General features: G+C 39.6%; 2 protein-coding genes and 5 pseudogenes across 22 annotated transcripts; 4 read left to right on the plus strand and 3 right to left on the minus strand.

Moving 5' to 3' along the window:
* Nucleotides 1–1,812: 1,812 nt before the first annotated feature.
* On the minus strand, nt 1,813–63,620 carry DCAF17 (DDB1 and CUL4 associated factor 17). 11 transcript variants are annotated; one of them, XR_004744589.3, is made up of 16 exons: nt 63,118–63,620; nt 62,719–62,822; nt 54,480–54,570; nt 50,450–50,586; nt 49,312–49,390; nt 46,393–46,482; nt 41,513–41,617; nt 41,101–41,206; nt 31,971–32,113; nt 27,097–27,206; nt 23,431–23,521; nt 22,424–22,507; nt 19,881–20,036; nt 19,022–19,114; nt 6,721–6,913; nt 1,813–3,413 (listed from the first exon to the last, which is right to left on the minus strand). XR_004744589.3 is itself a non-coding variant. In XM_078327406.1 (16 exons), the coding sequence occupies exons 4-16, from the start codon at nt 54,537–54,539 to the stop codon at nt 6,836–6,838; spliced, it is 1,332 nt and encodes a 443-aa protein (XP_078183532.1). In that variant the 5' UTR covers nt 54,540–54,570; nt 62,719–62,822; nt 62,926–63,125; nt 63,232–63,620; the 3' UTR covers nt 6,327–6,835. The 11 variants fall into 11 exon arrangements, 9 of the variants coding, with proteins under 9 accessions (XP_078183531.1, XP_078183529.1, XP_078183533.1 ...); XR_004744590.3 differs by lacking the exon at nt 1,813–3,413 and adding an exon at nt 5,819–5,954; XM_078327406.1 differs by lacking the exon at nt 1,813–3,413 and having other exon boundaries at nt 6,327–6,913; nt 62,926–63,125; nt 63,232–63,620.
* A 173-nt stretch (nt 63,621–63,793) lies between these two features.
* Nucleotides 63,794–198,570, plus strand: METTL8 (methyltransferase 8, tRNA N3-cytidine). 11 transcript variants are annotated; one of them, XM_078327410.1, is made up of 12 exons: nt 63,794–63,899; nt 76,398–76,527; nt 107,705–107,859; nt 131,969–132,087; nt 142,097–142,188; nt 157,444–157,814; nt 159,477–159,526; nt 165,458–165,521; nt 166,318–166,457; nt 172,330–172,436; nt 172,570–172,635; nt 174,991–179,663. In XM_078327410.1, exons 5-12 carry the CDS (start codon nt 142,104–142,106, stop codon nt 175,179–175,181), a joined length of 1,074 nt encoding a protein of 357 aa, XP_078183536.1. In that variant the 5' UTR covers nt 63,794–63,899; nt 76,398–76,527; nt 107,705–107,859; nt 131,969–132,087; nt 142,097–142,103; the 3' UTR covers nt 175,182–179,663. The 11 variants fall into 11 exon arrangements, 8 of the variants coding, with proteins under 8 accessions (XP_078183536.1, XP_035160447.1, XP_078183535.1 ...); XR_008482132.2 differs by lacking the exons at nt 76,398–76,527; nt 131,969–132,087 and adding an exon at nt 195,231–198,570 and having other exon boundaries at nt 63,794–64,049; nt 174,991–175,310; XR_013518882.1 differs by lacking the exons at nt 76,398–76,527; nt 131,969–132,087 and adding an exon at nt 169,731–169,893 and having other exon boundaries at nt 63,794–64,049; nt 174,991–175,493.
* Nucleotides 71,610–72,855, minus strand: LOC100409496 (26S proteasome non-ATPase regulatory subunit 4 pseudogene; annotated as a pseudogene).
* On the plus strand, nt 79,168–80,305 carry LOC144576642 (Y-box-binding protein 1 pseudogene; annotated as a pseudogene).
* LOC103793736 (histone-binding protein RBBP4 pseudogene) lies at nt 116,813–127,645 on the plus strand (annotated as a pseudogene).
* LOC144576643 (small ribosomal subunit protein uS2 pseudogene) lies at nt 153,365–154,385 on the plus strand (annotated as a pseudogene).
* An 18,451-nt stretch (nt 198,571–217,021) lies between the features above and the next one.
* Nucleotides 217,022–217,438, minus strand: LOC118154787 (small integral membrane protein 26 pseudogene; annotated as a pseudogene).
* Between the last annotated feature and the right edge of the window lie 70,920 nt (nt 217,439–288,358).

Consider the following 288,358-nt stretch of genomic DNA (forward strand, 5'->3'; position numbering starts at 1 on the left):
TGTTTCTTTAAAGGGAAAATAATAAGCTTCAGTAAGGATTTGAAGAAAAAGGATCCTCAGACATTGCTTATGGAAATGTAAAATGGTATGGATGCTGTGGAAAATGGTGAGACAGTTTCTCAAAAAGTTAAATATAGAATATGACCCATCAATTCCACATCTAGGAATATACCCCAAGTAATTGAAAACAGGTACTCAAAGACATACATGTACATGCATGTTCACAGAAGCACTATTCACAATACTTTAAAGGTGGAGACAACTCAGATGTTCATTAATGGATGGATAAACATATTGTGGCATACACACCCAACAGAATGTTAATCAGCTTCGAAAAGGAATGACATACTGACACGTTACAACATGAATGAACTTTGAAAATGTTATACTAAGTGAAAGAAGCCAAACACAAAAAGTCACATATATGAATTCATTTATATGAAATATCTAGACTAAGCAAATTCATAGAGATAGAATACAGATTAGTGGTTGCCAAGGGCTGTGGGGAAGGGAGACTGGAGAGTAACTGTTTAATGACTATAAAGTTTCCTTTTGGAGTAATAAAAATGTTTTGCAATTAGAGATGTTGGTTGTAAAATATCATGAATATACTAAATGCCACAGAATTGTTCACTTTTAATGGTTAATTTTATGTTATGTATATCTTACCTCAATTTGAATTTTTATTGATTGATTGACTGATTGAGGTAGGATCTTGCTCTGTTGCTCAGACTGGAGTGCAGTGGTGTGATACTATCTCACTGCAGCCTCAAATTCTTAGACTCAAACAATCCTCTTGCCTCAGCCGCCAGAGTAGGTGGTACTACAGGCATGCACCACTATGCTTGGCTAATTTTTTAAAACTTTTGTAGAGACAGAGTCTCACTATGTCGCCCAGACTAGTCTTGAACTCCTGGGCTCAACTGATTCTCTCGCGTTGCCTCCTAAAGTGTTTGGATTATAGGTATGAACCACTGCACCCAGCCTAACCTCAATTTTTAAAAAATTTGAAGATTTGAGAAAAATTTTCTATATATTTCAGAAAGTTCTAGTATCCAGGGTACAAAAGGAATATGTACAACTCAATAAGAACAAACAACATATTTAAAAAAAAAATGGCCCAGAGATTTGAACAGATACTTTACCAAAAAAGATCTGAGTGGCCAATAAGCATATAATTTTCTGTTTCTTTACAATCTTTTTCCTCCTTGTAGTTTATTTTTTTCCAATAGCCTGTCTTTGATTCACTAATCCAGTCCTGCTGTTTCCAGTCTGCTGTTAAAGCCATCCAGTGAGTTCTTAATTTCAGATTATGTGTTTTGGTTCTAGAATGTTCATTATACTTTTAAAAATATATTTCAATTCCATGTTGAAATTATCCATGTTTTCTATATTTTCCTCTGACTTAACAAATGTCTCACATGGGAAACTAGCCTTGCATTTGGACTCTTCCAGTTTCTTATAGGTCACAACAGCTTTGTGTGACTGTCAAAAGCTCCACTGGTTTCTCTTTCTTTAACTAGTGTTGTCTTTGTGCCTGGGGGTCAGGCCTACAGGTGAAGAAAACAAAGACAATTGTTAGTTCACTTAGAGAGGGTTCTTACCCTTCTAGAATTTTAGTTCATCTATTCCTCCTTGTTCTACAACTCTCTGTTATCTTTAAAAATATAATTTTGCAATTTATCCATTTGATTTTCTAATTGTTGCAGCAAAAACACTGGACTACTGCAAATTAATATAAACTGCTTATATAAGTTAAAGTCTTCATTAAACAAAATAATAGCAAACTAAATCTAAAAAAATATAAAATGATACATCACAACCAAGCTGGGTTTATTTCATGCATATATGATTGGTTTAACATATAAAAATCCATCAGTTTAATTCACTACATTGACAGAAAAGGGAGAAAAATTATGATTATCTTAATAGATGTAAAAACATAAAATTCTATATATAGTTGTAAAAAAACCTCAGCAAACTAGGATAGAAGGAAACTGCTTAAATTTGTTAAAGGGAATCTACTTTTTAATACTACAGAAAACATTGTACTTAATAGTTGAAATTGTTTACTCTAAACAATTAGAGTACTAATTATACTGGAGGTCCCAACCAGTCCAAGGACAAAATGGAATTAAGGATAGAGGAAGTAATAAAATTGAATTATTTGCATTCCTAGTTAAGCATGATTAAAAAATGAAATTTAAAAGAGATTCCCTTTACCATAGCATCAAAACCTATCAAACACCTAGTATTCTTTGATGTGGAAATTCTACTTTCTAACTACATCTCCCTATCTAATATTCATGTCTTCTAGCAGGTATCAATAATTATTAAAATGCATTTTGTTTTATTCCTACATCATAAAAGCACAATTGGCTGGTGTTTTTTTTTTGCAAATAGAGGACCTACTGAGTTCAGTGATTAAAGTCATGAAATAACCACACAGGTCATTGTACCTAAATATAGCAGTTATTACTTTATAATGTAGTTGCTACTACAGTATTTATTACTCTGTGATGTAGTTATTACTCTGTGATGACTCAAACACCTTCTTAAGACACTTGCATTAAGTTCAAAATGTATGACAAATATTTATCACAGCACATTGATGAAATTCTGATAGGTTCAAAGGCAGAAAAGGTTAACAATTGCTCAGAAATTCATACAAGCTTATAGTGACTATTTTGCTGTCACCTATCAGTGTTAACATTTATAAAATAACGGGTATTAATTTCACAGGATCGTAGAATGTGTATGATCCTCCACTTACCAGAGGAGCATATGAAAACCGTATCCACCTGAAGGTTGGGGAAATAAACTTTAGTATTAAAGAGGCTGGGTGCGGTGGCTCATGCCTATAATCCCGGGAGGCTGAAGTGGATGGATCATGAGGTCAGCAGTTCAAGGTGTTCAAGGAGTTCATGAGGTCAGGATCATGAGGTCAGGAGTTCAAGACCAGCCTGGCCAACATGGTGAAATTAGCTGGGTATGGTGGCATGTGCTTGTAATCCCAGCTACTCAGGAGGCAGGAGAATTTCTTGAACCGGGACCCAGGAGGCAGAGGTTGCAGTGAACTGAAATCATGCCACTGCACTCCAGCCTGGTCTACAGACTGTGACTCAGTCTAAAAAAAAAAAGTATTATTATAGAATAGATAGCCACTCTCAGTGAATCTGTACTGATGTGTTGACAGTATTTTTGTGTTTCTCTCATACTTCCTCTTAGGAGTGGATGAAATCTTGTTCCTCCAGCTCTAAGTGAGGCCAGTGGCTGGGGCTTGCTTCTGTCCTAATCCTCTTTCAAAGTGGGCTCCCAGCAATATCTCTTACGGTGCTTATGCTCACCCCTCATGGGGCAGTCCCCAGCCTTCTATTAGTGAATACACTTAGAATCAAACTGCCATTTGTTTCCTGTATAACAGAAGGAGGGAGTAAGAAAGTAAATAGTGTTAACATTAAATTCCATTTGTTCCAAGATTATAGATTAAAATAATCAATGTAAATGTAAGAACTAACTGAAAACTCTTAGAAGAACACATAGGAGAAAGTCTTTGTGAACTTAGAAAACTGTTTCTTAAATATGACACCAAATATAAGCAACCAAATTTTAAAAATGAATCAGACTTCATCAAAATTAAAACTTTTTGTGCTTAAAGAATACCATCGAGGAAAAGACAACCCACAAAATGAGAGAGAATGTTTGCAAATTACATATCTGACAAGCGATTTGTATCCAGAGTATATTTTAAAAAACTCTTACAACTCAATAACAAAAAGAATATCCTATTAAAAATTGGCCATAGATTTAAGCGGATATTTCTCCAAAGAAGATAGACAAATATCTGGTAAACACATTAGATGCTCAGAATCCTTAGTCATTAGGGAAATACAAATCAAAACCATAATGAAATACCACTTCATACCAACTAGGATAGCTATTATCAAAAACCAGAAGATAACAAGTGTTGGTAAAGATATGGAAGAATTGAAACTCTCATACCTTGCTGCTGGCAACATAAAATGATGTTAACAGTTTGGCAGTTGCTAAAAAAGTTAAGCATACTTACCAAATGACCATTAATTTCACTTCTAAGTAGTTACTCAGGAGAATTGAAAACATATGTCTACACACAAATTTGTATACAAATGTTTACAGCAGTGGTATTATTTTATTTAGAAACAGGGTCCTGCTGTGTTGTCCAGGCTGGTCTTGAACTCCTGGCCTCAAGCGATTCTCCTGCCTCGGCCTCTCAAAGTGCTGAGATTACAGGTGTAAGCCTCTGTGCCTGGCCTACAACAGCATTATTGATAATAGCTAAAAGATGAAAATTATCCAATATCCATTAACAGATTAATGGGATGTGATACACATACAAAAAATGTGATACATTCAAGTGGAATATCATTTGAACATAAAAAAATGAAATCTGATACATGATACACTATGGATGACATTTTGAAAACATTATGCTAAGTGACAAAAGTCAGACACAACAGGTCGCATTTCATGTGATTTCACTTATATGAAATGCCATGAATAGGCAAATCCATAGAGACAGAAAGCAGATTAGTGGTTGCCAGAGGTTGTGGGGAGAGGGGCATGAGAGTGACTACTAATGTGCACAGGATATTTTTTGGGGGGTTTATACAATGTTCTGGAATTAGATAGTGATGATGGTTGCGCACCTTTTGAATATTCTAAAAACCACCAAATTGTACACTTTAAAAAATTAACCAATATTTATTCTGAAAAGTAATTGTATGTTTCAAATAACAGATATTACCTTCCAATATAATCTCTAGGCATACTCTGTAGTTCCGAATCATGTTTTAGAAAAACATTTCCAGGCCAGGCATGGTGTCTCAAGCCTGTAATCCCAGCACTTTGGGAGGCCGAAATGGGTGGATCACAAAGTCAGGAGTTCAAGACCAGCCTGACCAACATGGTGAAACCCTGTCTCTATTTTTAAAAAAAGAAAGAAAAAAAGAAAAACATTTCCAGCAGTCTGTGCAGAATTTATTTATATTCCATCACTGGCTATGATTGCACTTGTTGCAGGAGGAACTTCAAATTATTCTGCTGCAATCTTTAAGACTGCTGTGAAAGGTGTACTTTCACAAACACTGAGTACTTTGTACAGCAGCCACAGGTCTGATGTCAGAGTGATCATAAATGAAACCTTTGACATGGTGGTGGTATAAGCAGAGAACCTATGCCAACTCCAAGAAGCCCCACTTCCTCCATGAATTGTACACTTTGAAAGGGTGAAGTTTATGGCATATGGATCAGAGCTAAATAAAGGTATTATATTATAAAAAAGCAGTAAGGCTTAACCTTTTAGAAAGAACAAACTATATTACCTGAGTTTGAATAAAAAACTCCTGACCTCATATCAAAGATGATTACATGAAATTATCCTTTTATGTTTTAAGTTGGCATAAAATGTTTGCAGGTTTTATACATCTATATATAATGATTTCCTTTTTAACTTTAAAAATTAACTGACCAATTTTCCTTAATTAAGCTTCCTCACGTTGAAGTCACCTGTTTTCCAAATACTACTGAATACAGCTTTCAAATTCATTTGGGTTATATTTGGAAACCAGGATGGGAATAAAGGGATCCAGGGCATCAGATCCTTCCTTTTCCAGCAACTCCTGGGGCAGATAGGCTTTCCGGGGCTTAAAAAGAGACCCAGTCTGGTTCAAAGTCAACACAATGGCACCTCCATGCCAATCCTTTTTTATCATTTTCCTCAGGTTGTGAACAAGTACTAATTCCTCTGGGGCAATCGGGCTTTCATCTACTCTTTTCAGAGTGGTCCTTCCCCAAAGAGCATTGATTCCATCCACAGCAAACAGGAGGTGAAAAACACCCAAAGAATTTTGCCTCTTTAGCTCTTTCAGCACAATTCGAACTCCATCTGTGGCGTTCCTCATCCATGTTATGCCCTTTGGGAGAGACAGTGGATTGCAGTTTTACCAGAGGACTTTTCTCATTATTGCATGTTACATTCAGTGTCTTTTTTTTTTTTTTGGAGGCAAAGTCTCACTCGGTTGCCCAAGCTGGAGTGCAGTGGCATGATCTCAGCTCACTGCAACCTCTGCCTCCTGGGTTCAAGCAATTCTCCTGCCTCAGCCTCCTGAGTAGCTGGGATTTTAGGGACATCCCACCCTGCCTGGCTAATTTTTATATTTTTAGTAGAGATGGGGTTTCCCTATGTTGGCCAGGCTGGTCTCGAACTCCTGACCTCATGATCTGCCCCCCTTGACCTCCCAAAGTGCTGGAATTATAGGCATGAGCTACTGTGCCTGGCCTCAAAAATTGTTATTCTTTTTTATTTTTTTTGAGACGGAGTCTCGCTCTGTTGCCAGGCTGGAGTGCAATAACCCAATCTTGGCTCACTGCAACCTCTACCTCCCGTGTTCAAGCGATTCTCCTGCCTCAGCCTCCCGAGTAGCTGAGACTACAGGAATGTGCCACTACACCCAGCTAATTTTTGTATTTTTGGTAGAGATGGGGTTGCACCATGTTGGCCAGAATGGTCTTGATCTCTTGACCTTGTGATCCACCAGCCCCGGCCTCCCAAAGTGCTGGGATTACAGGCATGAACCACCAATCCCGGCCAAAAATTGTTATTTTTAAAGTGGATCAGAACGCAAAGATACATATGAAGATTTCTGACCCCAGAATCCAAGTTTTTTTTTTTTCATTTACCCCTTTTATCAGACAGCTTGCATTAATTCAGATCTTCTTCGCCTCACTATTCTCCTGTTCCAGTCACTGCTACCAAGACTGTTCTGTGTGGACTCTGTGCAGGCAAGATCTGCTGTCAACAGTACATCATGTTGCTCTGAGTCCTCCTTGCTTCCTGTCCACTGATGTCAAGGTGAATTCTGCCTTGGGCAATCTGCAAATTCAGGAAAGATTATGTTCTGGAATGAACCTTTGAGGAGTGTCAGATAAGAGCTGAGGAATGATTAATTCTTCCCAACCCATCTCACACAAGCTGTCTGGAGGTGTGGTTATGTGGTTTTTCAGAGGTGTGACCATGAGATCAAGCATTTTGTTGCACTTACTGGTGACCAGCTTGATGTCACATCCTCATATTGACTTTCCTTCTGGATCTGCTTCACTCTGCTTACCCTTCATTCTTGCTCTCTGAGATTTCATTCCTTGCCAAGGAGGTAGCATAAAGCTTTTGCCTGAGGCTCTCCTTTTGGGGGAACCCAAGCTAAAACATCTCTCAATCTTTTATAACAATTTTGAACACATTGCATTTGACAGCAATTTTTAGTGATTGGATTTTAGTGAGTCTTTCCAAAGCACTCAAACTTTTTAAAAGAAAAAGCAAACTTTTAATCACATCTCATGGGTTAATGTCATAAATATAATTACAATAACACACATAACTGGCAAGAAGAGGTTTAGAAATAACACACTAGGCCCTTGCTAGGTATATAGCCCATGAGTATGTTGGAGAGAAGTCATGAGCTTGCAAATTTTGTTTGGCTTGTGCAATATTTTAGGATTTGAATTAAGGGCTGTCATTTAACAACTGGAACATTTAACACAAATCAAGATTTCTACCATTAAAAAAATTGCAAGACCTGGCAACATTAGACTCGTAGAAATGGACTCCACACAGGTATGGGGAAGTCTAGGCCTGCTAAGGGATATTAAAACTAGGAAATTGGACTTCATCTTATGTAGTCTCACAGTAAAAAACTGAGGAATGAGCTGAGATTGCTTTGTACTAGTTGTACCTGGTGAACAGGAGGCACTTAGCATCTTTAGAACCAGGGAAGTATAAAATTCCCTATAACAGGGCAAAATTGAGTAGCTCATGCTGGGATGAATATCACTCTGCATAACAGGTAACATCATCCTTGTGAGAATTTGTAAACCCTGTGACTCCAGCGTGCTATGTTGTTCCCTGCATTTTTAGGATCATCTCTGTGCATTTCATATACTTTTCTATTAGAAATGTTTCCCGAGAGAAACAATCCAAGATGGCTGATCGCTAACATCTCGGGATTGCAGCTTTCAATGAAAGCGCAGAGAACTAGAGGACGCCACACTTTCAGACAAATTCTGGTCGCTCACGGAGCAGAAGATCCCCAGTGGAGGAATCACATGGGTCGCCAGTGTGACTCTTGTGGCCGGCGCAGCGGTTTCACCGGCACCTCGGTGCGGCAGCTCTCGGAGCAGAGTAAACAGGGCTGGCTCCCCTTCTGACCCAGGTTTGGAGGACCCACATGGGTCCCCAGGACGACTCCTGAGGCCGGCACAGCGGCTGTGATGGCACCTCGGCGTGGCAGCTTTCGGCGCAGAGTAAACGAGACTGGTTACCCTTCTGACCGAGGTTTGGAGCCCCGGCAAGGCAGAGTCGCCTATTAAGGACACAAGAAAGAAGCCAGACAGGAGAATCCTGGGCAGAAAAGCACCATCAGTCTTAACACCGCTGTTCTGGCTCTGGGAACTAACAACTTGGACGTCCACTCAAGAGACCTAATCTGAAAGTTGGTAATTTCAAAGACGACAGGAGGATAAATTTACAATGATGGGAAGAAACCAGCGTAAAAAGGCTGAGAATACTCAAAATCAGAATGCCTCTCCCTCTAAAGATGATCATAGTTCCACATCAACAATGAAACAAGGCTTGATGGAGAACGAGCGCATCCCAATAACAGAATCACGCTTCAGGGAATGGATAATAAGAAACTTCTGTGAGTTAAAAAACATGTTGTAGCCCAACGTAAAGAAACTAAGAACTTTGAAAAAAGGTTTGATGAAATCCTATTGAGAATAGACAACTTAGAGAGGAATATAAGTGAATTAATGGAAATGAAGAATACAATACAGGAACTCCGAGAAGTATACACAGGTTTAAACACTCGAATTGTTCAAGCAGAAGAAAGGATATCACAGGTCAAAGTCCAACTTAATGAAATAAAACAAGAAGACAAGACTAGAGAAGAAAGGATAAAAAGGAATGAGCAAAGTCTCCAAGAAATGTGGGACTATGTGAAAAGACCAAATTTACGTTTGATAGGTGTACCTGAATGCGACGGAGAGAATGAATCCAAGCTGGAAAATACCCTTCAGGATATTATTCAGGAAAATTTTCCTAAACTAGCAAAGCAGGTCAACATTCAACCCCAGGTAATACAGAGAACACCACAAAGATATTCCTCAAGAAGAGCAACCCCAAGGCACATAATCGTTAGATTCACCAGGGTTGAAACGAAGGAGAAAATACTAAGGGCAGCCAGAGAGAAAGGTCAGGTTACCCACAAAGGGAAGCCTATCAGACTTACAGCAGATCTCTCAGCAGAAACTCTACAAGCCAGAAGAGAGTGGGGGCCAATATTCAACATCCTCAAAGAACAGAATCTTCAGCCCACAATTTCATATCCAGCCAAACTAAGCTTCACAACTGAAGGAAAAATAAAATCTTTTATGAACAAGCAAGTACTCAGAGATTTTATTACCACAAGGCCTGCTTTACAAGAGCTTCTGAAAGAAGCATTACACACAGAAAGAAACAACCAGTATTAGCCTTTCTAAAAATATACCAAAAAGTAAAGAGCACCAACATAAAGAAGAATTTACATCAACGAATGGATCAAACAGCCAGTTAACATCAAATGGCAGTAACCCTAAATTTAAATCGACTAAATCCCCCAATCAAAAGACACAGTCAAAACCCAATGGCATGTTACATCCAGACCTGTTTCACATGCAAGGATACACAGACTCAAAACAAAGGGATGGAGAAAGATTTACCAACCAAATGGAGAGCAAAAATAAATAAATAAATAAAAAGCAGGAGTTGCAATTCTCGTATTGGATAAAATAGATTTTAAAGCAACAAAGATGTAGTGGTAAAAGGATCAATGCAACAACAAGAGCTAACGATCCTAACACCCAGCTACATAAGAGACTTAGATTCAATGAGACAGAGAATTAATAAGGATATCAAGGACTCGAACTCAGATCCGGAACAAGTAAACTTAAATATACATTCTTGTCAATACCACATCACACCTACTCATAGGTTTAAATGAAACATTGATTGGCCATTATTAATACCCATTTTTTTTTCAGAATAAAGCAATATTTCCGTTCACCCTCCCTCTTTCTCTTCCTCTTTCTTCCTCTCCTTTACTCATTTTTTTCTTTCCTTCTCTCAAAAAAAAGAAATCAACTTGTAAACCTCTAGATCCAGGTCGGCAATGCTCCAGGTCTCATTGCTTGATTTCCTTCCTTCCCTTCCTTCCCTTCCCTCCCTTCCTCCCTCTCCCTCTCCCCTTCCTTCCTTCCTCCCTCCCTTCCTCCTTCCCTCCCTTCCTGCCTTCCTCCCTTCCTCCCTCCCTTCCTCCTTCCCTCCCTTCCTGCCTTCCTCCCTTCCTCCTTCCCTCCCTTCTTAAAATAAAAATAAAATAAAGTTTCCCCTCCTCTGTTCATACCTTTATATTACTTTATATCACTTTCCTGCTTGCCAATACAAATTGGTGTCAGAAGTGAGACTAATATAAAGACTCCAGACCTTAATCGCTAGGTTAATTTGAAGGAGACATAGATAAACTGCAGGAGAAAATGTGATCCTGGAATACCAGTGTAGCAATCGGACCACCCATGGCAGAGGGGATTGTAAATGGTTTGCAGATAAAAATGGAAAATTGTTTCAATGGACTATGTCCATTACCACCTTGATTAATTATGGGAAGTCTGGTATACCAGCCTGAAAGAGATAATAATCTGTGAATGGGCAGATTTACAATTTCCTGGTTACTTTTATTAGCTCTAGCTAGGGTGACAATATTTCCCCTTTTGCTCAGAATATGTTTGGTTTGTGCCTGTTGTCCAGATATGATGATTATCAGTAGCTCCTTTCACTTTCAAAAGTGTCTGGGTTTGGACAATAAATTAAATTATCACTCCAGAAGGGCAGAGGCACTCAAGACTTTCTATAGAAATTATAACAGGAAACTACTGGATCCTGCGTCCAACTGGTAGGACAGACCAAGACAAACTCTGGGAATGAGACATTTGGGATGTTCTATTAGGTGTGGCAGTGAGGCTGAAGGACCTTTTCAAGTCCACACTGGATTCAGCACATCTTCAACCACATGTTGTGTAATAGCTGAGGTTTTAGATGAGGTAGGGGTTGGGAATTTCTTTAATTCTCACTGGCTTTGCTCTTTAACGAGAGGGAGACAGATTAGAGACAGGAAAATTAAGTATTATAGTGGCTTTTAAAGTGTAATTCTTTTAACATGCTTTAACTAGTCTTGTTGCTCTAACAGATTAAAAACTTGAAAAGCTGTGCCTTTGGAGCTTATGCTTATGCTTTTCAAAAATACAAGTGGTGTTTAGAATAGGATTTGAAAATGGTTGCCTACTTGAGCACATACCCTTGTAGGAGAAAATAAAAATACTCAGTTGAGCCATAAAACATTTATTGTTACAGAGCATTTGCTGGTAAATATTCTATAGCAAAAAAAAAAAAAAGCTAAATTATTGGTAAATAATTTTCTTTTGAAAATTTCACTTAAGAGGTCAATTTATGGATGCACATTACCTGGGCAGGTAGAGTATCCTGAGTATGAATTTCACTTGCATTGACTGTATCTTTATGAACTTAGTTAACTAAATTTAGAAGTTTCATTACGTCCACGGTGATCCAAGGTTTCAAAGTACATAGAACTAAAATAGGTTCAAGGCATTAACTAGGTCAAAGCAGGTATAAACTAGATATAATACTTTAGATATGAAGTACTTTTGATATAATTTTATTCAGTATATGATCCTTCTGAACTATATATGATCCTTCTGAACTAAGAATGGGAAGGGCTGGCAACATGCCCAGAGCTTCTCCAAGGTTTTAAGTCTTGGGAAGAAAAGAATTTGAGTCTGTTAATATTTGTGCCTTTGGACGGGTGTGGTGGCTTACACCTATAATTTCAGCACTTTGGAAGACTGAAGTGGGAGAAATGCTTGAGCTCAGGAGTCTGAGAACAGCCTGGGCAAGAGACCCTTGTCTCTCTCTCTATTTATTTATTTATAGATATATAAATAAATTCCTTTTAAACTGAAGAATATTTTGGCTGGGCACTTGTAATCCCAGCACTTTGGGAGGCCAAGGTGGGTGGATCACTTGAGGTCAGGAGTTTGAGACTAGCCTGGCCAACATGGTGAAACCCCATCTCTACCAGAAATACAATAATTAGCTGGGCATGATGGCATACACTGGCATGAGAATTTCTTGAACCCAGGAGGTGGAGGCTGGAGTGAGCTGAGATTGCACCACTGCACTCCAGCCTGGGCAATAAAGCGAGACTGTCTCAAAATAAATAAATAAAATAAAAAGTGCATAAGATTTCACTATGTCATCAAAAAGATATACACATAACAAATAAACATGAAAATGTGCTTACCATCATTAGTCAAAAGGGAAATGTAAATTTAAACCACAGTGAGATGCTACTACCTACTAGAATGTCTAAAAAATTTTTTTAAATCCTGAGTCCTGAGATCATAAAAAAGAATTTCATACACACACACACACACACACACACACACACACACATACAATTAAAAAGACTGGCCATACCAAGTGGTGGCAAAGATATGGAGCAACTCAAACTCTCATATACTGATAATGTGAATAGAAAGTGGTACAGCCATTTTGAAAAACCAGTTTGGAAACTTCTTAAAAAGTTAAGCATACACCTAACATAAGCCAGTCATTCCCTCCTCAGTATTTTATGTCTGTACAAAGAATTATACCTCATAGCTTCATTTGTAGTAGCCCAAACTAGAAACAACTGAAATGTCCATCAAAAGGCAACAGTATAAACAAACTGTAGTCATATCCATACAATGGAGACTACTCCACAATAAAAAGAAATGAACCATTGACACATGCAATACATATGATTCTCCAAATAACTGTACTGAAAGCAGCCAGAAAATAAAAATACTGTTTTATTTCATTTCTATAAAATTCTAGAAAATGCAAACTAATCTGAAGTTACAGAAACAAATCTGAGGTTGTCTTGGGAAGTGGGAACAGAAGGACAGGAGTGGGGGATCACAAAGGAGCAGGAGAAAGAAAATAAAAAAAAGGAGCAGGAAAAAACTTTTTTGGGTAATGAGTATGTCCACTCTCTTGATTGTGGTGATGGTTTTATGGCAAAACTTAGCAAATTAAATATGTAGTTTGCTTTGGGAGGCCCAGGCAGGCAGATCAGTTGAGATCCGGAGTTCAATACCAACCTGGCCAACATGGTGAAATCCCATCTCTACTAAAAATATAAAAATAAGCTGGGTGCGGTGGCACCTATACTCCCAGGTACTCTGGAGGCTGAGGTGGGAGAATCACTAGAACCTGAGAGGTGATAGTTGCAGTGAGCTGAGATCGTGCTACTGCACTCTAGCCTGGGCAACAGAGCAAGACTCTGTCTCAAAAAAAAAAAAAAAAAAAAAAAAAAAGTGCAGTTTACTGTATGTCAATCATACTTCAATAAGTCTATAAAGAAAATTTAAAGAGCTCTGATAATTCTAAGTAAAATTTGATTTTATTTGCTGACATCTTTTTATAAGATTTGCCACCTTTGCAAAGTTGGTTACTCTAATTCTGAGAAAAAAAGTGTAGCCAAAATTATTTATGAAACTCAAATTCAATGCTGCCACTAAGGAATAACTCGAGTATCCATGAAAACAAAGAGTTACAGGAGAGTATCAGAAAAATCTTAACAGGCTTTTGTTGATCTCAATCCTCCCTTTACATGCTATTGTCTGTTAATCTCAGTGGGTTCTACCTGAGAGCCTAGTGTCCTCAGCATGGTGTTTTTTAATGTCCCTATATAGGAGGCTGAGAGTCCTCCTCCTTTCCACCTTCACCCTTATATATGACTCAGGTGATAATAAGGAAAGGAATGGAACCTGCAAACTTCAGCACAAATTCTAAGACATTTGAACTGAGAGTCAAAAAGAGTATAAATAAATACTTCTTAAATTTTGAGCACCTCTAAAATTTAAATATACTAATTTGCTATCACAACATATGCAGCCTAGAATACTACAGTTAGTGAGAAAAGGATACAGCTTGTTTAATATGCTTCCATATTAGAGAAAAAATTCACCTGATTTCACCTGTTAGTATGTTTATAACATGAACTTGCAACCTTTAAAGAAAAAAGTTGCCTTTCTGCTTTTATTACAATGATTGCTGTGACCTCTTCTCCGGCGCCATTCTGTCCAGCTCCAGTAGTCATGTGAAACAGTGGAACACGTGCTCTTAGAACCCAGGTTTGTTCCCAACTATAATCTCCATGAAAGGAATCAGGGTTCTTTGATGAGCAATTTATCCCATGTTTGAGAAAGAATAACTCAAGCAGCCGGGTGTGGTGGCTCACACCTGTAATCCCAGCGCTTTGGGAGGCCGAGGTGGGTGGATCACGAGGTCAGGGGATCAAGACTATCCTGGCCAACATGGTGAAACCCTGTCTCTACTAAAAAAAAATACAAAAATAATTGGGCGTGGTGGCACATTCCTGTAGTCCTAGCTACTTGGGAAGCTGAGGCAGGAGAATTACTTGAACCTGGAAGTCAGAGGCTGCAGTGAGCCAAGATTGAACCACTGTACTCCAGCCTGGGTGACAGAGTGAGACTCTGTCAAAAAAAAAAAACAACCCTCAAGCTGAGTTTTGGGGTATCTTAACTATTATCATGAAGAATGTTTTCAGCAGTTCCTGGGGCAGGAAGGAGGTCAAGCTGACAAGAGGGATGCTAAACACAAGTAAAAGCAATCTGAGTATCAACTAGAAATGATTACATACCCACCATAAATGCTAGGATAAAGAAGACTAACAACGATAAATGTTGGAGAATGTGTGGAGCAAGTGGAAGTCTCCTACATTGTTGCAGGCATGTAAAATTGCACAATCCTTTGGGAAAAAGGTCTGGGCAAACTAAATATACACCTACCCAAGGACCAAAAAATTCCATCCTTAGATACTTACCCAAGAGAAATAAAGACACATGTTCACAAAAAACTTCTCTAAGAATGTTCATAGCAGCTTTATTCATAACAGTTTAAAGCAGGAAGAGCCCAGTGCCCATCAACAGAAAGACTAAAAAAAAAACAACTGTGACATATTCATACAAAAGAGTTGAGTACTCAGCAATAAAAAGAAATGAACCACTGACACATGCAACGACATGAATAAATCTCAAAAACATTATGTAAGTGAAAGAAGCATTACACCTTGTATGATTTTACTTATATGAAGTTTCAAAATAGGTAAATTTAACCTTTGATATAGAAGAACGAGAACAGCAGTTATACCTGAGGGGTGGGGAAGGGATAGACTGGGAGAGAGATTTAGGAAACTTTCTGAAGATGACTGCAATGTTCTAAATTTTGGAAAGGGTTTGGGTTACACAAGGTGTATATGTTTGCAAACACTCAGTAAATGTATACTTAAGATCTGTGCATTTTATTGCAGCTAAATCTTAAATCAAAAAAATTTAAAAACTAAACACTAAACTCTATTTAATGATATGCAGCTGAAGTATTAGGGGGACATATATATGCAACCAGAATTTATTTTGAAATGTATCAAAAAGTATGTGGGATAGGTAAACAATAAAACAAGTAGAGTAAGATATAGAATCCTGGTGGCCTTTCAGTATTTACTATAAAATTCTTTCAACTTTACTGTATGTTTGAAAAATTTTCATAATAAAATGAGGGGAAAAAGACTTCAGTAGGTCTCATCTTTCTATTATATGCCCTTTGCTTGATATAAATTATTCTTTCTGCAAGATGCAGATTCGACAGCAACACAGGGACCAGAAATTAGCTCCCTGGGATTCCAAATGATGGCTGATATAGGTAAACGCGGTAAGAAGATGAAAATATTTTTAAAATTAATACGGAAGCCAAATAGTAGGAAGATTAACAGGTGTTATTATCACCACAAAGGGAAAGAACCATTCAAGGACTGCTAACCACTGAAGATTACATTGTCTGTCAATTTGTGTGTGACTTGTATTTTACCCAAACTTTGTTCAAAATTTAGACATTGAATCATCAGTAAAGAACACTTATTAAGCACTTTCCCATGTACCCGGTATTATAGTTGTCTATATGCTATATATAGGATAAATTAACATGCACTGCCTTTTGAGAACTTTGGAGGAAATTTGGCATAAGTTTATGCCGAACAAATGTGGATATGTTTCCCACCTCCGCACTTATTAGTTGTGGGACCCTGGACCAATTAACTTCTATAAACCTCACTTTCCTTATTTGTACAAGGGGAGAGATAATGGCAGTTCATACTTCATGTGGTTATTTTGAATATTAAATAAGATGATCCATTTTATTTATACTGTATTACAGTAACTAGCAGATAGAAAGTACTCAGTAAATGTATTGTCAAAAAAAAAGAATGTAAGACACAAAACATAATTGGTGGAAGAATGTGAAGTGCCTTAATTTGTCTAAATAGAACAGTATCTCCTCAGTAGGTAGCACAAATATGATTATGATAGGATTTGTTTTGTTTTCTCCCAGAGTTGTCATAAACATTGTAAAAAATTAAAGAACAATAAGCTTGCTGCATTGATGCTGTGAGAATACAGAAACTTAGATCAAGGAGTGCAATGCGGAATGCATCTCTTTTCAGCTGAATGTCTGTACCTGCTGATAGAAGCTACCCCGGGTTCACCTGGGCTTGCATTAAATACTCAGATTGTTACCCATAATGTTTTGTACCTGTCACTAGTATCTGTTAAGTAGGTAGGCATGTAGCTAGAGTCTCGAATTAAAATGGTTAGGTAAAGAGGGGCTTTTAGGTAGGGCAGGAAAATATTAACTAATGTCTGGCAGGTGGCAGAATGAGCAGCTATGCGACACTCTGGTGAGCTGAAAGTATGCTTGTCTCTCGCTATGTTTGGTATCCAACTTTCCCACATTCTGTACTATCTTCTGTATCTTTTGGCATCTTTTTACTACCTATATCTTGTTAACCATCATGCAGCCTACATTCCCACATACTGTTACAACTGGCTGAAAATAAGTAGTCACAGCTTCTCCTTTTAGTTGGGGCACAGGTCTCCTGTTTGTTACACTGCCTACAACTCCTTACTGTCTTTCACACAAGGTCTATTTCCTGCCTGGCCTGGATGACATTTGGACCTTGCTCTAGTTAGATTGAGGCAGAGGTGACATACTGGGGATTTCTTAGTGTTAAGTTCTACCTAGAACAGAAGTATTCTACCCTCTACTCCCAGCAAAAAAAACAGCTGGGAATCTCAGATATTTACCTTTCAAAGTAGATGAGTTCCTTACTATCATTTCATTAAAAGGAAGGTGATGACTTAAAGGAGAAGGAGAAACTCAATAATACCTAAAAAAAAACTCTGACATAACTGAAGTCTAAAGACATCCTGTTCTGAAACACTCTTGGAAACAGAAAATGAACATTCTGCTGTTACATAGCATTGCATCTGCTTTGAAACTCACACAACATTGGTTTCTTTCTTTCCTTTAGTACTTTCACTGTCCTTTTACTGGTCTTGTTTATCAAGACATAAGTTTACTAAGTGGGACTATTTAGATAGAGCTAGTATTTAATTGAAAGTCTGGGGCAATATCTAGCACCAGAGCAGAACTGGGAAGAATTCACATCATTCTTAAAATGACATCAAGCCAAAACTGAAGAAAAAAATGGAAAGATTTTAATGTAAATCATCCAAGCTAAAAATTCCATATTTTAACCTTAAACTTGAATCAGCAATGACTTTTACTGCTGTTTCCTTCCCTTCTTTTATTGCTTGTTATTCTTTTGAGGTCGAATCAGATAAAATGCAGAACATGCAAACTGGAAGCAACTGAATTTCTCAAACAGAAAGCACAAAGAAACATTTTCTCCCTTTACTTGGGTTGCCTTGATTTAATATTCTAAAGAATAATCATTAAAGATCAAAGATCATATTTAGATATTTCCTAACAAGGAAGAAAAAATGCTTGTTTCATAAGTAAGTCCAAAATTTTGTCTTAATCAGACAACTCCCAAGCTAGTAAGAGCTCCTCCTGGGACTTTATCTACTCCTCTACAGGAAACAGAACTAGTACAGGCAAGGGTACCTTTATCTTACTGTGTTAAGTATGAAAACATGGCCTAAACAAGATCAGAAAACTCACTAGATGAATAAAATGGTGAGATGAGACCATCCTTAGATACAGTGAGCTAAACAGGATACATATCAGAAAAAAAATTCACTTTAGGTTTGCTTGGAATCTTTTACATTAGTCTATACAGAAACACAACTATTCAATGGGAACATCAAACCAGGAGAACAAAATCTAGGAAGAAAAGATGATACTAAAACCAATTCCTGATACTATATACAAATACAAAACTATAAATACATATATAAGATTAAAAAAAACTGTGATAACACATTTTTGGCTCAAAATAATGTTTTCACATAACACATCTCATTTCTCATCCTTAAGCAAAATTTCGTATAGAGGATGTAAGATTTCTTTCTGCATGCTTATTTCTGTCTCTCCCTGTCTTTCCTAGCCTTAGCAACCAAAATTCCATACCATCCTTTAAGAAACATGTTAAACACCACCCCGTCAATGATTAGCTCCTCAACAATTGAAATTAACCTGTCCTTTTTAATATTTGCATTACCACCTAGCTCAAAGCTGCAAAACACTAAACTTCTTGGAATAGTATTCTAAAAAAACCTTAACATAAAATGAAGTCCTCACCACCTTTTATAGCAAGAGTTTAAAAAAGAAGTCATAGTCATCTGAAGTCAGCACAAGACTTTTTTGGAAAATACTGGCGAATGTGCCATGCAGATAATAAAAAGGATTGGACACAGCTGCTGGGGTGTTTGGCTAAAAGTCTCTTAGGTTACAATTATCTCACTCTTTTTAACAGTTTCTGTTTACGGTTTCTTCTTCTTCCCCAGTGTCACATACCATCTGGTAAACATAGCAGCTGAAGACTCTGTTGGGTTTCTGCTCTATGTGGAGCACCAAGTCTCTGTCAAAGTAGACTTCATGGCTATATGTCTGTAACAAAAACACAATCATATGCACTCTCCTTTTCACATAGCCATATTCACTATTGTGTTACTAAAATGTCATGTACGTATGCTAGGGATCTTCAAACATAACACAGGAGAAAATAGTTGCTAGAAAGAGATTCATTTTTCATTATTTGTGGACATGCAGATTATTAACAAAAAAGGCACTCTACAAAATATAGAAAATTAAAAGAACTCTGGACTCAGGAGTCTAAATACCCAGATTTTATTGCCAACGCTGCTACTATCTATCTCACTGTGTGACCATGGCTGAGTTGCCAAACTTCCCAGATTCTCCACTGATTAAATATGACCTGGATAAAATGAAGTTTATTGTTCTTTATAACTTTGACATTCTAATAATAGTTGAAATATCACATATACAAGAGTACCTACATGCTTAGATATGGTCTCTATTAAGTAATTGTGGGGATTTACTACAGTATTCTCTTATTTTAAAACATTTTTTTCAAACTTGAAAGAAAAGCAAAGACTAAGGTAAGGAAAGAGAAAACATGTCTCAGGAAAACATATGAAGTTTTAAGTCCACTGGTAAGGAGGCATCCCCTAGTTCCCAGAGGAGGAAGGATTAAGAAGTACTCATTTTGTCCTGGGTATAGGACAATAATCTCTTTCATGTGGTCATTGGCATAGGTGAGTCTGGACTGACATGAACACAGTAACATTTGTTCTAATAAACGGCACCTATAAAGAAAACGCTTACAACTTTGTATTCCATGAACTCTACTTACCACATCCCATGACTCCACCAATGGAATGCTTTTAAGTAAAGTTCCATATTCATTACAGTGGAAATCCAGGTGAGCTTTTCCTTCAGTATCTATTTGAGTAACAGCTACCACAGAAAGCAAATCTAACTCATCTTCATAGTCCACAATTTTGAAAGTCTTGGGGAGAGATGGATAAAATAGGAGAAGAGGCAAAATCCAGTTATTCAAGTATTTATTTCTGCATTTATAGTTTAAGTATTCTATTACTTACAAAAATATGGGAGAAGAATGAACAAAAGGGAAGAACAGGTAGAAATGTATCTCTGTTTACATGCCTAGTAAAACATCAGTTCCAAGATTTTCAAGAGTTAAGCAGTATCCTACAGATTTTAAGAAACAAAACCATGTCTACGTAATCTGAGCCCAAGTATAAACGAAATTCTCTACAGTGACAGCAAATGAGAGCTTCTCTAAATTTAGGAGTATTCGACTGTTGTCTCTGACAAGTGTGTTTGCTGATTCCTAGACAGGACTAAATACATAGAGTTCAGTTCTGAAACCTGAAGAGTGCTCACTGAGCTCTAAAAGTTCTCACTCCAGAAAAACATAGTCATTTCTAGAAGGATGGATAACCTGTCATACGCTACTTATGACTTTTTACCACCTTTTCAAAAAAATCCTTCTTGGTTTTGGCCAGGTGTAGTGGCTCACGCCTATAATCCCAGCAATTTGGGAGGCCGAGATGGGCAGATCACCTGAGGTCAGGAGTTCAAGACCAGCCTGACCAACATGGTGAAACCTCGTCTTTAAAAAAAAAAAATTCTTTTTGGTTTTTAAAATAAAGCAAAAATGGCTGCTTATACTTGAGGGAGAATATTAGGAAATGAAATCCAACCCACAGAACAGGATTGGGACAAGAGAGTTGGCTATTGTAAAGAGAGAAAAATCCCAGAATTCCATCTCAAGGAAGAAAACCCAAGACTTCAGAAACCTTGCAGGGAAAGCAGATCAGAGCCCAACCATCCAGGAGTGGACCACAGGGAGGAACTTCGTGACTGAATGCCTGGCATTAATGTTAAAGATAGGCATAGCATGTTTCTCTCTATCACTATGCACTAATTCTTCACTTATGTCTGGTCAAACTACTCTTTAATCAATTGACATTTTCTGCCTTTACACCTTAAGACATAAAAATTTATATGGATTTATTAGCTGGGATTTTTGAAATTTACTTTTGCTTTATTTCCTTTTTGCCTTCACCTTACCATGGTTAAACTTCAAAGGGTGACTTCTTGCCTTGGTGCCAGTGATTTTATAGATTTTAGTCGTGATTTCTTCAAACTTTTCCTTTACAGGCTAAAAGATTTTGTTTTTTAATCTCATGATACAAAGCATCTTTCTTTTTTTTTTTTTTTTTGAGATAGAGTGTTGCTGTTGTTACTCAGACTGGAGTGCAATGGCATGATCTCGGCTCACCGCAACCTCCGCCTTCTGGGTTCAAGCAATTCTCCTGCCTCAGCCTCCTGAGTAGCTGGGACTACAGGCGCACACCACCATGCCCAGCTAATTTTTGTATTTTTAGTAGAGATGGGGTTTCACCTTGTTGACCAGGATGGTCTCGATCTCTTGACCTCGTGATCCACCCACCTCAACCTCCCAAAGTGCTGGGATTATAGGCTTGAGCCACTGCGCCCGGCCTAAAGCATCTTTCTTTTTGCCACCACCTTTCCCCTCTAAATGACTTATGCTACCTTTTGGAAAGTTTAGTACATCTTTCTGGAATATAGTTTTATATGCAGAGCATGTAGCTTTCTTCATTGTTCTCAATAGGTTTGTATAGTCCAAAATAATAATTTGTAGTACCTCTTTTTTGAGAATAGCTACATACTAGGCCACCTCTAACCTATTTTAAAAGAAGTTCAAAAACTGTCCTGAGAAGGCCACTCTAATGGTTCTACCTAAAAATGATCACACAAATAATATAGTTAGATAGGCTAAATAGATTTAGAATTTATACAACGGTTTAAATATTTAAAGCATGATCACTATCAGTTAACCAATGCCTGTTTAAAGGAAAAGGATAAAAATGTATTAGCTCAGTGACTGGTAAAGCCAAGTTGAAGATAACAGTTGAACTGATTTATCATGCACTTATGTCCTCTTCCTCTGGCCCATGGACATTAACAAACGTATTCAAGTCTAGCAAGTAAAAAAAGGCAAAAACCATAAAGTCATCAGGATGTAACTCAAGAAATTTCCATGAAGAGATTTTCCTAGAAAATATACATATCAACAAAACAAAACAAAACAGTAAGTTAATAGTGTTTTCAAATTATTTTGGTCCTATGAACTTTTCTGCAAATAAAACTTTATGAATAATTACAATATGAAAGGAGAGAATGGTTAGGTTGCACTGGCTGAAATAGCATGCACAACCCTACCCAACTGGCCTGCTTGGAACTCTTCACCCCCAACCTCTACCCCAGGGCATGGGAAGTATTAATATGAAATTCACAATGCAAAGACACACTGGTTTGTTTTGTCATCTCTGGCCAAAGCAATACCTCTTGTTCTGGGTCATCATCCAGAAGGTTAAAACTTTTTTTTACCACCCGTCCAGAAGCTGTAACAGTGAGTACATTTTCATTCTATCATATGGAGAGAAATAAAAAGATATTAGAAGTTCCATTACATGTGGTCAAAGGCAAAATTGCATTAACAAATTTGGTAAAACTTACTAACCCTTTTCCCACATCCACAATTCTTTCCTCAACTGAGAAAATTCTGAATCAGATTTCTGATCCTCCATTTAATTAAAAAAAAAAAAATACCCCCCCACCACCCCACACATATACACACATATATGCCACCATGCCTGGCTAATTTTCTATTTTTTTGTAGAGACAGGGTTCCACCACATCACCCAGCCTGGTCTCGAACTCCTGGACTCAAGCAAACTGCCTGCTTTGGCCTCCCAGAGTACTGGGATTACAGGTGTGAGGCAACACGCCTGGCCCAAAAATACTTTATTAAAGTTTTTAATGGCTAAAACACCAGAATGGGCAAAAAATCAGTTATTTAAAAGATTAGAGATTAGCTGCCTCATTCACCTGGCTTTTGCGTTAGTATACAGGACAGCAAATAAAAAGTGGATATGTTTTTAGAAATTGCCCTCCCCATAATTTTCTTTGTGTTCTTAATTTATACACTAAAGGAAAAAGTACCATATGGAGTTAAAGTATGGTATGTGATTTTTAAAGATTTATATATACACTAATTAAATTTAACGTTGCACAAGTAATTAGACCCAAAGGTTGACAATTCATCAATAAAAAAAAGAAATTAAGAAAGAAAACAGAAATCAGCAAAAGATAAACTCAATATAGTCAACTTTCTTCAATCTCAAATGTACCTGGGGCTAAAACTGGCTACTCATGTAGACAAAATGCACAGACTTTTATAGGGCTGTGCTGTTGTTTCCAGCTACACTCAAAGGCAAATATATTAGCATATTATATTCTTATGTAGAAAGACAATGATATACAAAGGATTTTAAAGTACTCTTACTTACTTTATTGTTCTCCCTGTTGGCCAAAATGACAAAATCTTCAGAGATCTGATGCTTAGAACTATTATTTTCTATTTCAGTTAGCTTCAAAACTCTAAGAAGGAAAAAAATTTTGAGAACCTAAGATTTCAAAACATTATCAAAGTGCCAAAGTTTAAGTATTGAAATAAAACTCAACAAATAAAAATTATAGTACAACACTGAGGTGGTTCTCTTGATTAGTCTGCAATACTAATATGTGATCACTAAACGTCCATGAACTCCTTCAAAGTCAGAGATTCTGTTAAACAGAAAAACGTGGGAACTGTGACAACAGTTGCTACTGAAGTAAGCAATGAATCAGCTTGCTCAGGCCTAAGCTATTTTCCAAACTGGCTTAATGAAAGTTACTCTTAAGAACCTTGTCTCTGCTATACTATAACAGGTCTCTAACATTTCAGCTCTAAGAATAATAACAGATATTTGCATTTTTATTTCTGAAGTAGAATGAGCTATCTATGACCAACACTTAGGGTTAACTATAAAGAAATTCAATCAGCAATGAAATCTATATACCTAAATAAATCAAAACTAAGAGTTTTCATGATAGAGTAATATTTAAAAACAACTGAAAATACTGTTTATTCTTAGGATTGATCATATTTAAAGATTTGAACTTTTTGAATGCAAGTGGCCTCATGGATCAAGCCTATTTTTTTTTTTTTTGATCATTATAAAGTATTTTTAATGTATGACTATATATTCATCAATGCATTGGAAACCATTTAATGGTAAGTACATAGAAATATGGACAAACCAAGAAAAGGGTCAACTGTTAACACCAGGTAGAAAAAAAATAGTTACATGAAGAGAGATTAAAAATTCAGATTACTGTATATCACAAATTTAGAATATATTTACATAGTCAAAATGATATAAAATTATAACACAACCATTATGGAAAAGTAGAAGAATATTGTATTAGACTGTTTTCATGCTGCTGATAAACACATACCTGAGACCAAGCAATTTTATTTATTTATTTATTTATTTATTTATTTATTTATTTATTTACTTTTTGAGACAGAGTTTCGCTCTTGTTACCCAGGCTGGAGTGCAATGGCGTGCTCTTGGCTCACTGCAACCTCCGCCTCCTGGGATCAGGCAATTCTCCTGCCTCAGCCTCCTGAGTAGCTGGGATTACAGGCATGCGCCACCATGCCCAGCTAAGGATCAAGCCTATTAAGCAAGAGAAAATAAAATAATTTGCTCACCACCCACAGAAATCTGTTCACATCATTAACAAACTTCGAAAGCACAATGTTTTACAAGCTCAAAGCCTCAAATGCAGAAAAAAAAAACAGCAGAGAGAAGCAGCTACAGGCCAGAGAGTGTTGGAGGCCTCAGAATTTCTGAAGACAAAGAGATCAATAATTTAAATTAGCTTTCTCAATTAGTGACAATATTTTTAAATGCTAATCTTTTAAAACCTGGCAAAAGGCCATACACTCTTTGTGGGCCTTGTTTTCTTAAGTTCAAACTAATATGGGTGGTAACAAACATTAAAAGTAAGGCTTACTGAAGCAGAACCACAGCTTAAGATGTGTAAAAATTGGGCCGGGCACGGTGGCTCACGCCTGTAATCTTAGCACTTTGGGAGGCCAAGGTGGGTCAGGAGTTCAAGACCAGCCTGGCCATCATGGTGAAACCCCATCTTTAAAAAAATTTAAAAAAAGAAAAAAAAAAAAAAGGTGTAAAAATAAATAATCTTATTTTATTAAATCCCTTTCATCTTCCTTATATTAATAATAGATCCAGAGAGGTAGACTGATTACCATGAAGCATAAAAAATAAAGAAGGCAGACACTTCCCTTCTTTATTTTTAATTTTTTTAGACAGAGTCTTACTCCGTTGCCCAGGCTGGAGTACAGTGCTACAATCACAGCTCACTGCAGCCTTGAACTCCTGGGCTGAGCTGATCCTCCTGTCGAAGCCTCCTGAGGAGTTAGGACCGTATGATGATTGCCCACCCTCATGCCTAGCTATTTTTTATTTTTATTTTTTGTAGAGACGAGGTCTCACTATGTTGCCCCGGCTGTCTCAAACTTTGGGAGGCCAAGGCAGGAGGTTTCAGGGGATCCTCCTGCCTTGGCCTCGCAAAGTGCAGAATTACAGGCCTAAACTATTATGTCCAGCCACTTCTCTTCTTATTTAATAAATATTTACTGAGCATCTACTCTGTGCCAAGGACTATGCTTAGTGCTGGGGTTATAGGCTCTTTCCCTGTCATCATAGACTCTATAATACCAAAATAAGGTATTTAAGCAGATAATCACAAAATAATTAAGTTGCTCTAAGTGCTGCAAAGGAAGATGACACAGCGGGGGTAATGAAAATATAATGGGCAAGCAAATCTAACTAACAAGGGCCATCAGAGAAGGTCTGTGGAAAAGTGACATTGAAACTGGGCCATAAAATATGAATAGAAATTAGACAGGAGAACAGGTAGGGGAAACAGACTCCAAACAGAGGGAACAGGCCCTCAGTTTTCCGAAAAGGCAGCATGACTAGAGTAAACTGAGTTGGAGGAGGGTCTTTTGGACCATGCTAACTGTGTTGGTTTTTATCCTAAGAGCAATGAAAAGCCATAAAAAGGGTAAAGCACTAGAATTCACTTGCATATTTTTTTGTATTTCTTCATGTTCTTAAAAATCATGCTAGCTGTTAAGAAGAAAACAGTGCAAGAGTGGATCCTGGAGCCCTGGAGTGAGCTATTACTGTAGCCTAGGCTACTGATGACAGTGATCTGACCAAGACGATAATAGTGGCCAAGCGCAGAAATAGGCAGATTTAACAAATAATTCGTAGCAAAATAAACTGGATTGAGAAGATATATGGTGTGTATGTATGAGAGAAACAGAATGCATGTAAGTATTTAAATGTATGCACACTGATGAAAGACAAATTGGTAAGAAGGTATCAAGAATGATTCAAGATTTCTGGAATTTGTTGAAATGAGCGGTTTGGGCTAGTATATAAATTTTGGAGTTCTCACGTATACATGATCTTGAAGCCAAGGGAATAAATAGAATCATGCAGAATGGAAATACTGAGTGAGAAGAGAAGAGGGCCTAAGACCCGACTGAGGACATCCAACAATTAAAGGCTGGATAGAGAAAGAAGAGTACGAAAGCACTAAAAAAGATAGATAAAAGAGGAAAATATTCTGGACTGTGATGTCGGGAATGTCAAATGAAAAGTGTTTAAGGAAAAGAGAGGTCAGCTTGTGGGAGATGTGTGTGCCCTGAAAGCAATAAAAATAAAACAAGGTTTACTTCAAACAATCCACTACCTTTCCTGTGTCAAGGCTGCCTTTCAGAACAAACAATCTTATTTCTTATTAATCCTAGAGAATTAATTAAGACCTGATGAGAAAGGGTCAGTCTGTAATTCCCTTTTACTCACATATCATCCATCAAATAACTTATTCAAATCTAATGCTTACAAACAGTATTGTTGAGGCCGAAAGACTAAAGTCAGGTTTTCTATATGCCGGTCTCTGAGGAAGCACCCAACAACAAGCTAATTATTTCCATTAATTGGCTCACTAGTTCACTGGCAAAAATAAAGATGCCAATAAATGCTACCAAAAGCTGCTCTTGACTTTCAAGTGCTAATGAGATTACTCACTTGACTTGATTTGGGCCAACATGTATTATTCTACCAGAAGCATCAGGATGGAAATAGATCCAGTCAGATTCTAGAGAGCAACAATCCATTTCTTGGATCCCATTTTTTGCCTGAAGTTGGAAAAAAATATTGAAGACAAAGATAAAGGGAAAAATCAAATACTTAAAAAAATCTAACCCAAGTGATAGATCAGTTGGTCAAAGGTACAGGGAAGAAAAAATATTAACCAGTTAAAGTGGAATATATCTGAGGGCCAAATGAGGACATGCAAATTTGAGAAATTCTGAATATTTAAATTCAGAAATGTAATGGATTTGCTCTGTAACATACCTTATACATCACACAGAGTAGTAATAACACAAGAGATACCATATCTCACAAGCATCTACTTTGTGTCAAGAACTGCATTTGATGCTTTATAGTCATTGTTTTGTTTGATCTTAATAACATTCAAAGAAGTATTGAAAACTGACACACAAAGAGAGTAAATCATTTGCCCAATGTTTTTTTGGTGTGTGCGTTTTTAAATAGAGTCTTGCTATGTTGCCCAGGCTGATGATATCAAACTCCTGGCCTCAAGTGATCCTCTCACCTTGGCCTCTCAAACTGCTAGGACTACACATGTGAGCCACTGCACCTGGCCTTGTTCAGTATTTTGAACTTACGAAACAGCAGTTCTGACTCCAAAACCCATGGACTTTCTATTATATAACTCTGCCATAATCATGCAAATGCATTTCTCCACAATGTCTTCTCTCTTCCTATATCCAACTATCTTTCAATCAGAAGAGCAGATAACAAAAAAATGAACATGTAAAGAAACCTAAAGTCTCAGAGATGGGTCATAAAATCTTAGATAAGTCAAATGTTGCTCTAATATCTAAGGAAATGATCTCATACTGCTTAGCTTTTAAGGCAAGAAGAGATTTCAGTGTAGTATATTTAGATATTAAAATAAAGAAAAAACCATCTGTTATGTTAACACGTGTACACAAATGTTTTACCTTATATTCAAGAGTACTGGGAATGAATGCCAATTTGTATATATTAACTTCACTGGCTTTACAGAAGTCATTTAATTTAATTTCTCTAATGTAAAATGAATGATGCCATATTTCCTACGAGATATTTATGAGTTTTGTAACACTAAAGTTTTTAAATTCCATTAGCACATATCGATAGGTTACTATGTTCTAGGTATCGGAATAGGCATTCAGACCTCACATAAATTAAACATAATCTTTGTCATCAAGAAGCTTATAGCCTGGGGGGAGGCAGAAACATAAACAAAAAATAATAAGGCAGTGGCTCAATAAGTGATTGAGCCATGCACCAGATTATTAATTATCAAGCACTCAACCCAAGTGAGCAGAATTTTGGGAGTTAAAAAAAGGTTGAAATGAGCCTTAGGGATAAGCAGAAAATAGCTACAAATAAGAGACAGTAAAGTAAAAAATATGTAAGTGTTAATAGGCCAAGGGTGGTGGCTCATGCCTGTAATCCCAGCATTTTGGGAAGCTGAGGCAGGCGGATCACTTGAGGTCAGGAGTTTGAAACCAGCCTGGCAAGCAAGGTGAAACCCCATCTCTACTAAAAGTGCAAAAATTAGTCGGCATGGTGGCATGCACCTGTAATCCCAGCTACTCAGGAGGCTGAGGAAGGAGAATTGCTTGAACCCAGGAGGCAGAGGTTGCAGTGAGCCAAGATCGTGCCACTGCACTCCAGCCTGGGTGACAGAGTGAAACCCTGTCTCAAAACAAAACAGACAAAACAAAATTATAGAAGTGAATCCATAAACACATACTCATGCACATAAACATGAGTAGCAGATACAATTTAAATAGTAAAGTATAATATCCAGCCATGAGACTGGAAAGGTAGGAGGAGTTATATTGTAAGTGCTTTGTATGCTACAATTTATTTTTATTTTTTTATTTTTTGAGACAGGGTCTCACTCTGTTGCACAGGCTAGAGTGCAGTGGTGTGATCTCGGCTCACTGCAGCCTTGATCTCCTGGGCTCAAGCAATTCTCTCACCTCAGCCTCCCAAGTAGCTTGGACCATAGGTGCACACTACCACACCTAGCTAATTTTTGTATTTTTTGTGGAGATGGGGTTTCACCATGTTGCCCAGGCTGATCTTGAACTTCTGGGCTCAGCGATCTGCCTGCCTAGGCCTCTCAAAGTGTTGGGATTACAGGGGTGAGCCACTGTGCCTGGCCTCATGATTTTTAAATTTTTGGAATATAATACATTTTAAGTATCAAATTTATGAATTTCAATTTTTTGAGAATTTCTACAAGAATCCTAATTATATCTAATAGTGGCATTAGTATATTTTACATAAAAGAAAATTAAAGTAAATAAATATGTTGATTGTAACCACTGAAATTAATATGTCCATGATGGTATTAGCTCCAGACGCTTGTTTTATACAAAATATGTATATACTATACATCTCTTTTTTTAGATTGTTCTCTTTACTGTAATATCTAATTAGAACATGCAAAAAAAAGATCTTTGAAATACTAGGCAGTTTATTACTAGCTTCTATTGTTTTTATTATTTGCTCAAATGTTAGATTTGAAAACTCAGTTTAATAGAGTAAGCTATGAAACATTTTCTGAAATCTTAAGTTTGGCTGCTTATATGTTTTTTAGGTATCTACTCTTTGGATTAACAGGTGGGGAGTTAATAGGTATATGAGTCATTAAGGCAATGTCACAGTCATAAAACTGTTCACTAAAAGGACTAAAAACTTCCCCTGGATTTGGCAGTTATTTAAGAGTATGCTGAAATATAGATTTGGATAAATGTTACAATCAGTTATTATAGAAGGAGAGTATGTGACAAGCATGCTTGATATACACATTGAAGGCCATTATCTAGATATGAAGTCATTCCTTGGAAACCATAGGGGATGGCTTCCAGGACCCCTCACAAATACCAAAACCCACGGATGCCCAAGCACCTTATATAAAATGGTGCAGTATTTGTATACAATCTATGCACATCATCCCATATGCCATCTTTTTTTCTCTGAATATTTCCAATCCATAGTTGGTTGAATCCACGGATGTGGAATCCATGGGTATAGAGGGAAGCTGTATGTGTGTGTGTGTTTGTGTATGAAATAATAGGATTATCAGTTCTTATAAAAAAGGATCTGTGTTAAATGTCCAGAATATGAACTGTGCAGGAATTCACTAGATGTAAAGTTAAGTGAAAAAGAGATGTGACAGGTCCTGGTGGCTGAATGATGTCCACTGGCTGGGAGGTGGCCAATCAAACCAAGACTTGTCACAGTGGAAAACAGCCCTTAGAGAGTCTTTTATAAAAGAGAATGTCACTGGGCTGGGCCAAATAGGAGCTGCCATGTGGTAAATATTTAAAAAAATATAAGGGAACAATGCTCCTACAAAAGAAAACGGGAAGACACTATAGGCATTGTCCCCTGATGGCCATGAAATCAAGGGAAGTGGATAAATGGACCCAACACTATGCTGACTTGCAACATGGTAAAAGGTGATCTGCAACATGGTGAAAGACAATCTGTGACTCTAAAGCCACTGGAGCCAACAGTGACTGATTAAGCAAGCTCTGGAGACATGAGTGTAATGTAAGCTGAACCTGCCTCAAAAAAGCCGCAAATTCTTCTGATTTATCAAGAGGGAGAATCACTTGCGGCCAGGAGCTCAAGACCAGCCTGCAAAACACAGTGAGACTCCCATCTCTACAAAAAATAAAAAGCAAGCCAGGCATGGTGGTGCGGTCCTGTAGCCCCAGGTACTTGGGAGGCTGAGGTCGAGGATCACTTGAGCCCAGGAGGTTGAGGCTATAGTGAGTTCTGATTGTGCCACTGCACTCCAGGCTGGGCAAGAATGGAACTCTGTCTCTAAATAAATAAATATAAAATGGAAGTAGTGTTTGTTACACTGACACATCTATATGAAATGAGAAAAAGTATCAACAATGAAAGCTTGAATGATTTTTCTGTAATGCTCAGGCATCTGAGACAGGAGGATCACTTGAGCCCAGGAGGTTGAGGCTACAGTGAGCTATGACTGTGCCACTGAACTCCAGACTGGGTGACAGTGAGATCCTGTCTCAAAAAACAAACTAACCAACAGAAAACATAATCAGCAATACGAAACAAAAATGGAACTCCTCCCAACTCACTTTTTGCACTTACCACAATCACTGTACTTAATCCACTGCATATTGTTTTTCTACATGTTTGCTTTGAGAGTATAACTTGAGGGAAGAGACTGTGTCCTTAGTCATGTCTGGCACATGGTAGGCCCTCAATAAATGTTTATTAAATGACAAATCAATGCCTAAGCCATTTTAAAAAGGAAAACTGAATTCAAACAGTAGAAATTTCCATTATTTTACTATGTACCATTTCTACCTACTCTGCCTTAAAAATTCAAAGTGGTTCAGTTACATACAGTGTCACCACCAAAGTTCCATCTGGTTCTGCTCTGGAAGGCAAAGAGAAACAAACCACGGAGAAGCAGAACCAACAATACATTCCACCAGCAATTTCAGAAGCAACTTGAACACATTCCATCAGTGATTCCCACTGTGGAGAGGTTTTACCTGAGATCCCTTCCTGGGAGATTGGTGAGATTAAAAAAAATATATAAAATTCTTGGTGCCATAAGAATCCTCAAATGTTAATGTTTTAAAATTATGGGTCAAACACACAAATGTTTGCTATATGGTCTGTATTCTTCTGTATTATAAATTGTTCACAAATTATTAAAACAAATGCAGAAAAAAGTAATTCTGAGGAATGTGGGCCTATTCAAGAGGCAGAAAATAAATAATTTGATACAAATTTGCTACTAAAATGTCTGATCACTCATTTACCAGGGAATTGTCTTTTAGGGCACAAATATGGAAAACTCCTTTCTGTTTCTTCTTATTAGGTGTAATGATGTAGTGCCAAGGATGGCCTCCAATCTGAAAAGCATTCTCCAGGGATGACACCTCAAAGAGCAGTGGTGGTGTGTCTGTAGAGACAGGAAAAGGAATTCATTAGCTGCACTGTCCTGGGGCCTCTGGACTATTCATTAACTAAATTCAACCTTTCTTTGCATGCAACATCTATTAATTTCTCCTAATGAAAAACTACTATGTTCTAGAAAATAAAATACAATCAGGTAAGGAGTTTATTGTGAGAAAAGAAAAAGCTAGTCAGAACCAAAATTAGGCTGAATCAATTTCCCAGGCATTTGTTTTCAGGGTAGGTATATGTGGCCTGCATGTGAGCAGAGATTAAAACTGGGCTAAAGGTGTTTATGATGGTAAGGAATGACAAAGTACATTTAATAAAAGTAGCTGCCATTTACTGAACATCTACTATGGAAAAGACTCTGGGTTAAATACTATTTCCAACTCTCATAATAATCCAATAAGATAATTAGGTCTAATAATTCCTTCAAAGGTGAAAAAGATATCTTCCACATTCTGGACTAATAGGCATACTCTCAGATATACATCTATCTTGCTTAAGATTTCTAGTACAGAGACAGTATCAGTCACAATGAATGCAACCACTTAGGATAGGGTCTGCCACAATGAAAGCTTTATTACAGGATAGTCACTATTACTACTATTACCATCAGACAAGTTAACTTTAAGGTAGTTCAGATATATCCAGTCTGTTTCTTTTGAAGTCTGACCCTGTAAAGTAAATTTCTGTTGGTGCTTTTTAGTCTTCTTCTTTCATCACAACTTTAAGTAAAGCATAATATATCTATTCTTAAATATATAAGTGGACTTGTGCAGTTCCAACCTGCGTTAAGGGTCAACTTTCATAAAAAGTAGCTCACAAACAATCTTGAGGAAAAAGAAGAGACAGGTATAAACATATAAAATATATGTCAAGTGCTTTTCTTTAACCTTTTAAGAAAAGGGTAGTATCTTTAATATATAAAGATCCTTTTAAGCAATAAAAAGTATAAACACCCCAGTAGAAAACTGTATGAAAGGCATGAGTTGGTAAATTATAAGAGAAATACAAACATTGTATGTGATGATATGGTGAAGAAGAGAATTATTATTAAAAGAAAAGCATACAATTAGAGTTTGAATTTGGGGCTCAAAATCAACTAAGTATGTTATAGAGAATATGAAATAGTTATTCAAAATAGAGAAAACAATCTGTAGAAACAGACGTATTTAGAAAGAAATACTTTTCCCAGCAACTGCAAAAAATGACCCAAAAGTAGCAATATTACCCTGCCCACAACTCTGACGTGCCCTGCTAACCTAAGAACACCAATTTTGATCTCTAATATTATTCTTAATGAAAAAGGCCTAAAAGTTCTCAGTGTAGCTGATTCCGCGTCTTGTGGTGAGAAAATTTTAGGATAGGTGTGAACTATCCCTTGTTTCGAGAATGCAAGGATGTTTACAAGGATATCAGAGGGTAGTGTTAAGAGTAGGAGAGCCAGCAAAAGGGCTTCTTCCACTTGCCACACTGTGAAAAAAGGGGGCCTTAAAAAGAAAATAAATATGATTAATTAAAATACTATGAGTCTGTGAAAAGTCAAACAATAATACTTTAAAAGACGATTTTAATGTAAAGTGTACAAAATAACTATTATTTATCAAAGAAGAAGGGCTACACTGTAATACAATATATTTTTCTAGAAATTTTTAATGTAGGGGATAATTAACCTTACATATTTCTTCTACCAAATATTTACTTTGAAAATTTGGGCAGGTGTGGTGGCTCATGCCTGTAATCCCAGCACTGTGGGAGGCTGAGTTGGGTGGATTGCTTGAGCCCAGGAGTTTGAGACCTGGGTAACATGGCAAAACCTCATTTCTACTAAAAATAAAAAAATGAAAAATATTTAGATACATGTGAAATAAAATTGTAAGGTATAGAATAAAGGATATAATATACTATATTTGATGTAAGAAAGAAGATTAAATGTTAAAAGTATACAAACACACATTTGCTTATTTTTGCAAAAAGAAACAAGAGCAAGCTAAACCAGAATCTAAAAACAATGGTTATTGATGGGAGTAACAGGATTAAAGAAAAGAATAAAAAATAAAACCAGAAAGCAATGAAATAGAAAATGGGGCTGGGCACAGTAGCCTATGCCTATAATCCCAGCACTTTGGGAGGCTGAGGAGGGTAGATTACCCGAGGTCAGGGGTTCAAGACCGGCCTGGACAACATGACGAAACCCCACCTCTACTAAGAATAATAAAAAAAAAAAAATAGCCAGGCATGATGGTGTGCACCTGCAGTCCCAGCTACCAAGGAGGCTGAGGTAGAAGAATCACTTAAACCCAGGAGGTGGAGGTTGCAGTCAGCTCAGATCATGCCACTGCACTCCAAACTGGGTGACAGTACAAAACAAAACAAAACAAAACAAAAAAGGAAAAAAAATTCTCAGAGTATGTCTTTTTATACAGCTTCGATCTTTCAACTATATATACACTTTATAACTTCAAGAATAAACTGAAAAAGAAAACAGCAAACCCCAAAATCGAAAATAAAATCAAACAAACGAATCTAATTAAATCATGCTGGTAGCTTAATCCTACAGAAAAATGATTTCAAATTGTCTTTTAACACATCACTCCATGTATATGCTTACTGGGCTGTATACTAAGGAGAAAAGAAACTGTAGGAGAATCTTAACCTTCAATCCATAGTTCTGTTTTTTTTTTTGAGACAGAGTCTCACTCTGTCACCCAGGCTGGAGTCCAGTGGTACAATCTTGGCTCACTGCAACCTCCACCTTCTGTGTTCATGTGATTCTCCTGCCTCGGCCTCCCGAGTAGCTGGAATTACAGCAGGTACATGCCACCACACTCAGCTAAATTTTTTGTAATTTTAGTAGAGATGGGGTTTCAACGTGTCGGCCAGGATGGTCTTGAACTCCTGACCTCAAGTGATCCACCCACCTCAGCCTCCAAAGTGCTGAGATTACAGGTGTGAGCCAACGCACCTGGCCCATACTTTAGTTCTTAGTAGTAACACCGGTACTGCAATTTTAAGACTATCATATGTATACTGTAGGATAAAGTTTTATTAGAAATCAATAAGTTCAGTATGAGTTAAAAAAATACAAATATAAAATCTAAAAAGAATGGATAAATTTGGAAATATGAAAATGAGTTAATGAATTTTTGTTTTAATGTAATTTTCAGCTCTGTTCATTAAAAGGACCTAAAAGTAAAGATATCCAACTGCAATGAACACAACTAGATCTGGGTCTCTGTTGTGAGTTGTTTTGCGTTCCCTCAAAAGATATGTTCAAGTCCTAACCTTTGGTACTGGTAAATGTGACTTTATTTGCAAACAGGATCTTTGTGGATATAATCAAGTTAAGATCATTCCTTATAAGGAGAAAAATATTTGAAGACACAGGGAGAAAGTCCATGGAAACGCAAGAGGCAGAATCTGTAGCTATGCTGCCACAAGCCAAGTAACACCAAAGATTGCGAGCAACCACCAGAAGCTAGAAGTAAGAACGGATTCTTCCCTAGAGTCTTCAGAGGGAGGCTACCTCTGTCAACACATTAATTCCAAATTTCTAGCCTCCAGAACAGTGAGAGACTAAATTGCCATTGTTTAAAGCTGCCCAGTTTGTAGTGTTACTCTCTAGGAAACTGATAGTCTCTAATGATGTTCTCTACTACAACGGCTCCCTGTCAGAAATAGGAAAGTAAAAGGTAAGCTTGCGACACGTTATTGTTCTGGAAAGTGAGGAAATTCTCTAAGATTACTGGGGTGTGTCAAAATGGAGTTTCTATTTGCCAAATTCAGGACAATTTGAGCATCGCTAAGAATAGTAACTTTAGTATATAATATTTGACAAATAAAAATCCATGAGACTATTGCGTTTACATACGTGTGTTTATCTGTAAAACATTTTGCCACCATCAAAAGTGACTATTATACTAACTCCTTGCTCCGAATGTTGATAATTAAATGGAAGAAATAAGACTTTATCTTGCCTTTTGTAAGGAATTACAGTTTATCTCTAGTTGATGAATTAAAGCTTTTATTTCTAGAAAAATGCCAGCTATTAAAGGTAAAAGGAGTAACAGAATTTTAAAAACTGCCATTCTGCAACTCACATGACATAACTGATTCAGGCAAGGATCACTAATGGTTACAAAATATTCGTATGCAATTTGTAATCACAAAATTAGAAACAAACTAAATGTCCAAAGTAGGGAACTGATTAAGTAAATTAAGGTTCATTTGTAAAATGGCACATAGGTCAAGTTCTTAACACCTCAAGGAGATGCACACACACACACACACACACACAGAACCACTTTTTGGCACAGGTAATACAAGCACTACATTTTAAAAGTAGCAGAATATATAATGAAAACTAAGTCTTCCTTTGACCTGTATCTCTTCCGATAAAATGATTCATCAAGTTTTTATGTGTCCTTTCAGATATACCAAGCAAATCCAAAAGCATATCACCATATATGGTCCTTTAATACACGAATATGAATACTTTTCACAAATTAGGATTTTTATATACACAGTTTTGCACTTAATAATACATCCTGGAAATTATTCTATACCAGTGCAAAAAGAATTCCTTTTTTTTTTTTTTTGAATCTCGCTCCATCGCCCAGGCTGGAGTACAGTGGCACAATCTTGCTCACTGCAACCTCTGCCTCTTGGGTTCAAGAGATTCTTGTGCCTTAGCCTCCTGAGTAGCTGGGATCACAGGCACATGCCACCACATCTGGCTAATTTTTGGATTTTTAATAGAAACAGGGTTTCGCCATGTTGGCCAGGCTGGTCTCAAACTCCTGACCTCAAGTGATCCACCAGTCTTGGCCTCCCAAAGTGCTGGGATTACAGGCATGAGCCACCATTCCTGGCTAAAACTCCTCTTTCTTTTTAACAATTTAGCAATTAAATTTAGGATACAGCTATACAATGATATATTAATACTAGTGTCACTTACCAATGTATACATTGTTTCTAATCTTTTGCTATTAGAAGCAATGTTTTAATTGTACATTTATCACTTTCTATACAAGTGAATATATCTGGGATAAACTGTTAGTACTGGAGTTGCTGGGATCAAGGAGTACATCATGCCTTTAAAATTTGATACATATTAACAAAATGTCATATTGACAAATTCCAAATAAAGGGTCCTAACAATAAATGAAAGTGGCTATTCTAAACCTTTACCAACCATATTGTATCAAAAGCTCTAACTTCTGATATTTAATAATCTTGAGATGTATAATAATTTTAATTTACATTTCTCTTATCAGTGTCATTGAGCTTTGCACTCTCCTAATTAAAAGTCATTTATATTTCTGTTTCTTTTGAACAATATCCTTTGATCCTCTTATAATTGTGTTATCGCTCTTTTATTGATTTGTAGAACCCTTTATGTATTAAGGAAACTGCCCCATTATAGTACGATTTGTAATTATGTCCCCTGTTACTTGAGTTGGTTTATGTTGTATATTTCTGGGGATTTTTCTGCCATGCAGAACTTCATTTTTATGTAATCAAATTTATCAATATCTTCTTTTATGGTTTTGGGTTTTGTGTCATACTTAAAAAGGTCATCCCCACACTGAGATAAAAAGATTCTCCCAAGTTTTCTTCTAAAACTTTTAAGTCTTTGATCCATCCACTATTTATTTTGGTGCAAAGAGTGAGACAGGATTACAACTTTACTGTTTTCATAAGGTCACCTAATAAATAATCTAGATGGAAATTAATATTCATAATATATTAACATCAAAAAGTGGGTTAGGCTATAGATACATGCAACATGAAATGAATTTCAAATATAATATCCTGAGTGAAAGAAGCCAAACCAAAAAAAAAAATGCCATATGATTTCATTAATATAAAACTCTAGAAAATATTAATCTAATCTATAGTGGAAAAAAGCATATCATTGGTTGCCTAGGGCTGGGTTAAGAGAGAAATTTACTGGGAAGGGCACAGGGGAACTTTTCGGGATGACGAAAAGATTCTAAATCTTGACTGTAGTGGTGATTTCCTGGGTGTATACATTTGACACAACTCAAAACCATACAGTTAAAATGGATACATTTCAATTACCTGTAACTTATACCTCAAGAGAGTTGATTTCTTAACAAGTGAGTTATGAAAGAACAATTATGGTATAATTCTTTTCTTGGTTTTAAACATATAGAAATATATATATTATAAGATAAGAAAATAACCCATCAAGGCAATAACAGTTAACCCCATGTAAGAGGACTATAAATGTTTTACATTTTCTCTTTTGCTTATATTTATTTCACAATTCTTTTCTTTTCTTTTTTTTTTTTTTGAGATGCAGTCTTGCTCTGTCGCCCAGGCTGGAGTGCAGTGGCACGATCTTGGCTCACCGCAACCTCCACTTCCCGGATACAAGCAATTCTCCTGCCTCAGCCTCCCAAGTGGCTGGGACTACAGGCATGCACCACCATGCCCAGGTAATTTTTGTATTTTTGGTAGAGATGGGGTTTCACTGTGTTGGCCAGGCTGGTCTTGCACTCCTGACCTCAAGTGATCCACCTGCCTCAGCCTCCCAAAGTGCTGGGATTATAGGCATAAGCCACCAACCTGGCCAATTTCCCAATTTTTTAGATAATGCAAATGAACTGCTTTTGCATTTAAAAAAATTATTTCAAGTTAAAATAAATATTATTTGTATAGACCTTAAGACTGAAAAAAAATTTTGGAGAAATGAATAGGATTTAAGTCTGTACAATATTAACACTGAAAGCTTCCAATATAGCTTACTACTTTTCTTAGCCAAACATACAGAAATCTTTGAATTTTTTTTTACGATGAGAAATGATTTCATAGATCATGTTTTCAAACATTATTATTTCAAAGTTTCAAAGTTTGATCCATCCACTATTTATTTTGGTGTAAAGAGTGAGACAGGATTACAACTTTACTGTTTTCATAAGGCCCAGAGAGGTTAAATAATTTGCCCACTATTAGCTGGGCAGAGCGGGTCCAGCAATTTGGGACGATAAGGTGGGCAGACTGCTTGAGCCTAGGATTTCAAGACCAACTTGAGCAACATAGTGAAACCCCATGTCTACCAAACAAAAATTATAGAAATTAGCTGGGTGTGGTGGCGCGCACCTGTAGTCCCAGCTACTTGGGAGGCTAACGTAAGACGATCACTTGAGTCCAAGAGGTGGAAATGTCAATCAGCTGTGATCTTGCCACTGCACTCCAGTCTGGGCAACAGAGTGAGACTCTGTCTCAAAATAATAATAACAATAATTTGTCCACCTTCATACCACCAATCAGTAGCAGTGTCACCCCTACTAGTCAGCAGACTAAGATTCTGATCCCAAATTCAGTCTTCTTTCTACAAACAGGGACAAAACTCCAGGGCAATCCTTCAGGCTCTATGTGCTTTGTCTTTATCATCTTTGTTCTTTCTTTTACTCACTTTTTATTTGCACTTCAACAAGAATAATGCTACCATTTGGAAAAACTGTTCAAAATAACCCATTTCAAATAACCTGGTTACCACCACTAGAGCCTACAGTTTTAAAATTCTTAATAGATTCCTTTAATGTATTTGTATTGAATACAGGCGGTATTGCTAGGGCTGAATTTTCATAAAACTGCCTAATTCAGTTTGTCCAAGGCATCTAAAAACTTGAGTAATTTAAAAAATATTTATTTTGAACTTCTTGAATATACTTGAACTCCCAGTAGTTTTTATGATTTGTCATTTACTGCTAAAAATGACATCTTTTTCCTTTTGAACAATTACATCTTTCTTTTCTGTTTCTTGGCCTTTTACTAATACAATGTTAAAGAAAAATGACAAAAAACATTCTTATCTTATTCTGAATATATTAGAAAATCCTTTGGAGTTTCATCTAAAAATATAACGCTTATTGGTTGGTTAGAAATAAGGGAAATGTCTTCAATATGATAAAGAATGACTCTTAATGAACAAGAATTAAGACATATTAGGATAATAAAAATGTATTTTCTTTTTCAGTTTACTCATGTGATTTTTACATCTACTAAACTTGTAAACATTAAACCATCCTTGAATTCCAGAGATGAACTCTGAACAGTCATGATTTATTTCTTTTAATGTACTATTGAATTTGACTAATAGTTGATTTTTTTTTTTTTTTTTTTTTGAGATGGAGTTTTGCTCTTGTTGCCCAGGCTGGAGTGCAATGGCGCAATCTTGGCTCACCAAAACCTCCACCTCCTGGGTTCAAGCAATTCTCCTGCTCAGCCTCCCAAACAGCTGGGATTATAGGCATACTTCACCATGCCCAGCTAATTTTATATTTTTAGTAGAGATGGGGTTTCTTCATGTTGGTCAGGCTGGTCTTGAATTCCTGACCCCAGGTGATCCACCCATCTTGGCTTCCCAATGTGCTGGGATTACAGGGGTGAGCTACCACACTCAGCCAGCTGATTTCTTTTCTAACAACTGAATTTGATAAACTAGTTAAACATAGAACATTTTTACTATATTTATAGAATTCTATATAATTTTCTTTTTTGTGCTTTGGCCTTCTTTAAGTATACCGGGAAGTTCTGTCTGTGTCTGAGCTCTGTGTTCAGATAGCATGGTAATATTTTTCTTGGAAAACACCTTTCTTATAAAGAGGGTAAATTTCACCAAATTGTAAAATATTAAGTTGTTAGAAAGCTAAGATGGTATCATTTGCTACAACTCATTTTGCAGATAAGGAAATCAAGGATCAGAAAAGTAAAGTGAATTGCTAAAAGTCTCTGGACAAGCAATGCTCAGCATCCCCAGGCCTTCGGTTCAATGAATAACTGATAGAGTTTCCTCAATATTTATTTGTTACTGAATAGCAAGGAATATTATATATAGGAGTAAAATGAATTGAGTTTATAAATAAATGAGAAAAACATTTGGATGACTATAATTAATAACTATTTATATGACCACTTATTTTTTTAAGGTGAAAAAATACTATAGAGTAGCCATACCTGTGATTTTAATATTACAAGGAATGCCAAAAGGAGACTCTCCTACAGTTCCAGTAGTCCCACCCCATCTGCATGCACACCCTAAGTCAAGTTTCTGTTGCATGAACTAAAAACAAAACAAAACAAAAATGGTGGCTTTAGCACCTATTTATTTGCTATCTGGAGAGAACAAAAATAAAATTCACATGTATATGACAAAGAAAATGTCTTTTTCCAATGGCCTCTCTGTTTATCTTTCCCACCACTGCTTTAAAACGTACGTTGCCTTTCTAGATTTCTAGTTTTTTAGAGCTGAAATCTACACAAGTGCCTTACTTTAAAAGCATCTCACTAAAAAAAAAAAAAAAAAATCATACTTTAGTCGAAACCTCATGCTAATAGTAATATGACAAATTATTTCAGTTTTCTCTACCTGTTCAGCGATGGTTTGGAAGCTATAGAGTCTGACCAGTCCTGAGTTGTACATCACAATCAGTATTCCATGAGACAAGGTAGCATCTGAAACGTTCCCAAAAATCTGGGGGTGGGGGGAAAGACAGATATCACCTGAGAAAAGACTGGAAGTCCAACCCTCTAAATGTTCACAGTGGTTTGCACTCTTGCTTAATATTCATGTCACTACTATAACACTGCTGCCTAGCATTAAAACCTAATTATAATTTATCTCCTTGAAGCTAGGGTGTTATTAGGGGTGAGCAGTAAATTCTCCAACTGGAGCATTGATGGAAGTGTAGCACATAACCCTTGGAATGATGCACTAGCATTCGGTTGCTTCATAGCATTGTCAATATCTATTAATAAGAAATCCTAATCCTCATAGACACTGGCATACACCAGGGCCATGTCATTCTAAATGAGTATTTAATCTATTATTCATATTCTTCCAAGAACCCATTCTTCATGCTAAAATGTTTTTTATAAAGAGACAAATTTTTAGTTAATTGGAGGTGCCCAGCCCCAGGATAGTCTTTGATGCATAGCAAGTGAAAAATGTTCTTCAATCCAAAGTAAGAATATTCAAAACCAAATCTCTCAAATTGCATATTTTTCTATTATTCTTATTTTTATACTATTCACCAGCTTAATAAAAAACAAACTACTTGAATGAAGATGTCCTTGTCCAATTACCTTGGAAATACAGGAATATAGAAAGATGTCCAATTACCTTGGACATACAGGAATAAACAAAAACAGTTTATGACTTTGCCAAGTGTTCATTTCTGTTGTAGACTGCTAAGCACATATAATTACTTAATCTATAAGCACAGAGAGAATGATTAAATTATGAGTTTTACCTTTTGTCATCTCTTAGAAGGATTAAGTATTGTTTACTTTGACATTGACTAGTTCATGACTTTTTAATTCACTGATCCTAGTTTCTCACTTTGAAAAGACAACTTGTCACTCCCCTTGAAAACCAGCACAAGAAAGGATATCCACTCTCACCACTCCCATTCAACAGTGTATCGGAAATTCTAGCCAGAGCAATCAGGCAAGAGAAACAAATAAAAAGCATTCAAATAGGAGGAAAGGAAGTCATACTATCCCTCGTTTCACATGACACGATCCTATATCTAGAAAACCCCATCGTCTCGTCCAAAAGCTTCTTAAACTCATAAGCAACATCAGCTAAGTCTCAGACTACAAAATCAATGTGCAAAAATTGCTAGCATTCCTGTACAACAACAGTTAAGCCAAGAGTTAAATAAAGAACAAACTCCCATTCACAGTAGCCACAAAAAGAATAAAATACCTAGGACTACAGCTAATGGGGAAGTGAAAGACCTCTAGAAGGAGAACTACAAATTACTATTCAAAGAAATCAGAGATAACACAAACAAATGGAAAACCACTCCATACTCATGGAAAGGAAGAATGAGTATCATTAAAATGGCCATACTGCCCAAAACAATTTATAGATTCAATGCTAGTCCCATTAAACTATCATTGATGTTCTTTACAGAACTAGAAAAAGCTATTTTAGAATTCATATGGAATCAAAACAGAGTCTGAATAGCCAAGGCAATCCTAAGCAAAAAGAACAAAGCTGGAGGTATCATGTTACCACTTCAAACTATACTAAAGGGCTACAGGAACCAAATCAGCATGGTATTGTACAAGAACAGACACATAGAACCAATGGAACAGAATAGAGAACCCAGAAATATTAATAAGACTGCACACCTACAACCATCTGATCTTTGACACTTGATAAAAACAAGCAATGGGGAAAGATTCCCTATTCAATAAATGGTGCTGGGATAACTGGCTAGCCATATGCAGAAAATTGAAACTGGACCCCTTCCTCACACTATACACAAAAATTAACTCAAGATGGATTAAAGACTTAAATGTAAAACCCAAAACCATAAAAACCCTGGAAGACAGTCTAGGTAATACCATTCTGGACATAGGCATGGGCATGATGAAGACACCAAAAGCCAATTGCAACAAAAGCAAAAATTGACAAATGGAATCTACTTAAACTAAAGAGCTTCTGCACAGCAAAATAAACTATCAACAGAGTAAACAGACAACCTACAGTATGGAAGAACATTTTTGCAATCCATGCATCTGACGACAGTCCAATATCCAGAATCTACAAGGAACTTCAACAAATTTAAAAGAAAAAAAAACAAACAACCCCATTAAAAAGTGGGCAAAGGACATGAACAGATATTTCTCAAAAGAAGACATACATGTGGCCAAGGAGCACATGAAAAAAAGCTCAACATCACTGATCATTACAGAAATGCAAATCAAAACTACAACGAGGTACCATCTCATACCAGTCAGAATGGTTATTATTGAAAAGTCAAAAAATAACAGATGCTGGCAAGGTTGTGGGGAAAAAGAAACACTTATACACTGTTGGTGAGAGTGGAAATTAGTCTTACCATTATGGAAGACAGTGTGGTGATTCCTCAAACATCTACAGACAGAAATACCATTTAACCCAGTAATCCCATTACTGGGTATATACCCAAAGGAATATAAATCCTATTATAAATATAACAATACATGCACATATATATTCACTGCAGCACTATACTCAAGAGCAACGACATGGAATCAACCTAAATGTCCATCAATGATAGACTAGGTAAACAAAATGTTGTATATATATATCATGGAATACTATGCAGCCATAAAAAGAATAAGATCATGTCCTTTGCAGGGACATGGATAAAGCTGGAGGCCATTAACCTTAGCAAACTAACACAGGAAGAGGAAACCAAATACTCCATGTTCTTGCTTATAAGTGGGCGCTAAATGACGAGAACATATGGACACATAGAGGGGAACAACACACACTGAGGCCTATTGGAGGGTGGAGGGTGGAGGGTGGGAGGAGGGAGAGGATCAGGAAAAATAACTAATAGATACTAGGCTTAAAACTTGGGTGATAAAATAATCTGTACGACAAACCCCTATGACATATGTTTATCTATGTAACAAACTAGCACATAATGTACATGTACCCCTGAACTTAAAATTTTAAAATGTAGATAAAGAAAATTTTTAAAAAAGAGAGAAAGAAAAAGAAGAAAAAGAAGACTTGTGTAATTCAAATATTTTTTGAGATCAAGTTTTGCTCTGCTGCCCAAGTTGGAGTGCAGTGGTGTGATCTCAGCTCACTGCCAACATCCACTTCCTAAATTCAAGTGATTCTCCCACCTCAGCCTCCTGAGTAGCTGGGACTACAGGCGTGCACCACTATCCCTGGCTAATTTTTATATTTTTAGTAGAAATGGGGCTTCACCATGTTGGCCAGGCTGGTATCGTACTCCCAACCTCAAGGGATTGGACTGCCTCAGCCTCCCAAAGTGCTGAAAATACAGGTGTGAGCCACTGTGCCCAGCCAATTCAAACGTATTTTAAAATAATGAGTGCTATAATAAAGCAGCCAAACTATATTAAAATTTGGTTTATACTTTGAAGTTAAATTTAGGTTCAAATTTTAGCTCCTCTATTTGCCGCCTTTAGGATTTAGGTACCTGCTTTTTATTTTATTTCCTTTTTCTTTTCTAATTTTTTGAGATGGAGTTTCGCTCTTCTTACCCAGGCTGGAGTGCAATGGCGCGATCTCGGCTCACTGCAACCTCCGCCTCCTGGGTTCAGGCAATTCTCCTGCCTCAGCCTCCTGAGTAGCTGGGATTACAGGCATGTGCCACCATGCCCAGCTAATTTTTTGTATTTTTTTTTAGTGGAGACGGGGTTTCACCATGTTGACCAGGATGGTCTCGATCTCTTGACCTCGTGATCTACCCGCCTCAGGCTCCCAAAGTGCTGGGATTACAGGCTTGAGCCACTGCGCCCGGCCGTATTTTTTATTTTAATTTTTTTAGAGTCTCACTCTGTCACCCAGGCTGGAGTGCAGTGGTGCAATCTTGAATTCCCGGGCTCAAGCCATTCTCCTGCCTCAACCTTCTGAGCAGCTGGGACTGCTGCTTAACTTCTTAAATATATATGTTAAAATGTTGTAAAATACTCAAAGTGCATGGCACAAAATAAGCAATAAAGGGTAACTAATATTATTCTTTAGTCATTATGCAGTTTAGTATATAATGCTTACATAATGTAAAATTTTAATACATTCATCTTGTTTGCTTATGAACATCAGTAGATCCTCAAGATACTGTCCTCTACAATACTTCAGGTGCTGAATTAAAGACTAGTAGAAGAGCTCAATAAATAACTATTCACCAAGACAAACGTTTTTTTAAAGTAGAATTCTACTCATTCTTTTACTCAAAGGAAATTTGCTCCTTCTTTCTTCCCATATAACTGCTCCACAAGTCAAGAACAAATGGAAACAATAATAAAACCCAAAACTGAATTAACTGGAAATTTACATATTTAAATACAAGGCTTGTTGTATATCATAAAGCAAATTTTAGACCTATTCCTTGCAATTAAAATGTGATATTTTGTTGCAACTTTTCATCTTCCCTTAATGATCATTTTAACAAGCTGTGCGATGTTCCCTCTGGGGGAAAAAAACACCTCGCTCATTTTGTAATTTTATAAGAGAGTAGTTTGTTAATTACCACAGATATCCAATACGATTCAATTGAGAAGCATAAAAACATACAAAAAGACGAAGGGACATTAGTAGGCTCTCGTCCCAAGTCAAATGTTCTCATGTGTTTTGTTACAACATAAACCAGGTTAGTGAACTTTTTATAGTTAAGGAGCATTTCCAGTCAAATATTTCATAAATAAATAATGACATTACATCTTATTGTCAATAAAATTAATATAGCAATTAAATAAGAAATGAGTTCTTACCTTTTTGTTGATCTCTAGAATCCCTACAAGTGAAAAAGGTAGAACTTGGAACACTGCAAGGTAGAGCAAAATGGGTTGTTGAACGCCTGCCTAGAAGGAAAGACTAAAATTACAGGCAGCTCTCAAAATCACTTCAGAAACACTCTGTCTTCATTAGTTGAAAACATCCATCTGTTCTAGCATGCAGTTATGCAGACGTTTTCATATTATGAAAACATCCATCTATCTAGATTGCAAAGTTACTTAAACAGGAAGGCAACATATTCAAAACATGTCCACTAAAGCTTCAACCCTTCAGACACACACATGCGCATACATACACACAAAGATCCACAGAAGTAAACATCTCTTAGCAATAAAATACCATGCATTTATATTGTGAATTGGAGTTTGAACAAAAAAAGAGCCTGATCAAAAGATATATAGTTATCATGGTCATAACATTTGAAAGTTGCTGGATCAGCTAGCTCACACCTGTAATCCCAGCCCTTTGGAAGGCCAAGGCAGGAGGATCGTTTGAGGCTAAAAGTTCAGGACCAGCCTGGGCAACACAGCAAGACCTCGTTTCTACAAAAAATAAAAAAATTAGCTGGGCATGGTGGTGCATGCCTATAGTCCCAGCTACTCAGGAGGCTGATGTGAGATGAGCACTTTGGCCCATTTGCCTGAAGCTGCAGTGAACTCTGATCATGCCACTGCATTCCAGCCTGAGTGTCAGAAACACTGTCTCTAAATAAATAAATATATCATAAAAGTAGTGTTGTGTTGACTCCTCTACAGGAAATAAGAAATAATATCATCAATGAAAGCTTGAGTGACTTTTCTGCTTCAAGAGGATAGCCCCCTTTACTTTGAAGAACAAGGTCCAGACAATTTCTTGCCACTATGAAATGTAAAACAATCTATTTTATTTCTCCAGCACAGGTTTGAAAGGAATTAAAAAAATTTGTGTGAGGTAAAGCTGTCTGCCCCATCACAGGCAGTCTCTGCTTCAATAGACCCTTTAAGGCTGGAACCACCAATCAAAACTGCTATAACTAAAAGTTAGAAAACAAACAAATGACAAACAAAAAAGATTGTAATGTTTAAAGCCCAAAAGATTCTCCCTTTGAAAGGGATAAATTTTTATTAACTAGTACCTTCAAGGTAAATCAGACTCCTTCTGTGTTCCTTAAACCCAAAGGAAAAGTACAGTTTATATACCTCAACTAAGAGCTACTAATTGTTGGCTGGAGACTGTGGGAAAACAATCCAGAATACAGAAACACTGACAAGACTTTTATTAACATTATCAGATGGTAAATGTAAAATATTAATATATGATAACATATAGAATTAAACATATTATTGATATTTAGCAATTTAAATTATTTAAAAAGTACATTAGACAAGACACTTCTAGAATTCTCAAAGGAGCAAAATATTTTGTTACTTTGTTATACTATCCCACTTTTCTGAATTTTCCTTTACCAAAGTAAAGGCAAGATAGTAAGAGTATAGAGAAGTATTACTGAGAGACACAACATCTCTCTTACTTAGCTGTCATACTAAATAAATCAGGAAAAGGGCAAGGAAATTCCAATAAAAGGCATGCAATTATTAATGTGACTGGGCAGGATTGGTAAAGGGTAGGAAAACATTTAGAGAACCATGATAAAAAGTAAGTATAAGTAGCCAAAACATAGTTTACTTGGCTTCAGCAGGATACAGAAAAAGTAGACAAGAGAGAAGAGAGAGGAATGAAAAACAGAGTTCACAGACCCGGAGTGTGTGGGAATACACTGGACGGTTGATAAGGAGATGTTGATGTGATTATCTAAACAAGGTAAAATTAGAGGAACTACTTAATTTTTTTTTAAATGCTAAAATTCTATATAAACTTCACCTGCCAGTCCATATTACAGAAATGCTGTAGCACCTAAGAGCAGGGACTCTGGAGCTAAACTGCCTCAGCTTGAGTCTAGGTTCTACCACTTACCAACACTACGATGTTGGATAAGTTACTTAGTCTTTCTGGGGTTCAGAATCCTCATCTGTAAAATGGGATGATGAAACTATCTACTGTAAGGAATGTGCTGAAGATTAAGTTAGTAAATACAGGTAAAGAACTCAGATCAGTGCCTGCCTATTCTGCAATCAAGGACACTAGCGAGAAAAAGTTGCAGTCATTTAAATTTAAAATGAGAAAGAACTACAACAGGGGAGACAGAAAGCAAGTATTTGTTTTTTCTAGGTATCCTGGTGTATAAACAGGAAACCCCTAAAAGCAGTCTATATCTATTTTTTAAGTGCTCAATAAATGCTTTCCATTGTATTTCCCCGTAAGTCACCAATAGAAACAAAAAGTTTCTTGATATAAATTTGCAGACTTTATAAAATCTAGTAAATCCTGGATATTTCTTTGAGAAAGAGAGAAAAGTCTATTTTAATAGCATGCCTCAGAAAAAAAAAAACTACCTATCAATTTTTCTTTTTAAAATATTTTTATTATTATTTTATTTCAATAGGTTTTTGAGGAACAGGTGGTATTGGGTTACATGAATAAGTTCTCTAGTGGTGATTTCTCAGATTTTGGTGCACATCTCACCCAAGCCTTGTACACTAGACCCAATGTGTAGTGTTTTATCCCTCACCACCTCCCACCCTTTCCCCTGAGTGGAAGTAAACTGTATCATTCTTATGCCTTTGCATCCTCATAGCTTAGCTCTTCCTTATGAGTGAGAAAACATGCCTCATTTTCCAATTCTGAGTTACTTCACTTAGAATAATGGTCTCAGATTCCATCCAGGTTGCCATGAATCCTATCAACTTTTATAGCACGCTTCAGAAATAAAAGATCATTAGTTTTTTCATAACAAATCTGCAGACAAATTTCTATGAAAAAAATTCATTTTATTGAATGTTTAAAAATGTATATACCTGCCGGGCCACTACTGAGCCTCTGTTCTGTGCTGACTTGACTGCAATGACTTCTTGAGGAGTGTCCCAGCTCAAGTATCTTTTAAAAGAATGATGAGAAGTTTATTTATTTGGGTCAGTTTCCTTATACTTAAAATCAAAATAAGTAAACTATTTTTTAGTTATTTAAATTATAAATGCAAAGTGATCTATTTAAAAAAATAAATAACCAAAAAAGTTTCCTCTATATCCCTTTATGGACATATCCCTATTTAAATATATATATATATACTTTTAATCTTTCTAGAGCATTGGTGAGTAAAAATTGTTTTTGATCTAAGAGTATTCAAAACTTAGAAAACAAAATAATCATTTCTACTTTAAAATGGAAGTTATGGAAAGCACTAAAAATGTTACTTTCACACATTCCATGAACATATTCACTCCAAATATTTACATCTAATTTATAAAACTAATAGTTAAAATAACAGTTCTTGGATTGTAGTCATCAAATAAATTAACTGAAACAGACTAGTCTTCAGGAAAATTTACCATAAAGTGCATCTTACATAGAAAATACTATTTGTCGAATACAGGGAATTTTTTTAAAGTTTATTTGCCAGCTACTACAGGTTAGTTACTTTTTAGGGATACAAAGATAAATGGCAGCTGGACACGGTGGCTCAAGCCTGTAATCCCAGAACTTTAGGAGGCTTAGGTGGGCAGATCACTTGAGATCAGGAGCTTGAGACCGGCCTGGCCAACATAGGGAAACCCCGTCTCTACTAAAAATACAAAAATTAGCTAGACGTGGTGGTGCACATCTGTAATCCCAGCTACTCAGGAGGCTGAGGCAGGAGACTCGCTTGAATCCTATAGGTGGAGGCTGCAGTGAACAGAGATCGTGCCACTACACTCCAGCCAGGGAGACAGAGCAAAATCTTGTCTCAAAAAAGAAAAAAATAAAGACAAATGATAGAGGGTCTCTATACTCAGACCTTTAAATGTAGTCATGAGGAGAGAAAAAGAAAATAGGTTTATTAATTGAGATCTGGATATCGACTAGAAAACTGACAGGGGAAAAAGGCTTGAAATTTCCTGGGCCACAGGTTTCAAATTTTTAAAATAAAATCTTGAATAATAAACTCGCAGTTAATACCTGAATTTGCAATAAGGTCCAAGATATATTTTCTCAAGGATTTTTCCTGTAGTTGCTGATATACGAAGTAGCCAATTATGAGCAGTTAGTGCTATGAGTGAGGACTTACAATCAGCTGAATTGGGAAGTTTATCTCCCTAAAAAAAAAAAGAAGTATAAAAATGAAACTGGTTGGCCATGAACAATTCACAGTAATCAATATCCAAAGAAAATAGCTAAATACTTAAACAGTCAAATAAATAAAGCACAAAAGAAAGTTTAAATGCCCAAACAGAGAATTAAGACAAGAAAAAATCTTTGGGAGGCCGGGACGGGTGGATAACGAGGTCGAGAGATCAAGACCATCCCGGTCAACATGGTGAAACCCCGTCTCTACTAAAAATACAAAATTTAGCTGGACATGGTGGCGCGTGCCTGTTATCCTAGCTACTTGGGAGGCTGAGGCAGGAGAATTGCCTGAACCCAGGAGGCGGAGGTTGCGGTGAGCCGAGATCGCGCCATTGTACTCCAGCCTGGGTAACGAGCGAAACTCCGTCTCCAAAAAAAAAGACAAGAAAAAATAAGATTGTGGGTGATAATTTTTATTATCACTTACTGAGTTTATTCACATAAAGCACTTAAACATGGCCTGAAATAATTTATTATGTATGTTATTGTTTTTTAAGTATTCAACAAATGTTAGTCATAGTAACAGTAGGAGAATTAATAATGATGCTACTTCTGTGATAACAATAACAGCTCTTAAAATCATGTATAATAGCATAGTGATTAAGCGTCCTCTGCCATTAGTCAGCATGGTGGTGAGTGCCTGGAGTCCCAACTACTCCGGAGGCTGAGGCAAGAGGATCGCTTGAGGCTGGGAGGTCAAGGCTGCAGTGAGTGATGACTGTGCCACTGCACTCCAGCCTGGGTGACAGTGAGATTCTGTCTCAAAAAAAAAAAAGAGTTCTCTGCTAGAATAGACATTCATACTGCCTCCATTTTCCTTTACCACAGGACTTATTTCCTTTAGATGGAGGTCAAAACTCAGAAAATGCAAATTATTCCATTATTCACTGTGGTTCTGACCTAAGTTCAAATGAAAAGCTAGAAACCAATGAAGACAGCCAGAGTACAAAAGATGGACCTGGTTTGAAAGATGACCTATGTATATCACCAATGAATTGCCCTAGAAAAGGGAGAAGATAGCTCCATGGGCCCCTCTGTCACTGAGGAGCCACCACAAGGTGGAAATGTGTAAGTCTGGGAAAAAAAGAAAAGCAAAGGTTTCTACTTTAATTCATAGACTAAAAGGGCATGGTGGTTCCTGCCTGTAATCCCAGGATTTTGAGAGACTGAGGCAGAAGCATTACTTGAGCCCAGGAGTTCAAGATCTGCCTGGACAGCATAGCAAGACTGTTTCTAGTTAAAAAAAAAAAAAAAAAAAAGAAAAAGAAATAAAAGAGAAGCTGAAATTAATCTAGTATCTGCTTAGGCCAAAAAGTGAATAGAAAAGAATGAAGGCACAGTTATTTTATACCTGCTCCCCAAAAATTTGTCTTGCCTTTCAAATGTTAAGAAAAAAATAATTTTTGTTTGTATTTTAGCTTTTTTTTTTTTTTTTAGTTTATTAACCCTTGAAATCTTACACTGGATTCCAGGTGATGATATAAATATGTTTATTCTACAATGCCTTATATCTAAACACTGTTTCAAGGAGATTTAAAAGTTTTTGGCTGAGCATGGTGGCTCACACTTATAATCCCAGCATTTTGGGAGGTCAAAGTGGACAGATCACTTGAGCCCAGGAGTTCAAGAACTGCCTGGGCAACATGACGAAACCCCAACTCTACAGAAAATACAAAAATTAGCTGGGTTTGGTGGTGCACACCTGTAGTCCCAGCTACTCAGAAGGCCAAAGCAGAAGGATCACTTGAGCCCGGGAGGTAGAGGCTGCAGTGAGCTGTGATCGAGCCACTGCACTCCAGCTTAGGCAACAGAGTGAGACCTTGTCTTAAAAAATATACTATTTATATCTTGCCTATCAAAATAATTTGAAGCAGCAAATATAATATGTTTGAACTATTTTCTTAAACAAAAAGTTGTAATTCACACACAGTCTTGAAAAAGATGGAAACTGATTTAAAAGTAGTTTCACATCAGTATGTTAGTAACAATTCAATGTTTCCTGGTTTTTCCTGAAGAGAAAATCTTGCTGCACTTCAAATGAAAATAAAATGTTTAAAAATAAGTGAGAATAGGAGCCAGGCATGCTGGCTCATGCCTGTAATCCCAGCACTTTGGGAGGCCAAGGTGGGTGGATCATTTGAGGTCAGGAGTTTGAGACCAGCTTGGCCAACATGGCGAAACCCTGTTTCTACTAAAAAATACAAAAATTAGCCAGACATGGTGGTAGGCATCAGTAATCTCAGCTATTCCAGGGACTGAGGCAGGAGAATTGCTTGAACCTGGGAGGTGGAGACTGAGATCACTGGAAGTGAGCTGAGATCATGTCACAGCATTCCAGCCTGGGCAACAGAGGGAGACCATCTCAAAAAAAAAAAAAAAGTGAGAATAGAAACTAGGTTACCAAATTTTTGGTGCTTTATACTAGTGTATTTAAAACTTTCTCAATTAGGAAATCTGTCATCTTCCCTCATACTCCCTGATGAAAATGGATCAAAGAGCTTTAAATGTTAAAGGCACAACAGTTATTTTTAGCTTTCAATAAGGAGTTGAGGAAGGAAACATAGGTTTAAAAGCTTTCTAATTTTTAAATAGGAGCCTTCAATGAACAGACAATAAGTATTCAGAGAAAAAGAAAGCAACAGCTCCAGAAAACTAAAACTTTATGTAAAAATGATAGCCTGAAAAAAGAAATAGTAAATTTAGCGTATAGCCTCTTATCATTTAAAAATTATTTTTGGTCACATATTATGAGTTCCATTTTTCCTAAAGGACAACCAATCAAATTTAAAGACCTGATTAATCTGTTGTAGTATTTCTTAAGTGCATTTCTTAGAATAAGCACGGATACTACAGAAAACAAATACAGGTTGATTATCCCTTCTCCTACTGAAATGCTTGGGACCAGAAGTGTTTCAGATTTAAATTTCTTTGGATTTGGGGATATGTGCATACACATAATGAGGTTATCTTAAGGATGACGCCCAAGTTTAAACAAAAAATTCATTTATGTTTCATATACATCTTACACATGTAGCCTGAAGATAATTTTACGTAATATTTTAAATTTTGTGCCTGTCACATGAGGTCAGGTGTAAAATTTCCCACTTGTGACATCATGTTGGCATTCAAAAAGTTTTGAATATTGGAGCATGTCAGATTTCAGATTTTCAGATTAGGGATGCTCAACTTGTATTCAGAAATATTCCTAAAACAAGGAAGTTCTATGATCAAAAGAATTTGGGGAAATGACTTGACAATCATCATACATATTAGTATTACTGTATTATTATTATCAAAGGCTCTGAGAAGTAATTCTATCAATAAATATGTTTAAGCTTTCAAACTGAGAATGTCCCAAACGTATTTTTTCACAGCCCAATTCCCCCTAACTCCTCTGGCATCTGTTAATGTTCCATGGAAACAGTATTCTGGAAAATAGACACCCAGGCAAAGCTAGTCTTATGAAATGAGCTTATCCTATTATTTTCCTAACAACATTCATGTAGCATAACTATTGCACTAAATAAATACTTCGTTACTATTGCAGTATATTGAGTGGGATGATCTCTTAAACATTAAGATAATTATACATTAGGTTATGCTGCTTATATAACTTTTAATTGAATTATAACTTCTAGTTTTCAGGATCTAAACAATTCTAATTTAAAAAATACATTCATAATATTTTTAATATAGAAATTATTTCATGAAGAAAATAAAAGATATGCTCTCATCTTGACGCTTTAAAGATGCAAGAATAACTATGATATTTGTTTTATTCTTTTATGCAATATGTTAATAATAACCGGTTCTTCTAGGCTAAAAATGCTTTAGAAACAAATGCTCTAAAAACAAATCTTACCACTGGGCATTCCCATAACAAAGCATCTTCTATTTTTTCTGATTTGGAACATTTTGGCATTTCATAAAGTTTTCTTGGCTCCAATGCAACACTGGGAAAAAATAATTATTGTTATTTTTGATAACCAAGGCAGTATTTGTTCAGGTCTGAGAGACTATTTTTATTCAGAGATCTGAAATACCAAAACATGTTTGCTTTCCTTTTAACTAAATGTTAATAATTTTTTCTGATCACGTAATTCATAGAAAAATATCTAAAAAATATAACAAATTTAAAATTGTTTGAATACTATATATAAAACTGCCAAAAATAACCATTATTAATATTTTGGTTCATTTTCTTCTGGTTTATATACACATATGTACCTGGACATTGTTTTCCGAAACTGATTCATACTAAATTCTTTCTTTACCCCTGAACATTTACTAGGAATATCTCTGTTGAATTCCATCAAGATAAAAAACTATTCTTCTGATATTTAAAATGAAAATTACCGGATAAAAAGGGTTCCATTATTTTAGAATGAAAATGAGTGAATTAAACAAAAAACCCTTTATGGCTCTTTTTCACTCTCAAATTACTTTTCAGAAAGGTTGAGTAAGTTTATACTTCTGCCAATATTGAATGCTGTATCTTTGATGTGAGTCTCTTACTTTTAATTTGCACTTCTCTGATTAGTTGAGATGTGATCATAAATGTTTTTTCTTTTCTTTTCTCCTTCCTTCCATCCTTCCTTTCCTTTCTTCCCCTTTCTCTCTCTTTTTCTCTTTCTTTCTCAGTCTCTCACTCTGTTGTCCAGGCTGAGTGCAATAGCATGATCTTGACTCACTGCAACCTCCACCTCCTAGGCTCATGTGATCCTCCTGCCTCAACCTCCCAAATAACTGCGACTACTGGCACATGCTACTACACTTGGTTAATTTTCATATTTTTTGTAGAGACAGGGTTTTGTCATGTTGCCCAGGATGGTCCTGAACTCCTGGACTCAAGTAAACCACCTGCCTCAGCCTCTCAAAGTGTTGGGATCACAGGTGTGAGCCACTGCACCTGGCTGTTTTCATTTTTTTAAATGAACTTTGAAATTAAATTACTGCTCAAAGAGAAACAATTTTCAGGTGACAATTTTATCATATCTCTTTGACATTCTCTCACTGATTCAAAAGTTTAAATCAAACAGAATTTTGCAGGCATGAAGGCAACTTCATATGTGATTATAACCTGTAGGTAAAACACCCCTGGACATTACTCAATAATATTTAATCATTAGAACACAATAAACACCACTTACTCTAATTTAAACTTTTTTTAAGTTAAAAGCAGATATCTCCAAATTGTGGAAGTTATAAACTGGACATTAAATGATACTGAAGAATTGTTGCTCATTTTCCTAGGTGTGGTAATGACATAAGATAAGAAAATGTCTAGCATGAGGGCATGAAGAGCTCTGTGGACAAACTCTTTGGCAAAACTGGTGAAAATCATAAAAGGATTACTATTTAACTTCTCTGTAGATGGTCTTGGGGACATATGGCATATGAAGAAACATTTATTCAAGAAAACCTACTACTGCTCAGTAAGAATTGCGAAGATACAATGTGCAAATATGAAACAAAAGAAAGCTGGAGTAGCTATGCTAATTTCAGACAAGTCAAATTCAGCAAGGAAAATTAACATTGATTAAGTGGGCATAAAATAATGAAAAAGGTGTCAATTCTTCAAGAAGGCATAATAATCCTTAATATATATGCATCTAACAAGAGTATCAAAATACAATGTGGCAAAAACTGATAGAAATGCAAGGAGAAATAGACAAATCCACTCACTATTATAGTTAGAGATTTCAACACACACCCATCAGTAATTAACACATCCAGCTGGCAGAAAGTCAGTAAGCATATACTTAAAACTGAAAGGTATCATCAGTCACCTGGATCTAACGGAATATCTCATCCAATGACAGCAAAATACACATTCTTCTCAAGCTTACATGAAGACACCTTAACAAATTTTAAAAGACTAGAATACAAAGTATGCTCTCAGGTCCCAGTGGTATTAAAGCACAAATAAAATAATGATAACTGGAAAATCCCAAAATATTTGGAGAGTGAACAACACAAATCTAAATAACACATGGGTCAAAGAAATCTCAAGAGAAATTTAAAAATATTTTGAATTAAGTGAAAATGCATATAGAACAAAGTAAGCAAAGAAATAAAAATTAGGCCAGAAAGTAATAAAGTTGAAAACCGAAAATCAATAGAGAAAAATCAACAAAACCAAAATCTGTTTTTTTGAAAAGGTCAACAAAATTGATTACTAACATGAGAAACTGAGGACTATCACTACCAAATCTCATGGTCATTAAAACAATAATAAAAAAACATTATGACTAAGTCTAGGCTCACAAATTTGGATAATTTATATGAATTCCTTGAAAGACATAATCTATCAAAATTTACCCAAGGAGAATTAGATAACTTGAATAAGCCTGTATCTATTAAAGAAATGTAATCAATAATCAACAACCTTCCAAAACAGAAAGTGCCAAGCCCAGATGCTTTCAATGGTGAATTCCACCAAGCATTTGCGGAAGAAATAACACAGAAGCAGTGATCAAGACAATGTGGTACTGACATAAGGACAGACATACAGATCTGTGGAACAGACTTGAACATCCAGAAGTAAACCCAAAAGTGTCTATAGTCAAAAGATTTTTGACAACGGTGGCAAGCCCTTGCAATGAAGAAAAAAATACATCTTTCTAATAAATGGTGCTAGGACAAATGCATAGCTACATGTTAAAAAAAAAAATGGAGTTCGATACCTACCCTATATCATATACTACTATTAACCCAAACTGAATCAACCACCTAAATATGAGCTAAAACTATAAACCCTTTAGAAAAAAAGGGGAAAATCTTCATGACCTCAAATTTTGCAGTGGATTCTTAGATAGGACACCAAAAGCATGAGCAATAAAAAAACATTTAGATAAACTGGACTTCATCAAAATTAACCTCTCTGTGCTTCAAACAATAACATCAGGGAAGTAAAAAGACAATCTACACAATGGGAGAAAGTATTTGCAAATCATGTATCTGATAAGGGACTCGTATTTAAAATATGTAAGGATTTTCGTTAAAAAAAAAAATTAAAAATGGGCAAATGATCTAACTGGAGATTTCTCCAAGGAATAACATATAAATAGCCAATATGTACAAGAAAAGATGCTTGATATCACTAGTCATCAGGGAAATTAAATCAAAACCACAAGGAGATACCGTGAGTCACATACCAAGTGTTGACAAGGATGTGGAAAAATCAGAACCCTCAGATACTGCTTATGGGAACATAAAATGGTACTATCATGTTAGAAAAGAGTATGGTAGTTCTTCCAACTATTAAACACAGTTACAATATAACCTTATGACCCACTAATTCCATCCCTACATGTATATCCAGGAAAACTGAAAATAAATGCCCACATAAAAACTTATATGGAACTGTTTATAGCAGCATTATTCATAACAGCTAAAAGGTAGAAACACCAATGTCTAACAACTGACAAATGGATAAGTAAAATGTGGTGTATTGATACAATGCAATATTATTCAACTATATAAAGGAATTCTGATGCATGTGACAACATGGACGAACCCTGAAAACACACAAAGTGAAAAAGCCAGTCACAAAGGACCACATGTTACATGATTCAATTTATATGAAATGTCCAGAATAGGTGAATCTACAGACAGAAAATAGACTAGTGGTTGCTTAGGGCTGAGGGTAACAGTGGTATTAGGGTGACTGCTGAAAGGTACATGGTTCTATTTTGAGGTGATGAAAATGCTCTAAAATTAACTGTGGTAGTGATTACATGTATCTGTGAATTACTAAAATTATTGAAATGTACACTTTAAATGGGTAATACAATATCTGAATTAAATCCTAATAAAGCCTTTAAAAAGAAAATATCCATATTTTTAAAAAATACAAACTGAATTATGTATGTTTAGAATATGCTTTAAAAGAGGTAATGCAAAAGGAAAAGTGGGTTAGATAAAACAAATGTGGCAAATCTTGATAGTTTTTGAATCTAGGTAATGAGTATGTGGGGATGCATTTTGGCTTTCCTTCCAGCCTCATGTTGGACAGTTGTGGATGAGGTTGACTGTTAAACATTTTGGATCTCTAAATAGTAGACCTTTTGTTTGAAACAATTTCTCTAAAAAAAAAAAAAAAAAAAAGGCAAGTACTTCCAAAATAATCCATCAATTATCCAAAGCAGCATCTAATTATTTGGTTGGCAAATGGATTTCTTTCTTTCTCTTTCCTTCTTTCTTTTCTTCTTTCCTTCCTTCCTTCAGTCCTTTCTCGCTCTCTCTCTCCTTCCTTCCTTCCTTCCTTCTCTCTCTCTTTCTCTCTCTCTCTCTCATTTAGACGGAGTCTTGCTCTGTTGCCCAGGCAGGAGTGCAATGACACAAATTTGGCTCACTGCAACTTCTGTTTCCTTGGTTCAAGCAATTCTCCTGCCTCAGCTTCCTGACTAGCTGAGATTACAAGCACCTGCCACCATGCCCGGCTAATTTTTGTATTTCTTTTTTTAGTGGAGATGGTGTTTCACCATGCTGGCCAGGCTGGTCTCGAACTCCCAAGCTCAGACAATCCACCCACCTCAGCCTCCCAAAGTGCTGGGATTACAGGTATGAGCCACTGCGCCTGGCCCTGTATTTCTTGACTGTGGTATAAGTAGAATAAAATACTAAACAGTGCTCTGAACAATCTATGGTTTTGCCTACACTATAAAGTAGTTTTGCTTTAAGTTGCTATTTACAAAAATAAAACCTGCAACTTGGGATTTAACAAGATTTTTAAATTACATGCATTTTTTTTTACTACCTAGTCTAATTTTGGACCCATCTTTCCATTCTATTTTCACTAGGCACTAATGTAGGCATGTGGTTCTATACAAATTACAGTTAAGATCAACAACTGTGAGGCAAATTACAGCAAAAATTATCAATAAAAAGTTACCTGCAGAGGAGCTGGTACCATTCCTTCTGACACTATTCCAAACAATCCAAAAAGAGGGAATCCTTCCCAAATCATTTTATGAGACCATCATCATCCTGATACCAAAACGCGACAGAAACTCAACAAAAAAAGAAACTTCAGGCCAATATCCATGATGAACATAGATGCAAAAATCTTCAATAAAATACTAGCAAACTGACTGCAACAGAACATCAAACAGCTTATCCATCACAATCAAGTAGGCTTCACCCCAGGGATGCAAGGCTGGTTCAACATTCGCAAGTCTATAAACATAATCCACCACATAAACAAAACCAAAGACAAAAACCACATGATTATCTCAATAGATGCAGAGAAGGCCTTTGACAAAATTCAACAGCGCTTTATGCTAAAAACTCTCAATAAACTAGGTATTGACGGAACGTATCTCAAAATAATAAAAGCTATTTAAAACAAACCAACAGCCAACATCATACTGAATGGGCAAAAACTGGAAGCATTCCCTTTGAAATCTAGCACTAGACAAGGATGCCCTCTCTCACCACTCCTATTCAATATAGTATTAGAAGTTCTAGCCAGAGCGATCAGGCAAGAAAAAGAAATAAAGGTTATTCAATTAGGAAGGGAGGAAGTCAAATTGTCTCTGTTTGCAGACGACATGACTGTATATTTAGAAGACCCCATCGTCTCAGCCCAAAATCTCCTGAAATTGATAAGCAACTTCAGCAAAGTCTCAGGATACAAAAATCAATGTGCAAAAATCACGAGCAATCCTACACACCAATAACAGACTTAAAGAGAGCCAAATCAAGAACGAACTGCCATTCGCAATTGCTACAAAGAGAATAAAATACCTAGGAATACAACTAACAAAGGATGTAAAGGACCTCTTCAAAGAGAACTACAAACCACTGCTCAAGGAAATAAGAGAGGACACAGATTGAAAAGCATTCCATGCTCATGGTTAGGAAGAATCAATATCATGGAAATGGCCATACTGCCCAAAGTAATTTATAGATTCAATGCTATCCCCATCGAGCTACCTATGACCCTCTTCACAGAACTAGAAAAAAACCACCTTAAACTTCATATGGAACCAAAAGAGAGCCCACATAGCCAAGACAATCCTAAGCAAAAATAACAAAGCTGGAGGCATCACACTACCTGACTTCAAACTATACTACAAAACAGCATGGTACTGGTACCAAAACAGAGATATAGACCAATGGAACAGAACAGAGGCCTCGGAGGCAACGCCACACATCTACAACCATCTGATCTTTGACAAACCTCACAAAAACAAGCAATGGAGAAAGGATTCCCTGTTTGATAAATGGTGTTGGAAAAACTGGCTAGCCATGTGCAGAAAGCAGAAACTGGACCCCTTCCTGACACCTTACACTAAAATTAACTCCAGATGGATTAAAGACTTAAACCAAGACCTAACACCATAAAAACCCTAGAAGAAAATCTAGGCAAAACCATTCAGGACATAGGTATAGGCAAGGACTTCATGACTAAAACACCAAAACATTGGCAACAAAAGCCAAAATAGACAAAGGGGATCTAATTAAACTCTAGAGCTTCTGTACAGCAAAAGAAACAATCATCAGAGTGAACTGGTAAACAACAGAATGGGAAAAATTTTTGCAAGCTATCCATCTGACAAAGGGCTAATATCCAGAATCTACAAAGAACTAAAACAGATTAACAAGAAAAAAAACAAACAAACCCATTCAAAAGTGGGCAAAGGACATGAATAGACACTTTTCAAAAGAAGATGTAGATGAGGCCAACAAATGTATGAAAAAATGCTCATCACTGGTCATTAGAGAAATGCAAATCAAAACTACATTGAGATACATCTGACACCAGTTAGAATGGCGATCATTAAAAAATCTGGAGACAACAGATGCTGGAGAGGATGCGGAGAAATAGGAACACTTCTACACTCCCAATTGGTGGGAGTGTAAATTAGTTCAACCATTGTGGAAGACAGTGTGGTGATTCCTCAAGGACCTAGAAATAGAAATTCCATTTGACCCAGTAATCCCATTACTGGGTATATATCCAAAGGATTATAAATCGTTCTACTATAAGGACACATGCACACGAATGTTCACTGCAGCACTGTTTACAATAGCAAAGACCTAGAACCAACCCAAATGCCCATCAATAATAGACTGGACAGGGAAAATGTGGCACATATACACCATGGAATACTATGCAGCCATAAAAAACGAGTTCACGTCCATTGCAGGGACATGGATGAACATGGAAACCATCATTCTCTGACACAAGAACAGAAAATCAAACACCGCATGTTATCACTCATAGGTGGGTGTTGAACAATGAGAACACATGGACACAGGGAGGGGAGCATGACACACTGGGGTCTGCCGGGGGGAACTAGGGGAGGGACAGTGGGGGGTGGGGAGTTGGGGAGGGATAACATGGGGAGAAATGCCATATATAGGTGATGGGGAGGAGGGCAGCAAACCACATTGCCATGTATGTACCTATGCAACAATCTTGCATGGTCTTCACATGTACCCCAAAACGTAAAATGCACTAAAATATATATACATTAAAAAAAAAAGGAAATAGAAGTTCCATTTGACCCAGCAATTCCATTACTGGGTATATATCCAAAGGATTATAAGTAATTCTATTATAAAGACACATGCACTTGTATGTTCATTTTGGTACTGTTTACAATAGCAAAGACCTGGAACCAACTCAAATGCCCATCGATGATAGACCGGACCAGGAAAATGTGGCACATATATACCATGGAATACTATGCAGCCATAAAAAATGGTGAGTTCATGTCCTTTCTAGGGGCATGGATGAATCTGGAAACCATCATTCTCAGCAGACTGACACAAGAACAGAAAATCAAACACTACATGTTCTCACTCATAGGGGGGTGTGGAATGATAGAACAACACATGGACACAGGGAGGGGGGCATCACACACTGGGGTCTGTTGCGGGGGACTAGAGGAGGGACAGGGAGGTTGGGGAGGGATAACGTGGGGAGAAATGCCAGATGTAGGTGACGGGGGATGGAGGCAGCAAACCACAATGCCAAGTATGTACCTATGCAACAATCCTGCATGTTCTGTACATGTACTCCAGAACCTAAGTGCAATACACACACACACACACACACACAAATTTCCAGTTTAAAAGGAAAAAGTTACCTGCTGACACAGCGCCGATAATTGTCAAAATATATTCTTCCTCTCTCATAGGCTATAGGTGACCTGGAATGAGTTGTCCAGACATTCTTAAATTTAGTACTTTCCTAAAAGACACAAAGAATTTTCGTTCAGGAAAGAACTTAGCTTCCACTGTGTACCAATTTTAAGTTGGATTTTAACTTTCCAAAGTAACATAATTTCACCTACGTTATTCAAAAACTGATTTTGAATCCTTCCTTCACTCTGCCCTCATGTTTTGGTTTAATGAGGTGACCAACATTTAGAATAATTGTTTACAGGGAAGACAGAAGCAGCATAAAACTAAAAGCATCTGGAGGCCCCATAACCACCTATTGACTAATCCACCAGATTCCGGGCTTGTATCCTCCTCCCAATCACCTGTGACCCTGTTAAAAAGGGGGGAGGGGGCAGTGCGTTAAAACCGCATCCCGCAGGAGGCTCGGCCGCCAGGTGCCCGTAGCCCTCCGTTGCCCCCGGCCGGCGCGCGGTCACCTGGCACACCAGCGCCCGTAGGATGCCCAGGTTGGTCCTCTGTACCACGCCTGCGTCGCGCGAGAAGCAGCCCAGCGCCCGGCGACTTAGCCGGCTGCACACGTTAGGCTTCCGGGTCGGGCCCATGGAGGCGCGGGCCGGGCGCTGGGTAGGCTGGGCCGCAGAGGGGCGCGCCCCACACTCCCGTGCTGGGCAGCCGCCGCTGCCTCCGAATTTCGAGGCCCCGACTTTCCCGGGGAGGCCCGGGAAAAGCTGACACGGGGAGCCGGGCCGGGAGCACCCGACGACGGGGCAAGGGAAAGCAGAGCCGCTGCACCGGCACAGCGCGGAGAAGAGGGAAGAAGCTCTCCGTTCTCGACCTGCTCCTCACAGGCCCTCTGGCCGCAGACAGTGCGACGCTCCGCTACTGCGCCGCGGACCGGGGCCACTCTTTCACCGGGAAATGTAGTTCCCAGTGCCTCGTGAGGCAGTCCGGCTTCTCCCAGGAACTACAATTCCCATCAGGCGGCGGGGAGCGAGGGCTTTCCCGGCCCCGCCTCCACGCCGCGGCCCCGCCTCCTCCGGCCGGCTGAGACTACGCTGTCTGGCGGGCGCGCTTTTCTGGAGCTACGGCTGACTAGCTGAGCCTAGCCCAGAGGGCGCGGTGCTGCTGCTTTCAGCTCTGCTGCGTAAGTGCGCCCTGCATTTAGGAATCCGTCCCTCACTGTTCTGGTACCCCCACGCCTCTCAGCCCCTGACCTTCGCCCTCGGAGGTTCTGGCCAGGTGCCGGGTGGGGCGCTGTGTCAGGGGCCCCTCAAAACAGCGTCCCATGCTAAAGGTACGCCCCGCGGCTTTCCCTTCAGCTGCACGTTGGCTGAGGGGGACGGTAAACTGTGCTTTTGTATTAGGAAGATGCTGGCTTTGCATTCACTCCTAGTTTCACCCTCCAAGCTCGGATTGAGTTAATCTTTCCTGGAGGCCCGTCCTTTGGTGTCCTGCGGGGATACTGGGTGGTTTTGCGATAATTGCTACATTTTCCTTCCTCTCGCCTCCATTCTTTTTTTCTTTATAGGGAATAAAATATGAGATGCTTACATTCTTATTGGACGACCTAAGATATCCCTCGTCGACATCTCTAAGTAAAATATATACTTTGTTAACTAGTCCTGCCGGTATGTTCAAAGTTCCTAGCACACTAAACTTGCAGCAATCATGCACCACATGTGTCCCACCGCCTTGCTGTAAGTCCCTTGAGGGTGGTGTCGCTGTATCTCCCACGTGCACTTGAGCATGCTTGTTCGTAGGGTGCTCTAAGAAAGCGATCGCACCCGACTGGCAGAGCAAAAAGTACAGTACAGCAGGTCCTCGAATCGCATTCTTTCGTTCAATGTCATTTTGTTATAAGTTGATGAGAAAAAAAAAATCAGTTCCTACCAGGGATACTGTTTGTGTGGAGCTTGCCCCTTCTCCCCACGTCTGCATGGGTTTTCACGAGGTACCCCAGGGTACTGCGCCCCACATATCAGTGCAGGCTGGGTGAATTGGCCTGTCTGTATGGTTCCTAAGTGTGGGTGTGAGTGCGTCCTGTGACGGAATGTCCTAGTGTCCAGGGTTGGTTCCCACCATGCACCTTGAGCTAAGGGGATAGGCTCCAGCCACCCTCGACTCTGAACTGGAATAATTGGGTAAATAACTATCTTACTTGTTTTTATTAATCTTCCTTAAATATATGTATAGCTTCCATTTGTTTCAATGTTTACTGTTAGAAGTGTTTTGGTCTTTAGGAGTTTGGTGATGTTTTTGCGACTAGAAATATATGTTATAGGAACTTCAGGCTTGTTTATATCAATTGGTCTATGGTAAAAAATGGTTTTGTTATATGTCATTTTGCTTACAGTCAGAGTTTCCAAGAATCTGTTGATGACGTTAGGTGAGTACTTGCAATACTGGTGAATGTGCTGGGTCACAATTTAAGTGTTTAGTAAAAGTTGGCCATATCTCTTTTTAACCCTGCTGAGTTTCCTTCATGGCCCAAGCTTTTGCTGATTTTTCATGACTTATTTACAGCATATGGTAGAGTGCTTTGTATATTTTTAGAGAGTGCTACAATAGTTAATTTTGGTAATTCATGAATGCAGCTGTCACTGAGAAAACTGGAACCCAGAAAAGATAACTGGGTTTTCTTTGGTATAAATGAAATTCAAATCATTGCTGAATTGGATTCATCAACTCTCTCATATCTCCTTCCTTTTTGCCCCCACTTGTTTGTCTTCCTTCCTGTGGTCTTTATTTCACCAAGTCATCACTAAGGGAGAATCAGCCTTGATACCTTGCTGTCCCTCACCCACAACCAAGTCCTTTCGATTCTCTTATCCATCTCATGTACATTTTATCTAAGTAACTTAGGGTTGTACCATTTTTTAATCACATTATTTAGTAGCCTCCTAATTATTCTTTCTGCCTTACTTGTGACACAGGATTTTGTGTGTGTGTGTTTATGTGTATATGTTGCTTTGCCAGCTGGAGATCTCTGCAGCCAGAGACCTACCTGGGCCTTCCTTGGGCTGGGCTTGCCACAGGAGGTACCCTGCACAACTGGCCCACTGGGCTACTCCTGGCTTCTGCTCAGGCATGGATCCTGTGGACACCTGATGCAGGCTCAGCCCCTGGCAGGAGAGGGTGTCTGAGCAAGCAAGTGTGCAGTCACATGGTGTCCACTTGGTTGCTCCAAGTGCCAGCACAGGAGCAGGCTCCATGCAGGGCTTGCAGCTGAACCAGGCATGTCACAAGTGACTCCCACAGTGGACTCTGGCATCCAGACTAGGGGAAGGTGGTAACCAAACAGGGGTGCCTGCAACCCAGAAGCCCCAGAGGTGGATATTACGTTGTGCCAACAGCTCTTTTAAACCCGCTGTCTGCAGCCCGATGAACAGGATCATGTTAGCAGCTCTATCAGTCCTGTTACCCTGTTCCAGCCCACAGCTCTGGGACTGGCCTTGCCCCTGCCCTGCTTCCTGTTGTGTGGGGTGGCCACCAGTGCCACTGGTGGGGCGGAGAGCTACAGTGTTATTGCTTTCTTCGAACCCATGTTCAGTGGCATCCTGAGTTCTTGTTGTGCATCCAAGAGTGAGATTAACAAGCAGAGGGTGAGGAGGGCAGAGAAGAGTTTTATTGAGTGACAAAACAGCTCTTGATCCTCAGCTCAGCTACGTCTGAGTTTTTGTCTCACAACCAGGAAGAATTAGGTGTGTGGTGAGTGAGTAGAGCAGAATTTATCAAGTGAAAGGAATCTCTCAGCAAAAAGAAGGGGTCGTGAAAGCAGGTTGCTGGTGCCCTCTTTACAGTTGAATAATACCTGGGCTTAAGGTGCAAATTTCTGGAGGCTCCACCTCATCCTTCCAATGTGCTTGTGGGCTCTTAGTCTGAGCTACTCCACATTGATTTTTTCCCTTACTGTGCATGTGTTAAGGAATGGAATTTTCTACTGTGGGCATGTTTAGGCAAGCCCCCTGTGCAAGTTCCCTTATCTGCACAAAACATCTGGTGTAAGCACTTGTGAGGCAGGTCATAGGTTCTTCAGGGACTCTTCCCTTGCTGTCTGCCTAAAGCAAGCTGGCTAACTCCTTTTACTCTCAGCTTAGGGGGGACACAAGGGTGGTCCCCCACCCAAAGTGGGGTGGCCTCTTCCAGAATGGCTGGGTCCAGGGGCTTTCATGGGCTTATAATGGGGAAGTGTGTGCTGATTGGTTTGTGAGTATGCACAAGAGGCTAAAACAAAGGCACCACTCAAAAGTGGGCACAACAGTATAAAAAACAAATTAGAGGAGGGTGGGTATATGTAAAATATGTAAAGGGTAGGAATCAATCAGAGAAAAGTGTGCCAAATGGGAAGAGAATTTCTCAGTCTGGTCCATAGATTTATCAAGGACATGTAGCTAGGCTTTAAGCTATGTTTGGCTTGAAGGTCAAGTTTCGCTGGGGACCCACCCCCATCTGCCTAGGATTTGTCTCCCTCCTGCTCCTATTACTTGGGTACTTTTAATTCTAACCCTCCTCCATACTGCTGCCAGAGTGATTTTCCTAAAGCACAAGCTGTCACTTGCCTGTTGCATTCTTTCAGCAGCTCCCAACACCCATAGCAGAATTTCTTTTTTTTTTTTTTTTGAAATGCAGTCTTGCTCTGTCACCCAGGCTGGAGTGCAGTGGTGCAATTTCAGCTCATTGCAATCTCCACCTCCCAGCTTCAAGTGATTTTCCTGCCTCAGGCACGCACCACCACATCCAGACAATTTTTGTATTTTTAGTAGAGACAGGGTTTCACCATGTTGGCCAGGCTAGTCTTGAACTCCTGGACCTCAGATGATCTACTCACCTTGACCTCCCAAATTGCTGGGATTACAGGCATGAGCCACTGCCCCTGGCCTATAGCAGAATTTCTTACACCCAAGTAAGATACCCAGGATCCTCCATTGTTAACTTAAAATCTTTTTAGTATGTTTACATATATGCAAAGATAAAATTAGGTATAAACTCCTTATGTTGTCTCTTTCTTTTTTTTTTGTCTTTTTTATTTGTGTGTTTGTGTGTTGTATCTTTTATATACTGATAACACCCAAACATCTACAAGTTAAATGAAACAAAACTATAAAACCAATACATTCAAATGATTGTGAGCAATGAGGCTTTAGTTGGACCTGAAAAGCTTTAAAAGTGGATGTTCTCTGTGGTAAGGAAGTGCATACCTTCCTTACAGAAAGGCCTGTACATATTGCCCTTGTGTTGGAGAGATTACTTGATGTCTTCATCAGTTTTCTTTATTTAAATCACCACAAAACCTTCCTTTGTTCAGTATTTCATGGTTTCATTTGTCCTTCAGTTGACAAACAACATAACATAATTTACATACAGCAGTCCCCATTACATTCTCATTAACATATACCAATGACGGCTGGGCACGGTGGCTCAAGTCTGTAATCCCAGCACTTTGGGAGGCCAAGGCGGGTGGATCACGAGGTCAAGAGATCGAGACCATCCTGGTCAACATGGTGAAACCCCATCTCTACTTAAAATACAAAAACTTAGCTGGGCGTGGTGGCATGTGCCTGTAATCCCAGCTACTCGGGAGGCTGAGGCAAGAGAATTGCCTGAACCCAGGAGGCGGAGGTTGCGGTGAGCCGAGATCGCGCCATTGCACTCCAGCCTGGGTAACAAGAGCGAAACTCCATCTCAAAAAAAAAATACCAATGACAAATTGTACCACTTGTTTAACAATACACTCCTAAACACACATATGTGAACTCAAATCTTTTGACAGCACTCAATTAAGAAGTGGTCATTCAGATGATCCAGAGTGTCCTTTTGTTAATATTCTTTTTTTTTAGATTATTATCAAATTGAAAATGAAAGGTTTCTCCTACAGAAATCTCATAGCCTTGAGGATACATGTACAAAATCCCTAGGTGTTCACATAGGTACCTTATACAAAATCTGAATCTCTTTGGTTAGAATGCTGGGCACTTCATTATCTTCACCTAGCCCACATTTTCAGCCTCATCTCTTTGACCATCCCTCATGTTTGCTTTTGTTGTTCTGACACGTTTGTGGACTTTATCAAGACGATGTGCCTTTATATTTGGGATTTTCTTTATCTGAAACTTTCTCTCCTCTCCTCTTATAAGTTTCTCTCAAGACTCATTGCAGGTATCACAGCTCCACTGAGACCCTTTCCCTAACTCTTCCAGCTTGGTTAGTAGTCTTTTCTGTGTTTCCATGTTACTTTGTACACTGTTGTGGCACTCTATTAGAATTGTCATTTGTCTTCCCAACTAACCTGGGCAGAAACTGAATAGTACTACAATTCTGCCTCTAGGCTGGGTGCAGTGGCTCACACCTGTAATCCCAGCACTTTGGGAGGCTAAGTGGGGTGGATCACGAGGTCAGGAGATCGAGACCATACTGGCCAACATGGTGAAACCCCATCTCTACTAAAAATACAAAAATTAGTTGGGCATGGTGGTGCCTGCCTGTAGTCCCAGCTACTTGGGAGGCTGAGGCAGGAGAATCACTTGAACCCGGGAGGTGGAGGTTGCAATGAGCTGAGATCACACCACTGCATTCCACCCTGGGTGACAGAGCCAGACTCTGTCTCAAAAAAAAAATATATACACACACACACACACACACACACACACACATACATAGACACATTATATGTGTGTGTGTGTGTATACACACACACTTATATATAATTCTGCCTCCTTTATACTACCTAAAATGTGGTTAATATGTATGTATGTTGAATGAATGGACTATGAAAAAACAATATGTTTGTATAGAATCTATTATCAGTAGCTAAATACTCTCTTTTACTTTATTTTATTTTTTGAAAAGAAATCTCAAAGACTGGTCCTGAACTCCTGGGCTCAGGCAATCGTCCCGCCTTAGCGGGACAAGTAACATAGCATAATATACAAATAACAATTATAAAATGAACACCCATATACTTATAATCAACTTAAAAAGAAACAGAATATTACCTAAAACTTTGACATCTCTTATGTACCCGTGATGATTCCCAGATCCCTCTTTCCTCTTTAGATAAAAAATTGTTTTAAATGTTTTTGAACATCATATTTATTGAATCATATTATATATGTGTACTCTTCTGTAGCTTGTCTATAGTTTTCTCAACATTACATGAAGGAGATGTAGCTGGTCTATATTTTTCTCAACCTATGAAGGAGATGACTGTCCATCATTTTCACAGGTCCTATCTACACTGGTTGACTATGCAAAGGATGAGTGGCTGGGTATATTGGGGACTGTTTTATAATTCTGCCTGCCACAAAGAGTTGCTCCAGAGTATATACCTAGGTATTGAATTACTGAATTATATGCTATATGCATTGTATTAGTCCATTCTCCTGCTGCTAATAAGGCATACCGGAGACTGGGTAATTTATAAATGGAAGAGGTTTAATTGACTCACAGTTGCACATGGCTGGGGAGGCCTCAGGAAACTTGCAATCATGGTGGAAGGAGAAGCAAACATGTCCTTCTTTACATGGCAGCAACAAGGAGAAGTGCAGAGCAAAATGGAGAAGAAGTCCCTTATAAAACTATCAGATCTCATGAGAACTCATTCATGAGAACAGCATGAGGGTAACCACTCCCATAAGTCAATTACCTCTCACCAGGTCCCTCCTACAACACATGGGGATTATGGGAACCATAATTCAGGATGAGCTTTGGGTGGGGACACAGCCAAACAATATTATTCTTCCCCTGGCCCCTTCCAAATCTCATGTTCTCATATTTTAGAACATAGTCATATCCTTCCAACTGTCCCCCAAAGTCTTAACTAATTCCAGCCTTAATTCAAAAATCTAAGTCCAAAGTCTCATCTGAGACAAGAAGTCCCTTCTCCCTATGAGCCTGTAAAATCAAAAGCAAGTTATTTCTTATATACAATGGGGGTACCAGCATAGGGTAAACACACCCGTTCCAAATGGGAGAAATTGGCCAAAACAAAGGGGCTACAGGCCCTATGGACTCCAAAATCCAATAGGGCAGGCATTAAACCTTAAAGTTCCCAAATGATCTCCTTTGACTCCATGTCTCATATCCAGGGCATGATGATACAAGAGGTACGCTCCCATGGACTTGGGCAGCTCTGCCCCTGTGGATTTTCAGGGTACAGTCCTGATCCTGGCTGCTTTCATGGGCTGGTGTTGAGTGTCTGAAGCTTTTTCAGGTGCACAGTGCAAGCTGTCATTGGATCTGCCATTCTGGGGTCTGGAGGACAGTGACCCTCTTCTCACAGCTCCACTAGGTGGTGCCACAGTAGGGGCTCTGTATAGGGACTTCAATCCCACATTTCCCTTCCACACTGCCATAACAGAGGTTCTCGATAAGGATCCACCCCTGCGGCAAACTTCTGCCTGGACATCCAGGTGTTTGTGTACATTTTCTGAAATCTATGTGGAAGTTCCCCAACCTCAATTCTTGACTTCTGTATACCCACAGGCCCAAAACCACATGGAAGCTGCCAAGGCTTGGGGCTTGCACACTCTGAAGCCATGGCCCAAGCTGTACCTTGGCCCCTTTTAGCCACAGGTGGAGCAGTGTGGGTGCAGGGCACCAAGTCTTGAGGCTGCACACAGTAGGGAGGTCCTGCACCCAGCCCAGGAAACCATTTTTTCCTCCAAGGCCTCTGGACCTGTGATGGGAGGGGCTGCCTCATAGTACTTGACATTCCCTGGAGACATTTTCCCCATTGTCTTGGTGATTTGCATTTGGTTCCTTGTTACTTATGCAAATATCTGCAGCTGGCTTGAATTTCTCTCCAGAATAAGAATTTTTCTTTTCTTTTCTTTTTTTTTGAAGCAAAAAAGGAAAAAATACTTGCCAAGCTTTATTTAGGCTGTAATGGTTACAGGTAACATTCATCTAACTTTGTATTCTGTGCCTCCCATGCAGTCCCCTAAGCGGGCTCAGCTGCCCTTTCCCTCCAGTCTCACTTCTTGTCTTCCTCCTTCTTGTCCTTCTTGCTGTCCTTGGTGGCCTGGTAGGCCAGGAAGCCCATAGCATTTCGAATGGCTTCATTGTTGGGATCCACACCTGGGAGGTTCTCTAGGACACTCTGAAGGAACTTGGGCTCCTGTGTCACATCGTAATCATCCTCCTCCTTGGCTGGCTCAGATGTGTCCATGGCTGAGCTGGCATCAATGTCTGCTGATTCTGCCTGGCCAAACTCTGCTCCCTTCTGCTCTTCCTCAGTCATACTGCTTAGGTCAGGGAGCCCAGTGTGGCCAAACTCTTGATGGCTGATGGTCATCTTCAGCAGGGCATCGTCTGAGTCTTCAGTCCCAGTCGTAGCAGTCCCAGCCTTAGCAGCAGAAGCTGCAGCTGCCCGCCAGGCCTCCTCCTCCTGCCGCTGCCACTGCTCTTCCATAGATACATGAAGGGCCAAGGCCAGCTCAGGATCAGCACTGGGATCTACTGCAAATTCAAAGTCACTGGCACCAAGACCCAGCATGGCACTACCTTCACCAGGCAAAATCGGAGAACTGATGCTAGCATCGGCCAAGCTGGGCCCAGGAGGTACTGTCACCAGATGATAACTGGTTCCATTTTTGCCATTCAGCATGTTTACAAAGGCTGTCAGCTTTTCTGTGTTCACCTCCTCTTCCCCAAAATTGATAATGTTAACATTTACTTTCTCCTTCTTGAGTCATTTAGCCAGTTTTACCAGATCCTTCTTATTGTCCTTCACTGGTCTTCCCACAAAGGCAATGATGCGCATCTTGTGATTCTTGCCCTGACGGTGCTTCAGAGCCAGATGGGCCACGTGGATGCCAGTGCAGAAGGTGATCTTGCCCTTGGGTTGGACAGTGTGTAGCTTGGACGGGATACGACCAGTGTCTGGGGTGAGTGTGGTCAGCACTTCACAGTCATTAGCCAGTGTGATAAGGCCCATGTTGTTCTCTGGCCCATGCTGCAGGTCTTTGAATGACAAACTATGTTGACAGCATCTTGCTGGTCCTGCAGCCAGGTGGGTAAGAAGTCCCCATTCCACGTATACTCACTGTTGTCCACACACACCATAGTGCTTTCCAACACCATCTTGCCACCTTCTTCCCTCCTGACCGTTCTGAGGGACCGGAATTTTTCTTTTCTATTGCATAGCAAGGCTGCACATTTTTCAAACTTTTATGCTCTGCTTCCTCTTGAGCAATTTGCTGCTTTGAAATTTCTTTCTCCAGATACCCAAATTATCTCTCTCAAGTTCAAGCTTCCACAGATCTCTAGGGCAGGGGCAAAGTACTTCCAGTCTATTTGCATAGCAAGAATGACCTTTACTACAGTTCCCAAGAAGTTACTCATCTCCAGGTGAGACCACCTCAGCCTGGACTTTATTATCCATATGACTATCAGTATTTTGGTCAAAGCTATTCAACAGGTCTTTAGGAAGTTTCATACTTTCCAACATCTTCCTGTCTTCTGAGGCCTCCAAATCTCGAGGAAGTTCCAAACTTTCTCACATTTTCCTGTCTTTTTCTGAGCCCTCCAACTATTCCAAGCTCTGCCTGTTACCCAGTTCCAAAGTTGCTTCCACATTTTTTTATATCTTTACAGCAGCACCGCATTCCTGGTACCAATTTACTCTGTTAGTCTGTTTTCATGCTGCTAATAAGACATACCTGAGACTGGGTAATTTATAAAGGGATGAGGTTTAATTGTCTCATAGTTCCACAAGGCCCAAAAGGCTTCAGGAAACTTATAATCATAACAGAAGGGGAAGCAAACACGTCCTCCTTCACATGGCAGCAGCAAGAAGAAGTGCAGAGTGAAGTGGGAAAGAAGCCCCTTATAAACCCTCAGATCAGCATAAGGATAACTGCCCCCATTATTCAATTACCTCCCACAACGTGGAGATACGGGAACTACAATTCAGGATGAGATTTTGTTGGGGACACAACCAAACCATATCATGCATCTGCAGCTTATTAGGTGATACCATGTTGACTCTCTCTGTGATTATACTAATTTGTACTCTTATTAGTTGACTTCCCATTACTTTACATTCTTGTCTGCACTTGTATTATCAGACTTAAGCTTTTGCCAATGTGGTGAATACAAGACTATCATGATATTTTAATTCATTTTCCATATTATAAATACAGGCGAGCATCTTTTTTAATGTTACTAGGCATTCATGTTTTCATTCTTTTGCAAAGGCTGATCATGACTTTTGCCCATTTTCTATTAGATTGTGTCTTTTTCTTCTTGACGTTTAGAATGTTTCTGCATGTTTCTCCATACCAATCCTTAATTATAATATGTGTTACAAATATCTTCTTCCAATTTGTGGCTTATTCAATACTATATAAAAAAAGAAGCTCTCACATTAAATGTGGTAAAAGTAATCAGTATTTGACTCTTGTTTAAGAAATGCTTAACTTGAGGTCATAAAGATATCCTCTTATTTTTTTCTAAGTTTTAAAATTTTAACTTTCCTACTTGAGTCTTCAATCAGCGATGAAACTGATTTGAGGGTATGATGTAAATTAGAGATCCTTTCATTATTATTATTTTTTGTATATGAATAATCACTTGTTCCAGACCCACTTATTGAATAATCTCTTCATTTCTTCACAGATTTGCAGTGCTAGCTTGGTCGTAGATCAAGTTACCTATCTGGTCAAGTCTATTTCTGTGCTCTGTGTTCTGTTTCATTGTCTTATTTTTCTGTCCTTGGGCTGATAGGTAACCACTGCAGTTTTATAATCAGGCTTGGGAGCTGGTAGGGCAAGTGTTCCGTCTTACTCCTCTTCTTTAGGAGTGTCTTATTTCTTTCTTGCTATTGGCACTTTCATATACCTTTTTAAATCACCTTGAGCTTTCCCAAAACCTTATTAAAATTTTGATTGGGATGGCTTTAAATGTGTATATCAGTTTGAAGGGAACTGACATCTTTACCATATCAAATTATCCTATTTGTGAAGACTATAGAGTCTTTCCTCGGTATGCTAGGGAGATTGGATCCAGGATGCCCACATATACCAAAATCTGTACATCCTCAAGTCTTTGAGTTTACCCTGTGGAACCCAAGTATATGAAAAGTTAGCCCTCCTTATATTCAGATTTCACATTCCCCAAATATTGTATTTTCAATCTGAGTTTGATTTAAAAAAATCCTCATACAAGTGGACCCATGCAGTTTAAACTCATTTTATTCAAGAGTTACTATGTATCTCTCCATTTATTTATGTCTTCATTAGTGGCTCAGTGAAGTTTTATAATTTTTTCTTTAAAGGACTTGCATATTTTACAACTTCCTAAGTATATTATATTTTTGGTCATTGTTTTAAATAGTGTGTATATATGTGTGTGTGTGTGTGTGTGTGTGTGTGTGTGTGTGTGTATGCATTTTTTTTAGAGATAGGGTCTCACTGTGCTGCCCAGGCTGGAGTACAGTGGCTTTTCACAGGTGTGATCATTGTGCATTACAATCTTAAACTCCTAGGCTCAAGTGATCCTCCTGAATACCTGGGACTACAGGTGGTGCCACTGTGCCCTGCTAAATAGTATATTTTAAAATTAGGTTTTCTACCTGTATGTTTGCTAGTATATGAAAATATATTTGTATATTTATCTTTTATTTGGCAATCTTGCCAAACTTTCCTTTTAATGATAATAATTGCCATTTGTAGAGTTGAGGGGATTTTTTTCTGTATAGATAATTATATCCTTAGGAAATTGTGACAGTTTGTTACTTCCTCCTCCACCATTTACCTTTTTTTTCCTCTTTCCTTTCTTACTGTGATGGCCAGGGCCTCCAGTGTTGAGTAGAACCATTGATAGTGGACATTCTTGTCTTATTCATGTTTATAAAGGGAATAATTCTAATATTTCACCATTGAGGATGAGATTGTAAGTTTTTGGCAGCTACCCTTTATCAAGTTAATGCACTTCTCTTCCATTTCACAGTCGCTAAAAGTTTTATTTGATTTTTAATCATGAGTGAATGTTGAATTTTATCAGATGCCTTTTCTGTATCTGCTGAGGTGATTATATGATTTTTTATTTTAATCTGGTAATGTGGCAAATTACAGTGATCTACTTTCTAATGTTAAACCAAACTTGGGTTTATTTAGAATCAACTTTTGTGACACATTTTGTTTTTTATACATTGTAGGCTTTAGGTGACTGCTAACCTCAGTACTCACTCAGCTCTGGACTTTTGCTAGCTTTTGGTCTCTGAGGATTTCTATTTCTTGCTGGCCCAGGGGTATGTTTAACAAGATTTCTTTTTAAAACACATTAATCCAGCCATTTGGAGGTAGTTGATAGCAGAAAGGATTTTGGAGTATCAAGTTCACCTAATTTGTGGAACTAAAATTCCACTTGATCATACTTTTAGTTTAAAAGCTTCTGTTAGTATAAGATATGATTTAAATAATCACTTACCATCATGTCTGCCTCCTCTTGTTTTTCTTCTTCTTGTCTCTGCGTAACCATGCCACTCTCTACTGAAAGGACAAAGAAATAGACTAGCGGGAAGTGGATCATACCTGGAGTCAAAAAGTACAAGTTTTAGTGCCGACCCCATCACTTCTGAGATCTTGACCAAGCCACTTTCTTGTGTTGTCACTTTTAAATAAAATTTTTGTATTTTTTGTAGAAACAGGGCTTCACCCTGTTACCAAGGATGGTCTTGAACTCACGGGCTCAAGTGATCCACCCATCTCAGCCTCCCAAAATCCTGGGATTACAGTTGTGAGCCACTGCGTCTGGCTAAACACTTTCTTTCTGTAAGTTTTACTCAATCATCTGCTTAGTGGAAGCACTCAAGATTGAAATGAGATCACGTGTTTATAAATGTGAACGTGTTATAAGGGGAAAGAATGAGAAGCAATGATATACAGTACATCCTCTGTTTGGAAAATGTAACAGAAACAGGGAGTTTGGGGAAGGGAGAGGTTTAAATCAGTCACACGGGATTTTTTTTATGGTGGTGGAACTATTTTGGTATTTACATGACACCATGCCTGTGTTAAAACCCATAGAGCTTTATAGCACAGAGTGGAATTTAATGTATGCAAAATTTTAAAAATAATATCAGGAGTGTGGGGATTCCAGGATGGAATGCAGAGTGACAAAATAATCTAACTGTATTATAAATGTATGCAATAACCTCACTGAAAGGGGTGAGAGAAAAGGTGTTGACCTGAATAACTTTGGAAATTAGACTGTAAGACTAAAGGCAGTGGGGACTGTACATAAGCACTGTGCTGCAGTTGATAAAGTTTCCTGTGGAGGTATTGGTAATAATTCTGAAACCACTATACAAGTGTACTGGAATTCAACAATTAATAACTGGATGGTGATGATAGGAACCATGTTTCTTAATGTTGGGTAGAAGGCTATAGACAAGCAAGAAGGGAAGGCTGGAGTGATTCATGTGGTAATGGATTAGAGTTGGAGATATCTGTATGAACTCTAGTTTAATATAGTTACAGATGGATGCATATAGAAATACTTTATATATACAGATATGTGTATGTACTTGGTTTATTATGCACACCTGTATTTCCTTGCTTTGTCCCTTGAGAGTACTGAAAAGCCAGGACAACCTAGTAGCAAGGAACATATCTGGTGCCCAGACTATTCTCTAATAAAAGGAACGAAGATTCTTTGGAGAATTGGCTGTTTCTAGGACTGGATCAAGGAATACACAAAATGAGCCCACAGCACCTTGTAGTGCCAGAAAGTAAAGAAGTGCTAAAAACAAAAACACAATGACAAAACTATGTCAAAAGGAGTATAGGAGCCAACTGAAAGAGGATTTTTTTTTTTTTTTGAGACAGGGTCTCACTCTGTCATGCTGCATGACTATACTCACTCTGGAGTATAGTCACCCAGGCTGGAATACAGTGGTATGATATCGGCTCACTGCAGCCTCTGCCTCCCAGGCTCAGTGATCGTCCCAAGTAGCAGGGGCCACAGGCATGTGCTACTATGCCTGGCTAATTTTTTGTATTTTTGGTAGAGATGGGGTTTCACCAAATTGCTCGGGCTGGTCTTGAACTCCCGCACTTAGGTGATCCTCCAGATTCGGCTTCCCAAAGTGCTGGGATTATATGCGTAAGCCACCGTGCCTGGCCTGAAAGAACTCTTAATGGCCAAAGCTCAAAACATTGAGCAGCAAAATAAATAAGTTAGTATTTAGTTGTAACCCAAAGTGTAACATAAATATCCCTGGTCTGTACTGATATAAATAAAGGATTGAATAAATAAATAAATGGGAGACAAGAGACAAATCTTCCATGCAAAAGAATTCCAAATATTCTGTGTAGATATAATGTCCTTAAGGAGGTAGAGCCTAACTCCCCACTTCTTAAATGTGGGCTCTTCGTAGTGATTTCTTTCCAAAGAGTATATAGTTTAAAAGGGGTGTATACCTTAACAGTGGAGAAACCTGTCAAACTCTGACCAGTGTACCTCAAAACTGTCAAGGGCTTCATAAACAAGGAAAGTCTGACAGACTGTCAAAACAAATAGGAGCCTAAGAAGACATGATGACATGATCTCATGTAATAAGGGATCTTGGAACAGAAACAGGACGTAAAAAATTAACAGAAAAAGTAAAATTAACAAAAAAAGTAAAAACGAAATTGAATAAAGTATGAACTTAAGTTTATAATATTACTATTGAGTTAATTATAATAAATATATCATAATAATGTAAGATTTAATAGTGGGGGAAACTATATCAGATGTATGGAAACTCTCTGTACTATCTGTAACATTTTTGTAAATCTGAAACTGTCCAGAAATTAAAAGTTTACATTAAAAATGCAACAGGAATATAGTAGAAATCATTATATATGTGTAGCATAACTTAGTGATTAAGAATATGAACTCGTGTACCAGCCTGCTTGGATTCAGCTCTTAGCCTCACTGCTTACTAGCTGCGTAACCCTGGTTAACTTAAGTAACTCGAACTACTTAACTTCTCTGTGTCTCAATTTCTTTATGTGTTAGTGAAGATACTTGGGAGGATTTAATGAATTTGTGTGAGTGTGCATGTGTATGACTTAGAGTAGTGCCTAGCACAAAGCAAACCCTCTATAATTGTTTGAATCTATTTATTGTTACTACTTTTGCTCTTTAGTTTTGGGGATTATGGCTAAATTTCACTGCAACTCTCTTCAGCATACTGATTTTTAGCACTCCAGCACAACAATATGCATAATGCTTTGTTCTCACGGGGGAAATCATCAAGATTATAAAGATTCAAGAGAAAGCAGGACCAGAACTTGAGAATTTCCAACCCAGTTTCATGCTTCATATATAGCATTTACTTAGTGTATGCAGACGTTACAAAGCCTGACTGGATCTACTTTTTATGGGCATAAACATGCCGCATATAGAAATTCTGAAGTTGAGTTTGATTGGTAGTGGGAGCAGAGAGCAGACCCCGGAGACCTCTGAGCAGCACCACCGCCACCGGCCTAGTTACCATCATACCCCTGGAGGAGCCACAGCTGCCGCAGCCGGCCCCAGTCATCATCACCGGAACCATGAGCAGTGAGGGCAAGACCCAGCAGCCGCCGGCCGCCCCCGCCCTCAGCGCCGCCAACACCCAGCATGGCACTACAGGCAGCGGCGCAGGGAGCGGTGGCCTGGGGACAAGAAGGTTCATCGCTGGGAAGGTTTTGAGAACAGTAAAATGATTCAATGTAAGGAATGGATATGGTTTCATCAACAGGAATGACACCAAGGAAGATGTATTTGTACACCAGACTGCCATAAAGAAGAATAACCCCAGGAATTACCTTCCCAGTGTAGGAGATGGAGAGACTGTGGAGTTTGATGTTGTTGAAGGAGAAAAGCGTGCAGAGGCAGCAAATGTTACAGGTTCTGGTGGCGTTCCAGTTCAAGGCAGTAAATATACAGCAGACTGTAACCATTATAGACGCTATACACATCGTAGGGGTCCTCCACACAATTACCAGCAAAATTACCAGAATAGTGAGAGTGGGGAAAAGAACAACAGATCTGAGACTGCTCCCAAAGGCCAGGCCTGACAACGCTGGCCCTACCGCAGGTGAAGTTTCCCACCTTACTACATGAGGAGACCCTATGGGCGTCGACCACAATATTCCAACCCTCCTGTGCAGGGAGAAGTGATGGAGGGTGCTGACAACCGGGGTACAGGAGAACAAGGCAGACCAGTGAGGCAGAATATGTATTGGGGATACAGACCATGATTCCGCAGGGGCCCTCCTTGCCAAAGACAGCCTAGAGAGGACGGCAATGAAGAAGATAAAGAAAAGGAGATGAGACCCAAGGTCAGCATCCACCTCAACGTTGGTACCGCTGCAACTTCAATTACCAACGCAGACACCCAGAAAACTCTAAACAACAAGATGGCAAAGAGACAAAAGCAGCCGATCCACCAGCTGAGAATTCATCTGCTCTGGAGGCTGAGCAGGGCGGGGCTGAGTAAATGCTGGCTTACCATCTCTACCATCATCTGGTTTAGTCATCCAACAAGAAGGAATATGAAATTCCAGCAATAAGAAATGAACAAAAGATTGGAGTTGGCCGGGCGCGGTGGCTCAAGCCTGTAATCCCAGCACTTTGGGAGGCCGAGGCGGGTGGATCACGAGCTCAAGAGATCAAGACCATCCTGGTCAACATGGTGAAACCCCATCTCTACTAATAATACAAAAAAAAATTAGCTGGGCGTGGTGGCACGTGCCTGTAATCCCAGCTACTCAGGAGGCTGAGGCAGGAGAATTGCCTGAACCCAGGAGGCGGAGGTTGCAGTGAGCCAAGATCGCGCCATTGCACTCCAGCCTGGGTAACAAGAGCGAAACTCCATCTCAAAAAAAAAAAAAAAAAAGATTGGAGTTGAAGACCTTAAGTGCTTGCTTTTTACCCATTGACCAGATAAATAGAACTATCTGCATTATCTACGCAGCATGGGGTTTTTATTATTTTTACCCAAAGACATCTCTTTTTGGTAATAACAAACATGTTTTTTAAAACAGCCTGGTTTTTCTCAATACATCTTTAAAGGTTTTAAAATTGTTTCATATCTGGTCAAGATGAGATTTTTAAGTACTTCATTTTTAATTTGTAATATAAGTTTATAACTTGATTTTTTTCAAAAAAGTTAACAAACTGCAAGCACTTTTAACAAACATCTTAAATAATTGTCAAAAAAAATTCTGAAGTTAACTTTATTTGGTTTTCAGTAGATTTCTTATTAAGATATCCAGTTCTCTTGCCAACCTGATGTTCTTTTTGGGAAAAGCACTGCTTATAATGCACACCCCTCAGATGTAGGGTTCAGCATCTAAAATTTAGATGACATTTGAAGCAAAAGTGGGATGTATTATGGAAACATATATTTCAGGTATTTTACCTGTCTGCCTAAAATTCATACCAACTCTTTAGAAAACTTCTTTTTTTTTTTTGAGATGGAGTCTTGCTCTGTCACTTGCTGAAGTGCAGTGGTGTGATCTTGGCTCACTGCAGCCTCCATCTCCTGGGTTCAAGCAATTCCCCTGCCTCAGCCTCCTGAGTAGCTAGGACTACAGGTACATGCTACCATGCCCAATTAATTTTTTGTATTTTAGTAGAGATGGAGTTTCACCATGTTGGCCGGGATGGTCTCGATCTCCTGACCTCGTGATCTGCCCACCTTGGCCTCCGAAAGTGTGGGGATTACAGGCATATGCCACTGCACCCTGCCAGAAAACTTCTTATGGATCGGCAGCTCAGATGGAATAGCATACTGAGTAGAACATAGAATTTGAAGTCAGGAGCCTGCTTGGAGAGTGGGCTCCTGTGGCTATGTGACCAAGTGTTTGAGCCTCAGCTCCTGCATCTGTACAACAGTGATAACTGAAATGCATTTCCCACCATCCTCCCACACTTACAGGATTGTTGAAGATTAGGTGTGAAAATGAATGTGAGAGCTTTCGTAAGTTATAAAATCTATGCAAATATACTCTGTTAGAGTGGTGCTCAGATTTTCAACCAGAGTAAACATTAATGGAGCTTTATAGCCATATTGAGTGTTGCAGCCATCTGAACACCTTTAATTATTAAGTAATAAGGTGAAATCATTTGAACTTAAAATGCTTTTGATGGAAAATTTTCTCACAGCACTTGACTTTTTAGGATGTTTCTCTTTAACATAACAAAGGAGGGCATTGTTTTAGTCTGGAATTGTCTGTTCCAGGTGGCAGTTTGAGGAAATGATTCCCAAAATCTTTACTGAAATTAGCTGGAGAATACAGAGGTGAATCCCTGTAATATGGGAAGCTGCCTACCTCCTTTGGACACAGATCCCCTTGTCCTAGTGTAGAGATGACCAGCAGAGGGTGCACGAGCTTTCCTAGGAGCTGACTCCAGCTTCAGCAGCAAAGCTGGGCAGACCTGACTGGTACCATCTGTGTTTGCGGTCTGATAATTAACAAGTACTATAAATGAAACGATCCTGGCGCATCAGAAACAGTTACCAAATGGAAAGAGAGAGCAGCCATAATGTCAAGCGACACTGTAGCAAGTGCCTGCCATACTTGATGACTAGGAAGTTTCTAGATAACTGGAATTCAGCATTCTAGCATGGGCTGTTTATTTCCCACATGCTCCTGCTACCCTTTTCCTTTACTAATAATTTATTTCTACTTCCTGGTTCTTTGCTCCACCTTCAGCATCCATAATCATCTGCCTTATCTGGTCTGACAATTCGGGGTCTTTTAAGCAGCCATTCTCTGGAAATTGGCCATTGGGTATTTGAGTCCTGAATCCAGCATTCCGTCCTGTTAACCAGACTCTTAGAGATTTGACAGCATCTTTTCCTCTATATAAATGGGTGACTGCCAGAAAAGTTTTGATAGCTTTCTAGTGTTGCTGTTCTAGTCACCTATTGCCCATACCATCTTTTCTTCCCTAGAATGGATCCTCTACTCATAAATATTATATAGAATTTGTACACTATCATGCCCACCTAATTTTTTATTTTTTGTAGATATGGGGTCTCACTATGTTTCCCAAGCTGGTCTTAAACTCCTGGCCTCAAATGATCTGCCTGTCCTGGCCTCCCAAAGTGCTGGTATTACATGTGTGACCCACTGGACCCAGCCTTTAGCAACTTTTTTTTTTTTTTGAGACTGAGTTTCGCTCTCGTTGCCCAGGCTGGAGTGCTATAGGGTGATCTCGACTCACTGCAACCTCCGCCTCCCAGGTTCAAGCGATTTCCTGCCTCAGCCTCTCGAGTAGCTGGGATTACAGGCATGCACCATCATGCCTGTCTAATTTTGTATTTTTAGTAGAGACGGGGTTTCTCCATGTTGATCAGCCTGGTCTCAAACTCCTGACCACAGGTGATCTGCCAACCTCAGCCTCCCAAAGTGCTGTGATTACAGCTGTGAGCCACCGGGCCAGCTTTAGCAACATTTTTAAGCAGTTACATAATTTTCCTTTCTATGGATATACAATAATTTAGTCCTCTAAAGATGAGTATTTTTATTGTTACAGTTTTTCAGTATAATGTACAAATAATGCTGTGACAAACCCTTAATATATTCTTCTGATTATATTCATAGAATATGTTTTTAGAAATGAAATTTTATGTCTAATTTTTTCTTAAAATCTTGATATGTATTACCAAAGCCCCCTCAGGAAAGGTCTTTCAGTTCAGTGTCTTCACAGTTTGTGAGAATACCTGTTCTTGCACTATTTATCTCAGTGCTTTTACCTTCACCAATATGACAGATTATTTTATGGTTTTCCATGTGATGGGCTTTCCACTATCCATATGGCCCAGAAGATTAATCTCAAGCTTTTTGGTCTCACAACCTCTTGACACTGAAATATTATAAAGGCTCCAAAGAACTTTTGTTTATGTGACTTGTAGCTATATTTACTATATTTGCAACATAACCTAAGAAAAAATTGTTTAAATAATTATTAAGTCTTTTTTTATCACAACACAAAAAAATTGCATTATTAAGTCATCTAAAAATAAGACTAATATAAGACTAATAAGCCCATTGCACGTTAGTATGGCATATTTTTATAAAAAATATTTTCCAAAAGGAAAAAGTGAGAAGAGTGGCATTGTTTTATATTTTTCTGCAAATCTTAATGTCTGGCCTAAGAGATGACTGGATTCTTATATCTGTTTCTGCATTAAGTCTGTTATGATATGTTGTTCTGGTTGATACATGTGAAGAAATCTGATCTCACACAGATATATTAATATAAGTGGTTGGGAAGACATGCTTTGTCTCTCAGATGAGCATGGGTATTATACTTTGATACTACTCTAAATCCTAGTATCCTAAAGGTTGATTGCAATATAAAATTTGAAGCCTTTTCAGTGAACCTTTCATATTCTGCTACATTAAAATCCATTGGTCTGTCTTATATTATACTTTGACTGGATTTTTAACCCATGTGTGATTTTGTAACATTATATGTTGGGAATCTGGAAAATATTGCCTCATTGAATTGTGTAGGTCTTCCAAATGTTGACACATTCCATTTTATAGTATCAAAAATATCTTATTCTCATCAGAACAGTGTTTAAAAATTAGAAAGCTGTTAAGTTCATAGTGGTAGACACAAGTTTTCCAGAATTCTAATTTTTGCTTAAAAGCTTAAATTTTACCAAGGGCAACAAATGGTGTCAGTTGTTTTCCTGACAGGCTTACTTGGTTTATATTTGAGAAAATATCAAAGTAAAAATGATACTCCGTGAAAACAATGTGTATTGCTTCATCAAGGATATGCTTAAGTGAAACTGGCTTTTTTTTTTATGTGAATCCATAGTTGGTGAAGAAGACAGTGACTTTCTGTATTGTTCGATGCCACTGTTTTGATTCAGGGAAAGGTGCTAATGCTTTTGTCCACATTGCCTGTGCACCATCAGCACAAATGGCAAAACAGTTTTTTTTCTTAAGGCAAATAATATGTTGATATTATCATGAAAATAATTCTAACCTTTTGAAGACTGTCTAAAGGAGGTTAGGAGTCCCCAGGAATTCATGGACCATACTCTGAGACCTTTGAGCTTAAGGTTCTCTTACCAGAGGGAGATTGATTTGGGAATAGTTTGTGACCAAATTTTGGCCAGTGAAATCTGAGAGCAAGTCTGCCTGGGAAGTGGTGGATAAGTTTCCTCTTCCCTAAAAAGAGACAGAAAGAGGTGGTCTTTTTCTCTCACTGGATGTTGCCATGGCTTTGTGATGCCTGGAACTGCTGCAGCCATTTTGTAATTGACAAAGGGACTCAGACTTAGGATGAAGGTGATGCTGCAGAAAGCAAGATGGAGAAATGGCAGGAACCTGGATCCTTGATGACATTGTAGAATGGCAGATGAAACCTCACCTGGAACTTGCCCAACCTTTGGACTTCCGGTTATGACAGATATTATTATCATTTAAGCCAGTTTGAATAGTGCCTTCTGTTATCCGCAGTCAAAAGAATCCTAAAGAGACATTTATTATTAGTGTGATGAACAGTTTCAAGTGTGGGGCCATTTGCATTTCTTTAATAAGTGCTTATTCATAGCATTAGCACATTTCCTACTTAGGTCATTCCTACTCATTATTTTCTGAGCACTCCTAATAAATTAACACATTATAATATTTTGCAGAATATTTCTACCAGTGTCTTTTATAGCCTATTTTCCCATACATTTAAATGTAAGCAATCTATTTGTCTTGTTCTCTTCTTTTTTTTTTTTTTGAGGCAGAGTCTGGCTCTGTCGCCCAGGCCGGGAGTGCAGTGGTGTGATCTCGGCTCACTGCAACCTCCACCTCTGGGGTTCAAATGATTCTCCTGCCTCAGCCTCCCAAGTAGCTGGGATTACGGGTGCCTGTCACCATGCCCAGCTAATTTTTGTATTTTTAGTAGAGATGGGGTTTCACTGTGTTGGCCAGGCTTGTCTTGAACTCCTGACCTCATGAGCTGCCCGCCTCTGCCTCCCAAAGTGTTGGGATTACAAGCGTGAGCCACCACGCCTGGCCCTTGTTCTCTTTTTCTAAGTAGTTCATGGGTTTCGTGTCATGTTTAAGAGTCTTTCTACCCCATTTTTGGGTAAATATTCACTTTTTTTCTAGACTTATAAAGATGAAATTTTTTTTACATTTAAAAGTTTAACTTATCTGGAATTTATTTTGATATTAGATATGGAGTAGCGATGTACCTTTTTTTCCAAATGAGTGGCCCATTTTCTTAATATATATCTTTGAATAGGCCAGCTCTAACCCACTGATTTGAAATACTAGCTCCATTACAAATGGAATTCTTATATATGTATTCTGGCTCGTTTCTGAACTTTCTATTCTGTTCCATTTGCTTTGACTGTATCTCCTGCATTAGAGGTAATGCCCAGGACTTACTTATTTGACAGTGTGTTGTAATATCTGGAAGAACAAGTACACACCATCCCCCAACACAGCCAACACAATCAACATCACGTTTTCTCCCTCTAGTATTTTTCTGGCACTTCCTGCATGTTTATTTGTCCAAATGAACTGTTAAATTATTTGTTAAAGCTCCCCCAAAACATTTTTGGAATTCCAGTTGGAATTACTTTAATTTTATAGATGATTTTGGTGACAACTTATATTTTTATAGTATTGAATCTTCAGCCCCAGAAACCCAGCTTCTGTCTTCCTACTTATTAAAATTCTCTTCCGTTTCCCTCTGTACAGTTGTATAGCTTTCTTCATATTGGTCTTGTACATTTCTGGCTAGGTTTATTCCTAGGTATTTCATATTATTTTGTGTTGAATTTGTAGAGGGATCTTCCCCCCTGCATGTGTTCCATTTAAATAAAAACACTTTTTAAAAACAGCGCATATTTCCAGATAACTTTGGCTTCTTAGAAAAGAGTAATATATAAGGATATTATCTAAGTAATATCTAAGGATACCATCATTTGTGGTTTTACAGTATATGCTATGTGAACTGGATTTATGAGGTATGACGGCTTAAGACTGTTCAAGGAAACAACATACTAGAAGCTATATCTTAATGAGTGTTATTCTTCCAAGCTGTTTATGTTGAAAGTTTATACATTTTGGCAACAAGAACCACAACTTACTCTGAAAGCAAAAGGTATTCTCCTCCTGCCATCATTGAGGAGATGAAAAAGAACAATAGCTTGTTATGAGGTGGTCTGGAAATGGAATTTCAAAAATGTTTTGCTATTATTGGAATAAATAACAATCTCTTAAAGTGATTTATTTGAAGGGACAACACTTTTTTGAAGTGTAGAGGTCTAGTTTTTAGCTAAACGTTACCTTCTAGACACATATTGTCAGGTGGCAAGGAGATGGTTGACAGGTTTTATGTATTTTGTTGTTGTTGTTTGGAAAGAACCATCATTTTATCAGATTGTTTTTGTATTAAATAAGATTCAAGTTGCCCCAGGCAGTATGGATTGGCAATGTTTCAGCTATTTGGGAAAATGGGATTTGCCAGTTTTCTAAGACCATTTAAAATAATCAAGCACATTTCTTTTCATCCACATTATGGATTTAAAAAGCATGTGTGGACTAGCCTGGTTTCTTAATCACCATTTAAAATGTTCCTATGGAAAATGTGGTTCTGAGCTCTTAACAACTGTCTTACAAATGAGCGTAGGAATAAGACCTTTCATAGGTGAAAGATTACTAAGGTTTCTCTATATGATGTGTTCCTTGGAGATTAAGAACATAATTAATATTCTCAATTATTCTTAAGCAGCTTGCTGTGACACTATTATTCATGGGCTTTTCTAAACCTTTCTTAAATTTGTTGATTTTTTAAAGTTTATATAGTTTCCTGGGATAAGGTTTACTTCTTTGTGGGTCAGGAGTTTGGCTCCAGGTTGAAATTCCACATGTGATCTTTCTGGCCTGACCATAGGTAATTACAGGGCTCTGCCTGGAGGGCCTATTGGGGAGAAGCTGCCTTCCACACCAGAGCTGGTGAATAGCTAGAACTTTGCAGTTTCCTGGAGGGATTGCAGTCTAGGAGTCAGCCCCCTGTGTTCCTAGCCCAGATGCCTCCAGTCAGAGGACTCCTTCCATTCCAGGCTCCTTCCCCTGCCCTCCCATTTCCCTGATCACCTCCACACCAGGGGTCCATTTAGAACAGCGAGGGCTGGGCGCGGTGGCTCAAGCCTGTAATCCCAGCACTTTGGGAGGCCGAGGCGGGTGGATCACGAGGTCAACAGATCGAGACCATCCTGGTCAACATGTTGAAACCCCGTCTCTACTAAAAATTACAAAAAATTAGCTGGGCACGGTGGCGCGTGCCTGTAATCCCAGCTACTCAGGAGGCTGAGGCAGGAGAATTGCCTGAACCCAGGGGGCGGAGGTTGCGGTGAGCCGAGATTGCGCCATTGCACTCCAGCCTGGGTAACAAGAGCGAAACTCCGTCTCAAAAAAAAAAAAAAAAAGAACAGCGAGAACGCTTTCTCCCACCCCCGCTTGACAGAGACAATTTCTTCATCTATGCTGTGTCTACTCGTTCCTCACCCAGCGTTGCCATTCAGTGGGGGAGAACGGAAAGCCAGGGAGCTGGCACTTCTTTTTGCCTCATCCTTGCACTGTTGCAGAAAGTGAGACTTGATTGACTTGATTGTTACTTTCATTTTAGCTTGTGGTCCTCATTGACTGCCTCAGCACCTGATTGCTAGACAGTGGGAAGTGGGATGGTGTTCCTAATTATTTATTAATTTTATTTTGTGGGTTTCTTCCATTTCAAGTTTTAAGAGGTGCCTCTTAGCAGTATTTCTGGAATTTGTTGAATAACAATTTGAATTTACATTTGTAAGGCACTATGTAGTTTATAATTTTCTTTGTAAGAACGTTGTGACTTAAGAATTCTCTCCATTTTACGAATGCACTGATAGGCTTAAGCAAAGTAACTTTCCCCAAAAAATCATGAACTGCCAACAGACTTAGTCTCAAGTTCAAGTCTTGGCTCAGCCACCTTTTACCTGCTTCATTTAAGCCATCCTGCTTCATTGGTAAATTAGTCTTTTGCCTTCTTGAAAATTTGGAACTACTTGGGGCTGTTCAAACTAAGCAGCATCTTAGTGGAAGGCTTGATCCTGTGGTATTCACAAAGCCCTGTGGAAATTGCGAGGAGAGGCAGACTAACAATAACAACAGCAAATGCATTAACTCTGATTGAACATTTGCCACACACCCAGCACTAAGCTACTACGTTAACTCACAGAAGCTTCCTATCTTTGGAAATAGGAATTAACTACATTGTATTAAGGAAATTGAGACTAGTGAAGTTCAGTATCGTGCCAGAGGTTATAAAACCAAGACAACCTCTGGCAGTAAGTGATATAACCTGTGCTAAGTGGCAGATCCACTATCAACTTAGTCCAAACCCTTCAACGTCACCTGAAATTGCTTTCCGAGGAGAATTGAAGTGATGCTGCCCTACTTAGGGATATTTCTGCTATTAAGGAGCAGTAAGAGTAGAATTCTCTGGAATAGAATCTTCTAGTACTATGTCTAAATGCTGAGAAATAAATATTTAAAGGAATAATATTCTCAGATCCCTTATTTGACTTAAAATATTCTTACCATATTGTTTACGAACACAAATCTACGTGTAAGTTCCTTGTGCATAGAACTTCTATTTAGCCATAAAATAAAAATAAGTAGAATTACAACCACAAAACCAATAAAATTCAAATTAACAGGAGTATAGTGTGACTGCTGATGTTTTACTGAAACTAAATTACAACTCTCATGAAAAGAAGAAGCTACTGACCATCAGCACGCAGGTTCTTTTGACTTCAGCCCATCTCTGCTGTTGTGTGCTATGTGTCTTCCCAATTCCCTCACTACTTTTCTCTATTCAAAATACTGCAGAATCTTTTTACAGTGTACTGTATACTCAGATGCATCATTTATGTATTACATCTGTGCTGCTTATTGCCAACAAGATCATAAATGCAAACACAGGCACTGAACTTAAGTAGCAGTTATACATGGCTCCTATTGAATTTTAGATTATTATCATAATAAAAACACAATTTAAGTAATTGTCATAGGACCTTAGTTTGACAAACCCTGTTTTAGCAGATGTGTCCAGTGGGGGACTGTTCCTGAAGAACAAGGGATGGAGAGCTATTATAATGACTTTCAGAAGATTAACATAAGATGGTGGATGGGCGTCCATGTTTTAGCTTTTCTCAATACTAAAAGCTTTCTCTTTCATAGGCATTTGTGGCTTGTGGTTTTGGCCATACTGTAAGAGCCTCTCTTTCAAAGCAGTAGTTCCTTCTCATTGTTACAATGTTACTGTTTTTGTTACTAGGTGACATAGGTTAACAAAAAACTTACAAGGCCTCATTCCTAACCAGTATCTCCTATCGGTCTTCTCCTTCCCCTTGTTTCCTTCCTTTTCCCCTTTCTTTTAGAGTTGGGGTCTTGCCCTGTCACCTAGGCATGATCATGGCTCACTGCAGCCTCAAAATCCTGGGCTCAATTGATCCTCCCACCTCAGCCTCCCAAGTTGCTGGGTCCCTCCTCTTGTTTCTTTTAAAACCAGATTTCAGCCACTTCAAGTCCATCAGCTCCTCCAATTCCTTCTACTCTCCTCTTTATTATTTTTTTTCCCAGTCAACGTGGGCTTACTTTGTGATTACGAGTTATATTTTCCTTCACTTACATCTTGAATCACCATTGTTTTCCATTCTGCAAGCCTAAACAGTCCTAATCCAGATCAAACCAAATATTTTGCCCCCTAAACTAGGCAGTAGAGGAAATCAATAACTGCCCTATCAGGTAGGTTACTTTTGGTTGCAGATAATGGAAAACTCAGACTACCTTAAACAACTGAGAAATATATTGTCTCGATAACTGAAAAAAACAGAGGTAGGACTGGCTTCAAATGAAATTTAATCCTAGTTAACAGTGGGACTTCTTTATTAACCTCTTTTAGCTTCCCAGTTTTCTTTCCTCATAGTTAGCTTCATCCTACATTTGTACCATGCATTGCTAACGCCAGGCCCACTCATGGCTCCAAGGTGGCTTTTGTTATGGACTGCATTGTGTCCTCCCAAATTCATATGCTGAAGCCCCACCCCCTAATGTGACTATATGTAGAGATGGGGCCTTTATGGGTGTAATAAAGATTAAATGAGGTCTTAAGGGTGAGGCCCTAATTCAGTAGAACTGGTATCCTTATAAAAAGAGGAGATATCAAAGATATCTCTCTCCCTCTGTGAATGTACAGAGGCCATTTGAGGACACAATAAGAAGGTGGCTGTCTACAATCCAGGAACCAAATCAGCCAGCACTTTGATATGGGACTTCTAGCATCCAGACCTGTGAGAAAATAAGATTTCTGTTGTTTAAGCCACCTAGTCTATTTTATTTTGTTGTGGTAGCCCAAGCTGACTAATATAGCTTTCAACAGCCTTTGGGCTGTTGAAAAAGCCCCTCTTTCATACATAACAGGTGCTTCCTCTGTTCCTGGATCTCTAGCTGTAAAATAGAAAGGTACTCTGTTGGACGGGTTTGGCCACATGCCCACTTCCTAATCACTATGCCCAGAGGTGTAGAATGTGCCAGTTGGCTTAGCATAGGTTATACGTTCACCTCTGGCTTCAATCAGGTCTACTCTGGCTTCTCAGAAAATTTACAGAGTTCAAGTCCATGAGCTATGGGAAGTTAAGGAGTGAATATTTGAGAGACAATGAATAAATAACCACTAATTTCAGCTGTATCTTCAGATAGGCAACTTAAGTTGTTTGACATTCCTTTATTCAAATGTTATTAGTGTCCTTTCCCATATATTTTTTTTGTTCTTCCTTTTCTTATGCTGCCTACCTTACAGAAGAGTGCATTGAGAAAGGGCTGCCTTAACCATCTTCTCTTCCACTACAAACTCACCTGTTCTTACTTATCAGAGCATAAAGTTGTTCTTTGTTCTTTTTTTTTTGAGACAAAGTTTCTCTGTGGCCCAGGCTGGAGTGAAGTGGCACGATCTCAGCTTACTACAACCTCTTCTTGCTGGTTCAAGCGATTCTCCTGCCTCAGCCTCCCAAGTAGCTGGGACTATGGGCGCCTGCCACCATACCTGGCTAATTTTTGTATTTTTTTTTTCAGTAGAGACAGGGTTTTACCATATTGGCCAGGCTGGTCTCAAACTCCTGACCTTGTGATCCATCTGCCTCGGCCTCCCAAAGTGCTGGGATTCCAGGTGTGAGCCACTGGGCCCAGCCATGAAGTTTTTCTTGCCTCACATAGTTAATGTGTTTTCTTTGTACTTATTTCCCCTTTCTTTGGCCTACTTGTTCTCCAAACTTGCTTTGTCAGCAGTTTTCTCTTTTCAGTATCTTCAGTCTTTGCGTTATGTGTATTTTCTCTCATCCTACAGTGATACTCAAGATTTTTTGCAGCTTGACAAATACCCTTCTTTGACCATGATACCTCAAAAGACAGCCCTACTTCTCTCCTTCTCTCTCCTCTGCCTGTCAGTCATCTACATTCATTATCTCCTTTACTCCGATGACTTATATATCCCTTACACTGTATTCTGCTGGCAGAGCCAGGGTTCAGATCACCTTGATAAAGCTCATCACTGATCTCCTATATTTCTAAAATTTATTGTTTATTTTAGGCTTCTTTTAGTATTTTTTTTTTTTTTTTGAGACGGAGTTTTGCTCTTGTTACCCAGACTGGAGTGCAATGGCACGATCTTGGCTCACCGCAACTTCCACCTCCTGGGTTCAGGCGATTCTCCTGCCTCAGCCTCCTGAGTAGCTGGGATTACAGGCATGCACCACTGTGCCCAGCTAATTTTTATATTTTTAGTAGAGACGGGGTTTCACCTCGTTGACCAGGATGGTCTCGATCTCTTGACCTCGTGATCCAGCCGCCTCGGCCTCCCAAAGTGCTGGGATTACAGGCGTGAGCCACCGTGCCTGGCCCTGTCTTTTAATATTCTTTAGTATTCAGTCCCATAAACTAACTCCTCCTCTTCCTAAATATCAGTATTACCATTAGTTCCATCTCCCCTATTTTTTTTTCTTGATCAATTCACTTGATTTCAGCCACCATCTGTAAACCCAGGACTTGACTCCTAGATACACATCTCTAGCACCTAACCACTCACATGAATTCATTTCTGACTATCTATTGGGGATATCCATTTGAATATTTTGTGGGATCCTTAAAGTCTGTCATGTGATAATTGAACTCATTATCTTCCCTTCCCTACCTTCACTTCATCATTATCCAGCCTTTTTCTGTATTTGAACTCTGTTTTGAATATTATTGTCATCTACTCAACTACCCAAGCCAGAAACCTTGTCTCCTATTTCACTGCAGACAACTTTTACTTCTAGTCATTGCAAGAAATTCATTGATTCTGCCTCTGAAGTGTTTCTTGAATTTGTACCCTCCTTGATACTGAAGGCCACTGTTTTCTTTAGCTCTCGTGATCTGATAGACTTGGTGTGTAGCCCTGGGCCTCTTTTTCTTCTCATTAATTCTGTATCTGAGTGGTTCTCAATCCTCAATGTACACCAAGATCGTATGTGGAGATTTTAAATACTCCACATGCCCTGGCCCCAGAACTTTGGTTTTCACTGATCAGTGATTGGTACCCTAAGGCCATTATAATCAATATAAATACATTTTACAAATGTAGATTTATAAATCTTTGTAATCTTTATAAATAACATCCCCTATTATCCATGGTTTCACTTTCTATAGTTAAAAGTTACCCACTGTCAACCATGGCCTGAAAATATTACATGGAAAATTCCAGAAATAATGCAGAAGTTTTAGACTGCATGCCAGAATAACATGATGAAATGTCATACCATCTCACTTTGTCTTGCCCAGGAAGTGAATCACTGTTTTGTCCAGTGTATCCACTCTGTAAATTCTACCTACCTAGTAGTCAACCATTGGCTCCTGACAGCCAACCATTGACACAGTCATAGCTCCATGACCCAGGATTACCTGAAGCAGCTGATCCTCCTTCAGATGTAGGTCAATAGTAGCTTAACACTATGTCACAATGCCTGCGTCATTCATCTCACTGCATCTTATCACATAGGCATTTTATTGTCTCACATCAACATAGGAAGGGTTCATATAGTACAATAAGATATTTTGAGAGAGAGGAAGAGACTACATTCGCATAACTTATTATGGTATATTGTTATAACTGTTGTATTTTATTAGTTATTGTTGTTAATATCTTGTTATGCCCAATTTTAAGATAAACTTTATCATAGGTGTGTGTGTATATATATAGGAAAAACCATAGTATATCTAGGGTTTGTTATTATTCACAGTTTCAAGCATTCACTAGGGATCTCGGAACCTATCCCCTGCAGACAGGATTGGAGGGACTACTGGACAGATCTCATCACCTTGCTCTCTTATTTAAATTCTGTTTGTTGTCATTGCCTATGAGAAAAATATTCAAACTGCTTAATTTGGTGTACATAAAGATTCCTGTCTGGCCCCTGCCTAACTTTCCAGCCTTATAACCACCTCCCCACCCTACCTGTCTACCCCTCACATCATAGGCTGTAATCGTACAAAATTATTTTGTTTTACATTTTAAATTTTAGAACTCTTCGATTTATGAAAAAATTGTGACATTAGTATAGAGAATTTCCATATACTCCATACCCAGTTTCCTCTATTATTAACAGATTTGTATGGTACATTTGTTACAATTAATGAACCAATATTAATACATTATTATTAATTAAAATCCATATGTTATTCAGATTTCCTTACTTTTTACCTAATAACTTTTTTGAGTTCCAGGATTCCATCCAGGACACCACACTCCATGTAGTCATCATGTCTCCTTATTTCGCTTGGCTCTGGCAATTTCTCAGACTTCCCTTGTTTTTGATGACCTTGACAGTTTGGGGATTATTAGTCATATTTTATAGAATGTCTGTCAACTGGGGCTTATGTGATAGTTTTCTTATGATTAGACTGAAGTCATGGGGGTTGGGGAGGAAGAACATAAAAGTAAAGTGCTGTTTTGATCACATCACATCAAGAATACATGCTATCAGCACTATCACTGTTTATGTTAACCTTGATCACCTGGCTGAGGAAGTGTTTGTCAAGTTTCTCCACTGCAGAGTTATTTTCTTCCCCCTTTCCACACTGAACTCTTTAGAAAGAAATCACTATGTGCTGCCCACATTTAATGAGGAGTTATGTTCTACCTCCTTAAGGGAAGAGTATTTATTTATATAACTCATTTAGAACTGTTTTGCATGGAGGATTTCTCTCGTCTCCCTCATTTGTTTGTTTATTTAATCATTTATATCAGTATGGTTACAAAGATATTCATTTTATATTTTGGGTTGTAATCCAAAACTACTTTTTATTTAGTTGCTCAGAGTGTTCTAGCTTTGGCCATTGGGTGAACGTTCAGTTGGGTCCTGTGTCCTTTTGACAATATCCTTAGCACTGTATGTCTTTTTTGTTTTTTGGGGAGATGTGTGTGTGTACTTCCTTACTTTCTGGCACTATAAGATGCTCTTGGCTCATCTTATATTCTCTGCCTCAATCCTAGAATCAGCCATTTCTCCAAGGAGGTATGGTTCTGTTTTATTAGAGAGTGGTTAGAAATGAAGATCTGGGTACTGGTTGTGTTTGCTGCCACCGGGATGTGGTGACTTCTAGGCCCTCTCAGCTGACAGAGTAAGGAAATACATGTGTGTATACTAATCAATGTATATATACATATCTACAGATATTTCTATATGTAACATATGTATATTAAGCTAAATATGAGTACATGCAAATGACCTGTATTCTAAGCCATTACCATATAGATTATTCTAGCCTTTTCTTGTCTCTTGTTATGTAACCTCCCACTCCAACAGTGAGAAACCTGGCTTCTGCCAGGTATTACCTACTTACTAATTGTTCTATTCTGATTTCCTTGTATGCTGATTTCAGAATTGTTAACTCTTTATCAACTAGGGTATGGTGCTTATTACCATTCCTATTGCCTTTAGTTTTATAGACACTATTCATATCCAGAATTATTTAAGTCAGCACCTTTTTCTATATACTTTTTATTCTCTGAATATTCCATATGTTTTCACACCTCTTTTATCTTTATTTTTGCTAATCCTCCTGCCTGAAATACCCTAGCTTTTACCCTTTTCTCTGCGGAATGTTACTCATTCTTCTATACCCAGCACAAATGTTGTCTCCACCAGAAAGCTTCTCAGAGCCACCACTAGTAGACTTAATCCTTCATTCCTCTGTGCCCCAATAGCATTTTATACCTACCTTTACTACAAATTATGTCAGGATTTTTGGTTTGCATCTCTTCCCTATTCATTTGATAGTAATTCTTGAGAGCAGAAACCAAATGGATTTGTCTGTGAATTCACAGAAAACCTAAAAAAAAAAAAAGAAAAAAGAAATGTAAATGTATTAGGTGAATTAAAAAAGAAAGAAAGAAAAGAAAACATAATAGTGGCTAAAATACAAAAGGATTTATTTTTTTCACCTAGCAAGAAGTCCCGAGATGGACTATTATTGGCTTACGTGTTCAATGATGCCATCAAGAATTCAGGCGTTTTTCCTCTTCCGTACACAGAAGTCTAAATGTGAAATGCCAGATAAATGAGTTAAAACTACTTTCATTCTGGCCCAGTATAATGTGTTTAGAGACAATTTCCAGAGAAATAAGAATAGTATACCCTTCAAATATTTTGGATTGTGGTGTCTTTGAGATGGGCCTCCATGAAATCCCTTAGAGAAATAACTTCTGAGTCCCAATTACCTCTTCTTGTGTGAATGAGTGCATCATGTAGCCACCATTCAGGGCAGCCATGGAGAACAAACACAAAGCATGAGGTTCCCATTTTTAAGCTGCAGAGTTACTGACGTCATAGTGTGATCAAAGTGCTCTGCAAATACTTACTGTAATTATTGTTGTTGTTCTGTTCTTGCTAATAACCTTATTTATACCCTGAAATTATAATCATCCAAAGAAAGATTAAAACAAGATGGGTGAGTTGCCTAAGCTGTTTGCCTGGCAGATGGTCACCCTCTGAGTTCTCTGAAATTGCCAGGGTTAATTGAAGCTACAGTTTTCACTGCAGTGTAGTTGATACTTAAGTGTTTCTTACCTGTCAGCTTTCATTCTCCAAAAAAGTACAACAGTAGAGCTTAATTTGTTCTCATTAATGCCAGCCTCTCAGGTAACATTGAGTGCAACTTCATTCTAGATGATGTTTGCTCCTCTGAATGAAACCTTTGTACCAGCTTCCCAGCCTAGAAGAAATGCTAAAGAGTTACAAAGGTAAAAACATGAATGTCTCACTAATTTATTTATTTAAAGATACTCTAAACTCAGGAAACATTGAAGGGAAGTTAACTTTTAAATGGTAGACTGGCATTTAGTGTATGGTTAATAGCAGTTCCTCTCCCTGGGGTTGCAAGGAGCTGAGACAACTGGGAATCATTCTTGAGGAGTTTTACAAACAGTTTTTCCTAGAGCTAGCTAAGTGCTCCAGGGATAATCGTTATAGGTTCACACAAACAGCAGTACTATTTGCTCTATTTCTTTGGTGTTCCTCTAGTAGTATTAAAATGCCAGAAAGCAATCTTAGGAACCAGCTTAAAAAGCAAGGGAACTAAGAAGCCATTCTTTGCCTCTGCTACTCAGCTCTGCAAAAGCAAACCAGTGAAAAGACCTGGGTGTTAAAATGTTACATTATTCAGGTGATGCAAGAGCCTTTTGTCTGCACCTTGAGATTTGAGTACATATTACTGTATAAGAGTTCAGCATATATAATAATATGACAAGCTAAGTAAGAGAATGACTGTGCCTCCCAATGGCATTGCTTGCTATTTGATTAAGACCCAAGAGAAAAAACAGAGTTGAGAGAGATGAAGAGAGAGAAGGAATTCTGGGCCTCCTTAAATCAGTTACAGCAAATTAGCATCCCCAATAAAGACTAGGGAATCAGTAACATGATCCTTCTTGTAAATGTGGTGTACAGAAGTAGAAGGCAAATGGGTGAATTATATGTATGTGAATAATAATACTGTTCAAAAAAGCAAAAACAAAAATCCAAAAATGTAGAATGTAGATTCTTTAATTAGACTGCTTGGACAAGAATTGAATCTTTATCAATTTTTAGCGGGATGACTTTAGGCCTATTTAGTTTACTTCGTCCTTTATAGGTTTTTTTTTTTCCTTAAAATAGTACCCCTTGCTAGGGAAATGGAAGCTACTTAAGATAATATATTGTATATAAATGCTTAGGATAGGTCATCACACATGTAAATAGTTAACTATTTTTTAAAAATTAAATTTATATGGAAGACATATTGGAGTTGGTGCTTTATTTCCTTTTATTTATTTATTTGTATTTTGAGACAAGGTTTCTCTATGTTGTCCAGGCTGATCTCAACGCCTGAGCTCAAGCAATCCTCCTGCCTTGGCCTCCAAAAGTGCTGGGATTTCAGGCATGAGCCACCATGCTCAGCCTTTACTTCCTAAAATATTTTTTCAATTTGTAAAATATACTATGGAGTCTTTCCTTTTATTAAAATCCTTCTTTTAATAAAAAGTATTACTTAAAACTATTGCTCCACAAAAATAAAATTTGCAGTTAAGAGGTATTCTGTCATGTGTATTACATGCATTTTACCTACTCCTGTAGCATATGTTATAGTTTGTTGTATGGTCAGGCAGATGTGTGAATCATTGTGAAAAGGGCTCCATTTTAGTGGTAGACAAAGCATCTAGCCAAAATTTATAGCTGGGGAGAGATCTTCTCCCCACAAGTTGTCCTTCTGAACCAAGGCTGTGCTTTCGCTACTATGCTCATTGTGGTGGTGGTCTGCTCAGAAAACTGGTAACTATTAAAACCACCTTCTCCTTGGCTTGTCATATCACTATGTATGCTGAACTCAAGTCCTTTTATACATTTGTTCTTTTCCTTACATTCTAATATAAGCACATACCTACCTACACCTAGGGCTGGCAGGAAGTCTGTCAGCTTTTCTCGGTATTCCTCTTTATACTTGGTAGCATAATAAATGCTATTTTTAATGACACTGTCAATGTAATACTTGAATGAGCTTCATTTCCTTTCTCATCTGCCCCTTAGTGATTGCTTTAGCCATTGCCTTTTCATGACTGAGCATTGGCATTAAGATCTTATAGGTCCATCGCCCTAAAGTCATGCTTGTTTTGTTTCATTTTGGCCTTCTTAGGATTCAAGAGGAAGGACCTTCATAAGATGGTGAGCTGAAGGTGGGAACCTGTGGGCAAAGTTAGTATAAGAAATGCCTTTAATGTGGCATTAGTTTGAGTTAAGTGAAGGGTCAGGACCACGGTTTCAGATTTTTCACAAGTAAATTTAAAAAAAGCTTAAACATCTTATCAGGATTTGTTGAAATTTTTGTTGCCTTCTTTGTAATCTTCATACTTCATCCATCTCCAGAACTTTTTTATCTTCCCTAAATGAAACTCTTTACCTATTTTTTGTTTATTACTTTTTTGGGATCTAGCTTCTTTTCTTTGTGCATATAAGGTATACAAGAAGATATTTTAATATACATATACACAGTGAAGTGGTTGCCATAGGCAAGCAGATTAACAAATATTTCATCTCACATAGTTACCTTTGTGTGTATGTGTGGCAAGTGTGCCTAAAATCTACTCTTTCAGCAAAAATCCCAAATATAATACACATTATTGACTGTAGTCCTCCTATTGTACGTTAGATCTCTAGACGTGTTCATCCTACATATCTGCAACTTTATATCCTTTGATCTACATCTCCCCATTTCCTCTCACCCCTCCTGTATCTATTAGAAACTTAATTCCCCATTCCCCTTCCCCAGCCTCTGCCAACCACCGCTCCACTTCCTGTTGCTATCAGTTTGACTACTCTAGGAACCTCATATAAGAGGAATCATACAATATTTGTCCTTTTATGACTGGCTTATTTTAGCATAATGTCTTTAAGATTCATCCATGGTTGTATCATACATCAAAATTTCCTTTCTTTTTAAGGCTGAATAATGTTCCATTGTACATATATGTATATATCACATTTTGTTTATCCATTTATCTTCAATAAACACATGGGTTGCTTCTACCTTGTATCTATTGTGAATGATGTTATGATGAATATGGGTGTACAAATATCTCTTTGGTCTCTGCTTTCACTTCTTTTGGGTATATACCCAGAAGTAGAATTGTTGAATCATACGGTAATTCTGTGTTTAATTTTTGAAAATTCACTGTAATGTTTTTTCATAGCAGTTGCATCATTTTACATTCTAACAGCAATTAATAAGGGTTCCAATTTCACAATTTCTCTACATCCTCATCAATACTTGTTATATTCTGGGTTGTTATTGCTGTTTTTAAATCCCAGCCATCCTACTGGGTGTGATGTTTGTTTTTATTTTAATTACAAATGTAATTAATTTAATAAATTTAGGGCTATTTAAAGTGTACCTAAAATCTACTCTTATGTTATTTTGTTATTACTGGTAAGTTATGGTTTTCAGGGTTATGGTTTGCATCTAATGAATGCAATAAAATTGTCCATAACATCCCAGTATTAGCTTTTTAATGTCTGTAGGGTCTATGGTGATATCTCATTTTTCATTCCTGTTATTAGAAATATGTGTCTTGTGAAACACATTTGATATCAGTCTTGCCAGAAGTTTATCAATTTTATTAATCTTTCCAAAGAACTTTTTTCCTTCCTTCCTTCCTTCCTTCCTTCCTTCCTTCCTTCCTTCCTTCCTTGCCTCCCTCCCTCTTTCCCTCTTTTCTTCCTTTCTTCCTTTCTTCTCTCTCCTTCATTCTCTCCCTTTCTTCCTTTCCTTCCCTTCCTTCCTTTCATTCCTTCCCTCCTTTTGAGACAGGGTATTGCTCTGTCACCCAGGATGCAGTGCAATGGCATGATAATAGCTCACCGTAGCCTTGAACTCCTGAACTCAAGTGATCCTCCCTCCTTGGCATCCAAAGTAACTAGGACTACAGGAACTGGTTAATTTGATTGTTTGTTTGAAGTTTTTTTTTTTTTCTTTTTTTTAGAGACAAGGTCTCATTATTTTGCCTATGCTAGTCTCAAAGTCTTGGCCTCAAGCAATCTGCCCACCTTGACCTCCCTCTCAAAGCACTGAGATTACAGGCATGAAGCACCATTCCTGGTCCCATTTTCTATTTCACTGCTTTCTGTTTTTATTTTTTATTATTTCCTTCTCTCTAGTTACTTTGGGTCTAATTTATTATTATTTTTCTAGCTTGTTAAGATAGAAGCTGAGGCCAGGTGAGGTGGCTGATACCTATAATCCCAGCACTTTGAGATGCCAAGGTGGGAGGATCACTTGAGCCCAGGAGTTCAAGACTAGCCTGGACAACATAGGGAGACCCTGTCTCTTTAAAAAAAGAAAAAGTAGCCAGGTATGGTGGCACATGCCTGTAGTCATAGCTACTCTGAAGGCCAAAGCAGGAGGATCACTTGACCCTTGACCCCAAGAATTCAAGGCTCCACTGAGCTATGATCATGCCATTGCACTGGAGGCTGGGTGATAGAGCAAGACCCTGTCTCAAAAAAAAAGAAAAAAAAAGAAGCTGAGATTATTGATTTGACATCTTTCTCCTTTCTAATAAAATTGTTTAAAAATTTGTCTCTATATACACTGCTTTAGTTGCATCCCATAAATTTGGATATTTTGAGATTTTGTTATTCAGTTCAATATATTTTCTAATTTCTCTTCAGATTTGTTCTTTTACTCATAGGTTATTTATAGCTGTGTTGCTTAATTCCTTAACATTTGGGAAATTTTATAGCTATTTTATTATTTTGAATTTGGATAAAGCACGGATTGACAATATGCTGCCTATTAGCAAAGCACTTTAAATGTAAACACACAAATAGACTAACTTTTTAAAAAATATATACACAACATGGCATGCACAACATTACATTAGACAACTGGTAGGGCTGTATTAATATCAGACAAAGTAGACCTCAAGAAAATGATTATTATAAAAAGATAAAAAGGGACATTTATTAATACAAGTTAATTCATCAAAATATTAACATTTAATATTACAGTCAAAAAGCACACTCTTTATGATTTTAATATGTTGGAATTTATTTATTTATTTATTTTATTTATTTTTTTTTTGAGACAGAGTTTCACTCTTGTTACCCAGGCTGGAGTGCAATGGCGCTACCTCAGCTCACCACAACCTCTGCCTCCTTTCAGGCAATTCTCCTGCCTCAGTATTTATTTATTTATTTTTTTAATTGCATTTTAGGTTTTGGGGTACATGTGCAGAGCATGCAAGACAGTTGCATAGGTACACACATGGCAGTGTGTTTTGCTTCCTTCCTCCCCTTCACCCACATTTGGCATTTCTCCCCAGGCTGTCTCTCCCCAGGCTGTCTCTCCCCAGCTCCCCCCACCACTGTCCCTCCCCTATTCCCCCCAATAGACCCTAGTGTTTAGTACTCCCTTCCCTGTGTCCATGTGTTCTCATTTTTCATCACCCGCCAAGAGTGAGAATATGTGGTATTTCATTTTCTGTTCTTGTGTCAGTTTGCTGAGAATGATGTTCTCCAGATTCATCCATGTCCCTAGAAACGACACGAACTCATCATTTTTGATTGCTGCATAATATTCCATGGTGTATATGTGCCACATTTTCCCATTCCAGTCTATCATCGATGGGCATTTGGGTTGGTTCCAGGTCTTTGCTATTGTAAACAGTACTGCAATAAACATTCGTGTGCATGTGTCCTTATAGTAGAACGATTTATAGTCCTTTGGATATATACCCAGTAATGGGATTGCTGGGTCAAATGGAATTTCTATTTCTAAGGCCTTGAGGAATCATCACACTGTCTTCCACAATGGTTGAACTAATTTACCCTCCCACCAACAATGTAAAAGTGTTCCTATTTCTCCACATCCTTTCCAGCATCTGTTGTCTCCAGATTTTTTAATGATCACCATTCTAACTGGCATGAGATGGTATCTCAATGTGGTTTTGATTTGCATCTCTCTAATGACCAGTGATGATGAGCATTTTTTTCATGTGTTTGTTGGCCTCATGTATGTCTTCTTTTGTAAAGTGTCTGTTCATATCCTTTGCCCATAATATTTATTTATTTTTATTTTCGAGACAGAGTCTCACTCTGTTTCCCAGGCTGGAGTGCAGTGGCATAATCTCAGTTCACTGCAACTTCCTCCTCCCAGGTTCAAGCAATTCTTGTGCCTCAGCCTCCTGGGTAGCTGGGATTATAGGTATCTGCCACCATGCCTGGCTAGTTTTGTTTTTGTTTTTGTTTTTGTTTTAGTAGAGATGGGGTTTCATCATGTTGGCCAGGCTGGTCTTGAACTTCTGACCTCAGGTGATCTGCCCGCCTCAGACTCCCAAAGTGCTGGGTTTACAGGCGTAAGCCACTGTGCCCAGCCTGCCAAATTTATTTATTTATTGAGACTTGTGTTTATAGCCCAGCATATGGTCTCCCTTGGTGAATGTTCCATGTTCATTTGAAAAGAATGTGTATTCTTGCTATTGCTTAGTATTATGTTCTTTCTATAAATATCATCTAGGTCAAGTTAATAATGTTCAAGTCTTCTTTATCCTTTTTGATTTTTTGATAGCTTATTGCTGATTATTGTTCTATTTATTACTGAACAAGGGTTGTTAAAATCTCCAAGTATTACTATGAATTTGTTAAGTTCTTTAGAAAGTTCTATTTTTGCTTCATGTATTTTACAGCTTTGTTATTAGGTACATGCATATTTAAGACTGCTGTGTCATCCTGATGAATTGGCTCTTATCGTTATTAAATGCCCCTCTTTATCTCTATAATAGTAGTTTCAGTGAAGTCTACTTTGTTTATTAATATAGGCCCCCTCCAGCTTTCTCATTGCAATGTTTGCATGGTATACTTTTTTTTTATGTTAATCTATGTGTTTCTTTATATTTACAGTGCTTCTCTTATAAACAGTGCATTGTTGGGTCCTACATTTTTTTAATCCAAGTTAATAGTCTGCTTTTTAATTGGTGCCCATTTACATTTATTGTAAGTATTGATATGGTTGGGTTTAAATATGCCATCTTGGTATTTGTTTTCTAGTCATCCTATTTGTTTTTTATTCCTCTGTTCTTCCTTTCTTCCCTTCTTTTGGGTGAATGGAATATTTTAAACTGTAACTCTTTGTGTTGTTTCAAATAAAAATACTACTTATTCACACAGTTTTATTATACAAATAATATCTGAGTTAAACTGGTATTCAAATTAGAGTATGCCAAAAGAGAGCTAAGAGAAGATACATAAGGGATTGGGTCATTCTGGTGGCAGAAACCAACTTTTTCTACCAGAATTCTATCTGGGGCTGGCCCTGCCCCTCTTTTCCCATCACAAAATTGAACCATGACCTAGCAAACCTTAGGCTAACATGGTAGTAATAATACAAAGCACATATTGGTTAATAATTGCAGTTAATATAATTGGATAGCTACCTGTATATTGTCACTTTCTTCTCACTGATAGGATCTTAGGATCCATCCTGGAAAATATGAAGTAATGTCCATCCAATTTGATTTATATCAAATACTGTTTTTTATGTATCAGTCAAACAATTCATGAGCAGCTTGGTGCTGTCTCTAGAATCTTGCAATTTAAGTGAGAAGGCATTTATATAATTGTATTATGTATTTATATTATATAGTCTCATATGCATTTATTATATAGTTATGTAATTAAAAGATGAATAGCAAGGCAAGACTGTGTGTTAACTTTTACAGATACATAAATGAAATAAAGATGTATATGTGGTTAATTAAAGAAACAGGCTGGGCACAGTGGCTCATGCCTGTAATCCTACCACTTTGGGAGGCTGAAGAGGGCTGATTGCCTCAGCTCCTGAGTTCGAGATCAGCCTAGACAACATGGTAAAACCCTGCCTTTACTAAAATACAAAAAATTAGCTGGGCGTGGCAGCGTGCATCTGTAATCCCAGCTACTCAGGAGGTTGAGGCAGGAGAATTGCTTGAACCCAGAAGGCAGAGGTTGCAGTGAGCCGAGATTGCGCCACTGCAAATGCACTCACTCCAACCTGGGTGACAAAGCAAGACTCTGTTTCCAAAAAAGAGAGAGAGAGAGAGAAAGAAAGAAAGAAAGAAGAAAGAAAGAAGAAAGAAAGAAGAAGAAAGGAAGGAAGGAAGGAAGGAAGGGAGGGAGGGAGGGAGGGAGGGAGGGAAAGAAAGAAAGAAAGAAAGAAAGAAAGAAAGAAAGAAAGAAAGAAAGAAAGAAAGAAAGGAGGGAGGGAGGGAGGGAGGGAGGGAGGGAGGGAGGGAGGGAGGGAGGGGAAAGGAAAAGAAAGAAAAGAAAGAAGAAAGAAAGATGAAAGAAAGAAAGAAACAGCTGCCTAAGTAGGGAAATTGCCACATATTTAGACCCTGGCCACACCATGCTTTCTCCACAGGCTAACAGCCTGCAAGGTTCACATTTCTCTGACATTTTCCTGAATTGCTTAATATCCAATCTGGTATCTTTTTGTTTCTCTCTACAGAGGCTCTTGGTCATTTATAGTGAGTGATACTCTTACTTTTTTCCCCTTCCCTCTTCTGTATGTAGATGGTTATAGATAAGTATCACATGATTATTTAAAGGATTGAAATTCCATTTTGATTTGCCTTTCCTGGGTAGGAAACATTTACATCATTTTATACTTTTGAGCATGAATTGCCTCTCTTTCTAGGTGTAATCAATTTCTACTCTTCAGCATACAAAAGATTTTATGAATACTATTCACTGCACAAAGAGCCCTAAAAATAATTTTGCAGGTAGGATTTATGGAACACTGATAGTCTTATGTGAAACATCGGCAGGCAAAAAGAACAAAGGCACATCAGGGTAAAGGTGGTAGTAGGCAGAGCGTTTCATTTCATTTGCCTCCACCAAAGGAGAATTTGCATTTACTGGAGAAGGAAAACAAGTAAGAAACAGAAGCATCTGCACTAGCTGTTGAAGGTTTCATTTCTCATCACTGTTAGTCACATTTGAATGGAACCATTACACTCTTGTTGGTATGTACAACTATGCCCTCACTTTTTTTTTCCCAAAAGGAAAATCTTGAATTTTATTTTTAAAAGTTATTTTAAAAATAATTATTTTTAAATGAAGGGAAGAAAATAATTATAGGAATAGAAGATAATTATTAAAATTAAAAGTACAAAGAGCTGTATTTGACCTTCCGCAGTTCATTGTGGAATTGACAGTCTTAAACCTATTCATTTTCAGTAGGGTGGTGGAGAGTGTACAGTATATGGCATTTTACTCCTTATAGCACCTCCGGTAATCTGTGATACATATTACATACATACACCTTTTAGCATCTGTTTCCACCTGACAGCTGACAGCATTAGACTGAATGTTGTGATGAACAAGAAATGTCAAGCAGTATTACAGTGGTTTCTTATTGGAAAAAGTAAGCTCCTTAGAGCTTTTTTAAAATACTTTTCCATCAAGATTTTAAAGTGACATATTTACAAGTACATAATTAAGATGACATACTCTTTAAATGTTAGTTATTCTTCTAGAAATGGAGATGGATTTGGGCTAATCAGCAGATCAGCAGATGATTATTCTCTTGAGCTAGGGTGTAAGCATGCTTTTTTTTTTTGCTTTTTATAAGACAGGGTCTTGCTCTGTCACCCAGGCTGGAATGCATTGGCCCGATCATGTCTCCATGTCTCACCACAGCCTCGACCTCTGGGCTCAGCCTCTCGTGTAGCTGGAACCACAGATGTGCACCACCATCCCTGACCAATTTTTTAAATTGTTTTGTAAGAGACAGGGTCTCATTCACTATGTTGCCCAGGCTGGTCTCGAACTTTTGGATTCAAGCAACTCTATCCCCCTTGGCCTCCCAAAGTGTTGGGATTATAGGTGTGAGCCACTGCACCTGACCTTAAGCGTGCATTTTTGTTTTGTTTTGTTTTGTTTTGAGACAGAGTCTCATTCTGTTGCCCAGGCTGGAATGCTGTGACAAGATCTCGGCACACTGCAATGTCCACTTCCTGGGTTCAAGTGATTCTCTTGCCTCAGCCCCCAAGTACCTGGGATTACAGGAGCTCACCATCACGCCCAGACTTTTTTTGTATTTTTAGTAGAGTTTGGGTTTCCCTACGTTGGCCAGGCTGGTCTCAAACTCCTGACCTCAAGTGATCCACCCACCTCGGCCTCCCAAAGTACTGGGATTATAGGCATGAGCCACTGTGCCCAGCAAAGCATGCATATCATTCAGGGAAATCTATTTTGCATCCATATTACTGACTATTCTTAGATATATATGTATACAGGATGGTTAGAATTAAGAATTGCCAAAATTCTGTCTTAGTATAATATTTATTTATTTGACTGATTTTCAGATTATTCAGCTCAGCACAGAGAATAAGATTTATAGGTTTGTTTTCTTTTCTTTTTTATATAGGTTTGTTTTCTTATTTTTCTGCCACACTTGGGATTTTGGTCTAGTGGTCACAAAATATTTTCTAGAAATATATTTTCCTAGAATTACCCCCCCCCAAATAAAATTACTTAAAAAAAAAAAACTCTCTTTAGTACACCAAATTCAGATTTTGGACTTACATGCTTTGAACATATGCTAAAAATTAAGCAAATAAAATCTCTAACAAAGCAAAGTTGATCATATGGCTTTCAGAAAAATTCCAGCCAGTGTTGCCCACCCTAAATATTTCTTTCCCATCTCTTGGCCTGAATATACTTCAGGGGAGAAGCTGTTACACTCATCTTCCGTTAAAAAGTTTCTAGTGTTCATGTGCTTTAGAACCAGATTTTGGTTATTAGATAAACAATATACTGTTTAATCTATGTTGACTAATTAATCATTTATAACTTTTCAGGTGCTGCATAGGATGAATATGATTTGGAGAAATTCCACTTCTTGTCTAAGGCTAGGAAAGGTGCCACAGAGATACCAAAGTGGTTACCACCCAGTGGCCCCTCTGGGATCAAGGATTTTAACTGACCCAGCCAAAGTTTTTGAACACAACATGTGGTGAGTTTTCTTTTTAAGCCTTATATTATGTGTGTTTCTTAAGTATCGCCAGTGGTATTATTTTCATTTAGAACTAAGAAAGGATTTTTAAAGCTGATGACCTAACTGATGTTGTAGAGGTCCAAAAGCTAGGGTAACCGATCCTGACTGAAATGTTGTTGATTCTGAATTTCATTGCAAATGGAATTGGAAAAGAGAAACTTCCCATGTGCTTTTAGTAGCTTTGAAGTTCTTATGGGTCCTTCATGCTTACCTCTGATCTTGATTTGCCGGCTGTCAATGGGTTGGGGTGAGGACTCTTTCCTAGGTGAGGCCCTCCTCCTGCTCCACAGTCCTTTCCCTCTTTTTCATACTTGTCAACGGGCAAATATGTGTTGGCACCTGTAGTTTACTGAGCACCAAGGAGATCACATTGATATGATTCTTGTCCATGCTTTTAGGAAATCCACACTATTTGGAAAGATCGATGTTTATAGAAAAAGCTGATAATTACCCATACAAGGCAGTAAGTTGTCAGTGCTCAGTGAGTGTTACAGGCTATATGCCGTATGAGAACAACTTGGTAATGCAAAACCACTTCTGTTTGGGCATAGGAAGATTTCTTAAAGTGAGGGAAAACTGAGATTAGGATTACATACAGGCATACCTCAGAAATGTTGTGGGATTCGTTGAGACCACTGCAATAAAGCAAATACTGCAATAAAGTGAGTCGCACACATTTTTTGGTTTCCCAATGCATATAAAAGTTATGTTTACACTATGCTGTAGTCTCTTAAGTGTACAATGGCATTATGTCTAAGAAACCAATATACAAACCTAATTAAAAAGTAATTTGTTGCTAAAAAATGCTAACAGTCATCTGAGCCTTCAGTGAGTCATAATCTTTTTGTTGGCAGAGGGTCTTACCTCAATGTTGATGGATGCTGACTGATCAGGGTGGTGCTTGGAGTGGCTATGGCAGTTTCTTAAGAAAACAATGGAGTTTGCCTCATCAGCTGACTCTTCCTTTCATGAAAGATTTTTCTGTAGCATGTGATGCTGTTTGACAGCATTTTACCTACAGTAGAACTTTCAAAATAAGTCAGTCCTCTCAGATCCTGCCACTGTTTTATCAACTAAGTATATGTAATATTCTAAATATTCTTTGTTATAATTTCCACAATATACACAGTGTCTTTACCCCCAGTAGATTCCATCTCAAGAAACTACTTTCTTTGCTCATCCCTACAGAGGAACTCCTCATCTGTTCCAAGTTTTATCATGAGATTGCAGCAATTCAGTCACATCTTTAGGCCCCACTTTTAATTCTAGTTCCCTTGCTGTTTCCACCATATCTGCAGTTACTTTTTCCACTGATTGGAACCCCTCAGAGTCATCCATGAGGGTTAGAATCAGCTTCTTCCAAAATCCTATTGATGTTATTATTTTGACCTCCTCCCATGAATCACAAATGTTCTTAATGGCATGTAGATTGGTGAATCCTTTCCAGAATGTTTTCAGTTCACTTTGCCCAAATCCATTAGAGGAATTATTATTTATGGCAGCTATAGCCTTATGAAATGTAGTTCCTAAATAAGCCTTGAAAGTTGAAATTACTCGTTGATCCATGGGCTGCAGAACAGATATTTTGTTAGGCATGAAAACAACATTAATACCCTTATACATTTCCATCAAACTCTGGGGTGACAAGGTATATTGTCAGTGAGCAGCAGTATTTTGCAATTCCTTTTTCTGAGCATTAGGTCTCAACAGTGGGCTTAAAATGTTCAGTAAACCATGCTGCAAACAAATGTATTGTCATCCAGGCTTTGTTGTTTCATTTATAGAGTACACGCAGAGTAGATTCCGCATAATTTTTAAGGGCCCTAGGATTTTGGAATGGTAAATAAGCACTGGATTCAGCTTAAAGTCACCAACTGCATTAACCCCTAACAAGAGAGTCAGCCTGCCCTTTGAAGCTTTGAAGCCAGGCATTGACTTCTTTCTGACTATGAAAGACTTAGATGACATCTTCCAATAGAAAGCTGTTTTATTTACATTGAAAATTTGTTTTTTAGTGTAACCACCTTCATCAGTGATCTTTGCTGGATCTTCTGGATACTTGATGCTACAGCTTCTCCATCAGCACTTACTGCTTTGCTTTGCACTTTTATGCTATGGAGATGGCTTCTTTCCTTAAACCTTATGAACCAACCTCCACTAGCTTCACTTTTCTTCTGCAGCTGCATCATCTCTCTGAGCCTTCATAGAATCAAAGAAAGTTAGGGCCTTGCTCTGGATTAGGCTTTGGTTTATGGGAATATTGTGGCTGGTTTTTATCTTTTATGTAGACCAGTAAAACTTTCTCCATATCAGGAATACTGTTTCACTTACTTTTCATTCTGTATTCACTGGAGTAGCATCTTTTTTTTTTTTTTGAGAAAGGGAGACTGTCACCAAGCTGAAGTGCAGTGGTGTGGTCACAGTTCACTGCAGCTTCAACCTCCTGGGTCAAGTGATTCTATGACCTCAGCCTCCCAGGTAGCTGGGACTATAGGCATACACCACCGTGCCTGGCTAATTTTTTTATTTTTTACAGAGGTTGGGTTTCACCATGTTGCCCAAGCTGGTCTTGAACTCCTGAGCTCAAGTGATCTTCCCAGCCTAGGCTTCCAAAGTGCTGGGATTACAGGCATGAGCCACTGCACTCAGCCTGGAGTAGCATCTTTAATTTCCTTTAAGAACTTTTCTTTGCATTTCACAACTTGACTGGTACAAGAGGCATAGATTTTGGCCTGTCTCAGCTTACAATCGGCCTTCCTTACTAAGCTTAATCTTTTCTAGCTTTTGCTTTAAAGTGAGAGATATATAACTCTTCCTTTCAGTTGAACACATAGAGGCCATTGTAGGGTAACAACTGGCCTCATTTCAATATTTTTGTGTTTCAGGGAATAGGGGAGCCTGAAGAGAGGGAAAGACACAGGGAAAGCCAGGTCAGTGGAGCAGTCAGAACATACATAACATTTATCAATTAAGTTTGCTGTTTTATATGGGTATGGTTCATGGTGCTCTAAAACCATTACAATAGTAACATCAAAGATCACTGATCATAGATCATAACAGATATAATAATAATGAAACAGTTGGAAATATTACAAGAATTACCAAAATGTAACAGAGACATGAGGTGAGCACATGCTGTTGAAAAAATGGTGCCGATAGACTTGCTCAATGCAGGATTGCCACAAACCTTCAATTGGTAAAAAAATGCAGTAACTGTAAAGAGTGATAATGCAAAGCACAATTATACAAGGTATGCCTCTATTTATATTGCCTTCAGCACATGGCACAATGCCTGACACACAAATATTTGTTGAATTAATGTTTTGACTAGGTAAACTGAAATAAAGACATTCTAGGTGGATAGAAAATCATAAAGCACTGAGATGAGGAAATGTTAGTTATTTTCAGGAGACAGGGCACAGGATAGTTTGCCTTAAGAAAGGCTTTTCTAGGAGACTGGTGAAAGATAAGGTTGGAATGACATAGGCCAGATGAGGGAGAGGGGTAGGTTTAGGATTGTGCATGGTCCTGAATTCATAGCTGAAGTATAAGGCATTATAGAGCCACTGAAGATAAATGACATTATACTTAGTGTATTAAGTGTATGTATTTGGTAACACCATACTAGACTGATTAGCAGGGGGAATTAGAAGCAGGAAAGGGCCAGTGAGCAAGAGATCATGACAGAAGAATAAATAGAACTTGGTGCTTGTGCAGAATAAAGGAAAAGGAAGAAGTTGACTCTGAAGTTTTGATCTTAAGTAAATGATAGAAACTGGAAAATCAAGAGGTAAATTTATTTGTTTTATTTTGGAAGAAAGATGGCATTTAGACATTTTGGATAGGCTTTGTGAGCAGGACATTCAGGTGTGAATGTCCAGCACATAGACACTGCTGCTGGGAAAAGGGAGAGTGGTCAGAGCTAAAGAAGTCAAGTTGGGTATGAATCTGCAGACAAAACTGTTATCAGACTAGCCTCTGGAATAGCATCTATGGAGCTAGGAAAGGGATTCATAGGCTTTTTATGTTTTTATTGTAAATGAATCTCAATTTTGAAAGAGAATACATTGACTTTTTAATTACTTAGTTCTGCACTATACAGTATGGTAGCCACTAGCCACATGTGGTTATTGAGCACTTAAAATACATTACTAACTGGGTTGAATTGAGATGTGCTGTAAGATTTTAAAAACTTAGTACAAAAAATCAGGTAAACAATCTCATTAATAATTTTTATATTGAATTATACATTAAAATGGGTGGATATTTGGATATATGTATTAAATTTTATATATGCACACACATACATATATGAACACGTTTGTGTGTGTATATATATATGTATATATATGTAAATTTTTTTTTTTTTAAACAGTCTCACTCTGTCACCCAGGCAATCTCAGCTCACTGCAACCTCTGCTTCCCAGGTTCAAGCAATTCTCCTGCCTCAGCCTCCTGAGTAGCTGGAATTATAAGCATGCACCATTGAAATGGGAAATGTTCCCATGTCCCCTTCACAGGGCGTGCAGTCAGGGTGTGGCTTGCTTCTTTAGTGCCCTGCTGCTGAACTCTCTAGGGGAACATACAGACAGGCAGGCTGTAGGGCTCTGACCCCATGGCAGTCTCCAGGGGTGAACGTTTACAGCTCCTGAAACCCCAGTGGTCGTGTGTTACAGGGTGCTCTTTTAGTTTAGCCATCCTTAGGCAGTTTGTGTTAGTCAGCTCAATCAAGACCCCTGCTTTATCACAGACAGAGGGCTTTCTGTATCCTGGGGTTCTTGCCTTGGTGTACTGGAAGAATCGGATCACATGTAATCTTGGAGAATGAGTGCAAGGTTTTATTGAGGGGAAGTAGCTCTCAGCAGATGGGAGAGCCAGAAGGGAGATGGTTTTCCTCTGGAGTAGAGCAACTTAGTGGACTGGACTCTCCTCAGACTGCTCTGGCCAAACTTTGCATCCTTCTGCTAGTCAGTGGCTTGCCAATATGCAGGTGCCTGCTTATATGCGTCTCAATATCCAGCCGCCTGTTTTTCTACCTGCTGGGGTCTCAGGGGGTTTTATAGGCATAGGATTGGGGCATGGCAGGCCAGGGCAGTCAGGAAATGCAACATTTGGGCAGGAAACACCTGTCCTTACCTAGGTCTGTGTGAGTGGAGCACTAGCCAGGGACCACGTCCTCCTCTACCCAGCACTTCCCTTCCTCCCTTCGGTATCATTTAAAGAGACCATGCTCTTTCCTTCCATATTGCTACCATGCCCAGCTAATTTTTGTTTTTGTTTTTTTTTTTTTTAGAAGAAGAAGGGGAAAAAAAGAAAAAGAGGGAAAAAGGAATATTACTTCATTCCTAAAATGGTTTTCAATAATGGCCGATCAATATTTTGAGTGTTTAAAGTGGTTAATGCATATTTTATGTGTTTAAAATGGAGACCTCTATTGTGTTTATTTGTTCTGGCTCTGAGTTCAAGTCCTGGATATCGTTATCAATTTGTTGTCTCGTTGAATCTAAATCTCATTATGTGTCTTATGTATCTGGGTGTTAAGATCTCTTATTGTTGCATTAATCCTTTTACCCTTGCATCCTTGTAGCTTTGAAATCTATTTTATTAAGTGTGAGAATTGCAACTCCTGCTTTTTATTTATTTATTTTTGCTCTCCATTTGGTTGGTGAGTTTTTTTCCATCCCCTTGTTTTGAGTCTTTGTATATCTTTAGATATATCGTTAGATTTTGTGGATAATGTATATTTTGTGTGTTTAAAATGGAGAGCTCTATTGAGTTTATTTGTTCTGGATCTTAGTTCCAGTCCCGGATATCGTTATCAATTTTCTGTCTCGTTGAATCTAAATCTTATTATGGGTCTTATGTATCTGGGTGTTAAGATCTCTTATTATTACATTAATCCTTGTATCCTTGTAGCTTTGAAATCTGTTTTGTCAAATGTGAAAATTGCAACTCCTGCTTTTTATTTATTTATTTTTGCTCTCCATTTGGTTGGTACGTTTTTTTTTCCAACGCTTTATTTTGAGTCTATGTAAATCTTTGGATATACTGTTAGATTTTGTCTGTATCTTTTGATTGGGAGATTTGGTCGATTTAAATTTAGGGTTGCTGCCGTTTGATATTAACTGGCTATTTTGTCCTTTCATTGATAAAAATTCTTCTTTATGTTAATGCTCTTTACTTTTTGGTGTATTTTTAGAAAGGGTCATACTGGTTGTTCCTTTCTGTGTATAGTGCTTCTTTTAGAAGTCCTTGTAAAGCAGGCCTGGTGGTAATAAAATCTCTGAGTACTTGCTTGTTCCTAAAAAATTTTATTTTTCCTTCAAATGTAAAGCTTAAATTGGCAGGATATGAAATTCTGGGCTGAAAGTTCTGTTGATTAAGTATATTGAATATTGGCCCCCACTCTCTTCTAGCTTGTAGGGTTTCCACTGAGAGATCTGCTGTAAGCCTAATAGGCTTACCTTTATGGGTAACTTGATCTTTCTCTCTGGCTGCCCTTAATATTTTCTCCTTCGTTTCGATCTTGGTGAATCTAACGATTATGTGCCTTGGGGTTGGTCTTCTTGAGGAATATCTTTGTGGTGTTCTCTGTATTACCTGGGGTTGAATAGTGTCCTGCTTTGCTAAATTAGGAAAATTTTCCTGGATAATGTCCTGGAGAGTATTTTCCAGCTTGAATTCATTCTCTCCGTCACATTCAGGTACACCAATCAAGCGTATATTAGGTCTTTTCACATAGTCCCATATTGCTTGGAGACTTTGCTCATTCCTTTTTATCCTTTTTTCTCTATTCTTGTCTTGTTGTTTTGTTTCATTAAGTTGATCTTCGACCTCTGATACCCTTTCTTCTGCTTGATCCATTCGGCTGTTTAAGCTTGTACATATTTCACTAAGTTCTCATGTTGTATTTTTCAACTCCATAAGTTCATTTGTATTCCTCTCTATATTGTCTATTCTTTTCAACATTTCATCTAACCTTTTTTCCAAGTTCTTAGTTTCTTTACATTGGGTTAGAACGAGTTCCTTTAACTCCCAGAAGTTTCTTATCATCCACCTTTTAAAGCCTACTTCAGATAATGGAACACAGTCCTTTTCCATCAGGGCTTGTTCCGTTACTGATGAGTCCTTTTCCATCAGGGCTTGTTCGGTTGCTGATGAGTCCTTTTCCATCAGGGCTTGTTCTGTTGCTGATGGGTTCTGATTTTGAGTATACTCGGCCTTCTTAGGCTGTTTTTTTCCCTTCATTGTAGATGAACCGCCTTTCTAATTAGTTTTCTGAGTCGACGTCCGACTTATTGATTCCCAGTGTTGGGATCCGAGCAACCCACTGTGGCAGCCTAAATAGCAGCGGTAAGACTGATGGTGCTCTTCTGCCCGGGAATCTCTGGTCTGGCTTCCCTCTTGAGTCCGCAACAAGCGGCTCTGACTTCCCGGAGCTCCAAACCCCGGTCAGTAGGGGAAGCAGTCCCGTTGGCTCTGCATGAAGAGCTGCTGCGCCTAGACGCCGGCAAAACCGCTGCGGCGGCCACAAGAGTCTCGCTGGCGACCCGTGGGGCTCCTCCACTGGGAATCGGCTGATCGGTGAGTGACGAAAATTTGTCTAAAAGTGTGGCGTCGTCTCGTTCTCTGGGCTTTCACTGGGAGCTACAATCCTGAGCTGTTAGTGGTCGGCCATCTTTCAATTTTTGTATTTTTTTGTAGAGACAAGGTTTTGCCATGTTGGCCAGGCAAGTCTCAAACTCATGACCTCAGGTGATCTGCCCACCTCGGACTCCCAAAGTGCCAAGATTACAAGCTTGAGCCACTGTACCTGGTGTGAATAAAATGTATTTTTAAAATTAATTTCACCTCTTTATTTTCACTTTTCTTTATCATGGCTACTAGACATTTTAAAACTACATATGTAGTTCACATTATACTTTTTTGGACAGCTGCTCCATTAAACCATGTTGACTACCATCACCGATATGGATAGTTATCGCATGCTATAAGATGAAATGGGCCCTTTGCCAGTCAATTAAATCTCCAGAGCAACTTCTGATCTTAGGCAAGCTCCTCATTTACCAACTTTTTTGTTTTCTTCATTAGACCTTAGTGATTTAGCTAACTATATTCTCTTTTTCCATCTGCTACCACCTGCTCTCTTGCCTGAGCTGTTTTGTCATAGACTCTCAGGAAAGCAAGGATCATCTGGTCCAGCGCTTCTCAAACACGGACTAGCTTTGGGCTGGCTGCACGAGAATCCTTCAGGGAGTTACTTTTTCAGTAGGTCTAGAGGTATGGCCCAGGAATTTCTAACTTGAAAAAGCTCTTTTAGTAATCCTGTTGAGGAGCTAGGTTTGGGAACCCTTGATTCAGTCCAGTGGTTTTTACACTTTTCTTTAGCAACAGAACTTTTTTCAAATGAAACTTTAACATGGAATCCTAGGATTAAAAAGGTAAAAGCAAACCTTCCCTGAATGAAGTAGGCATAGAGGCCTGGAGCATCATCAGCACCACTTCCTTTTCCTCTCCCGCTTCTCTTCACTTACTCTAGGGCCTAGAGGACCCTTAGGGCTCTGTTACTCAGTTTGAAAAACATTGATCTAGTCTAGACAGCCATCCATCACCATAGCATACCCCCTAAGGGGGTTGGCCAGTCTGCACTGGCCACCCGTGGTGAACTCCCTACCAACACAGATACATATTGTAATAGGAGTAATAAAAATTGTTTCACCTAGGGAAGAGGAAGGTATTTGATTCACATTATCTTCCCACGCACCTTTTTTTCTTCTTTTTTTTTCCTTAAAGAGATTTGTAAATTAAACGAAAACTGGTTTGTTCTCCCCATCCTTCAAGTCCAAAATTCTGTTCAAAAGTTTTTGTTTTCTTCCTTATTTTCTCCTTTATATTTAAGAATAGTGTTTCCTCTCTTGCTGAATTTTATTTTATTTTATTTTTGAGATAGAGTCTTGCCCTGTCACCCAGGCTGAAGCACAATGGCACCATATGGCAATTTTTAAGTGTGTGTGTGTGTGTGTGTGTAGAGGAGGGGTCTTTCCATGTTGCTCAGGCTGGCCTTAGACTACTGGCCTCAAGCAGTCCTCCTGCCTTGGACTCCCAAAGTGCTGGGATTACAGTCAGGAACCACCAGACCCAGCCTGAATTTGATTTTTTTTGTGTCTCTCCACCCCCATGTCCGAATTTGATTTCTTTAAAGATGTTTCTAGAAAAGTACATGCCAGTTTTCTCTCAGAAATGTTGCTCAGAATTATCTACAGTTCATTTTTCCATTTAGCCTTTGGTTTGTAAGGATGATTTACTCTCTATATGACCATATTTTAAAAAAAATTAAGAAAAAATAAAGATACCCTTTTTTGTTTAGTTTCTAATATCCTGAGAAAGTTTTGTCTTCCAGATTCTGGATATTTGTATTATTAGTACTTATATCTGCTTATAGTCTTTTACCTACTTACTAAATAAATAAATAAATAAATAAATAATTTAAAGACAGCATCTCGCTCTGTCACCAGACTGGATGGAGTGCAGTGGCACAATCATGGCTCATTGTAGCTTTCACCTCCTTGGCTCAAGTGATCCTCCTGCCTTAGCCCCCCAAGTAGCTGAGATTACAGGTCTGTGCTACCATGCCTGTCTAATTTTTAATTTTTTTGTGGAGATGAGGTCTCACTGTGTTGCCCAGACTGGTCTTGAACTCCTGGGCTGAAGCAATCGTCCTGACTCAGCCTTCTAAAATGCTGAGATCACAGGAATGAGCCACCACAGTTGATCTAGTCTTTCCTTTTTCATTTGTTTGTTTGTTTGAGACAGGGTCTTGCTCTCTTGCCCAGATGGGAGTGCAGTGGCATAGTCATAGCTCACTGCAGCTTCAACCACCTGGGCTCAAGTGATACTCCCACCTCAGCCTCCCAGGTAGCTGGAACTACAGGCATGTGCCACCATGCCTGGCTAATTTTTTATATTTTTAGTATAGATGGGGTTTCGCCATGTTGCCCATGCTGGTCTTTAACTCCTAGGCTCAAGTGATCCACTTGTCTTGGCCTCCCAATGTGCTGGGATTACAGATGTGAGCCTCTGCACCCAGCCATTCTGGATATTTCATAGATATGGAATCATACAATGTGACCTTTTATGTCTGGCTTCTTTCACTTAGCATAATGTCTTAGAGGTTCCTATACCAGCCGGGCGCGGTGGCTCACGCCTGTAATCCCAGCACTTTGGGAGGCCAAGGCGGGTGGATCATGAGGTCAAGAGATCGAGACCATCCTGGTCAACATGGTGAAACCCTGTCTCTACTAAAAATACGAAAAATTAGCTGGGCATGGTGGTGTGTGCCTGTAATCCCAGCTACTCAGGAGGTTGAGGCAGGAGAATTGCCTGAACCCAGGAGGTGGAGGTTGCCATGACCTGAGATCGTGCCGTAGTACTCCAGCCTGGGTAACAAGAGCGAAACTCCGTCTCAAAAAAAAAAAGAGGTTTCTATACCTTGTAGCATGTATTGGCACTTTGTTCTTTTTATGGTTGAATGATAAATCACAGTTGGTTTATTTATTCATTTACTGATAGACATTTGGGCTGTTCTCCCGTTTTGCCTCTTGTGAATAGTGCTGCTATGAACATGGGCGAACTATATTCTTGTTTGGATCTCTGCTTTCATTTCTTTGGAATATGTACCCAGGAGTGGAATTGAAGGGTCATATGGTAATTCTGTGTTTAAGTTTTTGAGAACCTCAAACTGTTTTCCATAGTGACTGAACCATTTTATATTCTGCCTATTGTCTTTTAATTATACTTAGTACCTTTATCAATTTTCAAGGGTGCTGACAGGAAACGAAGTTCAAAATCCTTTTGAGACATGGCGCAGAGATCTGTCTATATACAGCAACTTACACAGTTATTTGGAAAAATCATTCCGTATTCCACACTGTTCTTGGTTTAAGCATATAGGAACTTTCCAAGGATCTCAGCCATTTATAAGGAAGCGCTAAGCATTTGTGTTGTATGACTACATCAGCTAGGCAATTGGCATGCTCCACAGTAAGAAACACTTTCCATCATGGAACAGCGCATATGTATATAACCTATACATATATATAAAACAGGGAAAAAAGTTTCCAGTACAGTTTTTACCATGTACAGTGTGGACCAGTATTTTCCATTTATTCTATTCTACTGTTTCTATTGCTTTTTCAAGGGTTGCTTAGACTAACTAAATTGATTTCATGACTCACCAAGGTTTATGACCTTTAGTTTAAAAAGCACTGAGCTAAGTCTTTCTCTATAGATCCAAGGTAAGACCTGTGTGTTGCAACATGACTTCTATTTTGTAACCCACTTAAATAATAGTTTCCAGAATCTCAATGAAGAATTCTTCATTGGCCGGATGTGGTGGCTCACGCCTATAATCCCAACACTTTGGGAGGCCGAGGCGGGTGGATCACGAGGTCAAGAGATTGAGACCATCCTGGTCAACAAGATGAAACCCCGTCTCTACTAAAAATACAAAAATTAGCTGGGCATGGTGGTGCGTGCCTGTAGTCCCAGCTACTTGGGAGGCTGAGGCAGGAGAATTGCTTGAACCCAGGAGGCGGAGGTTGTGGTGAGCCGAGATCGTGCCATTGCACTCCAGTCTGGGTAACAACAGCGAAACTCCGTCTCAAAAAAAAAAAAAAAAAAAAAAAGAATTATTATATAATTTCCCTTATATAATAATTGTACTTATCATCTGATTCCTCTTGCCCTGTTTCATACATAGTTCTTTTTGTTTTTGACATGCTCAATACAGGTGTGTTTTGTTGTTATTGTTTTGGGGGTTTTTTTTGTTGTTGTTTTTTGAGATGGAGTCTTGCTCTGTCTTCAGGCTGGAGTGCAATGGCTCGATCTCAGTTCACTGCAGTCTCCACCTCTCGGGTTCAAGCGATTCTCCTGCCTCAGCCTCCCAAGTAGCTGGGATTACAGCGCCTGCCATCATGCCCGGCTAATTTTTTGTATTTTTAGTAGAGATGGAGTTTTGCCATGTTGGCCAGGCTGGTCTCGAACTCCTGACCTCAGATGATCCACCCGCCTTGGCCTCCCAAAGTGCTGGGATTATAGGTGTGAGCTGCTGTACCTGATCCAGATGTGGATTTTTTTTGTAGTTTTCTTTTCTTTCTTTTTTTCTTTTTTCTTTTTCTTTGAGTTCCAGGACACATGTGCAGAATATACAGGTTTGTTACATAGATATACATGTGCCATTGTGGTTTGCCGCACCTATCAACCCATCATCTAGGTTTTAGGCCCTGCATGCATTAGGTATTTGTCCTAAAGCTCTCTCTCCCCTTGCCCTTCATGCCCTGACATACCCCTGTGTGTCGTTGTTCCCTCCAGGGAGGCAGAGGTTGCAGTGAGCCGAGATCATGCCACTGCACTCCAGACTGATGACAAAGTGAGACTCTGTCTCAAAAAAAAAAAAAAATCCTTGCTATTTCTCCATAGCCTCACCAGAATCTATTGTTTCCTTTTTAATAATCATGATTCTGGCTGGGGGCAGTGGCTCATGCCTGTAATCTTAGCACATTGGGAAGCCGAGGCAGGTGGATCACCTGAGGTTGGAAGTTCGAGATCAGCCTGACCAACATGGAGAAACCCTGTCTCTACTAAAAATACAAAATTAGCCGGGTGTTGTGGTTCATGGCTGTAATCACAGCTACTCAGGAGGCTGAGGCAGGAGAATCACTTGAACCCGGAGGTAGAGCTTGTGGTGAGCCGAGATCACGCCATTGCACTCCAGCCTGGGCAACCAGAGCAAAACTCCATCTAAAAAAAAAAAAATGCCATTCTGACTGGCATGAGATGATATCTCATTGTAGTTTTGATTTTTTTTTCTCTACAATGAAAGCTAATACAGTGGCTAAACCATGGACTTCAGAATTTTTTTAAAAAAATCCAAATCTAAACAGCCATGTGAATCTCAGAAAGATTTTTTTTTCTTTTCTTAATTTTATTTTAGTAGTTTCTGGAGAACAGGTGGTTTTTTGTTACATGGATATGTTCTTTAGTGGTGATTTCTGAGATTTTGGTGCACCTGTCACCTGAGCAGTGTACACTGTACCTAATATGGAGTCTTGTATACCTCACACCCCTCCCACCCTTCTCCCTGAGTCCCCAAAGTCAATTCTGTCATTCTTATGCCTTTGCATTCTCATAGCTTAGCTCCCACTTATAAGGGAGAACACATGATATTTGGTTTTCCATTCCTGAGTTACTTCACTTAGAATAATGGTCTCCAGTTCTATCCAAGTTGCTGCAAAGGCTTTTATTTTATTCCATTTTATGGCTGGGTAGTATTCCATAGTGTGTATATACTACATTTCCTTTATCCACTTGTTGGTTGATGGGCATTTAGATTGGTTCCATATTTTTGCAATTACAAATTGTGCTGCTGCAAACATGCATGTGCATGTGTGGTGTTTGTTTTTTGTTTTCCATATAATGACTTCTTTTCTTTTGGGAGATACCAGTAGTTGGATTGCTGGATCAAATGGTAGTTCTGCTTTTAGTTCTTTAAGGAATCTCCATACTGTTTTCCATAGTGATTGTACTAGTTTACATTCCCACCAGCAGTGTAAAAGTGTTTCCTTTTCACCACATACATGCCAACATTTATTATTTTCTATTTTTTTATGGCCATTGTTGCAGGAGTAAGGTGGTATCTCATTGTGGTTTTCATTTGCATTTCCCTGATAACTAGTGATGCTGAATATTTTTTTCATGTTTGTTGACTGTACATCTTCTTTTGAGAATTGTCTATTCATGTCCTTTGCCCACTTTTTGATGGGATTATATGCTTTATTTCTTGCTGATTTGTTTGAGTTCCTTGTAGATTCTGGGTATTAGTCCTTTGTCAGATACATAGTTTACAAATATTTTCTCCCACTCTGTGGGTTGTTTGTTTATTCTGCTAATTATTTCTTTTGCTTTGCAGAAGGCTTTTAGTTTACCTAGGTCCCATTTATTTATTTTTGTTTTTGTTGCACTTGCTTTTGGGGTCTTAGTCATGAATTTGTTGCCTAAGCCAACGTCTAGAAGAGTTTTTACAATGTTATCTTCTAGGATTTTTATGGTTTCAAGTCTTAGATTTAAATCTTTGGAAACAATAGAGGCCTCACATGTAGAGCCAGCGCTTGCAGCCTCCCTGCCCCTCCTGCAATGCTTGACCCCAGGATTCCCCCCACTCGCTTTCTCGCCCTGGCCGACAAGGAACCAGCCTTCGATGACGCAGTGAAAGAACGAGTGATTAACGAGGAGTACAAAATATGAAAAAAGAACACTCCTTTTCTTTATGATTTGGTGATGAACCATGCTATGGAGTGGCCCAGCCTAACTGCCCAGTGGCTTCCAGATGTAACCAGACCAGAAGGGAAAGATTTCAGCATTCATCGACTTGTGCTGGGGACACACACATTGGATGAACAAAACCATCTTGTGATAGCCAGTGTGCAGCTCCCTAATGATGATGCTCAGTTTGATGCATCACACTATAACAGTGAGAAAGGAGAATTTGGAGGTTTTGGTTCAGTTCGAGGAAAAATTGAAACAGAAATCAAGATCATCCATGAAGGAGAAGTAAACAGGACTCATTATATGCCCCAGAACCCTTGTATCATTGCAACAAAGACTCCTTCCAGTAATGTTCTTGTCTTTGACTATAAAAAACATCCTTCTAAACCCGATCCTTCTGGAGAATGCAACCCAGATTTGCGTCTCCATGGACATCAGAAGGAAGGCTATGGGCTTTCTTGGAACCCAAATCTCAGTGGGCACTTGCTTAGTGCTTCAGATGACAACACCATCTGCCTGTGGGACATCAGTGCCATTCCAAAGGAGGGAAAAGTGGTGGATGCGAAAACCATCTTTACAGGGCATACAGCAGTAGTAGAAGATGTTTCCTGGCATCTGCTCCATGAGTCTCTGTTTGGGTCAGTAGCTGATGATCAGAAACTTATGATTTGGGATACTCGTTCAAACAATACTTCCAAACCAAGCCACTCAGTTGACGCTTACACTGCTGAAGTGAACTGTCTCTCTTTCAATCCTTATCATGAGTTCATTCTTGCCACAGGATCAGCTGACAAGACTGTTGCTTTGTGGGATCTGAGAAATCTGAAACTTAAGTTACGTTCCTTTGAATCACATAAGGATGAAATATTCCAGGTTCAGTAGTCACCTCACAATGAGACCATTTTGGCTTCCAGTGGTACTGATCGCAGACTGAATGTCTGCGATTTAAGTAAAATTGGAGAAGAACGATCCCCAGAAGATGTAGAAGATGCGCCACCAAAGTTGTTGTTTGTTCATGGTGGTCATACTGCCAAGATATCTGATTTCTCCTGGAATCCCAATGAGTCTTGAGTGATTTGTTCTGTATCAGAAGATAATATCATGCAAGTGTGGCAAATGGCAGAGAACATTTATAATGATGAAGACCCTGAAGGAAGCATGGATCCGGAAGGACAAGGGTCCTAGATATATATGTCTTTACTTCTTGTGATTTTAGATTCCCCTTTTTTCTTCTCAACCCTGAGAGTGATTTAACTTTGGTTTTGAGACACAGACTTTGTTCAGCTATCCCTCTATATAATAGGTACCACCAGTAATGCTATTAGCCCAAACAGTAGGTGTTTTCTAAATTGGGGGCTTGATTCAGCAAAGCCATAGACTTACATTGAAATTTTCTTCAGGAATTTTCTAGTAACAAACCCAGGTCTAAAGTAGCTACAGAAAGGGGAATATTATGTGTGATCATTTTTCTTAAGCTATATCCCCAAGTTTTTCAGACTCATTTAAGTAAAGGCTAGAATAAATAAGGAATAGAGCCAAATGAGGTAGGTGTCTGAGCCATGAAGTATAAATACTGAAACTTGTCACTTTTATTCAGGAAATAGGGAAGATTCAAGTCATATAGATTCCTACTCAAATCTTGACACCTGACATCGCAGGATGCACATTTTCATAGATAGACCAGTTTCTTCTTGGTTTCTTCAGTTAAGTCAAAACTACATGTTCCTCTTTCCCCATATATCTTTGCTTGTTAGTATAGTTCTTGAGCTGTTTTCATGTTGTTTCTTACCTTTCTGTGAAATGGTGTTTTTGTTTTTTAACTTGGGATCACCAAGTTGTAAAGATGTATGTTTTTACCTGAGAGTTATACCACAGGTAGACAGTCAAGTTGAGAAGAGTGAATCAATAACTTGTATTTGTTTGAAAAATTAAATTAATCCTTGATAAAAGTTGCTTTTTTTTTAGGAGTTAGTCCTTGAACACTAGTTTGATGCCATTTTGGGTGACCTGTTTCACCAGCAGGCCTGTTACACTCCATGACTAACTGTATAAGTGCTTAAAATGGAATGAATTGCTTTTCTACATTAAATAAATAAATAAATTTTTGATCCATCTTGGGTTGATTTTTGCGTAAGGTGAGAGATGAGGGTCCATTCTTCTATATGTGGCTTGTCTGTTATCCCAGGACCATTTATTAAATGGAGTGTCCTTTCCCTAGTTCATGTTTTTGTATATTTTGTTGAAGATTAGTTGGCTGTAAGTATTGGCTTTATTTCTGAGTTCTATGTTCTGTTCCATTGGTCTATATGCCTATTTTTATACCAGCACTATGCTGTTTTGGTAACTAAAGCCTGATAGTATAGTTTGAAGTTGGGCAATATGATGCCTCCAGATTTATTTTTGCTTAGTGTTGCTTTGGCTATATAGGCTCTTTTTTGGTTCTATATAAATGTTAGGATTGTTTTTCCTATTTCTATGAAGAATGATGATGGTATTTTGATGGGAATTGCATTGAATCTCTAGATTGCTTTTGGCAGTATGGTAATTTTTACAATATTGATTCTACCCATCCATGAGCATGGGATGTGTTTCCATTTGTTTGTGCCATCTGTGATTTATTTCAGCAGTGTTTTGTAGATTTCCTTGTAGAGGTCTTTCACCTCCTTGGCTAAATATATTCCTAAGTATTTTATTTTTTTGCAACTTTCATAAGAGGGATTGAGTTCTTGAGTTGATTCTCAGCTTGGCCATTGTTGGTGTGTAGCAGTGTTCCTGGTTTATGTACATTGATTTTGTATCCTGAAACTTTACTGAATTCATTTATCAGACCTAGGAGCATTTTGGAAGGGTCTTTAGGATTTTCTATGTATATAATCATATTATCGGCAAACAGTGACAGTTTGACTTCCTTTTTTCCAATTTGGATGCCCTTTATAATAAGTGTAAATACAGTGAAGTCCAAAGGAATTCAGGATAGGAAGAGCAGGTAGAATTTAACCTGAGTTTTGAAGGATAAGGAGTATTTAAATAGTGAAGATAATGTTTTAGACAAGTGGTAGTATGAATAAAGATGTGGATTTGGGAATAAATACAAGAGATATATTCAAACCAAGCAAATAGATCAGCCCAGTTGGAAGAGAGACTTCATACTTTGAAACTGGATGAGTGATGTGATAAAAGGAAGTATTTGGGAATATTAATTTGGCTCTGTTGCTCAAGATCCTTAGAGTTAATTATTATAGAACATGAAGTGATATCCTTTATCCCCAGCACTTTTTGTATATTGATAATGTGCCCATCACTGAGCTAGGTTCTATAGTATACCCAAGAGTGGACTAAGAGAAGATCACTGCTCTAAAGGATCTCTAGTCTATTTCACAAATAAACTGAAGCCTTCCAGGCAAAGAAGATGGGATGAATCTGAAACATAGAGTATTCTTCCTCCAACCAGTTGAATAAGAAATAGTAAAAACAAGCAGCACTCTTCCAACAGCAACCCCAAAAAGTTCATAAACATGGAAAATTAGTGACCCAGAGAAGAAATTGTAGATTCTTGTGTGGCTTTGAGTGGCTCTTAACCCTAACTGTATCCCTTAGAAGCAATACTAGGGAAAGAAATTTTGCTGGCAAAACCTAAGGTTTCTTAGGCAGCCTTGGCAAAGGTTGGAAAAGAACCCTTTAAAATAAGTGTTCTTACTGACTGCAGTAGAATTTGAGGTCTCAGCAGAGCAAACCAGAGGGCTCACCATTTTTTAGGGTACCATGTTGAATTGAGGAACCTATCCAAAGACCAGCAGAAACTTTTTTTGGGAATAGGGCACATACCAAGTAAGTAAGTGAACCTAGCACAGGACTTAATGCAGGGAGAAAAAGGCAGACCCAGTTTTTCAGCTTTTACTTGGAGAAAGCCAAGGTGCAACTTTCTTCAGCCATCCTACATTCAGGTTCAGTTGACACCAGCTGCTTTCACATGCCTCACAACTTCAACCACAATGAGATCAAACTGGTAAGACCTGAGGTGCGCCAATGAGGAAGTTGGTGCCACATCTGCCCTGTCTGCCCAGAACCTGATAGATCCCTGGATCTGTCTCTAAAAATAGTTGATGATACCACCAAGGCAACTGACAACTGGAATGGTAAGGATTACAGTGATACAGACCATTCAGGACAGGTAGGCCCAGATTCAGATGGTACCTTCTGCCTCTGCCATCATCGCCAAAGCCCTCAAGGAACTACCCAGAAACAGAAAGAAGCAGAAAACCATTAAGCATAATGGAAACAACACTTAATGAGATCGTTGACAGTGCCTGATAGATGTGTCAATGATTTTGGACAGAGAGCTCCCTGAAACTATAAAGAGATCCTGGGGACTGCTCAGTCTGTACTGCAGTGTTCGTTGCTGCTACTGTCATGGCAGCATAGATGACATCAACAGTGCTGCAGTTGAATGCCCAGCTAGTTAAAAACTACAAGAAAAATGTTTTAGAAAAGGATCATTTGACAAAACCAAAAAGCAGATCCAGACCCTCATAAAGGCTGTCTACTGCCCAATGGAGTCCATCAGTACCCCAACTCTCTCCTGCTATAGAAAAATGCAGAAAATACATAAGTCTAGTCTTTGAAATGAAGCCTACAGGGAAAGATAAGCAGGTCTCTAGAAAAGGTTAGGTGTCAGGGAGAATTCACCTGCAAAATAATAGAAAAGAAGGAATGATAAAGAATCTAGAATGCATTGTAAATTCATTTGTATTTTCTAATATTTTATATAAACAGAATAATATAATATGTATTATCTTTTTGTCTGACCTCTCTTAGCATAATTATTTTGAGATTTATCTATGTTGTCACATGTATCAATAGTTTGTTCCTTGTTACTGTTGATAAAAGATTCATAATCAGAATAAATGTAAAACTCTCAAAATTCAATAGTAAGAAAGCAAAGGACCCAGTAAAAATGAATGAAAAATTTTAAGATACTTCACCAAAAAAGATAGACAGATGGTAAATAAGCACATGAAAAGATGCTAAATATAATTAGTCCTTAGAAAAGTTCAGATGAAAGGCACAATGAAATACCACTGCACACCTATTAGAATAGCTAAAAGTACTGAGCTTACCAAGTGTTGATAAGGATGTAGAGGAACTGGAACTTTCATACACTGCTGGTGGGAAAATAAAACAGTGTAACCATTTTGAAATACAACTTCGCAGTTCGTTTGTTTTGGTTATGTTTTTAGTAACCACTATACTAACAAGGAACTTGGCAGTTTCTTTAAACATATACCTATTTATTGATATACAACATAGATGAATTTCAGAATAATTATGCTGAGTGAAAGAAGTTAGAAATAAAGAGTACATACAATGCTTTCTTGTACTGTACTAGAAAATGCTAACTAATATATAGAGACAGAAGGCAGATCACTGGTTGCTAGTGGTGGAGGTGGGTGGGGAGAAGGGGAGGAGTGGGAGGGAGGAATTACAAAGGGGCACAAGGAAACTTGAAGGGGACGGACATGTTCATTTTCTTGATTATGGTGAAAGTTTCTTAAGTGTCTACATGTATTAAAACTTACCAACTTGTTACACTTTGAATACAGTTTAGTGTATGTCAGTTACACCTCATTAAAACCTTTAAAAGACAGTTACATCCATACATTGGAAAATAATGTAGCAGTTAATAAAATGAGAGATCTAAGTATACTGATATCAAGAGATGGCTATGATACATCATTAAATGAAAAGAGCAAGCTGAAGAGAAGTATCTCCAGTATGACCTCATTTTTGTTAAGGAATTCTTGTATCAGTGCTACATATATATACACTTTTGCTTTTATTATTTTATTTTATTATTATTACTTTTTTTTTTAGACAGAGTCTCACTCTGTTGCCCAGGTTGGAGTGCAATGGTGCAATCTTGGTTTACTGTAACCACCCTCGGGTTCAAATGATTCTCCTGCTTCGGCCTTCCAAGTAGCTGGGATTACAGGCACCTCCCACCATGCCCGGCTAATTTTTGTATTTTTAGTAGAGATAGGGTTTCACCATGCTGGCTAAACTGGTCTTGAACTCTTCTTTGAGGCCAAGGCAGAGGGATCACCTGAGTTCTGGAGTTCAAGACTAGCTTAGCCACCATGCCCAGCCCACATCTTTGCTTTTATATAGAGAGAAAAGTCTGGAAAGGTCCACATTATTCTGATACTGGTATTTATCTCAAAGATGGGAATGGGGATGAGAGGGAGGGTAGAGATGAAACTATTTTATATGCATTGATATTGAGTTTTAATTTTTAAAGAATGGCCCCTCTTTATGTACCTATTTCCCATCTTGCTATCTACCTGATGATAAATTCTGTATTCATTAATACTGATTCCAACTTCTCAAAAATTTTGAGTTCTACCAAATCTTCCTCATCTTTGTGTCCCCAGTTCACAGGCCCAGTGCCTGATAGATAGAGGTTCCCACTAAATATTTAATGAGGGAGATGGGTGCTGGTTTCTTCAGCAGCTGTGACCTCCATCCCATGTATACAGAAATAGAAAGGCATTGGCTCTATGTGTTTTTTGTTAGTCACACAAGTAAGAAACTTAGGCAGGCATGGTGGCCTATTCATGCCTATAATCTCAGCAGTATGGGAGGCCAAGGCAGGAGGATCACTTGAAGCAGGAGTTGGAGACCAGCCTGGACAGCGAAGCAAGACCCTCTCTCTACAAAAAAGAAATTTTTAATTAAAAAAATATAAAAATTAGCTGGGTGCAGTGGTATGCACTTAGTTCCAGCTACTCAGGAGGCTAAGGCAGAAGGACTGCTTGAACTCAGGAGTTTGAGGCTATCAAAGGTTTTTTTCAAAGGCTAAAAAGGTTTTTTTTTTTTAAACTTTGTTATGGGCTGGGCATGGTGGCTCAAATCTTTAATTCCAGCACTTTGGGAGGCTAAGGTGGGCAGATCCTGAGGTCAGGAGTTTGAGACCAGCCTGGCCAACATGATGAAACCCTGTCTCTACAAAAATTAGCTAGGCGTGGATCCCAGCTACTCAGGAGACTGAGGCAAGAGAATTGCTTGAATCCGGGAGGTGGAGGTTGTAGTGAACAGAGATGGTGCCACAGTACACCAGCTTGGGTGACAGAGTGAGACTCTGTCTCAAAAAATAAATAAATCATGAAAAATGAAAACAAAACAAAAACTAATTTACTAATAACAGTAACCAACTGAAATATTCATTATAGCCAAAAAGAGAAGTGAGTATCCCGGAGTTACAAATATAAAGCCTCAAGAATAGAAAGGAAAATTTAATTGAAGTTACTTCAGTTATTAGCTGATATGCATATAACAGCTATATTTTATCTTTTCTGAGACTCACATTTTTATTTACCTATTAACATCTCTGAAATCGAGACATTTCTTATAATTTGTGCATCCTAAAATTGTAGTTGGAAATTTTTTTCTTTCTTACTGGTACAGAAAATAATAATGTACTAGATTTGATGAAATAGGATAATTACAATTTCAGAGTTCTTAATCTTCTTTTTTTTAAGTACTCAACTTGATTTATTTACAGAGTGTAATATGTCCACATGCCCAACACTCTTAGTCGGGCATGGAACATTGCAGACCCCAAAAGCTCTTGGATCCCGTCCACCTTAATTACCTCCTCCCAAGGGAAACCAAAGTCTTCAGAGTACTTAATCTTAATTTGTATGCTGTTTTGAGAGCTGTTACTCTTACTAATACAAAAACCAAGAGAGGAGAGAAAATTTAAATGATTTTCTACTGCCATACATCAGGGCTAACCTATAGAGCATTTTTTATATTGTCAGAAAAGCATTATTTTCTAATAATTGATAAATGAGCAATGTACATAGACAGAAAGTTGATCCAGGAGGAAGTACATGTGAGCATACAGGAAAATATTTAACACTTAAAAGAATACAACTGGAAACAATAAAGTAATTTTTCAGACCTACTTAATTAACACCAAAGAAAATAGAAGGAAAAGAAACTTAACACCTAGTCCAGGTAGCATTGTATATTAATACAATTTTGTTTCGTTGTATTTCTGTTTATTTTTTAACTTATCTAATCTGTCGTTTTTTCCCCTGTTCCTTTTTTCCTGCCTTCTTTTGGATAAATTGAATAATTTTTTGTATGCAATTTTTACTTCCTCTACTGGAATTTTAGCCATACATCTTTGCATTCTTTGTTAGGAGTTATTCCAAGGCAATAGTTTCAAACATTTTGGTCTCAGGATCCCCTTACACTCTTAAATTACTGAGAACCCCAAAGACTTCTTATGGATGTGGATTATGTGTATTGATATTTTCTGTATCAGAAATTAAAACTCAGACATGAAAATATTTATTAACTTCAAAACAATAATGAATCCATTACATATTAACATAAATTACATATTTTAATGAAAATATGTTTCTAAAACTGTAATATAAAGAGTGGCATTGCTCTAAATGTTTGCCAGTCTCTTTAATGTCTGTGTTAATGGAAAAATTGGATTCGCAAATCCTCTTGAATTATATGAAGATAATTTGACCCCTCACAGCTATGTGCTTATAAAGAAGAGGAGTTTTTAATAGCATTTATCAGATAATTGAGGATTTTCTTTTGATATTACACTAAATATCAATGGTGGTAGTTTATTGGTTGCAATATGGCATATGAAACCATATCACTGAAGTTTTTATATTCTGCCATACATATACATATATATATATATATGTGTATATATATATATATATATTTTTTTTTTTTTCCCCTAAGGCAGGAAGGGAGGGAAGGAGGAAGGGAGAGAGGAAGGAAGGGAGGAAGGAAGGAAGGAAGGAAGGAAGGAAGGAAGGAAGGAAGGGAGGAAGGGGGGAGGAAGGAAATCAAGCAATGAGAGAGACATTGCCGACCTGGATCTAGAGGTTTGCAAGTTGATTTCTTTTTTTTTTTTTTTTTTAAGAGAAGGAAAGAAAAAAAAATGAGTAAAGGAGAGGAAGAAAGAGGAAGAGAAAGAGAGGGTGAACGGAAATATTGCTTTATTCTGAAAAAAAATGGGTATTAATAATGGCCAATCAATGTTTCATTTAAACCTATGAGTAGGTGTGATGTGGTATTGACAGGAATGTATATTTTGTGTATTTGAAGTGGAGAGCTCTATAAATATTTATTAAGTTTACTTGTTCCGGATCTGAGTTCGAGTCCTTGATATCCTTATTAATTCTCTGTCTCATTGAATCTAAGTCTCTATGTATCTGGGTGTTAGGATCGTTAGCTCTTGTTGTTGCATTGATCCTTTTACCACTATATCTTTGTTGCTTTAAAATCTATTTTCTCCGATACGAGAATTGCAACTCCTGCTTTTTATTTATTTATTTACTTTTGCTCTCCATTTGGTTGGTAAATCTTTCTCCATCCCTTTGTTTTGAGTCTTTGTGTATCCTTGCATGTGAAACAGGTCTGGATGTAACATGCCATTGGGTTTTGACTGTGTCTTTTGATTGGGGGATTTAATCGATTTAAATTTAGGGTTACTGCCATTTGATGTTAACTGGCTATTTGATCCATTCGTTGATGAAAATTCTTCTTTATGTTGGTGCTCTTTACTTTTTGGTATATTTTTAGAAAGGCTAATACCGGTTGTTTCTTTCTGTGTGTAATGCTTCTTTCAGAAGCTCTTGTAAAGCAGGCCTGATGGTAGTAAAATCTCTGAGTACTTGCTTGTTCATAAAAGATTTTATTTTTCTTTCAGTTGTGAAGCTTAGTTTGGCTGGATATGAAATTGTGGGCTGAAGATTCTGTTCTTTGAGGATGTTGAGTATTGGCCCCCACTCTCTTCTGGCTCATAGAGTTTCTGCTGAGAGATCTGCTGTAAGTCTGATAGGTTTGCCTTTGTGGGTAACCTGACCTTTCTCTCTGGCTGCCCTTAGTATTTTCTCCTTCGTTTCAACCCTGGTGAATCTAACGATTATGTGCCTTGGGGTTGCTCTTCTTGAGGAATATCTTTGTGGTGTTCTCTGTATTACCTGGGGTTGAATATTGACCTGCTTTGCTAGTTTAGGAAAATTTTCCTGAATAATATCCTGAAGGGTATTTTCCAGCTTGGATTCATTCTCTCCGTCGCATTCAGGTACACCTATCAAACGTAAATTTGGTCTTTTCACATAGTCCCACATTTCTTGGAGACTTTGCTCATTCCTTTTTATCCTTTCTTCTCTAGTCTTGTCTTCTTGTTTTATTTCATTAAGTTGGACTTTGACCTGTGATATCCTTTCTTCTGCTTGAACAATTCGAGTGTTTAAACCTGTGCATACTTCTCGGAGTTCCTGTATTGTATTCTTCATTTCCATTAATTCACTTATATTCCTCTCTAAGTTGTCTATTCTCAATAGGATTTCGTCAAACCTTTTTTCAAAGTTCTTAGTTGGGCTACATGTTCTTTTAACTCACAGAAGTTTCTTATTATCCATTCCCTGAAGCGTGATTCTGTTATTGGGATGTGCTCGTTCTCCATCAAGCCTTGTTCCATTGTTGATGTGGAACTGTGATCATCTATAGAGGGAGAGGCATTCTGATTTTGAGTATTCTCAGCCTTTTTACGCTGGTTTCTTCCCATCATTGTAAATTTATCCTCCTGTCGTCTTTGAAATTACCAACTTTCAGATTAGGTCTCTTGAGTGGACGTCCAAGTTGTTAGTTCCCAGAGCCAGAACAGCAGTGTTAAGACTGATGGTGCTTTTCTGCCCAGGATTCTCCTGTCTGGCTTCCTTCTTGTGTCCGTAATAGGCGACTCTGCCTTCCTGGGGCTCCAAACCTCGGTCAGAAGGGGAACCAGTCTCTTTTACTCTGCGCCGAGAGCTGCCACGCCGAGGTGCCATCACAGCCGCTGCACCGGCCTCAGGAGTCGTGCTGGGGACCTGTGTGCGTCTTCCAAACCTGGGTCAGAAGGGGAGCCAGCCCTGTTTACTCTGCTCCGAGAGCTGCTGCGCCCAGGTGCTGGCGAAACCGCTGCACCGGCCATAATAGTCGCGCTGGCAACCCGTGTGACTCCTCCACTGGGGATCTTCTGCTCCGTGAGTGACCAGAATTTGTCTGAAAGTGTGGCGTCCCCTAGTTCTCTGTGCTTTCACTGAGAGCTGCAATCCTGAGATGTTAGCGATCGGCCAGCCATCTTGGATCGTTCCTCCCATACATATATTTTTTTAGGACAGTGTCTCACTATGTTGCCCAGGCTGGCCATAAACTTCTGGGCTCAAACCATTCTCCTGCCTTTGCCTCCTGAGTAGCTGGGACTATAGGAGGACTCCATGGGTCCTGGCTCTATATTCTGCCATATTATGATACACTGGTGCACTTTGGACTTCGGATAGATTCTTTACTTTTCCATGATTTTATAACATTATGCATGGATAATTTGGAAAATATTGGTTCCCTGTTTGATGTATGTCTTCTAAATGTTGACACATTTCATTATAAAGTATTTAAAAATCATGTTTGTTAATATCACCACCAGTTTCAATAGGAAAATCTTTATTGGGAAGCTCTCAAACTCATGGTGGTAGATACAAGCTTTCCAAAAGTCTAATTTTTGCTTGGAAGCACAAAATTTATTTTTGCAAACACATGCCGTAATTCGTTTTTCTTGATATGATAAGCTCATTTTGTTTACTTTTGAGAAATATATGCCAAAGTCTAAATAACTATAGCTTTATCTGTAGTTGCTCTTTCAAGTAAAAATAGCATTCCATGAAAAAAGCAGCTAGTTCACCTCACAATTCATATCGTATGAGTGCTTTTCCTCAATCAAGTCAGCCATTGTACTTCAGTACAGAAGTGCATACTTTCTGTCTTGTCACATAGACTATTAAAAAGATTTGTACCCAGAGGTCAATATTTTATAAAATTAATAATTTTTACTGCTTCATCAATCAGCGAAATTGAAAATTTTTCAGTTTTTGTAAAAATTGGTATATTCTTTACTGCTCACTTGATGATGGCAGAGAATATGACAGTTGACACATTTTGGTACTACTGTGTTCTTTCATTCCAAGGCAGTTGCAATTTTACCCTTCATTTTTTTATACCATCGCTGCAAATGTCAACATAGTAAAAGAGCAAAACAAAGTATTGTTGTGAGAGTAGTTTTGACAGTTTGAGAACCACAGCTCTAGACATTACAATGTGCTTTGTCAACTTAGTAGAGTCTACTTAGAATTAATATTGTGCCACCTAACATAAAATTAAGAACCTTATAACACAGTGTGTTTCTACTTGTCATCCCTGCAACATTTGTGCTATTGTCATATAGTTCACCTCTATGTATAAATCATTGTTTTTATTTTTGCTATATATAGTCAGATTTTTTTAAAAAGAAATTAAAAGTTTTTTAAAAGATTATTTCATTTTTACCCACATATTTACCACTTCTGTTCTATTTTTTCCACCCTGTAGATGTGAGACTCCATCTGATACCCTTTTCCTTTAACCTGAAGATATTTAACATTTCTTGCAGTGCAGGTTCTGCTGACAACAAATTCTCTCAAATTCTGTTTATCTGAAAATGTCTTTATTTTACAAATATGAAAGATCTTTTTACTCCATATGAAATTCAAGGTCGACAGATTGCCCCGATCCCACTGCCTCAGCATAAGATGTCATTGCTTTATCTTCTGCCCGTCATTATCATTGTTTCTGATGAGAAATCAGCTGTAGTTTGCATTTGTTTTCCCCCTCTATATAGTAGCTACTTTACAAATTTTTTTTTTATCTTTGATTTTTATAAGTTTTATCTGTATTTATATTGCCTGGGGTTTGCTGTTTCCTGCCTGGCTATTGAGCGTCTCTTTTTCTTCTTTAACTTCAAATTTGGAAAAGTTTTAGTCAGTATATTTTTATTTTTTTAATCCATTTTCTCTCTCTCCTCTATTTCTGGGCTTTCAATTTATGTATTTGTTATACCAATTGGTATTATCCCACAGATTACTGAGACTCATACTTGTTTTTCAATCTTTGTCTCTCTGTTCTTCAATTTGAATAATGTCTACATGTGTCATTAAGTTTAATGATCCATTCTGCCAGTGTCTGTCAGCTGTTAAGCCTCCCAATTCTTTTTTTTTTTTTTTTTTTTGAGACAGGGTCTCACTCTGTCACCCAGGCTGGAGTGGTGTGATTATAGATCACTGCAACCTCAACTTCCTGTACTCAAGTGATTCTTACACCTCAGCCTCCCAAAGTGCTGGGATTACATGTGTGAGCTACCATGTAATGCCCACCTGAGCCTACTCAACTCTTTATTTCAGATGTTTTGTATGGAATTTTTGTTTTGGAATTTCCTTTTTTAAAAAAGTGTTTTCATTTTTTTCTGAGATTTCTTCCATCTGTGCATTCATTCTGTCCATCTTTTTCTTTAAATCTTTTAATATATTTTTCAAAGCTGTTTTAAAATCCTTGTGTACTAATTCCAATATTTGGTTTTCTCAAAGTCTATATTTATTGACTGACTTTTCTCTTGATTTGCATGTCTAATAGTTTTTGATTGTATGGTGAACATTGTGGATAATATCTTCTATGGAGTCTGGCTTATGCTGTCTTCCTTTAAAGATGTTGAGTTTTTTCTGGCAAGTGGTTAAATTTCTGCCAGCTTCTTCTTGGATCAAATTTGATTTTAGGTGTTGTTTGGGTAGCACTATTTTGATAATGTCCTGAATCTAGTGTGGTTCTTCTTCCTATGGCATGACATTTCTAGGGTCTTAAATTAAATGCTCACGGTGCTCAGAGAGATCTTTTCACTCTGGCTTAGTGAGAACTCCAATGTTACCAAGCACTGTACTACCTATCTCATCAGTTCTCTTTTCTCCACTCTCATTCCTAGAATCCTCTTTATTCTACTAGGCCCTGTGGTGACTCTGCCTGTAGATAAGCAGCCAGCACTAGCTAAAAACCTTAGGAGAACTCTTGTAGTCTTCAGGCACCCTCTTGTCTCTCTGTCTTCCTGTATCCTGTTGCACAAATCCTCACCACCTCAGCAGCTCTGAACTCTGATCTCTGCCTTCTCAACTCATGAAACTGCCACTCAATGAGACAACCTCTCTGCACCACAGTCTAGAACCTGACCCCAGACAGAACAGGTGGATGTGGGGACTCACCTTTTGTGTTTTTCTTCTCTGAAGGATCAGTTCTGCACTGTCTGAAGTATAGTCCAGTGTATAAAAGCAGTTGCTTTATATATTTTATCTAGCGTTATAATTATTTATGGCAGAAGGGTAAAGTCCACTGCCAGGTACTGTGTCATGGCCAAAATCATAAGTCCTATACCACAGTTTTAAGTCATAATTATGATGAAGATTTTATAGTATATAGAAAAATGTATGTGTGTTTGTTTATGTAGCTATGTAATAAATATGACTTCATAATAGAATTAAGAAGTACTGAAATAGTTTTAGGCTGAAAGTAATAAACTCTATGTTTTTCTTTAACCCAAGAATAAATATATTTTTTTTTTTCTGAGAGAGCACAGAAAGAGACAGATTCCTTTTTATTAAAGTAGGCTGAACAATAGTCTTCCCAGGTTTCGTATTTTAGGTGGAAACAGAAACTCTCATTTATGCTTTAAATAAATATTTCTGGAGAACACATGTTGTTTCAACAAGCACTCTTTGTACTAGTGTAACAAGTTAAAAATCCAGGTCCTCAGTTCAAGAAACTCATAGATTTGGCAAATATATATATAATATATATATTATATATATATATTTTGAGACAGAGTTTCGCTCTTGTTACCCAGGCTGGAGTGCAATGGCGCGATCTCAGCTCACTGCAACCTCCGCCTCCTGGGTTCAGGCAATTCTCATGCCTCAGCCTCCTGAGTAGCTGGGATTATAGGCATGCACCACCATGCCCAGCTAAAAATATGTTTTTTTAAATTCCCTACTCATCTACTACAATTTGTTGAATTTGTCAAATATCACTGTCTTATAGAACAAAATTATGTTCTATAGTGAGGCCATCACATACATAGTAAATGACAAAGACAGAAAAATAGTTAATATTGAGTTATTTGGTTTATATCTGAATATTAAAAAGTATAACAAGTAATACCACCTTCAGCAGAATTTTCTCTAGGTAAGATTATCAAAAACTTTAGTATCCAGATTAAATAATTGGGGTGTGTGTATGTTTTAACTGTTTCAAATCAAACCAAACATACAATTATTTAGATTACTATTGCCATAAACTAAAAGCTAAATCAAGGAAACATCATTCAGTTGTACTATAGATATGGAAGGAAGAGGAAATATATATGTAAAATATATATACAAACAAATTATAGGACATGTAAAAACTTTTCTTACTCCATACATGAGGCCAACAAACATATGGAAAAATGCTTATCATCACTGGTCATTAGAGAAATGCAAATCAAAACTACTTTGAGATACATCTGACACCAGTTAGAATGGTGATCATTTAAAAATCTGGAGACAGATGCTGGAGAGGATGTGGAGACATAGGAACACTTTTATATTGTTGGTGGGAGTGTAAATTAGTTCAACCATTGTGGAAGACAGTGTGGCGATTCCTCAAGGACCTAGAAATAGAAATTCCATTTGACCCAGCAATCCCATTACTGGGTATATAGCCAAAGGATTATAAATTGTTCTACTATAAGGACATATGCACATGAATGTTCATTGCAGCACAGTTTACAATAGCAAAGACCTAGAACCAACCCAAATGCCCATCGATGATAGACTGGACAGGGAAAATTTGGCACATATACACCATGGAATATTATGCAGCCATCAAAAACGATGAGTTCGTGTCCTTTGTAGGGACATGGATGAACCTGGAAACCATCATTCTCAGCAAACTGACACAGAATAGAAAATCAAACACTGCATGTTCTCACTCATAGGTGGGTGTTGAACAATGAGAACACATGGACACAGGGAGGGGAGCATCACACACTGGGGTCTGTTGGGGGGAAATAGGGGAGGGACAGCGGGAGGTGGGGAGTTGGGGAGAGATAGCATGGGGAGAAATGCCAGATATAGGTGAAGGGGAGGAAGGCAGCAAATCACACTGCCACGTGTGTACCTATGCAACAATCTTGCATGTTCTTCATATGTACCCCAAAACCTAAAATGTAATTAAAAGAAAAAAATCTTGTCTTACTCAAAAATCTTTTATTTTTGAGATTTTTTTCTCAAATTCAAATTTTCATGAAAAGTATATTTTGCATTTTCTGCTCAGTTTTCTTTTTTATATCTCCTTTTTAAGAAAACATTACTTCCTTCGTATTATGAGGGTTGATGACTTTTTCCTCAAGAAGGGTAAAGTTTTAAAGATGATTGTTATGTATCTTAAACATAGAGTACAGGTTTTATATATAGTTTTTAAAAAAATTATCTCTAGTTGAAGCTTCTTTACAATATTAAGGAAATTAAAGATACATCTTTCTTACTCCTATTCAAACATAATTGTTTTTTTAGCTCACCACTTGGAATCTTCACCCAGTGAGTATATAATTTTAAACAGTTGTAATTATAATACATATATAATTTGGCCGGGCTCATCCCTGTAATCCCAGCTCTTTGGGAGGCCAAGATACGTGGATTGCTTGAGCCTAGGAGTTCAAGACCAGCCTGAGCACAGGGCAAAACTCCATCTCTATAAAAAACACAAAAAAATTAGTCAAGTGGTTGGGTGCAGTGGCTCACACCGGTAATCCCAGCACTTTGGGAGGCCAAGGTGGGCAGATCACCTGAGGTTGGGAGTTCAAGACCAGCCTGACCAACATGGAAAAACCCCATCTCTACTAAAAATACAAAATTAGCTGGGCATGGTGGCACATGCCTGTAATCCCAGCTACTTGGGAGGCTAGGCAGGAGAATTGCTTGAACCCAGGAGGCAGAGATTGCAGTGAGCAGAGATTGTGCCACTGCACTCCAGCCTGGGCAACAGAGCAAGACTCTGTCTAAAAAAAAAAAAAAATTTATATATATATATATAAATTTTTGGTTATTTTATAAATCCTTTTCTATATTGTCATATAATAGTCATATTTATTATCTTGAATTTCTGTATAATATTCCTTGGATTTACTATGATTTTTTTCATTTCCCTGCCACTGAACTTGTTTCCAGTTTTCTAGTATTTTGCTATTAATATTATACTTAATGTTCCAGTGAATATCTTCATACAAATATTTTTCTATACAGAATTTCTTAGTTCTTTTGAGTTATGTCATTTCAGTAAGTTCCCAGAAGTACAATTTATTGGCCAAACTCTATAAACCATTTTTCCTCTTTGGTTTTTGTTGCTGTTAAATACTTGATTATTTTCAGTTTGTTTATTAGTTACTTGTTTCTATGCTTAAATTCTATTGTAGTTGTATTTATTGGTAATAAAAAGTTGTATGATTCTTACTGCTAGCTGTTGAGTTTTGGGATACATGAATCCAGTTCTTCCAAAGTAAAGAACTGTCATAAAGCAGCAGGGCTAGAGGAAGTCCCCATAAATACAGTAGGAACATTTTAATAGGTTTCTGTGGGGATTCTGTAACTGTACAGTAAAAAAAAAAAAAATCTGTTCTGCAGGAACTTAGGGTATAATATTCCCCTCACTTAGCAGGTAAGAAAAGGAAGCAACATAAAGAACAGTGTAAGGAAGTTACTGTTAAGAAATAAGTAAATTTATTAAATACTTAAGAAGTAGCAAGTTAAACTAAAAGCTTAAATGCTTAAAGCTGAAGACCACATGTACTCTCATTGTCTCACAGCTTTATTCTTCCCAGAAAATAGATTGTTCTATTTTCTTTCCTATATGTGGTAGAAATTTGTAGCTAAGAAACTCATTCCTAGCCTTAAAAATACTATTTTTTCAATAAATAACTTGTTGCCTTTAAAGTCACAACTGTCATGTAATTGTATTCAATATAGTATATTTATATATACAGAATGTATAGTTGCCAGCCCTAATTTTTATGTGATTACTCACATATGGTAAAATAAGTCAAACAAAAGCTATTCTTTTTTTTTTTTTTTGAGACGGAGTTTCGCCATTGTTACCCAGGCTGGAGTGCAATGGCGCAATCTCGGCTCACCACAACCTCCACCTCCTGGGTTCAGGCAATTCTCCAGCCTCAGCCTCCTGAGTAGCTGGGACTACAGGCGTGCGCCACCATGCCCAGCAATTTTTTGTATTTTTAGTAGAGATGGGGTTTCACCATGTTGACCAGGATGGTCTCAATCTCTTGACCTCGTGATCCACCCGCCTAGGCCTCCCAAAGTGCTGGGATTACAAGCGTGAGCCACCGCGCCTGACAACAAAAACTATTCTAATCTCATTTATTAAAGTAAGAGACAAAGCCATTTAATGATTGTTTGACTTTTACATAATTGGATTTTATTTAAATACTGGTGGTTAAACTTTTATCTATGAAACTCTGAAAACATTCTCATTCACTTTTCCTGGATACTGCAACATACTAGGGTTTTTTTTGATTTTTTGTTTTTTGTTTTAAAGAAAACAGCTTCTCACCTTCAGTGGTGTATTTGTAGCCAGATCACTGGAATATACCCTCTTATATCTGATTGTATAAGCATACTTAAAATAGTACGAAGCTTACCATCATTCCATCCAATGCAACTCCATATTGTGTCATTGTTTCCCACACTTTCCTACTCAGTTTTAAGACCTTGGAATCATTCATGACTCTTAGACTGCTTCTCCGCCAATATCTATTTAATCTCTAGGTCTTAATTACAGTGTTTTCAGTGTCTCTCTCTCCACCCTTCCTTCCTATTCTCCATTGGCACCACTTTAGTCCTGGGACTCATTATGTAATAAATAAATGATGGTAATTATTATTGTAATTATGATCATGCTAACTGCTCAATGTTTGTCGGTCACAACACAATGTACTTCCAAGAATTGTATAATTTATCCCTTTTCACCAGTCACATGACCACATATATCATAATATAATAGTGTTAGGGGTTTTTCTTTTAGGCTATATGCAACTTGAATATGGAGTGTGTAATTTTTTATTGTTTAGCAATAAAAATTTACTCCTGGTTTATTCCCAGAAATTGCTTTACTTACTTATAGTCTAATCTATTGCAAAAAGAAAATGCAAACTTTGTGAAAACAAAACTTAAAAATAATTACCTTTCTTCTATACAGTTGTTGCTTCTATTCCAAGAAAGACAATTTTTGCAGCAGAAAATAATATCTTCTCATACAAGGAGAGTAGACTCTGAAACTAAAAATACTTATAGAAAGTTCCAGAACTTAGAAAAGTGACCTTTTCATGTGCTATATCAGGTACTGTATCACTTAAATGTAAATGAGTCCTTTTATGGAAATTAAAGTAGATAATAAGAAAAACAAATCTAAAGTTACTTTAAAAATTGCAAGCTAAGTACAAAACATTTTAAAACTTTCATCTATTTGACAGCAAAGTGTTAGAATACAAGTGTTGTAAGAGAAGCATTTAAAACCAACTGAAGAATGTTTTGTTCATAAATTAACAAAAAGGCAAATAAATTTAGCCTTAGAGTAAAAAACAGCAAACCATACCAGCACCCAAATAATCATACACCAGGGTGTTCTGAGGACATTACTTTAGCAGCCATTTCCCAGAGGTAGCTGGGGCTTGCAGCACAACCAGATTTAAACAGAAGAATCGTAGGAGTTCCATGGTTGTACCAGAGCCATCAGTAGGAACATCTGACACAAAATGTATTCATTCCATGTGGAATTAGTCAGTATAATTTGTCTTCAGCTAATCTAGAATGAAAGATTTGGTTCCTTGTCACCTTTTTTCTGCCTTTTTCAATGATAAAGCATATTTTACAATCTTTTTATTTTTTAATAGGGATCATATGCAGTGGTCTAACGAAGAAGAAGAAGCAGCCAGAAAAAAAGTAAAGGAAAACTCAGCTGTGCAAGTCCTTCTGGAAGAGCAAGGTAGCCAACTGTGTGCTGTAGCTCCTGCTTTAGTCACTTTCCTTCTCCTCATGTCATTGCTTCTGAGAGTTCTTAGCCTCTCCTGATGCCAGTCCACTTGTTCCATTTGGTAGAATTCCCAATTCTTCGAGTGTAGTGGGACCAAAGTTAATGAAATTTGTATTCACCCCTATAATTGTGTCTTTCAGTAGTCATATTATTGCTTTTTCTGGGAGATATACACATGGGTGGCATTTCAAACAAAATATGAAAACATAATTTTAAACTTTTCCACTTGCTATGCTGCTTTTACTATGCTATTATGCATTTTACTTGCTAGGATCTTTGAACAAATTTATAAACTTTGAGCAAAGAAGATAAAGTCATATCAAAATGATGCTGCAGTTTTAGGATAAATATAAAGTTTCAGTAAGAATCGAAGACAGTTTTCTTGAAGGCCTTTATATTTAAGTTAAATTCAGGTAAGGAATTTAAACATTCATAAATAATTTTTTAAAAATTGGCCTGTGCTACCATCAGAAAAAAACCTAGGGGCTGGGAGCCATGGTTCATGCCTGTAATCCCAGCACTTTGGGAGGCGGAGGTGGGCAGATCACGAGTTCAAGAGATCCAGACCATCTTGGCCAACATGGTGAAACCCTGTCTCTACTAAAAGGACAAAAATTAGCTGAGCATGGTGGTGCACACCTGTAGTCCCAGCTACTCAGGAGGCTGAGACAGGAGAATGACTTGAACCCAGGTGGCAGAGGTTGCAGTGAGCTGAGATCATGCCGCTGCACTCCATGCTGGCGACAGAGTGAGACTCCATCTCAAAAAAAAAAAAAACAACCAAGAAATGTTGATTCCATGTTATGGCTGTCATGAATAGAGCTGCAGTAGACATGGAAGTGCAGTTATCTCTTTGATATATACCTGTTAGTCATTTGTACATCTTCTTTTGAGAAATATCTATTCTGATGTTTTGCTTTTTTTTTTTTCTGAGTCAAGGGTCTTGTTGCCCAATGTGGAGTGCAGTGGTGAGAGCATGGCTTACTACAGCTTTAATCTCCCTGGGTTCGGGTGATCCTCCTGCCTTAGCCCAGGGTGGTATCAAACTCCTCGGCCTCCTAGACTGCTGGGATTACAGGAGTGAGCCACTGCCCCAACCTTGCCCATTTTTTAATTTTGATTTTTTTTTTTTTTGCTTTTGAATTATTTGAGCTCCTTAATATATTCCAGTTATTAATCCCTTGTCAAATGTGTAGTTTGCAAATATTTTCTTCCATTCTGTGGGTTGTGTCTTCGCTTTGTTGATTCTTTCATTGCTATACAGGAGCGTGTTAGCTTGATGTAATCCCATTTTCTATTTTTGCTTTGGTTGCCTGTGCTTTTGAAATCTTTAGACAAATAACAAATACTAGGCAAATAAAAATACTCTAATGTCCTGGAGCATTTCCCTCAATGTTTTCTTCCAGTAGTTTCATAATTTCAGGTCTTAGATTTAAGTCTAGTCCATTTTGATTTGATCTTTGTATATAGTAAATAAGAGTCTAGTTTCATTCTTTTGCAAATAGTTTTCCAGTTTTTCCAGCACCATGCTGATTTGGTTACCATAGCTTTGTAATATGTTTTGCAGTCAGGTAGTACGATGCCTCCCGCTTTGTTTTTTTTTTTCTGAAATGGAGTTTTGTTCTGTTGCCCAGACTGGAGTGCAGTGGCGTGATCTTGGCTTACTGCAGCCTCTGCCTCCCAGGTTCAAGCAGTTCTTCTGCCTCAGCCTCTTGAGTAGCTGGGATTACAGGTGCCCACCATCACATCCAACTAATTTTTGTGTTTTTAGTAGAGACAGAGTTTTGCCATGTTGGCCATGCTGGTCTTGAACTCCTCACTTAAAGTGATCCGCCCACCTCTGCCTGCCAAAGTGCTGGGATTACAAGTGTGAGCCACCGCACCTGGCCTCAGCTTTGTTCATTTTGCTCAGGATTGCTTTGGCTTTTCTGGATCTTTTGTGGTTCTGTAAAAAGTTTAGGGGCCAGGCACAGTGGCTCATACTTGTAATCCCAGCATTTTGGGAAGTCTAGATTGAAGGATTGCTTGAGCCCAGAAGTTCAAGACCAGCCTGGGCAATATGGCTAAAACCTGTCTCTACAAAAAATACAAAAATTAGCCAGGCACTGTGGCTCACACCTGTAATCTCAGAACTTTGGGAGGCCAAGGCAGGTAAATCACCTGAAGTCAGGAGTATGAGACCAGCCTGGCCAACATGGTGAAACCCAGTGTCTACTAAAATTTATATATATAAATTAGCCAGGCCTGGTGGCATGCGCTTGTAATCCCAGCTACTCAGGAGGCTGAGGCTGGAGAATCACTTAAACCTGGAAGATGGAGGTTGCACTGAGCCAAGATTGCACCACTGCACTCCGGCCCAGGCAACAGAGCGAGACAATGTCTCAAAAAAAAAAATACAAAAATTAATCAAGTATTGTGGTCATGCACCTGAAGTCCCAACTACTCAGGGAGCTGCAGCTGGAGGATTGTTTAAGCCCATGAGTTTGAGGCTGCAGTAAGCTGTCATTGTGCCTTGCTCCAGACTGGGTGACAGAGTGAGAACCTGTCTCAAAAAAAAACAAAAGAAAAAAATTTCAGGATTTTGTTTTCTATTTCTATGAAGAATGTCATAAGTATTTTGATTGGGATTGCATTGAATCTGTAAATTCCTTTGTGTAGAATTGTCATTTTAACGATATTAATTATTGGAACCTATCAGCATGGAATATCTTCTCATTTTTTAATGTCCTCTTTAATTCTTTTATGAGTGTTTTAAAGTTTTCCTTGTATAGGTGTTTTGCTTCTCTAATTAAATTGATTTCTAGGTATCTTATATTCTTTGTAGCTATTGTGAATGGAATTGCTTTCTTGATTTCTTTTTCAGATTGTCCACTGTTGGCATATTTAAATGCTACTGATTTTTGCACGTTGATTTTATATCCTGCAATTTTACTAAATTTATCAGTTTTTCTAAGTATAAGATCATATTGTTGCCCAGGTGCAATAGTGCATGCCTATAATCCTAGCACTTTGGGAGGTCCAGGTGGGCAGATCTTGAGGCCAGGAGTTCAAGACCAGCCTGGCCAACATGGCAAAACCCTGTCTCTACTAAAAATACAAAATTTAGCTGGGCATGGTGGTATATGCCTGTAGTCCCAGCTACTCAGGAGACTGAGGTGGGAGAATCACTTGAACCCAGGATGCACAGTAAGCCAAGATCACTTTCCCACCACTGCTCTGTAGCCTGAGCGACAGAGTGAGACCCTGTCTCAAAAAAAACTTATATTGTCTGTGAACAAGGCTAATTTGACTTCTTCCTTTCCAATTTGGCTGCCCTTTATTTCTTTTGCTTGCCTAATTTCTCTGGCCAGGACTTCTAGTATTATGTTGAATTAAAGTGGAATAAGTGGGGATTCTTGTCTGTTCCATATAGATGAATGGATAAAAAAGATGTGGTATATATACACAATGGAATATTATTCAGCCATTTAAAAAAGAATGAAATCTTACCATTTGCAGCAACATGAACTGGAAGTCCTTATGTTAAGTGAAATAAGCCAAGCACAGAAAGATAAATATTGCATGTTTTCATCCATATGTGGGAGCTAAAACAGTGGATGTTATGAAAATAGAGAATGGATTGTTAATTACCAGAGGCCAGGAAAGGGTAGGGGGTGAGGAGAGATTGATTAATGGGTACAAATATACAGTTAGATAGAAGGAATAAGACCACGTGTTCAATAGATTAGTAGGGTGACTAATTCACAATAATCTACTAAAAATTTCAGAATAGCTAGAAGAGGCCAGATGAGGTGGCTCCATGCCTGTAATTTCAGCACTTTGGGAGGCTGAGATGGGTGGATCACCTGAGGTTAATGACAAGCATCGATAAGGCTCTGGAGAAATTGGAGCTCTTGTGTATTGTTGTTTGGATTGTAAAATGGTGTGGCTGCTGTAGAAAACAGTATGGAAGTTCCTAAAAAAAAAAACCAAAATAGAACTGCCTTGTGACCCAGCAATCCCACCTCTGGTTTATATGCAAAAGAATTTAAAGCAAAGTCTTAAAGAGATAATTGCACACCTATGTTCGTAGCAGCACTGTTCACAATAGGCAAAAGATGGAAGCACCCTAAATGCCTATCATCAGATGAATGGTTAAAGCAAATGTGGTATATACATAAAATGGAATCGTATTCTGGCTTAAAAAGGAAAGAAATCCTGTCACATTCTACAACATGGATGAACCTTGAGGACATTATGCTAAGTGAAATAAGCCATCAGAAAAAGACAAATATTGTATGATTCCACTTATATGAGACATCTAAAGTAGTCAAATTCATAGAAAGAAAAATGGTGGTTACCAAGGGCTACAGAAAGGGAGTACATATTAAGAAAATTTAAGATAATTCCCTCTTAATCCTACTATTCTAATATATTTGTTTTTAGTTCACCATTTAGAACATTTACCCAATGTGTATATAATTTTAAGCAATTGTCATTATAATACATAGTTTGGGGATCTACTTTTTTAACATCATGTTATTTCATAAACACTTATCCATAAAAGGGAAAGTTGTTATTTAATGGGTATATAGTTAATAGTCTGGCAAGATAAAAACATCCTGGAGGTCTGTTTCACAGCAATATGAATATACTTTACTGAATTATACATTTTAAAATAGTTAAGATGGTAAATTTTATGTGGTTTTATCACAAAAAAAAGCACACTACAAACCGAAGAAGTTGGCCTGTGTCAGCTGGGCACGGTGGCTCAAACCTGTAATCCCAGCACTTTGGGAGGCTGAGGTGGGCAGATCACGAGATCAAGAGATTGAGACCATCCTGGCCAACGTGGTGAAACCCTGTCTGTGCTAAAAAAAAAAAAACAAAAATTAGCTGCGCGTGGTGGAGCACGCCTGTAGTCCCAGCTACTTGGGAGGCTGCCGAGATTGTGCCACTGCACTCCAGCCTGGCAAAAGAGGGAGACTCCGTTTAAAAAAAAAAAAAGTTGGCCTGTGTTGTCCTCATTGCATAGCTGGGAACCCACAGACACTTTGCCCAACTCCTATACTCTTCTCTATAGAATTTTCCACCTTATTTTTCTTAAAATGATTTCTCCCTTAGAACATGTTGGTTCTTTTTTTTCTTTTTAAAAATAGTTTAAGTATAAAATAGAAATTTATACAACTGATAAATGAATTCTCACATAGTTCAATAAATCTTCACAAAGTGAACACACTTATGTAAACATCACCCACATCAAGAAACAGAGTATTACCTATTAACTGAGAAGTTTCTATGTGCTCCTTCTCAATTACAGTACTCCCCCTTACCCCACCAATCCCACAAATGGTGGCCCTTAGAGCCACTATTCTGGCTTCTAATACAATAGATTAGTTTTGCCAGAATAACTTGGTTCTAGTCATCATTTTTTGGTCACCTTTTGGGAACATCCATGTAACTGTTAGATAAAGCAAGGGTCAGCAAACTATAGCCTATGGTCCAAATCCAGCCGGCTGCCTTTTTTTGTTAATTGTTTATTGGAACACAGACACGCTCATTTGTTGACATACTGTCTATGACTACTTTTGAGCTATAGCCAATGTTGAATCGTTGCAACAAACACTGTTGCAACTGGCCCACAGAGACTAAAATACTATCTGGCCCATTACAGAAAAAGGTTTCCAACCCCTGAGATAGAATTTTGTTTCTAGATTGATCAGCTGTCCTGGAACTCCCCAGGGAAAGACGTTAGCATTCCTCTGTGTAAGCCAAGCATAGGGAAGGAAGATCACTAATCCCACTGATAGTTAACTATTGTTCTGGTGACTTTAGTCCACAAATTGAGGCTAAAGTTTGAAAAAAGGTAGCTGGGGAGCCTGAGCTAATGGGACTGCCCTCATTAGCTGCCCTTCACTAGTGAAGAGGGCAGTGCCTACCTATCTTATCTTATGGTATCATTTGCTATTTCGTAGAGCCAGTTCTCCATCCTCCTCCTAAGCCCCTTAATGTATCCTGCAGGGTGGATAAAAACAAAGAGCACCTGATCCACAGGGCCATCATTCTATTTTTATAAGCTTCAACCATGAAGTCCCTGAGTGGAATATGGCCAGGGAGTATTGGGGTTGGATTCGAGGGTGCATACCAGTGTCAGTACTGCTTACGAATCAGCCAACATTGCATTCCTTTGCAGGAACTCTGTCACTGTTTCTGAGGAAGTATAACTTTGCTTCTTTGCCAGCAGCTACACAGACATATTTTCCACATTACTCAAGCTTCTGCTAGTGGCCACCTGGATGTGACAGACAGAGTCAACCCTATACTGAATTAAAAGTTATCAGCCATCTTAATTCATTTCCAGGAAGTTAAAAATTATCCACAATATGTTTCCTGATAATATGAAAAACTAAGGATTTTTTGTCCTATTTTTCAATATTTCCGTTTAGAACATAAATAGATGAGCAGTGCTGATTGTGTTCCCTTAAAGTGCTCTGTATGTGGCTGCCTATTTTGTCCTATTTATGTTAACAATGAACTTGAGTGAAGCTAATGAGAAGGTTATTTTAGGGCCTTGGAAACCACAGTAAAGGAAAATGACAGTTCCCGTAGAACTGTAGTGTGACTGAAATAGAAAGGTGGTGACTGGCCTTTCTCTATAGAAGCAGGAAAGGCAGGCAGGAGAGGGTTGATGATACCACTTTAAAGCATTTAATTTGCTTATTAGTATGTCCAGTCTCTTTCCGTGCAAGTTTTCTGACTGCTGTGGAGACACAGAACAAAAAATTCCATTTCAAAATGACTCAAAGAGGTGGGGGCTTCTACTAGGTCCCTTCTGCATCCCCTCTGTAACACTATTCAGTGTGGTGGGCTTCATACCTGTCAGGGGACCACTGCAGAGAGAAGGAACACATTATGGGGGTGACCATCTTATCACATATAAGCAAAGGCACACAGAGCAGTAACTGAGGCTGCCCAGAGGGTGGCAAAGGAAGAATGCTTTTGTTCTGAGGAACCATATTGAGTGGCAGGACGTTACAGTGAGAGCCACCCAGTGCAGTTTCTGCTAGGGACCACAGACCTGCCAGTCTCCAGCACCCTGGATGAGGCTTCAGGTTTCATATTTAATGTCTCTGATGAATATGGGTCAAGGCAAATAGATTGTTTAAAAGCTCTACTTTCAAACACTGTGAGAACGCACAGGAAGCTGTGACCTGGCTCTTCAGCAAGTGCCTCTGTGAACCACCATCTTTTCTTACCTAGGAGAGTCCTAAGTCTTTGAAAGAGCCAGTGTTCTCTCATCACAGAGTATTCTATATACAGATTATTATACAGCAGAAGCACTGTTTACTGATATTATCTCACTTTATTTTAATGCAACTGGGAGGAAATACTGGTTGTTCTCCCATGTTGGCCAACTCTCTGGCACATTTCTTTTGCTCTCTGTGTGTCTCGGGCTCTCCTGTCACTCCTATTTCCCATTGCTCACATATTGTCTCAGCTGTTGGTGAGAACTAAAATCAAGAAACACTCTAACAATCTGAAAGTAAGAAATTATGCATCACAAATAATAGTCTTTTGCTGCAGGATGGTTGACATTTCATTTCTGTGATTAAAATGTATATGACATCTAGGACTGGATGCAGTGGCTCACATCTGTAATCCCAACACTTTGGGAAACTGAGGTGGATCACTTGAGCCCAGAAATTTGAGACCAGCCTGAGCAGCAATGAGACCCCATTTCTACAAAAAATTTAAAAGTTAACCAGGCATGGTTGGGTATGCCTGTAGTGCCAGCTACTTGGGAGGCTGAGATGGGAAGATCACTTTAGCCCAGGAGGTCAAGGGTGCAGTGAGCTGTGACTGCACCACTGCACTCCAAGCTGGGTGCAGAGTAAGCCCTTGTCTCAAAAAAAAAAACAAAAAAAAAAACAAAAAAACAAACTAGCATCCAGGCCCTCATTTCTTTCAGTAAGATTGCCCAGATTAATGATTTTTAATTACACATTTCCCTTTTGTGATTTCTTTTCAATTTTACTACAGCTCAGATTTCTTTTAAAAGCAGGTTAATTCAGAAAATTATTAAGATACAGAGGAAGATACATTTGACAATTTTTGAGTTAACATAATTAAATCTAATTATGTTTTATAATTTCCTAAAAAATAAAAATCTCCAGTGTGTCCTATCTCAGCCATTTAGCAAATGTAATGGGTCTTTTAAACTGAATAACAAAAGCAGCTGCTATTTTTACTTTTAAGTATCCTGTAAATAATAACTATCTACCTATGGAAAGTTATCTATGTCAAGCAAAAGAATGTGTCTCACTATACTTTACTTTGTGAACACCTTACCATTGAGAGGATGTTCTATGTGAAATAAAAAATAGAGTTTGTGCTTATAAATTTAGGTTATTTGTTTATAAGTTGACTTTGGTTGTTTAAAATTTTATGCAGGGCTTTTAGAAACCTACTTTTAATTTCACAAGTTTAAGAGTTTTATTAGACAATGAATTTTCTCATTGACGTGTGGCAATTTCCAACTTTGAGAGCTCAGGTATTTGCGTAATTGATGTGCAAAAATAACTTTAAATTGCTTTTTGTTACATGGCAACTTAGAATAAATTTTCATAATTCATATTAATCATATTATATATGTCATACATAAATGGTTTAATTCAGTTTCTTAGTTGTGAGTTCATTGTGATTCAGAATGAATTCTGAATATTTAAGGATGGTTAGTGTGCATATTTTTTCTTTCCCTCAGCAGTATTGAATTTAATAAGTGAATAATTGAGAGGTTGCTTCATCGGGCTATAGTTAAATAGATTGCTACATCCCTCTTACTGCCACTGGCATAAAGCAATTACCTCTGAATCACCAACCTAGGAAAGAAAAAAGTAAAAAAATTTTCCTTCAAGAAAAATTCATCATTAATACATCTGTTTATAAGGTCAGTTAGACAAGATGAAGACAGGGCAGATTTCTCCACACTTATTTTATCATTACTGACCTGCCTTACCAGCAGCTTGATACTGAATTTTTCACTCATGGTCAGAGCAGTAACTCCTCCAATTCCCCTGTTAACACAGATACTCTTGCAATTCAGGAAATTAAATCATACACTGAAGGTGTTTGTTGTCTCATAATCATAATTATGATGATTGACCAAGCTGTGGGGTCTCAGAAGCTCTCACACATTACTGGGAACCATGGAGTTGATTCGAGAAGTTACTGAAAGCCAAATTCCTATCTTACAGGCAGCTGGCAAAAAGAAGAAAAGAAAAAGTTAAAAAAAAAAAAAAAAAAGCCAAATTTTAGCCACTGGTGCTGCTTCTCTGTTTTGTTTCCATCCCACAAACCCATCTATTCTCATAGAGCGTTTAATGTTCCTATTGCTCATCATTTCATCATATAACTTTGCATGGTTTATATTTCTTATAATTCAAAGTATGCAGTTTAATTATGTATTTCTGATCTGTCTTAATGAAGGGTAACTCTAATCAGCATTATTTTTACAATGTATTTATGCTGATTGTAAGCCACACTGAGGTTTTAATTTCAACTTGATACTTCATAATTGAGAAGAAAATACAAATCAGAAAAGAAGAGATAATTTTCAGAATTATTTTGGTGGGGATTGATACTGACTGTATGTTAGGGAAGTAGTGTAGTGTAATGGGCGAGAGCATGGGCTTTAGAGTTTAGCAGATGTGAACTACTCTTTCTGGCTGGGTGACCTTGGGGAAATTCTTTATTCCCTGTGACATTGAATTTTTTTTCTCTGCAATTGGAATAATAAAATCTATCTGAGAGATACTGCTAGGATTAAATAGGGGGAAAAAATCCAAGTAAAGCATTTAATATAGTGTGTAGCCCATAATAAACATTTAATATGTGTTATTGTTGTTATTTTTAATGTTACTGTTAATGGTATAATTTATGTAATTATCTAATTTCTTTTCTCCTAATTCCTGAGTGGAAAATAGTTTAAAAGGCTTGAAAATATTTATATTAGCAAACTCTGACTATCATTTACTAATAGTAATCAAGTTATTTTTATAGATTACATAGGCTAGAGTTGAATTTAGATACTTGACATGTTTGGTTGCTGAACCAGATTGCAGTCACGTTGCTACAGATTCATTTTCTCTTTAAATTGTAAAAATTAAAACAGTAGTACAGACTCATGTTTAAAACAGCAATCTGATCCAAGATTTTGGAGTTTGTAGAACTGATAATGTTTAATGTTCTCCATAAATTCATGGGGCTTAATAGGAAAATACACAGAATTTTTAGAGCTTAAACAGACTTTAGAGATACTACTCTAATTCAAACTCTTGATCAAATGAGGAAACTCTGTAGGCAATTTGAATGAATTCAGCTAAGACTTTGTGTGAGAAGTCGATACAGCTTTGCAAAAGAAAGAGGTACCTAATAATGATTAAATTGTTATCATTGCTTCAAATTTTCATTTGATTGTTATGAATGCCTATCAAATAAATTTTAGAGCTGCCATCAATGTATATACTATCCTGTGTATTTTCTCTTAATATTATTATCCTGTATTTATTTGTTTATTTTGATTTATCTTTTTGAGACGGAGTTTCACTCTTGTTACCCAGGCTGGAGTGTGATGGGGTGATCCCAGCTCACTGCAATCTCCGCTTCCCAGGTTCGAGCGATTCTCCTGCCTCAGACTCCCAGGTAACTGGAATTACAGGCATGAGCCACCACGCCCAGCCTATTATCCTTTATTTTTAAATTGCTACGTAAAGTTACCCTGTTTGAACTGCATGATTTGCTTGCTCATTCCCATGTTGTTGGGCATTTGAGTTTTCCCCACTTTTTCCTAATATAAATAGAACTGCTGGCTGGGTGTGGTGGCTCATGCCTATAATCCCAGCACTTTGGGAGGCTGAGGCAGGCAGATCACGAGGTCAAGAGATTGAGACCATCCTGACCAACATGGTGAAACCCCGTCTCTACTAAAAATACAAAAATTAGCTGGATGCGGTGGCATGTGCCTTTAGCCCCAGCTACTCAGGAGGCTGAGGCAGGAGAATTGCTTGAACCCTGGAGGCAGAGGTTGCAGTGAGCTGAGATCGTGCCACTGTACTCCAGCCTGGCGCCTGGTGACAGAACAAGACTTTGTCTCAATAAATAAATAGAACTGCTATACACATTTTTTTAAAAAGTAGAGACAGGGTCACCTTTCCGTGCTTCCTGCTGAGGGCTCCAACCGGCGTTGTTCTGGATTCCCATCGTAACTTAAAGGGAAACTTTCGCAATGTCTGGAGCCCTTGATGTCCTGCAAATGAAGGAGGAGGATGTCTTAAGTTCCTGGCAGCAGGAACCCATTTAGGTGGCACCAACCTTGACTTCCAGATGGAGCAGTATATCTATGAAAGGAAAAGTGATGGCATCTACATCATAAATCTGAAGGACCTGGGAGAAGTTTCTCCTGGCAGTGCGTGCCATTGTTGCCATTGAAAACCCTGCTGATGTCAGTGTTATATCCTCCAGGAATACTGGCCAGAGGGCTGTGCTGAAGTTTGCTGCTGCCACTGGAGCCACTCCAATTGCTGGCCACTTTACTCCTGGAACCTTCACCAACCAGATCCAGGCAGCCTTCCAGGAGCCACAGTTGCTTGTGGTTACTGATTCAAGGGGCTGACCACCAGCCTCTCACGGAGGCATCATATGTTAACCTATCTACCATTGCTCTGTGTGACACAGATTCTCTTCTGCGCTATGTGGACATTGCCATCCCATTCAACAACAAGGGAGCTCACTCAGTGGGTTTGATGTGGTGGATGCTGGCTCGGGAAGTTTTGCACATGTGTGGCACCATTTCCCATGACCACCTGTGGGAGGTCATGCCCGATCTCTACTTCTACAGAGATCCTGAAGAGATTGAAAAAGAAGAGCAGGCTGCTGCTGAAAAGGCTGTGACCAAGATGGAATTTCAGGGCGAATGGACTGCTCCAGCTCCTGAGTTCACTGCTACTCAGCCTGAGGTTGCTGACTGGTCTGAAGGCGTGCAGGTGCCCTCTGTGCCTATCCAGCAGTTCCCTACTGAAGACTGGAGTGCCCAGCCTGCCACGGAAGACTGGTCTGCAGCTCCCACTGCTCAGGCCACTGAATGGGTAGGAGCAACCACTGAATGGTCTTAAGCTGTTCTTGTGTGGGCCTTAAACAACATATAAGATTCATGGAAAATAAACATCGAGTTTCTTAAAAAAAAAAAAAAAAAAGTGGAGACAGGGTCTTGCTTTGTTGTCCACGCTTGTCTTGATTTCTAAGCTTCAAGCAGTCCTCCTGCCTGGGCCTTCCAAAGTGTTGGGATTACAGGCCTGAACCACCACGCCTGGCTGCTATGCTCGTCTTTTATTAGGTTACTCCCCTGCAATTCCCCTACCCCAATTAATTCCTAGAGGGATAGTTTTACAAATTAATCAAGATACAGTATTACAGTACATTCTAGTTACTGGTAGTTAGGCTTAAACTCACTTCACAAGTAGCTTGATACTGTAAACTCAAATACTAGACATTTCACTAAATATGGGTCTTCTTAGGTGGCTGCTTTTTGTTAGGCAGAAAATCTTTTAACTGCATGGAATGAGTTACAAAGAGAGTTTTTTAAGGTAAAGAAAGGAAGGAAGGCTTGAGAAGACCCTGGGGAAATTTGACTCTTTTATAATTTCTTCTGAGTCTGATTTTCAGAGTGTTATTTTGTTTTCTTACACAGTATATCAGGCACACTCCAATTTTTTAAAGTGGAGATACACCAAAGTTATTGAAAAAGAAGGAAAAAAGGTAGAGATAGAACTATTTAAAAAACAAATTTATAGGTTAGATTAACCATAAATAGATCTCTCTCCATTAGTGCAGAGGTGAGCATGTTTTGGACTTAACATCACATAATTCTTTTGTTACTGAGATCCACTTTCATTTCTCAGACATTAAATACAGACAGGAGTTTCAGTCTTTATAGCAGTCCTGCTGCCAGATACAATTCAGCCTTGATGGGAAGGAAGTCTTGTGGCCAGATGGGTGGAGATCCATGTACAAGGCCATAAAGATAAAATTGGAAAGAAAAAAATTAAAGCTATAAGGGCCTCAGGACCAGGCTCAGTAACAAAGATGAACCTGATTACAGGCAACTGCCTGTTCTGAGTAGAGGCTTCTTTAGAATTATGAAGGAAATGCATCTCTTATTTTTATTTTTATTTTAATTTATTTTTGGAATATATAGTAAATTCATATGGATCAAAATTCAAATGAAAATTTTCCTTCCCAACTATGGTCCCCAGCCACTCCTTTCCTCTCCCTAGAGGCAACCAGTATTACTGATTATGTAATTATTCTTCCAGAATTATTTCATACATTTTATACATTCTACAAGTAAGAGAGACAGAGAGAGAGAGAGAGAGAGAGAGAGTGTGTGTGTGTGTAAATGAATGTTTCTATGTAACTATACACATGTATTTTCTTATTTTAATGAGTGGTTACAGAATATAGACACTGTTATATTCCTTGCTTTTTCACCTAACAGCAAATCTTGGAAATTATTCTGTATTCCTAGAAAGAACGCGTTTGCATTCTTTGAAAGCACTTTAAAAATGGCATGCGTCTACAGCAGGTTAAAGTAATTCTAATGTGTGGATTAAGCCTATTACATAATAGCACTCAAGAAATTCTTTCCTGTAGCAACCAGAGAATACGGAAAAGAAATGGAGGGGGGAAGGAATGTGCTAGGCACAGCGGCTCACAACTATAATCCCAATATTAGGAGGCCGAGGCACACAGATGACTTGAGGTCAGGAGTTCGAGACCAACTTGGCCCACATAGTGAAACCCTGTCTCTACTGAAAATGCAAAAAAAAAAAAAAAAAAAAGGAATGTTTATTGATTAAATGAGGGAGAGAGTGAATTGCTTTATTAATTTAAGGTGCAAATAGGAAGAGGCAGAAAGCTAAAAATTACCTGAAGCTCTGAGACTGTTGACCTAACACTGACTCTAGGATGGCATCATAAAATGCTTTAAGGGCATCAGGAATTTTCTTTAAGGCTTCATTTTGGGAAATGTCTGTAAGAAGAGATGCCTTGGAGGTTGGGGGAAGAATGGAGTTATGGGATGGCCTTCAGACTCCAAGAGTCAGGAGACATGGCCACCATTTCACTGTGATAGGGCTCTAGGACTTGGAACAAGTCCTTTCTTCAAATGCAAAATGGGGGGTTGGAGTAAATTATTCCAATGGACCCTTTTAGCTCTTAAATTATGTTGTCTGTAATTTTGAAATTTCCTGTCTGATCACCAATTTGCACATTTGTTATGCTGAAATTGTATTTGTAAATACATTAAAAATGAGGTGTCCTTTCTTTTTTATTTTTATTTATTTATTTTTGAGACAGGGTCTCACTCTGTTGCCCAGGCTGGAGAGTAGCACAATCATTGCTCATTGCAACCTCAGACTCCTAGGCTCAAGCAGTCCTGCCCTAGCCTCCTGAGAACTACAGGGCATGAGCTACTGCACCAGGCTCTTCCTTTTTTTTTACTTTTTTTTTTTGAGACGGAGTCTTGCTCTGTCACCCAGGCTGGAGTGCAATGGCACAGTCTCTGCTCACTGCAACTTCCTCTTCCCGAGTTCAAGCAATTCTCCTGCCTCAGCCTCCTGAGTAGCTGCGATTACAGGTGTCCACCACCACACACATCTAATTTTTGTGTTTTTAGTAGAGACGGGGTTTCAACATGTTGACCAGGCTGGTCTTGAACTCCTGACCTCAAGTGATCCGCCCACCTCATCCTCTCAAAGTGCTAGGATTACAGGTTTGAGTCACTGCGCCCAGCCCTCATCCTTTCTTTAAGATAATAAAAAAACCACACAGGTTATTGGTAACAATGTGATTGTTAAGATAACAAAATTAGACTATTAGAAATTGTTTGCAATGATTATATTCCTCACAAAAATTTATTGGCTCAACTGTTAAGATAGAAGCAGATTTACATGGGTTGGACTAAATATCGCACCCACTGACACATTTTGAGAGAATTAAAACTCTGTATTTTTAACCTTTTATCAGATAGATTAAGATATTATAATATTATTCACTAGTAACTATAATTGTTATAAATGATAATGTATATATGTTTAACAATATTTAATTATCAAGATAGTAGCTAATGGTAAATATAATTCATAGTAAAATCTTTTTTCTTCTTTATTTTAGTTAAGTTTGAGAGAGAAGCTAGTAAATACTGGAACATATTTTACAAGATTCATAAGAATAAGTTTTTCAAGGATCGTAATTGGCTGTTGAGGGAATTTCCTGAAATTCTTTCATTTGATCAAAAAACTGAAGAGAAGGCAAGAGAATCGTCATGGGATCATGTAAAAAATAGTGCTACAAATTGTTTCTCAAGAATGTACTGTCCTAATGTGCCTGAAGAAAAAAGTCATTATGTGAAAAGTTCTGGCTCTTCAGAAGGTCAAAGCAAAACAGAATCTGATTTTTCCAACCTAGACTCTGAAAAACACAAAAAAGGACCTATGAAGACTGAATTGTTTCCTGGTAGCAATGCCAGTTTCAGGATACTAGAGGTACTGTGTTCAAGGGACAAAAATGGGAGGTGACAAATAATATGAAAATGTGTATTCTGTATTATTTTATTAATAATACAGATTTTTTGGTGGAAAACTATCAAATCTAAATAAGCATTCAGTATACTTTTATGCATAAATAATATTTAAGGGAATCATGTCTTTAATTAGTCAAGTTTTAAGCTTGTGGTTTAAATTTGGTTTTATTGCTTTTTTTAAAAAAATTGTCTGTTTTCATTTTAATCTGAGGGCCGTTTTAAGTACCAATTAAGTTTTGGTCTTAATTTTTACTGTTTGTTATTACTCCTTTTTAGGTGAAATGGAAATAAGTGAGATATATAATTTGCGATAATCTGATGTAGACTTTGGTCTTTTATTTTTAAAACTAAACTCTTTCTGATTATAAAGGCATATATATTGATTAGAAAGAGAGAGAATTTGCTAATGAGGAGATAAATTATCAACAATCCTACAAACAAAGGATTTAACCACTATTAACATTTTACTGACCTCCTTTTTCTTCTTCTTCTTTTTTTTATTGAGACGCAGTTTTGTTCTTGTTGCCCAGTCTAGAGTGCAATGGTGCCATCTTGGCTCACTGCAATTTCTGCCTCCCGGGTTTAAGCAGTTTGCCTCAACCTCCAGAGTAGCTGGGATAACAGGCTCCTGCCACCACACCCAGCTAATTTTTTTGTATTTTTAGTTGAGACAGGGTTTCGCCGTGTTGGCCAGGCTGGTTTTGAACTGGCCTCAGGTGATCTGCCCACCTCAGACTCCTAAAGTGCTGGGATTACAGGCATGAGCCACCACGCCCAACTGACCTTTTTCTTCTTTTGTTTATATACTGTCCATGTATTTTGGGTTTTGTTTGTTTCTATTTAACATGGTATCATAAGCAGTTTTCACTGTCTTTAAAAATTCTCTATACATACTTTGATGGCTACAAATCTGTGGAGTACTATAGTTTTACTTATCTATTTTCACAGTACTGGACATTTTAATTGTTTTCAGATTTTCTGAACCAAACGTCTTTGCGTATAGACTTTAGCTGCATTTTCTTTTATTGTTTTAGGTTAGATTTTCTACTTCATAATTTATGAAGATTTTTAATACTCTTAAAACATATTGCCCAGTTGCTTTCCAAGAAGTTGTACTAATACTATTCCATGATGGTATATGTCTGTTTTATCACACCCTTATTGATTAAAATGTTCTTAATGTTTTCTACTTTGTTAGACAAAAATTGTACCTTGTTTTAATATGTATTTCTTTGATTACTAAGTAGGTCACATACTTCTTCAAATGTTTAGAATATTTTGTACTTCTTTTGTGTTCTGTCCATTTATTTTCTCTGCTTATCTGTTTTTTTTTTTTTTCTAATGAGTCCTGCCTTTTATCATATTTATTGCAGGTTTTTTCACAGTGTGTTGTTATTTTTCAATTTGGTTTATTTTTGGTTTTGGTGTGTAAAAATTTTAAATGTTTCCATAGTCCGATTTCTTAGTGTTATTCCTGTAATTTATTTCATTGCTGTGTTTAGAAAACTCTGCTGTACCCAGAGATCCAATAAGTTTCTAATCATTTTTTTTAATAGAAAATTTGACATCAGTGACAAAAATTTAACCTTGCTTTTTTGATATTTGCTTGTTCTTTTGATTTTAGGTTGGTTGTGGAGCTGGAAATAGTGTTTTCCCAATTTTGAACACTTTGCAGTGAGTTTTTTGAGTTTTTTTCCTTTAAAATTTTACATATTTATGGAATGTTGAGAAATTCTGGGAAAATACTGTTATGTGTATGCCAGTAGTGTTTCTAATTCCTACACGAACAATGGCTCAAGCTGTTTTCAAAAGAAATGTCTTAACCAACTGTCTACTTTCATGTGAACTGGGAATTACTCCGAAAATAGCGTTTCATAGCCATGGGTTGTCCACCATTGTTTTGAAGTAATTTTTTTTTTCTTGAGATGATGTTTCGCTCTTGTTGCCTAGGCTAGAGTGCAATGGCGCGATCTCAATTCACCGCAACCTCTGCGTCCCGGATTCAAGCGATTCTGCTGCCTCAGCCTCCCCAGTAGCTGGGATTACATGCATACGCCACCATGCCTGGCTAATTTTGTATTTTTAGTAGAGACAGGGTTTCTCCATGTTAGTCAGGCTGGTCTCAAACTCCCAACCTCAGGTGATTCACCCACCTCAGCCTCCCAAAGTGCTGGGATTACAGGTGTGAGCCACTGCACCCGGCCTTTTGAAGTAATTCTTTAAGCTTGTGTATATATGGGTGAGAGGATAAAAAAAAAGAAGAAGCGAACCAGGCACAGTGGCTCACGCCTGTAATCCCAGCACTCAGGGAGGCTGAGGCAGATGGATCACCAGAGGTCAGGAGTTCGAGACCAGAGTGACCAACATGGTGAAACCCCACCTCTAATAAAAATACAAAATTAGCTGAGCATGGTGGTGCATCTCCATAATCCCAGCTACTTGGGAGGCTGAGGCAGGAGAATTGCTTGAATATGGGAGGTGGAGGTTGCAGTGAGCCGGGATTGCACCGTTGCACTCCAGTCTGGGCAACAAGTATGAAACTCCATCTCCAAAAAAAAAAAAAACAAAGAGGAAGCGATTTCATCCTTCCACTGAGCTGTGGACTGCTAAGCTTCAGAGATTGTTTACTCCTCTTGGATACTTAGATGTCATTTTACACATAGAGAGTTGAATTTAAAGCTTACGACTTAACCTTCATTTCATCATCCCTCTGAAGCAGCACCCTGTGTAAGATGTTTGCATGCCAAATCATTGTGTCTAGGCTTAAAATTGTTTGGAGGTAGCAGCAACTAATCCTACTAATCAAAAAAGCAGAGGTCAGTTATAGCAAGAGATGTGCTCCAGGCTCGCCCTTCCTGTTCACCATTTCACCTCTGCCTTTTACTGTTTCCATGATGAAGACACAAAATTCTTCAAACACCTTTTATCTATGGCCAATCTGCCAAGCTCTGTTCTTTTTTAAGTTTACACAATAGCATTCACATTATTTTTCCACTATAAAACCAGCATTAGCACATTGAAGAACATTTCTATTAAAAGAAAAGGGGAGGAAGGGAATCAGTCATCATCCCCATCATCCTAACATAGCCACCGACAAAATTTTTGTTTTAATTCCTTTCAGTTTTTATGCATATTTTTAAATGATGTGATATTCTAAACTTTTAATTATGAAAATTTAAAAGCATCCAGAGCCTGGTGCAGTGGCTCATGCCTGTAATCCCTTTGGGAGGACGAGGAAGGCAGATCACTTGAGGTCAGGAGTTTGATACCAGCCTGGCCAACATGGTGAAACTCTGTCTCTACTAAAAATGCAAAAAGTAGTAGCTGGATGTGGTGGTACACACTTTTGTAATCCCAGCAACTCAGGAGGCTGAGGCAGGAGAATCACTTGAACCCAGGAGGTGGAGGTTTCAGTGAGCTGAGATCACACCACTGCACTCCAGCCTGGGAGACAAAGCAAGAGACTCTCTCTCAAAAAAAATTTTTTTTTTTGATATTACAGGCATCTGCCACCACTCCTGGCTAATTTTTTTCTTTTTTCTTTTTGTATTTTTAGTAGAGACAGGGTTTCACTATGTTAGCCAGGCTGGTCTCAAATGCCTGACCTTGTGATCTGCCCGCCTTAGCCTCCCAAACTGCTGGGATTACAGACGTGAGCCACCATGCCCAGCAAAAAAATAAAAATAAATAAATAAGGCATTCAGAAAAGCAAAGAATACAATGAATGTCCATATGCCCACCACCTCAGTTCAACAATTACCAATATAATGCCAACATCATGACGCTTTATCTTGGATTATTCAGGATGTATCTCCCAAAATTCAGTATACTCTTTATATTATTATAAACCTAACATAATGAATAGTGAGTGTTTCCCTATTATCATTTAATAACCAGCTAATGTGGCCAAGCGTGGGTGATGCTGGTAAATGTATAGTTTTGGATGCCCTTTCTCTTTGTGTATTTATCAGTTTTGTTTTTCTAATTTTTGGGCTGAAATTTCCAATTTCCTTATGCCACATAACCATATTTCTTTACCCCAGTGATCTCTAAGCTTATGATACACATAAATATACTACATTGGCAGTTGATTGTGTGTTACTTTATGACAGATCTCAAGATATTATTTAGCATGTCATTTCTTTATGCCTTCCTTGTCCCTCCAATCACTTTTTATATTCCTTAAGGTAGCATATTTTATCCTAATCTGATTTCCCAGGTTGCCTAACAGTACAGCACAGTTAGAGCTCAATATAACTGACTGATTAATATCTCTGATTCCTCCACTTGCTAGTTGTATTTTTCCCCTCTCTGCTTCTCCCTTCAACTTACAATTGCAAGCTCTTGGTTCCTCACTCCCTAACTCTTCTTGGCTGTATCTTTCTTTGCCTCATACCCATGTTTCGGAAATCACTGTATCTCAATAACCTGAGATAATTAATTCGTCTTTAAAAGGCAACCAGTGATTAGCCTTCCAAAGGGATGATTAGCCTTTTTTTCTGCTTAAGAAATTATGTTTTACTACTTTTAGAGAGTATAGGATTAATGTTTTACATTTTCAGAATATTTTACTGTAATTAGACCTCTGAAATGGAGAGGTCATATCGTTCTCCAAGGATCATTTAATTCATAAACCCCCTGCCAAGAGACTGCTTGGTGGTGTGGTGGTAGTAGTGATATTTACCTGTTTGCTGGGAGAAGGTCCAAGGTAGTCAGCTGATTTTACAGAAAGGTTCTGAAAATCATTGGGTGGTCACAAGACATCAACTTGGGCTGCTTTTACTGTGGGAATTCCATCTCGGAGGTCATGTTTCCACCTTGGCAGGATACATGGCAAATGGCACATGCTTTCCTTTAGCTCCTAGACTGTTTTGTATCTATGGGTATTTGGTAACTACTGCCCAAAGGTAGACTGTAGAGCTTTTATAATGAGCTAGACATACCAGTGTCCAGAAGAGCATTTGGAGCTATATGGAAGCTTTTTGTTTTGTTTTGTTTTGTTTTGTTGTTATTGTTTGTTTTTAGAGGACTGTGTTAGTTTTTAAGTTCCTGGAAGGCAAAAGCAATCTTTTTTAATAATAATAGTGATAGACCGGGTGCCGTGGCTCACGCCTATAATCCCAGCACTTTTTGGAGGCCGAGGCAGGTGGATCACGAGGTCAAGAGATTGAGACCATCCTGGTCAACAAGGTGAAACTCCGTCTCTACTAAAAATACAAAAAGTAGCTGGGCATGGTGGCGCGTGCCTGTAATCCCAGCTACTCGGGAGGGTGAGGCAGGAGAATTGCTTGAACCCAGAAGGCAGAGGTTGCGGTGAGCTGAGATCGTGCCATTGCACTCCAGTCTGGGTAACAACAGTGAAACTCCATCTAAAAATAAATAAATAAATAAATAAATAAATAATAATAATAATAGTTATAATAATAGCAATAACAATTATAATAATGACTAACATTTATTGAATGCTTACTCTGAGTCAGGCACCTTTCTGGAAACTTTAGCTATAAGAATCCATTCATGTGATAGAATATGTTAGGAAGAATTTAAAAAAAAAAGAATTCATTCAGTTCAAACAACCACCTTAGATGCCATGTTTATCTGTTTTTTAAAGAGGAGGGAACTGAATTAAAGAAGAGATTAAGCAACTAGCCCAAGGTCACATAACTAAGTAGTAAACCTGAGAATCAAACCTTAGGTAGTCTGGTTCCAAAGCCCTTGCCCTTAACCATTAGCCGCATAGTGCTATAGGTATCTGAGTGTTTCCTGAGAACATTTCAAACCACCCAGCAAATTACAAGTCACAATTACGTGGATTTCATAGGAAACAACAGGAGAATATGCTGAAGTAAAGTGCTATTTTTATGTGAGATGGATGAGAAAAGACCAAGCAGTACAAGTTGTAACTTTGGTTCAGCACTGGTTAGCTTTTCATAACCAAATCCTTTTCATCATACTTTAACTTATTTGGATAGATCTTAAATTGAATGCAAATCTCTAGTGCCACAGAATGAGTGAATTATGGATGAGCATAGTTATTCATCAATGAGTTGCCTTTAAGAATATAATCTGAGGCCAAGCACAGTGGCTCACGCCTATAATCCCAACACTTTGGGAGTCTGAGGTGGGTGGATCACCTGAGGTCATGAGTTTGAGACCAGCCTGACCAACATGGTGAAACCCCATCTCTACTAAAAATACAAAATTAGCTGGGCGCCCTGTAATCCCTGCTACTTGGGAGGCTAAGGCGAGAGAATTGCTTGAACCCAGGAGGCAGAGACTGCAGTGAGCTGAGATTGTGCCATTGGACTCGAGCCTGGGCAAGAAGAGCAAAACGCCATCCCCCCGACCAAAAAAAGAAAAAAAAAAAAAAAATATATATATATATATATATATAACCATATAACCAGAGCCTGGTTCAGATTTTGCTAAATGCGTATTTGGGCTTGTATTCCATTTTTATTTATTTAGAAGTTTAGAAGTTCACCTTGCTTGGAGTACCTCTTGAGTCAGATTAGAAGTCTTAGTGATATGCTTCAAGGCCCACCTTTATATCCTGCCATATACCAGTTTGGGGTCTCAGGATTAGTGCTACTTCTGGGGTGGGCATGTAACTCCCACCTCTAAACTCTTCAACCATTTCCCCTTCTCCTCAATTAATAATGTCATCCTCCTCCTTCAGAACTTTTAAGACTTATAACTCAGGGTGCTGGCCCTCTCCATACCCCTGTAGAAGTTGTATAAAACCAATTATGTCCCCAACTAGACTATAAAACCTATGAGACCCAGGACCATCCTTACAGTTTTATGACATGCTGACCTCTTTCTGTGATTCAGACATGGTAGTAAGCAACATGATGCAAGGATTATTTGATACCAGCATACACAGCATCATCAGCAGGAGTATGGGCCTACAAAATTCAGAGTATTTGGCTGCCTTAAGTAACTATGGTCCAGCCATCATTACTGCATTTCAAATAAAGACCCAAGAGAACACTTTTAACTTGAGAAGAAGCCAATTAAAAATCATACTGCCTGTTGTCCAGGAACAGTGGCATGCATCTGTAGTTCCTGCTACTTGGGAGATTGAAGTGGGAGAATTACTTGAGCCCCAGAGGTTGAGGCTGCAGTGAGTCGTGTTTGTGCCACTGCACTCCAGCCTGAGTGACAGAGCAAGACTCTCTCAAAACAAAGCCGAGGTGGGGAGGGTGGAAATACTTACTAACAAGTCAAACCTACAGTTTCCTTTCTTCTCTAGTTTGAGCATATCTGGACTCCAGATTTAAATATTTCTTCTGGCCAAGCACAGTGACCCACACTTATAATCCCAACAGTTTTGAGAGGCTGAGGCAGGAGGATCATTTGAGAACAGTAGTTCAAGATCAACCTGGGCAGCATAGTGAGACCCCATCTCTACAGAAAAATTTTAAATTAGCTGGGCATGGGGGGGCACATCTGTAGTCCTAGCTACTCAGGAGGCTGAGGAAGGAAGGTCACTAGAGCCCAAGGTTATAGGTAGCTATGGTCACATTACTACACTCCAACCTAGGCAACAGAGCAAGACCCTGTCTCTTAAAAAACAAATAAATATTTCTTCCATCTTCATAGGAACTCTCCAGAATCCTTTCTTTATTGTTGTGATTTTGCTTCTGGAGCTGTGGAGCTTGTAAAGGTATGCTACTCCCAGGAATCATACCAACTAATGCCTGTGGTATTACCTTAGAAAAATAAAAGTTGTTTTGATTTTAAGATCACTAGAGGCCCGGTGTAGATCTCATGCCTGTAATCCCAACACTTTGGGAGGCCGAGGTGGGCGGATCACCTGAGGTCAGGAGTTCCAGACCAGCCTGGCCAACATGGTGAAACCCTGTCTCTACTAAAAATAAATAATTAGCTGGGTGTGATGGCACACTCCTGCAGTCCCAGCTACTCAGGAGGCTGAGGCAGGAGACTCACTTGAACCTGGGAGGCAGCGGTGAGCAGAGATCATGCCACTGCACTCCAGCTTGGGCTACAGAGCGAGACTTCATTTCAGGAAGAAAGATCACTATAAAGGCCAACAGCATACAAGAAATGACCAGAGAGGGTAGTGACCTACAAAATTCAGAATGTATGCCTGCCCATGAATTATTGTTGTCCAAACAGAACTTCTTTAAGTTCAGAAACAGCAACCCAGAGCAGGCCACTAACTATGCTACCTACTAACTCAGAAACCCTACCCTCCTCCACTTTTAAAGTTAAAGAGGGATTGTGAAAGATACTTGTTATCAAGGCCAAGGGCTAGCCTTAATATTTTTAGGGAAGCTTGAAATAAGCTAATAATACTGAATTGGAAAAGAGTGTTCAGATTGACAGAGGAAAGGCTTTTGGGAGAAAAGGTTAAAATTTTGACCTTTTTATTAAAAAAAAAAAAAATCCCGGAAGTCTACTAACTACTCTTTTTGCTTTCTGTTCCTTTATCATGACAGTCACACTCGTCCTACAGAGCAGCCCAGTGTTTTGCCTTTGTTCATGATGTATGTGATGATGGCTTACCTTACCCTTTTCCAGATGGGATCCTGGATGTCATTCTCCTTGTCTTTGTGCTCTCTTCTATTCATCCTGACAGGTAAATGAAGATGAAAGGGCAAAGCAGATGTGTAAAGCTCCTTTATCAGTAGTGGTTTTCAGAACTATCAAAGCAAAAATGACAATTTTTGAATTTATTATTTAGTGAACGACATTATGTATAATATGCAGCCTTTTAAAGGCAGTTTTTCCTTTCTTCGTACTTTTAGAAAGAAACTGGTCAGACTACTTCATTAATGAGCTTTCTGTCACTGTCAGAATGAAGTGAGCATATTCTGGCAAGGCACATACCTATTAAAAGTGACAGTGCTTCAAGGAAATTACAAATTCAGAACAACCTAATAGACTCCCAAGAGGGAAATTCTACTTGGTGATCAGAAACAAACATCTTTAGTGTAGTGTCTTCCTGAATGTTCATGAAGAGGTGGGCTTGGGATCTGTTTGGCTTCACAAAGGCCTGTTGATGCACTTTAAAAATTTTGTTTTAAAGAAGCACACTAGGGAATTAGGAGTTATTAAGATTTGCCAGATTATCCTTGGATCTTTATGATCTAAGGTTAGCCTGATACCATCATTTAAATATTTATGACTTAAATTTTTATACAGTGTTTTAAAATTATAAATATAGCTTTTCTCCAGAGAGAAAACATAAAAAGATATTACCAGCAATTAAAATGATTACCTTTCTTAAAATCTTGCCACCTTCTACGCATGAAAGCGCATATATGGTAAGTATCAGGTCTGTGCTTTCACAAGGTTTCTTAAAATTGGGTTCTCACGGTTTCCTGGTAGGAAATACAGACTTGCCTGTCGTCAACCACTTTTTGTTTGATAAGTGTGACCCTTTTCCATAGAAACTGAGTTACTATGTGCTTCTTTCTTTTCAATTAAAAGGCAACTAGGACCCTTTACAATTCTTTTACTTCCCATTCAGAAATGAGTACTTTGATTAGAAGAACAAACTCAATTTCCAAATAAATATGAAAGAAAGATACATTAACACCTAGTGAAATATGTCAGGTTTCATGAAGCTACTGTTTCCTACCAGTTTCTAGAACCTATTTCTTCCTGCTAATCTGTTTAGACTGTAGGCATTGTTCATGTACTAATAGAAAGATGTCATCTATGTGTTTTGTTTCCTTATATGAACAGTTAAAAGGATAGAGTAGGTGGATAGAGAACAAGATTTCCTATTTGACACCCATAACAAGAAACATTTAAATTCTAAATATGACCACAGAGAGACTATTTGAAATTAGTTCAGATAATGTATTTTCTCATGATTTGAATCGAATGTTAAAGAGAAGAGAAAGGTTGGGTGCGGTGGCTCACTCCTGTAATCCCAGCACTTTGGGAGACCGAGGTGGGTGAATCACCTGAGGTCAGGAGTTCGAGACCAACCTGGTCAACATGGTGAAACCTCGTCTCTACTAAAAAATATAAAAAAATGGCTGGGCATGATGGCTCACACCTGTAATCTCAGTTCTTTGGGAGGCTGAGACAGGCAGATCACCTGAGGTCAGGAGTTTGGGACCAGCTGTAGCTAACATGGTGAAACCCCATTTCTACTAAAAAATACAAAAAATTAGCTGGGCATGGTGTTATGCGCCTGTAATCCCAGCTACTTGGGAGGCCGAGGCAGGAGAATAGCTTGAACCCAGGAGGCAGAAGTTGCGGTGAGCCAATACTGCACCATTGCACCCCAGTCTGGGCAACAAGAGCGAAACTCTGCCTTAAAAAAAAAAAAGAGAGAGAGAAGAAAAAGCAAATACCTTGGGAAGATCACTTCTATAATATAGTATTTCATTCTATTTATTATAAAATTAATTCAAATGTATCATGTCAGTGGCCACTGGCTTACCTACATAGAAATGATCTAGAAATAAGGTGAATGAGTAGAAAGGGGGAGATATTAACTTTATTTATTTATTTATTTATTTATTTATTTTGAGGCAGAGTTTCGCTGTTGTTACCCAGACTGGAGTGCAATGGCACAATCTCGGCTCACTGCAACCTCCGCCTTCTGGGTTCAAGCAATTCTCCGGCCTCAGCCTCCCAAGTAGCTGGGGCTACAGGCGTGCACCACCATGCCCAGCTAATTTTTGTATTTTTTTTTTAGTAGAGACGGGGTTTCACCTTGTTGACCAGGATGGTCTTGATCTCTTGACCTCATGATCCACCCGCCTCGGCCTCCCAAAGTGCTGGGATTATAGGTGTGAGTCACCGCACCCGGCCAGATATTAACTTTTTTTAAAAGGAATGGCAGGCCAGGCATGGCAGCTCACACCTATAATCACAACACACTTTGGGAGGCCAAGGAAGGAGGATCACTTGAGGCCAGGAGTTCAAGATCAGTTTCGCCAACATGGTGAAACCCCATCTCTACTAAAAATACAAAAATTAGCTGGGTGTGGTGGCACACGCCTGTGATCCCAGCTACTGGGGTGGCTGAGGCAAGAGAGTAGTTTGAACCCAGGAGGTAGAGGTTGCAGTGTGCCAAGATTGTGTCACTGAACTCCAGCCTGGGCAACAAAGCAAGACATTGTCTCAAAAATAAAAAATAAAAGGCTGGATGGTGTTGCTAATGCCTATAACCAGCACTTTGGAAGGCCAAGGCTGGTGGATCACTTGAGGTCAGAAGTTCAAGACAAGCCTGGCCAGCATGGTTAAACCCTGTCTCTAGCAAAAATATAAAATAAGCCGGGTGTTGTGGCACATGCCTGTAGTCCCAGCTGCTTGGGAGGCTAAGACAGAAGAATCACTTGGACTTGGGAGGCAGAGGCTGCAGTGAGCCGAGATTGTGCCGCTGCATTCTAGCCTGGGCAAGACAGAGTGAGACTCTGTCTAAACTAAATAAATAATAAAATACAAAAATTATTCAGGCAAAGTAGTGCATGCCTGTAATCCCAGCTACTTGGGAGGCTGAGGCAGGAGAATGGCTTGAACCTGGAAGACAGAGGTTGCAGTGAGCCAAGATCATGCTACCGTACTCCAGCCTGGGAGACAGAGTAAGACCCTATCTCAAAAAAAAGAAAAAAATAAAGGCAAGGCAATCTCTATAGGATTGTTTAGGACTATAGTAATAGATTCAACCCGAGAAAAGTTCTAGAAATGTAGAATCTCGGTAGCCTGGAGAATTCAGGCACAAGCTGGAGGGTCCAGCTTAAGTGAGAATAAATTGTAGGTGGCTACAAAAGAAGAGCAAGTTTTCCTTCTTGTCACTGAAATGAAAGTACAAAATATTACAGAGCCAAGCATAAAGCAGGCAGTCAGTACATTTTTTATCTCTTCCTTCTCGTCTCCCTCTATCCAGAGATAAGTGAAGACAGCAGAATTGGCTCAAGTAGCATGAAGAAAGAAAAGGGACTTCGTACCATTCCTGTCTTGTCCATCTCACCCCAGCCCACTCCCACCTGCCATTCTCAGGAACTGGCTCAGGAACTGCACTATGAACCAGGATGAAATGATCACGAAAAGTATCTCCCACTCCTTGCCTCTATTTTCAACCCCATACATTAAAGGATAGTTGGGAGGAAAGGATTTGCAGAAGGAGGTGTACATTTTAAAGTGTTTGGTTTTTTTTACTACATTTTACTTTCATGCTTGTTCGACTAATAATTACAGAAATATTTTGCTCTGTACATAAAACAGTTATCCCAAAAGTGAATATTTTAAAGTTTAGATACGATTTTCTTTCATTGGCAAAGCCTACGATATAAGCACAGAGTGAAAATAACATGTCATAGAATAAACAAACAAAAATTTTCTTTTTTTCTTTTATGTCCTTATGTTCTAGTTTTTTTTTAGAGGGGTTTTCACCTAATCATGCCACCTCCTCTGTTCTACTTCTCTTGTTTTATAGCTGCTTTCATTTTCTCAGTATCTACTTCCTTCATAACATGACATAATCTGGCTTTTACCTCACTCTTCCACTGAACAATGTTTTAATTGGGAGGAATTTACAGATTATCTGATCTAAACTTTTCATTGTTTTCAAATAGGAAAACCTCAGCAGCTTTAAGTAGCTTAAACGAAGCAGAGACAAGGACTTAGCACAGAAGCTGCCATTTACCATTCTCTGCCCATTGCAGACACTGATAATCGATTTTGTACTCTGTAACTACAGTGAGCTTTATGAGTCCTTCTCAGAGCTCTGTAGGCAGCCAGTGCTGTCACTCAGCATTAATATGAGATCTGAAATCTATGCCATCCCGGGCCTGTAATCACACATAAGGCCATGAACATTTAGCCAAAAACACTAAATCAGGAGCAGCTATAAGGGGTTATGTTTGACTGGAAGCCAGATAAGTAGAATAAACAGTAAAGGAGAAAAGCAAAGCCTTTCCGCTGTTGAGCTAGGACTTGGAATGTGAATAAAATTTAAATAGAGAGTAAGGAGGAGAGAATTCTTTGAGGGGAAACCATGTGAGCAAAGGCAGAGGCTGCTCAAAGCCAAGCATGACAGTTTGGCTACGGGAGCTGCTTCAGATTGGAAAGCTGTTGGAAAGATTAATTGGGGTCATTAGTAAGAGATCTTAAGGCTCAACTAAGAAATTAAAATATTATCCTATGGATTAAAATCATGGAAGTTTTTAAGCAAGGAGATGATTTGACAAAATTATCATTTTAAGTAGAATTATTCATTGATGACATGCAGGAAGGATTGGCAGGGAGAATAATATAGCATGTTAGGAAACAGATTTGTTTCCAGGCCTAAGGAGATAGGGGTTGGTATAAGGGAGTACCAATGGGAAACAAAAAAGACAGGAAATATCAAAGATGTCATTAAAAATAAAAATCAAAAAAAAAAGAGGACATAGAATTTTATGGCCACATGGAGAGGATAGGAGAAAAATAATTTCTCTTTCATGAGGTGAATGATGGTACCTCTGAACTAAATAAAGTCAAAAGGAGAATGAGCTCGTTTTGGAGGAAAGATATTCTCTCTCCAGATATGTAGGGCCAGGTGCGGCGGCTCACGCCTATAATCCCAGCATTTTGGGAGGCCGAGGTATGTGGATCATGAGGTCAGGAGTTCGAGAGCAGCCTCACCAACAACCCCATCTCTATTAAACATACAAAAATAAGCTGGATGTGGTGGCACACGCCTGTAATCTTAGCTACTCAGGAGGCTGAGGCAGAAGAATCGCTTGAACCCGGGAAGCAGAGGTTGCAATGAGTCAAGATAGTGCCATTGCACTCCAGCCTGGGCGACAGAGTGAAACTCCATCTCAAAAAAAAAAAAAAAAAATATGTACAACTTGAGATGCTTTGACATATATATATATATATATATATATATATATATATATATATATATATTTTTTTTTTTTTTTTTTTTTTAAGACGGAGTTTCACTCTTGTTACCCAGGCTGGAGTGCAATGGCGCGATCTCAGCTCCCTGCAACCTCCGCCTCCTGGGTTCAGGCAATTTTCCTGCCTCAGCCTCCTGAGTAGCTGGGATTACAGGCACGTGCCACCATGCCCAGCTAATTTTTTGGTATTTTTAATAGAGACGGGGACTTTGGCATATTTTTTATCTTGCAAGGAAAATGAAGCACACTCAGTTTTTGTCTATCTCAGAACTACCTTAATTTGCTGTAAGTACCAGGAAACGTCTGTGATTTTGAAGTTTAGCTTTGATATCATACATCAAGCTCTGTGAAGTTACCACTCTGGTCATTTGGGTGATTTCTTGATACTCTAGGACTTTTGAATCTAGTCATCTAACAAGTTGGTATTCTTTTCTCCTTCTTTACAAAAGACTTGTGTTTTTGTTACCCTTATGTTTATGGTTTAGATTTCTTTGGCCTTATTAAGCTTTTCTTATTTTGTCTTCAAGAAAGTTAAATCCAGCATCTAAAACAAGATTTCCACAAACTGGGTATCTTTTTAATACTTTGTTTTCAAAGGATGCAGGATGTTGTAAACCGACTCTCCAACTTACTGAAACCTGGGGGAATGCTGTTATTTCGAGACTATGGAAGATATGATAAGACTCAGCTTCGTTTTAAAAAGGGTAATAGTATATCAGTTTGAGATCGTTATTAAGTGTTCTAAAGAATGCCTTGTTTATATTTCACATCAAAGTATTTAGTTGTTTTTTTTAAAAGGAATGCCTTTAAAAGTTTCTCTTTTCGCATATTTTTCAGGACGTTGTTTATCTGAAAATTTTTATGTTCGAGGAGATGGTACCAGAGCATATTTCTTTACAAAAGGTATGCTAATCTACAAGAGGAAATAATTGTTCAAGATTGTTCTTGTTGGTTATTATCTCATTGGTTATAGCTCAAAAGCTATAAAACTGAGGCTTCAGTCATTGATTAAGCGTTGGATATCTTCATACTTCAATGCTTATAACTTATATCTACATAAAAGGTTGAAAATGGCTCCTTACTTTTTAATCTTTTTCCAGTTAAAACTGCTTTAAAAGCCAGGCACGGTGGCTCACACCTGTAATCCCAGCAGTTTGGGAGGCCGAGGTGGGCGGATCACCTGAGGTTGGGAGTTCCAGACCAACCTGACCAACATGAAGAAAACCCATCTCTACTAAAAATACAAAATTAGCTGAGTGTGGTGGAATGTTCCTATAATCCCAGCTACCTGGGAGGCTGAGGCAGGAGAATTGCTTGAACCCGGGAGGCGGAGGTTGTGGTGAGCCAAGATCGTGCCATTGCACTCCAGCCTGGGCAACAAGAACAAGACTCCGTCTTAAAAAAAAAAAAAACTGCTTTACAGCTGGGCACGGTGGCTCAAGCCTGTAACCCCAGCACTTTGGGAGGCTGAGGTGGGTGGATCACAAGGTCAAGAGATCTAGACCATCTTGGTCAACATGGTGAAACCCCATCTCTACTAAAAATACAAAAAAATTAGCTGGGCATGGTGGCGCGTGCCTGTAATCCCAGCTACTCAGGAGGCTGAGGCAGGAGAATTGCCTGGGCCTAGGAGGTGGAGGTTGCGGTGAGCCGAGATCGTGCCATTGCACTCCAGCCTGGGTAACAAGAGCGAAACTCCGTCTCAAAAAAAAGAAAAACAACTGCTTTAAAGAATCTCTTGTTTTATCCTCATACCCAAAGGAAGGTGAAGGCTATTCCATTTTGGAGATACTGTTAGCCCAGATATGAAAAAAACTGATGATATGCCACAGCTAAAGGAGGAAATGTGATAAGTTTATAGAAAATACTTACCTTGGGCTGTCACAGGGGTTCTCACCTGTAATCCTAGCACTTTGGGAGGTCAAGGTCAGAAGATTGCTTAAAGCCAGGAATTTGAGACCAGCTTAGAGAACAAAATGAGACCCTGTCTCTACAAAACAAGTTTTTTAAATTAGCTGGGCTGATGGTGCACACCTGTAGTCCTAGCTACTTGGAAGGCTAAGGTGGGAGGATCCCTTGACCCGTTGAGGTTGAGCCTACAGTGAGCTATGATTGTATCACTGTGCTTCAGCCTCTGCAGCAGAATGAGACCTTGTCTCTAAAAAACCAGTACATTTTCAAAATAGAAAGAAAGAAGGAAAATTGGCTGGGCACAGTGGCTTCTGCCTATAATCTTATCATTTGGGGAGGCTGAGGCAGGCGGATTACCTGAGGTCAGGAGTTCGAGACCAGTCTGGCCAACATGACGTAACCCTGTCTCTATTAATATAAAAATTAGCTGGGTATGGTGGCAGGCAACTGTAATCCCAGCTACTCGGGAAGCTGAGGCAAGAGAATCGCTTGAACCTAGGAGGCAGAGGTTGCAGTGAGCCAAGATTGCACCATTGCACTCTAGCCTGGGCAACTGAGCAAGACTTGTTAAAAAAAAAAAAAAAAAAAAAAGAAGGAAAATTACTTATCTCTAGCCAATCTCTCTTTTTTTTTTTGAGACAGAGCCTTACTCTATCACCCAGGCTAGAGTGCAGCGGTGTAATCTTGGCTCACTGCAATCTCTGCCTCTCCGGTTCAAATGATTCTCCCACCTCAGCCTCCCAAGTAGCTGGGATTACAGGCGCCTACCACCATGCCTAGCTAATTTTTCTGTTTTCATTAGAGAGTTTTATGGAGTTTTACCATGTTGGCCAGGCTGGTTTGGAACTCCTGACCTCTGGTGATTTGCCTGCTTCAGCCTCCCAAAGTGCTGGAATTAAAGGCAGGAGCCACTGTGCCCAGCCAATTTCTCATTTAAAAAAAAAAGCATTTCTAACAGTACCAAATGAATGCTGCATTCAAGGATTTCCCCAAATTTTTGTGAGTACTTTTATAATCTGCCATTTTGAGTTTCTATAAACCAACAAAAACTCAGATAGGGAGCACCTTTCAAAATATTGAAAGCTGCAACCAATAGTTTTATATATCTGTTGATTTCTGCTGTGTTAGTCTGTAAACAGGTGTATTTTTATATGCATGGTATATTTTTTGTGAGGTAGAAGAAACTCCCTTGGTTTCACAGGTTTGCTTCACCAAATTGTTCTAGAGGGTGTTTCTTATATAAGTGAAACTTAGATGGTCAGTTATTCCATCAGTGTTCCATTCCTGACACGCCCCCCCCATCCCTAGTCACATGTCATATCTTTGTTTGCCATTTTTGTCTCACAGGGGAAGTCCACAGTATGTTCTGCAAGGCCAGTTTAGATGAAAAGCAAAATCTGGTTGATCATCGCTTACAAGTTAATAGGAAAAAACAAGTGAAAATGCATCGAGTGTGGGTTCAAGGCAAATTCCAGAAACCACTGCACCAGACTCAGAATAGCTCCAATATGGTATCTACACTCCTTTCTCAAGACTGAACTTTGTAGCATGTTAAGGTACAAAGCCAGAGGACTGTGCTATTCAAGGACTACTGTAAGTCTTTTGTGTCCCAAAAGACAATGAGAAAAAGAGAAGAGAATTTGTATTTCTCTGCTGTTTTGTCATAGGTGAGTTCCTTTGTGCATTTTAAACAGATGTAAGTAGTTCGGCAGAGTGTGCCTTTTTCTGTGTTTTGAAAACTTGATATGCCCAAGCTTGTTTGAATTTATTACATCTAACCATTGTATTTGTTCCTTGAATTTTATAAACATTCAATTAAATTAGTATTATGTCAGATAATTTTGAGAAAACACAACTTGACATTTTTTGCAAGTAAAAAAATCATTTACTTTGTTTGTTTAGGCTTAGTAAACCAGTTCCCAAACACAGTCAAATTCTTCCCATTGTCATCTGATTGCAAAGAGAAAGCACACCTTGTTTCCAGGGAAGCTACAACAAACCCAAGTCAGAGTGTATTATTTTTTGTTTTGTTGTCTATTTTCTCCCAATTTTTTTTTTAAATTCAGAAGCTGATATCTGAAATAGAATTTTAGTTCTTCTTTCTTTTCCTAAAATTGAGGAAGTATGGCCCATGCTAACATTATTTTCAGACTATTCTTAGATATACAAGTTGTTAGGCCAGGTGCGGTAGCATGTAATCCCAGCACTTTGTGAGGCTGAGGCAGGCAGATTGCTTAAGCTCAGTAGTTCGAGACCAGCCTGAACAACATAGCGAAACCCTGTCTCTACCAAAACTACAAAAATTGCCAGGCATGGTGGCACACACCTGTGGTCCCAGATACTTGGGAGGCTGAGGTGGGAGGATCGGTTGAGCCTGGGAGGCAGAGGTTTCTGTTAGCTGAGATCACACCACTGCACTCCAAACTGGCTGACAAGGTGAAACCTTATCTCACACACACAAAAAAAGATGTATAAACTGACAAGCTGTTGTGTCAGGGGCTTTTGAACCAGAGCAACTTCATCTTAAATAAAGACTGTAAAATGAGGTTGGGACCTACTGCACAGCATTCTCAGGAGGTTAAGGCATTCTTAGTCACAGGTTGAGACAGGAGGTCAGTACAAGATAAAGGTCATACAGACCTTGCTGATAAAACAGGTTGCAGTGAAGAAACCAGCCAAATTCCATCAAAACCAACATGGCAGTGAGTGTCCCTCTGGTCATCCTCACTGCTACACTCCTACCAGTGCCATGACAGTTTACAAATGCCGTGGCAACATAAGGAAGTTACCCTATACGGTGTAAAAAGGGGAGGCATGAATAATCTGCCCCTTGTTTAGCATATAATCAAGAAATAACCATAAACATGGGCAACCAACAGCCCCTGGGGCTGCTCTGCCTATGGAGTAGCCATTCTTTGCTGTTGTTACCCAGATTGGAGTGCAATGGCACGATCTCAGCTCACCACCGCAACCTCCACCTTCTGGGTTCAAGCAATTCTCCTGCCTCAGCCTCCCAAGTAGCTGGGACTACAGGCACGCACCACCATGCCCAGCTAATTTTTGTATTTTTAGTAGAGACAGGGTTTCACCTTGTTGACCAGGATGGTCTCGGTCTCTTGACCTCATGATCCACCCACCTCGGCCTCCCAAAGTGCTGGGATTATAGGCATGAGCCACCACGCCCGGCCTCCTTTACCTTCTTTATAAACTTGTTTTCACTTTGCTGTATGGACTCAGTTCTTTCTTGCCCAAGATCAAAGAATCCTCTCTTGGGGTCTGGATCCAGACACTTTCTGGTATCAGTTGTAAGCTCTGTTTAAGACAACTGTTATACCCAAGAAAATTATTAAATTATAGCAGTTAAACATTTATTTACCCCCTTGCTTCAAAAAAGACATAAGTTGGCTAGCAAATCACATTTTGTAGAAATGAAGTTTTTTAGACTGGTCTTTTACTCATTACATAATGTTTATTGACTACTTACATATGAGTGCTGAATTCTATGGAATAATACAAACAATAAAGACCCAACCTTGTTTATGCTCTTCAGGGAGCATAAATAGCATCCAGCTGGCAAAATAAAATGTGCATATCCCAAACCTATAAATCATGATCTAAGACAATATACAATCAAATACTCAAATAGGGAACTTAACAGCTAGCAGACTTTGATTATGAACCACAGAAACCTAGAAGAAATGAATACTCTCTTGAAAGGACCATCATTGGAATAATTCAGTTCAAACTGTTTTTCCTTTCTGAGTTCACTTAAAATGCAATTTTCGGGAAGAATGTCATTGGTCCAGCTTTAGTTATTAGTTCAACTCTTTTTTTCTTTTTTGAGATAGAGTCTCGCTTTGTCGCCCAGGCTAGAGCGCAATGGCACGCTCTTGGCTCACCACATCCTCCACATCCTGGGTTCAAGCAATTCTCCTGCCTCAGCCTCCCAAGTAGCTGGGCTTACAGATGCATGCCACCATGCCCAGCTAATTTTTGTATTTTTAAGCAGAGACCGGGTTTCACCATGTTGGTCAGGCTGGTCTTGAACCCCTGACCTCATGATCCGCCTGCCTCAGCCTCCCAAAGTGCTGGGATTACAGGCGTGAGTCACCATGCCCGGTTTATTGGTTCATCTCTTAACAGGCTGGGACAGGGCAGCTTAATTGATGATGACACCAGAATGGGCAACATGGTGAAACCTTGTCTATACTAAAAATGCAAAAATTAGGCAAGCATGGTGGCATGCATCTGTGGTCCCAGCTACTCAGGAGGCTGAGGTGGAAAGATTGCTTGAGCGTGGGAGGTGGAGGTTGCAGTAAGCTAAGATTGCACCACTGCACTGCAACTTGGAGTAGAAGAAAATGTCACTTCCTGGAATGGGAGAAAGTTCTTCAAAGGAAAATCAAGACACTACTATAAAAAAAACCAGGGGAGGATGCTGTCCAGTCACACCCAGTACATCACATAGCAGTGGTAGCAGCAGTAATAGTAGTTGTACAGAGAGAGAAAGAGAGAGAGAGAGAGAGAGAGAGAGAGAGAGAGAGAGAGAGAGAGAGAGAGAGAAAGAGAGATGAGCTCTGAAAAAGAATGGAAAAGAATCCAGTTCCAGTTTCTTGGGGGAGGTAGGTCTCAGGCTAGTTCTTGAATGTACATTCTCAGCAGATGGTGAGAAGACAAGTGTGGTATGGGACATTAATCATGAGGAATAGGGAGAAAAGACGGGGAAGGGGTCAGCTTGTAAATAGCCTAAAATAGCAGGTATATTGACTTCTAGTCTCTGAACTGGAGCCATCTGAGATTATTTTGTTTCTGTTTTATCCTAGACATGGTGTCTTACAAATGTATTGAGAGTGATTGAGGAGTTGTCTATGGAATAGAATGGAGTGAGGTCAAAGATCAGTGGCAAGGAAGACCACATAAAGGTTTTTGCACAAACTTGCCTTGATGGCAAGACCTCAGAAGTACAATTATCAAGCTTTCTGTTTAAACATGCATAAGTCAGTAGTTGTAAACGTTAAAATTTGCCCAAGACTCTTAACTCAGTTCTATTTCATAATTAAAGTGTACATTAAAAAGCCAAACTAGTAATGAAAGTATTACATACAACAGGGGCAATTTAGATAAGTTAATGTTGCTATGGGAACCCCAGCAGATCTCCTTGTGTCTCCATTTAAAAATCATGGCCCAAGGTGGTTTTAAAAACAACAGAAGGTAAAATTATTCTCACATTCTCACACATGTAAATTGTACTGTCTCTCTCAGTTCTAAATAGCGGATTCAAGCCAGCCTCTTGACTGGCACAGTAAAATTCGGCTTCGTGTCTTATTCTATAATGTATTACAGCATGTGAGTTAACCTTTAGAAGCTTCAAAAATACATCAACCAAATTTGGACTGTGAGACACAAACTGGTCTCTTTTGGGCTCTGTCCAGCATAGCCCTCCTATTCCACATGGCTGCGCAGCAGGGCCATTTCCACCAGTGTCTTCTACTTGCCTGGTCAGTCTTTCTCTCTCTTAAACTACCTACAGCAACTTCCTTCTCAGGGTTTGCTGCTAGACAGAAATGTCGATTTTGGCAGAGAAAGAAAAGAGAAAAACCTATTTGGAACTTTGTCTATAGATGTTAAGAAATCATGAAGTGTTGCAAATGTAACTGCTTGGGTATTAGTTTAAAATATTTGATAACTGCATGAAATTCTGATTTACCCCTCAAATCCATAAATATAGGACCAGTTGGTTAGGCAGAGTTTGATATTTAAAAACTCATCTTCTGAGGGAACTGAATTTCAAAAGGACCATTTTCTTTCCAGCAGTAAAAGGTATATTATTTTATCTTCTTACAGTATAGAAACAATGGAATATATTGTTTAAATGCATCCTTCGTTTTTTTCTCTATTTCTAAAAATTCGCTTTTGAGCATGGTCCAAATGTAAAAATTCTCACACATGAGGAACTGTTTCCAAAGGTTCTGAGAAAGTCAAGATAACAGTGTCTATTATTAAAAGTTTTGCATTCGGTATGACACATTTGCCTATGTTGAAACACCCATTTAACATTGACTTCTGAGAACTTATTTGCTTTGCCATTGTCAGTTCCATATGCTTTGTCTCCAAATTGTGAACATGTTCCAGTTTCTACCGGTATGTGATTCTGTGTCGTTGCTGTACTCTAGTTTGCACATGAAAATTCACCCATATGCATCTCGCTGCCCTCTTGGAGGAAAAACTTAAAGCCATCAGAACCATCTGGATTGTTAAACCCCAAAACTTCCAACTCATCAAAGTCCTGAAGCCTGAATAGATCACACATTGTTACTTCTCGGTGGTTTTGATGTTTGTTATGCTCCTCACAAGTGCAGATAACTTCACATTTGCATCGCTAATAGACCTCTTTCAAAGCCTCTGCTCCTCCTGCTTCCTGCCTCTATTAGTCATCAGGAGACTTTGTGTTGGCGTGGGTATTTTCCCCGCTTGTGAAAGTGCATTGTCAATTCTAGAGCATTGAATATATGTGAGGTATTGTTATTAATAATAGCATTTGCAATCTGCAAGACAGTACACACAGTATTCCAGCAACAGAGACTTTTTCAAAGCTTCTATGAGACATTGTAAGAAAGACAGTATTTTTCATTGGAAAAAAGTGTTGCCTCAGAGTCAAACAGGAAGCATGGGTCCTAGCTCCTATTGAACTGCTTACTACTCTTAATTTAGCTCTGAATGCTAGATTTTGCATATACTGTACACATTATTTAATCCTCAAACTCCTATGAATTCATTTTTATGATAACCATTTACAGAAGAGATGTTGGGTAACTTGCTCAGGATATGACATCTAGTAAGTAGCAGAGTCACAACGAAGACCCAGAACTGTCTGATTCCAAAACCTCTACTCTACTCGCTGCACTTATAACGGATGGGCCCAAATGCTGCTGGGAAAGGCAGCCGGGAAGAAAGAGAGCTTCTGAATCAGAAAACGATAGCAGTGGAGAGGAGTTTGTTTCGGACGACCTTCAAGGTTATGGCTCATTCTAGATCCAGTCATTCTAACAAATAAGTAGGTTACACTTGTCCACAATTACAAATTGGAAAGGAAGAGAAGGAAAGGAACTGAGAGGAATGACAAAGCAAAAAGCTTTCAATCAGTTCTTTTCAGCATTTTGCCTCTGCCTCATTCTGCACTCGCCCCACCCCCTCAGGCTTCAGCCTTCCACTTGGCATCCCTCCTCGCAGAGCACTCTCACTTGCATACTCCTCACTTAAAGAAAAAAAATCGTTCTGTACTGCAAGGGGAAAAAAGAAACCCTAAAAATGTCTTCAAAAGGATTCAGCTATAGGGTAATGTAAAATATGTGAAATCAGGAGGTGTCAGTAATAAAATATGAGTGAAAACATCATTATTTAAAACATTGTATGTACATTAATGCCACATTAATACCAATTCAAGCATGAAATGTTGAACATTTCTTGGAATCTGGTTTCTTGGAATATGGTTTGGGATTTGAGAAGCACAAAGGTACCCGCAAGATGGCTTTCGTGTAGTTATAAATATAAATAGAAGTAAAATAACAGTTGCATCTTCATTTATAATGAATCTATATTGTGGCCTCAAAGCTACAGAGAAAAGTGGATGCCAAAATCTGTCTTTCATTTACATATGTCTTAAATGACAGGGAAGAGGTGTTGAAGATAAAATTACTTTTTCCTATGAGTATGAATCAGCAACATGCAGTAACAAGCAAGTAATAATAGTTCTGCGTGTGAGTGCCTACAGAGGGTAAGAAAAATAGCATCAGATTGAAAAAGCAAGTGCACCTGCAGGAGGGACCCAGGAGGCTGCAGAGCACAGCTCCCTTGAACACCATCTCAAAGTGTCTCAGAGCACAGTGACCCTAATTTAAATGGATGCAGCACACTGAAACCTCCAGATGGTCAGACAGCCCACCCTCAGCTGCCCCTGGATCTCAGGAGAGGCAAGCTACTAGGCACCTCCACTTGGCCAAGAGTTTAAAACAACAGCTTCTGATTCTACAGTGTCTGTGGTTTCACAACCACTTAACCTTAAGTAAGGAACAGCCAGAGGCAGCTGAATGAATAAATACGTGTTAACGTTACATAAAGAGGAAAAAAATCAATACTTGAGAAACACATGGACTTCAAATAGTGCCCAGGTAGCTGTGTCCTTGGCATCCCAGTAATCTGGGTCTTTATCTTTCTTTGATTTTCTCCAGCAGGTAGCCACTAAGTAGATCCAGGCCCCAGGGCAGGAAATGCTTCTCTCTATCAGATGTTACCTATCAAATAAAATGAGCCTTTGATTGCCTCCTAAAAAGCCCCAAGCATCATCTTTCCTAGTTGGGCTGATGAGGTTTGGTCCAGGAAAATGGAATTTTGTTATGCTTATGAAGATTATTTGGCCAAATATTTTTAATCCATTAGTTCATTGCAGAAAACACAGAAATTAATTTTTCCTCATTTAATCTTTATATATCAAATATTGGTTGTTTCAAAAAACATTGGAGAAGGACAGTCACCATTTGAGCTTTTAAGGCTTTTTCACAGGGAACAAGCACTAAACCTGTGTGAGTTCCTAAAATTATCAGTGAGCCTGCTGCTGAGTCCATTGCATTAGTGTTTTATTTTTTAATGCTATGTACTTAGAACAAGCAACACTACGTAATTGCTACCTCATTTCTCTCACCTTCTGCCTCCTGAGAGCAACTTGTGTTCCTCTTAAGGCGGTCCGGCTGAACAGAATGCTTGGAGTAAAGAATTCGATCGCTCTCCTTAGGTCTTTAGTTGTGCCCTGTTCCCTCAGGTGAGCAGAAACACAGCCCCCTAAGCAGTGTTTGGCACTCACACTGAAAATTGCCTGAAAGATAATCGCTGAAATTGCCAGCATCACATGCTGCATCGAAACAAGAAAGAAATTTCTGCCTCCGAGGATAATTGCTTTTCTCATTGCTCATACTTTTTCTTTCACAGTCCTCATTTATTTTAATATTTATATTTTTACTTTGACTCTAGAAGATATTTTTAAAGTTTCTTTTTAATCCAAATGAAAGATGAAATTTAGGATCCCAGAAAGCATGGAAAACCTATCCTTTTCATGAATATATTCTTAATCCACCAGTCTCTTGGAGTGTCTCTTCATTTGCATCTTTGTTTCCTAATAGAACACCTGGGCTCTGGAGATTAGTGAGACAAAGCTTCATTATAACCTTTCTTGTTTTACTCCCATTTCTTCCATGGTTTCTCTCCCTAAATCACTCTCCAGGTGCTTCTTTCTCTTGCCAAATAGTGCAAGGAAATACTTTTGCAGATCTTTTGTTTACTTTAGGAAAAAAACATGGATCCAGTCTTTCCCATTCGGGACTGCTGCTCATTTCCTGACTGGCCTTTAAAGTTTGGCTCAGGAGCAACTTGGGGACTTGTTTTCTACCCACAGTGAAAGGAGCTGGGTGCCCAGCAGCCCCATGCTAGCATGAGAATTAAGTTTTGCTAATTCCCTGGATAAGCAAGCTGACGTTGTCCTCATAGATTTTTTTTCCCCGTTTCTCAAAGCTTTAATGCATACTCATTTAGCTTTAACTTTTAAAAAGACATTTTAATAGTGTTTTTCCTCCAAGCTCATGCGGAAGCTGATCATGTGCAGGAGGAAGCTCTAGAGCATAAAGAATTACCTCTTCACTGTTTTTCACCTACTACCTCACACACTACACAACACATCCAGGCCTTACCCCTACTCCAATTTCATTGGCAATTACCTGGCCTGGTATAGGAGGAACTGTGACACCAAAGGAATTTGACTTGGGTTACCTCATTTTCTAGGTTCCCAAGATTACCAAGTTAAGGAAGCTTTGGTTATTACATAGTTGAACATTTTCTTATTTCATGTAAGTTTTGTAAAATCTTCTGTGATTTATTCTCCTCTTTGGCACATTTACATTAAATTTTATTCTAGTTATGTAACTATATAGTATAATTATGTTTATATATGGATATAAATTGCTCGGTTAATCCTACTTTGGGGAATTTATTCATAGTTTGCTGTGAGGTCAATAACTTTCCAAAGAGATAGGCTTTCTAAACTTGAAGTCTATACTTTTATATATTAATGCATTTTTTTTTTTACATTAGAAGATGGTTAAGCTAAGAAAGTTGAATGATAGGTAGAATGAAAGTAGAAAGCACTGACTGACAAATCAAAGATCTTAAGTATATCAGGGATAAGTGTTGTCTTTCATAAGGACTTAATCTGTAATATAAAATGTCAAATCAAATGCCATATTTGGCTAGCCACGGTGGCTCACACCTGTAATCCGAGGACTTTGGGAGCCCGAGGTGGATGGATCACCTTAGGTCAGGAGTTCGAGACCAGCCTGATGGGGTGAAACCCCGTCTCTACTAAAAATACAAAAAATTAGCTGGGCATGGTGGCATTCACCTGTAATCCCAGCTACTCAGGAGGCTGAGGCAGAAGAATTGCTTGAACCCAGGAGGCAGAGGTTGCAGTGAGGCGGAGGTTGCACTACTACACTCCAGCCTGGGCAACAAAAGTGAAACTCTGTCTCAAAACAAAACAAAACAAAAACAAATACCATATTCATGGTGGTACAGACAAAGACTAAGCTATTGGCATAGACAAGGTCCAATTGAGGAAGCACACTGTGTCGCTGTGGTGATGAGGAATCCAGGGTTGGTCATTCCTCTAAAGCGCAGTCAGGAACAGTCACCTGCAGGGAAGACTACCAGCAGAAGCAAGCAGCACCCTGGCCTTACAGAAAGTGGACAGTGTTCACAGGCAGATTAACCAAATACTGCTTCAGTGACCCAGAGAAAAACACACGATCACAGCAAGAGTGACTTAGGGCTGAATCTCAGAAAACCGGACTGGAGGCTTAACTGTCCCCTGCCTAAGCTCAGAGAAAGAACCCAAGAAAGAGAGCTAGCTGAGCTTTGGAAACAGGAAAGCTAGAGGCCGTGAGGTTTTTTTCTGCTTACCTGAAACACCATTTCAGGTGTTTTTGTAGCACAGAAATGGCTACTAAAAGCATTGGGGTGCAGAAAACAATGCCCCAAAGGATGGTGCTTCAACATGCTGAGCACACTGAACTAAAGGAAATTAAAAGGACATCTAAGCTGCCTCAGAACCAAGGACTCAACTGGGCGCGGTGGCTCACACCTGTAATTCCAGCACTTAGGGAGGCCAAGGCAGGCGGATCATCTGAGGTCGGGATTTCGAGACCAGCCTAACCAACATGGAGAAAACTCATCTCTACTAAAAATACAAAATTAGCTGCTGTGGTGGCGCATGCCTGTAATCCCAGCTACAGCTACTCAGGAGGTTTAGGCGGGAGAATCGCTTGAATCCTGGAGCCAGAGGTTGCAGTGATGGTGCCATTGCACTCCAGCCTGGGCAAGAAGAACAAAACTCCATCTCAAAACACACACACACACACACACACACACACACACACACACACACACACACAAGGGTTCTTAGTTTCTCCACCTCCACCCCACATCAAGCACAGGGAGGAGTTCTCTGTGGAAGTTTCCTTATCTGACTGAGGAGACTTATTCCAAATGAAATGCCATTGGCCTAAAATCCCCTCCTTAGGAAATCTCATCAAATAACCAGGGAAGATTAACTACCAGAAAAGACTAAAAGTCACCTTGCCCAGACAGACTTTTTGTCTGTTTTTCTGAGGGCAGTTCTGAGAGGTTACCTGGGAGACTTTAGCTGCGTAATAAGACAATCTTTGTTCACAATGAAGTTCTGCTTCTTGCCTTTTTGAAATTTATTGCTACCTCTCTGAGAGCACAAAAAAAAAAACTTTGTCCCAGACTATCTGTCCTCTGGCCCCATTTAGTTTTCAAAGAGAATCGTTTACAAACTACTGTTTGCTCTTTGGGTCCACTCAATTCTCCTAAAAATCATTTACTGCCTGTATTAGTCTGTTCTCAAGCTACTAATAAAGACATAACCAGCCAGCCACGGTGGTTCACTTCTGCAATACCAACACTTTGCAAGGCCAAGGCAGGTGGATCATCTGAAGTCAGGAATTTGAGACCTGTCTGACCAACATGGTGAAACCTCAACTCTACTAAAAATACAGAAATTAGCTGGGTGTGGTGGTGTGTACCTATAATCCCAGCTACTCGGGAGGCTGAGGCAGGAGAATTGCTTGAACCTGGAAGGCTGAGGTTGCAGTGAGCCGAGGTCACACCACAGCACTCCAGCCTGAGTGACAGAGGGAGACTCTGTCTCAAAATAAAATAAAGATATACCCAAAACTGGGTAATTTATAAAGGAAAGAGGTTTAATTGACTCACAGTTCCACAGGGCTAAGGAGGCCTCACAATCGTGGCAAAAGGTGAATAAGGAACAAAATCATGTTTTACATGGCACCAGGCAAGAGAAATTGTGCAGGGGAACTCCCATTTATAAAACTGTCAGATCTCATGAGACTTATTCACTACCACTAGAAAATTATAGGGAAAACCACCCCAGTGATTCAGTTATCTCCACCTGGCCCACCCTTCACACGTGGGGATTATTACAATTAAGGTGAGATTTGGGCGGGGACACAGCCAAACCATGTCATTTTGCCTCTGTCCCCTCCCAAATCTCGTGTCCTCACATTTCAAAACTAATCATGCCTTCTCAACAGTCCCCCAAAGTCTTAACTCATTTCAACATGAACTCAAAAGTCCGTAGTCCAAAGTCTCATCTTCGGCAAGGCAAGTCCCTTCTACCTATGAGCCTGTAAAATCAAAAGCAAGTTAGTTCTTTTCTTTTCTTTTTTTGAGTTGGAGTTTTGCTCTTGTCACCCAGACTGTAGTGCAATGGCATCATCTCCATTCACTGCCTCACTGCAACCTCTGCCTCCCGGGTTCAAGCAATTCTCCTGCCTCAGTCAACCAAGTTGCTGGGATCACAGGCACCTGCCACCACGCCCAGCTAATTTTTGTATTTTTTTCTTTCTTTTTCTTTTTTCTGGATTAAGACTTGAGTAGAATAATTTTTGTATTTTTAGTAGAGACAGGGTTTCACCATGTTGGCCAGGCTAGTCTCAAACTCCTGATCTCAGATGATCTGCCCACCTCAGCCTCTCAAAGTGTTGGGATTACAGGCGTGAGCCACCATGCCCAGCCTCCAAGTCAGTTATTTTCTACAAACAATGGGGGTACAGGCATTGGAAAAGCACACCCATTCTAAATGGGAGAAATTGGCCAAAACAAAGGGGCTACAGGCCCCATGTAAGTCCAGAATCCAACAGGGCAGTCAAATCTTAAAGCTGCAAAATGATCTTTGACTCCATGTCGCTCATCCAAGTCATGCTGATGGAAGAGGTAGGTTCCCATGGTCTTGAGCAGCTCTGCCCCTATGGCTTTGCAGGATACAGCCTCTCTCCCAGCTGCTTTCATGGGCTGGCATTGAGTGTCTGTGGCTTTTCCAGGTGCACGATGCAAGCTGTTGGTAGATCTACCATTCTGGGGTCTGGAGGACAATAGCCCTCTTCTCACAGCTCCACTAGGCTGTGCTCCAGTAGGGACTCTGTATGGGGGCTCCCACTCCACATTTCCCTTCTGCATTGCCCTAACAGAGGCTCTCCATGAGGGCTCTGCCCCTGCAGCACACCTCTGCCTGTGTGTTCATACATCCTCTGAAATCTGGGCAGAGGTTCCCAAACCCCAATTCTTGGCTTCTGTGCACCTGCAGGCTCAACACCATGTGGATGCTGCAAAGTCTTGGGGTTTGCACCTTCTGAAGCCATGGCTCCAGCTGTACCTTGGCCCCTAATAGCCACGGCTGGACCAGCTGGGATGCAGAGCACCAAATCCTAAGGCTGCACAGCAGGGGGGCCCTGGACCCATCCAAGGAAACCATTTTTCCCTCCTAGGCCTCTGGGCCTGTGATGGGAGAAGCTGCTGCAAAGCTTTCTGACATGAACCGGAGACATTTTTCCCATTGTCTTGGTGACTAACATTTGGATCCTTATTACTTATGCAAATTTCTGCAGCTGGTTTGATTTTCTTCCCAGAAAATGGGGTTTCTTTTCTATCACATTGTTAGCCTGTAAATTTTCCAAAACTTTTATGCTCTGCTTCCTCTTGACGTTTTGTCACTTAGAAATTTCTTCCACCTGATACTGTAAACTATGTCTCTCAAGTTCAAAGTTCCACAGACCTCTAGGGCAGGGGCAAAATGCCACCAGACTTTTTGCATAGCAAGAGTGATCTTTCCTCCAGTTCCCAATATATTCCTCTTCTCCATCTGAAACCACCTCAGCCTGGACTTATTGTCCATATTATTATCAGCATTTTGGTCAAAGCCATTCAACCAGTCTCTAGAAGGTTCCAAACTTTCCCATATTTTCCTGTCTTCTGAGCCCTCCAAACTGTTCCAACCTCTGCCTGTTACCCACTTCCAAAGTTGCTTTCAAATTTTTGGGTATCTTGACAGCAGCACCCCATTCCTGGAACCAATTTATTGTATCAGTCTGTTCTCATGCTGCTAATAGAGACATACCTGAGACTGGGTAATTTATAAAGGAAGAGGTTGAGTTGACTCACAGTTCCACATGTTTCTCTTATGTTTAATTCAGATTATCAAATACTTATTAAGCATCTACTGTGTGCCAGAAACTGTGCTGCATACTGAGAATACTAAAATGCATGTGGCTTATGAAATGAGCCTCTGCTCTTTAGATGCCTGCAGTTCAGGATAGATGTCCTTTTGTCTGAAATGTGGTAAGCACCTCCTACTTAAATCTTTGGCTCCAGCAGGCCACTATCATTTGGCCACCATAGTTTAGCCAAACCCAGCATATCAGGTGGTATCCTCATTTTTGAGACCCTTTTCAAGAACCTCTGAGGACAATAAATATAGTCATGTGCTATCCAGTAAAAGCCAAACAAAGCATGCGAAATGGGTCCTTAAGGTATAAATTTTGTACCATCTACTGTTTGACATCCAAGTTCACTTTTAATAATGCTACCCATAACTCTATGCAGAATACCTCCTGCCACAGCATTTAGAACTTCCACTCACAATACTAGCAGCACCTCTCTGCATCACCACAGTACATCCCACTGGCCATAAGATAAGATCTGAGCTGCTTTCTGGAGATCTGTAAGATTTCCCAAAATAGGCCAAAGACTGCTATAAAGCCTCACGCTATGCCTCATTTACTCAAAGTGGTCATTCAAGCATAGAACCTGATATGACTCACCTTTACCACAATTATCACCCGATCCTCACATAAACTCAACAAATAGCCCTTTTGGAGTCCAGAAATAAACCCCTGCACATATGGTCAAATGATTTCCATAAGGGTGCCAAAACCATCCTTTCCCTAATCAATAGGGAAAGGCCAGTTTTTTTTTTTTCAACAAATAACATTGGGAAACTGGATATCAACTAGCAAGAGAAGTTGGACCCCCATGTTATGCCAGATACAAAAATTAAATTAAAATAGATTAAAAACATAGATGTTAAGACCTAAAACTATAAAATTCTTAGAAGAAAACAGAGGACAAATTTCATGACATTGAGTTTGGCAATGATTTCTTGGATATCAACAACAAAAGTACAGACAACAAAAGAAAAAGAAGAATTGGACTGCATCAAGATTAAAAATTTCTATGTGTTAAAGGATGCAATCAGCAGAGTAAAAGGCAACCCACAGAATGGGATAAAATATTTGCAAATCATATATCTGATAAGGGTTTAGTATCCAGAATGTATGAAGAATACTTATACTGGGCATGGTGGCTCATGCCTGTAATCCTAGCATTTTGGGAAGCTGAAATGGGAGGGTTGCTTGAGCCCAGGAGTTGAAGATCAGCTTGGGCAACACAGTGAGACCCCTGTCTTTACAAAAAAAAGAACAAAATCAGCTGGGCATGGTGGTGTGCATCTGTGGTCCCAGCTACTTAGGAAGCTGATGTGGGAGGATCGCTTGGGCCTGGGGGGTCAATACCACAGTGAGCTGTGATGGCACCACTGTACTCTAGCTGGGGTGACACAGTGAGATCCTGTCTCAAAACAAAAAAACCTTTTACAACTCAACAATAAAACCCTCAATTTTAAAATGGGCAAAGGTCTTGGATAGACATTTCTCAAAAAATTATATACAAATTACAATAGCATATGAAAAATATTTAGGGTAATGCAAATTAAAACCACAATGGGATACCACCTCAAATCCATTAGGATGGCTACTACCAAAAAACAGAAAATAATAAATGTTGGCAAAGATATGGAGAAATTGGAACTCTTGTTCACTGCTGATGGGAATATCAAATAGTGCAATAGATAATAGAAAACAATATGGTGGGCTCCCAAAAAATTAAAAATAGAATTATCATATGATTCGGCTGTTCTTTTTTTTGAGACGGAGTTCATTTTTGTTGCCCAAGCTAGAGTGGTGCAATGGCACGATCTCAGCTCATGGCAACCTCCGTCTCCCGGGTTCCAGCGATTCTCCTGCCTCAGCCTCCCAAATAGCTGGGATTATGGGCACACGCCACCATGCCCAGCTAATTTTTTATATTTTTAGTGGAAATGGGGTTTCACCATGTTACCAGGCTGGTCTCGAACTCCTGATCTCAGGTGATTTGCCCACCTTGGCTTTCCAAAGTGCTGGGATTACAGGCATGAGCCACCACACCTGGCTCAGGAATTCTCTTTCTAAGAATATACCCAAAATAATTGAAAGCATGAACCTGAGGAGATATTTGCATACACATGTTCATAGTAGCATTTTTCAAAATAGCTAAAAGATGAAAGTATTTTAGTCTGTTTTGTGTTGCTATAACAGAATACCAGAGACTGGATAATTTGTAAAGAAAAGAAATGTATTGGGCTCATGGTTCTGGAAACTGGGAAGTTCAAGGGCATGGTACTGGCAGTGGCTTGACATCTGGTGAGAGCCTTTTTGCTGTGCCATTCCATGATGGAAGGTGGAAGGGCAAGAGAGCATGATGGGAGAAAAGGAGGTCAAACTAATCCTTTTATCAGGAGCCCACTCGTGTGATAACTGCTTTAATCCATTCATGAGGAGAGAGCCCTCACGACCTACTCACCTCTTAAAAGTCTCAACACTGTTGAATTGAGAATTAAGTTTCCAACCAATGAACTTGGGGATATACATTCAAACAATAGCACCAAGTGTCCATCAACAGATGAGTGGATAAACAAAATGTGGTATATACATTAAGTGGAATATTATTCAGCCTTAAAAATGAAGGAAATTCTGACACATGCTACAAATATGGATGAACCTTGAGGATGTCATGCCAAGTGAAATAAGCCAATCGCAAAAGGAAAATATGTAGTATGATTCCATTTACATTGGTTACCTGCAATAGTCAAATTCATAGAGATGGAAAGTAGAATGGTGGTTTCCAGGGCTGGGCAACAAGGAAATGGGGAATTATCACTTAATGGGTACAGAGTTTTAGTTTTGCAAGATGAAAAGAGTTCTGTGGATGGCTGATATTGACAGTAGCACAACAATGTGAATGTACTAATGTCACTGAGTTGTGCATTTTAAAATAGTTAAGATGGTATATTTTGTGATATGTGTATTTTACCACAATTTTTAAAAAAGCAGCTAGCATAGTTTGGTCTTCCAAACTATGAGCTTCTGCCCTCTATTTCTAGCTCCCTGGCCTTGTCATCCACTTTTTATATACACCACCCTGTCTTCCACCGCTTCTCACTATGGCCAGCCCATGTGGACTCTGCCTGGTATGTGCGTATACTCTTGTCACCCAGTCCCAGAAGAAGGACTTAGTTACAAGACATCCTGGACTCCCACCACCACAGTACCGTCTGATAACACTCCAGCCCGCAGTGTGCTCTGGGATCATCACAACTCTTTGCCAAGCAAACCTGGGAAAGTTCAGTCCTTCCATTACTCCTTGTATTTGGTGATGGACAAGTGGAGAGGGCCTGAAGCAAAGGAGTTACACATGACCTCCCCACTCAGTGTGCCTGGCACACCATAGGAGAAAAACCTCAACATTCGTTGAGGGCCAAGTTTGGCATTTTTGTTTGTTTGTTGTTTGATTTTTGAGACAGAATTTCGTTCTTGTTGCCCAGGCTGGAGTGCAATAGTGTGAACTCGGCTCACCACAACCTTTGCCTCTCGGGTTCAGGCGATTCTCCTGCCTCAGCCTCCAGAGGAGCTGAGATTATAGGAATGCACCACCATGCACAGTAACTTTGCATTTTTGGTAGAGACGGGGTTTCTCCATGTTGGTCAGGTGGTCTCAAACTCCTGACCTCAGGTTATCTGCCCGCCTTGGCCTCCCAGAGTGCTGGGATTACAGGTATGAGCCTTTCGTCATTCCAGCTTCTTGCTTTTTTTTTTTTTAGACGGACTCTCATTCTTTTTCCCAGGCTGGAGTACAGTTGTTTGATTATAGCTCACTGCCACCTCAAATCCCTGGCACAACCAATCCTCCTGCCTCAGCCTCCCGAGTAGCAAAACTATAGGGACATACCACCACACCTGGCTGCTTTTTAAAATTTTTTTGTAGAGATGGGATGTCACTTTGTTGATCTCAAACTCCTAGGCTCAGCTCAAGAGATCCTCAAGCAGTCCTCCCACCTCAGTCTCCCCAAGTGCTGGGATTACAGGCATGAGCCACCACACCTAGCTGCCTCTTGCCCTCTGACCAAAGTACTCATTTCCTATTTTATGATCTTAAATCTCCCTTCGGAGTTTATGCTCAGCTTCTTACCTATTACTTCAGCTTCTCTGTTACTTCAATCCAAATGTCACCTCCAACTGCATAGCCTAAACTTGGTCCTAGGAAGTGTCACTCACAGCAGGCCCTTCTGGACTATTATGACATGACTACAGTCACATATAGCAAACCTGGGAGGTAAGAGGCAATGTTGGTATGTCCATGTTAACAATATAGTATTTCCTTGACTTTAATGAATATTTAGATGAGGTGGCTGTCTTAGTCCATTTGGGTTGCTGTAACAAGAGAAATGTATTTCTCACAGTTATGGAGGTTGCGAAGTCCAAGATAAGGCACTGGAGGATTTGGCCAGATATGGTGTTGGTGGCTTACACCTGTAATCCCAGAACTTTGGGAGGCCAAGGTGGGCAGATAGCTTGAGCCCAGGAGTTCATGACCAGCCCAGGCAACATGGTGAAACCCTGTCTCTAGCAAAAAAAAAAAAAAAAAAAAAAAGCCCTGGCAGATTTGGTGTCTGGTGAGAACCTACTTCATAGACAGCACCTTTTGCTTGTCCTCACATGGTGCAAGGGACAACTGAGCTCCTTCAGGACTCTTTTTTTATTACACTAATCCCTTTAGTTCTCATGACCTAATTACCTCCCAACGCGGTCTGCCTTCTAATACCATCACTTTGGGGGTTAGGATTTCAACGTATGAATATTAGGGGGATACTAACATTCTGACCAAGTTAAAAGTTAACAGTGACCAAGTTAAAAATTTGGGTCATATTACAAAAGGTTCTATATACGTTCTGTTATACTCTTTTGTTAGGATAAAAAAAATGTTTTTTTCGTTAGTTACTTGTCTCTGGCCACTCTGTTCTGGAATTAACCACCTATCTTAATTTTCCTGGATCCTTTTTATACTTAAAGGTGGTTTGCAGACTATTAGCATTAGCATCACCAGGAGAAGTTGTTAGCAATTCAGCATCACAGTCTCCAACTCAGGCCTAGCAAATCAAGATCTGCAGTTTAATAAGATCCCCAGGTGATTTGTATGTACATTAAAATTAGAACTGTTCCAGAAAGCTTCTAACTGCTCTTGTTGGAACAATGGGTCTCTACTCTCATTGTTCATTAGAAGAATCTCAGAAGCTTTTAAAACATACTGATTTGGCCTGGCACAGTGACTCATGCCTATAACCCCAGCATTTTGGGAGGCTGAGGAGGAGAACTGCTTTAAGACCAGGAGTTTGAGAACAGCCTGGGCAACATAGCAAGACCCCATCTCAACTCGCCGCCCCCCCCACAAATAAATTAGTCAAGGATGGTGGCAGTAGTCCCAGTTACGTGGGAGGCTGAGGTGAGAAGATTATTTGAGCCCAGGAGTTCAAGGCTGAAGTGAGCCATGATTGATTGCTCCACTGTACTGCATCCTAGGCAACAGAGTAAGACCCTGTCTCTCTAAAAATGACAACAAGCAAACCTACTGATTCCTGTGATCCACCTCCAGATTCTGATTTTATCCATCTATGAGAGGCCTAGGCATTGGTGTTTGTTATGATTTTTCATTTTTGTGTGAGTTTTTCTTTGTTTTTTTCCCCTGTATGGAATGATGTTTTTTATTTTCTAGGAAATGTTTATGGCTAGCCAGGCTTGAGAACCACTGAATTGTGACTAAGAGAAAAATATCATGGAGAATACCATGGATTGTGAGCTGGTTTACAGTTGTAAAAAACAGTCAGATTATTAAATTTGAGTAGGTCTTCTTTTTTTTGAGACGGAGTTTCACTCTTGTTACCCAGGCTGGAGTGCAATGGCGTGATCTCGGCTCACCGCTACCTCCGCCTCCTGGGTTCAGGCAATTCTCCTGCCTCAGCCTCCTGAGTAGCTGGGATTACAGGCACGCGCCACCATGCCCAGCTAATTTTTTGTATTTTTAGTAGAGACGGGGTTTCACCATGTTGACCAGGATGGTCTCGATCTCTTGACCTCGTGATCCACCCGCCTCGGCCTCCCAAAGTGCTGGGATTACAGGCGTGAGCCACCACCCCCGGCCTTGAGTAGGTCTTAACCTTAATATATGATTATTAATGTGAAATTACACATTATATTAGCAGCAATTTCTCCCCTAAAAGTCATCCTCTCTGATTCTTTATATTTCTCTTGTTTTCTGTTTCCTTAGTCCCTAGGGTGTGTGTCTCAACAGCTCTCTTAACCTCTATTAAATGGTGTCCAGGGCTTCCAACCAAGTCTCGTGAGAGGGTTGTGCTCCTGTTCCAGTGCCCAGAGCTGGTGCTGATTCCTGCTGCTGCTGAAGGCCCAGCTGCAGAGCACTGATGGGATCGGCCATCACCATCACCTTGGTTGCTGGTGCGATGTTTGGTTGATGCCGCCAGAGACTCACAGTGCCCTGAAGTGAGCACATGATACTTTTACATACACCCTGCAAATCAACCCTGTGGCCATGACATACCAGCCCCCAAAACCAAAACGACTTTGGTAGCCCCATCGATCTGTGACTTCTAAATTTTCTTTAGTATTTTCCCATGTTTTTCCTTTTTTTTGAGACAGAGTCTCGCTCTGTCACCCAGGCTGGAGTGAAGTGGTGCAATCTCAGCTCACTGCAACCTCCACCTCCCAGGTTCAAGCAGTTCTCCTGCCTCAGTCTCCTGAGTAGCTGGGATTATACGCACAGGACACCATGCCCAGCTAATTTTTTGTTTGTTTGTGTTTTTAATAGAGTTGGGGTTTCGCCATGTTGGCCTGGTTGGCCTCAAACTCCTGGCCTCAAATGATCTGCCCACCTTGACCCCCAAAGTGCTGAGATTACAGGCATGAGCCACCACAGCTGGCCTCCATTTTCCTCTGTTCTTTCAGAGAGCCCAGCCAGAAGCTATCATCATCAAAAATGGGTTTAATAATAGTGAGCCTCCCCTGACAGCTGAGTCTCACTTCGCCTGAGGTCGTGCTTTACTTTTTGTGATCCCAGGTAAGTAGATGAAGGTCTCTCTGTAAAGCTATATAAATGTTTACATATTCACTCATATTCTTCATTTTCATCCCAAAAACTAATTTTTAACAGATTTAAAGCATATTTTTTAGTCAATGTTAGAAAACATTTTTAATGTATAAAAGTAAAATCCAATGTGATTAATTTATTAAATCTTAATTGAATTCCTGCTGTTTCCATCACCAGAAAATGACTACCAGCTTTTCCATTGTTATTTGAAATACTCAACTTCTTTACAAATATTTTGACATTTTTTGAAATGCTGAAAATATGCATAGTGTGTACTATGTAGTGAAGAATTAGATAGCGCTTTTGGCATAAAGCAAATTTCAGTTGGAGAAAGAAGGCAGTTGATAATGCAGATTTTAAAAAGTAGAATTAGGCTAAAATCGTCATTTTTATTAACATAATCTGTTTCAAGATAGGTCCTAAAAACTTAATTTCTCTGCAAGATGTACCCTAAATGATTGCGGATCACTTTTGGAGTGGAAAATTCTGTCTCCTAGTTAAATATGTGTGATTGAGCAAGTCAGTCTTTTTCTGCCTCAGAGTATTTATCTGTAAAATCAGTAAGTTGCACCAAGATAAAGTCCCTTCCAGCTCTAAAAGTCAATGATTCTATGAATGCTTAGCTACATTCTGTATCACCAAAAGGTAAAAATGGTATCTTCTATTTTTTCCTAACTCCCAATTTTGCCATCATATGGTAAACAACAAAAATGAAGGTAATTAAAAATAGGAAAGAAATTGACTTAAAATTATGCCATCTGACATCTCGGTGGATTTCATTTTATGTTACATTCTCGTCCTTGAACATATGTATACATAATTTTACATAGTTGCAGTCATAAAATAGGTAAAATGTTATATTTGGCCTACTTCACTTGACATTATATAACTTTAATATTACCATTATCACTGACAATTATAGTTTAAATGGCTACATGGTATTTGATTTCATTGATGTATCATAGTTTACTTTAAAAGATCCTATATTTGGAACTTTAGACTGCTTTCAATGTTTGATACCATAAAGAAGCTACAGCAAATTTTTTATTTATATGGCTCTTTCTTTTGAATAACTTTCTAAGAATACATTTCTAGGAGTGTAATTACTGAGTTAAAGGGAGCCTCTTTACCATTGTTTATAAGTAATAGCAAATGGATTTCCTGAAAGCTTACACTGATTTACGTTGTTGCCACCGTATCTGAGGGTGATAGTTTAAGCCTCCCCAAAGGTGTGATATGAAATTATTTAATGTTTTAATTTACATTTCTTTGATTACTGGCAATCTTGAACATTTTTCCATTTGAGATTGCATTTTATCTTACGTGAATTATCTGGCTGTGCCCTTTTCCGTTTACCTGACTGTGAAACCACAGGTGAGTCACTTAACCTCTCTGGGGCTTGGTTTTCTCATCTATAAGCAGAATAATAATAATAATACATATCTCAGAGATGTTGCATGGAATTCTCAATGTAAAGTATATAGAATAGTACTTGATATATGGAAAACCTTTAAAAAAATGTTAATACTAGTTGTATTAGGACATTCCTGATTTTCATTACAATTTATGATTTCTTCTGGTCCTTGTATAAACACATAAGTATCTTTGATTAATTTATAAGCAAATTCTTTATATAACATAGATGTAATCCTTTGGTATGCTGGGGTTTGGTTAAATGTCTGCCTCTGTTTGTTGTTTTACTTTCTCTATTGGTTTGGCATGTATGTTCAGGCATGCACATGTGGGCATACGAGTATGTGTTTTCTCACAAATCCAGAAGCAGAGTCTATGCCAAAGGGGCAGCTCATAAAAATGTTGACTGACAGTGCTCAGAATGGTGCAGTCAGCTCTGCTGAATAACTGTTCAACCAAATCATTTAGAAAAATAACAAACAGGCAAAATAAAACTACTTTCATACACGCACCAAAACCAAACCCAAACCATGCACATTACAAACAAAATGTTTTAAGCCAGAGAAATGAAAGAAATTGTAAACCATAGAAATTTCTCTTAGTAACTGATTTTTTTCGAGATGGAGACTTGCTCTGTCACCAGGCTGGACGATCTCAGCTCACTGCAACCTCCGCCTCTGGAGTTCAAGTGATTCCCCTACCTCAGCCTCCTGAGTAGCTGAGACTATAGGCGCGCGCCACCAAGTAAAGATGGGGTTTCATCATGTTGCCCAGGATGGTCTCAATCTCCTGACCTCATGATCTGCCTGCCTTGGCCTCCCAAAGTGTTGGGATTACAGGTGTGAGCCATAGCACCCAGCCATAACTGATTCTTTATATATAGTTGTTGCCTGATTTCTGGCATAGTGAGATCTTATTTATTTATTTATTTATTTTCTGAGATCTAATTTAGACCATGGAGAGGAAAAACAAAAAGGTGGCATGGATAAACTGCTTTGGGGAGTAAAGGGACCTCTTAGAAGCCACGACCTCATGGATGGAAGATATCCTTAAGGAGGGAATGAAGCACAGCTCAGAGTGGGAAGGTTTGCAATGTTCAAGACCAAAGTTAATCATCTCTACATGAGTGAACTGAAAGAGAAGAATTAAAAGCATAAAAACATAATATGAGTAATGGGAGGAACTGATGAAGCCTGCTGCCCAGTTGAGGATTGGAAATGATTTAAACTAGATAATATAATATGTGTTTTGGCTCTGAGAAAACAGAAGTTGAACTTTTGAGTAGTAATCAAGGGCATGGTCTCAAAGTATTTGCAAATAGTGCTGGTATGGAGAACAGATGCTGACATTATTGCCAGTGGGAATCATGATGTGATTGTTGGAGTGAGAGACTGAAAGAAACCACAGGGAATTTTTGCAGAAAGCTAGGCATTGAACATGATTTATGGTCGATTTAAGAAGGAGACAAAGAAAATAAGGCTACAAGTGTATACCCTCTGACTGCTGCAGACAAAGGAAGTAAACAGCCATGGCTCTCCAACCTCCTGGCAATCAGGATTCTGCTCATACAGAAAGGCGCCAGAATGTTTGTCTGAGTTAAGTGCATACTTCTTTTTTAGTATCTAAGAATAGTTATCCTCCTTTCCTCTCCAATTACTGTTTGGGTATCCTTAAAAATCCTCACCAGCTGTTAAATATCACGGAGTTACGCAAAGAGGTCTGCAGGGAACTGATGACTTCCCAAAGCGGATCAGAGAACCTCACAGGAGTCCCTAAGCTTGAAAGGTGAGCAGCTCTATGTTGTTGCTCTTATGTGTGTGAGGTACTTTTATGTTAGAAAACTGAAGTTTTGAGATTTAGGAGAGCGAGGTGAATCTTCCAAAAATACCTAACAAAGTATGCTGAGAAGGTAAGTTAGAGCAGAAAATACGTGACCATTCCTTGGTCTTGGGTCACTTAAGTTATAACCTTTCTTCAAAGAGTAGAGAACAAACATTGCCTCTGGTACAAAAATAAGAACTTCTTGTTTGTTTGTTTGTTCTGAGACAGAGTCTTGCTCTGACACACGGGTTGGAGTGCAGTGGCATGATCATGGCTCACTGCAGCCTCAACCTCCTGGGTTCATGCGATCCTTCCACTTCAGCCTCCCAAGTAGCTGGGACTACAGGTGCATGCCACCATGCCTGGCTACTTTATACGTTTTTTTCTAGAGACAGGGTCTCTTTATGTGGCCCAGGCTGCTCTCAAACTCCTGGTCTCGAGCTATCCTCCCACCTCGCCTCCCCAGGTGCTGGTATTAAAGGCATGAGCCACCATGCCTGCCCAAAATAAGAACTTTTTGAGCTATCCTGTAGAGCATCTGAGTTTTGAAATGGGAAAAGAGAGACATATTTGACTAAAAGTAGTAGGATTTTCAGATGAGAGAGATGGTCTGCAGGGATGTCAGTGCTGGTCCTCAAGTCCTTGGGACCACTATAGAAATGGGCTCTCATAAGGGGAAAAGATAAAAACAATAACAACCAAAATGTTGCCAAAGGTTAGGAACAGTGAGCTTTAATGCCTGGCCAGTGGCAATGCTTTCTGAATAACAAAGGAAACAGATTAGATGAGGAAAATAAAATTAGGCTTTGTGCCCAGGAACCTGAGCCAATGAAGCCTATCAGTGGCCAGAGTTCCATTACCTTAGGAAAATGGCACCAGGCTCTCTCAGCATGCCTGTTTATAGGCATTCCACCACATTCGTACCTCACCCTTATTTCCTAGTTGTGTTTCCTTTGAAAACTTATACTCCTAGAGCCTGTGTTAACACTGCAGAGGTCCATCCAAACCTGGAACAGAGTAGCAAGATCCAAGTGCACTCTCAGTGTGCAGAGTGCCCGGCTCAGGTGCATCATCAGAGAAGAGCTGATACAGCGAAGGTAGATGGAAAGGTGAGGATTCTCTGTCTGCTTGCATTGTCCTCTCCACCCTCTTGTTTTCTTGACAGAATCCTTATCATTCAGCATCTGCTCAGGTGTTAATATCTGTTATCTCTCAATAAAGCCCACTGATAGAAAGAGCTCTATTTCCACAGCATCTTGTACACAGCATTAATTATGCATTTGCTGCATTGTTTCCCACTGGTTTGTGTGTCCATCTTTCTTACTGGATCATCAACTTCAAGATGTTAGGGTCTGTGTTTTGCATCTATCTCCAGCCCTAAATCAGTATCCAGAACTACATTGTCCAGTATGGTAGCTGCCAGCTACATGTGGATATTGAGCACTTGAAATGTGATCAACTCCAATTGAAATTTGTTGCAAGTATAAAATGCACACTGGATTTTGTCAACCTAGTATGAATAAGAGAATGTAGGCTGGGTGTGATGGCTCATGCCTATAATCTCAGCATCTTGGGAGGCGGGCAGATCACTTGAGCCCAGGAGTTCGAGACCAGCCTGGCCAACATGGCAAAACCCTATCTACTAAAAATACAAAAAAAATTGGCCAGGCATGGTAGCGCATGCCTGTAATCCTAGATACTCAGAAGCCTGAGACTCAAGAATCACTTGAACCTGAGAGGCAGAGATTGCAGTGAGCTGAGATTGTGCCACAGCACTCCAGCCTGGTGTCTCAAAAAAAAAAAAGAGAATGTAAACTATCTCAGTAATATATTTTTATAATGATTACATGTTAAAATGATAATGTTTGGGATGTATTGAGTTAAATATGATATATTATTAAAATTAATTATATCTGCATCTTTTTTACTGTTTCACATGGCTACTAGAAAATTTAAAAGTATAGGCCGGGCACGGTGGCTCACGCCTATAATCCCAGCACTTTGGAAGGCTGAGGTGGGTGGATCACGAGGTCAAGAGATCGAGACCATTCTGGTCAACAAGATGAAACCCCATCTCTCCTAAAAATACAAAAATTAGCTGGGCATGGTGGTGCGCACCTGTAGTCCCAGCTACTCGGGAAGCTGAGGCAGGAGAATTGCTTGAACCCAGGAGGCGGAGGTTGCGGTGAGCCGAGATAGTGCCATTGCACGCCAGTCTGGGTAACAACAGCGAAACTCTGTCTCAAAAAAAAAAAAAGAAAATTTAAAAGTATATGTACATGTGGCTCCTGTTATATATTTATTGGACAGGGATGGTCTAGAACATAGTAGAGGCTTACTTGAGGCAGGTCTTAGCAGGCAAAATAAAATACAGAAAATACATTCATTTTGGATTGTGAAGAGATGGGGCAATTTACAGAAATGAGGGCAAGGTTAAGGAAACCCACAAAAGATGCTGAAGCATGAGGAGACTAGCAAAAGAGGGGAGCAGTTAGCCTACAGAGGAGAGGAAAGGCCATTACTAGAGCTGGTGAGCACTGAAGATGCCTAAGAGGAGCACCCAGCAGGAGCTCTAGTTCCCGGTCACTGCCAGAGTCACGCCTTGCTCCCACTGCCTATAGAGATACGGAAGCCAGAGGGCAGAGATCCTGGATGATGTGGCCCTTAGGGGACCACTCCCACCTCCCTCCCCAGGGCAGAGAAGAATGAAGAATAGGTGAGGGCAGGAGGAGAGCATGGGATAAAGAGTAACAATCGAGCTCAGTACATTTGTTCAGTGAATGAATGAAATGAACTAGTCACTGAAGAATGGAGGACAGTGGAAAATTCACTTCTTCCCATGTGGAATCTTTTTGCAGTAGTGCTTTTCAAACTGTTCTGTGACACTGAAGAGTTTAGTGAAATTATGTTAGGGGTTCCAAAGACATTTCCTTCTTGTTTTTTATATATACTAATTAAGAAGGTTTAGGTGTGCATTAGTCTTTTAGAAAAGCATTTCCACAGGGAAATGACAATGTTAAATTGGGAGGCCTAAGATTATATATGTAAATATATATATATATAAAGACAGAGTCTTGCTCTTGCTCTCCAGGCTGGAGTGCAATGGTGTGATCTCGGCTCACTGCAACATCCCCCTCCTGAGTAGCTGAGACTATAGGCACGTGCCATCATGCCCAAAAATACATTTTTGTATTTTTAGTAGAGACGGGTTTCACAGTGTTAGCCAGGATGGTCTAGAACTCCTGACCTCGTAATCCACCCACCTTGGCCTACCATAGTGCTGGGATTACAGGTGTGAGCCATCATGCTTGGCCATTAAATATGTATATTTCTAACTATTAAAACTCTCCTTGAGGATGGGTGCAGTGGCTCATGCCTGTAATCCCAGCACTTTAGGAGGCTGAGGCAGGTGGATCACTTGAGGTGAATCACTCGAGACTAAACTGGCCAACATGGTGAAACCCCATCTCTACTTAAAATATAAAAATTAGCTGGGCGTGGCGGCACGTGGCTGTAGTCCCAGCTACTCGGGTGGCTGAGGCAAGAGAATTGCTTAAACCTGGGAGACAAAAGTTGCAGTGAGCCAAGATTGCACCACTACACTCCAGCTTGGGCAACAGAGCAAGACTCCATGCCAAAAAACAAACAAACAAACTCACCTAAAACACAGCAACATGTACACCCAAACGCGTTAAGTATCAAAATTTTTAACGCATGGGAAACATCACACATCAACTTGTGCTGACACATAAATTTTTTTGCAAACCTAAAAACAAGAGTTCCTCCTGCCTCTTTTGTGCTTTTATTTGAAACCTTTTGTTATTCTTTAAATTTTTCTAGTCACTCTCTGCTTATCCATTAATTGAATATCTTAAATATGTCACTAATTAAGAAGGTTTAGGTGTGCATTAGTCTTTTAGAAAAGCATTTCCACAGGGAAATGACAATGTTAAACTGGGAGGCCCAAGATGAACAACATTTGGAGAGGACAGGACATGGATTAGAATGAGCACAGGTTTCCTGGTGACCTCTGCTCAGATTGAACTCATTCGTCTTTTAGAAAAAATCAGGTCTACATGTGTTCATTTATGTAAAGTTGTACGCATTAGTAAACCATTGTAACACATGGGCACAGCTCAATTAAATGCTGAGCAATGTTTGGGAGTGTGTATTTGACACATGTTCATGTCTCATCATGTATCTCACTTGCTATCATGTTTATGTAAATATGATCATTCATGTTAAGGAATTCTACAATTGCAGATACTGTAGGAATTCCATCTGAAACGCATTTCTGGCCATTTGCATTTGATGTTCCCTATGCCTTGAAGGTATTTCCTTCAGCTTTTGATAAGGCTGAGATTAAGATGTTCCTTAGTCCTATTTATCCTTTTATCCTTTAGCTTTTAGCTGAAAGGTTTCCTCCTTGGGAAAGGCTTCCCTGATGACCTAATCACTTAAGTAGGTTCCCTCCCCATTCTCTCTTTAAGCCTTATTTCAACCTTCATAGCACCATAATTTGTAACTGTTTTGCATAATTATCACTTTATTGCTTTTTGCCTGTTTGCCTAAGAAGAATTTAAATTTCAGCAGTATAGGGATGGGGTTTCTACTTAACGTGGGTCAGGGACTATTGTAAGAGCTTTACCCATATTCATTTATCTACTACTCACAATCACCTAGTGAAGGCCCCTTTGAGAGACAAGGACACTGAGATACAGAGAGGGTAAGTGGCCTGGTCAAGGTTTCGTAAGCTAATACATGGGAGAGCCAGCATTCAAACCCAAGACTCAGTGGGGGCCCAGGAGTATAGCAGCATATTTAATATTAAAGGCTTCCAGCTCCAGGACCCAAAGTGCTAACAAGAACAGTGGGGGTTTTTTTGTGTTGTTTTGTGTTTGTTTGTTTGTTTTGAGACAGACTCACACTCTCACCCAGGTTGGAGTGCACTGCTGCAATCTCCGCTCTCTGCAGCCTCTGCCTCCTGGGTTCAAGCGATTCTCCTGCCTCAGCCTCCTGAGTAGCTGTGATTACAGGTGCCCACCACCATGTCCAGCTAATTTTTTGTGTTATTAGTAGAGACAGAGTTTCACTATGTTGGCCAGGCTGATCTTGAACTCCTGACCTCGTGGTCCACCCACCTCAGCCTCCCAAAGTGCTGGAATTGCAGGCATGAGTCACCGTACCTGGCTGAGTCCTTGGTGATAACAGAGGCAAGGAGGGATTCTTCTCTACAACCTTCAGAGGGAGGCTGTCCCTCCTAATACATTTATGTCAGACTTCTAGCCACTAGAATTGTGAGAGAATAAATTTCTATCATTGATTGATTGATTGATTGAGACAGGGTCTCACTCTGTCACCCAGGCTGGAGTGCAGTGGTGCGATCTTGGCTCACTGCAACCTCAGCCTCCTGATTTCAAGCGATTCTCCTGCTTCAGCTTCCTTAGTAGCTAAGACTGCAGGTGTGAGCCACCATGCCCAGCTTATTTTTGTATTGTTAGTAGAGACAGGGTTTCGCCATGTTGGCCAGACTTGTCTCGAACTCCTGACCTCAGATGATCCTCCCACCTCTGCCTCCCAAAGTGCTGAGATTACAGGTGTGAGTCACCTCGCCCAGCCTTGACATTGGCTCTTGCTTCAGTTTTATTAATAGCAGAATTCATGTGCTCCGATGGGGGCTTTCCTCAGACTGATGTCTTATCCTTCTTAGTGCCCCAAACTAGATCCTGTTCAGACATGCTATAACAAATTAGTATGAGTTTATTTTAGTGTAAAAGTTTTGCATTCTCTTCATAATTGTTTTATAATACACATTTTCCATGAATTTTTTTGAAGACCCCAATACATGTGTCTGTTTAACTTATTTCTATCCTCTCCTTTATTCGATTCACTTTTTTATCTATTTAAATAACACTTACTGAAGGACAACTCTGGGCCAGACAGTGCTGAGGCTTGGAGACCTGGATGACCAGAATATGGTCATAGCCCTCTAGGGATGCTAGGCAGATGGAGTACATAAACTAATGATTACACCAATTAATTGGCCAAGGATTTGAACCAGGATTCTAGTCAGCAGGACCAGAGAAAGGATAACACCCTTTTGGCCTTTTACTGTCTGTTTTGTCTTTTATTGTACTTTCCTCCAGCTTTCCTTTTCTCTCAAAGACTTTCTTTTCTGGCTATCTCATGTTCCCTTTTTTTCCCCACTTTTTAATTATTTATATAGCCAATTCCAGATTACCTCTTTTGTGAATTTTATACAATTAATGCTTGGCACCCAACTGTGGAATCTGGATTTAATCTTCCACCATCACCTCCCCGCTCCCCAAGATGCATGCTCAGGGAACAGGGACTAATTGTAACATTAGCCTAAGGAAGCTGAACTAGGCGGTCATTAGTTCTTTACCACTCCCTGTTTCACTGCTTTCCACAAAATTTAGGATCTCTTCCCAACCCACATAGAAATGACTTTTTTAAAAAAATGTTCTCCATTCTCTGCTCCATATCCATTGGCACAAACATTACAAATAAATATCTTGTGACTTCTTTCTTGGTGTCTCTAGAATTGTGGAATGTTGTTTTGAAATTCTTCTTTGGATTTTTGTATCCAAATTTATATCCCCAATTCTTAGCATACTGCCTGACACATAATAGGTGTCCAATAAATATATGTGAAAATAAATCCAAAGTGAAAAGAGAGAAAAATATCAGTAGATTATTTTTGCATGAACAATGTTGGTATGTTTTTATTTAGGCATTTATGCATCTGTTTGGCCCCTAAGTTATATGGTCCTCAAGAGTAAAGGGACTAGTCCTTCTTCTTTGTATTCTCTCCTGAACTGTGCCTAAAATAATACCTGGTACAGAGCAAAACCATAATCTATATTTATTGAATGAACAATGAATAAAGACTAGATAGTTGATATCTGTGACTGACGTAGATGAGGATTTATATCATTAATGTTGTCTTAATTGTTTTCTGGAACGAAGTGTAAATAGCTTGGGTAAACAAACTATAAATGGTATTAGAAGAAGGTCTATGGAGAAGAAACATCCTGGGTGGTACTAAGGCCAGGGGAGTCCCTGCCTTAAGTTGGGCTTGCCTGCTACTGTTTCACTTTCCTGGAGAGAGAACTCTGGAGATGGCTTTGCATATGGAATGAGGGGGGTACAAGAATGTGAACATGTGGCTGGGGGATTTTGTTAACGTAGTAATTTCCTTCCAAACACTTGAAAAAGACTTTTCTAATTCTATTCTATTGCTGTTGCCTCTGTGCTTTCCCCTCGTATCACGTTTAAATTCTATGACTTGTCCAGTTAATGTGGACTTGCATAATAAGTGGGCCCAGATCTTATTCTAAATGGAAGCCAGAGCTGGTGTCCAGACTCAAGAAAATCATAATTACCCCAGGAGCAGAGTTGTGTTTTCTGAGAGTGCTTTGAGCAGTGTCCATGGAGCTCCAGATGTAAATTCCCACATTAGACAAGTAAAAAGATTTATGAAACACATTTCTCCTCTTTCTTGGAGAAAAAGAAAATCTTCTCTTTTGTGAAAAGATTAGTGTTTGTGTACTTCTTGACTCGTAAGGGAAAGAAAGAAAATGATATCGGAAATCTATACATGCTAAAATAATATTCATCAAAATGAGAAATGATTGATTATTTCCATATGTTCTTATGCTATTTCAATTTAAATTAATTTTGCAGGAGTCATTAACAATCCCCACAAAATTTGCTGGGTTTTCTCTGAATGCTGGCTTTGGCACACCTGCAGCCAGTGCATGTCTTTATGGTTAATCTGTAGGAACCAAAATTAATTTCAGTGAAACAGCTAAATGGTCCTCAAGAGTCCTTACTCATATGTCTGGTTAGCATTCACCAGGGGCAGTAAACACAGCCTGACAAGGGTGATAGAAATGTTTCAAGGGACCTTTCCAAGTTCTCTCGCTATCTTTTTTTTTTTTTTAATTTGCAGGTGCAAAAATTCCATTTGTAATTCTTTAATTCCAAGCGTAATGGGTGTCCTGGGGTCTCAGATTCCGGACAAGTGGCCAGCTGGGATACAATATTCTGCTTGCAAGTCATGGCAAGTGCAGAAGGAGGGCAAGCCATTAAAAGTTTGGCCTGTTCTCCTTTTCTCTCTTTTTGTGCATCCTTTTCCTCTTCTAGACGGGTGTACAATTACACGAGCTGAATTAGTTATCTCCCAAAGCTGTGCTGTTGTACATCCAGGAAAAGGACTTGATTACTCAACCCATGGTTCCAGGAGACTTATTTGGGTTCTTTTGTGCAGCAGAAAAAAGTGCTGAGTGCACCCTCTATTTGTTTTGCGATTTGCCTGCTGGGCACATTACTTGCTATCACTCTGGTTTCAATAGATGTCTTTTCACAGAGGTTTTAGCATGTCTATATTTAGAAAACAATAAAAGATGTATAAGATGGAAAAATTAGGGGAAAGCAGAAGTGCACTGAGGAGAAGAAAAAAGGGCAAGAGACAATCATGGATACTTCTCATGACAGGAGCTGTCCCTAGCATCCAGGCTTGATTTCTTTCTTGCCTTGCCAAGTATTCCACTGTGCAATGTGGAGTTATTAAGTGTGGAGATGAGGGGAGGAACAAGAGACAAGGAAAACATAGCTCCAGTACTCTGTGGTGTTTTTGGAGTGAGTTTTGCCAGGGCATGTACTGGACACAGTGTGAGAATCCAGGAAGGGAGAGGCATGTCAGCTGTGAGAGGCATATCCACGTGGTTATTATGGCCACATATCATCTCCTTTGTTGGGCTTTGTCAGCATATGAGCTGCTGATGAGGATGACTTCTTTCCCAACCAGGAATGGTTTGTAGGGCTCTTCTGCAAGTTATCGCTGGGAGCTTAGGTTTGGGGATTCCTGAGGTGGGTATAACTAGAACAGGCCCTGGTTTATCTTCACTCAGACTTTGATGCTTTGAAAAGATTAACAGGCAAAATACTCAGAGATTAAGAACAAACAAACAAATGGAAAAAGAAAGAGGAAGGATGGAGAACTTGAAATCAAGGAAGAAATGACTTTAAGATAGTCTAGTCTCTTGACCCGTGTAGCTATAATCACTTTATTGCCCATGATCTCAGATAGTAGGTTTATTTGGTTGTGGGCCTGGCATATGTTTGTTCACTTTTACGTGGTCTTAATGCTGTGTGGAATATTATAAACTTGTACTTATTTATTTACGTATACATTTACTTATTTATCTATACACCTAGCACAGAGACACAACTAGTTGGGTACTTAACAAGTAGATACATGAGTTGCCATAGCTATAAACTACTACTAATAGTAGGATGTCCATAGCCATTTTCTTTTTTTTGAGACAGAGTTTCTCTCTTGTTGCCCAGGCTGGAGTGCAATGGCGCGATCTTGGCTCACTGCAAGCTCCGCCTCCCTGGTTCAAGCAATTCTCCTGCCTTATCCTCCAGAGGAGATGAGATTATAGGTGTCCGCCACCACACCCAGCTAATTTTTGTATTTTTAGTAGAGATGGGGTTTCCCCATGTCGGCCAGGCTGGTCTCAAGCTCCTGACCTCAAGTAATTCATCTGCCTTAGCCTCCCAAAGTGCTAGGATTATAGGCGTGAGCCACTGTGCCCGGCCACCAGTTTCCTTTTTTTTTTTTTTTTTTTTAATTTTTTTAAAAAATAAAGACGAGATTTCACCATGATGGCCAGGCTGGTCTTGAACTCCTAACCTCAGGTGATCCACCCACCTCAGCCTCCCAAAGTGCTAGGATTACAGGCGTGAGCCACCGTGCCCAGCCCATTTTCTTTGATATTAAAAAATGCAATGAAAAAAAGAAGAAAAGGTCTATTTGGCCAAAAAAAAAATCGTGATGACTTTAAGATGTATAATTTAACACCAATTTCTTCCTTAAAAAGTTAAAGGCCCATGAACTTTTTTTTTCTTTTTTTTGAGATGGAGTTTCACTTTTGTTGCCCAGGCTGGAATGCAATGGCGCATTCTTGGCTCACTGCAACCTCCACCTCCTGGGTTCAAGCAATTCTCCTGTCTCAGCCTCCCAAGTAGCTGGGACTACAGGCATGTGCCACCACATCGGCTAATTTTTTGTGTTTTTAGTAGAGACGGGGTTTCACCATGTTGGCCAGGATGGTTTTGATCTCTTGACCTTGTGATCCACCTGCCTTGGCCTTCCAAAGTGCTGGGATTACAGGCATGAGCCACCGTGCCCGGCCTAAGGCCCATGAACTTTTTAAGTAATATGATTAGGAGAATTACAATTGTGTGATTAAGTAGCCACTGTCAGGTTGCAGCTACCTGGTTAGACTTCACCACAAATAATGTTTGATGAATATTATTTTAGTATTCCCTGTCTCAAAACATCAGATTCCAGTGTTGTGAATAAGAAAGTAGCCCCCAGTAGTCCGCCCTTCTATTGGGGGACATAACTTTCTCCCAGCATTGAATTGTGTTTCTAGGTAGAAAGTTTTGGATATAATTCCTTCTGAACTATTCCTCTTCAGTCCAGACCCCTGAACTGTCCTGAGGAAGGAAGTGGCCCACAACCTATCTCTATTTCATGGTCTCCATGCAGACTAGAAAAAAGAAAATAATACTATCAGAAACTTTGAGTTCCAGTCCTGAGCCAAGCCACTCTTGTACAATGTAGAAAAAATTAATTTCATTTCCCTGGACCTCAGGTCCTCATGGTTGTAAAGAAGTATGCTACTTGCTCTGATACTTCAAAAGACAGTTTACAGGGTAGTAAGTGATATCATGAAAAGAGTGAAGGCTTTGGAGTCAGCAAGATCTTGTTCATTCTTCAACAAATCTTTATTTAGCATCTACTATATACCAGATGCTGTTCTTGATGCCAGAGATGCTGCCTACATGAAGCTCACATTTTAATGTGGGGACCAATAGTTACTCTGTGGCCTTGGGCAAATCATTCAGCCCCTCTGAGCTTGTTTTTTCCACCTGTAAAATGGACATTATAATAACATTTCAAGATGCTTTGTTAGGATTAGACACAATGATATTTAAAGCACCTATTACTCAGTACAGGCTCAATGAATGGTGTGTAAAAAATACTATACAATAGATGAGAAAATGCTTTTTTCAATTGTACAGTTCTATCCAGATATGTGAATTACTATTTTTCGTCTCTCCTCTGTACTGTGTGACTTTAAAGCCATAGATGATCCCAAAATTACACTGCAGATTTTATAAATTTCCTTCCCTTTACTGCTTTAGAAGCAACTTCATTTATCAAATAAATATTTTTTTGAGTCACTACTATGCTTTAAATACTAGGCCGGCACTGGAGATATGGAAATAAGTGAGACTTCCCTCCCCTTACTTAGGATTATAACAGTAAATGCTTGGATTTCACCAGAGTTCCCACTTTTGGGAGCTTATTTTTTTAGAGTTTATATTGGTTATTGACTGTTTACAAAGAAAGAAATAAAGAAAGGAAAACAGCCCTTTACTTGGCAAGATAACGCTTTATTTAGCCAAGCTAAAGTTTTTTTGTTTGTTTGTTTTGTTTTGTTTTTTGAGATGGAGTCTTGCTCTGTTGCCCAGGCTGGAGTGCAGTGGTGTGATCTCTGCTCACTTCAACCTCCGCTTCCTGGGTTTCAGCAATTCTTTGCCTCAGCCTCCAGAGTAGCTGGGATTACAGCATGTGCCACCACACCCAGCTAGTTTTTGTATTTTTAGTAGAGACAGGGTTTCACCATCTTGGCCAGGCTGGTCTTGAACTCCTGACTTCATGATCCACCTGCCTTGGCCTCCCAAAATGCTGGGATTACAGGTGTGAGCCACAGCACTTGGACTAGCCAAGCTAAAGTTTTATTCGAGAGACCTAAGACTCTGTGTGTAAGACTCCTGGCAACCTCACTCTACTCAAAATGAAACAGATAGGAGAACACATCTTTCCTATAGCTGCCCTAAAGGTAAAATTTCAACCTATAAACATCTTTGCAACAAAAGAAAATCAATTAAGTTATTTACTATACCCAGCCATGTGACCAGTGTTGTTACAGATATTTCAGAGGATATCAATAAAAATAAGGAGATATTCCTTGAGATTAGCAGGAGACATGACACCTGCCCTTGAGGCAGGAGGTAGAATGTGTTCATTTATTTAGTCAAGAAAAAACCTGTTTAGTAACCATGGCCTTTGAGGAATTACACTGAGTGCGGTGAACACTAAGTGGGAAAACCAATAAAGTGGAAGAATAGTTATCAAGCACCTATTATGCACCAGGCACTGTCCATCATTTTACTTCCATCATCTCAATGCATTTCTGTCAATCCTAAAAAAAAAAAACAGGTTGTATGCTTTGACCTCAAGGCATTCATTGGAGTGTGATAGGACAGAAAGCATCAATCCAGAGCAAGAAGCCAATGCCATGGAGGAAAAGGCAGAGCCAGAGAGCTGGAGGGAATGGAGGAGAGAATGGTCCACTGTCCCCAGAGGGTAGGGGCAGGCTTTGCAGAGGTTGTGGCATTCTAGTTTTTAAGCAGGAGCAACACATGTGAAAGAGATCACAGGGATACAGATGACAGAGAGACAGGGAGTGACAGCACAGACCGTACACGCTGCAGGAGCTGGCCAAACCCCAAGGCTCTCAGAGCACCGAGTTACCAGTTGCTTCCCAGGCATTCGCCCAGAGTAGCTCATCTGAGAAGCTCTATTTCCCTGAGATAATGACAATGGAACTCAGATTTGTAGCCCAATTCATGGCACACTTGGGGGCTCACTTATAATCCATTCTTGGTTTTATGAAGAAAACAGTTTCCTTCTGCTCTGTGCTCTGTTTTAGAGTCAGGAGCTGATCTTTGCACTGATGCCATTCTAGATCTTCATTTGTTTTGTGCTGATGAGGCTTAGGAGTGATAAGTGGAAAAATACTGATCTTCTTTATATCCCACTATTAGGTTTTGATGGATAAAGTGGCCTTCTTGAAGTTTTTCTACTTTCATTTTGAAAGTGTCATAAGATATAGATAGGATAAGTACTAAAGTAAGGTGCCAGGCTGGGAGTGGTGGTTCACACTTGTAATGCCAGCACTTTGTGAGGCCGAGGCAGGTGTATCACCTGAGGTCAGGAGTTCACGACTAGCCTGGCCAACATGGTGAAACCCCATCTGTACTAAAAATACAAAAATTAGCAGGGTATGGTGGTGGGAACCCATAATCCCAGCTACTCAGGAAGCTGAGGCAGGAGAATTGCTTAAACATGGGAGGCAGCGGTTGCAGTGAGCCAAGATGGCACCACTGCACTCCAGCCTGAGCAGAAAAACAAAAAATAAGATAAATTAAAAAAAACAAAGTGTGAGCTGGGCATGGTGGCTCATGCCTGTAATCTTAGCACTTTGGGAGGCTGAAGAGGGCAGATCACGAGGTCAGGAGTTTGAGACCAGCCTGGCCAACATGGTGAAATCCTGTCTCTACTAAAAATACAAAAAGTAGCTGGACGTGGTGGTGTGTGCCTGTAGTCTCAGCTACCTGGGAGGCTGAGGCAGGAGAATCGCTGGAACCTGGGAGGTGGAGGTTGCAGTGAGCCAAGATTACACCACTGCACTCCAGCCTGGGTAACAGAGCAAGATCTTGACTCCAAAAAAAAAAAAAAAAAGGTGTGGCACCAGATAGACATAAATTCAAATCCCAGATCTTGGTGATCTTGAGCATTGGCTTTTCACCCAAATTTGGACCCAAATTCTGAGAGGTGAGATACAGCTATGAACTTGGAGTGCACCAAGGAAAAATTTCGAGAGATCTTCTTTACCCCTCTGTTGTTTGAATAAACAAATATAACTCAGTGATCACATCTACAGCATCAAGGCAATAGAGAAAGAAAAAAGCAACAACAGACTAGCTCTCTGCTTTGCTCTTTATTGCCTAATTCAGCAAGCTAAATACCTGATCCACAAGGAAATCATTAAGAGTTTTTTGCAGCTGGGTGCAGTGGCTCAAGCCTATAATCCCAGCACTTTGGGAGGCCGAGGCGGGTGGATCACGAGGTCAAGAGATCGAGACCATCCTGGTCAACATGGTGAAACCCCATCTCTACTAAAAATACAAAAACTAGCTGGGCATGGTGGCACGTGCCTGTAATCCCAGCTACTCAGGAGGCTGAGGCAGGAGAATTGCCTGAACCTAGGAGGCGGAGGTTGTGGTGAGCCAAGATCGCGCCATTGCACTCCATCCAGCCTGGGTAACAAGAGCAAAACTCCGTATCAGAAAAAAAAAAAAAAAAAAGTTTTTTGCAATAAATATTGTATAAGGGTTCTAGTTTATCTTGGTGGTCTGTGATTATTTTCAGAAAACAGCTTTTATTGAAATAGCTAAACTTATGAATAGGTAGGAGGCTAGAACTTTCAACCTACAATAGTAATAGTAGCAATAATAATAACCGTGGGAGGCATTTGCTATATGCCAGGCACTATTTTAAGCACTTTATTATGAGTTAATTCATTTAATCTTACAACTACCCTATGAAATAGGTACTATCATTATCTCTATTTTAAGATAAGGAAATTAGGCCAGGCACATGGCTTATGCCTATAGTCCCAACACTTTGGGAAGCCGAAGTGGAAGAATCACTTGAGGCCAGGAGATTGAGACCAGCCTGGGCAAAAAAGTGAGACCCTGTCGCTACAAAAAATTTTAAAAATTAGCCAGGCATGGTGGCATGTGCCTGTAGTTCCAGCTGCTTTGGAGGCTGAGGCAGAAGGATTGCATGAGCCTGGGAGGTCAAGGCTTACAGTGAACCACAATAATGCCACTGTACTCTAGCCTGGGCAAGAGAGCAAGACTCTGACTCAGAAATAATAATAATAATAATAAGGAAATTGAGGCACAGAGAGGGGCAGTGGCTTGCCGACTTGTCAGAGCCAGGATTTTTACCTACACTGCGTGCTTTAGAGCCTGTGTCATGAACTTCTCTTCAGTTCTATAAGCCAACTTCTTTTAAAATAATTATAATAATAATAACATTTTGTGTTCTAATTATAAAACTAAGTCATGGTAGGAATTTTTGGAAATAGAGAAAGGGGTAAAGAAACAAATTATTTGTATTTTTATTACTCAGGGACAACATTTATTAACATTTGGGTCTATTTCCTTTTGGAAATTAAATTGCATATATAATTCTCTTCAAATAGCATAACACCACATATGACTTTTTAAATTTAATGTTACAATTTGAGCATTTTCCCATGTTATTAAATATTTTTATAAACCATAGATTTTAATGGCTACAAATATTCCCATTTTCTGGGGGTCCAATAATTTACTTTAAAAATCACATGATATTGGGCCATTAGGTTGTTTCCAATGTTCTTGAGAAACATTGGTTGTATCTCTGTGTTGGTTTCTGGAGGATGCCTTAGCCTGGTACTTTTTTTTTTTTTTTTTTTTTTGAGACGGAGTTTCCCTCTTGTTACCCAGGCTGGAGTGCAATGGCGCTATCTTGGCTCGCCGCAACCTCCGCCTCCTGGGTTCAGGCAATTCTCCTGCCTCAGCCTCCTGAGTAGCTGGGATTACAGGCACGCGCCACCGTGCCCACCTAATTTTTTGTATTTTTAGTGGAGACGGGGGTTCACCAGGTTGACCAGGATGGTCTCCATCTCTTGACCTCGTGATCCACCGGCCTCGGCCTCCCAAAGTGCTGGGATTACAGGCGTGAGCCACCGCGCCCAGCCCTCATTCAATTTTTTAAAATTTTATTTATTTTTTTTTGAGACAAGAGTTTCACTCTTGTTGCCCATGCTGGAGTGCAAGGCACAATCTTGGCTCACTGCAACCTCCGCCCCCTCGGTTCAAGCAATTCTTCCACCTCAGCCTCCTGAGTAACTGGGATTACAGGCATGCACCACCACGCCCGGCTAATTTTTTATTTTTTTTTTAGTAGAGACGGGGTTTCTCCATTTTGGCCAGGCTGGCCTCAAACTCCCAACCTCCGGTGATCTGCCCACCTTGGCCTCCCAAAGTGCTGGGGTTACAAGCATGAGCCACCATGATGGCCTCATTCAGTTTTTTACAAACTCGTATAATTTCCCCCAGTTTAGTAAGTAAAACATGTATCTTGTTTTAAAAAAAGTAAAACATGAAAATGAACAAACAATAAAAATAAAATTAATCTAAAATTACACCATAGCTTGTCAAGCATTTGTCTTTGCACACTCCACACTATCTTGTTACCCTGTTGTTTTTTTACTCAACAACATAGTATATGCATTTTCCTATTAATAAACCTAGGTCATCATACCAGATGGTAGCTGATCTCTGCCCAGCCACTCTTGCACCCTCAGGTCTGATCCCTACAGCCCATCGCTTTTAACTGATTTATGTTTGCATGAATATAAACCATGGCTCCTCCTTCACCGTTGTGCCACACCTACCAGAAGCTAGTTCCTGTACTTCCCAAAGCTGGAGCAGCCGCACTGCCATCAAGGAGTTGGCCTTCAACTTGAGGAGTATATTATAGAAATAAATAAATAATATTTTTTCTGAGACAGAGTCTTGCTCTGTAGCCCAGGCTGGAGTGCAATGGCACGATCTCAGCTCTGCAACCTCTGCCTCTCAAGTTCAAGTGATTCTCCTGCCTCAGCCTCCCAAGTAGCTGGGATTACAGGCTCCTGGCTCCACATCTGGCTAATTTTTTTTGTATTTTTAGTAGAGACGAGGTTTCACTCTGTTGGCCAGGCTGGTCTTGAACTTCTGACTTTGTGATCCTCCCACCTCAGCCTTTCAAAGTGTTGGGATTACAGGTGTGAGCCATCGTGTCCAGCCTTAATAAATCTACTTAAAGGTGACCCAAAGTGGTGTTTTTAATAAGGAGGAATAAGGAAATGTGGGAATAAGGAAATACCCAGACCATTTTACAAACCCAAACTCTTTATCTTATTTATGAGACAGCCTATGATGTTGAGTTTTTTCTTGTATTTCTCTACCTTGAACTGGTAAAGAAAGGGCCTATCAAGTTAGCTATGCCCATCTATGATTCCTCTGATTAAATCTTCTGCCTCTGACTTTTAAGGAGATGTTTTTACCTCATCTTCTTCCTAATTTTTCCAAAAAGGAGAGTCCTATTCAAGTTGTGTCAGAAGCTAAGTCAAAACTTATCTTAAATGACTATATTGGAAATTAGTAAAGACAGGACTCTGAGCCCCTCCAGTCTACCCAGACAGATTTTTTTTTTTTTTAGAGGGAGTCTCACCCTGTTGTCTAGGCTGGAGTGCAGTGGCGCTATCACTGCTCACGGCAGCCTTGACCTCCCTGGGCTCAGGTCTCCTTCCACCTCAGCCTCCTAAGTAGCTGGGACTACAGGTGTGTGCCAGCACGCCTGGCTGACTGTTTTGTATTTTTTGTACAGATAGGGTTTTACCATGTTTCCCAGACTGGTCTCGAACTCGTGGGCTCAAGCCACCAACCCACCACAGCCTCCTAAAGTGCTAGCATTACAGGCGTGAGCCACCACACTCAGTCCAGACAGACTAAAGGGATCTTTATACTATAAAGGAATCTTGTACCCACAGGAATTGTGAGCTTAGATATTACTATAGTAAGATCACAAGTGGTAAAAATCAGATAAAATGGTAATCATCTTACTTGGTGATCAAACTAATGCAGAAAAAGTAAAAAATGGTTTGATTTTGTAAGCCCTCTGAGGAAATAAGCAGTTTTAGTTAACACTGCTGTGGCAATCCCTATCTTGCAGCTTCAGCTTAATCTGATAGCAACACTGGAACTCATTTTTATTATAATTACAGTTGACCCTTGAACAATGCAAGGGTCAGAGGCACTGCCCACTTCATCCTGTGCAGTAGAAAATTCTCCTATAGCTTTTTTTGTTTTGAGACAAAGTTTCGCTCTTGTTGCCCATTCTGGAGTGCAGTGGCGTCATCTTAGCTCACCACAACCTCCTCCTCCCAGGTTCAAGCGATTCTCCTGCCTCAGCCTCCTGAATAGCTGGGATTACAAGCATTAATCCCATAATGCCCGGAAGAGACAACAGGAAGGCACATGCAAACTAAAGGCCTTGAGAGGACACAACAAGAAGGCAGCTGCTCACCGGCCAAAGAGAGAGGCCTCAGGAGAAACAGAACCTGTCAGCACTTTGATCTTAGACTTCCAGCCTCCATAAATGTGAGAAAATACATTTTTATTTAAGCTATCCAGTCTGTGATATTTTGTTATGGCAGCCCTAGCAAATTAATATATTCTCTCTAGGGACTTCAATTGCATATATATTCAGTGAAGTTATTCCACTGCTTATTAAAACTCTGTTGTTTTTTTTTAAGTATTTTTCTCCCTCTGTTTCATTGTGAACTTTTTTTTTAGTTTCCTTCAAGAAAATATTTATTGCATATTATTAGTGATTATGTTTTACAGCAAAATTAAATATATATGCTTTTCACAAACACAAAATGGGAATAAAGGCATCTGTCAAATTTAAATGTTGAGCCACATCCTGGTTTTCAGAATTCAGCAGCCAGTCATGGTTCTTCACTGGGGCACTAGTCCATGATTTCCAGTAGTTGAGGATCTTTTCAGTAATTGGAACAAAATCTTCTTTATATGTGACAGTCGTTTCCACATAAAACCCTTTTGGGATTTCAAATAGTTCACTCGGCACTTCACTTGTTGAGCCATCCTTTTGCTGTGCTTCATCACCTGACGGCTGCGCCATTTTCCATCTGACATAAAGCATTGAGCCCACTGGAGACCAGGTGCCGATCCTGTAGACCACCGACATCTGCTGGTTCCAGGCCATGAACTGGTTTTGATACATGGGTACAGTGGTAAGGGCCTCAATTCTCACAGGCCCAGAGTGGAGGCAGCTCGCTGTGAACTTGCTATTGCTGTGTCTTCAAAATCCATATTTTTTTCTTCTCCATTGTTTTATCTGCCATTATTTCCATCCAGCATATTTTCATCTCAGATATATTTTTATCTCTAAAAGTTTGGTTTGGGTATCTACATTTAAAAAAAATTTTCATGAGTACATAGTAGGCATATATATTTATAGGATACATGAGATATTTTGACACAGGCAGGCAATACATAGTAATCACATCAGGGTAAATGGGGTTATTTATGATTTAAAGCATTTATCCTTGTGCTTCAAACAATTTAATTATATTATTTTAGTTATTTTTAAATGTACAATAAATTATTGTTGATGGTAATCACCCTGTTGTGCTATCAAATAGTAGATCTTATTCATTCTAACTATATTTTTGTACCCATTGACCATCCCCACATTCCCCCTACCCCACTATCATTCCCAGCCTCTGTTAACTGTCCTTCTACTCTCTATCTCAATGAGCTCAATTGTTTTAATTTTTAGCTTTGACAAATCAGTGAGAACATGTGAAATTTGTCTTTCCGTGCCTGGCTTATTTCACTTAACATAATGACTTCCAGTTCAGTTCCATCAATGTTGTTGCAAATGACAGGATTGCATTCTTTTTCATGGCTGAATAGTACTTTATTGTGTATATGTACCACATTTTCATTATCCATTTTTCTGTTAATGGACATTTAGGTTGCTTAGGGAATCTAGGTTTTTTATTAATGTATTTTATTTTTTAGAACAGTTCTAGATTTACAAAAAAATTGAGAAGATAGTTGTTGTGAACTACTCGTGTCCTCTCAAAATTCATATGTTGAAACCCCAGCTTCCAACATGACATTATTTGGAGAAAGGGCTTTTAGGGAGGTAATCAAGGTTAAATGAGGTTAGAAGGGTGAGGCCCTAATCCAATAGGACTGATGTCCTTATTTTTTAAAAAAGGGAAAAGACACCACTCTGTCACTCTCCCTCTCTGTAAGTACAGGTAAGAAGAGGCCATGTGATGACACAGCAAGAGGTAGTTGTCTACAAGCCAGGAGGAGAGTCCTCAACAGAAACCAACCCTGATAATACCTTGATCTTGGACTTCTTGCCTTCAAAACTTAAAGAAAATAAATTTCTGTTGTTTAAGCCACTCAGATTGTGGTGGTTTTTATGGCAGTCTGAGTTGACTAATACAGTGCACAGGCTGGGCATAGTGGCTCGCACCTGTAATCCCAGCACTTTGAGAGGCTGAGGTGGGAGGATCACTTGAGGCCAGGAGTTTAAGACCAGCCTGGGAAACACAGAGGGATCCCATCTCTACAAAAAGTAAGAATACATTAGCTGGGCATGATGGCATGTGCCTGTGGTCCCAACTACTCAGGAGGCTGAGGGGAGAGGATTGCTTGAGCTTGGAGGTTGAGGCTGCAGTAAGCTGTGATCATGCCACTGCACTCTAGCCTGGGCAACCACATGACCCTGTCTCAAAATAAATAAATACAGTGTTCAAATATATCTGTTTAAGGCATGCTTTCAATTCTTTTGTGTATATACCAGAAGTAGAATTGCTGGTAGTTCTATGTTTAATTTTTAGAGTAACTGCCATACTGTTTTCCATGTGATTCTTAGTAATAAGAAAAACAAGGCAGCAATATATTGTTTAAAAAATCATAAAACGGGCCGGGCGCGGTGGCTCAAGCTTGTAATCCCAGCACTTTGGGAGGCCGAGGCGGGTGGATCACGAGGTCAAGAGATCGAGACCATCCTGGTCAACAAGGTGAAACCCCGTCTCTACTAAAAAAATACAAAAAATTAGCTGGGCATGGTGGTGCGTGCCTGTAATCCCAGCTATTCGGGAGGCTGAGGCAGGAGAATGCTTGAACCCAGGAGGTGGAGGTTGCAGTGAGCCGAGATCGTGCCATTGCACTCCAGCCTGGGTAACAAGAGCGACTCCGTGTAAAAAAAAAAAAAAATCATAAAACTAGGCTGGGTGCAGTGGCTTACACCTATAATCTGCGCACTTTGGGAGGCCGATGCGGGCAAATCACAAGGTCAGGAGATCGAGATTATCCTGGCCAACATGGTGAAACCCCATCTCTACTAAAAATACAAAAAGTTAGCAGGACATGGTGGCATGAGCCTGCAATCTCAGCTATTTGGGAGGCTGAGGCAGGGGAATCACTTGAATCCAGGAGGTGGAGGTTGCAGTGAGCCAACATCACGCCACTGCACTCCAGCCTGATGACAGAGCAAGACTCCATCCCTCCCGCTGCCAAAAAATAGTATTAAAACTAGAATTTTAATTATGCCTTTGCTACCAGTTCACTTCACTATGTGACTGTGAAAAAATGTTAAATCTCTTGAGGTCTCAGTGTCCTCATCTGAATATAAGAATTGTGCTGAATGATTTCATGGTCACTTCAGGGCCAGTGTTTGTTGGTTCTATGATTCTAGGTGCTGGGACACTAGTATCCCTAGTTGTGCATACTTGAAAATACTACTGCTTTTTAAGTTGCCTGCTATTAAGGGCTGAGACATGGTAAGTTCCCTAATGGGCTGAATTGATTATGGTGATCTCCAGAATGGCCAAAGGCAAAAAGCACATCAAAGATTAGGACAATAAGGGTAATATCAGTCATCAAAACTAAGAGTCAGGAGCAAGGGCTTTGTGTAAGAGCCAGGGATCCCAGGAAGATGTCAGGATGGAGGCTGCCAAGCTAGACTGCAAAGCTGAATGTTGACTGACTTCCTTATGTTGGCCATAGGCAGTCTTGGACGCCAGAGTTCTGTTAGACTTCTCCGTGTCTCAGTCACCCTTGCTGTAAAACAGTGCTATTTCTTGCTATTTTTCTACCAGTTAGGCTAGAGATAAATAGAAATATAAACTTTGAAAAGAACTAGACCTTAATTTTTTTCTCAAGTAAAAAGCTAAAAATTGGTGAATTTGAGTAAAGAGTATATGCAAGTTCCTTGAACTATTCTTGCAACTTTTCTGTACATTTAAAATTACATAATTGTATTCATGTGGACATAAAGACGGGCGCAATAGACACTGGAGACTCCAAAAACAGGAAGGGAGAGAGGTGGGCAACGCTGAAAACCTTCCTGTTGGAAACTATGTTCACTATCTGGGTAACAGGACCAATAGAAAGAAGCTCAAACCTGAGACCCACATGGACAACCTACACATGGACCCCTCTGAATTTAAAATGAAAATTGAAATTAAAAGAGAAATTTACATCAAAACTTTACCAAGGAAAAGAGGAAAAACTTATTTAAGAAGGATAGTGAGGCCACCTGGGTGACAATGAGGCCAGGTGCAGTGGCTCACGTCTGCCATCCAGATGTTTTGAGAGGCCTAGGCAGGAGGATCACTTGAGCTCAGGAGTTAGAGACCATCCTGGGCAGTGTAGTAAGACCTTGTTTCTACTAAAAATTTTAAAAAAGACGATTTAGCTGGGTGTGGTGCCACATACCTATAGTCCCAATTACTTGGGAGCTGAGGCAGGAGGATAGCTTGAGCCCAGAAGTTCGAGGCTGCAGTGAGCTGTAATTGTGCGACTGCACTCCAGCCTGGGTGACAATGAGACTCTGTCTCAAAAAAGAAAAGAAAAGAAGTTTACCCACAGCTTCTTTAGAGTTTATTTTGGCTTAGCATGCTGAGTTGGGTCTATAGTCTCAGCTACTCTGGAGGCTGAGGCAGGAGGATCATTTGAGCCCAGGAGTTTGAAACTGTAGTGTGTTACGGTTGTAACTGTGAATAACCCCACTGCAGGCCAGCCTGGGCAAGATAGGGAGATCCATCTCTAAAAACAACAAAAAAGATTGATTTTGTATGCATAGATGAACTACTTCCAAGGCAAAACATCCAGATCATCTGATTCAAATGTCTTTTGACATTGACCCTGAAAGTACCTCCAAATACCAATGTATTCATATCAACAACTCTAATTTGTCATTGGAAATTCAAGTGGTTGGGTTGGGTACAGTGGCTCACCCCTGTAATTCCAGCACTTTGGGAGGCTGAGGCAGGTGGATCACTAGGTCAGGAGTTCGAGACTAGCCTGACCAACATAGAGAAACCCATCTCTACTAAAAATATAAAAAATTAGCTGGGCGTGGTGGCGCATGCCTCTAATCCCAGCTACTTGGGAGACTGAGACAGGAGAATTGCTTGAACCTGGAAGGCGGAGGTTGTGGTGAGCTGAGATCATGCCTTTGCACTCCAGCCTGGCAACAAGAGCGAAACTCTGTCTCAAAAAAAAGATAAATAAATAAAAGAGAATTCAAGTGGCCACACTTCCAGATTTATCAGCTGATGATAAATCCTTTGATTGTACACTTAAATATTATAAATGTATGTCAATTATAATCAATAATGTTTTAAAAGAAAACTTTAAAAATAAGTAATTCCTTTTTATTGCCGCAACATTTTTATCCCAGTGGACATCTGGTGTTAGGATCACAGTAACTGCCATTGGTAATAAATAGTAAATAGCATCAATTGATAAATGCTGAATATGGGGCACTAAGAATGACCTAAATTACTACCTTCTCTCTTTTGTCAGTATAAATTAAAAATAAGAGAGAGCAGGTGGTTAACATAATGGAATTTGCTTCACCAGGAGGCTGCAATGGTGAATTATTTGATCTGAAATAAAAAGGTGATAACGATGGGGATCATTTGAGATCAGATGTATCAACTCTCCTTTTTATTCTAGAGCAAATATTAGAGGGTTGAATGATTCTCAAGCTGTAGATATTTCTCAGGTCTATTTTTAAGCTCAAACTGGCTCTTTCCCAGAAAGAAGAGAAACAAAAATCTATTGGCAGTAAAGCCTTTACCTTTTTTCATTGAATTTTCTGAGGGGATTAAAAAAAATCTTCTGAAAATCCAGGACAGATGGAGCATTATGAAGAACACTGCAAAACAGAATACTTTTCAGAGAGTACATAGAAGAAAATAAAATGTTCAAAAAGACCCTGTCTTCAAAAAAAAGAAAGAAAGAAAATCAGTTGACTAAAGACAAATATCTGATATAGTAAACATTTGCCTTTCTTTGAAGGAACTGAAAACAATAAAGCCCAGTCACACTGAATTGTTCTCAAAGTTGGTGTATAAGGCACCAGTCCAGAGGATTCCCATTTGAAAAGTTTGTAGAATTCTTTTTAGCAATAAGATAGTTGAATGATTTGGGTAATGTTGGAGAGAATTGATTAAAATGCTGCCCATTAACATTTATTCTCTCTTTTTCCTAACTCTAAAACTATTCTTTGGATATTAGAAAAGTTAAATTTAATATAGTATAAACTCTCCAAAGGGAAATCCAGATGTGGCAGCCCTGTTGTGTGCTCACAGAGGTTGCATAGTCTCCCCTTATAAATGGCTGAAGAGGTATTAGAATCATTACCTGGCTCTAATGTGAGGTGGCCTCTGCCAGGCTGGAGGGAGAGTGAGAGAGGCTCTGAGTGTTGACACTACTTCCCAGTTCACCATGACTCATTCATCTCAGACTTGCTACCAAACCATTGGGAATGAGCTGGTATCAGGGAATATGTTACAGCTGCCAGTGAAATAGACCAAAAAGCTGTCAGTCCCAGGAAAAGTACTGCAGAGGAGAATTGCAAGTGCAGCAGCAAATCTTTGCCAAACAGATACAGTTGACTTTTTTTTTTCTTAAACAGTCACACTTGACAGATCCTTCCTGAGTCTCAAGGAGAAAAGACATATAAACTTCCATTTTGCTATCAATAAAGGTAGCAGGATATAAAGGGCTCAAATACCATCTTAAGAATAAAACATAGAGAGAACATGGAAAGCTATAGTAAGAAAAGAAAAACAAATGAAGAAAAAGAAGTACAGTTGAAAATAACAAAGCAAAATCTTCCTTGAAGGGAAGCTGGGAGCACATTTCCTTGGCTGAAGATGCAATGTGAATAAAAGGGGGAAAAAAATAACATCTCGCTAAGGCCAAATGAAATGGTAAGCCAACCTTCAGTACTAATGAGATTGTCAAGAGATCTTTAGATGGGTGATTTGGATTGCTGGCATTTTGACACCTGAGGCTGTTTACCAAGCTTGAAGAAATTGGCAAAAGTCTCAAAATGCTTTCAAAATCACTTCATTGTGATTCTCTTTAGATCAGCAAAATCAAATAGATGCCTATAGCTCATAGATGAGGGTGTATTAAAAAGCATGAATGTGGTGTTGTGACAAATCCAAAGTGTTTGTAAACCATTGTCTGTGTCTTTGGATGACTGGAATTGCAGGATGATTGCAGAGAGGATAATCCACAAGTGGATGATCAGGCCTGGCTGCAAATGGAGCCGGAAATAAAATGGGGATCCTAGGAAAGCCATCACAGCCCTCTATGAGCTTCAGAAACCAGCATGGTTTAATAATGTCATTGCCTCTAAGAGAATGCAGGTGACATTGTTTTGATCATTTGATGAGCATGCCTCCTCCAGGGACAGTGTGATCCAAGATGCCGGGTCCATTTCAGGGCTTGAATCAGATGTCCAGAATCTCAAAAAGACTGAGAATTGGACCTGGGTTCTCAAGAAGGAGGACTTCTTAAGGGAATTTTTTTTCTTGGCTAAAGAGGTACTCAGGAGGAAATGTCTCTTCTTTTGCTGCCATTAAATGAATGGATCATCAATTATCTATCTATTGTTACATTCAAAAATTATTTTCTCAGCATCTACTATTTGCCAGGCATTATGGTAGGTACTGGGGATAAAAGTGGTTACTAAGACCCTCACGGAGTTTGCATTCTAATGAGAGAGTCCCAAATAAACAAGTACACAGATAAATATTATACTTATAGATTATAAAAAGAGTTCTGAAGAAAAAAAAAGAAGGTGATGAAAGAGTGAATGAAAAGGTGACTAAGTTGAATAAAGGTCACTTTAGTCGGAGTGGTCAGGTCATGGAGAGGCAAGTCTTAATGAGTGAGAAAAAGCTAGGCCTATGGATGGAAAACAGTGACAAGGAAAGAGTGTTTCAGTTAAAGGGAACAGCAAGTACAAAGCCTATGAAGTAGGAAAGAAGAGGCATGCTCTAATGTGGTTGAGTCAAGGGAAGAATGATATTAGATGAGGTTGGAGGGACAATAGGATTTTATTCTGAGTGCACTGGGAAATCATTGGTGGCTTTTAAGCCAGAAAATAGGGTTGGACATATTTTAGTAAGATCATTTTGACTTACATGAAAAATGTATTGGAGGGGGACAAATATGGAAGCAGTAAGACCACTTAGGTGGTACCAGGTGTAGTGACTTGTGCTGTTTATCCCACTGATATGGTTTGTATCTGTGTTCCTACCCAAATCTTGTGTTGAATTGTAATCTCTGGTGTTGGAGGTGAGGCCTGGTTGGAGGTGATTGGATCATGGGGATGGTCCTTCATGAATGGGTTTATGCCGTATCCTGGCACTACTCTCCCAATTAGTGACTAAGTTCTTGTGAGTTCTATTTGTTTAAAACTGTGTGGCACCTCCCCATCCCTCTCTCTTCCTCCTGCTCTGGCCACGTGAAGCTCTTCACTCCCCTTTTGCCGTGACTGCAAGCTTCCTGAAGCCTCCCCAGAAGCAAATGTTGCCATGCTTTCTTTATAGCCTGTGGAACCAGGAGCCAATTAAACCTGTTTTCTTTATAAATTACCCAGTCTCAGGTATTTCTTTATAGTAGTGTGAAAACAGACTAATATACCCACCAAGAGGAAATCTCTATACCTCCTTCCCTTGACTCTGGGCATGCATGTGGCTGCTTCCACCAATAGAGTTGCAGAGGGACCAACCCTGGAACATCCACATTTAGATCATAAAAGGCCATGTGAGGCCTCTGACTTGTCTGCTGGGACATTGAATGATCTATCACATAAGAAGTCCGTACCGCCGGGCGCAGTGGCTCACGCCTGTAATCCCAGCACTTTGGGAGGCCGAGGTGGGTGGATCATGAAGTCAAGAGATTGAGACCATCTTGGTCAACATCGTGAAACCCGTCTCTCCTAAAAATACAAAAAATTAGCTGGGCATGGTGGCGCATGCCTATAATCCCAGCTACTCAGGAGGCTGAGGCAGCCTGAACCCAGGAGGCGGAGGTTGCAGTGAGCCGAGATTGCGCCATTGCGCTCCAGCCTGGGTAACAAAAGCGAAACTCCGTCTCAAAAAAAAAAAGAAGTCCATACCTCAGGCCAGGCATGGTGGCTCATACCTGTAATCCCAGCACTTTGGGAGGCCAAGCTGAGTGGATCACTTGAGGTCAGGAGTTTTGTGGTTTTTTTTTTTTTTTTTTTTTTGAGATGGAGTTTCACTCTTGTTGCCCAGGCTGGAGTGCAATGGTATGGTCTTAGTTCACTGGAACCTCTGCCTCCTGGGTTCAAGCAATTCCCCTGCCTCAGTCTCCTGAGTAACTGGGATTACAGGCACCTACCACCATGCCAAATTAATTTTTGTATTTTTAGTAGAGATGGAGTTTCACCATGTTGGTCAGGCTGGTCTTGAACTCCTAACCTCAGGTGATCCACCCACCTCAGCCTCCCAAAGTGCTGGGGTTACAGGCCTGAGCCACTGTGCCCAGCCCAAGGTCAGGAGTTCTAGACCAGCCTGGCCAATGTGGAAAAACCTGGTCTCAACTACAAATACGAAAATTAGCTGGGCATGGTGGAACATGTCTGTAATCCCAGCTACTCGGGTGGCTGAGGCAGGAGAATTCCGTGAGCCCACAAAGCGGAGGTTTCCGTGAGACGAGATATCACCACTGCACTCAGCCTGAGGCGACAGAACGAGACTCCAGTCCCAACTACTAGGAAGTCTGAGGAAAGAGGATCACTTGAGTCCAGAAGTTCAAAGCTGTAGTGAGCCATGATCACACCTCTGCATTCCAGTCTGGGCAACAGAGTGAGGCCTCATATAAATAAAAATAAGGAGGCCCACCTATCCTGAGGCTGCCCTGCCGTGAAGGAGTCCAAGTCACACAAAGTATAAATGTTCCAGTCAACAGTCCCTGCTGAGGTCCCAGTCAGCAGCCAGCATTGACCACCAGACATATGCATGAAGAGGCCTTCAGATGATTCCAGCTGGCATAGATAAGGCATCCCCAATCTCCCAGTCTTCCCAGCAGAGGATTCAACTATTACGGAGTCAAGGTAAGTCATTCGCACAGTGCCCTGTCTGCGGTCCTAACATGTGAAGATTGGAAGTGGTGTGTCACATAGCAATACTAAGAGAAGAAATTGGGGAGAAGAAAAGCAAAGCACACTGCCATGTGTGTACCTACGCAACTGTCTTGCATGCTCTGCTCATGTACCCCAAAACCTAAAATCCAATAAAAAAAAAAAAAAGAAATTAAGTTGCCAATGAGATTTTAAAGAAGTGCTAACAAAACAATCAAGTAGAGATATCAATTAGTTGGACATGTGAGTGTAAGCAGACTTCTTGGCTAGACCAAAGGCAAACAGCATATGGACCTCATTTAATTTCACAGGCCTGGGCGGGATCACCTAGAGCAGGAGGTGGACAGAGAAGAGGAGCTGGTTCAAGACCTCATTCTGAGAAAGCCCAGTATTTAGAGGTACGGAAGAGAAGGAAGAGCCAGAAAAGGGAATTGAGACAGAGGGCCCAGGGAGGCAAGCAAAAAAAACCCCAAGAGAATGGTTTGTCACAAAAGCTGAGAGAGAACATTATTTCCAGAACAAAGAGAGCGGTCAACTTTGTGGGAAACTATTGAGAGTCAAAAAAGATAAGAGAAAAATGGTCATTAGATTTGGCAGCAAAGAGATCACTTGGGACCTTGAAAAGAACAATTTCAGTGGGAGTGGATGGGGCAGACACATAATGGGGGTTTTGATCTCTCAGGGAAAGAAGAGCAGTCTGTTATTTCAGAAAAAGTTGAATCAGCCATGCCATATGCAGCTAGCTTAAGTGCTATTGAAAAGACACAATTTACCTGCTTAGAAGAACAGTATGATGTAGTAAACAGCATAAATTTTTAGCATCAGACAGAACTGGGTTGAAATTCTACAGACAAATTACTTCAACTCATTAAGGTTCCATTTGTTTATCTGTAAACTGTAGAGGAAAAGAGAACTTTTCTTCTATTCTCCAAGGTTCTGCAGTTAGGAAGCTAGAAATTGAACTGACAAAAGACAGGTTAACAAGAGAAAAACAGACTTGATGAATGTGTGCAATGCACATGCACGTGGGAGAAACTCAGTGATGAGTAACTTAGAGGAGTAGCTGGAACTTGGGGCTTATGTAGCATCATAACAAAGAATGGTTAATTTGTATAGATGTGGCAAAACAAAGGAAAAGAGGGTTAAACGTTTGGAGTGACAAACTGGGGAAGTAAATGTGGGGAGAAACTAATGGAAATGGGAGTTATTTTATTAGGGTTTACTACGTAGATACCTTTTGGTGCTATCTCTGGGCTAGAGTTATCTCCTCGTCTCTAGTGATTATGAGTCTAAGAGTTTCCTCTTCCTGGCATGCGAAAAAAAGAGAGAGAGAGAGACACAGAGAGAGAGAGAGTCCTTTTCAAATGTAATTTTTTTTTAATTTAAAAAATTGTTAATTGCAAAGATGGGTGTCTTGCTATGTTGCCCAGGCTGGTCTCAAACTCCTGGCCTCAACTGCTTTGGCCTCCCCAAATGCTGGGAATAGAGTTGTGAGCCACCAAACCTGGAACAAATGGAAATTTATGTCCTCCTTTTAGGCAAGTAGGGAGGAGGGCTGAGATGCTTTTTGGCATGCGCCGCTTCTCAACTGTCTTCAGCTTAAAATAATCCTTATGCAAAAGTGCATATTTGGGGGTGGCATATTCTAATCCCCTGTAAAAATAAGAATAATACTTTTTCATTGAGTTGTAAGCATAACATGAGAGAACATTTTAGCATTGTAGTAAGCATATGTAAGTTGCTTAAGCTCATTCATTTAAAACATACTTATTAAGTGTCTACTGTGTGTCAGCCCCTATGCTGAGTGCCTGGCATACAAGAATAAAGTCTCAGTTCATGATCTGCAGAAATTTATAGACTAGTGAGGAGACAGACCTGAAAACAGTTGCATTTGAGTAAGATTATTGCTTCAGTGGGGCTGTGACAAAGGAGAAGAAAACCTGAATGAGTCTGAGGGGATCAAGAAAGGTTTCACAGAAGAAGCAGTATTTTATCTGTGACTTGAAGACACAGGGTGGGTGCTAGGTGGACAAGCTGGGGAGGGTATTCCAAGTAGAGAGAACAGTATATGCAAAGCTTCAGGAATGGGACTGAGCATAGCATGTTCTGGAACTAAATAGCTGAGTGTTACTGGAGTAAAACTTGTATGGAACATATAAAGGTGTGGTGGGAGGAAAATGGTGAGTGATGAGGCCAGACAGGTAAAAAGAAATCAGAAGATGCAGAGTCTCGTGTCATGAAGAGGAGTTTAGATTTTATCTGAAGGGATCAGGAGCCACTGAAGTACTTGATAATAAGGAAGTAAAAAAAAAACATTCCTTTTGTTGTTTTTTAGAAATGAGGTCTCACTCCACCACCCAGACTGGAGTGCAGTAGTGAGATCATGGCTCAATGCAGCCTCGGACTCTATTTCAAGGGGTCCTCTAGCCTCAGCCTCCTGAGTAAGCTGGGATTACAGGTGGGAGCTGTGACCCTGACAAGATCATTCTTATACATGGAGGGTGAACTGAGAGTTTGCTTAGCTTTGTAAAATGGTCTGATCTTTGCACTTAAAAAAATGGTGCCTTTGACCAACGCTCAGCAGGATATGTGTTTTTCCAATTGTTCCTCTGAACCATTCTCATTCTCTTCTGGGAGATACTCAAAGACCAATTGGACAGAATAGAGAATCCAGAAAGAGACCATCTAGATGAAAGACTGAATTACCTTGCCATTCTTTCTATAGAGAATGACATCAATGTCATATAAAGCAATGATCAAAAAATACATATCCAGGCTGGGTAACATAGTAAGACCCTGTTTCTACAAAAAATAAAAAATTAGCTGGGAGTGGTGATGTGTACCTGTAGTCCCAACTGCTAGAGAGGCTGAAGTGGAAGGATCACTTGAGCCTGGGAGATTGAAGCTGCAGTAAGCTATAATCACACCACTGCACTCCAGTGGGCAACAGCGTAAGACTGTCTCAAGAAAGAAAAAAAAGTACATAGCAAAAAAAAAAATATATATATATATGAAAAAAAGTATTAAAGAGAGGTGATTGTGATATGATGATAACATTATCTAGATTTTATCGTATTTGATACTTTATAATATTTTACGATGATTTTGTTATTTGTAGTCACAGAAATTTGGTTTGATGTGCTTTCTCATTCTAAATTCATTCTTTTTTTTTCTTTTTTTAAAGAGATAGGGTCTTGCTATGTTGTCCAGGCTGGGATACAGTGGCTATTCACAGGTGGGATCATAGCATACTACAGCCTCAAACTCCTGGATTCAAGTGATCCTCCTGCCTCAGCCTCCAGAGTCGCTGGGCCTATAGGCATGTGCCACTGCACCCAGCTATTTAATTTTATTCTTGCACCTACTTTTGTGTCATAAATTTGCATTCTTTTTCTTAAAGAAGATTCTAAAAACTGAATATTCATAGGCCCCACAAAATCTGGATGAGTGTCTGAGTACTGCACTGTCCTTTACTGATTTCTCTAAACCTGCCTGCAATTTTGTAACTAGTCATTTTATTAAACTCTCCTCGGTTTTTCAGTTTTCCCATGCCCCCTGTTTCTAGGACCATGACATTCAACAGTGTTCATGTTAGTCATAATCTTTGTTCATCACTTGTACAACAGATTCTCTTGTATGTATAAAGATAGTCACAATAATGAAAAGGATGTGATATATACATATATACACACATATATATACACATACCATCTGTGTGTGTGTGTGTATATATATATATAATGTATATGCCAATGCCATGTATAGATACTTAAGTAATTGTTAACAATACTTCCTGAAGAGGAACAGGGGAACAGGGGACAGAGATTAGATGAGAAATTATTTAGTTGTATTCCTCTTTCTTTCTTTTTTGTTTTTTTTTTAATTTTTAATTTTTGTAGAAATGAAGGTCTTGTTGCCCAGGCTGGTCTTAAACTCCTGGGCTCAAGTCATCCTCCTACCTAAGCCTCCCAAATTGTTGGGATTACAGACATGAGCCACTGTGCCCGGACTGTGTCCACCTTTCTTGCATAACATTTTTCATGTTTATATATTTGTTTCTCAATTAAATTAGAACTTGATTTCATTTTTTTCTTTTTTTTAAGTGCTTTTTCCTTTTTTTTTTTTTCAGGCTCAAGACCTGTTAATGATTTCATTTTTGTTCAAACAAATTCACTAGGTACTTTTTGAGGGGAGGGGTCAAAATGTAAGAGTTAGGTTTCGTTCAAGATTAATCAATATGGCCAGGCGCAGAGGCTCACGCCTGTAATCCCAGCACTTTGGGAGGCCGAGGTGGGTGAACCACCTGAGATTAGGTGTTCAAGACCAGCCTGGCCATCATGGTGAAACCCCATCTTTATATATAAAAAAAATTAATCAATATGGTTTATTTTCATGTTCTCATTACAGTATTCCTATAGTTGGAGGACTTCTGGAACTGGTGAGCAGTCCCTAAAGAACAGGATAGCCTAATGTTGCCCACTGGGTAATGGGCATAAAGTAACACTTTCCACTTTAATCAGATCTTACCTCTGTTTGAAAATATTCTCTGAGGTGTTTCCTATGAGGAAATATTACATTGCTACAGGACTATGTTGATTTTTATTCACTGTGGGGGCAATCCCCATAGGAATTTCCAGGTATGACATGAAATGCTCACACTTTATTTCACAAGTCTCCCAGCCATGTAGATCAGCCTCATTGTTGCACCATCAGGAGACAAGAGCGTGTGTCCTGGGAACCTGGAAATGGAAACTAGATCCCAGCCCCAGCCAGCCTCTTTATACCAACACCTGATTCCCCAGCAGGGCAACCTGCCAGGAGTAGAGTCTGTAGTCCCAAATAACTCCCCTGCAGGGGTTCCCCTCACACACTCCACTTGTGCAGAAGACTAGAAAGATGGCCAGAAACATCATAAAGAAACACATCACGCTGCACGGTGGCCTGCCTCTTGGCCTGCTGGGATGGTGGCCCTGGTGCCAGGGAGGCAGCTGATGTATGGAAAGTTTTATTAGGGAAGAGAGGAAAGGGAAATACAGCCCCACAAACCCTGAAAAGAAAGAATGGAGAAATAGAAGAGCCTTCAAGGCGGGCACAGTGGCTCATGCCTATAATCCCTGTAAGCACTTTGGGAGGCGGAGGTGGGTGGATCATGAGGTCAAGAGATCGAGACCATCCTGGTCAACAAGGTGAAACCCGGTCTCTATTAAAAATACAAAAATTAGCTGGGCATGGTGGTGCGTGCCTGTAGTCCCAGCTACTCGGGAGGCTGAGGCAGGAGAATTGCTTGAACCCAGAAGGCGGAGGTTGCGGTGAGCCAAGATCGTGCCATTGTACTCCAGTCTGGGTAACAACAGCGAAACTCCACCTCAAAAAAAAAAAAAAAAAGAGGAGCCTTCAAAGTTGAATTCCTGGTCTGGTGCAGTGGCTCACACCTGTAATGCTAGCACTTTGAGATGCTGACCTGAGGTCAGAAGTTCAAAACTAGCCTGGCAAACATGATGAAACCCCATCTCTACTAAATATACAAAAATTCACTGAGTGTGGTGGCAGGTGCCTGTAATCCCAGCTACTCAGGAGGCTGAGACACGAGAATCGCTTGAACCCACGAGTCAGAGGTTGCAGTGAGCTGAAATCGCGCCACTGCACTCCAGCCTGGGTGATAGAGTGAGATTCTGACTAAAAAAAAAAAAAAAAAAAAAAAACAGTTGAATTCCTTGGCTCTTACAGTCATGTGCCTGCAATGTATCTGCTTCAGTCACCAAGTGCCTCAGGAAAGCAAATGATTTCTGGAATATGGTAGCTGATGATACTTTTCTTTGGGTGATACTCAGTTTCTTCAGTACACAAGTGATTCCATCGTAGCCAGGGAAGTATGCAACCTTGTGACTTCGCTCCCTACCAACCAGAAAACTTCCCCTTCTCCCTATGCCTCAAATTCTTTCAATAAGACAAAGGCTTTTATTCTACAATTAGGGACAAGGAGCCCCACTCTAGGAACTGGAACATATTGGCTTAAATACTCAGGAAGGTTGCTATGGGCTTCCCTCGGGAAAATCCTCCTTAAAGAGCCTGGAGACCCTCTGACCCTTCATTGTAAAAATTCTTCTACTGGGAAGCAGATGGAGTTAACAGTCTGTAACATTTGTCTATTGTTCTTAAGCAAGGCACATACTAATCTCTTTGTCCTCTCGCAGAAGATAGGCTTTATGTCTGCATCAAGAGACAAGAACATCTACAAATACATTACTTTGTTTAGAATTTATGTTCACTCTTTGTTTCTATGAAATAAAACAAAGAATCCTGCCCCATAGTGACTCAAGTAGGTCAAGAGAATTGTGATGGAAAAACCCCAGGGGCCTTTAATTTCTTCCTGGGAGAAAGAAAAAAGCTCAATACTGTGGCCCCCACTCCTTCCCATCACCTTGGATGTCTTGCAAAGAACTTGTCTCTAGAAGCACAGGCCTTTATCTACTCTTAACCATTCTGATGACTAAAAGAATCTCAGTTTCAAAGAGTCATAAAGCCAGAGTGTGGGTAATGCCTAACAGTGATTTTTTTTTTTTGAGATGGAGTTTTGCTTTTGTGCCCAGGCTAGAGGGCAGAGGCACGATCTCAGCTCGGTGCAACCTCTGTCTCCCGGGTTCAAGTGATTCTCCTGCCTCAGATTCCTAAGTAGCTGGAATTACAGGCACCTGCCACCACGGCCAGCTAATTTTTGTATTTTTAGTAGAGATGGGGTTTTGCCATGTTGCCAGGCTAGTCTCGAACCCACCTCGGACTCCCAAAGTGCTGGGATTACAGGAGTGAGCCACCGTATCTGGCCCCTAACACTGATTTTTGAAAATAACTAATATTTATGTTTCTGCAGCTTTATTGGGCTATAACTGACTTAAGTAACATATAGTTGAAATGTGCAATTTGACAGCTTTTGACATACCTACGTGTAAACCAAAAATATCTGGGACAGGTCTTAATCAATTTAGAGGTTTATTTTGCTGAGGTTGAGTACACACCCAGGAAAAAGAGACACAAACCATAGTAGGATCTGTGGCCCTTATTTTTTCTGCAGAGAATTTTGGGGGCTTCAATTTTAAAGGGGAAGAGTGGGCAGGAGGGGAGAGGGGAAAGAAAAAAGAAGAGGGAATATCTGGTCACATTCTTGTGAATTCACATGTTGCACATGAAAAGGAAGGAGTAGGGAGAAAATCAACTATGTATTTGACTCACACTCAGTAAATCTGCAGTTTTACAAAAGGTAAAGTAAACAGAGGGTAGAGGAAGCAGTCAAATATGCATTTATCTCAGGATGGGCAGGAAATGATTTCTAATCTCCTCTTTCCCCTCACCCGTCTCAAGTACATGAAGATAAGCTGTTCATTTACATTGTCAGGGGGCTTCCTGTGGAGACATGGGGACTTCTTTCTATAGCTATCAGTTTAGGAACAAAAATAAAGGCAGTTTCGGGTTTCTTTTTTTCATGACTCAGCTTCCAAGCTTAACTTTTCCCTTTTGGCATCATGAATCTGGGGTTCTAAGATTTTATCTTCCTTTCACATATGCTGCTATGAAACCATCACAATTAATATAGTGAAACTATCTCAAAAAGTTTCTTTGTTTTTGTAACACTTTTTTCCTGTTCTTCCACATCTCATCCACCAGGAAATCACTAATCTGCTTTCTGTCACTATACATTAGTTTGCATTTTCTAGAATGTTATGTAAATGAACTCATACAGTGCATTCTCTTTTTCTGGTCTGGCATCTTTTGCTCAGCATTAATTATTTGAGGATTCATTCATGTTGTTGAATTTATCAATAGTTCATTGTTCTTTATTGCTGGGTAGTATCCGATTGGGTGGATATACCAGTTTGTTTCACCTGTACATGGACATTGGGTTGTTTCCAGTTTGGGGCTATTACCAATGAAGATTCTATGAACATTTATGCATAATTCTGTGTAGATGCATGTTTTCTTTTCTCCTATACCTAAGAGTGAATAGCTGGATAAGGTGGTAGGTTTCTGTTTTTTTTCTTTTATTTTGGTTTATGTTTAACTTTCTAAGAAACTGACAAACTGTTTCCCAGAGTGGTTGCACTATGTTATACTTTCCTCAGCAGTATGCAAAGTTCAAGTTCCTCTACCTTCTCAGTGTGGTTGTGCTCTTTTATACTTTCCTCAGCAGTATGTAAAGTTCAAGTTCCTCTACCTCCTCAGCAATACCTAGTATGGTCAGTCTTTTTAGTTTCAGTCATTCGGCAGTTATGGTTTTAAGTTGCATTTTTCTAATGACTAATGATCTGAGCATGTTTGTATATGCTTCATATGCTTATTTGTTACCCATATTTGATTGATTCTTTTTCTTATTTTTTAATTGTGTTGTTTTATCATTATTCAGTCATTTTTCTTTTTCTTTTTTTTTTTTTGAGACAGAGTTTCGCTGTTGTTACCCAGGCTGGAGTGCAATGGCACAATCTCGGCTCACTGCAACCTCCACCTTCTGGATTCAAGCAATTCTCCTGCCTCAGCATCCCGAGTAGCTGGGACTACAGGCGTGCACCACCATGCCCAGATAATTTTTGTATTTTAGTAGAGATGGGGTTTCACCTTGTTGACCAGGATCGTCTCGATCTCTTGACCTCGTGATCCACCCGCCTCAGCCTCCCAAAGTGCTGGGATTATAGGCATGAGCCACCGCGCCCCACCATTTTTCTTTTCTTTCCTTTTTTTTTTGAGACGGAGTTTTGCTCTTGTTACCCAGGCTGGAGTGCAATGGCGGGATCTCGGCTCACCACAACCTCCGCCTCCTGGGTTCAGGCAATTCTCCTGCCTCAGCCTCCTGAGTAGCTGGGATTACAGGCATGTGCCACCATGCCCAGCTAATTTTTTGTATTTTTAGTAGAGATGGGGTTTCACTATTGACCAAGATGGTCTCGATCTCTTGACCTCGTGATCCACCCACCTCGGCCTCCCAAAGTGCTGGGATTACAGGCTTGAGCCACCGCGCCCGGCTTTTTTTTTTTTTTTTTTTTTTTGAGACCGAGTCTCACACTGTCTCCCAGGCTGGAGTGCAATGGCACAATCTCTGCTCACTGCAACCTCCACCTCCTGGGTTCAAGTGATTCTCATGCCTCCCAAGTAGCTGAGATTTCAGGCATGTGCCACCATGCCCAGCTAATTTTTTTATTTTTAGTAGAGATGAGGTTTCACCATGTTGGCCAGGCTGGTCTCGAACTCCTGACCTCAAGTGATCTGCCTGCCTCAGCCTCCCAAAGTGCAGGATTACAGGTGTGAGACACAGAATTTTATAATTATATACCTTCATTTCTCCCTCCCAGTATTTAGGCTATTGTTTTCTTTATGCACTTGTTATAATCCCAAAACACATTGTTATTCTTTTTGTTTAAACCATCAGTTATTTTTAAAGGTATTCAATTTATGAGAAAAAGTCTTACATATTTGCCCATGTAGTTATCATTTTTGTTACTGTGAATATTCTATATAATCATATTTCTATCAGGTGTTAATTTCTTTCTGGCTGAAAGATTTCCTTTAACATTTCTTATATTGCAGATCTGTTAGTGATAAATTATTCCAGCTTTGGTGTATCTGAAAAAGTATTTATTCTACCTTCATCTTTAAAAAATATTTTGCTGAGTATAAATTTCTAGGTAACAGTTTATTTTTCTTTCAGTAGCTTAAAGTTGTTGCTTCTGGTCTTAGCACCTGTATTGTTGTTCCCTATGAGGAGTCTTCTGTCATCCTTATCTTTGGTCTTCTCTACATAATGTGTCTTTTCTTCTCTGGCTGTTTTTAGTATTTTCTCTTCATCACTGATTTTGAGCAGTTTGATTCTGATGTGCCTTAGTGTACTCATTTTCTTCATATTTTTGTGCTCAGGATTTATTGACTTTCTCGGACCTGTAGGTTTTTAGTTTTCATCAAAATTAGAAAATTTTTGGCTCTTATTACTTCGAATAGTTTTTCTGTCCCTCCCCCTACTTTAGGGACAACAATTACATGCAAATCAAATTGCTTAAAGTTTTCCCACAGCTCACTGATGTTCTTTCATTCTTGTTTTTAATTCTCTTTTCTCTTTGTGTTTTATTTTTGGATCAGTTCTATTGCTATGTCTTCAAATTCAAATTTCTTTTTTTTTTTTTTCCGAGACTGAGTTTCACTGTTCTTACCCAGACTGGAGTGCAATGGCACGATCTCGGCTCACCACAACCTCGCCTTCTGGGTTCAAGCAATTCTCCTGCCTCAGCATCCCCAGTAGCTGGGACTACAGATGCGCACCACCATGCCCAGCTAATTTTTGTATTTTTAGTAGAGACAGGGTTTCACCTTGTTGACCAGGATGGTCTCGATCTCTTGACCTCGTGATCCACCCGCCTCGGCCTCCCAAAGTGCTGGGATTATAGGTGTGAGCCACCGCGCCCGGCCCAAATTCAAATTTCTTTTGCCATTAATCTCATCAGTGTAACTTTCATCTCAGATATTGTAGTTTTTAACTCTAGATATCTGATTTGTATTTTTAAAATAGTCCATGTCTCTCCTTAACTTTTTTGAATATCTGGAATATTATAATAACTACTATTTTAATATCCTTGTTACTAATTCTTATATCTGTGTTAGTTTTTTTAAATTAGTTTCAACTAGTTTATTTTCCTCCCCCTTGTTGGTTATATTTTTCTGCTTCTTTGCATGCCTGGTAAGTTTTTTTAATGCATAATATTGTGAATTTTAATCTATTGGGTACAGGATATTTTTGAGTTCTTATAAATATTCTCGATCTTTGTTCTGGGATGCAATTAAATTATTTGGAAACATTGAACATTTTGCATCTTGCTTTTAAGATTTATGAGGTGGTTTTTTTTTTTAATTGCATTTTAGGTTTTGGGGTATATGTGAAGAACATGCAAGATTGTTGCATAGGTACACACATGGCAGTGTGATTTGCTGCCTTCCTTCCCATCACCTATATCTGGCATTTTCCCCCAAGCCTCCACCTATCTCTCCCCAACTCCCCACCCCCTGCTGTCCCTCCCCTATTCCACCCCACCACAGACCCCAGTGTGTGATGCTCCCCTCCCTGTGTCCATGTGTTGTCATGTTCCACCTATGAGTGAGAACATGTGGTGTTTGATTTTCTGTTCTTGTGTCAGTTTGCTCAGAATGATGGTGGTTGTTTTTAGAGCTAAAAATTAAAACAATTGTTCAATTGTTCATGGAGATAGAGAATAGAATGATGGTTACCAGAGGCTGAGAAAGGTAGTAGGGAGGAGTAGGGGGCAAGTGGGGAAGATTATTGTGTATTAAAATTTTGAAAGAATGAATAAGATCTAGTATTTGATACCAAATAGGATGATTTTGGGCAGCTGAGGTGGGGAGATCACTTGAGCTCAGGAATTCAAGACCAGCCTGGGCAACATGATGAGACCCCATCTCTACAAAAATTAGCTGGGCATGGTGGCACACACCTGTAGTCCCAGCTACTTAGGAGGTTGAGGTAGGAGGATCACTTGAGCCTGGTTGGCAAAGATTGCAGCAAACTGAGATCATACCACTGTGCTCCAGCCTGGGTGACAAAGTGAGATAAGATCTTGTCACACACACATACACAAAGATAGTATTTTTAAGCAATGAAAGTATGTTCAGGTCCAGAGAGAGGATGCAGATTCAAAATTCAAAGTGGGAAAGACTGATAACAGCTCAACTCTGGAGAAGAGAATTTAGCAAGGAAGGAGAGAGAAACAACAACTATATTGTAGAAATTTTTTTTTTTGAGACGGGGTTTTGCTCTTGTTGCCCAGGCTGGGGTGCAATGGTGCAATCTCGGCTAACTGCAACCTCCGCCTCCTGGGTTCAAGCAATTCTCCTGCCTCAGCCTCCCAAGTAGCTGGGATTACAGCCATGAGCCACCACACCAGGCTACTTTTATATTTTTGGTAGAGATGAGTTTCTTCATGTTGGTCAGGCTGGTCTCAAACTCTGGACTTCAGGTGATCCACCCACCTTGGCCTCCCAAAGTGCTGGGATTATAGGCATGAGGCGTGGTGCCCGGCTTATTGTAGGAAAATTTAGGCTTTCTGTCTGGAGGTTCAATAATCGAGTCATTCTACCAAAATAAACAGACAATAGACAGATTGACAGGAGAAAAAGCATACAACTTTATTAACATGCACGTGGACATGGGAGTCCCACAAATATGAGACTCAAAGAAGGGCCACAGGTAGCTGAAGCTTAAATAGCACCATCTTCATAGGGAAGAGAAAAATGGGAAGTGTAGGCAATTATGAGGGGCAGAAATTATTTTCAGGGGAAAGCAATGAGTCTGAAAAACAGGCAATGACTTGAGACAAAGTTCCCTGACTTCTGGGGGAGGTGGCAGGAAGATGAGGGGTGGAACTTCCCTGTGAATAAAGGTTGTCTTACTACATAGATAGTATCCCAGGTGTTCTCTCAGAGTGAGAGTGCCCTCAGAAAAATAGATGAAAAGTCTGTCTGGACATGATTACTTTTAGTCTTTTCTCTAGTGGTTCATCTTTTCTAGTCTTAAGACAATTGCATTTCTTTTTCTTTGAGAAAGGGTCTCATTCTGTCTCCCAGGCTGGAGTGCAATGGTGCCATCTTGGCTCACTGCAACCTCGGCCTCCTGGGTTCAAGTGATTCTCCTGCCTCAGCCTCCCCTTAACCCTAACCCTCCCGAGTAGCTGGGATTACAGCCACATGCCACCGCACCCAGATAATTTTTTTGTATTTTTAGTAGAGACAAGGTTTCACCACATTGACCAGGCTGGTCTCGAACTCCTGACCTCAAGTGGTCCACCCGCCTTGGCCTCCCAGTGTGCTGGAATTACAGGCCAGACTACAGTTGCATTTCTTTTGGAAGAAGTTTTCCTCAGTCAGATAAGGATATGTCCAGAGAGAGCCCCTCTTCGTACTTGAGGGGAGGAGACAAGAGAAGATTAGAAAGTCCTGGGTTCTGAGACAGCTTCTAAGGCTTTCCAATTTCCTTAAACTCAAAAGTGCTCAGCAAGCTGAAGCTTTATACTCTGGGGCATCATTCTCCATGCCCCAACCATGTCATGCCACTGCAGAGAGGTTCCTGACCATTAAGCCCTGCTTTTGCCCATTTTATCAAGAACAATCTCTTGACCCAAGAAGCCTTGTTCAATATTGAGATGCCACATGGCTCTATTGCCCTAAGAGAGCAGGTGTATATTCAAGGCAGTTATGATAACAATTCTCAAGGAAAATAGTGGAAGGGAACAACGTAGCAACAAGTTGTTTTAAAAATATGACTTGCTATTAGAGAGTATCTCTACATATTTAGGGAATGCCCCATGTTATAGGTTCCCATCCCATCACTGCAAAAGCCAGACACTGGTTGTTACAGCCTCCTTTGTTTTTGTAACACAGACATGTGATCTGGGATTCATCTGTCAGATCCACCAGTACCAGAATCCAAAGCTTGTATACAAGTAGCAGGTGCCGACTGAATCCTGGTAAGGTGGAAAGAGCAACATTCCAGTTTATAGAGGCTGCAATGCCAGGCTCCTAGTAGTCCTGTCCAGTGCCTGATGTTGGGAGTATTAGCAGAACTGTGGGTGGTACAAGTGAAGTCTCCCCAAATCAACAGTGTATAGTGTAATTTTATGAATTTCCTGGCTGTTTCCTCTAAGACTAGTTTAATATTAGGACACATGCAGGTCCCCTTGGAGAGTCTGCATGTGTCCTCATATTCTTGAATACAAGAATTGGCCAACTTTTTCTGTAAAGGGTTAGCTAGTTGCTAAGGACTGAGCTGTGTCCACCCAAAATTTGTATGTTGACATTCTAACTCTAATGTGATGGTGTTTGGGGATGGGGCCTTTGGTAGGCAATTTCGTTTAGATTAAGTTATGAGGGTAGAGCCCTTATGATGGAATTAGTGCCCTTATAAGAATAAATAACTAAAAGAGTTTGCTATCTCTCTCTGTCTTTGCTGTGCAGGGCACAGCAGAAAGGTGGTCATCTATCTGCAACCTAAGGAGAGAGCCCTCACCAGAAACTGACCATGCTGGCATCTTGGTCTTATACTTCCAGTCTCCAGAACTGTGAAGAAAATATATATTTCTGTTGTTTAAGCCACCTAGTCTATGTTATTTTAGTATGGCAGCCTTAGCCAACTAAGACATTAATATATATTTTAGGCTTTGTAGGCCCTATATGAGAATCTTTATTGTAATTACTCAATCCTGCCACTGCAGCATAAAGCAATAAGAGACAGTACTTAAGCAAGTGAGTGTGACTGTGCTCCAGTAGCATTTTATTTATGGATACTGAAATGTGAATTTCATATACTTTTCATGGGTCATGAATATCCTTCTTTTAAAATGTTCTTTGTCTAACTATTTAAATATGTAAAAATTATTATTAGCTTTTGGGCCATACAAAAATAAGTGGCAGGTCACATTTGCTGACTTCTGTGAAAACGTGCCTTTTTTTTTCTTTTTTTTTTTTTGAGACAGAGTCTCACTCTGTCACCCAGGCTGGAGTGCCGTGGCGCAAGCTCAGCTCACTGCAACCTTCACCTCCCAGATTCAAGCATTTCTCCTGCCTCAGCCTCCTGAGTAGCTGGGATTACAGGTACGTGCCACCACACCCGGCTAATTTTTTGTAGTTTTAGTAGAGACGGGGTTTCACCGTGTTAGCCAGGATGGTCTCAATCTCCTGACCTTGTGATCTGCCTGCCTCAGCCTCCCAAAGTGCTGGGATTACAGACGTGAGCCACCGCACCCGGCCTGCCTTTTCTGCTTAAATTACCTACTGTTGGCTTCTGATACGCAACTAAGAAGTGTGACTAATGCATTTAGACTATGCCTGTTTTAGGAGAAGGTTATTCTTAAGCCATTGAGAAAGACAAACATTCATTCTGCTTTTCTTCAACTGCCAGAGAAGAATTTTTTACATAAACCTCCACGTGCCACCTGCTGCAATTTTTAGCAACTCATAGGCTCCTTGAACTGTCTAATATAATTCCAGAATCTCCTCTTAAGGAAAGATTTGAAATATATAGGTTTTTTCCCCCCTTCTCCTATAGATTACCTTGCTGTGGAGAGCCCATGCTCATCTGAGTGAGCTATTTGTTTCGTTGTCACCTGAACCACATGACTGTGGATAGACACAGCTCAGCGGCCATAGCTGTAGCTCAGCCTTTCTGTAACTGACAGGAAAGATACGTGACATAAGACACACAGACATGGCAATAAAATGAAGCAGGCTGCAAGATGAAAGCAGGTCATTCCCTGGACCCCTTTATAAGGTGGATTTAGGAAATTGTACTACATCATTCTAGAAGTTCACACTGACCAGAGTCATTGACATTTAGAGTCTGTTCCTTTTTACCCAGGCACTACAAGACCCAGGCTCTGTTTGCATTTTCAAATAGAGTACCTTGGCTAATAAAAACATGGTGCTTAGCAACAGAAATGCATTACAACTATTTTTAGACAAACCAAAGCTGTCTGGAAGTGTACTGGACAATATGATTGACAAGATTGGCAATTCCTCTTGTCCTTTACTGACAGTATCAACTGGTTTATATTCTGACATGAGAAGAGTCTCATCAGTCTGAAGTGATCTGATTTTTCAGGGCAGCAGTGAGAAGGCAGAGGCTGAGGTAGACAAGAAGGCTTCTCTTTGGTTATGTTTATAATTTGTAGAATTCCTACTTGTGTTAGACATTCTCTCCACCTTTTACTATTTGATCCCTGATTTCACTTTCAAAATTACAGTAATTAATCAAAAGAGAAAGCAAAGGCAGGGCATGATGGCTCATGCCTATAATCCCAGCTCTTTGAGAGGCCAAGATATGTGGATTGCTTGAGCCCAGGAGTTCAAGACCAGACTGAGCAACCTGGCAAAACTCCATCTTTACAAAAAACACAAAAATTAGTCAAGTGGCTGGGCGCCGTGGCTCACTCCTATAATCCCAGCACTTTGGGAGGCTGAGGTGGGCAGATCACCTGAGGTCAGTAGTTCGAGACCAGCCTGGTCAACATGGTGAAACCCTGTCTTTAGTAAAAATAAAAAAAAAAATTAACCGGGCATAGTGGTGCACACCTGTAGTCCCAGCTACTTGGGAGGCTGAGGCAGGAGAATCGCTTGAACCCAGGACACAGAGGTTCAGTGAGCCAAGATTGAGCCATTGCACTCCGGCCTAGACAATAAGAGTGAAACTGTTTAAAAAAAAAAATTAGTCAAGTGTGGTGGCACACACCTGTAGTCCCAACTAGTCAAGAAGCTGAGGTAGGTAAACAGAGATTCACTCTGCACTGAGCTCAACCTGCGTTCCATTGTCTGTGTCTGGATCACTTGAGCCTGGGAGGCAGAGGTTGTGGTGAGTTGTGATTGTGCCACTGCATTCCAGCTTGGGTGACAGAGCGAGACTCTGTCTCAAAACACACACACACACACACACACACACACACACACACACACACACACGAGAGAAGTCAGTGTTATTTGAGGACCTGAAAGAAAGTCCCTAAGATTGAGAGGAAAAAGGGGCTCCCAAACAGATACAGCAAGAAATCATATTAATAGTATGTACCATTGATATGATATGAAGAAAGGCATTTTGCCTCTGTGGTCCTCCTCCCCAAAACCCATAACCTTTTACTAATCATGAGAAAACCTTTACATAAATCTACGTTGAGGAACATCTTATAAAAATGCCTGACCAGTACTCCTCAAATGGTCTTCACAAAGAAAGAAAGACTGAGGAACTGTTAGAGCCAAGGAGCTTAAGGAGACATGACAGCTAAATGTAATGTGGTGTCCTGGATGGGATTCTGGAACAGAAAAAGGATGTTAGGAAAAAACTGAGGAAATGTGAATGAACTCTGGACTAATGTTGATAATAAAAGTCAATATTGGTTCATTAATTGTAGCAAATGTACTATTCTAATATAAGCTGTTAGCAGTTGGGGCATGTGAGAACTCTTTGTACTATCTTCTCAAAAATTCTGTATTTCAAAAATTGATTTAAAATAAGAAGCTTATTAGAAAGAAAAGAAGTGGACCTTTCCTTTTGCTAGACTTACTCCCCAGCCTTCGGTAAACAAACAGAGATTCACTCTGCACTGAGCTCAACCTGCATTCCATTGTCTGTGTCTGGGTAATAAAGGACACATATGATCAACCAAACATTTTTTTAACGAAATCTAGACAAAGACTGGAATTAAAATAGTGTACACACAAAAGAATAACTTTGCAAAGCATTTTGTTATTTGTCGGTGCGAATAGAACATAATCTGTGAGAAACTCCAAGACTGAATCCGACCTTTTATTTTTAACACGACAGCTGAACTCTTAGTGGTTGCCTGCAATAACTACCTTCATTGCCTATAGACAGCACCTCTTCCAAATTAAGGTATGTTCCTTGAAGTTCTCATTAAATGCGCATTACTGTTTGGGGGTTGATATACTGGGAGTGATGATTGTTCAAGTTACCCTGTACAGAGTTGAATTCTTATATGAAGCAGAAGCATTATGAGGAATCTGAAATGGATTCTACAGAAACAGGTTTAAGTGTGTTATTCAGTACAAATATCTCCTTTGGGAATTTTATGAGAGAAAGTAGAATTACAACTGATTGCGACTCCATGACTGATTTTAGCAGTAATTTCTCCTCTTAAAATAATCTCACAGAAGTCATTCTTAAACAGAGAAAAATTGATGAGTTGTCTTGTCACCTCACAATTGGTCACACTCTAAGCTGGCCCATAGAAGGAGGAATCTCTTGGTTTGTCTCTTTAGCAGTAAAACAAGCAGGGGACTCAAAAGGCTTTTTCTGCTGCCTCCAGGTCCTGTTTTTGAGATTTGGGAGCTATGTCAGGTCATTTTGATGACCTTTCTGATCTTTATATGAATTGAACTCTGATCATGCACCTTTTTCTCTGCTTTTCTTTTGCCTGCATGATAAAGATTTACGAAGGAGGCTGGGCACAGTGACTCATGCCTGTAATCCAAGCACTTTGGGAGGCCAAGAAGGGTGGATCACCTGAGATCAGGAGTTTGAGACCAGCTTGGCCAACATGGTGAAACCCCATCTCTACTAAAAATACAAAAATTAGCTAGGTGTGGTGGTGGGCACCTGTAATCCCAGCTACTTGGGAGGCTGAGGCAGGAGATCGATTGAACCTGGGAAGTGGAGGTTGCAGTGAGCTGAGATCATGCCTTTGCACTCCATCCTGGGTGACAAGAGTCAAACTCTGTCTCAAAAAAAAGAAAAGATTTATGAAGGAAAGAAGAGAAAGATCACAGGACTGGATATCAACATCCCCAGCTTTGCCATTAAATGGGCTTTGTAATCTGGACAGGGCACTTTGGCTCTCTGTGTCTCATTTTCCTAGGCTGTAAAATTGGATTTCTAATACTTACCCCAATTTCATTGTTACTATGAAGATCAATGATCCTAACAGATGTTGACAAGGTTTTGCTCTGTCACTCAGACTGGAGTACAGTGGTGCAATCATAGCTCCCTGTAGCTTCCAACTCCTGGGCTCAATCAATCTTCCTGCTTCAGCCTCCCGAGTACCTGGGACCACAGGCCTGCACCACGACACGTGGCTTTTTAAAATTTTTTAATTTTTTAAGTAGAGAGAGTTTGTTTTGTTGCCCAGGCTGGTCTTGAAACTTCTGGGCTGAAGCCATCCTCCCACCTCATTTCCAAAGTGCTAGGATTACAGGCATGAGGTACCACACCCAGCCTAAAGTTTAAAATGCAGCCCAAAGTCATATTTAAATACTTAAAGGGAACTACTCAGGATTTCAAAGTGCCCTTCAAGCCCCCTAAAACAGCATTTTACTTGTGATCAAGGTGTCAGAAGCTATAATTTGGTCACAAGTTTCACATGACAGAAACTAATTCTGGCTGATTTAAGAAAAACAGGATTCTCTGCTGTATCAATGTCCTGTGTCACTGACTCAAAGTCAAAGGCAGATATTTCTAATTGGCTTTGCCCACATTGTATAACACCACCTTCCAGAAAGGGAGCTGGGAAATGAAGATCTGGCATTTTTGCTTCTGAAGTGGGAATTAGGCACTTTTCCGCACTAAGACTCATAAAGTAGGATTCCCCAAACGCAGGGAGAAGTTCCAGATGCTGAGTAGTACCCCAATAATAATAAATATCTCCTATGTGGAATTTTTAGTTGGGTGGGGGACTGCCTAATGGAGGAACTGCAAATATACATCCAACACAATGGCCTCTACCCTGGGTGTGTTTCTGGTACTCCTATCTGTGACCCCTTATTCATTCTACAGCCTATTTTTACACACTTAGTTTCTGCAAAACTTTGCAAAGTTTGCTTCTGCTAGCCAACTCTGACGCTCACTTCTGACTCCCAGCTAAGTCACAATGCTTTTCCCATAAATCCCAACTTGGGGCACAACTCATAATTGAAGCTATAAGAGAAAAATAAGCCACACAGCAATGTTGACCTCTGCCATACTCTGTGAAATTAGCAGATAGCTCGTTTTTTTTTTTTGTTTTGTTTTTTGAGTTGGAGTCTCGCTCTTGTGGCCCAGGTTAGAATGCAGTGTGGTGTGACCTCGGGTCACCACAACCTCCGCCTCCTGGGTTCAAGCAATTCTTCTGCCTCAGCCTCCTGAGTAGCTGGGATTACAGGCACCTGCCACCACTCCTGGATAATTTGTTTGTATTTTTAATAGAGATGGGATTTCACCATGTTGGCCAGGCTGGTCTCGAACTCCTGATGTCAGGTTATCCACCCCCTTCAGCCTCCCAAAGTGTTGGGATTACAGGCATGAGCCATCACGCCCAGCTAGTAGCTTATTTTTTGGGTAGAACATCAGTGGCCCAAATTATTAGAATGGAGTGTGTTTTTATATGTACTCAAAGTTATTCTTTCAAATTTTGGAAATGTTGGTTCTCCTTATCATCAGAAATGTTCCCAAACAGTTTGTGCAAGCATTCTCCTGATGGTGCCTGTGAGTGCCAATGACATTTTTAAAAGCTTCTTTTCACTTTTTAATTTGATGAATATAGCACTTAAGCCCTGATCTGCAGATGAGAAAGGCCTTTTCATATCAAAATTTCTAAAGAATGCCCCCAAATGATCAAGATGCTCCTCAGGGTACCTCAGATGCTCCTCAGGCAAAGTGACTTGTGGGGTGGGGGGGTCAGGGGTTGGGGGAAAGAAGGGTGAATATTCAAAATGAAGACCACAGGCAGGGAGGTTGGAGGCCTCCTTGTGACCCAGTGGATTTGCCAGCCCTCTCTTTGCTTTTAGGCAGCAAGGAGAGACTATGAGGTATGTGCTACAAAAGTTATTTCAGAGCTGTAAAGATTTAATTATTTCACTGTTTTTAAAAAGAGGAACCTTTTACTACTTCTACTACATTGGAACAAATATTAAGGAAAGCACACAGACAGTCCCTGACTTAGAGTAATGGACTCAAAGCACTCACTCACTTTCCCTGCCCATGCTATCATTACTGCCCTTCAACAGGCTGCACATGGATGAACTCTCACTCATGCACTGTGCAAGCACTTGTGAAGTACCCATTTTGTGACTAGTACTGTGTGAGGCAGGCAGGAATCTGACATGAAGTCAGTAAAGCTTCAGTTTCAAAGACCCTCGGTGTTATGCGCCTCTTCCAAGGGGGCACCTAGCAATATATTCATGTGGTTGTATGTTTTTGCAAAATTTGCAGAGGTAAGATACTCTAACCACAGTGGATTAAGATGAATCTCTCTTCCACTTTGACATCCCCTTTCTACATTTCTCCCTTGCGTCTAGTGGTATTGGAGATTCACAGTCATTTTGGAGATTCCTTAAGGTAATTTGAGCTAGGAATACATTTGGTTGGGCTTTAGTGGGATACGTTTATATGTCTGGCAGCCATTTCTGTAAATAGTTAAGCTATGCTGGCCATCCCAGCCTAGGAATGGCTGGCAGGAATACTTCTACTCTTCAACATGGCAAGTCATCTGATGTTGTGACCTGATGGTGCAGGGCATTGAGGATACCCTGGTTAATAGGGGTATGGTCAATACAAAGAACAGTTGTTTAGTCACTGAATATCATAATTTGAAATGCCCTGAAATGTTATCCCCCATATATGTAAGACACTTGGTAGAGGTTTCCAAATTTGATAGCATTTGTAAAAATTTACATGATGTAGCAATAATGAATTGGGGACCTGAAGTAAGCTTTTCTAGGAAATAATAGAAAACATGTTGATCAACCATGCTAGGGAAAAGCAAGAACGACCTTTTTATTCAATATAGGAAATGATCTTATAAATTCTATTCAATATAGGAAATGATCTTATAAATTATTGTCATATGAAAGAAGTAGTCAAAGGCTGGGTATGGTGGCTTATGCCTGTAATCCCAGCACTTTGGGAGGCTGAGGCAGGTGGATCACCTGAGGTAGGAGTTTGAGGCCAGTCTGACCTTTAATAGTGAAACCCCATCTCTACTAAAAATACAAAATTAGCCAGGCATGGTGCTGCATGCCTGTAATCCTAGCTACTTGTGAGGCAGGAGAATTGCTTGAACTTGAGAGGCGCGGGCTGCAGTGAGCTGAGATCACACCACTGCACTCCAGCCTGGGCAACAAGAGTGAAGCTCTGTCACAAAATAAATAAATAGATAAAAAGAAAATGAAAGAGGTAATGGAAGAGTGTAAGTCAAGAAAGTAGGAAAAAATATAGATGTGTCAGGCAGCTAATAAGGAAAAACGTTTCATTTTCATAGATGTTGTGGTGCTTATTAACTTTTTATACTTGTAATTTGTTGTGATTTCTTCATACCTAATTTTGTATTCTTTCGAAAAATTCTTCCTTCCTCAAACTGTGTGTCAGGCCCGCAGAACCCAGAATCCGGATTTCCCCCTGGTATGTGAATGAAGATGCATTAAGGCCCATCTTAGTCTTCAAGTGCTCACAGTCTAATAGAACAGACAGACAAGAAAACATGCAATTCAACATAGTGTGACAAGTGCTACAATGCGGCATCATCTAATCAGCTGGGGGAAAATTGATCCTAACCTGGCATATATCCATGTGTGGGTTTTTTCTGACACCAAATGTGTGGTGTTGAAATCGCCTTTGCAGAATTATGACTGAGATAGTGAAAGAGATCTAACCTAACTGACTCCAACTTCCTTCCAACCTCCAAGCTGTTCTTGTTCATTCCTGGATGTAGGCTGAACTAACTTTGGGAGAAACTTAGTTTATAGTTTAAAACAAAGATGATAACAGCCCTTTCCCAAACCAAACCTCCTTCTTGTCTGGGCACTAGACCGCCTTTGTAGGACTAAGAAATTAGCCACAAGATTAGAAATTATGGTTTAGGAGTCATGTGACTGAAGGCTGAAAGATTCTGACTCCCTCTAAACTGCTCCTAAGATCAATGCTTGAGATATTTTGCAGACCCTGCCCTTGATGGATCAGCTGGCACCACCCAGTTTGATAAACTGGCTCATTTGATCTTGTGCCCCCACCCCAGGAACTGACTCAGCACAAGAAGATAGCTTCAACTCCCTATGATTTCATCTCTGACCTGACCAACCAGCACTCCCAGCTCACTGGCTTCCCCCAACCCCCTAAGTTGTCCTTAAAAACTCTGATCCTCAAATGCCCAAATGCTCCGGAAGACTGATTTGAGTAATAATAAAACTCTGGTATCTCACACAGCTGGCTCTGTGTGAATTACACTTTCTCTATTGTAATTCCCCTGTCTTTAGAAATTGGCTCTGGCTAGGTAGCAGGCAAAGTAAAACCATTGGGCGGTTATAGTGTCTTTTCTAACACATTGTTCCAACACCAATTCACCAATTTTCTCCCACCAACTGGGTGTTCTTTAATTCCATTCTACTCTAACACTAACTACCCAGAGTTAGTGCAAACCCCACAGGTTAAAGTTGTGGTCCCACAAGACTGCCCCCACTTCAGATGTGGGGTAAAAGTCCTGGTACTCAGGCTACTCACACTTCTATCCTACTTGGCTGCAAATGTGGGGGTTCTCATGACCCTCCCTCATGTTTGATAATTTGTTAGAACAAATTGCAGAACTGAGAGAAGCACCTTGCTTATGATTACTGGCTTATTATAAAGGATGTAACTCAGGAACAGTAACATGTAAGAGATGCATAGGGCAAGCCTGTGGGAGAAAGGAAGTGGAGAGCTCCTGAAACTGTCCTTGTACACCTGATGGGTGCTTCCAGCTTGCTGCACAGACAAAAAAATTCACTGAGACCATGGTATTGCAGTAAAGAAAGAGCTTAATTAACCCGAGACAGCCAAGCAGAAGGTTTGAAGTTACCACTCAATCTCTCCAAGAACTCAGGGGCTAGGGTTTTTATGGATAGTGGCAGACAGGGGGCTAAGGAATGGGTGCTGCTGACTGGTTGGGGATAAAAGCATAAAAATGTGGAAAACAGTCCCCATGTGCTGAGTCTGCCTCTGGATGGGGCTAGAGGATGGGTTGAGTCATAAGTCATCAATCCAGATGGAGTTAATCAGTTGTCTGTATTACAACAGGGATGTTTTCTACGGGAGCAATTGGGAAAGTCACAAATCTTGGGACCTCTGGCCACATGACTCCTGAGCAGTAAGGGATAAGATAAATTATGCCTACATTTTAGCAGAATTCAGGCCCCTCTCATTACAAAGTCAGTTTCAGACCCTGAATGAAGAAGTAATCAGTTTTAGGGAGGGACTATTCTCATTCTTGCTTTAAGCTATGAACTATATTCCTCCCACAGTTACCTTGGCCTATCCCCAGGAATGAGCAAAGACAGCTAGCCTGTGAGACTAGAAGCAAGATGGAGTCAGCCATGTTACATTTCTCTCACTGTCATAATCTTTGCAAAGGTGGCTCAATCACAGAGCTGACAAGAATTACATGCTAGGTTCTGGACAGAAATACAGTTATAATGAAGCATGAATCAGGCAGCATTTGGCCTACTTACTTGTAACTGAAAGTCACATAGCATGGGATATCGACCAATTGCATCCCCATTGTTTCTATAGATAGGATTTCTAATGTTAGAATCATGAGGCTTTTGTTTGAGAGTTGCTTAAGATGTTCTTCAGATCCTGAATTCCAACAGGACAGCTAACATCCACAGCAAGTTTGAGGATCCCCACAGAAGAGCTGAATCAATATGAGAATGCAGTCACCTCAGCCCACTCCATACCCCTTACAGACTCCTCAGAGAGGCAAATTTGAGGTTTCCTTCCATCTCCTTGTTCAGATGCCCTATGGTTATTAGGCTACCCTCAGTCACCTCATTAGCATAAACTCTAGTATGGTCAAAAGGAGCTTATTATGAATAACAAGAGATATACCTATCACTCAAGAAAACCCAAGAATTTAGGAGCTCTGTGCCAGGAACTGGAGACAAATAAACACCAACTATACTTCATTATTACCACAACTCAACACCATTAATTTGATTCATAAAGCTAGGAAGTTAGACAGTGAGACAAACTTTTCCTGAATTATGTACCCCAAAACTACCCCCAAAATTTCCTCCAAAGTTACTTCCCCAAGAAGCCTTGACAAAATTTCCTTTAGAAGTTATTTTCATTCCCTGGCCCAAAGTTTCTTGCAGCAATTCTTCCATCTTTGCTTTGCTACAATCAAAATAAGGAACAAATTATGAAGAATATTAAAAGGGGGCTGGGCGCAGTGGCTCATGCCTGTAATCCCAGCACTTTGGGAGGCCAAGGCGGGTGGATCACGAGGTCAAGAGATCGAGACTATCCTGGTCAACATGGTGAAACCCTGTCTCTATTAAAAATACAAAAAATTAGCTGGGCATGGTGGTGCGTGCCTGTAATCCCACCTACTCACCGAGATCGCGCCATTGCAATCAGCCTGGGTAACAAGAGTGAAACTCCGTCTCAAAAAAAAAAAAAAAAAAGAATATTAAAAGGGACTTTCTATAGGTATGCATAAGTTATCATGAAATTCGAAATGATGTGTGATGAATTGCTGCTTAGATTACATATATTTTCAAAAACTATACACTATTCAGCATTAGACATATAATTTATTGACTATAGAGTATGAGGCTGCTATTCTATATTTGTAAAATAGAAGAATTGGAGTCTCTATATGATTTTTTTTGAGACGGAGGTTCGCTCTTATTACCCAGTCTGGAGTGCAATGGCGCAATCTCGGCTCACTGCAACCTCTGCCTCCTGGGTTCAGGCAGTTCTCCTGCCTCAGCTACCTGAGTAGCTGGGATTACAGGCACGCACCACCATGCCCAGATAATTTTTTATATTTTTAGTGGAGACGGGGTTTCACCACGTTGACCAGGATGGTCTCGATCTCTTGACCTCGCGATCCACCCGCCTCGTTCTCCCAAAGTGCTGGGATTACAGGCTTGAGCCACCGCGCCCAACCCTCTGTATGGTTTTAAAGTTCCTTCCAGTTTCTTGCTTCTTTCATTTTAATAACTACCCAGCATTCATTAAATCATGGGCTTCGGGACCTTAGATGCTTCATCTCCTTCTTACATCTTCAAAAGGGAGAATTAGATTCCATTTACATCATTTTAATTGATAACACCATTTTTGAGAATGTAAATCAATCGAACTGTATGGGCTTCCTATAGCTATGCCTTTCTTATGGTATAACATGTTTAAATGGTTCTGAGAAAAGAAAAACAGCTCAGAGCAATCTCAGCTCTGTGAGGTTTGCAGGCTCAGAGGGGCACAGTGTGGGACTTGCAGTCACCCCTACTCATGCCTGGGGGATTCTTTAAAGTCATTTTTTTCCTCACTAGCTGTGTCACCTACTGTCTCCATGTTCCTGGAATTCATGATACCAAGGACAATGTAGAGCTAATCAATAGCTTATTTTATTGTATTTATCTTCTTCTTTCTTTCTTTCTTTTTTTTTTTTTTTTTGATAGACAGGGTCTCACCATGCTGCCCAGGCTGATCTTGAACTCCTGAGCTAAAGCAATCTTCCCATCTCAGCCTCTCAAAGTGCAGGATTACAGGCATAAGCCACCATGCCCAGCCTGCTTATGTTATTTGAATGAAAATTATTTTCCTTTTTGATGAGTAGATTAAAAACACCAACAAAAAGAATGGAAATTCTTGGTAACCAACTGAGGAACTGTCTCTTCTTTTCCTTTAAAGATCCTTGCTGGTCATGGTGGCTCACACCTGTAATCCCAGCACCTTGGGAGGCTAAGGCAGGTGGATCACCAGAGATCAGAAGTTCAAGACCAGCCTGGACAACATGGTAAAACCCCATCTCTACTATAAATAAATAAATTGCCAGGCACGTTTGGCTCACGCCTGTAATCAGCACTTTGGGAGACCAAGGTGGGCTGATCATGAAGTCAAGAGATCGAGATCATCCTGGCCAACACAGTTAAACCCTGTCACTACTAAAAATACAAAAAATTAGCCAGGCGTGGTGTCATGCCCCTGTAGTCCCAGCTACTTGGGAGGCTGAGGCCGGAGAATTGCTTGAACCCTGGAGGTGGAGGTTGCAGTGAGCCGAGATCACACCACTGCACTCCAGCCTGGTGACAGGGCAAGACTCTGTCTCAAAAAAAAAGAAAAGAAAGAAAATTTAGCTGGGCATGATGGCAGGTGCCTGCAGTCCGAGCTACTCAGGAGGCTGACACACGTGAATTGCCTGAACTCAGGAGGTAGAGGTTGCAGGGAGCTGAGATTGCACCGCTACACTCTAGCCTGGGTGACAGAATAAGACTGTACAAAAAAAAGGTATTTAAAGTGTTTTGATTATTTTCTTTTTGTTTTTTAACTGAGCAGGCCCAGAACCAGAATAAGTCCAGAGAGACCCCCTGATTTTTTGTAAGTCTCTCTGAAGATGCATGTTGGCCAGAGCAGATTGTATAACTGCAGGGTTTAGCAAAGAAATCACTTAAGCTAATTGAGATGTGATTAAGAAGGAGGCTAATTGAATACATTAGTAACTTAGTTACTAGAGTAAATTTTTTCTGATTGAAAGGAAATAGTGCCAGACACAGTGGCCCATGCCTGTAATCCCAGCACTTTGGGAGGCTGAAGTGGGAGGATTGTTTCAGACCAGCCTGAGCAACATAGAGAGAGCCCCGTCTCCGCAAAAAAAAAAAAAAAAGACGGAGTCTTGCTCTGTCACACAGGTTGGAGTGCCATGGTATGATCTCGAATCACTGCAACCTCTGCCTCCCAGGTTCAAGCAATTCTCCTGCCTCAGCCTCCCAAGTAGCTGGGATTACAGGCACCTGCCACTACACCTGGCTAATTTTTTGTAGTTTTTAGTAGAGAAGGGGTTTACCATCTTGGCCAGGCTGGTCTTGAACTCCTAGCCTCGTGATCCACCTGCCTCGGCCTTCCAAAGTGCTGGGATTACAGGCATGAACCACTGTGCCCGGTCTGCAAAAAAAAAAAAAAAAATTTAAAGCATGATTTGGGCATGGTGTGGCATGACTGTAGTCCTAGCTACTCAGAAGGCTGAGGTGGGAGAATCACTTGAGCCCAGAAGTTGGAGGCTGCAGTGAGCTATGATCATACCTCTGCACTCCAACCTGGGTGACAGGGCAAGTCCCTGTCTCCAAATAAAAGGAAAAAAAAAGAAAACAAATCTAAAAACAATAATAATGAAATAAAGAAAGAAAGAAAGGAAAGTGGTTAGACACAGACTTCAGATAGTAGTAGAACGGAAAAAAGGAGGGTGAGGGGAGAATAATTTTTCCTGAACGGAAAGAAGAAAGAACAAGGAAAAAGGGATACTAGAGAGACTATTGTCTTTAAGGACATGGGAGTCATATACACCACAAAATTCTGAATTAACATACACAATGGGAGAAACCCTGTAATGTCTATTATGACTTTTAAAGAGCAATTTATTCCTAGCATGTCATAGGCCTGGAAGCTTTTTTTGTTTGTTTGTTTGTTTTTGAGACAGAGTCTTGCTTTGGTGCCAGGAGCCAGGCTGGAGTGCAGTGGCATGATCTCGGCTCACTGCAACCTCCGGCTCTCGGGTTCAAGCAATTCTTCTGCCTGAGCCTCCCAAGTAGCTGGGACTACAGGCACATGGCGCCACCACACCCAGAGAATTTTTTAATATTTTTTGGTAGAGACGGGGTTTCATCATGTTGGCCAGGATAGTCTCGATCTCTTGACCTCGTGATCCACCCACCTCGGCCTCCCAAAGTGCTGGGATTACAGGTGGGAGCCACCGCGCCCGGCCTAGGCCTGGAAGCTTTAAAACTGAGAGGAAAAGAAGAGTTGTTGTTTTTTTTTTTGAAAAGTAGAAGAGAGAAATCAACATTTTGTATGAAGTGGCAACTAAATAACATAGTAGCAAAAGTGTGCATCCAAACCTGTTTGACTATTTTATTTATTTATTTTTATTTTTATTTGTTTTTAGATGGAATCTCACTCTGTCGCCCAGGCTGGCGTGCAGTGGTGCAATCTTGATTTACCACAACCTCTGCCTCTGGGTTCAAGAGATTCTCCTGACTCAGCCTCTTGAGTAGCTGGGATTACAGGTGCGTATCACCATGCCCAGCTAATTTTCATATTTTTAGTAGAGATGGGGGTCCACCATATTGGTCAGGCTGGTCTCGAACTCCTGACCTTGTGATCCGCCTGCCTCAGCCTCCCAAAGTGTTAGGATTACAGGTGTGAGCCACCATGCCCGGCCCTATTTGACTATTTTAAAAGTTTGTTTGATTTTATATAGTGCCTAAATATGTTGATACATTTATAATTATTGTTTTAGTGTAATAAAATGATCAAGAACACACAGTCTTCAAAGACAGACAAGACTGGATTCTATTACAATTAAGACTGGTAAATTAAATTCTCTGAGCCTCAGTTTCTTCATTTGTAAAGGCAGAGTGATAATTGATACTGGCTTTCGGAGAGGATTAAATGATGAAAGAAAGCCTTGACAATGTCTAGTGGGTCCAGATACCCAAAAAAGAACAAATTTCCTCCTGAGTCTTTGGACATGCAATGAGAATCAAGTAGCTCTCTAGAACACTGATTGTCAAAGCACAGCTCTCCCTTAGTCCCATGGAATGCCATGGGATTGTGGAAAGGCTAGAGGTCACCCAGTCCTTTCTCCCCACCGAGGCAGAAGTTCACTCTACAATATATATATATATATTTTTTCGAGACAGAGTCTTGCTCTGTTGCCCAGGCTGGAGTGCAGTGGTGTGATCTTGGCTCACTGCAATCTCTGCCTCCTGGGTTCAAGTGATTCTCCGGCCTCAGCCTCCTGAATAGCTGGGGTTGCAGGCGCATACCACCAAGCCCAGCTAATTTTTGTATTTTTAATAGATATTAGGTTGCACCATGTTGGTCAGGCTGGTCTCAAACTGCTGACCTTGTGATCCATTCGACTCAGCCTCCCAAAGTGCTGGGATTACAGGTGTGAGCCACTGAGCCCAGCTTCACTCTACAATATTGTTACCTGTGCCTGAACATGTCTACTTTGGAGAAATTACTTTTTAGTATGGCAGCCTATCTTATTTTAGAATAACTCTACTAGGAAACTTTACCTTATATTGAACCAACATACACAAATCTGCCTCTTACTTCTAATTCTGCGTCTTTGTTCTGCCACCTGGGGTTCACACAGTTGCTTCCTTATTTCTTGTTTTGAGATGGAGTTTCGCTCTTGTTGCCCAGGCTTGGGTGCAGTGATGAGATTTTGGCTCACTGCAACCTCCACCTCCCAGGTTCAAGTGATTCTCCTACCTTAGCCTCCCAAGTAGCTGGGATTATAGGTGCCTGCCACCAAGCCTGGCTAATTTTTTTTTTTTTTTGTACTTTCAGTAGAGACAGGGTTTCACCATGTTGACCAGGCTGGTTTTGCACTCCTGACCTCAGGCGATCCACTTGCCTCGGCCTCCCAAAGTGCTGGGATTACAGGTATAAGCCACTGTACCCAGCCCACTTCCTTATTTCAAACAGCAAGTGGGCTCCAGCCGCACTGCAGTGGGCCTTCCCTTTCCCAGGCTCTTTTCTCCCCGGTCCCACTACTGCATTTTGTCCAGTCATCTGCTACATAATACAATCAAAACAGAGCTTCTCTCTCCTACAAGAAAGTGCCAGCTGAAGATGATAGAGACTCCTCTTGCCACTGACCTAGCCCTTCGCTATGGAAATCAAATAATGTTGGGTTTTTTAGTCAAGTAGAGCCTAATCTAGAGCATGGGAAAATAGAGCAGAAACTGGTCACTTTACCACGGAACTGAGAAAACATTTGAATGGGGCTTATAGTCTGCCTCTCTTCTTTCTTTTCTTCTCTTCCTTTCTTTTTCCTTCTCTCTCATTTCACTCAGAAGAGATATTTTGGTAGAGAAAAAAAAATTAGAGGACACATCTGTAATCCCAGCACTCTGGGAAACTGAGGGAGGAAGATCACTGGAGCCCAGGGGTTTAAGACCACGTTGAACAAGATAGAGAGATCTTGTTTCTACAAAAGATAAACATTTTTAAAAAATTAACAGGGCGTGGTGGCATGCTCCTGTAGTCCCAGCTATTTAGGAAGCTAAGGTGGAAGGATCACTTGAGACCAGGAGGTCAAGGCTGCAGTGAGCCATGATTGTGCCACTGCATTCCAGCCTGGGTGACCAGAGTGAAAACCTGTTGAAAGCAAAGGAAGGAAGGGAGGGAGGGAGGGAGGGAGGGAGGAAGGAAGGAAGGAAGAAAGGAAGGGAGGGAGGAAGGGAGGGAGAGAAAAAGAGAGGGCAAGAGCTATCATTGGGGAACAGGCTATTATTCTGTTTATAAACGAGGCCAAATGAAACCTCAGACTCAAGATTATACCACTCCATAGCTGCACCTTGCCCATCAATATTCTCTACCCTGTAAAGCAGCAGTCCCCAGCCTTTTTGGCACCAGGGTTGGGTTTCATGAAAGACCATTTTTCCATGGACAGTGGGGGCGATAGTTTCAGGATGAAATTCTTCCACTTCAGATCATCAGGCGTTAGATTCTCATAAGGAGCATGCAACACTCGCATGTGCAGTTCACAATAGGGTTTGTGCTCTGGTGAGAATCTAATGCCACCATTGATCTGAGAGGAGGCAGAGCTCAGGTGGTAATGCTTGCTCTCCTGCAGCTCACCTTCTGCCGTGTGGCCCAGTTCCTAACTGGTTCCTGCTGTGTGTCCCAGTTCCTAACTGGTGTGGCCCAGTTCCTAACTTGCTCTCTCTCCTGCAGCTCACCTCCTGCTCTGTGGCCTGCAGGTTGGAGACCTCTGCTGTAGAGGAGAATTTTTTTCTAAGCCCTAGCCTTAGAAAGTTACCAAGTGATGATGACAAATTCTGCATTTCATGGCAAGGAATAGAGCTTTGCTATGACGGAATCTTCTCCTGGAGTTCAGTTTGTTTATGAAACAACCATAACATTTGTGTAATGACCCTGGTCTAGTATTCTTCCTTGCTGAAAGAAATTGCTTGAGGACTAGTTACCCTGAAATAACATTTCTTTTTTTTTTTTTTTTTTTTTTTTTGAGACGGAGTTTCGCTCTTGTTACCCAGGCTGGAGTGCAATGGCGCGATCTCGGCTCACCGCAATCTCCGCCTCCTGGGTTCAGGCAATTCTCCTGCCTCAGCCTCCCGAGCAGCTGGGATTACAGACACGCACCACCGTGCCCAGCTAATTTTTTTTTGTATTTTTAGTAGAGACGGGGTTTCACCATGTTGACCAAGATGGTCTCGATCTGTTGACCTCGTGATCCACCCGCCTCGGCCTCCCAAAGTGCTGGGATTACAGGCTTGAGCCACCGCGCCCGGCCTGAAATAACATTTCTAAAGTTGTATGTTTCTTTGAGGTTAAGTAAGGCAGGTTTTATTTTGGCCCCAGACATAATACATTATGAGGCTCTCAAGACACTCCAATAAGGTGCTTTTGCAAGTTCTCCATTTACTGCCTCACAGCTCCAAATTCACTCTTCATTGTCTGCTCTGCAAAAATGGAACTGGGCCCTTTAAATATTTTTCCTTTTCCAACTGGTAAATGTTAAGCTTTGTCACTAGGAGTCTTTGGTAAGATATTGCAAGATTAAAGGAGTTTTCTTCCTGGTTCCTGTGTCTCGTAGCATTCTCCTGCAGTCTAAGCGGCTTCTCTGACAACCGGCAATGCATGTGGTTTCTCCATCACTGGGCTCCTGCTGTGCACAGCGGTGGTCAGCAGTACCAGCAGCCGGCAACTTCCCCTGGCACTCCTCTTATGTGGTTTTGCAGTGGAACATCTCCATCAAGACACCTCCTCCTTAACAGCTTTTCTTGGCAGCGTGAATTTCCAGCAAGTTACACTAACATGGCACCACACTGACTTCTCTATTCAGTGAGTCACATACCCATGCCCTTTCTAAGACGGTCTGGCTCTCAGGCAGAGAGGGGTTGAGGGACTCTTTCTCAGTTACTCTACCTTAGCCCTGGAAGGAGTGGCTGCTACTTTTATCTAAGATTCCTATATTATTTAGAGCTTTTCTTTTTCTTTACTTCTTACCAGCCTTCTCAAATTATTCCTATCTTCTGTTATGGTTACTAATTCTTTACATTAAACTTCATCCGTTTGAGGCCAGGTGCAATGGCTCATACCTGTAATCCCAGCACTTTGGGAGGCCAAGGTAGGTGGATCACCTGAGGTCAGGAGTTTAAACACCAGCCTGGCCAACCATGGCAAACATGGTGAAACTCAGCATCTACTAAAAATACAAAAATTACCCGGGCATGGTACCACACACCTGTAATCCCAGCTACTTGGGAGGCTGAGGCAGAAGAATTGCTTGAACCCTGGAGGCGGAGGTTGCAGTGAGCTGAGATCACGCCACTGCGCTCTAGCCTGGGTGACAGAGTGAGACTGTCTCAAAAAAAAAAAAAAAAAAAAAAAAAAAATAGGCTGGGCGTGGTGGCTCACGCCTATAATCCCAGCACTTTGGGGGACCGAGGCGGGTGGATCACGAGGTCGAGAGATCAAGACCATCCTGGTCAACAAGGTGAAACCCCGTCTCTACTAAAAATACAAAAATTAGCTGGGCATGGTGGTGCGTGCCTGTAGTCCCAGCTACTCGGGAGGCTGAGGCAGGAGAATTGCTTGAACCCAGGATGCAGAGGTTGCAGTGAGCCGAGATTGTGCCATTGCACTCCAGTCTGGGTAACAACAGCGAAACTCCGTCTCAATAATAATAATAATAATAATAATAATAATAAACTTCACCTGTTTGAATTACTATGTGGGTTCTGCCTCATGATTGACCCTTGATTTAAATGGTACCTCTATTGTACAATTTAAATGTTGGCCCTCCTCAGCTATATAGTTTAGAGTATTGAAATACTCTGTTTAGTGAGGACTCTTCTCACTGCAATTAAGAGTAATCCAATACATATTAGCTTAAATAAAAAAAATTTATTGGTTAAAAGCACAAAATGTCAGAAAGGACAGGAATGGTGGGTTCAGAGAATCAAACACTATCATATCTATGTCTCTTTCTTTTCTCTCTACTTTCTCTGTTATTACCTCTGTTTTTTGTATGTGTGTGTGTGTGTGTGTGTGTGTGTGTCTTCATTGTCTCAGGTCTTCTATAACTGTGCAGCTAGAATCATGGCCACATTTGTGCCCAGGCTCTATAATTCTATGCCTGGGAGGAGAACCTCATCCCACTTCTCCAAAAAAAAAAAGTATAATTTCTTTTTATTTCCAATTAGAAAAGTCTTGAGAAAGACTTGACTTGACTTGAGTCACGTGCTTATCTACAGATTAATCAGTATGACCAAAGAGGTAGGGAAAATTGACCCACCCTGGGCTACAAGCTCACCTTTATTTCTAGAAGAGTGGGTACAGTGATTAGCAGGGCCCAAAAGATTCTCTCATGTAGAATGGTGAAACTTCTGATTTTCCGAAAACATGAGGGATGCTTTTCTAGGCAAACAAAGCTATAGTCTTTAAAGATATAGGCTCCAGCTTCATGTACTGAAAAAGATAAAGTTTTTTCTGGTAAAAGCAATGGTCATTCATAGCAGTTTGATGGTTAAATAATGATAGCAGTTACCTCATCTTCAGCCAATTGAGCAAGGTAATCATTGTTAGCATATTTCCTCAATCCAGCCAGACTTAAGTGTGGAGAGATTGTTGACCACCTGTCAGCATCCAGTTCTTCCCATGTTGCTTATCAATAGAACTCCGATTTGGTGTGCCCTCACCATGACCACATGCTTAGTGAAGGAGCCCCTCCTCAACACCCAAGGGTGAGTCTCTGTTAGCAAAGTCTATTGTGGCAATTCCATTTTTACTGCCATTTATTTTTTTTTTTTTTGAGACAGGGTCTTGCTTTGTCACCCAGGCTGGAGGACAGTGGCATGATCTTGGCTCGCTGCAACCTCTGCCTCCCAAGCTCAAGTCACCCTCCCACCTCAGCCTCCCAAGTAGCTGGGACTACAGGTGCTCATCACCAAGCCCGGCTAATTTTTGTATTTTCAGTAGAGATGGGGTTCACCATGTTGGCCAGCTGGTCTCAAACTCCTGACCTGAAGTAATCCACCTGCCTCAGCCTCCCAAAGTGCTGGGATTGCAGGCGTGAGCCACCACACTCAGCTGCCATTGATTCTTTAGAACAAGCATGTGAGGTAATTCTAGAGAGCAAGACTTGAAAGAAATTTTTCTGGGGTAAGTAGTAGCTTCTGGAAAGTTTTCCTCCAATTGGGAGGGCAAACTGCCCTGTTGGGATAGTTCAACGTTGCTGTATGAGAAGAATATGCGTGGAGATGCGGCAGCCAGCCTGCAACCGTGGTGAGATAAGCCTGGGGACAAAACCCAGGACACTGGGGACGGGAGCAAGAAAACATGGAAAGAGACAGAATCCCTGATGGCACTGTCGAGCTTGTTGGGGCTCAGAGCATGATAGCCCAAAGTATAGCACCTTGGTGTGCTGAGTACTTTCGACTGAGGGACACTGTAAAGGCTACAGAAGCAAGGTGTCTCTGATCATCTCCTGTCTTCCTATCTCCTTCATGAAAAGCAAGTTCCTCTTTCATAAGGTGAGTCACAGAAACTAGAACCCTTCTCTCTCAAAGCAAGCTATGAAGCCTAGAAAGTTCACTCTAACCCTTTTCCCTTGAAACCCTCGTTCCAGAGAGGTCCTGCCTCATGCCTGGGAGGAAAGAATACCACACAGAAAGGCCAAGAAGAATCTGAACAGACAGGCTTTGCTGGGTTTCCCCATCAGTCTGTTGCCATTAGATTGTCCAGCTACATTTCTACATGCTGTCTATTCTTTATGGAACCTGAGTATAAAAACAGACCATTTCCTCTGAGTCTTTAGGTCTTCATTTCTGAAGGTTCCCATGTCATATAAAACTTTGCTTAAATAAATGGTTATGTTTTTTGTTAAGCAGTCTTTTGCTATCAGAGTGTCAGCTGTGACCCTTACGATGGGTGAGGAAAAATATCTCACCTTCCTGCCCCCACAATTTCTTAAATTAACTGATCTGGAAATCTGGAAATCACTCTATCTCCAGAATTCCTAAGTGGAAAAATAAATTCCTTACAATTTAAGCACCATTTTATTTGTATTTTCAGTAGAGATGGGGTTCACCATGTTGGCCAGCTGGTCTCAAACTCCTGACCAACAAAGTTGGGTTTTCTGTTATAAACAACCAAAAGAGTTAGAATTGAAATCTGGGACCTCATTTATCATCAGATTTACATCAGGAAATAGCATATGTATTTGGAAAGTCAGATTTCTTTATCTTAGGAAGAAATGAAGAATGGGAATATTAGAAGTACTAAACTCAGCTAGAGCACCTCTAACCTCAGAATCACCCAGTATTGTTACGTCGGCTGCCACCCATAATCTGATATAGACACAGATTTAGATAAAGTCTAAACAAGGCAGATGTGCATCTCTTTACACATGGATATAGCCTTGAAAATATATTTCTACCTTTTCAAAGCAATGTCACTTGCCAGAGACAGACATAAACATTTGAAATACATTATAGCCTTCACAGTCCATGTGGGCAACTCTCATTTGGAATGCCATCTGCTGAGCTCTTCCAAAACTGCGCTCGACAGGTAATTCTAACTGTGAGAAATGCATTCAACTGACATGCCGCTATTTGGTTTCCCTCTACAAGAATGAACACACACACACACACACACACACACACACACTCCACATCGATAGCTTCCTTTTATAGTTTTTTCATTTTGGGCCTTAAATATACTCTGATTCTTTCGTTTTACCTTTTAAAAATGTCTCTTCTTGTTGCAATTTCTTATGGGCCACATAGTAGAGAAAATACGTGCTTTGAGACCTTAGAATCAGCCTAAAATCTTGGTTCTGCCACTTACTTACTGCTTTGTAACTTTGGGCAAGTTCCTTTGCTTCTGAGCCTCAGTTTCTCGTCTGTAAAATGTGAATGCTAACATGTCTTCTCACACTGGCATCATTCACTTTTATATAACATTTTAATCTATAACTTGTCACATTTTAAAAATCACATTGATCTTAAGTCACACAGGGATTTTGGCTGGAAGAGAATGTTACTCCTTGATTCTTAGTGCTAGGGTTCTCAGTAGAAAGCAGTTGGGTCTTCATTTCTTCTTTACAATCTCACAGAAGTGTAAAGAGGATTCAGGACCTTCTGATTCATCACTATGGAGGACAGAGCTGACAAATGACCTCTTCCCACTATAAACACACACACAAACACTAAAAATATTACTACGTCTTTTTTTTTTTTTTTTAGACGGAGCCTCCATCTGTCGCCAGGCTGGAGTGCAGTGGCACTATCTTGGCTCACTGCAACCTCCACCTCCCGGGTTCAAGTGATTCTACTGCCTCAGCCTCCCGAGTAACTGGGACTACAGGTGCACACCACCATGCCCAGCTAATTTTTGTCTATTTAGTAGAGATGAGGTTTCACCATGTTGGCCAGGATGGTCTCAATCTCTTGACTTTGTGATCCGCCCACCTCGGCCTCCCAAAGTGCTGGGATTACAGTTGTGAGCTACCACATCTGGCCTACTACATCATTTTTTTTAATGGAAGAAATAAAGAAAGAAAAGGGTAAGAGAAATAAAGCAATGCATTCTAGAAATGAAGCAAAAACACACAGCCAGAGTTGTAAGATTCAGGAGTTACCAACAGCTTCTCCTGAGAAGACCAAACCAGGATATCAGCCCTATGAGATGGATGCTGAATAGCAGCCCCCACACAGCCTTGGGACTCTACAGGAGTCTCAAGTCCAGGGTCAATAAATATAGATCTACCAAGAGCATCATAATGAATAACAGAACATTAAAGATAAAAGGAAAAATCTTAAAAATAAACAAGGGAAGGGCGGATTGTCTACACTGGATCAACAGTTAGGCAACAGAATAGAGGTGAGGGACAAAAGCAATGAACATCTTAAAAGCACTAGGAAAAAATAACTGTCGTCCTTCTATAAGCCTAATAAGCAAACCTTAAAATACAAAAAGCAAACGTGAATAGCAACACAAGAAAATTTTTACAAATCCAGTGTCATAGTAGAATATTTTAATGCCTCTATCCAAAACTGATAGAGTCAAAAAATCAGTAAGCTTCTAGAAAATTCAAACCCCACAATTATCCATTTCCTATGTAAATAGTACCCTACCACCAATAATATAATATGCAATATTATGCTTTTTTTTAAGCATGCATGAATTTTTTTAAAAATTGATTTATATATTAAACCATAAAAGAAGAGAAATACCAAAAATTTGGTATATTTTTTCTGAACAAAATATAGTATAATTAAAACAATTATTTAAAAGATGCTAAATTAAACCCTAATGTTTTATAGAAACTAAAATGTACCCTTTTAAATAATTTACTTTTCAAATAAAATAAGAGAGAAATAAAAACATGTTGAGCTAAATGACAGTGAAATGACTAATTAAAATTTGGATACAGCTAGGCGAGTTAAAGCCTTAAATGTATGTAGATCAGATTTTAAAAATATTAAAAATCTATGAGATCAATATTCAGTTAAGAAAGTTAGATAAAGCGAAACAGAGTAAATTCAAAAATGGTAGCAGGAAGGACAAAGAAAAACAAAAGTAGAAATTAATAAAAAATAAATGATAAAGATAAGTCTTATGTTTTGAAAGACAAGTAAAATAAAGAAGTGTCTGGTGACAAGTTAAAATATACAGGAGGCACAATTAATTATATGAGGAATGAAAGAGGCTCATAATTACATATAAAGAAGGAAAATTTAAACCACAGAAATTATTACTTTGAATAACATTAAATTGCTGATATTCAACCTTTGACTTTACAAAACTACAGTTTGTTAATATGAGCAACCATAAGTCCTAACATTTGAAAACATAAAGTGAATAATTTTTCAGATAATGACAAAAATTTACTAAAGAGGAAATTTTAAAAATTTAATATATTTATAATCATTGAAGAAATTGACTTATATAGTAAAAAAAAAAAAAAATTCCCCAAACAGCATCATTCACTTTACAACCCAGTGTTAGCAAACCTTCAAGAAACAATGGTTGGTACCTACCTTATTCTCTTCCAAAGAATAGAAAGATAGAGAAAAGAAAGTATTGGTTCATTTCTTAGAGAAATTCTCACATGTGTATATAAGGATAGGAAGATAACATCCAAAGATGTTCATAATCACAAAGTTTATAATATCTAAAATCATAAAGAACTAAATGTCTTTCAATAAAGAAATATATAAATTATTGGATATTCATATCATAGTCAAAATAAATCATAGGTATATGTATCAGCATTAAAAAATCTTTATTAAAGATCAGTTAAAAAACAAGTTTGAAAAGAAAATTTACAAGGTGGTATCATTTATAAAAATATTTTTATCTTATAAAGGTGGTGTTTGTATAAAAATAACTACAAGTTCCTTGTGGATATAGAGGTAGTAAAATTATGAAACATACATGACAGTGACCCTGAGAATAGTTGCTATACCTGGGGATGAAGGAAAGTAGATGGGAGGGGTTTAAGGAGGGAATTTCAATATTTGTGATTATTTGTTAAGTTTAAAGTAAATACTTGTAGTGGGTTGAATGGTGGTCCTCCAAAAGCTATGTCCACCAAAAGCCTGTGAATATGACCTCATTTGGAAAAAGGGTCTTTGCAGATATAATCAAGGTAAGGGTTTTGAGATGAGATCATCCTGGGTTAGGGTGGGCTCTCGATGCAATGCTATGGGTCCCGGAAGAGAAGAGAGGGAGAAGGCACACTGAGGAATGCCAAGGACTCCCAGCGGCCACCAGAAGCTAGGAGAGAGGCACAGAACAGACAGAATCTCCCTCCAATCCTCCAGGAGGAACCAACCCTGGTGACATCTTGAGTTTGGACTTCCTGGCATTGGAACTGTGAGAGAATAAATTTTTGTTATTTTTAAGCCATCAAGTTTGGGGTAATTTGGAATATTGAATTTCTTTCTTAGAGCTGCTGTAACAAAAGTTAATATAGGTCAAATCTGGGAGGTTTATGTGTATTGTTTTCTGTTTTTCTCTCCGTATTTTAAATACCTGAGGAGGAGATTTGCAGGTGTAAACCTGCAATAAAGTGCCTCTTAATGTCTCTCAGCTGCTTTTGGCTCCAGACATTCACGTAGACTTGATAGTGCAGAGTGAAGTCAGTTCTCCTTTCCATTTTCTTCTTTGCCTAACTCTGGCCATTCCACCGAAGAATTGCTAGAGTCTTGGCTTTTGGTGCTCTCTATAGCATGTTCAAACATTCTGACATAGGGCCCAGAACCAATATTTTCCAGAATGACTATGTAACTGTAGTAGGCCTGTTGCCCAAGGCATGGGCAGGTCAATATGCCAAGACGCCAGGCTGCAGAAGAGAAAGCAGTTTAATCACACGGCTGCTGAGCAAGGAGATGGGAGGAAATCTCAAATTCATCTCCCCAAGGAGTTTGGGTCGAGGGTGTTCAAGGGTTTTAGAGTGGTCCAAAGTGTGGAGATTTTTGATTGGTGAAAGAGTGCAGCATGGTCTCAGGACAGGAGGATGAAGAAACTCTTTTCTCTTGCGGATTCCATTCCTCTATAGGGGCCTTCAAACTGGGTGGTGTCAGCTATTTCACTGGAATTTGGAATTTGAAAAACATCTTAAGCAAGTCTTAAAAGTCTTATGACTCGAATGTCACAGATCTTATCTATGGAGACGGGGTGGGGGGGGATGCAAATGGGCAGTATCTGGGGCTACATAACTTTTGGTTGCAGGGAAGTGGGTCAAAGTATAGCTTGACTAACGCTTAATTGTAACTATATTTCTGCCCAGGATTCTTGTTACCTCTGTGAGGATGGCTTCAATTACAAAGTCTTTTATTACTTCTTTGTTATTTGTGCAAAGCAATAAAGTGTTATCTAATGTATTTTGTGGTGTTAATGGATAAAAAGAGTTAGATGGTGGGCTTCTATAAATATGTATTAACTTTTCAAATTAATAATTATGGAAGTAATTACTTTTTATTAGTCTTTTTTTTTTTGAGAGAGTCTCACTCTGTCACCCAGGCTGGAAGGCAATGGTGTGGTCTCAGCTCATTACAACCTCCGCCTCCTGGGTTCCAGTGATTTTCCTGCCTCTGCCTCCCAAGCTGAGACTACAGGCGTGTGCCACCACACCTGGCTAATTTTTCTATTTTTAATAGAGACAGGGTTTCCCTATGTTGACTAGGCGGGTCTCGAACTCTTGACCTTGTGGTCCACACCCACCCCGGCTTCCCAAAGTGCTGGGATTATAGGCCTGAGCCATTGCACCTGGACTTACTAGTCTTTTTTTTTTTTTTTTTTTAACTGTAATTTGCATTTTCCTGGAATATAAATTTGACTTGGAATGGAAACCCTAAACAGAGGTAGTATCTTACTAACATGAGTGGAACCTAGGGAAGGGCAAGAAGAACAGCAAGGCCTTGTGCATGATAGAACTTGGAGCTTTTTGCAAAGTCAGAAAGCCTTTCTCTCTCTCAATCAGCTTCCTCTGCTAACTTGCCATGCATTTGACCCAAGATGGCACAGCATGCCTGCTGAGGTACGATTTTTAAAAATTGATTGAGAGGTCTCTGTGTTCTTAGGTGGAGACAATACCTAAGCCAGGAGCAAAGATTTATTTTTATGAGAGGGCTCTCTTGAATGCTCCTGCTTAGTTGTGCAAATGCAAGGGCCATTGTCACCCTTTCTCTTGAGGAAAGGACTTCCCAGGACTGAAGAACAGAGACTCCACCCATTTTTCCTTAGAATTGAAGTCCAGTAGCCCATCAGGGTCAACCAAAGTGGTTCTGTCCTCTGGCAGAATGGGATACCACAGCTTCTAAAAGGGATGGCACCAGAGGAAAGAGTCAGTTTAAGCCGGCAACTTGTACTAAACACAAAATGCCAACAGCTGGATTCTCTGAGGCCCAGCTCTCCTGGCATTGAGTTAAATATGTGAATGCAAGTCAAAAAAGTTCTGATCCTGGAAGCCAAGCATTAGACTCTGGGCTGAGGAAGACAGGCAAAATTAGATTCTGGGCTGAGGAAGACAGGCAAAATATCCATTAGCCTGCACAAGGCACTGAATATTGAGGCTGCGTGGTAGGGATCAGACTCATACTGCTGTGAGCTCATGAGATTTCCAGTTCTTTCTTTTGAGGTTTAATAGGGTCAATTCCTTTGTACCAAGAAAGCCCCCCAGAGTCTTGAACAATTAAGTGGGAAGGCCTCACTGGGCAGATCCTGGAAAATAACATGTAATGACTTGAGTAAAATACTGGAAAAACAAAAGATGTAAGACCATATTGTTCCTTAAGGTGGAGAGATGTGTCTTATAGGTCATGAATATGCCCTTTCAGTTCTAGAATCTACTACTGAGTGGCAATTCCCAAGTGCATGAATCTAACTAGTTTGACCAGGTCAGATGTCCAATTCTGGTCTATGCAGCTGGGACATCCTGAGCAGGGAGGCCAATTGGCAGAGGTGGGTAGGCAGGCACTGGCAGAAACGTCATCCTGCATGCAACACAGAAATTTTTTTTTTTTGAGGTGGAGGTTAAGCATGCCCAAACAACTTGTTAGCCCAGGAGTTTGAGGCTGCAGCTCTTGTTACCCAGGCTGGAGTGCAATGGCTCAATCTCGGCTCATTGCAACCTCTGCCTCCTGAGTAGCTGGGATTACAGGCACGCGCCACCACGCCCAGCTAATTTTTTGTATTTTTAGTAGAGACGGGGTTTCACCATGTTGACCAGGATGGTCTCGATCTCTTGACCTCGTGATCCACCCGCCCTGGCCTCCCAAAGTGCTGGGATTACAGGCTTGAGCCACCGCACCCGACCAGAATATTTTTTTATTATGGTTAAACAACTAGCTTAATAAAATGTATCTCCAGAGTACAAAATGCTGCCTTCACATATTCAAGCAACCATTATCTAATATTATAACCTATAAAAAGAGATGTCGGTATTGCTCAGAATAACACAGACAACTCCCGAAAGACATGACTTTAAATGCTATCAACTGAACTGAATCACTTGGGAAAATTAATCAATCTGAGCCTCAACTTCCCCATCTGTAAAGTGACCATAATAATAACTACTTAATAAAAGTTCTAAATATTATTTATTTCTGTTTTTTTTTTTTTTAGAGACAGGGTCTTACTCTGTCATCTAAGCTGGAGTGCAGTGGCACAGCCATAGCTCACTGCAGCCTCAAACTCCTGGGCTAACAAGTTGTTTGGGCATGCTTAACAAATTGTGAATATTAAATAAGGTAACATCTACAAAATGTCTTGTCCATGGCCTGTAGCCTATTCTCAGGAAAAGGTCAATGTTATATTAAATAAGGTAACATCTACAAAATGTCTTGTCCATGGCCTGTAGCCTATTCTCAGGAAAAGGTCAATGTTATTTTTTTTATTTATTTATTGAGATGGAGTCTTGCTCCCTTGCCCAGGCTGAAGTGCAGTGGCATGATCTCAGCTCACTGCAACCTCCACCTCCTGGGTTCAAGCAATTCTCCTGTCTCAGCCTCCCAAGTAGCTGGGATAACAGGCGTGTGCCACAAGTCCCAGCTAATTTTTGTATTTTTTTTTTTTTCTCTCTCTCTTTTTTTTTTTTTTTTTTTTGAGACGGAGTTTCGCTCTCGTTACCCAGGCTGGAGTGCAATGGCGCGATCTCAGCTCACCACAACCTCCGCCTCCTGGGTTCAGGCAATTCTCCTGCCTCAGCCTCCCGAGTAGCCGGGATTACAGGCACGCGCCACCATGCCCAGCTAATTTTTTGTATTTTTAGTAGAGACGGGGTTTCACCATGTTGACCAGGATGGTCTTGATCTCTTGACCTCGTGATCCACCCGCCTCAGCCTCCCAAAGTGCTGGGATTACAGGCTTGAGCCACCGCGCCCGGCCCAAATTTTTGTATTTTTTCGTAGAGACAGGGTTTCTCCATGTTGGCCAGGTTGGTCTCGAACTCTTGACCTCAAGTGATCCAGTCACCTTGGCTTCCCATAGTGCTGGGATTACAGGCGTGAGCCACGGCACCTAGCCTTCAGTGCTATTTTAAACTATACTAACAGGAGTTAGCAGTGTTCTTCCAAGGCGTTTAATATACTCCAGGGGATTGTTATCTGAAATTTGCAAGTGCTTTCAGATTCTTTGGGAAAATGTACTATACTGGAAAAAATTTTATTTGTGTTGTGTTTCTGGTTTAATGACTAAGTCACAGAGATAAGACCAGGGAGGGCTGAAATATTTTTCTGGCTGTTCAACTATTCTAAAATGGGGAGTGAATTAGTCAGAACTTTTACAGTTGCAAGTGAAAGAAATCCAACTGGCTTAAACAAAAAAAGATTTACTAACTTATGTAAATGAAAAAGCCCAGGGGTGTGGTGACTTCCAGATTATTTGGATTCAGGTACACAAAAGTCAAAGCCAGAAAGCTTTAGGTAATGCTTTCCTCTGCATGGATGCTTTGTTGGACAGGCCCTCCTGCAGTTGTAGCAAATATTCCAGAACGAACTCCAAGCTCTCATTTCATTCACTGAAAATAGATCATCTCTTTCTTAACAGTTTTAGCAAAAAACTGGAGGAAGTTTCTCATTGGCCCAAGTTGAGTCACATGCCCACCTCTGAAGCAATCACGAGGTCAGGAGATATGCTATTCTAATTAGCCAGGGCTGAGTCATGTATCACTAGAGCTTAGGGCTGGGGTGAGGGTCAGCTCCACCTCAACTACATGGCTGGTTGATAGGGAGTCTCGAAGCTTGATTGGGACACTTTTATCAATAGAAAGAGACTAGGGATGGTATGCCAGAGAGGCATCCAACAAACAGTCCCTACAGAAGGAACTGCAGCTGTAGGAGAAAAGCTAAAGCAAAATGACTATTCTCTGTGTGTTTTTTTGTTGTTGTTTTTATTTTTGCTGCTACAAAATGATTTTGTATCTACCTCATGGTGGCCACTGAAATTTATTTTCTAATTCCATTTAAAAAAATTATGTAAATCTGTCTGAGAATGTATTCTAGGATGACAAAAATGAGGCTAACTACATGAAGATTAACTTATCAGAAGCTGCAGATAAATTGATTATTTTACATAAGAGTATTTCACTCTAGCTGGATGATTTTTGTATGCATGACCACTACCCTAACCATCCTATTATAACAAAGGAAATTGCCATCTGTCACTTTGCTTGTATGAAATATTTCTGGAGGTGGCTTGCCAACTTCAGCCAGAATTATAAAACTAATGAGTTTTTAGCTACCATATGCACAGAGTGTAATAATAGCAGGTTCTAGGCAAATGTTGTCTACTTGCTTCTGGAAGTGCTTTCCCTCCATGATAGGAGCAGATGCCCAAGGCTCTATTAAGAATTCTGTTTTCTTCATAAATCTGTACAGTGACATGGAGTCCTCATATTCTCATGAAGTGATTTTTATATGGAAAACATGGCCCTTGATAGCCTGTTTCTTATGGGGTTTTCAGCCTCTGTTTTATGGAGACTGGCCCTTATGATGTCAGGATTGAGTACCAGATGCCTTTTAGGAAATTTGGCCAGTTTGAAATTTCCAATAGGTCTTCTGCTGTTTTGATGCTTTACTGATTTATGTGAAAGCAAACAAGATTTTAATTTCCTAATACTACTTGTTATTTATATTAAAATATCTATTTGTATCTACCCCAGTGCTTTATGCTGTAACAGTCGAGTAGGTTAGATTATGAGGTTGTAACAAAAGCCCCAGAATGTCAATGGTTTATAATAAAGTCTTATTTCTCATTCTCACTACATGTTTCACCATTTTCCATAGATTAACATGCAGTTTGTTTCCTTGGGCCTGTAGTACATGGGACTCCACCAAGAGAAATCCATTAATACTCACAGGAGAATATTAGGGGTATGGTGAGAGTATTATATCAATTTATATTTAGGATGTTTTAAAAAAAACTAATATCAGAAAATCAAGCTCTGTCTACTGATAGTTCCTAGAAGCAATTACAGCCTATAACAATAAGCACACCTAGATGCTGGTTTCTAAATACCATTCAGCAACGATGAAAGAAATCAGGGATCCTTGGGAAAATGGCTCATTCTCACTTTAGGTCAGGGAAAGATTGTTTCAGAAAATAAAGACACATTAAGGAACTGAAAAATGATATGTGTATGCACTCAACAATTGATGGACATTTGGATTTTTTTTACTTTTTTCCTATTATAAATAATAATGTATGAACATCCATTCATAAATAATAATGTATAAATATAAAAGTTTTTTTGTGTAGACATACATTTTCAGTTCTCTTGTATGTATAGAGTGTACGTTTTTAAGGAACTGCAAGACTGTTTTCCAAAGCAGTCATACCATTGTACCTTCCTACCAGCAGTGTACAAAGGTTCCAGCTTCTCCACAGCCTTGCTGACACTTGCCTTTTTCCTTTTTTTTCCCCTTATAGTCATCCTGGTGGGTGGCTATCTCATTGTGGTTTTGAGTCCCTAATGACTAATGATGTTAGGCATCTTTCGTATGCTTATTGGTGTTTTGTATATCTTCTTTGGAGAAATGCTTGTGCAGATCTTTGCCTGTTTTTAAATTGGGTTTTCTTTACATTGTTGAATTGTAAGAGTTATTATATATCCTACATACAAGACCCTATTAGACATATGATTTGTAAATATTTTCTCCCAATTTGTGGGTTGCTTCTCACTTTCTTACTGATATGCTTTGAAGCACAAAAGTTTTTAATTGTGATCACATCCAATGTATTTTTTCTTGTTACTTGTTTTTTTAGGGTCATATTTAGTGCCTACCTTTAGATATTTGATTCATTTTGAGTTAATTTTTTTTTTTTTGAGACAGAGTTTTGCTCTTGTTACCCAGGCTGGAGTGCAATGGCACGATCTCAGCTCACCACAACCTCTGCCTCCTGGGTTCAGGTTCAGGCAATTCTCCTGCCTCAGCCTCCTGAGTAGCTGGGATTACAGGCACGCGCCACCATGCCCAGCTAATTTTTGTATTTTTAGTAGAGACGGGGTTTCACCATGTTGACCAGGATGGTCTCGATCTCTTGACCTCGTGATCCACCCGCCTTGGCCTCCCAAAGTGCTGGGATTGCAGGCGTGAGCCACCGTGCCCAGCCTTGAGTTAATTTTTATATATGATGTGAGGTGTAGGGGTCTATAATAAATTCATTCTGTTGTATATGACTATCCACTTGTTCCAGAAACATTTTTTAAAAAGATTATTCTTTCTTCATTGAATTGTCATGAACCTCTCATTGAAAAATCAATCAACTGTAAATATGAGGATTTATTTCTGAATTATCAATTCAATTTCATTGATATATAGATATGTCTATTACTAAGCCAGTATCACTGTCTTGATTAGTATAGCTTTGTGGTGAGTTTTGAAATTGAGAAATGTGACTCTTCCACAGTTTTGTTCTTTGTTTAAGATTGTTTTGGCTCTTTTGGGTCTCTTGCATTTCCATGAAAATTTTAGGAGGAGTTAGTAAAATTTTGCAAATAAAGTAGCTGGGACTTTTATAGGGATTTTGTTGAATCTGTACCTCAACTGGGGAATATTGCCATCTTCATGATATTAAGACTTCAGATCCATGAACATGGGATATTTGTCCATTTATTTAGTAGTTTACTATAATAGAAGGGTAAGGTTTAAGTCTTAGTCAGGATTATACAAAGCAACCTAAAGATTCAGTGCAATCACTATCAAAATACCAATGGCATTTTTCTTGGGGGGAAAAATAATTTAAAATTTAAAGACCCAGAATAATCAAAGCAACCCTGAGCAAAAAGAACAAAACTTCAAGTATCACATTACCTGACTTAAATTATACTACAAAGCTATAGTAACCCAAATAGCACAGCGCTGACATAAAAACATTAACCAATGGAACAGAATAGAAAACCTGGAAATAAGTCTACACATGTATAGCCAATTGATTTTTTTTTTGAGATGGAGTCTTGCTCTGTCACCAATGCTGGAGTGCAGTGTGATCTCGGTTCACTGCAAACTTTGCCTCCCAGTTTCAAGTGATTCTCCTGCCATAGCCTCCTGAGTAGCTGGTAACTACAAGGCGCCTACCACCACACCTGGCTAATTTTTGTATTTTTAGTAGAGACAGGGTTTTACCATATTGGCCAGGCTGGTCTAGATGAACTCCTGACCTTGTGATTTGCCTGCCTCGGCCTCCCAAAGTGCTGGGATTATAGGCATGAGCTACCTCACCCAACTGCAAATTGATTTTTCATAATCGTGCCAAGATCACATATTAAGGAAAGGACAGTCTGTTCAATAAATGATGCTAGAAAAACTTGATAGCCGTGTGTGGAAGACTGAAACCAAGCCCCTATCTCTCATAAACACAAAAATCAAATCAAAATTGAGTGAAGACTTAAATCTAAGACCTCAAACTATAAAACTACTAGAAAAAAATGGGAAATGCTCCATATTATTGGCCTGGGCAAAGATTTCTTGAGTAAGACCTCAAAGCACAGGCAACAAAAGCAAAAACAGACAGATAGGATCACATCAAACTAAAAAGCTTTTGGACAGCAAAGAAAAAAATCAACAAAGTGAAGCGACAACACAGAATGGGAAAAGATATAACTACCGATTTTGACAAGTGATGAATAACCAGAATATACAAGGAACTCAAATAACTCAGTAGCTATATATATATATATATATATTTTTTTTTTTTTAAATGTGCACTGCCAGGTGTGGTGGCTCACACCTGTAATCCCAGTGCTTTGGGAGACCAAGGCAGGTGGATAACCTGAGGTCAGGAGTTCGAGACTACCCTGGTCACTATGGTAAAACCCTGTCTCTACTAAAAATACAAAAATTAGCTGGGCATGGTGGTGGGTGCCTATAATCCCAGCCACTTAGGAGGCTGAGGCAGGAGAATCGCTTGAACTTGGGAGGTGGAGGTTGCAGTAAGCTGAGATCACACCACTGCACTCCAGGCTGGACGACAAACTGAGAGACCTTCAAAAAAGAAGTGTGCAAAATATCTCAATAGACACTTATCAACAGAACACATAAAATGGCCAACAGGTATATGAAAAAAATGCTCAACATAACTAATCATCAGACAAATGCAAATCAAAACTATGATGAGATATCATCTCACCCCAGTTAAAATGGCTTTTAGCAAAAAGACAAAAAATAATGAATGCTGGTGAGGATGAAGAGAAAGAAGAATCCTGTACGCTCTTGGTGGGAATGTAAATTAGTACAATCACTATGGCAAACAGTATGGAGGTTTCTCCAAAAACTAAAAATAGAACTACCATATGATCCAGCAATCTCACTTCTGGGTATATATCCAAAAGAAAGGAAATCAGAATATCAGAGAGATATCTTAGGGCACGGTGGCTCATGCCTGAAATCCCAGCACTTTGGGAGGCCAAGGTGGGCAGATCATTTGAGGTCAGGAGTTTGAAACCAGCCTGGCAAATATATACATGTAAAATATACATAAATTTTTTAAATGTGCACTGCAGGGCACGGTGGCTCACACCTATAATCTCAGTACTTTGGGAGACGAAGGCAGGTGGATAACCTGAGGTCAGGAGTTCGAGCCCACCCTGGCCAACATGGTAAAACCCTTTGTGTTAGAATGTTTCTAACACAGAGAAATGGTAAATGCTTGAGGTGATGGATATCCAATTATCTTCATTTGATCATTACACATTACATGGTTGTATCAAAATTTCATATGTTCCCCATAACTATGTAAATTATTATGTAACCATAAAAATTTAAAAAGGGCACTTTGGGAGGCAGAGGACTCCTGGGCAGATTACTTGAGCCCAGGAGTTCAAGACTAGCCCGAGCAACATGGCAAAACCCTGTCTCACAAAGTACAAACAAAATTAGGCGGGCATAGTGATGTGTGCCTGTGGTCCCAGCTACTGGGGAGGCTGAGATGGGAGAATGACTTGAACCTGAGGAGGTCAAGGTTGCAGGGAGCTGTGATCATGCCATCGCACTCCAGCCTAGGCAACAGAGCAAGACCTTGTCTTAAAATAAATAAAAGAATTAGGAAATGGTAGGTTTTGCTTAATTACAAATTTACCCTGAAATCCCAAAGACTTAACACCAATAAGGTTTATTTCTAATTTGTGATGTTATGTCCAGTGCAAGTGGACTGGGGTTGTGTTCCCACATAGCCATTCACAGACCCAGGCTAAGGGAGGCTACAGCATTGTATAGCTGAATCAATGGGAACACATGGCTTCTAGGTCACCATGAGAAAAGAAGGGAGAACTGAAGGATCATGCATCAGCATTTAAAAACATCACTCAAAAGGGACATATGTATTTTTTGTTAACAGCCAATTGGCCAGAACCAGTCACATAATCCTGACTGACTGTAAGAGGTCTGAGAAATGTTGAGGAACACATGGGTATTTGGTGAGCAGTAAATGTGTCCTCCAAAAACTCGTATGTTGATACCCTAACTCCCCATGTGACTGTATTTGGATATAGTGACTTTAAGGAGGTAATAATGGTTAAATAAGGCCCCATATGGGTAGGGCCCTGATTTGACAGGACTAGTGCTCTTATAAGAAGAGACAGAGATCCCAGAAATCTCTTTGCGTGTGCACCGAGGAAAGGCCATGTGAAGACACAGTGAGAAAGTGGCTGTCTTCAAATCGGGAGGAAAGGTTCTAACAAAAACAACCCTACTGGCACCTTGATCTTGGTTTTCAGCTCCTAGAACTGCGAGAGAATAAATGTCTGTTGTTTAAGTCACCCAGTCCAAGGTATTTCGTTAAGTCAGCCCGAGCTGAGTAATATGCGTCAGCCACGAAGAAGGGAAGACTAGAAAAATAGATTGCAGAATGCTTTAAATTAATCCATGTTTAATTTTTAGGCAATGTAAAGCTTTGGATTTTTTTTAAACAGCTTATAAAGCAATGTATCATCTTTCCTCCAAGGTGTTCATGAAGTTCAGGTGAGGAGCAAGGAGGCACTCCTTTTGTTTGATTCTAGCTGGGCACCGTGGCTCATGCCTGTAATCCCAGCACTTTGGAAGACCAAGGCAGGCGGATCACACGGTCAGGAGATGGAGACCATCCTGGCTAACATGGTGAAACCCCATCTCTACTAAAAATGCAAAAAAATTAGCCAGGTGTGGGGGCATGTGCCTGTAGTCCCTCCTACTTGGGAGGCTGAGACAGGAGAATCACTTGAACCTGGGAGGCGGAGGTTGCAGTGAGCCAAGACTGCACCACTGCACTCCAGCCTGGGCGACAGAGTGAGACTCCATCTTAAAAAAAAAAAAAAAAAAAAAGTTCGATTTATAAGGATTATTAAAGTCATAAGCCAAGCATCCAGTTCTGAACCCCAGTCTAGTTCTTTTTCATTTTCTTGTTCCTTATGCTGTCTTTTCAGGGTGTTTCCCCAGAGGAAAAGTGGACCACAGTTACCAGAAGAAAAGCAAATGGGCATTGTCTAAGTAATGATAACAGATATCCATTATACTTCCTGGTAAAAGAAAATACAGGATAACTACAACAAAGTTAGAAATGTGCTCTCTGCTCCCAGAAATGTGGAATGCTGTGTGCCACTCAAGTTCATTACTTATTCCTAGAGATTATGAACATGTAAGCCCCAATTTTTCTCCGTGGAAATTTGTTTTTTAATTTTTTTGTAGAGACGGGACTCACCATCTTGCCCAAGCTGGTCTCAAACTCCTTGGCTCAAGCAATCCTACCACCTTGGCCTCCCAAAGTGTTGAGATTACAGACATGAGTCAGTGCACCTGACCCCTTTGTGGAAATTAAAAAAAACAAAACACTTTGTAAGTGTATAGTACAGTAGTGTTAAGTAAATTTTTATTACTGTACAACCAGTCTTTTCCAGAGCTCTTTTCATCTGGCAAAACTGCAACTTTATATCCATTAAACAGCACCCTATTCCCCTGTCTCTAGCCTATGAGCAACCACCATTCTACTTTCTGTCTCTATGAATTTAACTAGTCTGTTTTTTTGTTTTTTTCTTTCTTTCTTTGTGAGACAGGGTCTCACTCCATCACCCAGACTTGAGTGCAGTGGCACGATCTTGGCTCACAGCAACCTCCACCTCCCAGGCTCAAGTGATTCTCTTGCCTCAGCCTCCCAAGTAGCTGGGATTTCAGGCACACGACCACCAGGCCCAGCTAATTTTTGTATTTTGAGTAAAGACAGGGTATCACCATGTTGGCAAGGCTGGTCTTGAACTCCTGACCTCAAATGATCCACCCACCTCGTCCTCCCAGACTGCTGGGATTAGAGGCATAAGCCACCGTGCCCAGCCTTCCTCTGTTGTTTTAATACACCAAGTTTTTTGTTACAGCAGCTATAGGAAACTAATATAGTATTCTTCCCCATCTTTTTCTGTGTTCATGCAACTTTATTCATAAATATACACAATTTTACTCTCACATATATATGCAGGAATTTTTGTTATTGCTTTATAAAAATAAGACCATATTACATGTACTCTTCTTTGTTCTCTCTTTTCACTCAACATGTTTATTGAATTTATGTTCAGAATAATCATTTCACTCTTTGACTTTGGGCAAACCTGTTTCAAACTACCTTTATAAGCCTTCATTAGATGTTAATGTCTGAAGTATGTTCAGAGTGCTTTCTCTGACTTCTGACAGTGGTGTCCTCTCAATTATCCAAGCCCTCATGATCAGCTCTGGGAGTTGTTCTTCTCCCTCCTGCTGTCTGCTTTTCATACCCTTCTCCATTCATTAGCACCTCCACCAGAGGGGGGCAAGGAAATGGAGAAGAGGTGAAATCTGACTCCAAAACTGAAAAAGAGATAAATGAAACAGGAGGGTCCAGAAACCAGTTCTCAAAATGGTAATTTTTCCTTATGTCAGGGATGCTGGAAGAAACTTTAATAATAATACTTACCAAGTTATCTATGGATTTGAGAGAGAGAATGGTACCTACTGACTACTCTTGATTTTTAAGTTTGTTTGTTCCATTTTTATATAATCATGACAAAAAGCAATCTCTTCATGAATGTTGGAAGAATTCATTCAATCAACAAACACTTATTAAACATCTATAATGTGGCAGCAATCATGCCAGGCTCTGAATGAATGAACAGCTCAGGTTTCTGTTTCTTTCCCTAACAAGTGGGACTCCTGTTCTGTGGCACTGCTGTTGGAAGGTAGGAGCTAAAAGTGAAAGAGTATGGGGAATAAATGCATCAGTTCGGTATCAGTTTCCTAGGGCTGCCATAAAACAGTGCTACACACTGAGTGGCTTAAAATAACAGGAGGGAATGTGTTGCCTTATACTTCTATGGGTTAGAAGTCTGAAATCAAGACAGGGCCACATTCCCTCTGAATTCTGTAGGGAAAGTCTTCCTTGGCTCTTCCAGCATCTGATGGTTTGCCGGCCATCTTTGGCATTCCTTGTCTTGCAACCACCTAACTTCAATCTCTGCCTTTGTCATCACATGTTTTTTGCCTGGTGTATCTTTGTCTTTACATGGCTGTCTTTTAAGAGCAGCAGTTATGTTGGATTGGGGCCCATAGTACTCCAGTATGAGCTCATCTGAACTAATCCCATCTGTAATTGCCCTACTTCTGAATAAGCTCACATTCTGAGGTGCTAGGGGTTAGGACTTCAACATACCTTTTAGGGGGGCAGAAGGGACACAGCTCAACCCATAGCAGTTTCTACTTGTCAAATAGAAAAGTCAGATAAGACACTGGAATTCTGAGTTTCATTAATCTAGTAAAATGTTGTTCCCTGTTTCTGTTTTGTTTTGTTTTTTAAGGCAGCATAGTGGTTAGTGTGTTACTCTGAGCCAGAATTAGTTTGAATAGTATCTTTACCTTTTACTAACTGGCATGACCTTGGGCAAGTTAACTAATTCCCAGTGCCTCAGTTTGCTGTCTGTAAAATGGCGATAATAACAGAACTTACGGAATTGTTATAAGGAATAAATGAATTAATGTCAAGAAAGTCCTTAGAATAATGGTATGAAGAGAATCTTGATATGTTAGCTAATTTTATTAAAAATGAGTAACCATAAGTTGATTATACTTGTAATCAATTTCCAGTAAAAAGGGGTGGTGGTGAGCATATTGCTAAAAAAAAAAAAGAAACAAAGAAAGAATAAACAAGCCTAAGGGAATAAAGCGTTCCACTTTGTCCATATACCCATCGGGGCCTCCTTTTAAGAGGAACCGGATCTGCAAGGACTGGGCAGCTGCCCAGTGTTCTCACAGCATATGCTGCTAAATTGCCTTTCTTGGCCTCTGACAGACTATAAAGTCAAGAGACATCCAAAGCCCCCAGAGAAATATTTCTTCTTTTGGACAACCAACCTCTGAAAAACAATTGATTGAAATGTTTTCACGGAAAACATAATCACTATTATGAAAGCCTATACATATAATTTAAATTTCCTTTGGTTCCTTTTAGATTTCAACTTTAAATGACCTGTAGGCTCTATCAGAGTATGAGCAATACATCACCGTGCCTGTCTTGGACATTCTTTTTTTTTTTTTATGATGAGGTTTCACTATATTGATCAGGCTGGTCACAAACTCCTGACCTCAGGTGATCTGCCCACCTCAGCCTCCCCCAGTGCTGGGATTACAGGTGTGAGCCACTGCACCCGGCTCTTGGACATTCTTAAAGCAGATTTGCTCTGCCTGGTGTGACCTTCCTCCAGCCACAGCAGAGCCTGAATGTAGACTTGATTTTCTCAGATCCCTGAGGAAAAGAGGAGATTCTCATAGCAACTGACAAGATGTGGAGAAGAGCACTCTGTTCTGTATTTGTGCTGGAAACTAAACACAACAAGCCATCCTCATTTCGTATGAAACTGAATGTTAGCCTCTTTATGTAGGTGGAGTGGAAGGTGAGGTGGAGGGGATACTGAAAGAGTTGAAGGAGGGAGTGGGCTCAGCGGCTCATACCTGTAATCCCAGCATTTTGGGAGGCTGAGGTGGGCAGATCACTTGAGCCCACGAGTTTGAGACAATCCTGGGCAACACAGCAAGTGCCTGTCTCAACAAAAAATACAAAAATTAGCTAGGCATGGTGTTGCCAACCTGTAGTCCCAGCTACTCAGGAGGCTGAGGTGGGAGGATTGCCTGAGCCCATGAGTTAGAGGTTACTGTGGGCCATGATCATATGCCTGCACACCAGCCTGGGAGAAAGAGCAAGGCCCTGTCTCAAGAAAAAAAGTTGAAAGAGAATATGATTGCACAGGGAATCAGCCTTCAATTGCTGAATCAAGGTCCATTGTCTTGACTCACTTAAACATCACAGAATTTTTTAGCTGGAAGACCTTGAGGGGTTACTAATTCAGGAGTTGAACTGAAGTGTAGAAAGTAATTTCTTAGAAACAGTCAAAGTGTGGCTGGGTGTGGTGGCTAACAACTGTAATCCCAACACTTTGGGAGTCTGAGGTGGGTGGATCATGAGGTCAAGAGATGGAGACCATCCTGGCCAACATGGGGAAACCCCATCTCTACTAAAATACAAAAATTAGCAGCACCTAGTGGCACTTGCCTGTAGTCCCAGCTACTCGGGAGGCTGAGGCAGGAGAATCACTTGAACCCGGAAGGCAGAGAGTGCAGTGAGCCGAGATAGGCCACTGCACTCTCAGCCTGGGTGACAGAGCAAAACTCGGTCTCAAAAAAGAAAAAAGGGAAGGAAAAGAAATAATAAAAGTGCAGTTTATGACTGATTAATTACTAAGTTCCAAGGGATTTGAAGTTCTTATCATACACTGGAACCATACATACAAAGTATGGTTCTTCCAAGACCAGTAGCTTCGCATCACCTGGGAACTTAATAGAAGTACAAAATTTTCAGCGTCACTGCAGACTTCACTGAATCAGAAATTGTATTGTGGGGCCTGGCAACCAATGATTAACAAGCCCCAAGGCGATTCTGATGCCCACTTCAGTTTGAGAACCACTGTTAAAATCATATCAATTTAACTCACCTGGCATTCAGGTGCGCTCTATCAAGAGAGTATGAATGGGTTAAGTTGTATACAACTAGTGCTTGGGGACCAGGCACAGAGAGCCATCCACGCGCACATATCATTCTCGGATGTCCCATTAGGATAAAGATAGACAGTTAGTGACACTAAGAGGCAGATAAGACACTAGGTCCCACCTTGCCCAGAGACCACTAGCTCAGAATTTTCTTTTGTCCTTTCTCCTGAGACAGGGTCTTGCTCTGTTGCCCAGGCTGGAGTGCAGTGGCTTAATATAGTTCACTGTACCTTTGCTTTCCTGGGCTCAAGCAATCTTCCTTCCTCAGCCTCCTGAGTAGCTGAAACTACAGACATGTGCCACCATGCTCAGCTGATTTTTTTTTCACTAATAATTTTCTAAAACTATTTACCAGAATCTAAAAGAAGACAATGGCTGCTAGAGGTGGACTCCAAACTCCCCATGAAAGATATGGCTGGAGTTTGAGACCAGCCTGGGCAACATAACTAGACCCCATGTCTAAAAAAGTTTCTTTTTTTACATTGCTGGGCATGGTGGTATGTGCCTGTAGTCCCAGCTACTTGGGAGGCTGAGGTGGGAGAACCATTTGAGCCCAGGAGTTTGGGGCTGCAGTGAGCCATGATCATCCCACTGCATTCTAGCATGGGTGTCAGAACTAGACCTTGTCTCTAAAAAATACAAACTTCAAGCTCCAGGGCTCTAGTGATCCTCCCATCTCAGCCTCCCAACTAACTGGGACTACAGGTGCATGTCACCATACCCAGTTAATGTTTTCTACATGTTTTTGTAGAGAGTAATTCTTTTTTTATTTTTTTTTTAAATTTTTTATTGGATTATAGGTTTTGGGGTACATGAGCAGAGCATGCAAGACAGTTGCGTAGGTACACACATGGCAGTGTGCTTTGCTTTTCTTCTCCCCTTCACCCACATTTGGCATTTCTCCCCAGGCTATCCCTCCCCACCTCCCCCTCCCACTGGCCCTCCCCTTTTCCCCCCAATAGACCCCAGTGTTTAGTACTCCCCTTTCTGTGTTCATGTGTTCTCATTTTTCATCACCCACCTATGAGTGAGAATATGCGGTGTTTCATTTTCTGTTCTTGTGTCAGTTTGCTGAGGATGACGTTCTCCAGATTCATCCATGTCCCTACAAATGACACAAACTCATCATTTCTGATTGCTGCATAATATTCCATGGTGTATATGTGCCACATTTTTCCAATCCAGTCTATTATCAATGGGCATTTGGGTTGATTCCAGGTCTTTGCTATTGTAAACAGTGCTGCAATGAACATTCGTGTACATGTGTCCTTATAGTAGAAGGATTTATAGTCTTTTGGATATATACCCAGTAATGGGATTGCTGGGTCAAATGGAATTTCTATTTCTAAGGCCTTGAGGAATCGCCACACTGTCTTCCACAATGGTTGAACTAATTTACACTCCCACCAACAGTGTAAAAGTGTTCCTTTTTCTCCACATCCTCTCCAGCATCTGTTGTCTCCAGATTTTTTAATGATCGCCATTCTAACTGGCGTGAGATGGTATCTCAATGTGGTTTTGATTTGCATCTCTCTGATGACCAGTGACGATGAGCATTTTTTCATATGATTGTTGGCCTCATATATGTCTTCTTTCGTAAAGTATCTGTTCATATCCTTTGCCCACTTTTGAATGGGCTTGTTTGTTTTTTTCCTGTAAATCTGCTTGAGTTCTTTGTAAATTCTGGATATCAGCCCTTTGTCAGATGGGTAGACTGCGAAAATTTTTTCCCATTCTGTTGGTTGCCGATCCACTCTAGTGACTGTTTCTTTTGCCGTGCAGAAGCTGTGGAGTTTCATTAGGTCCCATTTGTCTATTTTGGCTTTTGTTGCCAATGCTTTTGGTGTTTTGTTCATGAAGTCCTTGCCTACTCCTATGTCCTGGATAGTTTTGCCTAGATTTTCTTCTAGGGTTTTTATGGTGCCAGGTCTTATGTTTAAGTCTTTAATCCATCTGGAGTTAACTTTAGTGTAAGGTGTCAGGAAGGGGTCCAGTTTCTGCTTTCTGCACATGGCTAGCCAGTTTTCCCAACACCATTTGTTAAACATGGAATCCTTTCCCCATTGCTTGTTTTTGTCAGGTTTATCAAAGATTGTATAGGTGTATGTATGTTGTGTTGCCTCCGGTGCCTCTGTTTTGTTCCATTGGTCTATATCTCTGTTTTGGTACCAGTACCATGCTGTTTTGATTACTGTAGCCTTGTAGTATAGTTTGAAATCCAGTAGTGTGATGCCCCCCGCTGTGTTCTTTTTGCTTAGAATTGACTTGGCTATGCGGGCTCTCTTTTGGTTCCATATGAAGTTCATGGTGGTTTTTTCCAGTTCTGTGAAGAAAGTCAATGGTAGCTTGATGGGGATAGTGTTGATTCTGTAAATTACTTTGGGCAGTATGGCCATTTTCACGATATTAATTCTTCCTAACCATGAATATGGAATGTTTCTCCATCTGTTTGTGTCCTCTCTGATTTCATTGAGCAGTGGTTTGTAGTTCTCCTTGAAGAGGTCTCTTACGTTCCTTGTGAGTTGTATTCCAAGGTATTTTATTCTTTTTGTAGCAATTGCGAATGGCAGTTTGCTCTTGATTTGGCTTTCTTTAATTCTGTTATTGGTGTAGACGAATGCTTGTGATTTTTGCACATTGATTTTATATCCTGAGACTTTGCTGAAGTTGCTTATCAGTTTCAGGAGTTTTTGGGCTGAGGCAATGGGGTCTTCTAGGTATACTATCATGTCGTCTGCAAATAGAGACAATTTGGCTTCCACCTTTCCTATTTGAATACCCTTTATTTCTTTTTCTTGCCTGATTGCTCTGGCTAGAACTTCCAGTACTATATTGAATAGGAGTGGTGAAAGAGGGCATCCTTGTCTAGTGCCAGATTCTAAAGGGAATGCTTCCAGTTTTTGCCCATTCAGTATGATATTGGCTGTTGGTTTGTCATAAATAGCTTTTATTACTTTGAGATACGTTCCATCGATGAGAGTAATTCTTACTATATTGCCCAGGCTGGTCTCAAACTCCTGGCCTCAAACAATCCTCCCACCTCAGCCTCCCAAGGTGTTGGGATTATAGGAATGAGCTGTGAGCCCCAACCTAAAATAAAGTTTTTTTAAAAAAAGATATTGGCCCAGCATGGTGACTCATGGCTGTAATCCTGGTACTTTGGGAGGTCTAGGCGAGAGGATTGCTTGAGCCCAGGAATTCAAGATCCACCTGCGCAATACAGTGAAACACTGTCTCTACAAAAAGTACAGAAATTAGATGGGCATGGTGGTACATGCCTGTAGTCCCAGCTACCTGGCAGTCTGAGGTTGGGGGGATCACCTGAGCCCAGGATGTCAAGGCTGCAGTGTCATGCCACTGTACTCCAGCCTGGGCAAAAGACTGAGACCCTGTCTCAAAAAAAAGAAAAAAAAAAGAAAAGAAAAAGAAAGTATGGGCTGATATAGAGCCCTGTAGTCTAGCAGAGCCAAACTTGGAATTCACCCATTAGCAGAACCTTTTGGAAACAAAAATGTTTTTTCTAAAAAAAATGTTTCTTGAGAAGTCTTTATAACTTTTTATTTTGGTAAAAGGACAATTTTACAAAGTAATGTCTACTCTGGCCATATAATTTCATAAAAGAAATGACTTTTTTTTACAGCAAAGATGTAGATTAGATATGAACTTAGGATAAAAGACAAGTTTTTTTTATGTTAAATACATTCTGCTTTAAAAAAAAAAAACAACACAACAATAAAATGCTTTTTGCTGTTTTCATCTTGTTTCTTCCTGTACACAAAGCACTAAAACTAAAACGATGTGTACAATCATAGGAAGCTCAAATGTCCTGCTAAAGACCCCTAATGAACAAGGACCCTGAACGCCTGCCTCACCCCAAATGAAAGCTCTCATCACCAAGGAGGCATTTAATAAGTACCCTTTGGTGATAAAAATTATGAGGACAGAATGGGTTTATAATATTTTTTACAGTTAAGAAATTACATGCTAGAGGTAGAGAGGACCTTAACTACTTTTCAAGGTCACACAACCAGTTATAAAAGGAGCTAGTGCTGGAACTGAGATCTTCTATCTCCTGGTTCCAAATTCTTTTCCCTTAGACTATACTGACATTGATAAAGGAAATCCAAAAGGATGTCTCTTATTTCCTTAGGGGGAACATGTTTATTTACCAAGGAAAAGACATAATGAAATCAAAGATCAGGGACCTATTACCAGATATAAAGATAACATCACTGAAGAGATGTTGGGAAAATTGGGAGGGTCAGGTTAAAGTGGCAAAAAAGGCAGCATAACAGGGAGTGGAGCTTGGAGGTGGGGGTTGGTGGGGTGGGGGCAGGGGAGCTGCCAGGAATGTTTCTCTGTAATGAAACAACTGCTAGAGTGGCCAGGCTGTGCTTATGCAGATGCTAATAGATTTCTGGAGTTCCAGAAAGGCTTGTTAGACAGGCTTTAAAATGAGAGGAGGCTGGGCAGTGGCTCACGCCTGAATCCCAGTACTTTGGGAGGTAGGTGGATCAGCCGAAGTCAGGAGTTCGAGACTAGCCTGGCCAACATGGTGAAACCCCATCACTACTAAAAATACAAAAAATTAACTGGGTGTGGTGGTTCATGCCTGTAATTCCAGCTACTCAGGTGGCTAAGGCAGGAGAACCGCTTGAACCTGGAGGCAGCAGCTATAGTGAGCAGAGATTGCGCCACTGCACTCCAGCCTGGGAGACAGTGTGAGACTCTGTCTCAGAAAAAAATAAAAAGAGAGAGAGAGAGAGAGGAAATGAAAACAGAGCATCCATTTAACTCAGATATCACTAGGTACATTTATGAATGTGGTCAATGAAAAATAGCATTGAACAATTAAACTTTCGTGTGCACATCAATGAAGTGTCTTTGTATATTATATTTCTGGTGTATTAAAAAAGTATGGGGTAAACCATGCATCTTAGGTGAATTCAACTACACAAGAAAAGAAAGAGGAAGTGAGCTTACCATGACAAACAATTTGATCTAATTCGTGGTGAAAACCAAAAGGCTTCCTACAACCTAAACCAGTTATAGAAAGGGAGCCAGTAAAAGTAAATAATAAAAAAATGCTTGTTTAAATTTTTATCACATGAAAGGCTCTACAGCAATGTAAACTGTGTTACAGGCACTAACAATCTTGTAGGATTCGAGGTCTCTGAATTGTTGAGCATCTGTCTTCAGAGTGCTTTTTAGTTTCTAAGAATGCAGCATGGGGCAGGAAGTGGAGAAATCAACCAGAAGTAAGGTTTTCATGTGCCCAAATGATGTCACCGCAAAGATCATAGGAGATAACGTAGACGTATCTGAAGAAGTGCCTTCTGGGCTGGCTGCTCAAGACTGCTGTCCCTGGCACATCCAGCTGCATATACCTGCTGCCTAACGTTACTCTGTCAGCCTCCTGGATATATTCAGCTTCAAATACAGCTTCCTTTCTCCCTCCTGTAACAGTCAGAGAAGCCTAGATCCTGTTTGCAGTTTCTAGATTTCCTCTCCACATTTCAGGTCATTCTCAATGAATTAACCTTGCCCTAATTTAATTAGCTGGGAAATTCTCCCTTGTAAATTGTCCTAGTTTAGTTTAGTCTCTAGATGGCTCAGATATAAGGATGTTGCAATACAATGCAAAAAAGTCAGAGTCCAAAGTGTTCCTGAACATTAAGTCTGGATGTTTTTGTTTGTTTGTTTCATTTGACTTTGTTTTTGCATAGGAGCATTGTTTACTGTGCTTAGCCCTTTGGATGTACTAATTGGATATACTAATCACAGATTTTTCTGATTATTTCTGAAATTGAAATTATTTTCTTTCCCAAATACTTCCCTAGATGTGGTCTTGGTGGGGAGCAGCCCCAGCCACGGTTATTACACTTAAAGGGAAATACCGACCATGGCTGGGTGTGGTGGTATGTGCCTCCAGTCCCAGCTACTCAGGAGGATTGCTTGAGCCCAGGAGTTTATTCTCTCCTATAGTCACATTCTAGCCTAAGCAACATAGTGAAACCCTTGTCCTTACTAAAAGACCATGAAGGTGTGAGTAGCACTATAACCATATTCCTCTTTCAGAGGGGCCACTATAATACACACCTTGTTTACCACATTCCAGTTCAGCTCTATTCATCTAAAAATAATCAGTTGCTTCACTGATCATGTTAGCATAATGAC

This window comes from Callithrix jacchus, chromosome 6 (genome assembly GCF_049354715.1).
Source record: "Callithrix jacchus isolate 240 chromosome 6, calJac240_pri, whole genome shotgun sequence".
NCBI lineage: Eukaryota > Metazoa > Chordata > Mammalia > Primates > Cebidae > Callithrix > Callithrix jacchus.

Excerpts from the sequence above, each read along its gene's own strand:
- DCAF17 (XM_035304552.3), bottom strand. The coding sequence starts at position 63,357 with ATGGGCCCGACCCGGAAGCCTAACGTGTGCAGCCGGCTAAGTCGCCGG. Across the intron at positions 50,587-54,479 it reads TGTTATGGGAATGCCCAGTG|GGAGATAAACTTCCCAATTC; the intron begins GTAAGATTTGTT and ends TTTTTTTTTTAG. Across the intron at positions 6,914-19,021 it reads GCTGCTATGTTTACCAGATG|ATTGCCCAAGGCAGAATTCA; the intron begins GTATGTGACACT and ends CTGAATTTGCAG.
- METTL8 (XM_002749359.6), top strand. Across the intron at positions 159,527-165,457 it reads CCAATTTTGAACACTTTGCA|GAACTCTCCAGAATCCTTTC; the intron begins GTGAGTTTTTTG and ends CCATCTTCATAG. Across the intron at positions 165,522-166,317 it reads GAGCTGTGGAGCTTGTAAAG|TCACACTCGTCCTACAGAGC; the intron begins GTATGCTACTCC and ends TTATCATGACAG.